The sequence below is a fragment of the Polistes dominula genome, unplaced genomic scaffold (genome assembly GCF_049000335.1).
Source record: "Polistes dominula isolate Pdom_NZ unplaced genomic scaffold, Pdom_raw_medaka contig_18, whole genome shotgun sequence".
In the NCBI taxonomy this organism is placed as follows: domain Eukaryota; kingdom Metazoa; phylum Arthropoda; class Insecta; order Hymenoptera; family Vespidae; genus Polistes; species Polistes dominula.
Genome location: NW_028301164.1, coordinates 1 through 288,358, shown reverse-complemented (window position 1 = coordinate 288,358; position 288,358 = coordinate 1). Strand labels below are relative to the sequence as shown.

Here is a 288,358-nt window from a genome sequence, read left to right as displayed (position 1 = left end):
GTACACTCTGTTTAAGGCAACTGTCTTAATTGAACATCCATGCCAATCTAATCGTCAACTTCGAAAACTAAAAAAGTATATTGGACGTATGTTCGGTAATGTGTAAACTTATCCTTTGAAGTGTTAACACGTATTTATGAAACACCCCATACCTAAAATAGTTGTCATCAAAAAAGAAAATGCGTTTTCAATCGAAAATAAACGGACGATGATAATGAATCGTATGGTGGGGATATTATAGGAAGTAAAAAGAATGAAGGAACGGAACTGAACGGAACGAATCGATTGGCTAGCTTCGTCGAACGAAGATGGCTAATTAGGATGTAATTAAAATTAAATCGGCCGGGCCATCGGCTACCATCAGCGCGAGCGATGCTCGCGTTTTAGTCGTGAATATCGAGAGAAATGGAGGAGGAGATGAAGGTGGTGGGGTGGGAGAGTTAACAGAAAAAAGGACGATGAAAAAGATAGAAAAAGAGATAGAAGGGAGTGGGTGGATCTCGTCCGCCATATTCTAACTCCACCATCGCCATTGGCAGTAGCAGTAGCAATAGCAGTAGCAGTAGCAGTAGCAGCAATAGCAACAGCACCGGCACCGGCACCGGCACCACCATTCTCGCGGGCTATCGTATTATTAATAAAATATTATATAACGCTTTATATAAAAAAAAATAAAAATAAAAAAAAAATAGGAAAAAAGGAAAAGAGAGAGAAAGAGAAAAAAGTGCGGGATAGTCGAAGCGTGGGCCGGGCGATCGGGGCACGAAGCAGCAGCGTTCGTCGAGCCGGATGAAAGGAGATGGTCGAACGTAGGGTGGATGGGTGGTAGATATCGGAGTAGTGGTAGTTGGAAGAAGCGACGGTGTGTGCCGGCACTCGTCGTTAGTGGTGGTAGTGGTGAAAAGCGGCGAAGGGAACTCGGAAAGGGGTTTCAAACGAAGGAGGAGGGATGGGAGGCTGGGTTTCGAGGATAGCTTGGTTCGAGACAGGCTCGAATAAACCACAGATACGCGACCATAGCGGAAGAGAGAGATAGACAGAGAATAGAGAAAAGAGGGAGACAGAATTACGGCTTCTCTGTACGATATATTGCGACTAAACCAAACTGACGGAATGCCAAAACTTTTTTGTAATTAAATTTTTCACCGTTACGCCAGAACGAGCAGAAGAGAGAGAAATATCGAGATGGGAAGGGGGATCGTAGATAGAGAGAGAGTATATAACTAGGGTGGTGGAAATGGGCGAGGATGGTTAGTGGTGGCTGATGGTCGTTCGAGAACGACTCTCTTCTCGACATCGACGATATCTGTTAATATGACGTCACTACCCGTATCCTCTCTTTCCACTTTTTACCTACACCCTTCTACATCCTCCTCTTCCTCTTCCGCCTCCAATCTTCCTTCTTTCTCTTTCTCTTTCTCTTTCTCTTTCTCTTTCTCTTTTTTCTTTATAGGATGACCCTTTGTAATGAAGCGAGCACGATTAGTTGCGATTAAAAGAGTTGAGTATGGTATTGACGATAGAACACTTCCTTTTTCTCTCTCTCTCTCTCTCTCTTTCTCTCCTTCCTTCTCCCTTTCCTCTTATCGTTTCGATATTAAATTCTGTCAGACGTTCTGATTACTAGCGTGTAGTCGCGTATCAGCTCCGAAGGGATTCACTTTGTCACTGCGTTTTCAAGGATTCGGGAAAAAGAGTTAAAAAGAAAGAGGGTGAGCGATTTCCACGTCTAATAATCTTTGTAATTCACTTATCCTTCAGGATAAAGTCGCGCGTCTCGTCATTTTAACGTACCTGCAGCAATTTGTATGAAATTAATGGAATCCTAATTGATACATGCATAAGAGTTAAATTTACTTTTTCTTCTGGATTAATAGAGAAATTATTAATATTCTAAATAATAAATAAACATATATACATATGCACAATAGAATAAGTAGGTAATATTGTAGGGGTGGTTTCAACACACCAAAACAACAAATAAAGTTGTATATATATATATATATATATTTAATACTTTATTAATTTAATTATTTTATATAATTGTTAGGTATAGGTGTATATATATATATGTGTGTGTGTGTAGCATACATTTGCAAAGTCCATACGAAATATCGCCTTTTCGCGAAGCTAAGCCAATGGAACGCTGAAACTTTTCCGTAATGAAATTTTTTAGCACGTCGGTGATGCGCGACGAGAGCGGCAACAGGATGAGGAAAAGGGCTAAAGGGAGTGGGGGAGCGTAGGGTAGAGAGAAAAAGAGAGAGAGAGATAAAAGTACTCGCTTATATCGTCCTACCTTCCTCATACTTTCCTATCGTCGTGGCTTCTGTTGGTATAGTCATCGATTTTTTCTCGCCTACCTCTTCTCTCTCTTTTTCTTTTTCTCTTATTTTCATTCACCGATCTTCTGTGTAAAAAGATCTACGTATATATGTATGTATATATGTATGTAAATATGTATGTAAATATGTATGTATTATATGTATGTTGATACATCTCGTTGAAGATCGCGATATCTTAGTATATACTTGCATATTTAATTTATTTGTTTTTTCAATTTATATCATTTTTTGTTGTTGTTTTCTTTAGAAAAACATAATGTTTTTTTACAATCAACGAAATTCTTGTCGGTTTAGCATTTATCATATAAGATAAAAGGGATAGGTGTTTGAAATTAATTATGTTTATGAATATCTATGGAAATATTCTTCAGTAATGATATGTTCAAATGAAACATTTTGCTATTTGATAATATTTATTTTCATATATTTATATGTAATTAAAAGTCAGAATCTTAAGATTGATAATTGAAATAAATGAAATGAACACACACACACACACAAATGAATATATATATATATATATATATATATATATATATTATATTATATTATAAACGTCATTAAATTATGAAGATAAATATACTCGTGTTTCTCTTCGTTACTATGTTCATTATAATAATTAACTTTACGTAATATGTTTTACTGTAAAATTAAGAGAAAGAAAGAACGATAATAAAGAATAGAAAATTTCGATGAATTTTTCATCAACTTTTTCAAAATAAACAAAAATTCAATTTATCCTTGCGTGTTAGTTTTTTATTTTTTTTTTTACGAACAATTAGACGCTAGAAACTTGACTCGTTTATAATAAGGAGAGAAAAAGAGACATCAACGAGAAATGAAAATAAAACGAAGAATTTGTAATCCAGAAATAATACGCGGAAAGAAAATAAAAAAAAACATATGCTACATAATACGCAGAGACTTGCACCAAATTCGCCAGAAATTTGCATAGGACCGAAGTAAAGTACTTTTCGTGGAAAAGAATAAATTATCTTACGAGGTAATTAGAATTTTCCTGGATACGGTTTTCATTACGTGCCCGTAAACGTACGAATTTTCTTTAATATTAGCTACCGCATTCTTTTCTTTATTCCTTTCGTGAAATTGTTTTCTTCAATACTCAAGCGGTTTTATAAAATAAAAAGTCAACGAATGCATTTAAGTAATGTTATCGTTAGGTATTCATAAATGTTTCAATATAGTATGTAACTTTAAAAATATATTAAATATATAAATGATTAAGTTTAGAAACCGTCTGAAAAATTCTAAAGTAAAAGAATAAAATAAAATGAAAAATTTTGGTAAAATCAAATTGCGTCTTTATAATATCGTAGAAAAAAATTGTGTTCACTGTCGTATTCCCGATAAAAGATTTAATTACAATATTCCGTGCAGCCGTCTGGTCGTAAATGGAAAGGAATTTGAAGTGAGAGAAGGAGAGAGAGAGAGAGAGAGAGAGAGAAGAGAAAAATGAAGACTAAAAGAGGATAGGAGGAAAAAAGCTATAGGAAAAAATGGAAAGTAAAAAGAAAAGGCACATGTGGTAGATTCCGCAGCAGCCACCATGCGGTCGTTGCTCGGATAGGTGAATTGCGGACCGAACAGTACCACTAACCCCACCACCACTACTTCGATGGATGAAAAATGTGTAATTTTTATTAATTGTACCTTTATTAATTTCCGGCTCCGTTTAACTAGCTTTACCGGAGATCGCTGTTATATATAGTATAGAAGTGAGAAATCTAGTTGAGAGAATACAGATAGAGACAGAGATAGAGAGAATAGAGATGCAGCGAGATATATATATATATATATACATACACATACATATACATGTACATATATACCGATAGCGTATAGTCGGGGGTGTTAAGGGAGAAGGGAAATGGTTGGTTTGCTACGCGGTGCACCACCGAGTCCTGCACCACTTCCGCATATATGTATATTACATGTATATACATATGTACATATATACATGTACATATATATGTATATATATATATATAGAGAGAGAGTATCGTAATAGTTATGCATATATACTAGCATTTGGTAGTAATAGGTGTGCGTGTGAATCCTTCTCCGCCCTGCGTTCCATCCTCTTCCCTCAAACGCACAGATGTGTCCATATTCGCGTTAACGTGAGTCTTATCGCGTGTACGATATATTATGTGACCGCTTATTTAGACTTATGATAAGACATAGGTATTCTATGCTGTTGAATAAATATGTATCAACTGGAAACCATCTTCATTAGGAGTAATGAAGAATATGAAATAATTAATAAGTTTTTAAATGATATTGATATGATATGATATTTGGTAGACCAGCTAGTATTCTTGTTGAATTTACAATAAAAATCCGTAGGAACTTTTTGAGTAACTTAATACAACAGATCTAGTGATAATAGTTCTAACGATAACAGTAATCTCAAATCTGTAGGACACTTGAAACTTGTGATTGTGTGTGTGTGTTTGTGTGTGTGTAAGATAGACATTTTAACTCAAATCATCGTATTATTTTTCGTTGATTTTGATGTATACTTTAAAATACAACGACAGTATATAACCATAGTATATGCACATTATGTAGACCAGACGAAAACGGTATACCCACAAGGTGAATCGTAACGCCGCCACCCGTAGAGGAGAGACCGTCAACTACGTTACTCGCTTTGTGCTTCCCGATGCACCCAATGCACCCGATGCATGCTCGTGAATAGGCATGTGAACGCGTGTGTGTGTTTATATATAGACAGAGGGGTTATGTCTGTGGTTGTACGTATGACGCGCGGATGCGGCTACATAGTCGACATATGTGCCACGCGACAGTATCGTGTAATTACCTCTCTCTCTCTCTCTCTCACTCTCACATGTATATACTACCTTTCGATGCACTACTTTGTTTACGTGGTGTATAGGTTCGCTTGGGTATTACACGTCACATACATATATACATACCAGTATACACATGTGCATATACATAAATGCATCTATGTATACATACCTGTATATATAGTAATGCGAATTTCTCTCCCTCTCTCTTTCTCTCGGAACGTGTATATATATATATATATATATATATATATATAGATGTGTGTATGTGTGTGTGTGTGTGTTACTGAGAACGGCCCTCGACCCGCGTTAGACTTACGTCGTAGGTTATGTATGTACCACAGCATCCCTTTCGTATCGCATACTATATCGTTGCTTATTTTTAATATTGATATACATACATAAATGCACACATAACAGCAGACAGAGCAGGTGAGCGGCCCTTAGAAATTCTGACGCGTTGAAATCCCTGAAAGTAGGGATTCCAGCAGAAGTATGTCGAATCTCTTTCCTTCTTTTCTTGTTTCGAACATAAATTATGGATCGATATAAGAGTGTTTTTGTGCTTAGACGAAATCTTCATTCGTTTTATTCATCTTCTGATACGGTGAGAAAATGATTATGCCTGTTTATTTTGTTTGTTTACAAGTATACATATAGATAAATAATATTGTCTATCATACTTAAAATAAAATAGAATTAATTGAAAAAAAATACGTGTTTTTTGTTGTTGTTGACGTTTATGAATATAATTGAGTTCACGAGTTAATCTTGAAAATGTCGACTAACGATCAGTATATATTTATTCGTTTATCCATATATTCATTTCGTCTCGCATTATATTCGCGATATAATAAATTACATATCGAGACGGATTACCCTCGAGTTTGCAATCGTACTGTGTAGACTCGCGAGAGGCGACGTATCTTCAATACTCTTAATCTCCGAGCTTTCCTGTAATCTCGAGCTGTACAACACACAAGGAATTCATGGATCGCCGAATTCGGTTCTCGATACGAGATTTTCCCAAGAACGGTTCATCCACACACACGCACACACACACACACACATATATAGGGGACATAGACATAGGTGTATAGATACACATATGGATAGGTCTACAAGCATAGAGGTTTATCCTGGTAAGCTTAAGTCATCGTGAAATCGGTCGCATAGCAAGGATGCTACTCCTCGGTGGAGTAGTCCAGAACTTTTGCTGGTGGACCGACGTTTACGTCCATCTTTCGCATAGTTACGAAATGTCACTGACCAATCGTTCGAGATATTCGAAAGCAAATAAATCGGCTCTTCCTATTCGATTCGACGAGAACGCGAGATCGCTTGGAAGGATCTTCGACGATTCACTAGTTGACGAACTTTGGACCTTTCTCTCCATACCCTTTCTTTCGCTCCTACCCTTCAATTCAATCCCCCTCAAGCCCGTTCGAGGAATTATTTCGAAGCGTGGAGCATCGTCCTCCATCGAATTAACTCGAGTACGTTCCACTTTCGTTCGTTCGTTTATTCGTTCGTTCGTTCGTTTATTCGTTCATTCGTTCTTTCCTTGTATTATTTCCATCCTCTTTTATCCTTGCCTCTTGTTGCCTTCTTTTCACCCCCTCTTTGCAACGTCCATACGTTTTCCCAATTATTCTTCTCCTCTTTGTCACTCGTCCTGCGTCGTTTCCCTCTTACCCTTTTTCTAACCTTTTTAAACTCCGTCGTTCTCTCTTATACCATGGAAGTACCTGTATAACGTTACCAGTAATTTAATAACGACCGAAAGGACCCGGTAAGCGAAACCGGAAGTTCACGCAAATGAGGAAACCTCACCGTGGTGTCGAGCAATAGAAGAGGAAGGAAGAGGGTCTGCGGAAACAGGGGTGGGATAAGAAGGAGGAATCCAAGTCACGAGTCTCCTCGACCATTGTCGAACGGTGTAATTTTCACGTGCGCGCTTTCTATTGAATCTGCATAACGAACTCGATATCCGATATGAAGGATACACGTGATGTGGCGATCGGGAAACGGGGAAAAGGGCTTACCGATTCTCGGGTAACCGGAAATCGATCGATCGAACGTCTCAACTCGAGATCACTTTTCGTTACGATCAGTAATTGTATTTTAGTCGACGTTGCTCTTTTGTATCTCTCTCTTTCTCTCTCTCTCTGCCATTTTTTTTCCTTTCCTTTTTTAACCGTGGCTTTGTCATTTTTATTTTGCAAACAATCCAATTGAAATTCTTTTCTTTCGCGATATTAATTTGTCGAGATTTTCATTGTAAGAAGAATATGGTTGCGTCAGGGTTGCTTTTATTGCTAGAACAGACAATATCCAAAGTTTTAGAAGAGCGTTTTCCAATCGTAAGATAATGAATTTTCCATCTAATACAGAATGCCTTGACACCGTGGACTATGTTCGATCTATTTTCGTAGTTTATATATTGCCAGTGTTTCTGACGTAATACCATATCGTAAACAGTCGCGTGATTTTCGTCAAAGGGAGGAATATACGGTGATGACGATAGGTCGCCATGAAACGGGACAGTAGTCCAAGGTCCTTTGGAAATCGGAATTTATCGACGTTTCACTTTCCTTACGAGCACGACGATTCTGATATATTTCGTTCATGCTTCTGACATACCGCTTTCCAATGGATTATTATATTCCTGTCAACGCTCGAATGATTTTCTAAAGGATTCTACCAAGTTTTGTTAGAAATGTGAATAAAATCAATATTTATTAATTGATGTTTTTTGACTTGCTTCTTCTTTCTAGATATAAAAGAAAATAGTAAAAAGGAATGAAAGTTTAGTCCTGATCGCACGATTTTCCGTTCGCCACGTAGCGGATTTGGAAATCCCTCAATTTGATGAATGGCCGTGGGTGGTCGTTGCAATGCGCGACGCTATGATTAATACTCGCCTAAAGCGTCCTCCGAGGGCGCCCTCCGAGAACGCCCTCCGAGAGCGCCCTCCAAGAGCGTCGCGACGTCTATTGCACCCTCTCTCTCCCTTTATCCTTTAATCTTTCCCTTTTTCAACCATTTCCTATACCTGTAAACATGAAAAAGAAAAGAGAATGAACGTTGCATACATCTTAAATCTGAACGTGATTTAGAATATTTCTGTAACCCTTTGATGACTATCAAAGAAATTTCTTTCATAAATTTCTTTCGGTAGTATCGATAATTTGAAAATGTTCACCCGGTTATAGTTGATTATCGTTACTTTTTTTGAGAATTTAAAATCCACCCCTAATAAAACCATTAGCACAGTTTCCAGGTCATTCTGTTCTTCGATAAGATTGTATTTTTATTCGCCTAACTAGATATTTCCATCAATCGTGTCGTTGGCATTTAGTTCGACGACCTGCGGGGATATGTAAGTAGATTATATAAGTATATATGCATGTATATACTTATAAACGTCAAATATTTCTACTTCCTGTTGTCCAGTCATTCAAGCTCTCGATTCACTAAATCATTTTCAGATCGACGAAAAAATCAATAATTGACGTTGTAAAGGTTTTTTTTTCCCGAATATAATTCACAACCTAAATACATGCACACGCATACACACATATGCACAGACTTTATTTTATATAAATACTTGCTATACCAATGTTCTCTAAATGTTGATTGTACAAAAGCATAGATAGTAAGTAAAAGAAAAAGTTGTTCTCTTTCCGTACATCGAGAAATAGAAAGATCCATAGTTAGGATAATACCTAGCAGGTATAAAACAAAAAAAAAAGCATAAAAAATAAAAAAATGAAAAAGACGGGGAGGAATAAATCGTCATAATCGCGAGGGCTCCCTTTGGACGCACGTACGCGTTCGAGTTTCGGATTAACCTCCGTCGATGTCCGTCGACGTGCAGTTGGCGGAGGATGGGAATAGAAGGGGGAAGGGAGAAAGTTCGTAGGTGGTAGCATCGCTATTCCAACGCTTCTCTTCCATCCCTTTTTAGCTCATAATCGGTCGCCCTCTCTTCTACGTGCACCAGCTTCCCTCCTCGTCCCTTCTTCCTTCTCCATCGTTCGAATATAAAATATACACGTTGCTGGATATCCTGACTAGCTCTTTGTATATACACGGATCCGTGTATAGATTCGCGCATACTCCTATATGTCTCTCTACGTATGGGTCCTCGCGTGCAACGAAGAGAGAGGGAGAAATGGGAATGGGAAGGCATTGTGTTTATATGCATATCGGGAGGCTCCGACTCCCTTGTACTCCAACTCGGCGTTTTCCAATATTCGAGCCGAAACTCTCGACCGAAAAGCCCGGCCTTCGAATCCCAACGTTCTCCTCCTCCTCCTCCTCCTCATACTCCAAACCCATCCTCTCTTCCTCTTCCTCTTCCTCTTCCTCTTCTTCCTCTTCCTCTTCTTCCTCATCCTTTCGTTTCCACCCTCTCCCACTTTCAACCCGTCCGATTCTCTGCTCCGGTAACCGGTCAAAACTATCTCTTTCTCTCTACCACATACATACGTATATGTGTACACTTTCTATATATATATACTTATATACCTAGGTACGCTCCTTGTAAATCGAACCGTCATATTTGGACAAAATCGAACGTATCCTGCCTAAACGTTATTCCCTCCCAGCAGCTAGCTATCCACCTAGCTATCTACCTACCTACGGGTACTTGCTTTCTCTCCTTCGCATAGCCACCCACTCGAAACATTTATTATAAGCCTCGGCCTCGTCGGAAAGTATTATTCGTGCTATACGCGGGACCCACCGTCGTTTCTCGCATACGGTTCTACCTTTTCCAGCCAACGCCGGAGAGTTTCCCACCCCCGGATAATACCACGAAAAAGAGAGTGAGAAAGAGAGAGAGAGAGAGAGAGAGAGAGAGAGAGAGAACACAGACGAGTAAACCGTGTGCCAGCTGTATTTCTTTTCGACTTTTCCAAGCTTGGCTCTCTTACGACCTATAAACGATTCGTTTTAATTTTTCCAACCCCTTTATAGCTCCCACCTATATATCCGCTATTTCTTCTCTCTTTTTAATCATTCGATTTTATACAGAAAGTCATCTAAAACGTTCAACGAAAAAAGAAAAAGAAAACGAAAAAACAAAAAAGCTCTCGTATGAAAATTCTTTCTCCTTCTCTTTGGTGGTCCCTTTTTGCGACAGAATAAATAACTTGTAACGTCGTTAGAAAGAGAAGAGAAGATCGATAGGTCGATCTGCCGAGTGTCTCGTCAAGCGACCTTTTCGTGGCACCAACCGGGAATTCAAAGGACGCTGTCGACGATGTCTCCCATAAAAAAAACATCATATAGAGTAAGAGAGAGAGAGAGAGAGAGAGAGATAGGAGAGGAGGTTCTGTCCGAACTGACGCTAAAATTCTGGTTGGTGCCTAAAGGATTTTTATTCTTGATCTCTTATTCTCTCTCCTTCTCTCTCTCTCTCTCTCTTTCTCTCTTTATTCGGAATTGAAATAGTAATATGTTATTGGTAAGTCTTCCTTTTACATTGGCAGCGCCAATAAATGCTGTAGACAGGTTAACGAACCACGTACATGGCGTGTGAGATATCTCTGTGTCTTTTCAAGTTAGGACTCCAAGGGAGAGGAGAAAGGAATGTAGAAAAAGAACAGGGCAAAGGTACGAATAGGTGGATAGATAGACGGATAGATGGATGGATGGATAGATGGACGGACGGACGGATGGATGGATGGATGGATGGATGGATGGATGGATGGATGGATGGATGGGTGAATGGATAGATAGGTTGATATATAGATGGATGCAGAGATGGTCCTGTCGTAGTGGTTGTAAAGGGAGTCCAAGAGTACTGATAAATAGAAGAAAAAATATAAAAGAAAGATATAAATAAATAGGAAAAAGGTAGATAGAGTGGTTGGAGATGCAACAGAGGTGGTGGCATCGCTAAACTGTCGACTTGAAGCTTTTAATTCGCGATCAAAGGCACGTAACGGTCTGTCGGAAGCCTTTCGGCGGCGCCACTCTTTCCGACGTCAAAATTACTTTTAAAATTCCCTCTCTTCCCACTGTGGGGGTAGCACCGATCGGTACCCATTTCTCCTCTCTCTCTCTCTCTCTCTCTCTCTCTCTCTTTCTCTCTTTTTCACCAAAACCGTCCACTTCGAAGCTTTATAACGTGTTCGACGGATACGAGCCATGAAACGAATTCGGTCGTCGGCTAAGGAAAAAAGAGGAAAAACGAACGAACAGGTGGTTTCGTCAAAGGTAATCGACTCTCTTTCTCTTTCTTTCGGTCCTTTTATCCTCTGTCTCTGTCTTTTTCCATCATATCTATATACATAGACCCTCTCTGTACTACGATCGAATTCAATAACGAATAGCGAACGAATTTCTTCTTCTTCTTCTTCCCTAAGATAGACACGTTAAGGTTCTTCCCGATTAATCGTCTCGTTATTACAACCAACCTTCGCTATTTCCAAAAGAGAGAGAGAGAGAGAGAGAGAGAGAGAAGGGAGACATTTGAAAGATTTCTGATAATTAACGATCAAGTTTGATGGAGCTTGAGAGGTTCGATTACTTCTCGTAATGGTTTAAAGACCAGGACAAATTTCAGCAAATTTCTGCAAATTTCAAATGGAATAAGTCATTGCAAAATGTGTATTTTTATAAATAAAATATGTTTCAGGATTTTGGACATTACCAACTATCGACCATTCGGTCAGATTATTTGGAAACTTGATAAACGGATTCATAAAGAAAGAAAGTACGAAGGGCGAAGAAACAGCAGCAAATAATTATTTGTTCTTATAATTTTCTTATTTTCATTATGTTGAATATTATTTATTGGACAGATTCGTCACGAATAACAGAGAGAGATGCTTTGATAATAAACGAGAAGACGAAGATAAACGCGATTCTTTTCCCCCGTCCGTTACGAACTGAAAACTTGATGAGCTTGCACGCACTAACTATCTCTTCTTTTCAGGTGAAAAAGAAAGAAAAAAGAAAGAAAAAGGATCACCCGCGAGCATCGTTCGCGAGATAACACGAGTGTGATAGTATAGTTATTAATAGTAGTAGTAATAGTAGCAGTAGCAGCAATAGTAGTAGTAGTGGTTGCTTTTGGACTTTGACAAAAGCTCGCGAATCGAGATATCGAGTCGAACGCGAAGAGGAGAGAAGTTGCCCGGTGTGTTGTTGTTGTTGTCTCGCTCGACGATGCTCGAGGAAAAAGGGAAATGCATGAGAGAAAGAGAGAAAGAAAGAGAGTGAATGGGAGAGAGAGAAAGATAGAGAGAACGAAAGAAAGCAACACGAAACGACGGCAATGGTGTTCACCATGGTGTTCCTTCTCTATATGTGTATACACGATGCACCACTTACACATAGGTTTCTACAATTGGAACGTCTCCGCCTTCTTTTTTGCAGAGATGCTCGGTCCGCAGTTTCACGGATTGACGAGACAATGCTACTACGTAGCATCTTTTAGCCAACTCTAATTTAACGAACTACGGACTCTTCATATCGAACAACATCGAATACTTTGATTCGCGATGTATAAAATGAAAACAAAAAAAAAACAGAATTTTTAGGTACCACCTACTTCTCGTTCAGTTCTCGATCGATCTTGGTCACCCCTTTTTCTAGAGGAACACACGGCCAAAGTGTTTACGAACATTTCAATAACAGAATTAAAAAAAGGCAATTATGTAATTAAATATATATATATATATATATATTTTTTTTTTTTTTTTTTTTTTTAAATGAGAAGACAATTTTTGGAGAAAAGCTGAGATTAGTATGATGTACGTGATGTCTGTCGTACGATTTTTCTTGTAAAAATTGTCGAGTAAGCCTCTATTCGTAGTCAGTACACAACCTCGCGTTTATTACGTGCTAATAAATAAAAAGGAAAGAACAAAAAAATAAAACTGAGAGAAAGTGAGAAAGAAAGAAGAGAGATTTACTCTAGCGACAATGTACGGCCCCAAGGATCTCACTTGATTTTAAATGGAAAAAGAACAAAATCTATAAAAATAAACGAATAGAGTAAACAATGAGACGAGAGAAAAAAGACAAAAATTGACAGAGAAAGAGAGAAAGAGAGCTTTTGACCTTGTAAGCCGGCGTTTACTGATACGAGTAACAACGTTGTACATTTTACCTAACATACAAAAAGTTTAATGATAAATAAAGAAACATCGAAAAAGAGAGTACAAAGTACGATTGGTTAATAGAATTTTTATATAATACCTACGTGTTCCATTGAAATGAAAAGATTAGCAATTTTCAATTGAAATATCAAATTACAATTTAAATGAACAAAGTGTTGATCAAAATTGATGAAAACTTAAAAATGACGTGAAAGAAGATATAATAGGATTTCCGAAAGAATTTTAGCATAGATAAAAATTAAATTCTAAATTATTGTTGTTATAAACTTTGTAATATTTTTTTGTAGAAACAAAATAACCATTCTAAGCTTATCGAAAAGGATTAAAAAGAAAAAGACGCATCGTGGACGACGGCTTACAAGGATCGGCCGTTTGTCTCAGGGAAAGGGGGTGTACCAAATACGGGGGTGCTAGATGAACGTCATTCATGTTCTCCATGTAAAGGGAAATAAAGAAAAAGATCAAGAGAAATAGAGAGAGAGAGAGAGAGAGAGAGAGAGAGAGAAAGATAAAGAATGAAAGAATCGAGTGAATGATGAAGAGAGAAAGAGAGAGAGAGAGTTAAAAAAGGGGTTGGAGGGGACAGACATAGAGAGATAGAGACAAGGATAGAGGTTGGCGTAGAAAAAACTTACTTGAAGGAACGATAATGATTATAATAATGACGACGATTACGACGACGATGATAATAATAATAATAATAATAATAATAATAATAATAATAATAATAATAATAATAATAATAATAATAATAATAATGATAATAATAATAGTGATTTTAATGATATAACGACGACGATAATATTAATCAATAATAATAATAATAATAATAATAGGAAGCAGAAAAGCAGCTGGGGGAAGTAAGAAAAGAGAGAGAGAGAGAGAGAGAGAGAGAGAGAGAGATAATACATATATATATACGTATATATATATATATATATATGGATAAAAAAAGAATATTGTGGCTTATTTCGTTTCTCGTCAGCTCTCGAAAGGCCGTCGTCCGTCCTGACCCTACCAAATATGTTTTGCATTGCAGACTACCAGATGCGCAATGTTAACGTGAGATCGGTCAACTCTAAACGAAGGAAAACACCCTCCTCTTCCTGCTTGTGAGTCTCTCAGTTTCGGTGTTTCGTAATAATTCCACCTATGATAAACCACACATACTTATATTGTTCATTATAACCCGATTATACTTATGGCATTGTTTGTAATGGATCGAAACGTATTACATATATATATTATATTTATATATACATATACATGTGTACATATATATATATATATATATATATATATATATATACGCATATACAATAACCTCTGACCTTGCCTTTATAGTATATATATATATATATTTTTTTTTTGGAACGAAAAGTTGCGCGCGCATACGCGTATGCGTGTGTGCGCTTATTATATACATATACGCTCTCGTACACGTATGCATGCGCGTACGTATAATACTTATATACATATATATTTTGTCTTACACACACACACACACACACATACACACACACATTTAAACATGTATATTTACAAACTTGTATACTACTTTGTCGCTTGATAGTTAATATTATTTAATCTGTAACAATTTACAAATATATAATATAATATAATATATTATTTGACATTTTCTACACACGTCTTGTCTTTGCATAAAATTGTTCTTCCTTTAGTTTAATCATTTTCTAAAATTTCATTAACAGAATAAAAATATATTTATCTAATATTTTTCGCATTAATAGATAATATCTTCTTCATTTGTAATTCGAATTACCATTTTATTTCGAATGTACGTGAATTCGTGTTGAGATTGAAATTTCAATGATATAAGCCTTTAAATGTCGTTTAAATAATCGGGGAAATGTTTAAACCGAATTATCTATTATTATTCGAACGATATCAGTGATTAACCCCGTAGAGCCAATCACGAGTTTCGTAAAAAATCGATCGTGACTCGATTACGTGAGCATAATACGTAAACAACGTTTAAGTATATATGCATATATACATAGAGAAATATTAATACATAGAAATGAATAGATCGATCTATTGATCGATTCTTAAACCGTTTTTTCATTAATCGTTTCATTTTACATCTCACAGTTATTCCATTCTTTCTCTCTCTCTCTCTCTTTCTCTCTCTCTTTCTCTTGTGTGAAATACGATTTCAAAGGAAAGGGATGAAATATCTACACGAATGGGATGTCATGTCGGAAAGTTTGATTCTGTTTTTTCTTTTTTTTTTTGTCTTCTTTCCTTTTTCTACCCCTTTTTTTTGTTCCTCTTTACTCCATTTCCTCCCTCTCCCTCTCCTCCACCCTCTTTTCGATATCGAGCCGACGTAATATATATATATATATATTATATATATAATTTTCGTTCGAATGAGAAAGAACATTTGCAGAAAATGAATATAAAAGAAAAAAAGGATTATGGTAGTATTTGATGAACGATTAATCGTTAATCGTTAAATTAATTAAAAAAAAAAAAGGAAATGTTAGCAGACGTACGCTGCACGCGTTTCCCTTTCTTTCATTTTTTTTTTTTTTTTTTTTTTTTTTAACTGAATCGAACTCGATCGCTGTTAGTTCGAAACTAACCCAAACGAAGGATCTCACGTTGCCTTTCGCAGTAGAGGAATCAAGGATGTCCTGCGATTGCGGGCCTCATTCGCAGGACATTTTCCCTCGGGCATGTCGAACAATGTGAGATTCGCAATCGGCGAACGAGGATCGATTATTACTTTTATCTTTTCTTTTTTTTTTTTCTTCTTTTACTCTTTCCTTAGATTTTTCTTTTTCTTTAATAATTTCTATTTCATATCTTCTTCAAGTTTTTCCATGAAAAGTATATTATTGCTCATAATTGAACGGCGGCTCGATCGTACATTATATTTTCAATATTTTATTCGATGATTTTAATAAAAAAAAAAGCCATTTTAACCCTTAAAGTGCACACTTGGTAAAAAAGTTAGTTAGAGTGTACTGTGGGTGTTTGACACCCCGAACGTGTTTGAACGCGTCTCCTGAAGCCGCTATTTAATATTTAGACCTCGCCATTTTTTTAAAAGTAGTTTGATACATCTTTTTTAAAATTTAATAGGTTTTATACCCATCTGAATTAACACTAGATGGCACTAGACAAATAACCCATTTTTTCGAATTCACTACCGTTTTCGAGAGATCAAAAATTTGTTGGGATGTCAAACATCTCATGTGCACTTTAAGGGTTAAAAATAAACATTTTCTCTTTCATCAAAATACATTTCTTCTTTCACATTTTACAACGTTTTATAGTTCCTCACCCTCTCTCCTCCCCTTCATCTTTTTCCCTTTGGTTTCTTTTTCATTTTTAATTTTGTATCTTTATTATATTTTATCATAAAATAATTCATTGAAAACTTGTAATCTAAATATTTTCTTATTCAAATGTAAGATACGTCTTTTATTTTCATATTTCGCTAATAAAATGCAATAGACAAGACGAGATGAAATGCAAAATAATTAATTGAAATACATGCACACGTAAATACATACAAGAATTGGACAACACCATAATAATTAACAGATATAATAATATCCATGCACGTTCGCTGTATCTGTGTATGAACCGTATATTATATATTATCATACGTACATACATATATATTGATATACACTGATATATTGATATGTGTATATATATATATATATGTTTGTCTATGAATACACACATACATATCGTCGCCTATCCATTGAAATCATACGCCTTAATAAACCTTACATATCTTTCTATATAAATATATATGTATATGCATTTAAATATATAAATATATATACATATATATATATATACCGTATCTTTGCTGCGCTGCTTGTTTAAACGTAAGCTTTAGATCAATGAATTAAATACAGATCGATACAGTACGAACAACAATTACATTTACAAACAACAGTTTACAACAAACAGCGACAACATTATTAATAACAATAATAACAAAAAAACAACAACAGTTAACAATGATGACACGATCATATCCAAAAAAGCAAGCTAGTATCGATATTTATAGAATGCAACTGTTTGCGAAAAAAAAATTTCTAACAAAAAAAGTAGACGTAGGAAAGAAGAGAGAGAAATAAAAAAAAAAATTAAAAAAAAAAAACAGAGAAAATTGTTTGCAACCAGTGACACAAACGGAGGTAGTTTATTGAAAAGCCATTCCAATTGTCGATTGTTGAAAAGATTGAGACGATTAAAAAATAAATAAAGTAAAGGAGTGAAAAGGTTAGATACAAAGAAGAAGAGGAAGAAGAAGAAGAAGAAGGAGGAGGGAAGAGAAAGAGTGTGGAAGATGGTGAAAAACAACGCGACGAGATTTCCAAGTTAATGAAACTCTGGTGAGAAGTGAAACTTTACGAAAGGGAAAGAGAGAGAAAAAGAGAGAAAGAGATAGGCGACGCGCACGGCAAATTCAAAGCTTTGTGTATTTAAAAAAAAAAAGGAAATATTTATTTATGTTTTTTTCTCTTACAATTAGTGTTGTCATCATCGTTATCGTTCTCGTTAAGTTTGTTAATTTGTTACTATCGTAACATGCTGTAAATGATCGCTTTGATGCTCAATTTATTTGTTCATTACGGTACTTTCGGCAGAAAAAGTAACAACCAATAAAAATATTTGAAATAAAATGCATATCGTCGAATAAATCGTGGTCAAAATTAATTGTGTTATATTAAGCATAAATAAATGCGTTGTTTTTTTATTTGTTCCAGATGAAATAACATAAACTAAACGAATAGATTTAACAAACAAACAGAACAAAAAGAACTCGTAATTATTTGTAAATTTGTTATCATTTGAAATAATATAATATGAAACTTAGAAAATGTAGTAGAGAGAGAATTGTAATAAAAATTCCGAGAGTCGTATAAGGTTTCATTGACAACACAAAATAGCTTTATTGTTTTGACATGCAAAATTGTCATGGAAAAACATGGAAGTGTACGAAGATGACAACAACGATGCAATAAAGTAACTTTATATAAAATCTTACTTTTTATCGCGTTAGAATCAATTTTACTGAGAGAAAATGAAGACTACGACGTTTTTGACATGATTAGAAGAGAAACGAAGAAATAATCTCAATAGTATCTCGAAACTCCTTCCGAAATACTAAATATTAAATAAATGACGAATGATCGAAGAAAAATTAATATTATCTCATTCGTGTATAAATCTTTATAAAATGATCCTTTTCTAGAAAAATTATTCATCATTTTGGAGAAAATCGGTAGAGATAGAAATAGATACTTTTAATAATGTTTACTTTTGCTGGTTCATTTAAAATAGAGAGAGAGAGAGAGAGAGAGAGAGAGAGAGAGAAAGAACATTTTTATTATTTACTTTGCCAAGGAAAATCGAGAACAGATAAACGAGAATTATTATATCGTCGACGAATACATATTTATATTTAATAATGTTTTACATAAAAAGAAACATTACTTTTTGTTATAAATTATCGAATACTCTTAATTCGTTCAATAATTCAATCGACACGTGGATCTTATATTTTGGATTTCCATCTTTTTCTAACGTTGAGATTAAATAATACACTTCGTATATATACTAAAAAGTATAAAAATATAATATAAGTGTTGTGTTAAATTCGTATAGTTACATTTTGGCGAAAAGTTAAACCCGACTTTCCTTGGTAAAAAAAAAAAAGATTAATCAACGTTCTACTTTAAACTCGTACATCTGTTTTTATGGTAACACGAGCTATCACTTGAAAGTTTGAGAATAAGAGATCGAGATCGAGATCATTTTGTTTCGCGTTGTTATATTTAAAATGAGAGAAACGTTTGTCCTAAAGATCTCACTCTTTTAGGTGTTTTTGATTAACGATATTACAATTAAATTCCAACTTACATTCTCTTTCTCTCGACTAAGTTTAGAAAGAAAAATGTCAATAATAATACATAGATTTTGAGCATAATCGTTGATAACCGAGATTTCTTCCAACGATATAAAAGATATACGATTCAGAAATTTGTGTCCAAATTAGTTTTTTTTTTTCTCAAAGACCGTGATTGTGATTCTGAAATTATCTACACAGATTTTTTGTTACAAACATTCATATTCGATGGAAAAGAAGAAGAAATATCATATGAAATATTACGAACACACATGTCGAATTTACAAAAGAGAGAAAACTATTTGTTGAGAAATAAAAACAATTGAATTTCTTTTTATCAATCTATTATACACATATACGTTAAAAATACTGATCAATTAAAACATACCTCACGATTGTAATTATTCATCATTTCATTAACAAATACACACGCATTTACACATAATAATAATAATAATAATGTAACACTACGTATATACACTACAGTAGTATAATTGCATGGCCTCATAATATGTACATATATATATGTATACATATATTATGAATTATACATATATACTGTACCTATATCTAAAACAATTCTACACGCATACACGTATATACATAAACACACGTCCACACGCATACACGTTGAAGAAAAATAAAAAAAGAAAGAAAAAGAAAAAGAGAGAGAGAGAGAAAAAAAGAAAGAATTTTCCCCTCAGTTTTGCGTCTTCGAGTCTGTTCGATTGTAGTCGAATTGATCCAAAAATTTTGATTAATTGACATTCAATTTGATATTCGTTCCATTAAAAACAAAAAAAAAACAAAAAAAAAAAGAAAAGAAAAAGCAACAAAAGAGCAAACAAAAGAAGTAATTTTCTTCTAGTAGAGAGAAAAATATAAAAATAGGGTGGTCGAGGAAAAGGAAAAAAAAAAGTAAAAAAAAAAGGCAAAACAAAATATGACAAAAGAAAAATTCTATCATAAAATTATAAAACAAAACGAACACGGAAAAAAAGAGATCAAGAGGGGGAGGAAAAGGGTGACGATGTAATCAGGATCGGACGCGAAACGATTCGTATATTAAGATATATCTATATCTATATCTATATCTATATATTTTAATAGAAAATTAATTGATTATTTCCATTTCGGTATTTTCGGACGACGAAAAAACGAGTAGCTGAATATGGAAAGGCGTCGTTGATCTCGTTGTCGTTGATTTTCGCGTTTAGCATCTTCTTTTTGCCAGCCACCTCGATGAGACGGAGGAAACGACGAACTGATATTCAAATTGGACTTTGTTTTACGCAGCGAGGGAGAGGGAGAGGGAGAGGGAAAGGGTACGGTGCTAGAAAAAGAAAAAAAACTAAATTTTTGGTGAGAGGTAACAGGAAGTATATGCAGTGGGTATAGAAAGTATTCGTATTTATTTCTAATAAACTTTTACATTGATTATGTGTAAATTAATAATAATATTTCTTTCTTCTTGAGTTGTTTTATATACGTTTTCGTCCGATTTTCCAACAATAATTTTCGATCTTACCAAATTTAGAGACCAACTGATGCCGACAACGCTTACAAACATACTAATGAGGTCAATTATAACTAGAAACCAATCATGTGATTGTTTACATTATGATTTATATAAAAACTCTCTTGTAAATAGTTTGAAATAAGAACTGTACGAATACTCGTATGTTTCGTATGTTTCGTATGTTTCTGCCAATTTGATAATTTATTCAAAAGAATAATTGTGTCTTTTATTGCATCTATTGTAGAGACCTTCAAGAATATGTATAAATTCATCGTTTAAAAAAGTTAATTAATAAACTACAATTTCACAACATTTTATTTCGAATTGATCGATGTACGAATATTTTATGCACCCACTGTATATTATATTTTAATTCTAAATTTCATTAAAATATCATTTTGATTAATAATGTAAATGTAATGTATTCAAATAGAATATCAATCTTCAAGCACCTCTCCCTACAAGCTCTTAGCCCAATCCCTCAACCCACAGCTCAAAAAAAATCCTCAAACTTCATAAGAACCGTCGTTTCCATCGCCCTTCTCTGTCTCTCCGCGTCTTATGTTAGTTTTTCTTCGGAGGAATTATTATCATAGTTATTATTACTAACTAATTGTACTGCTATATTATTATTACTAGTGCCAGCATCGTAGCCACGACGACACGAAGACGTACATACCCAGGGGAAAAGAATATAGTTAAAAAAAAAAATAAATATATATGCATATATAAGTATATACATATATACATATTAAAAAAAAAAAAGAAATAATACGATACGGTCTCCTCCTTTTTAAAAAACGAAAACCCATCTCCGCGGGCGCCGAACGTCGACGAGCGCTTTCCCACGTGACGCATTGGAAAAGGGTGAAAGGTGGAATAAAGAAAAAAAAAAAGTAATAGGAAAGAAAAAAGAAAACTCAAAAAATATGCATACAATATATATATATACGAAAGTATAGAGGCAAAAATTAAGAGAGAAATTGCGGGAGAGGAGTGGAATGTGATGTGATATATATATGTATATATACATATACATATATATTATATCGCGTTTAAAAGCTATGCGTATACAACGCGTATACGTAGACATAATTATGTAGAGGAAAGGGGCTGCGACTGAGCGATAGAGAACAAAAAAAAATATCTATATGAAAAATAAACCGCAAAAAGGTGGGGGATGATGGATCGGGAAACGTTCGATCGAGGATGCTCGCCGACGTCAGGCGCGAGAGAATGCTGTCTTTATTATTATTATTATTATTATTATTATTATTATTATTATTATTATTATTTGTTATTGTTATTGTTATTGTTATAATTATTATTAGTATTGTTCAGATACGCGAGCATTGTGCTGCGAACAGATTTTTACGGCCAACCAACCTCGATTCCCCGCTCTTATTTATACAAAATACCTATATTTTCCATAAACATTATTATTTTAGCCAAGTTATATACTCCAATGTAATTGTTAGCTATTGTTTCATCATTACATTATAATATGTACAACCTTCCCATTAGTTTTCCATTTTGAAATTGCGATTGACATCCAGGTAGCAAAGTTTGAGCCTGCCCGGTTAAACCAACCCTCTTATTTTTGTTCTCCTACATGATAACAAGCCTTTTTCAGAATTCTAGTTGGTAATTTTAGTATGCGATTAATTCTACCCACCAGCAGCCTAAATTTCATATTTCCCCTATTTGCCAATTCTCCCCTCCGAGTTTCCTAACGTATCGCAATAGCATGAATGTGTGCGAAAGAATGCGTTTATTTCAAAAGATACATCAAGCACGTGCATATATACAAATACATATACATGCATACGTATATGTTGTTTTGCTCAAGGATTTGAGCGCGATAATTGACGTAGGTAAAAAATGATGGCAACGTTCAATTGAATAATAATTATATTTGCTTTGACTTTTGAATAGAATTCTTTTTATCGCTTTTTGAGATGCTCGAGTGCCACGACGAAGGACGTGCGGTTTACACGAACATTTTCAAATACCCGATACTTTCACGATATACAATAGGAAAAATACTTACCACTCTTGCATTAAACAAAAACAGAAATGGAAAAGAACGATCAGGAAAGGAAAGACCGACTACTGTTACTTTTCTTCGATTGATCGTTTCTTCTTCCGCAACTACGAGTACCTGTAGTAAGTAGATGGATACCACTACTGGTGGTCTGCTTAATTTCAAGAACGAATCGGAAATCGATTTACTATGGTACACCAAGTCGTTGCTTCGGAAGAACTTACTACCTTTTTCCTTTTGTTTTCACTACAATTGATCATACGATGCGTGAGAATTTGCGTGCGTGCGTGCGTGCGTGCGTGCTCGCGTGCGAAGAACTAGATCAAATGGAACATCATTTTTGCGTGTATGTGCTACTAAGTTAATAAAAATTTAATGTCATCAAATTTAAGAGAATTCAACTATAAAAATATCTCGTCTGAATGTAGAGTACGAGTCGAGATATAGACAGTAGTAGTATATCCCAATTTTGTTCAGCCAGTAGTATAAGTCCAACGAGGTCAGCCAGGCTCGCTGGTTTACGTTTTAAGCCTGTAATAGTTTAGTTCGCTGCAAACGATAAAGATCAAAGTATCAAATAAAAGTACAGTTTTGTCCTTTGAAAAATATTTATCAAATATTGTTATTAAAAATATATAAAACATCATCATATCAAGAAATAATTTTTACTTTTGCAATTAAATTGATATTAGATTATATTACATTTTGTATACATTTATATATAGATATTGATAAGAGAAAAAAAAGAAAATAAGAAAATGTATTCTTTGAAGTAACATTTAAGAAATTTGGATATAATCTTTATAAAATGTCGAAGAGAGAGAGAGAGAGAGAGGTTCGTCTCCTTATCTTCGATTTCCACTGAAATTTTCATTCGTTTACCTAACAAGACGACGAGGAGACTAAAGAAAAAAAGAAGAGAAAAAAAAAGCAACCCTGACGCACGTAGACAAGAACCGATTCATTTTGTCAGTCGATTTTATCGATCGAATTATCATAAAGATAACCGGATATCCGTGCTCGTCCTGGTAATGGTCGTACTGTAAATACATAAAAGCGCATGAATGAAAGAGCAGTTCCAGCCGATCAAACCACCAAATCGATCGGAATAAATTCGACGAATAATCCGTTTATTCGATGAACGCGTAACTTTTCAACGGAATCGAAAAAAAGAAAGAATAGCAAAAAAAAAAAAAAAAAAAAAAAGAAAAAAACACAAGACGAAGAAAAAGAAATGTAGAAAATTTACTTTGACCTGCCTCATTCCTTCTAATTCTCAATTTTGGAGAATTTGAACTCAATTTGGATCCACAAGATTTCCTTATTATATCGTATAATTTTTGTTCTTTTTTTTTTTTTCATAAAATATAGTAGCTGCAGCAAGACAACTATTTTTTGTTACTCTTATGCAAGAGGAAGAAAAGAAAGAATGGAAGAAGAAAGTCGATTTGATTGAAGAAATGGCTAAAGGAGTATTATACGAAGACCAATGCAACGCTTCGATTCTCTTTAATCGTATATTCGATGCAAGGAAAGCACAAGAAACAAGAAGAAGAAGAAGAAAAAAAAAGAAGGATAAGGTAGGAGAAGAAACTTTTCGTTGAATTTCGCACGAAACATCCAGATAAAATGGCAAAGTTAAAAGAGAGAGAGAAAGAAAAACGAAAAAAGGATAAAAAAAGTGCGAGAGAGAAAGAGAGAGAGAGACAGCAATAAGCAATAAAATTGAATCACCCTATATAAATCTCGAGCGAAGTATTTCGTGCCGAGAAAAGTGGGTACCGCACGAAAACTTTCATCTTGTCCCTAAAGTCCGAGCCGAGCTTCTTTTTGCTCTGTGTATTTGTGTGTGTGTGTGTGTGTGTGTGCATGCGCGCGCAAAAGAGAAAGAGAGAGAAGGTCCTTAGGCAGGATGTTTGTTCCACGTATCTTGGAACTCTCTAAGGACGAGTCGAGTCACGTGTTCCACGTGATCACGTTCTTCTGCATTGTACTCTCCATTTTCTGTGTGCGCGTTTATTTATGTATATATATATCTATATATATATATATGTGTGTGTGTGTGTGTGTGTGTTTGTGTGTGTGTGCATGGGTTCCCGTCGAAGGCCATCGGGAACACGTGACGCTAGGCTTCTTCATCCGAACGGCAATCATTCTTGAGTTATTCCAAACGTTGTCATGGCATATACATCTATATATTGATATGTAATATGTTTGCGCTTATGTGTATGTGTGTGGGTGGAGAGGGGTATGTATTTCATACATACCTCGTGTGTATATTTAAGACGTGCATGCACGTTGTCTATCGAATCGCTGGCAACGAAGTATCTGGCTCGTAACAAATACGATTTTGATTCTTACCCTGAATTGTTGGAGAATGTTTTTACTACGAAATTTTATTTGTGCTATTGTGTTCAATATTGGTTAATAATTTTAATATTATAAATAAGCGTCGCAAATGGATTTATTTTCGATAAGATTGTTTTGAAAATAAAATATTGTAAACAATTGACGCCGCCAACATTCCTGCTTAAAAATAAACAAATTAAAGATAGGCATCGAAAAACATGCTTACGGCAAATTAAGTTCAACTTAAAAGAGGTTCGTGCCAAAACAGAAAGAAACCAGGGGAAAGTAGTGCTATATCAATCGGATTTAATTAACTTGCATGGACGACCTTTGAATTTATCGATCTTAATAAAGAGAAGAGGGTTGGAGAACATTAGTAGGAATGTTGCGGTCGTTGTTAGATTCCCTTTCGGAAACGTAGGGAAAATGTAGGAGGGAGGAAGAAAGTTGTATCTTTTGATGATACAACTCGATCTTATTGTCTTATTTCGTAAGTCGAAACGTAAACGTAATAGTAAACGTAGTACAGTTTTAACAAGATAGAATGAAAGTTATCATTCTCGTGGATGTTGTAACCGAGAGAGAGAGAGAGAGAGAGGGAGAGAGAGAAGGAGAGGGAGAGGGAGAGAGAGAAGAATATAGGAAGCAAAGTACGTGAGATCTCGCAGGCTTATGTAGAACGTACGAGGAAGACCTTTATCGAGTCAAAGCGGTATCTCGTAGAGGGCTTCGCTACGAGTCGAGCCCTTTGCGACAGACGCCAACAAGGAACCGAGCGAGAAAGAAAGAGAGAGAGAGAGAGAGAGAGAGAGCGCCCTTCAAAGCACATTCCCTGCTGCGTAACCTTTTGACCCGCCACCCTGCCGCGTAGACAGCTCTTCGTCTCGTTCTCCACCAACCACCCTTTCCTCCTTCTTGTCGCAGAACACAAAGCCTTCGTTTCTTAGAAGAGAGCACATTTACGCATGCCATCTCCCACCCATTCCTCCTCCCTATTCTCTCTCCTTTTACTTCCGCTTTTCTTACGTATTTCTCTCAAAAGAAGATTCCAAATGCAAAGAGATTCACGTTGGATACCAATTCTCTCTCTCTCTCTCTCTCTCTCTCTCTTTATCTATCCAAGTTTTGTTTTAGTTAGTAAATGAGAATAACAGTGACAGAGAGAGAGAGAAAGTGGAAAGGAATCTAATTGAATACTATATATATTTAAAGGAATACTTCAAAGTTGGACGATATATATGTGCCTATAATTATGAAAATGGTCTAAGTGAAAATTAAAAAAAAAAAATGAATTTATCAGTTATTTCACACCACGTTATTTTAAACTAAATAAATTTCATGTAATTTTCAAGTATTGTCAAAAATGAATTGTTCAATATTTTCATATTTACATAGCATTCAAATGTAATTCTTGAAATATCTCGAAACAAGAGATATATGACTTAGACCACTTTCATAATTATGGACACATATATCGGTATAAGAACGTATTGGATAGGAAGAGAGAGAGAGAGAGAGAGAAGAATATCCGAATGTACTGTTGTTATAAAGTTGAAAAAGAGAAAAAAAAAGAGAGAGGAAGTGGGAGAAAAGGTATAAATATTTTTGCGGGCCTTCGATGTCGTCATTGTCGTCGTTGTCGTCGTCGTCGTCGTCGTCGTCGTCAGCGTCGTCAACCTTTCGTTTCGTTCTTGCAATTTTTTTTTTGTCGCACTCCAAAGCTCCGGCAATAATGAACGCGTCAATTTTCCATCTGGTCCCATCTTTCTCTCTCTTTCTATTTCTATCTATAATTCTCTATCTCTCTATCCTCCATCGTCGTTCAGCATCCTCAACCCCCTAACCCCCCCCCCTCCCCGCCTCCCCCGTCCTCCATTCGTTCTCATAGTTCGTGCCATTTTTTTCCGACGCTCCTTTCATTCGTTATCGTCCGTTTGCTAATGGCATACGATTGCCTTTCGCGTCTGCTCTTTCTCTCTCTTTCTTTTTCTCACTCTCGCAACTTTTTTGTATTTTTTAAAACGAGAGACCTTTACTCTCTCTCTTGCTCTCTCAGCGACATGCGAAGTCATCGGTGCCTTGTTCCATTTTCGAACGCAGATCGACGTACATGGGAAATTGGGAAAAAATAAAAGAAGAAGAAGAAGAAGAAGACGAAGAAGAACGCGACAAGTATACGGATGCACGCGTCTTTGACAAACTGAAAAATTCGATCGAGTTAATAATGCGTATACATATATTTGTTTAAAAGAAAATGTACCTTGTGTTGATTTGCCCAAGGAAATATATCCAAGAAATATTTCAAATGTGATTTAATGAATAATTTTGATACAATTGACTAATAAAAAATATCATATGCGTTTATGTTCCAACGTATGCATGTATGTAGAAGAATGTATAAACATCTCTGAGAGGGTATGCGGTGTGTTCAAAACGAAAAAAACATTTTTCTATTTTACGAACAATATACCAATAACAAATACTTTACTAGAACTATAACAACATTTACAAAATAACAAATGTCGAATAAAAGCACTTTTCACAAGCAATATCAGAACTACATAATATACTTATATATATATATATATATTAATATATAAAAAGCACGTCTATAAGCAACACATAAACACACACGCGTGACCGCACGTTGCGCATCGGTGGCACGCGAAGAGGGAACTTGAAAAGGGATCTTTATTCCCCCTCACTCTTGAAGCGAAGAAAGAGAGGGCGAATAGAAATAGAAAGAGACGACACAACGCAAGGAAAGCTTGCTTCTAGCAGAAACTGCAACCCCCTTTTTACAACACACTTGCATTGTCGCAAAATATATTTATATTAATATACATATGCATACATATATACATACATATATATATATATATCTCGCCCCTTGTTTAGCCAACCGTCGTAAGAAACCCCCCACCCCCCTTTAGACCCCAACCCTCTCGTTTGGTAACCACCCCTTTTAGTGACATGTTTACCAGCCAGTAGCTTTAAGTTTTTGGAATTCGTGTATGCAACAACTCGTTTACCCCTTTTTCCAATTTGACTTGTGTACGTGTTTATTATACATATCTACATATATATCTATCTATTAATATTATACTTACACATTTGCGTTTACGTATGCATACATACTTACAATATTCTATGTATCCATACATTTATCAAAAGTAAAATACGTTCGTTAAGGGTGTTTCATTATTTTATTCTTTGAATAAAATGCTTGAAACCAAATTTTTAATGAACGGATGACATAACACAGAACAAATAAAAATACGACGACTTGCGAGAGTATATATATATATATATATATACATCGAACAGTCGTTGGCTTTCTGATTTCTTAAGTGAACTAACTTATGTTTTTTTTTTGCTTTCAGCTGCACAGATTCCACAACGCGGAAGTAAGTATCATTGAAGGTTTCATCGAGCAAAACGTTACATATACTTTTTTTCTCATTCACATTTCACACTCTCTTTGACGTGAAAATATAAAAAGATTAGTAAGAATTAATATTGAAATTTGAATATTATTTGGACAAAGCAAACATTATTTCATATAAATATTTCTTATCGAAAATGTGTCATTTGTTTTTTCTCACATCTTTATGATATTGATCCTTATTAAAGATTCATTATTAAAACGTCAAAGAGTTGAAAAGACTATAATCTTTTTCTAGCTTTTAAATTTGTGTGCATTTCAATTAAATTTCTCTCTCTCTCTCTCTCTCTCTTTCTTTATTATTTTATTATGAAAAAAAAAGAAAAGAAAATATAGACAAACTGAATTTTGTATTTGCAGCAATGATACCCTCTATATAATAGAAAAAGAAAGAAAGAAAGAGAGAAAAAGAGAGAGAAGGAGGGAGAGACAGGGAGAGAGAGAGAGAGAGAAAGAAAAGCATTCGATCAATCATTCGAAGTTTTCTTTGATGTTTGATATAATAAATTTCGTAGAAATGATAGTTGTTTTAAGGAAAGTTTTCAAACGAATTTGTCTATAAGGATATTTGAAATTGCAGCATGCAAGAGGAAAGACGAGATGTCGAGTCAGGCAGAACACCAACAGCCCGCCCCCAAGAAACCGCGGCTGGTTTTCACAGACCTTCAGCGCCGTACTCTACAGGCTATTTTTAAAGTAAGTATTGTCATTTCCTCCCCTTCTCTTTTTATATTTTTTGATCGATACTCTTTTATTCCGTTTCGCAATCTATTCTCGATTTTGATCGTGATCCTTTTTTTTTCTTTTTTATCCTATTTTTTTTTATTTTTTTTTTTTATCTAATTCATTTTTTAATCGGTTAATCATTCTAATCTTTACGCGTTGCTTTATACGTTGTTAATTTAATTTACCATGATTTTTTGTCGAGACAGATTCGATATTTCATATCTGCGCAATTTTCTACTATATCATTTTTTTTTATAAATTAAAAAAGTTTCCCTACAGTTTGCAGAACGATGCATTAGTTTTATTTTCAACTGTGTCGTTGATTTTACTGTGTGATTCAGTGTCGTGTTAAATTTGACATTGATTCAGTTTTGTATCATTTTTTTTGATGGTTAAACTTTATGATTTTACGCAAAATGAAATTTGTAAAAAAGATTACAAGAGTTTTAGAGTCAAGATTTCTTAATCATTGATTATTATTATCATCATCTTGACGAAAGGTAAAATGATGTTAAGTTCGTAGATTTTTCGCGTGTGTTATATGGAAAATAAGTTCGTCCTCGAATGGAAAGATAGGTGAATCGTAGCCGAGCATCAACGTGAGCGGTGCGCGCTGCTAGATATCGATCTGTCTTGAATAATTTCGTGGCCGGTTCTTTACTTACACGCTCTGCATTTCCTCCTCCTACCACCCCTCCGTCCCTCTTCCTTCTCTCTTCCTTCTCTCTTCCGACCAACCCCTTCAACGAGTCCTCATTGCAAGCATTGAGGATCGTGTCGTTTTAAGAATGGACACCTACCAAATTCAGAATAAGTGGCAAATATTTTAACCCTTGTCTCACTCCTTAAGATCATTTAAAAGCTTTAAAATTATTCTATCTACACGTAAATGTTTTCTTTTTTTTCTTTTTTTTTTTAGAGTTTGCTTTATCGATCGTTGCGTATAGATACATCAAGTATAATATTAATGGGATTGAAGGAATTCAACGTGCAAATTACTTAAGCGAACGATTCAAATGCTTAGCTCTATTTATTAATCGAGATAATGGTGAATAAATCGATTAATCGATCGTAACAATTTCCAGTTTGTATAGTCCATTGGAAGGATCATAAATTGAACTTTTCATGAACTCCCATAATCGAATTTAATGATTGTGTTGGAATATTGAACGATACGAAAAGATTTGCTAATAAGTTATTGTTAGCAAAGGTACGATTTAAATTCGGCGCGTAAATATATATAATCGATTAAGATAATTCTTAGAAACACGCGAAGAAATGGAAAGGGTCCTGTTTGTAGGTACCTTTAGGTCTTTGGAACTGTGCCAAATAGTTCACGTATTGGCCTTAGCCCAGTTAACGCGTTCGCATTCGCTACGCGAACACATTCCATTTGATTTCTCCTCTGATTATTTGGTGCGCATAAACACACACACACAAATCATACTTGTAATTTCTTCAAACTTTTTTTCATTGTTTCTATTTGAAAATCTTTGCTTAAAAATGATATTCAAACATTGATCATAAATAATTAATATTACAAACATAACAGTATAATTAATTCATTAAATAGGCGTTAAGAAATAAACGATACTATAACATTAATAACGAAAACATTGTAATACGATATCTAACGCGAATTCTACAATGAAAATAAAATGAGGAATATTTTGCGAATGATAGAAAAAAGAGAGTATACATTTCTCTCTGTAATTCATTTCCGAACGACCTCCACTTCGTACTCGAGTTAGGATTCCTTTTGTTGCATGGAGGAAAATTCACTTCTTTTGTCAACTTCGACGTCCTTCTAAACGATATAAATAAAAAGTACATATACAAGAGAATAAAATATATACACTAAACATATATATGTATAAAGGTGTGTGCAGTGATAGAATGTGTAGATGTATAGAAGCTGAGAGGACAGTGGCTGTCATGGAATAATCACGATGTTCTCCCTGATAGTGTCCCGTATTTCCAACAATTGATGCGCCGTTCTATACCATGAGAGTGAGAGAAAGAGAAAGAGAAAGACAGAGAGAGGGTGGAAAAAGAGGGTTGGCACGGCGTCGAGTCAGAGACGACATCTTCGTTTCGTTGTGTATCGCTAACTCACGCTCCACCAACGAACACGGCGAACGGCCAGACAGGATATCAATATTCCCCTTACTTCACTTAAACGAAGTTCAACGAACGAGAAATTACGAAATGTAATTAGAGAACAGGAGTAAATTTGAATATGGATAAGTATGCCCTCGGCGAATAGTAACAAGTTCTATCGTTGATCGAAAGAAAGAATTTACTTTTCTATATGTATAGGGGTGGGGGGTGGGGATATAGATTTACCATCGATGTGTCCATTTCTGTGTTAGCTTTCGATTTCTTTTCTTTTTTCTTTTTTTTCTATTTTTTTTGAAAAATATATCAAGGGTTATTGAGAGAACGTTGATATGGAAAATGCAATAAGGATGATGATGATAAATGTTAACACTAACACATTTAATTGTGTAAAAACATAATAATTTGTTTCTCTCGATAATTCTACGTGTCGTTCTTAAGTTCCAATGAAATTATCTAAATATGGTAGGAAGGATAAATAAAACATGTAAATCGTGAAAAACGTCAAAGCGATGGATCTTGTTATGCGAATCCGAGGTAGCATCATTGATTCGCGATAATAATCGTTACGTTTGTCCTACGATCGATATATATATATATATATATATATGTATATGTATGTGTGTATATACACCTATACACTTTGGCGTAACAACCGCGTCCATTTTATTGATCGTCAGGCTCTAGAACACACGTTGAATAAGAAACGTCGTGTTAAAAAGGAAACGTGCTTTAGTGTCTCTTCGTTTACAAGTTGCAATAGTATGAGTTTCTCTAACACAGATTACCTTAAACTCAATGAAAAATTTTCGTCGTAGTGGCTAGTAATGCGTTTTACTTAAAATCAAATTTACGAAATTCAATTTAAATGTTACTCCTCTCAAAGGATTTTTCTTTCCTACGGTGTAATTTTTTGTCTATACTATGTCTTTCTCTCTCTCTCTCTCTCTCTCTCTTTCTTTTGAAATTCGTGTCTAGGTAAAATTTCGAACCTGTCGATAATACAACGTTCGAATAATAATAGTAACGCGCCAAGTGTTGATTAAAACGTACAAATCCATAACAACACAATATCATATTTATTTAATAATTAAATTACATTTATAAGACAAACTTATTTTTCATTTTTCTTACAACGGGTTTATAACCCATAGAAAAACGAAGCAATAATACCACGAAACGATCATATTAATTAATGAGTTTTCGAGCTTAATCGAGGTTTTAAGGGCAACCGATATTAGTATCTAGGTCACAAGATTAATTAACGAATTTAAATATTTTATAAATCTTTTTTATATAAGAAAGTCTTTCATTTCCTTAACGTTTCTATTCCTTCTAACCCTCTTTCTTCAATTTTTTCATAATTATTACTTGTTAGTATATTTTAAAATAAAGATTATTATGATTATTAAATAATAGGTGAAAATATGATAAAGTAATAAAAGGAAATGGCTCGTATGATGTTAGTTATTTTAAACTATCCTCTATATGTATTATTCAAAGCAAAAGAGCGAATACAGCGTTAAATGATACAGTTATTGATAAATAATTCGTGTGATTCGGAGAAAAAAAAAAAAGGAATTTGACTGTAACTTCTTAACTGATCTTGAAGATGTTCCGTAGTTTTGAATACATGTGATCAACCCAAAATTTGCTATTGTACAATTGAAAATATAATGAAACAAAAAGAAATGGCTCCTGGCAACCGTATTAAAACAAAAACTCGTGGTCTCTCGGGATTAATTGTTAATGAAATACTATATGTTATATATAAAAAAAGAAAAAAAAAAGAAATAAATTGGACTGTGTTCGTAGGAGACGAAGAGGCCGTCGAAGGAGATGCAGGTGACAATCGCGCGACAGTTGGGCCTTGAACCGACGACGGTCGGTAATTTCTTCATGAACGCTCGACGGCGTTCCATGGACAAGTGGAAAGACGAGGATCCGAAGACCGTGGCGGTCGAGGAGGGACAGCTATCGCCAACAATAGGTATCGGACAGCGACAGCCAAGCGACGTTTTGTGACACACGTCCGACCACGAGGAGTACCACGACGAGTCACCGGAGGAGGACTTACCCTTCTCGTAAGGGTCTCCTTCTCCTCCTTTCTTCTCTTCCCACCGAACGACAACAACCAACACCTCTTTTCTCTATCCTTTCTAATACGAACTAACTTTGATAAATCGATACCACCCGTGCCCAAATAAATATCGAATATGCTCCAATTTATCCAAATTTATATTTTATAATGCATTTAAAACGCCTTTTTCTATTTCTATCCAAAGATTTTCTTCAAATGGGCTATACATATATACAGGGTAATTCACTAACAAAAGCTCATTTATTTGGGATACGATCCTTCGAATGATCTTCAACTTTTTAACTAACAATAAGAAATAAATATTGGACAATATATACACTCGTAACGTTTGGCAAGCATAATCCAAGAGAATCATTAAATGCGGGAATATGAGCAACTAATGTATGGACCATTAAATGAACTTATACGTCATTATTTAATGCGACCTCACAAGTGATCGTTACGCAAATGAATGACCTTAATTCGTGAATCATTCTACGTACAAATGTATCAATTTATCGAACCAAGTCGTATTTCTCGATTCGACCGAAATAATTGCTACGATTATTTGTCAAGTTTCTTATGACTGATTTTGGATTGAAAATTTCAAGCTTTTACGTTCTCATCTTCTGTTTGAAACTCCATCTATGTCAAAGAGAACCACGACCGTGCTAGGGAAGTATTATATATATATATATATATATATATATATGAAGGTCGTGCGTCATATACAACGTATAAGCTTCTACCAATGCCGAGGCAGCCATTATCTTATGTTCGTGATACTTTAGCAAGCAGCAACATCAGTAACAGCAATGGTAGCTTTCGAAAGATACAGTCATGTTTGAAATTTTTTAATGACTAGTGTGCATACCTACATATGTATGCATTTCTTTTTCGTTACTATTCAACTTGTTTTTTTGTTTATATTTGCCTAGTTTTCTTCTCGTCAATTTTCTTTTATTCTAGGTAGAGAAATAAAAACTATATATTTTTTCAGAGAAAATGTTTTTTGACGAAAATGTCGGAGAAAAAAAAATAGAAACGGTCGATTCGAGAAAGTAGAAAAAAAGAAAATGAAGAAAGGAAGAAAAATAGAGGAAACAAAAAATAGAATAAATTTTCAAAAATAAATGCTCGTGTTAGGGTTTTATTTAACATTTCAACGTCATCGTTTGTACGTCGAAAAATATTACGAAGATAACAAAATAATATAAAGGACGATCTGCTCTCGTCTTTGCGAAATTTGACTCGAAGGATCTCACCTCGAATTTTATTTCTAATCAATTTGAAAGATATGTTGTTCATAATTATGAGAGTGGTTTAAAATTTCAAAAAAAAAAAAAAAAAATCATTTTACCAGTTATTTCGTGTCACATTATTTTAAACTAAATTAATTCAATGTCACTTTCACGATATTGTCAAAAATGAATTGTTCAATATTTTAATATTCATATAGCATTCAAATGTAATTCCTGAAATATTTCGAAACAAGACATATATGATTTAGACCATTTCCATAATTATGGGCACATATAATGATCGGATCGATTTTTATTAATTACCTCGAAATATTTGGTTGAAATTCGTTTCATAAGTCGAGGAGGAATCGTTCGAAAGGTGTTTTTTTTTTTTTTTTCTACATTTCTCTCTCTAACTTGAGTTTTCCAATCACGTGCCATAGTTTGCCATATTAGAATGTACGTAAGTTCCTTCTTTAACGGTTCTAGTCTAATATATACATTCCTTCGTAGATGTGACACATACACATGATAATATACGCATACACATTTACGCTCAAGGAAGAAATTGCGAAATCCTTTCGATGGAATCAACCATCTTCCTTTTTCTAGTCAAAATTTTCGGATGATCGCAATCCTTATTGTGTGTATGCGTGTACATGTATATGTGTACATTTTGTTGTCTAATAGAAAAAAGTAAAAAGAGAGAAAGAAAAAGAGAAAGAAAGAGAAAGAGAGAGAGAGAGAGAGAGAGACTTCCCGACAAGTCAAAGCGTCTTCTCGATTTTTAAATATAGAAACTAGTCGCCTTTCGCGTGAAAGAAAGCGAACATTTTTACGATGATATCGATTTGCTATTTTAATAATAAAATAAAATAAAATAATATTAATATTAATAAGAATAATAATTATAATAATAATTATAATAATAATAATTATAATAATAATAATAGTAATAATAATGATATAATATAATAAATAATAGTAATAATAATAATAATAAATAATAATAGTAATAATAATATAAATAATAATTAAGAATAAATAACAGTAAACACTAAGGATAATAATCAAGCGGCTCGTAGGAGACGAGGAAAAGGGTATTCTATGATATACATAAACTTTGACTTGATCGTGGAAATCTCTGTTAAAACATTGATTTCATATTGCAGAAGAAGAAGAGGAAGAAGAAGAAAAGAAAAAGAAATTTGGATGATAGATTAGACGATAAAGATGATTGCTATCGATAGACGAGAGTAGAGTTAAACGATGACGAAGAAGATAAAAATAAAAAAAATAAAAAAGGAACAAACGTAATGAAATATAAAAAATATGGTGGGAAGAATATGGCGATGGAAGACTGTAATGTTTAATTAGATTCCATTACCATGACTCGTCGTGTATCCTCGTTGGTCAGATCTAACGTAAACCAATTTCAAAGTGGCATCGTGTGATGCACGTGCCAAGTGATATATATATCTATGTACGTACGTATGTAAATCTCTATGTATGTATGATAGCACGTATGTATGTATATATGTACGTATGCATGTATGTATGTGTGTAAAAAAAAAAAAAACAAACAAACAAAAAATACCAACACGTATATATCGGAGTGGACGAGAGTTTCCGCGCAAACGATTGTGAGAGAATGTGTGTAATAGTAATCGAGAGCAATTTTTAAAAAGCAAATGCCCGAACACAGCGTGTCGTGTATGCGAATTTAATCATGAATGAGAAAAAGAGAGAAAAAGAGAGAAAAAGAGAGAAAAAGAAAAGAAACGTTCTTGTATACTTGTGGACCTGGGTGAAAGAAAGACGAGATTAATACAAATACGTATACATATGCGTATACGTATGGTATATTTATAAAGAGCGAACGAACGAAAGAAGGAAAGTTTAGAAAACTGCATTCGATATCGTATTTATTAAAATCGTGCTGTGCACATCTTGTTATACATACTTTTGAAAAAGAAAGAACACACACACACAGGGACGAATGAATTTGTTAACTTAAAAATGTATTATTCGTTGTAAAAACGACAAGCTCGCGAACGACTTTCGAGAATTTCAAAGGAAAGCAAATAAGCTGATGAGAGATGTCTAATCGGGGTTAGATTTTTAGATATTAGCATTTTGTATTTTCATTCGAACGTCGCTCGTCGGCTCTATGCGATCAAAGAAATAAATGGAAAGAGATAGAGATACATAATTAAAGATTGCGCGTTTGTGCGTGTGCATTTTGTGTGAGAGAGAGAGAGAAAGAGGGAGAGAAAGAGAACACATTATTTAGTTTCGGTGATTCGGTGAAGATAGAAGAGTGAACGTTCTTATTTATTTTTTATTTTAATCAGAACAAAATTGACGAAACTGTTTCTCGCCCTTATTTAAATATTTTATTTGGTTGCTTTTTAGTTGGTTCATTAGAGATCTTAAATCTTATTCCTTTGTATTTCAAGGTTTGTGATATTAATGTGTTTTAATGATTGACAAAAGAAAGAATTTTTCTAAAACTTTCTAATCATTTTTCGTCTATTGTAATAATCATTTATTTACATTATACAATTGTCTTTAGATAGTGATATATGTGTTGTTGTTATGCTTGTAACAAAGTTGCCTTATTTATGCTTGATGGAATAATATTGGATTAAATAGTATTTCAATTAATTTTAAAGATATTCCAAAAAAATATTATCGTGATTAAGTCGTAATTAGAAATTTGTTGAAAGAAATGGGGAAAAATGAGAAGAGAGCGAATGTTTGTATGAATTTTGGCATGAATTTTAAAAGAAAGAAAGAAAGAGAGAGAAAGAATATAAATAAAAAAAAACAAACAAACAAAAAGAAGAAGAAGAAGAATAAAAAGAGAAAAAAGTGACCGAGAAATCGGTCATCTTTTAAAAGATCATATATAGTACAAACTAAACATATATTATTATTCTAATAACGGTTTAATTAAATATAAGTGGGCCGTCGCTGTTTCGATAGAATATTGAAAGTGATAAGCGAGAGACAGGGGGAGCGAGAGAGAGAGGGAGAGGGAGAGAGAAAGAGTGATATATGAAACATAGAAAGAAAGAAAAAATGAAAGAATGTGGACCGCTGCTGGTCTAACGTGACTCGCATATGATTAAATATATCTTGTTAAAAAAACGCTAATTATGAGTGCGATGAATAAACGATGAATTAGGTGATTACGAGGTATCCTTGTCGCTTATCTACAAAATTTCAAATAAAATAAAATTACATACTTTTGTATCAAACAAATTAGAGAAATGGGAAGAACAGAAAAGTATTTCAAACGATTAATCATATTATCGATTTAATTGTAAAAATAAGGAAACATCACGGAGAAAATGAAAAATTCATCATAGTAAAAATAGAGAGAGAGAGAGAGAGAGAGAGAGAGAGAGAGATAAATAAAAAAATAGAAAAAGAAAAGTCCCGGATTCGAAGCCTCGTTTCACCCTCATCGAATTTTCCGGATATCTGTTTTCGTTCGTTTTTATTGGAACGGACGAACATAAATACACTCACACGCATACCACCACACTCGTAAAAATTAAAGTACGTTTGAAGAAGAGAATAATAATGAAAAAAAAAAAAAAAAAAAAAAACGGAAGAAGAAGAAAGAACAAACTAAAAAGAAAAAGAAAAGAAAATAAGGCGAAAAAGAAGAGAGCATATAAATATTTAAAAAAATAAAAAAATAAAAAAAAAATAATTAAAAAAAAACATAAGAGATCTTGGCCACGTGGCCGATTCGTGTGCCTCGCGTGAGTTCTCGGTCGCATCCTTTCTTTTCAAAAAAAAAAACAAAAAAACAAAAAAAAAATGATCGTCTTCGACTCGCCTCGTGCTTTCTCCCATTTTCTGTGCAATCGAAAAACTTAACAAAATCAGTTATTATAAATATAAAGCGGATCGAACACACTTACACACATACACACACACACACACACACACACAGAGAGCAGAGAAGATAGGTGAAAAAGAAAGAGAAAAATTAGTTAATAAATATTACTCGTATTTTTCTTGGATCGTGCGCGCAAACTTTTGACACAGTGACGTATACACAGGAATAATCACATACACACACACACACACACGCAGAAAAATATAAGAACGTAAAACGCACGAAGGGAGACGACGAGAATTAAGTCGAAGAAGTGCGAAAATGTTCTGTACGATAAATCTTGTAAATATCATTATATTAGTCGCGACACTATTATTATCCAAGAGGGATAAGAGCGTAATTATAAAAAATGAAACACAGAAAGCCATACACACAAACACTCGTATATATATATATATAAATATATCTACAGAAAGAGAGGGAGAGAGAGAGAGAGAGAGAGAGAGACGCGCGATTTTTGTTACATTTCAAAGTGCTGCTCCTCCACGTGCGCCGTACAGGTAGCAGTATGCGTGTCGTGTTCACTTTCTCTTTTGTTCGTCGTAAATTTGAAATGAAAAAAAAAAAAAAAATTCAAATAATCTCAAAAAAAAAAAAACATGCGAAAGAGATAATCTAAACGAAAAGAAGAGAGATAACCATTAATTAGGGATAATAATGTGAGAACACATAGCTCTATATTATATGTATATAATATAGAGTATATTATAAGTAAATGAATATATAAATACGGATATAAATATGAACATATACAATTATATAAATTTAAAATGAATAAAATATATATATATATATATATATATATATATATATATATATATATATATATATATATATGTATACATATATATACATATATTTATAAATATAAATATAAATATAAAAATAAAAATAAAATATAAATATGAAAATAAATATAAATATAAATATAAATATGAATATATAATGCCCAGGGATGATTAGAGAAAATAAAAAAAGAAAAAAAAGATGAAAGGGTTTTCAGCAGTAATTAGGGGGGGATAGGGGGAAAAGAAGAAGCAAATCGATCGACGGATCGAAGGATCGATCGATCAGTTTCGATCACACCGATGAAGAAAAAAACAGGGGACTAGAAAGAGAAAGTTATAAGATGTTCTATTTATATATTATAAAACACGCAGAGAGAGGAAAAGAGTATATAAAAAAAGAAAGAAACAAGGAGCGAGAGAGAGAGAGAGAGGGAGAGAGGGAGAGAGAGTATGAGGTACGGGACTTATCTCTCGTTAGTTTAATGGCTATCGAAGGACTAAGGGAAGGAAGAAAAAATGGAAGAGGTCGACCGAGCGATATATAAAACGCAAAGAAAGAAGAAGAAGAAGCTTCTTAGGTTGGATGGACACGCCATTCGTGGTGATGTTGGTGGTGGTAGTTGATGGTTGTGGTGGTGGTGGTGGTGGTGATGGTAGTTGGTAGGAGTTGGTAGGAGAGTCTATTTCGGATCCGTGTATCTATAGAGAAGCAAGCTCTTTTATAATCGCGACTACGTGATTAGTTAACTCGATCGTAAATTAAGCGCAAACGACTACGACGACTACGACGACTATGATGATAAAGAAAGAACAAGAAGAAGAAGAAGAAGAAGAAGAAGTAAATCCGGTGACGATGACGCTTCACTTTGTCGATGAAAATCTTCTCACCGTACCATAGCAACCTTATATATGGTATACTCGTATATGTATATATATATATATTACGAGTATACATATTTCCATGCGTGTATACGTGCGAAATATATAGATCGATCATCAAAATTACTTAATAGAATTCAATCATTTTGGTTTAGTAGTAGCGTTGATTTTCTTTTCTTCTTTTTTGTTTTTGTTTTTTTTTTTTAAATCGCGGATACGAGATAGACGTGTTGTCTGGCTAGATCATAGAAAGAGAGAGAGAGAGAGAGAGAGAGATAATGGAATAAAGATGGTATTTGCATTGATACTCTAAAACATATCTAAAAATCGATGAGAAAATACGTGATACACGTACACACAGATTATACACGCGCGATCATCATATGGGATTCAGAATAATACATTGCACACAATCATACACAACACGCATAAGTAGAATTGCCGATAATTTTGGGACAAGTTTGAAGCAGGCAGCACGAATGATTTTTCGTCGATGAACGTTGTTGAAAAACACTTTCGATGATAACGATAATGGACATTTTGTTTTCCTTACTCTCCGAGGATATATCGTTGAAATTTCTAGAAAGAGAGGACAGGAAGATAAATCAGAAGGGAGAACATAAGAAAAAGTTTCGCATGTTCTCGCCTACGATCGTGCGAGAACACGACGAATAATTCCACGAATTATTAAACAAATAATAAACAAAAGATGATACATTCAAGAGAAGCCGATTATTCGATCGTTGTTGCGTGTGCTATTACCGAAAATGAACAAAATAGAGGCTGCAAATGTTAACAAAATAGAAAGAAAGAAAGAAAGAGAAATAAAAAAAATGATGGTGAAAATAAAAGGGTGGAAATAATGGAAAAAAAAAAGAAATGTGAGAAACAGTTCGTACGACAATAAGGTATCGATTAGTTTAATCAGAGATGAAATAATGTAAAATATACAAGTGCAAAAGAAGCGGTATACATTATTATATTTATTATAACTGTGCGTAAGAGTGTATGTGAGAGAGAGAGAGAGAGAGAGAGAGAGAGAGAGAGAAAGAAAGAAAGAAAGAAAAAAAATGCGGTGTACTTATATTGACGCGTATCTCTCTCGTGTGTCGATGAGGGAGAAGAAGAATGTTTAGCAAATAGATAAAAAATAAATAACGGAATTTAAAAAAGGAATAGATTAATTTAATGAATAAATAGCGAAAGATGGATGTTGTGTCCTGAAACGACGAGAATAGTCGAGATGAATGAATCTTAATGGTTAGTAATTAAAAAAAGAAAAGGAAAAAGAAAAAAAAAAGCAGATTGGTCTCTCTCGTTTCAGTTAAGAATGAGAATTAGAATGAATTAAAAAGAAAATGTAAAGAACGACGACAACGACGACGACGATTGATTACTTGGAGAAATCACGGGAGAGAGTCGCTGAAGTTATGGGGGTAATTGCGAATCAGGGGGACTCATCCCCTTCAGGGTGTGTGTTAAAATACCAAAGGATTGTAGAAATATTAACGAAAAAAAAGACGTATATTATTAATAATAATTATAAGTAAGGCAAATGAAAAAAAAAATACATTATTTATTGTTTACACCTATGTGTGCGTTTAGCAAACAATGTGGCTATGAACATGACCGTGTATTATCGAAAGAGTTATGTTAGCCCGAGTGGTATGCAACAATTTCAAAAAAGGCAGAGAGGGAGAGAGAGAGAGCAAGAATGGAAGAATATATGACGATATTGAGTTTTGCGAATCCATTTTAGAAAGAGAGAGAGAGAGAGAGAGAGAGAGGGAGAGAGAGAGAGAGAAAGAGAGAAAGAAATAGTATGTCTGCTTGGGTGTGTGTTGCGTCCGTGTGCGAGAAAGAAAATAAACGGAAGTGAGATCGATATTTACAAATGTTGGAATCGAATCCGAGTTACTTAACGTTCTTTTTTTGATCGAATTTAAGTGAAAGAAAAGAACGTTTTTCTCTATCCTTGTAAATTTCATTTGTTCAAATTCTCTCGTATTTTTATTCGTTCTAGGGGGTTCTTTCAAAGTTCCCTTCTTTGCAAAAATTTATCTAACGCGTGAATAAAACAAAAAGGGATTATTTATTAAACGAATGTACTTTAAATGAAAACAAAGAATTCGATTCCAACATGAAATAATGAAAAAAATAAAAAATTAATAAAAATAAGAAAAAAAAAAAAAGCGGCGCATAACTATTTAATAGAAGCGCGTCCGATCATCGAGAAGCATGAGGCGGAAACTGTAAACTATTGTAAACTACCAATGTTACTACGTTTTACGAAGAGCTTATTGTAGTCGAGGAAAGAATAACAAAAAGAAAAAAAAATACCCATTAATTAATAAAATTACACACACAAATACACATATACACACCACTATAAACATACATGAACACGAACACACACGAATGTACACACGAGTGTACACACGAATAAAACATTGATACAGATACATATAACTACACGCTTACGCGCGAACAAATAACAATTTTAACAAAATCGTTAAGTACGAGCAAGCAAATAAACAAAACGAAACAAAAAACAAAAAAATACCAAGGTATTGAGTGTAGCACGAAAAAAAAAAACTTCTTTACACTTTTGCACGAGACGTGTGTTGTAACTTGAATTAATTATTATTGACATATGTAATTAACATTTTATTACTTAGCAATTAAACTTAATTTATTTATGATTAATCGAGTCGCTTGTGTTGATCGGGTCCCTTGTTGCTAACGGTTAAAACCAAACAAAAAATAAATACGGATATAGAGAGAGAGAGAGAGAGAGAGAGAGAGAGAGAGAGAGAGAGAGAGAGAGTGAGAGAGCGAGAGCGAGAGCGAGAGAAAAGAGAGAAAGAAAGAAAGATGCATGTATGAAAAAATAATAATAATATCCATAAGCGCACCGCAATCCTTTTACACAAATAAAGCGAAAGATGTGCAATCGACGATGTTTGTTTGTCGAAGTAAAAACTACTACTACTACTACTAATGCTGCTACTATTACTACTACTACTACTACTACTACTACTACTACTACTATTACTACTACTATTACTATTACTATACTATTACTATAAGAAAAGAAGGCATCTATTATTCAAAATGTTGAAATATTTTGTAAGAATTTTCACTGTCTACCCAAACGACAAATTTTATCTTTCATAAACATCAGTTTTTGACAAAATCTCAATTTTAATAGTCTTACAATGAAATGAAACAAGGAAAAAAAGGAAAGACTTATACTAATCACATTTTTATCGTTAAATCTTCTTTATCCTTGGGGGGAAAAAAAAAGAAAAAAAGAAAAAAAGAAATTAAAAGAAGATATAAAAAAAAAAATAAATAAAAATATATAGATGCCTTCGTTTTAATCACGAGAGATCTAGTCAAATAAATGACAAATTTACTATCGGAACCAAGTCAGTGATTAGGAAATATTTCTATAAGTGCTTTTTGAGAGAAACAAAACAAGAAAAAAAGGAAAATTCAAAAGAAACACAGGAAGAAAAGCACAAAAAATGGATAAAAAGTAAATGGTTGACCCTCTCGTATGCGAGGAGGGTGTGCGATAGACCGTCTTGTTATTTAATGCAACATGGAATTCCAAACAGGAAACTAAAGGGATTCGTACTTGTTGTTTTAGCATATTTTGGGATCTACTTATTAATGTTGTTTTTTCAATGAGTATAATAAGAACAGCAAGAATTCAGCAAAAATAACAAAAGGTGACAAAGACAACACACACACACACACGCACACATACACACATACCACTCATACCACACATTACAGCGTTGTAAATGATCTCTGACCGCGTTTAAATTGCGAGACGGACTAACCCTTATACATAACTGTAGTAACAATATAGATTTTTATATTTTCATTTAGTATGAAATTAGTCTAAAAGCACTGAATATATATATATGTATAACATATATATATATATACATATATATATATTATATTTGTACGGAGACCTAGTTACTAGATGGAGTATGAATGAAAATCATTTTCGACGTTGTAAAGTTAAAGGAAAATAATACCTAATTAAAAGAAAAAAAAAATTTAAAAAAAAAAGAAAAAAAAACAAATAACTAGGAATTGTATTAGGAAAAGGAAGATAATGAAAAAATACGTAAAATTGAAAAAGAGAAAACTGAAGGAAGAATAAATTAATAATGGACGACGAAGAAAGCGAAGAACATACACACATACGAGCGCGCGCGCGTGTGAGTGAGAGAGAGAGAGAGAGAGAGAGAGAAAGATAGATTTAAATAAAACGTATAATCAGGTGATAATATGTCGCTAGAACCAATTGCTATAAAAACAAAACATTAAACAACAACAAAATAATAATAATGAAGGCACAGCTATATCACACTTATCGATTGTAAATAATAGTTTAAATTAGATTATCATTTCGACCAGTAAATCATAGTGTGTAATACGATGTATTCTCCAAATATTTATTGTAATCCCATACTTCTCTAATTATTCGAACATATTTTCATTTCGAAGCTATATATATATATATCGTTTATCTAATTTTCTAACAAAACAAATAGAAAGATGGAAGAAAATCATATCCATAAGAGGAAATTCCAACAAGACACGTAATACCACATTGACAATCTTTTTACGTCAAAACTTTATTTAGTGTTTTGCCAATCATTATTTTTTTCTTCATTTCTTCTTTATACTAGATTATTATTACGCTTACGGATTTTTGTGATTTCGTGTAATACATAAAACGAATAAAATAAAAAAGAAGAAGAGGATGATAAAAAATAAAATGATAAAAGAAGCTATTGACAACAAGAAAAAAAATTGTGAAATATTGAAGAATACGTCGAATAAATAAGCAATAATTATTGATTACGTTTGTGGTCAAACGTTAATTCGTGGATAGTAAAGAATCTGTTTAAAATCAACTTTATTATTCGTATAAATAGTTTCTCTCTTGCAATATTTGGAAGTCATACAAATATAATATATATATAATACACATTTATGAAAGATAAGAAGAAATTATTCGTAGCAAGTCATGTCTAAGAAAAAAAAAAAAAAGAAAAGGGGTAATTGAAAACGTCAAACGTTAATGATTACTAAATGATATATATATTTAAATGTATTAACAACTTTACGGTAGTTTTAAAGGTGGAATTACTTTGTCATAACCTGACAGAATAAGAAGAAGGAAAATGTGTTATCCAGCGAATGCAGCTATTCCTGTGATCGCTCTTCCGAGTATCAAAGAGTGTATATCGTAAGTACCTACATGAACAACAAATCAAACCTATTGTAAAATAACACAAATTGTGCACATACATATATGTATATACGAAGATAAGTTGATTATTATCCACAATTAAATAACATATTAAATTTGAAAATTCATACCATCATTAAATTACGGATAATAATGGACTTTTCCATCGTACGTACGTCGATCATGTTATAATCGCTCGTATACAACATTAATATAGGTATTTAGATTTCCGAGTAATATCGTGAAAATACAAAATTTCACTCCGAGTCATCGATATCAAGCGTTTCATTAATCTTAACGCGATAATCGATTTAAACCGACTATATTTTACGTCAAAATGTTCTCCTCATACCTTCGTAAGTGTTAACGGATTCGAGATTCATCATGTGCCTAATGACGTGATACTCGTCCGATATGCCATTACCACCTAACATGTCTCTCGCGGTTCTAGCAATTTCTAACGCTTTGCTAGCAGAATTTCGCTTCAACATAGAAATCATCTCCGGATTTGATCTGAAGGGGAAAAAAGACGTAATCAATTAGAAAACAAAAGAAAACTAAATAAATCAATATCAGTGATTTAAGATTAAGATTCTTAATGTACTTATGTTCATCCATTAATCTTCCAACGCGTAAACAAGCTTGAAGACCAAAGGCTATATCGCACATCATATTAGACAATTTCGCTTGTATTAATTGATTGGCAGCTAATGGTCTTTTAAATTGTGATCTCGTTAAAGTATACTCTCTGGCTATTTGAAAACAATGTTCGGCTGCACCCAAAGCACCCCAAGATATTCCATAACGAGCGTTGTTTAAACAACTAAATGGTCCCTACGTACATATCATTTTTTTTTTTTTTTATTATTACTTATAACTCGATCTCTTATTGTTAGTATTAATAATAATTAAATGTAGATCTAACTTTCAAACCGTCTACACCCGCTAATAAATTGTCAGTAGGTACTACGACGTTATCCATGAGTATCATTCCAGTAATAGAACTTCTCAATGAAAATTTTCCTTCGATTTTCGGTGTTTCCAATCGATTCTGATTTCCTTCTCTTTCTACTATAAATCCACGAATTTTATTATCCTCGCATTTTGCCCATACGATTAATATATCAGCAATGGGTGAGTTTGAAATCCTATTTTTTTTTAAATAGATCAAAAATGAAACTTTTCATATTATATGAAATAAAATTGGTGCAGGAAATAATGATAAATTTACCATGTTTTGCTTCCAGTCAATTTGTAAACTTTTTGATCCTTGTCATAAACAGCTTTAGTTTCAAGACCTCCTGCATCACTGCCATGATTGGGTTCGGTTAAACCGAAGCTACCAATTAAATCCCCGGAAACTGCAAAATCGAAAGATCAAATTTGTACCGAAGGAGATGATGATGACACCGATTGATACTTACTAAGTTTAGGAAGAAATCGTTCCTTTTGCGTCTCATCACCGAATTGATATATACAACCAATAACCAGGGAGGATTGTACAGACATAGCTGATCTGTATCCGCTATCAATTGCCTCGATCTCTTTTGCTAAAAGTCCATAAGCAACGGAAGAAACATTGGAAGCTCCATAACCTTTCAATGTGCAGCCCAAAACACCAAGAGAACCCATCTCCTTAATGATTTCCTTATGAAAATGTTCTTTCCGATTGGCCTCGATTACTCGAGGCATTAATTTTTCACGACAATAGTTTCGAAATTGATCTCTGATCGCAATCTCATCTGCTGTTAATTGAGACTCCAGATCGAATGGATCATTCCAGTTGAACGCATCTTCGGGAAAAACATTTTTATTATATTTTAAGATAAGTTGTGTAATCAAATTAACTGTTAATTATACAAATCGACGATCATCTTCGCACAAAAGGTTTTATAAGTATTGGGCATCAAGTTTTTTTTTTGCTGAAAAACCTGAGAAATTCTGAAAAGACGAAATATTGAAGTTACCCATGAAGATGGAGAAAGGTTGCTACAAACCCTAACTGTAATACAGATAGCGATATTGCCGACAAGCCACCGATAACTATTTACCGACAACTGCTGCTATCTATACGTACAATGAATAATTAACAAGTATAACAAAACAACAAAAGTTAATAACATTGTATAATATTATATCAATGTCTTTTTTTCTCCTTTCACTGTTACAAATTCTATTGAAATGAAATTCTAGAAATATATAACTTACTTTTATTTTGCAGGCTTGTAGCAACGGAGATTTCTGGTTACGGGTGCTCGATCGTTAAAGAAAAATATATAAATTGTTTTTTTTTGTTTTACGATAATGCAAAAAATTGTTCGCTAATTATATGTTTCAGGAATCGATAAATAATTGAAATAAAACTATTCTTCTTTTGAAAAGGATACGTCTGTTGAAGTTTCTTTGATATGAACTTAAAAACTTTAGGAATCTACTTGTTACACGTGCTGCTGCCATCTTGTCTGCTGTTCGATAGAGTACTGAATTGCTAACATCAGTGACGTTATTTATTTTTCTGTCTTCTGTATACAACAACATATTTCGAATACAGAGATAAATATGATATCTTATGGTAATAAATGTGCCTTACATTATCTGTTCATTTTTATATCATTACGTAGTTATTATTTTATACAAATATTGCATACGTAAATGAAAAGAAACAAACAATATAATCGAACGTCTTGATTTAGCAACCTATTTTTTTTTTTATCATCTTTATGTTATTTCATTCGAAACAGATTAAAAAGAAAATACAATAGACGAATCTCTACTATTTGCTAAATCTTCATTGTACTTATCGAACATAACATATTATAAATTTGTACAACAAATGATAAAATATGGAGCAGAGAGGGGGAATAATAAGAAAACTTATCGAAATCTTAACAGATCAATATCATTGATTTATTTGTTAAATATAAGAAATTCTTTCGTTTAATTTATATACAGTTATCATTTCTTTTAATCATTACTACTATGTGATTTATATATTACAAATGATAGGAGAGATTACAATTAGTGACTAGATTTTCTCAACTTGTATACACGTTTAGATGATAGAAAAATTGATCGCGTTTAAAAGTGCATTCTTTGATTTAAATTGAAGTTGAGTGAAATTTGATTGCTTCAACATGAATGAAATATATCATACAAACTATGTTTGTTCGTTGTCTATAATAGCTGGAGAAAATTTGGTTCCATTGTCAACGCGAGATTCACTATACTCGGCAGTCTAATAATAGGACGGAATCGTTCACTTTTTTCGACACATTTGTTTGTTGTGCTTATTCACTCATTTGCTAAAATAATGATCTCTACAAGACAAGACTATTTTACAAATTGTTCTTATTATTTATATACTGTTCTTTTTAACCGAGTATTATATTCATGCTACCTGTCCGTAATGTGTCTAGATTACGTAAATAGAAAAGAAAATGTAGAAATATTTGTAAATTGAATTTTCATACAATAAGAATGTCGTCTTTTCTTTCGGGACCGTCTGGTAATTTTTGATTAAAAACGCGTATATTGTTAAAGAGATATCCAAGGGCGTCAGCAACGGGACGAACGATGGCTTGTACGAAAGCTGTGAAAAAGTTTCTGGTAGCTGCACAAGTTATTTTCCATACACGAAGACAAGGGGCCACACACCATATGTGCTAAATGAAGACAAATATGCATAGACACTTATGTGAATCGCATTATCGATCGTATTTGAATAAATGTTTACCTCGAAGGCAAGACAGGCGAATGTAAATCCAAGGCAAAGTGCTAGCAAGGGTGCAACCAAGACCGAGAGAAATATGTAACAGCAACCCCTCGAAAGGCGAAAACAGTGGCCACTCAAGCGCCAAGCGCACTCGGGACTTCGAATGCCTTCCGGTTCGCCGATCACATCGTCCCACATCACCTGTTGTCGGATTTCAATATTTTCTTTGTTTTATTTGAAAATCATCGAGATTCACGGTTATTCAACAATTGCAAAATTTACTTGAAGATGTTGGTTGAGATTATTCGGATCCCTGTCTTCAAGATCCATAGCACTGGCACCGTCGGCGGATGATTCCGGTTTTTCCATTCCTGGAAGATGAAAGTTGCAGTTCGGTGTTGGACACTGACAGGCGTTCTTCAATCTAGCCAACATCCTTTAAACGTTGGCTTCAATCTTTCTTTTTCGTTTAACAGTTAAAAACGAATCAATGCTTTCTCGCCAATATGAATACCACGACGAACTGCATTAATATCGCGAATGAATACTAAAGCCACACTGGAATGCGACAAAGTATCCTAACATTGATCATTTTTTCTTTTAATAATATATTATATCCAGAGTTATACCGTATGGCGAGATTTCACGATGATCCCGCTTTACGATCGATCTTTATCGAAACGATAAAATGTATCCAAAGAAAAAAGAAAAGGGCAACAGAAAGACATTTTTATTTTAACAAACAATTAATTTATTCATACGAAAAGATTATTATTATTATTTAATACTAGTATACGATTAGGAAAGAAAATCAAATTAACGACTCGAACGGTTTGCAATCTGTATTACGAGTGAGTCGAAAGAAAAATGTATCGAAGCGATAGCGTGGCATGTACAAAAACTAACTTGCAAAACTATATAAAATTTACTTGTGTGTGTGTGTGTGTGTATGTGTTCTACCTTGAATTCAACGTCATAATCGCAAGAAAATATCGATTCGCGAAAATAAAGACCGTGGTTTATAAGTGTTTGGTTTTCTTTTAGACATTTGTTTCTTTTTTTTTTTTTTTTTTTTTATTTAAAAAGAATACGCCTACTTTACGTATGTATGTATATCCATGCACATGTGTCTTTTTCTCCAAGTTTTTACCAAGTTTCTATTCCAAAGAGTTAGTGAGAAAGTTCACGCGTTTCATGTGTTCCGGCTTGATGCGACAATTCTTACCAATGGTGTACATTTTTGATGTTAAGTGTCACGCGCGTTTTACACTCTCTTGCAGAACAGAAAATCGATTAAAAAAAGTAGTCGTGGCGTGACCGAATAAGAGTTTCCTTTACTTTACTTTGACTAGAAATTATATTGAAGTTTCTGTTACAAATTTTTTATTTGTTTTTTTTTTATTTTCATTTAAACAAAGATATTTATTTGTACCAAGAGACAAATACGCGGTGAAACTTTAGGAAAACATTCTTTGCTCGTAGAAAAGAAAAATATAAGTTATAATAGATCGATCCATCCGCAGATTGATTGTATTTTCAATTAATGATCAATAGGACTTTCATTCAAGTATAATCTCGGTCTATTTCAAATAAGTTCACAGTTTAATGAAAAATCGAATAATAAAAGTTTAGCATATGTATACATGGAAAGTTCATGCAAGTGGCATTAATAATTCAAAAGGTTTTAATCGTTTATGTTCAGCTGTTTTCTCTTATGTCTAATACGTTTACGATACAATGCATATTTACCTTTATTCTCATCGTTTTTACATATTAATCTTTTCTAGAGACTTATTGTTGGTTTTACTTGTAATTTTCTACCAACTAGCTGGCCGATAAGATCAGACTTTTTTTTATTCGGTGGGAAAAGATTCTTGTTTAACGATTAGCGAGATATGTGTCTAGGGGTTAAGTTAACTTACGATTAAGTATCGTCCAAGATAATACAATGTTTTATTTATGAAATAAAAATAGAGTGTAAGAAAATCATTTTTAATTTTTCTTTCTTTAAAAGTAATAACATACGAAAATCAAACATCAACAACATCTTCTAACTGAATGAAATTCTAAACCACGTATAAAATAAATTATATGAAGAATTTCTGATCAACGTTCTCTTCTACATTTTTGTATTGAATAAAAATAATGATGTTCACTTACTTCACTTTTCGCTTATCCAAGTTCTGTTGATTCTCTTTTTTCTTTTTCTTTTTCTTTTTCTATTTTATAGAATACTTGGAAAACGTTCAAACGAACTAAGTTGTTCGACGTGACTCGAGCAATGTGTTTCGAGTTTTACAGGTGGAAAAGTGCAGGTTAAAACGCAGGTGGACACAAATGAAGAAAGAAAGAGAGAGAGAGAGAGAGAAAATGAGAAACGAACGTTTCTAAGTGGACAACGGTCAAGACGCATGCGCCCTAAAATTCTCCGGGAATTACACCCCCGCAAGCTTTGTGCCGCAAACACGCGGGGCAGTACAATAACCCCATTTTCAACGAAAGTGAATGCTACCTACCTAGGATCGCGACATTGAACGATACTACTATGATAATTATACTTCCTTTTGCCGCTACTAATCGATGAACTTTCATTCCCTTTATGAAATTATTATGTCTACTTGAAAACTTTATTTTATTTCATTTAAACAGTTCTTAATCATATTGTATTTTTAGCAATTGTATTATTTTATTGCATTTGACAAAATATAATATATATATATTAAAGTTATTTTTTCTTAAAATAACAACAAATATGTTGCTTAAATTATAAATAAGTTAAGCATCGAAAGTTTTCAAATTCATGTAAATAATTACAAAGCAATTGTTATCATTACATATAATTTCAATGAAAATTAATTATATATTACAATTATTTATAAATTTATTGTTTATTAATTATTTAAAGTGTTATTATTCTGACATCTACCGGTGAGAAGAGAGCTTACACTATTGATAACATTTCCATAGTATTCAATGACTATAAGTTAGATGGCACTAGCATTATTCTTTATAATTTCTGATACTTTTCTCATGATAAGGTAAACGGACTTTTTCGTTGAAATTATACAATCTACAATTGCAGGGTTTACTATTATTATTTGCATAAGATTTATATCTATGATCGAGGTTGTTTATCAAGAAATATTTACAATTTTCGTTATAGAATTAACATCGAGATAATAATTAATTGTAAGCTAAGTACAGAACAATAATAGTAATAATTATATGTTATAATTATTAGTAACTAATAATAAATATCGATATTATTTAGACGTCACGCTTTAACTATTAATAAAACATAAAGATATATAAATAAAGGAACGATTTTATGATCGCGTTAGCTTTCTTCTTTCGATATAAATATACACATTTATTTTAATCTTCCTTTATGCTCTTATTCCAACAATAAAATATAAATAATACTACTTAAAGCATATATACCGCACATGTGTTTATCGTATATTACAATAGATACATTTTCCTTAAACAAATATTTTAGATGTTATAAAATCTAAAGATACGAGTGAACAAGAATTTCAAATGGAAGAAAATAAAAAAGAGTAAAGAGTAAGATCACACAAAAGATGAAGAAAAAGAAAAAGTAGAAAAAGGAGAGAAACACGAGGGGTAGGTAAAAGTTAAGGGAATGACTGAGGAGGGTGCAGAGGTAAGTAGTGAGTGCTAAAACCGGATACTCGTATCTGCCTCAAAGCGATAAAGATAGCTCAAGCTCGCTCTTGTTGCCTTAGCTACCATACGAGAACGTTCTTTTCCTATTACGTATATTATCTCTCAAATTCCTAACTTCAAATCTCCTTGTGTAAAGTGTATTCCCCTTATTTTTAATTCTTCGACTTAGATTAGCAAATAAAGTTGTCCAAAGTTGAAATACATTAATACTATCTCATTCGTATATTATAATATAATATTATAGTTGTAGGTTTGATAAACGACTTACGTAATTCCTTTTGTTATACCAACGCAAAAAGGACACAAAGCTAATCTTTTCCGCATCTGTCTGTCTGTCTGTCTTTCTGTCTGTCTGTCTGTCTGTCTTTCTGTCTGTCTGTCTGTCTGTCTGTTAAAATGACTTACTCTCACGTTTTGCGGCGAGTTCGTGTGCGCGCACGCTTCTAAGGGACTTGTGTAATCCGGAATGAATGAACGTGTAGGTGCAGTCGAGATTGCACCATTGGCGTGACAAAGAAAAGGAGATAGATAGATAGATAGATAGATAGACACGATACGACAATAACTGCGATATAAAGCATGATTGCATAGTCGACGAGGTGCCATAACGACACAACCACCAACTATCATACGTATTGACGTACGCAAATGCTTTCTTAATTCTTACTCTTATGCTATATCCAATATCATTAATAATTATTATTTCAGATGCTGCTCGATGATCATGAGATTATAATTTTTTGTGTTGAACGTTGTTACTAATGGAAAGGACAATGACAATATCATTTTGAAAGTTGAATGTCAATTCTCTTTGTTTGTTAGATCCGCACTTGGTGAGGTGGTACGCGGTAGCCGGCTTCTTACGTGTCGGAACAGATGTAGCGGTCGGATTATGCTCGTTCGACTATGCAACGACTATGCAACGACTATGCAACGATAACTGCACCGTAACTGCCGTTCTAGGTGTCATAACCTTTGCAACGGTTTCGTAAATATCATTCCTCGCGTCGCACGCGTTTAAAGTAAGATCAATGCACTCGCTTCCCGTACTCGAACTTCATTTACAATTTCAAACGCGATTTATACATTCAACGACTGTTGTTGGTTGATCGTCGTTTTTTAAACTAAACATTTATTAATATCAAGGACTAATTCAATTAAGCAACGATACGAATATTTTCTAATTTATATTATTGTTAGAAATAAATAAAGAAAGAAAATGACAATTCCTAATAATAGAAAAGTTTCCAAATGAAATTTGAAAAATAAAAATATCAACGAGTCTAAATGAGAATGAGAGCGTGTTTTTAATGTCTTGCATTTAAAAAACGAAGAAAGAAAATGGTAAGAGGCAAGGTCATGGCAAAGGATGAGAATGTTCCCATCATACATAATGCATGCCTGAAAAACGTGGAAACCGATAAAACGACGTCGAGAAACGACCGAGTCCATGCCGAAGATTTCTCCTCTATTTCGTTTTTCTATATAATCCTTCAAATATTATCCTATTACATATTTTACCTGAAAACTCTGTAAAAATTGTGATCATATGAATTGTCACTTTCTATCATTTTTTGTCTACAAGTTTTCTACAAACTTTTCTTCAAAATACTTTTTACAAAGATTCAAATAGAAAAACGAATAAAAAACACAAGTAGGAAATCTTATTGGCATTGTACTCGATCTCTATGTGTGTATGTGTTAAAATGTAAAATGTAGAAGAAAATTTTGACTAAACGTCGAAAAACGTTGGAAAAATCGAAACTTTAATATTCGTTCTTATGCGACCGAGTTTCAAAGTTGGGAAATTTTCGAGGAAATTTGCATAATCCGATCTATCGTATAACTGTACGTAATAATGCATTAGCATGATGCAACGTAAATCGGACTAGCTAATAAGTTTATTAACGGAGGACTAGTATAAGTATGCTAAAGAGAACAAATCGAGTGTGCTTATTTAATGAAACATATCTATAATATTACAACTAATACTAATTTCTGTTTGGTACTTTGATTAAATCGTTAGGTGATATAAATAACAAATGTTTAACGAATCCCTTAGAATCCCTTATTTATCCTGCCTTAAGAATAAGGCAGAAAGAATAAAAAAATCGTGGAATGAAAAAATGAAAAAATGAAGGATCAACATTATAGATTCAAAAGGAAACAGAAGATAGTGAGTTGAGTGTTCTTAAAAGAGAAAAATCTTAGTGAAACCTGTTTTTCTTTGACGAGCGATCAGGCTGCGATAAGAACGAGAAAGGATACCCTTTGGAAGGTACGTTAACTCAGGCAGACTCTTGAAAATCCCCCTAGAAACGTATCTCCCATTAATTTATCATCCCTAGGAATTGTCTGGAACGTTAGACATTAATCAGAGCCAGGGGACGAAATTACTTGTGGCTTTAACGAATGTCGTTCAACGTGAACAAAGAGGATGCCTTATTTCCTGGGATGATACATTTGCCTAGCATACACACGTACCCACACACAATCAATTATCTCATATATGCTCATCACAGATAGCTCGTTGTAACTCCTAATTCTCTAATCATCATTTTTATTACGTAAAGAGAAGAAGAACCTCATGGCTGACATCTCTCTTTCTCATCAATTTTGTCCTTATTACCAAATACAAACGATATCTAATGATAAATAAATTAAGATAAATAAGTAATGACGGATGTTGATTCCAAATATATATATATAAATTACATTTAATTTTATGCAAATAAGCTAAGATTAATGTCATTTTCTGACTACTTTATATTGATTAGAGAATTATTTAATAATGCCATTTGCATATTATTTAAATATATTCTTTTGCTCTACCTCCCTCCCTCCCTCCTATATTATCTATAATAAATAACATAGCAGTAGAACGAAATAAATTGATGAATTGGATATATTGTTGTATTTCCATTGTACGCGTAGATAGAAAATAAGAACGAATAGGAAGGAGGGGATATAATATAAGAGCAACGGGCGTTGCACTATGTACGCTCGATTATGCCACATTACGGGTCATTATGCAACACGAACATTGATGCAATCTAATCCCAAGCTACGAACCGATCCCTGCGAAATCTCGAATTACACGTTTTATATGTCGATCACCGATTGCCGACCGACCATTCTTCGCCTCGAGACACTTCACTTTGAGAGTTTACGAGAACGAGAATCGAACGTATCGTGACTGATTGAGAAACAAGGTAAAAAGAGAGAGAGAGAGAGACATGCATTACTTTTATTTCTTCGTTTATGAGAACGGAACGATTTAACGCGTTGCGATTAGCTCGAACTCGATTATAACCCTTTACGCTCGAGCAGCTCCGCTTCGGCACCACTCGAATGATAACGATGTTTATTTAGGTTTGATCTAACGAATATAGCTTCCTGGCCCTTCGTGTATAATCTTATGAAGTGTAGAGTTACACAATGTTTTTTAAAATCGCTACAAAGATGTCTTATATGACCCTATACAGTAGGCTCTCGACTTTCGCACATAGTTGGTTCCTGAAAAATGTGTGCGAATGTTCGAAAGTAGTGGGATGTACAAAAATAAGTATTTATCTTAATTAGCAAAACACACAACACGTGGACGCACGCCCTAATGCAAGACTGAAACTGTTTTATTCTCTTTATTCGAACAATGTCATCTGATGGCCATTTGATCAGTCTGATCGCAGAGGATTAAACAGTTGAATCTTTAAAGATGTGCGAAAGTTTAGGGCCAACTGTATCTCTAAATGTATCTATAAAGAGGGAGATCAGGGATCCTAGAAATCCCTCGGAGACGATATAATGTTCGAAGCACGCGTAAAGGCACGAATGTAAGGGAGGAAACACGTTTATCGACATTCGTAGACAAAGAATTAAAAAGAGAGAGGCCAAGCGAGTTGACGGTGTGACTCAGCAAAGTACAATGGGTGACGTGTAACGCTATTAACTATGTTACGATACCCAGTTAGGGAAGAAGAGGGCTGCTCTAGTTGAGAAAGGGATAGGACAAGAGAATGAAGTAAGAACGTTCAATTTGTTGTTGACTTCAAATTTCATCCTTTTCATCCTTATCATCCTTCGACCGTTGTCTACAAATCGAATTATCCTAAGACAAGCTGTTTTATTTTCAATTATCGATCCAATTCTATTTTAATATCTTATTTTAGTTTATTCTTAATAGAGAGAAAGATGCTATATTATTTCAATCGATAAATAATTATATTCGATAAAGGTAAATACAAGGCCGTTGTCTTTCGTAAAGCACAAAATGGTGAACGCAATCTAAACGAAACGATTACCTAGCGTGATAAACTTAATCGTTAATAACTAATATGTGCGTATGTGTATATGTATATATAATAGTAGGCGAAAAACATCTTAAGTATTACACGATGATGTAATTTCGCGGTTTCGCTCGATCGAGCGGTAAACGCGTACCAAGATATGAGAGTTAATATTCATTTTTCCTATCAAAGATCTTGGTCCAACAAGTATGGAGGTAAGCATTTAATTACATATTCCAACTATTATATACGCATATACGTCATTTTAAATAAATTTATTTGTCGGTACTTTCATCTCAATGTATTAGTAATTTACGTAACTTTCGATTGCTTACTTTATTCATTTGCAAACATCATTTATATTTTTATAATTAATATAATAATTATAATATTTATATCATTTCTTTTGTCAAGAAAAAAAAAAAGAAAAGAAAAAATAAGAAAATTGTTAATTATAAAAAATATGTCAGCTTTGTTATAATAAAAAATTGATCCTGTGTTTTATTCTACTCGCGTGGATTGGAAATGAATCTAATTAACAGTGAAAAAGAGAGACGAAAGACCAAGAGAAGAAAGAAAAGAAACGAAACGAAATGAAACGAAGAAGAAGAAGGGAAAGCTCTTGGAGAAATAAGTCACGTGCTCTCTTGCAACGTGTCCAATTATTGTTTCTTGGGTTCACGGGGGCTGACTCTACTCGTGATATAATAGATTTGCCGTTTACTTATTGTTACCCCTTATATACAGCGAACCGAATTCAATTCAATCATATTTATTCATTTTCATGTAATATAAAAAGATTTGTTTAATTATAATTTCAGTTTTTTTTATTTTTTACTTAATAATAATTTAATAATATTTAAAAGTATTTAATAATAAATAATTAAGGATTTATTATATATTTAAGCAACATTTATTTTGTCAACTTCAATTTATTTGCGTAAGAATATTCACATGTATATGTGTATTATGCATGTAGGATAGGTGTAATTGAAGATTTCGCATAGATCGGCTCATTGCCTAGGATTGAATTGCGTCAATATTCGCGTTGCATAATGATTCATAATCTGACATTGCTTCGTATGTATCGTACACGTTTTATGCTCTAATTTCTACTCGCGTCGGTGAATTTAACATATCGTGAAATATACTCGTTAGTCCTTAAATATAAGTATATTATTATTATTTTGGTTTGTTTGTCGATTTATTGCTGTCAAATTAAAAGATATTATTATTATTATTATTATTAAGAGATTTCTAATAGTTTTCGCTTTTAAATTTTAAACGGTTTACATTCGCGTATAAAATCTAATCGAAACGAACGAATCAAAGTCAAATATTTTAACAGTATTTATTTATCTTTGTGTACAAATATATAAAAGGATGAAAAATCTTGACTCGGTGTTAGAACGTAGTTAGAAATTCTTATACGTCTTCATATAAAGATTGTACACATCCTTCCTTGCGTTTAATTTTTGATCATAAATTTGATTTACAACTTATTCAAAAAAAAAAAAAAAAATTCGTCTTTATAATAAAACGTTTATATTTGGCAAATACAAAATCTGAAGTTTTTCTAATCGCCTTAATCAACCAACAGGTATGCATTTTTTAATATCATAAAAGTTATTGCAATGAATAACGAATACAAATTCTTTCTAATTGTTTCGAAATAAATGTGTGAACGTTTAGTATATACTTAGAATAATATATATATATCAAATTAAAATTAAAATAAATTTCTTTGTACGATATTAATTGCAACGATGTCCTTGAATATTATATAACAATCTTACGTGAGTTTTTATTTCATTTCTAACGGTATTTATTTGAAACGTCGTAAAGTTATCTAATCGTCCTTCAGAATATGTTTACATATGAGGTGAGATGTCTGATAATACAAGGTTGAAATATGTTTTGCCAATTTCGAGCGTTAGAAATTTAAATACTTCCCAAATCAGTGATGTCATATATTAATTACATATTACTTATTACTTGCTTATTACATGCAGGATAAAAATCGTCGAGTCATTCGTTAAATTTATATACTACTACTACAGTCGGTGTAGTTCCTTTTTTTCAAGCGATTACACTAGTGGTGTCTCTTAACTTCTATTTCCTTCATAGTATATTAATCTTTTTGTTTTTTCTTTTTAGAGATGGCATCTAAAAAAGTAAAGAAAAGGATAACTGGGAGAAGAAATGCAATACATTGTTCGAGAGACGAATGGCATAGCAGTTCTTCGGATTCATTCTCACTGGATAGTTCCGATACAGAATGCGATTGTACAGATTGCTCCGATTGCAATGTTTCGTCGTTGCGTAAAACCACCAGAGAAAAGCCCAAAAAGAAGGATTCGAAAAAATTGAAAAAACCAAAAGACAAAGAAAAAAACCAAAACAACAAGAAAAAGAAAGAAACCACGAAATCTAAAGCATCCAGAAACAAAAATAATTGTTGTAACAGTGAGTACAATTGGAGTTTGATTAAACCTTTTTTTAAATGAATCAATAATTTTCTTTAAATCATTCATTTCAGAATATTCCTCGTCATCTTCATGGAGCACTTTTTCGTCTGATACCTTTAGCGATAGTGATTGCAAATGTGCATCTGGTAAATCACGACGTTGAACGATGTCATCATTATTTAGCAAAATTTCCATTTATTTCAATTTAGTCTTCATATTTATTTTATCTATTTATTTATTTCCTAATGTTTATTTTTATATTTTGATATTGCTGGGCAAACAATTCTTACAAAAAATACATGTTTTTATAATATAATATATATTTACTTAGTTGAAACTTTATTTATTTAACCATAATCAAACTATAGAATTTTGTCATTTTTATTTAAGCGACGCAAATCATTTTTATTAATAAATAAAATAAAGTAAAATTTGCTTTTCCAATCAGACACACACACACACACACACACACACAAATTCTATTTTAACAGATCTTGCGTGGACACTTTGCTGCCAAAGTCTTACCGTGTAGAGCGCCCGATTTTTTTACAGTTCGGACGCAAAAATAGACTTAGTTTTTAAACATTAGTTTTTTTTTTTTTTTTTTTTTTTTTTTTTTTTTTTTTTTTTAATAAATAAGACAATATTTCGAAATTTGATAAAAGTTTGAAATTATAGAGAATTTTCTAATTTATCAGAACGAAAAGGAAATAAATTACAATTTCATCGATGATGCCATTACTATAATTCTCTTAATGATAGCTTATAAAGTTTAATAAGGTATTACAAAGAGGAGAACCTCCTCCTTCTTTTCCTCCTAGTTTAAAAGAAACCGTGTGAAAAACTATCGTAGACTCGCTAAGAGACGTAACGAATAATAAATTAATCGATCTATTATTAGCCTACGCGAATCATCCGTTTACGTAAAGTAAATGTATGCGCATTCGAGATTGTGTTCTTTCTCTCTCTCTCTCTCTCTCTCTCTCTCTCTCTCCCTCTCTCTTTCTTCTATATATTTCTTTATATTACATATCAAACTGGTTATGCATAATTGGCGTAAGGTACGCTAATAATTATACGTACGTACTTATGTAGATAAAAGTATGGATTATATAAAGTTCAGAGATAGATCTGTACTTTGTTAGATACATGGACAATAACAACGATCACATAGACATTTTTCTTAATAAGATTTTCGATTGTTTCGTCTTTGGTGCAGCTGTCGCTCCAGAAACCTACATTTTCGAGGTGTGCGATCGGTGCCAATGCCAGGCACCTTCTTCCACCACTGACACACGATCCAACTGCTCGATGTGGTCACCACGAAATTAACCCATTATCTGGCACAATACAAAAATGCAAAAAGAAAAATTCAATTAACTGTATAATGATATATATTCATACTCACCAAATAGAACTATTTTTGTACAACAAAATTGTGTGTTTTTTTTTATTTCAAATAAAATAGGGGGAGAATTTTAAAAATATTTTCACATGCAGCACGAGTTACGTTCTCATGATTTTAACGGATATATTTTGTTAATGTGCTTATATTACGTAGATACTTTGTTATGCATTTATATGTATGTTAAAAAGGATGAAAATGTCTTTGTCGTCGTAGTCGTAGTCGTAGTCGTAGTAATGGTCGTCGAATGACTATGTTGCGTTAGGTCGTGATTACGAGTTTAGAATATTGTTGACGATGTCTGACGAAAGAAAGAGAAAGAAAGAGAAAGACAAAAATCGTAATGAATGCGCCAGACAAGAATATAACAACGTAGACGGCCTTTCGAACGAATACCTTTAACGATGCGTACAAAACATTCCAATTCGAGCTTATTAAAGAAGAGACGCTTTGATGCGTTTCATTGCCGTGTCTTTAGGAATTATCATTTGTGATCGGTTATATATGTTCGTTAGCTCATTTAATTGCGACTTTTTTTCTTCCTTTCAACTTTCAATGGCCTCATTTTTCTTCCACCAACACCAAAATCGTATTATGTATGTGAAACTTGTTTTATTAATTAATTAATTAAACAGTCTACAAAACAAAGTGCCGGCTCACCTATGAGCCCCCAAGATATTAAAAAAACACGATAATGGAAAAAATAAGGAAAATGTAGAAACGTTGATGCTTTCACGAAGAAGAAAGCATGCTTTTAGAATGTATATTAAAAGAACATCCAAAAATAAGTATATGTAATAACCTTAAGAAAATATATCTACCGAATGTCCTCCGTTCGACAGGTATGGTTGCCTCAGGTCAGGTTTACAAATTTAGCTAGTTACATCAGCGATAGTCTCTGACGAATCAGTCAAAAAATAAATCAACTTCTTATGCGTTAGACAAACATTTACAAACGTATAATGACTAGCAAAAATATTCGGTTTATACAGATATATACGGATATACGGATATACAGATATACAGATGCTTTTTTCTAATAGAACAATTTGAAATATCGTTTTATTTGAAAAATGCATATGTTAAATAATATACTTGGGAATAAGAATATCAATTGAAAAGGACACATTTTCAGTAAGATATTTGCATAGGACGCATCGTTCGCATCGTTCGCATCGTTCGCATCGTTCGCATATTGATAACACTATCGCGTTTACGATGCAGCTGTGGTTTAACGTTCGGAATTGCTTATTAGAGACTGGGACTATTAGAGAAAGGGAAAGAGAAAAAGAGAAAAGTGGGAAGAGGAAGAGGACGTACAAACATGAGTACTCGCGGGATCGCTATTTTAATCGGTCTGTGATGTAACTTGCATGCATAATAGTGAGAAAGTTAAATATAGCTAGAGTAGTTGAAACTATCGGTACGTTAGCTTTATTTTTACATTTTATTTTACACTAGAATGAGATATCTTTTGGATATATAGAAAAAAGAGGAGAGAACAAGGGTAAGGGGAAGGGGAAGGGGAAGGGGGAACGAGAGGGGAAACGTAAAACGTGATACGTAATTTTAGATAGGAAAGAACGTCAAATTTTCGTGTCGTCATGTGTTTATTGGCAACATGGAATTTACCAAAATCAAAAACACGTAGTTTCTTCATGTATTTTTGTATTTTTATTAATCGTCTATTTTTATACTTATAAAACTCATGTCACAGTGCCGTTGTTAGAAGAATTAGCAACGACCGACTGTATTGCGTAATACGGCAACAATAATTTATTGGTGAAGGCTTGTTCTCTTGAAAACGAATCGACCAATTTTATTCCCAAGTCACGAGGAACCTTCGCGTGCCTTACCGCGGAATCAAATGCTTACCTTCTCATCTTCTTCCTCATCGATTATTATTCTTCTTCCTTATTTCACGAACGCGTAACGTGATCAGTTCCACAAGGTTTCCCAATTCGTCGACGACTAATCAATTTATTAATTAAATACAATTTGATATTTTTCTTTAATCAAGTCTTGGCCATGAGTAGAAAAATTGCCTTAGAAATTAGTGCTTTAAGAACGTTAAAAACGTTAAAAACGTTAAAAACGTTAAAAACGTTAAAAAAAGGTTTCTGCGCAATTCGTTGTAAGCACATCGACTTGTTTGTTTAATAAAAGTCTAGACTGTTCGAGCGCGTGAAAATACTCGACGATGTTTTGATAAGAGGATGATGCGTTTCATCGACCGGGTCATCGAACTAAACCCATCCGACATTACACCGTTCTTTATTTCGATAAAACACATTTGCCAAGAAAAAAAGAATCCAAGAGAAAGATATTCAAACAAAACTTACAATCAAAATATATGAATTTATTCTTTCTATAATATGTTTATGCATTTTAATTAGAATTTTATATGAATTTTTTCATATCGAACAACATTGTGTGTGTATTGAGTTATTTATGATACCGGACCTGACCTCGCTTAAAATTATTCGCAAAAAGATTGAAAGATTAAGGAGCTCAGAAGGAGAAAGAGAGAGAGAGAAAAGGGAGATCAAAAGTTGGTTTTTGTCGATGATAATTATTGCGTCATGTTGCGCAATCTTTATTTACGCCTCTCTCGCCAATTGCTTGTATATCAAAGTGCGATCACTTTAAATATAGAAATCCTACGAATCACACAAATTAATTTCAAGATTTAAGAGTGAAAATAAATGAATTAATTTCGACTTATTTTTATGTTAATATTCGAGAGGCGAGTATTACGAAATTTGATTAAAATTTCGCATTAATATGCGTAGGTAATGTTCATGAAATTTTCCATTTATTTTTAGAACAGTGCTATATTCGTAACAGAATATTTACATTTCACGTTAATGTCTATTGTCTTAACAAAGACAAAAAGAAAAAAGGAAAGAAATGTGTCGCTATGTTGGTAATATTACCATAATGCTAATACATAATAGTCGATAGGGAGGCAGAAGGTTAAAAATCCGGCGTCAGAGGCGGTAAAACTGGATTTTAGTCACGTCCAAACTTAGATTTGACAGATAAATTGATTTTTCTATTCTAACGTGACTATTATACACCACCACCACCACCTATAAGATATTTTACTTACTATTTCGAAATAACCGTCGTAAAGTAACGAAAAACTTAACAACGAATATTTTGACAATGAATGCGCACCAGGCAAGATTGTTCTAAGTGAAGAACTAAGAAAAAAAGAAAAAAACAATTAGTTTTAAATCTGCCAATAAATACAATGATAACGCTTCTTATAACTCTGTGATTAAATTGAAAAATGTCGAGTGTTTTTCTTAATAAGGAGAATATTATTTTTAACGAAGGCAACTAAAATCAGCACGATATATGTCTAAAATTTGATTCCTCGAAATCGTAGATGATATTTGCAAAGCACGTAATGTGTTTTTGGATGACGTTATCGCTAGACAAGATAAAGAAAAGAAAGATATTGAGTGAATTTTTCTAATATAAACAAGGAGCACGTTTAAAAGACGTAGAAAGTAAAAAGTGACCTTTCCAATATTTTTCTTCACGTGAGTATCACGCACATGAGAGCTCGTTGATTTATGTCCTCGACGTGATATTTTCTAAAGTCGTCTTATCGGAAAATTGTCATTCGAACATTTTAGTAAGAAATAAGTGCTTATGCTCATCGCACAATTACGTCATTTCAAGGAAAAAAAAACCTTTCTTTTTTGACAAATTATTAATATATTAAAATAGATTAAAAAAATGACATATTCGTATGACAGACTTGTTTGTCGTTTTGATTTTGACGTTGAATTCTTTTCGGGTTGCACACGTCTCGACCTTGAACGCAAAATCAAGGAGACAAGTTCGACGGCCTCCGCCGACGTCGCAAGGTCATCGCGCATGATGCAAGATTAAACGTTGCCCGGGCCTCGATTTTTCCCCCTTCCTTGCTCGTAACCCTACTCGACTCTCTTCTTCTCTAACCTTCTGATCGCACGTACGCACACACACATACACGCACACACGCACACACGCAAACATATACCTACCTACAACAGATTAAAATATGCGCGCGTTAGCTTTAAACGCACACCGTCGAAAAGATAAGAATCGACTACGCGATGGGACGATGAGCTCTTTGAACAAAAAAAAAGAAGAAAAAAACACGTTGCCGATTTTATCTTAACACGAACACCAAATTAACCCCCAACCTCCCCCTATACTACGTTTACATCACCATTTTCTTTTTAATTGTTTACATTAAACCTGACGCAACTTAACGATTAATAATTATTATTATCTCTTTCTTGCTAATTTTTTGACAATCGATGAAATGAAGAATTGAATTCGTTTGCATAATATAACTCTGGTTAATTGAACAATTTATTTCTATTTCAATGAAATAATTACATTATATATTACATATAGCTGGATACACACACACACACACACACACACACACACCTAAACATATACGCTATGACGCGACTTGAAATTCTACGAATTTGTAAGAGATGGCGCTACGGGATTCAAATTTAAAATGATTATATTGTAAATCAATTTTCATTGAAATTATTTATGGTAATAGAAATCAACCAATGTTAAATTCAGCGATGTTAAATAACGCTGTTATATTTATAATACACTTATGATTTTTATTACATAATATATTCATATGACGTAAACATGAAAGTTTGAATTAACTTATACTTCATTTCAAGCGTGACATATTGTAATAGTCACAAATCCTGTCTAGGTGGACTTGTCTCGGAGATTTCAAAGTGACCTTTGCTTTTTAAATGGAGATATATATGTTTTCAGTTAGGTGGACGTGTATCCTGCTTCGTAACGAATTCATCGACCTAAATATTTCGTCCTTTCAATGCTATTATTACAAATCATTTTAAAATCATTTTTCTATGAAAAGAGAGTTCTTACTCATTAATTATTTAACTAATGCATATGAAGATAATTAAAATATGAACAAAAACAAAACCAAAAAAAAAAAAAGAAAAGAAAAAACGGAATATTAACGCACATTTCAGCGTAAAATAGAGATAAAAGCAGTATAAAGGAAAAAAATAAACGTAAAACGTTTTTGCAGAAATTTGCCGGTGGTCAATTTATGTGCTGCATCGTTGCTTTATTGAAAAATATTCATTGAAATTTTGTATAATCTTCGCTTATCTCGAGATAGCAAAAAGTATAATAAACGATTTTTTATAAAGAATACACGATGATAAAACATTATAAAATATTATTATCCTAAGGTTTGGAAATATTTCAAATTTATTTAATAATTCATTTCAAATTGTTCTTCATCTAATTATCTAATTGTGTTGTCTCCTTTATTGAAATAACACAAAATTCCGAATGATCTACGTAACAACACAATGACGTTACTCTTTTACTTTATATGTAAATTTCATAAAAGAAAAAGAAAAAGAAAAAGAAAAATTCTACACGTATATGTTATATTATATTATATTGATTGTCTCATTAAAAAAATATGACTACTCGATAGCTGCGAATTGCTTGTAATCTCGACTTACGCAACGTTTCCTTCGTAATATGCTGACGTTTTTGCACGGTGGGTCATCATTGACGTTTGTCACGTGTATCTCGAAATTGTGTGAATGATTCACGCCTAAAGTATATAAAGAACATATACGTATATAGTATATACAATTAATAATTATGTAAATAACTTTGTAATTTATATTTCCCTGATTTTTTATTTAATTTAATACTTTACAAAATGTCTCATTTCTATAGATAATTATATTATTTAGAAATTTCAATTAAGAAGAAGAAATTAAGAGAACGAATTGTAATTTATTTACAATGTTAATATAACTAATAAGAGAAATAAATGGATATATTTTTTATTTATCATGGAGACAATATCAAAGGGAGAAACAAATAACGGAGTAAACGGGTTATGAAACAATCGCCATCAAATTTAGATTTTTCAGTATTGTGTACGATCAAGTCGGTCTTGACGTAAAGAGGCCAATTTTATTCGATTAGAATAGAAAGGCTCATTTGTTATAGTAAATCAATAATTAATGGCAAAGATCCATAAATGGAAATCGGTCTTGCCCAAAATATCGAAAGCATTGAAGGCACGTTGCCACAGATGTCACGTCACGCGTAAATGTTTGTTGTAACATTTTTTTTCATTCATCATTTCGGAATCGAATCATTCGAGTGAAACGAGTGATAAGTTTTTTTCATCATAAATATTCATCAGAAATATATTATAATTATATAAATATATTATAATTATATCATTTTTGATTAATATTAAATGAACTACATAAATGAATTCTAATGCACAGTATAATCGTTTCGAAACAAAAAGATATGTTCGATGACATATTCTTAAAGAAAACAACAAAAAAGAAAATGATCGATAGTTCCACCAAAGAAATCGTTCGATTCGATTGAGATATAATTATGAAAACAAGTAATCTCTATAGATAAACACTTATATAATAAAGTCGTATATGACAAACGTGTGTGAATATCGTTAGAAAAATTGTATCGATAAATATCTTTAACAAACGTGCATTAATATTAATAAGTAGATAATGGAAGTAATAAAGAACTCAATCTCAATTGATATATTTTTTAAAGAATACGGCAAAGAAAAACTGGTTTCTTTTGCTTTTTTTCTTTTTGCTCAACCTCCGAACAAATTTCTTTCTATGGCAGTTGGGATGCCATGAAAGCGCGTGACTGTCTTCTAACATTTCTCATTTCGTTTCGTCTCGTCTCGTCTCGATGACAACTTAATAAAATAGATTCAATAATGATAATAATAATAATAATAACAATAATACAGTTTATTTATATGAGTTCTTTTATGCCTATTGCTAGTAACTTATTTAGTCCTTCCTCTTTTCATTTTATTCTAATACTAAAAGTATATCACAAATATACTTCAATTCAAATCTAATATATCGATGTATATACTATTTTGTCAGTTTTTTTTTCTGGCTGAAATGGGTCACGATAAATATGTTTCCCTCGTTTCGACCTACTCAGATAGAATTAGTATCGCGATATAACATCGTAGAAATTATCACGAAGATGACGACGACGACGACAACGACGACGACAACGACGACAACGACGCAGATAATTGTGCTGTCTAATAATATTAAATAATATAACGTAATCGACATGCGATAACGATGGACAACGAGCAAGTATCCAAAGACTATGAGTGTATGGCATAATGTATTGTTTATTTAATAAAACATTTCATTATTCATATAGTTGAAATATACAAAGAAAATATTATAAACCCTTTGCACGTGATAATTGTATCGATATTTAAAATTAAGTTGAATTTTAAAATGCGTGTATCGTAAACACTTTTTCAATATTTCATCCTAAATTAACCCTTTGCACTTGAGGGCTCCGCTATGGAGACAATAAATAAATTAAAAAAAAATAGAAACTAATGCAAATTCAATTTAGTCTACAACATATCAATTATGACTTTACTTTTTATTTATAATATGTGAATATGATTTTTCTACTGAAATTGATTTGTGAGTTGCTAATAATATATGAAATGAAAAAAAAAAACAACTACAAGTGCAAAGGGTTAAAAATACACAAAATCAGCGAAGGTTGTGTCAATGTAAAACATTCAATTCCTAATTTCTCATAAATGTTGTATCACCTATGTTCATAACTCGTGACTCGGTTCTTCTTCACGCCCTTGGTAAATGCAATTTGCAATTTATTTGGTCCCAAAAAAAAAAGGGGGAAAAAATAGAGAAAAGTTCGAACACGTGGTAGTTTCCCTCATTTAGCTCGTTTCATTCGTTTGTTCGCAAAATTACGTATTTCGCCTGGCACGTGTCACCCTCGTGAGTAAATGCGCGCGCACTCTCGCACGTTTTCATACGCTACAAAATCGGTGCTCGCATCTATCCCCAGACTAGAGATAGGTTGTATCTATCTCTTTTCCAATATATTTTTTTTCTCTATCTCTCTGTTATAATATGCCTTTTTGTTTGATTGTTGTTTGCTCGTCTCTCTCTCTCTCTCTCTCTCTCTCTCTCTTTCATCGAGTCTATAATAATTACTTTGTGTAGCTTATTACGTTTGTAAATGCGAGAACACCTCTCTCTCCTCTTTCCAGCAATGAGAGACCAGCACGTGAGGGAAAGAAAAACGTGAGAGTTACACAACGATGCGAGAGGATTATTATACGCGACAGGTGTTCGCAGTTATCCTTTTCGTTTTCTTGTTATCATTGCAAATAGTAGTAATAGACAGTGAGATAAGTTCGCTTAGGACTTATGGAATACTTATCTCTCCGTATTTAAACAAATATTATTCAATTTACAAAGTCTTACATATATATTAACATTAATTTTATCAATAGGATAATATCTTATGCATACATTCTTTGATTTGAAACGTTTTGGAAACAAAACAAAAAAATTAAAAAAACGACGACCAAAAGAAAACTTTGATTATTTTTACCCTGATTTTTCTCGTTAGGGATGATAAAGCTCGCGCAACGATGAACACACAATCGCATTTCCACGAATTTAAAGTAGATGTAACAACACATGACGAAGAACGCTTTGATAAATAATCAACAACTTGTCACTTTGGTTTATTCAAAATCAATAATAATGTTTTAAACATTCTTTTTCTTTTTTTTTTTTACAATAACTTGCCCGTCCATCCCTCTTTGTTTCTTTCGACAATCTTACATTTCTTTGTCATGTGTGAGATAAGAAAAAAAAAAAAAAAAAACAGAAAAAAATGTGGATATGTTAAAACGTCTCAAGTTAAAGTTTTGAACAATATCATTGCTTTAAAACGAAGGAATCGATAGAGATAGGAAAGAGATAGGAAAGAGATAGGTTCCAGGAAAGAGGCTACGTCCTTCGACTTTATCGATTTTCTAAATTTGATCTCTCCGCGTGTACTTACACACATCCCGACCGATATTCTTTTTATTTTTTATTTATTTTTATTTACTTTACTTTTTTGTCCTTTTATTATCTATATCATATAGTATGCATACGTCAGCAAATTTTCATATACGGACTAAATATTTTATTCACAATTATAAAAAAAGAATAACCGAATTTTTGTTTGGTCTTCTTAAAATATACTTTTAAATGAAAATAATCAATAGAAGTATATTTATTTTTTTTTTTTGGGGGGGGGGGGGCATAATTTTGAGACGCATTTTCCATTTTTTTTTTTTTTTAATATTATAACTGCAACTTCAGAATGAAATATATTCGTTAAAATCATGAAATTGTACTTCGTGCTTCATGAAAATATTACAAATTCTCACTATTTTATTTTAAATCAATAATTAATCATATAAAATAATGTTTATATTTAAATAAAAAAAAAAAAAAAAAAAAAAACAATTGTTGCAAAAATAGTTTTATTTGGTTAGTATGAATATCATTAAACAGTTAATTGAATTTTTTATTTGCATTTTCGTAATGCAGCGAGTAATGGGTTAAATAAATTTTGCGGAAAATTCTTTCAACGAATGGTGATCTAGAATTATCATTAACGGAATAAGTACTCTCAAGATCGAGATGAAAAAGAATCAATGCGATGGTCGTGCATTGAATTACAACGAAGGACATCTACTGTGTATATAGGTGCACATGTGTGTATGTATATATGCTCACGTGTGAACCTTGAACAAATAGGCGCTATGTTTCTTTTCTAAACGTCTCAACTTGATATATCATTACTAGGAAAATATATGACAGTAATTATGACAGTGAAGTAAATAAATAAAAAATGGACTCATGTTATGCCTTTTATTATTTATCATATCATGAGTTAAATCATAATTTAAATGTTCTCCAATTAAAAATGTATTATTATAAACTTCCTTGTTCTATTGTATTTGACCTCGTTAACTCGTGATATAAGTTTGCTTCTGACTTTTTTGAGACATCCTGTATAAACCGAAAGGAAAATAAGGAGAATACAAGGTGGTGAGATTATTCAAGATTACTCGAACATTGATCTGTTTACAGTAGCAACCTTAGACCGCAACTGTGCACGATGGTTTATAGTAATCTCTAGATGAGAGAGGAGGTAGGTAGAGTTAAGTAACCTACAAAGAGTAACTAACTAGGTCGAAATCTTTTCATGTATTTATGTTTCTATATATATAATACACATACGTATGTGTATCATAATCTACTTAGAAGACGATAATTTGAAAGTAAATAAGTTCAATTGTGCGGTTCGTTGAATCTCGTGAAATATTGTTCGATCGAAAAAAGTAGATGGATAAAAATATGATAGTCATTTATTATTGTTATTGTTATTGTTATTGTTATTGTTATTGCAAATGTTGTTGTTTAGTATTATTAGGATTGTCTTAAAAGAAGGATTGAAAGGCGTTCGTTAATATGTATGCACAACACCGTAGGTCATTTGCATTCTCATCGTACTGGGCACATAGAATCGTAATAATGATGCGTAACGACTTCCAAGCCGGATTGTTATGCAAAACTTTATACACATTGACATAATCACGTAAGCGGGATCAAATCGTTACATTTTATCTTGCTATTCTACGGAAGAAATTAATCTCGTGATTGTCCTGGCGTATTTTTTGGAAGGCTTCGTGCATGCATATTCATTAGGCGATCTTATTTTAATGTAATTTTGCTCATTAAAATAATACGAAGATTCAACGTTAAGAATACATTTAATTCTAGTATGTAAAATACTATCTTCTAACGAAAATCTATATATTTTATTTGTAATATATTTAGATTCAAATAATGGACCACCAAAATATGCAAATTAATCGTTAGGCTTAATAATCACAACCTTTATTATTAAATCAAGGTCGTTAGCTTTCACTTTGCGGAATGGCGAGATACGAGATCTGTGTTACACCATTACTCACCTTTAAAATAACTTCATTCAAAAACCCATGAGAGGAGTCTTTGTCAAAATTTATCTATATAGAAAATAACGAAGGGACACAATTATCGGTCGGAGAGCAAGTCAAGAAGAACAATTCTTTCTACGCTGATTTGTTTATTTATTTATTTATTTATTTATTTATTTATTTATTTATTTATTTATTTATTATAAAATAATCATTAGAAAATAGAAATAGTGTATAATAAGCGATATGAAGACAAAGTAAGTGGCCTAATCAGAATATTTCAGAACCTATAAAACCTCTTTTTGACTTTCTCGGTGTAAATGATTTTTCTTTGGAGTCCACTTCATCGATATCGGGGTAATTCATATTGTTATTTGATTTAAAATCGGTTATTAACGGATTGATTTTTTGGTTTATTAAATTTAAAATGCCTAGTTGAACGGACAAAGTGTCTTCTTCCGAAAGACACTTAAGGTAAGGCAAAATACTTCTAAAGAATACAAAATGACGACACTCGACGGTTGATTTTAAACGATCCATTTGATTATACAATTCAACTATTTCATTTTCCAAATATCGGACTCTCGTGTCTAATGAGGTCATTTTTCTTAAGTTAGTTTATCTGAAACAAAACAACTGTTTTATTTTTTCAAATATCTACCTTCAAATTACCATTTCAATGTTCATTAACATTGTATTTCACAAAAATTATTATAATTATCATAATTAATGTTCCTCTTATTCGAAAACTAGGAAACGAGATATAGGGTATTGTTAAATATAACAGAAAAAAAAGCTAATTCGATTGGGAAATAAATAAAAATTTGAAAAATAGCAGAAAACTGGATATGATTATGAAAGTATTAAATCACTTACCCTTTCTACAAACGAGGGTATTTATTCGAAACAGTAACCCGTCTGTCTACGATAGGTGAACAAGATCCAATTAAAGTTGTTATACTTATAATTTATAAGAGAGAATATTATTTTTACATTAAAGATTTACTGCTTTTCAAACCGGTTTGCACGGATTCTGAATTGTCTATACGTTGAATTCTTATGTTTCAATTTTACAGAGGACGATACGTACCAATATAACAATATTCATATAAACAAACATGTTTATCAAAATTATCTGAAAGTTAGGCTTGACATAAGAGTATAAAAGCTTTTCCTACTTTATTTTTCATATTAATTATTCTTATTAGTTACATAGTTCATGCTTGTTACTTACATTGCATCTAGGGTCTCTCTAAACTGTTATGGTAATAAAAACAATTTTGCATTTGAAAGCTGACGTATAGCAAAATATTATTAATTAAAGAAATTGTTGAAAAATCGTGACAACGAAGCAATGCATAAGTTGCATCAGGTTTCTAGAGTGGATTATCAAGTATATATAAAGTTGATATAACGGTAAGGAAAAATCCAATTGGAATCCAGCAAAGTTGTATCTAATGACGACAAACGTGACGATTACCGCTAACCGTTAATGTTATCGTCGTTATATAAGCATGATATATTGTAGAGCATACCTCGTTTATAATACTAATAAACAATATTATGCATCAAAGTTGATAGAATGTTTATTACAATCGAATATAATATCTGGATCATTTTGAAGTTGAAAAAGATAAAGAAAGCGTGAATTTTGAGATCTTTAGAAAGAGAAAAAGAGAAAAAGAGAAAAAGAGAAAAAGAGAAAAAAGAAAAAAAAAGAGAGGACAACGACGTCGTCGCGTCGCCGTGGGCGTCCTCGTTCTCCCTTCAACTCTTTTACGATTTTTGTCTGGGTTTGCCAAAAGAGATCAGGCCAGAAGAAGAGTCTTAGAGGGCAAAGCTTACCGTGATTTATCCAAACGTCCGTCCGTCTCTTGCCCAACTTTTCTCGCTCCTCCAACCCTATTTTCTTACAACCATAAGCATTTTAATCTACAGGGTGTAGACAAATCTCATTATTGATTAATATATGTTCAATACCATATATCATATATGTCATACATTTCTATTTCAACGTAATCGTCTTGATCGCGATCAATAATTAGGATTAAGGCATCATTCATTTATTTGATAAATTACCAAGTGAAATGGTAACGCGTTAAGTTTGTACACCCTGTATATAGATGGTTTGCACTTCCTTTCTTTATTCCTTTCTTCCTTACTGCCTCGGCAAGCTGCACTTTCACAGCCTTATTTTCGTCGGCCGTTAATGACGTTCGCGAAACATTATTTTTACCAGCGAGTTATCCTACGCTTAGCCTTCTCCGTTCTACACGGCATATATCCTCCTTTTTGCATGTACCAGATACGAGTTATGACTCGTTGTCGAGTGTAACTTGGCTGGCAAATGGAAAAAGGAAACAAAATGGAATGACAAAAAATTCGTTTTTCGGTGTTAAACGACGTCGATAAAAATATCGAGTCTCATTTCTTCTTCTTCTTCTTCTTCTTTCTCCGTTTTTCATCACCTTATCCGATCTTTCATCAACTTACCAAATCTTTGCATGAATGAAATAAATTCTAAACTCTTAATACATTTTTTGTTTGAAATAAGCAACCATAAGCTTCTGTATTTAAAACGTCGTCGAGTAAAAGTAAATCCATGTTGTACGTTCACTGGACACTCATATGAGATGTGCAACGTGTAACGAAGGCCTAGACACAGATGGTCATCCTCCGTATGATGCAAAATAGTTAATCATTTCCCAACTAACGAGCTATTAATCGTTTTCTTAAAGTGTGTCAATTAAATCGAATATTTGATTGATTCACGAGTAAGAACCTTGAAATATTGTGATAATATAAATATACATATATCGAAATATGAAGCTTCGTATTTAATTAAAAGATATAAAGATCTGTAATATTAGCATTTCTAAGCAGTTAAAGATATTATGAAACGTGATGTAAGTTTAACAGCGAAATGATTGGCGAAGTTCACCGTTAGATGAAAGAATGCAGCACCCATAACGGAGTTTATAAGGAATTAGAGACCGACCCACCTTTCGAGCTACATCTCTCTGTCGGCGGCGTGAGGTAGGTACCGTATCAAAGGTAGACACAATTTGTGTGGGCGAATGTATATATATATATATATAAGACACGAAGTGGATCGAGTATCGATCGATCCAAAAGATCGGTAATGAATCGGAACAAGTCGTGATCGCTAACGGTAACCGTTCGCCGTTACGTCCACAGTGGAAAAGGTTCAAACGAGAATACGTGTAATCTACAAAAATCTACAAAACCAAATTTTGTACAAATGTATAAAATGTATCTTAAAATTATGCTACGAAGACCGCGAATGGAGGAGTCGCGTTTAGGGACGGGAACACTAGCAGGATTTAGTATTTGCGGTAATGAACTTTCCACTTCCCATAATGCCAATTAGTAATAATAATAATAATAATAATAATAATAATGATAATCTTAAAATTATATATGTATCCATCTCCGTTTGATTATTCTTTGGTTCACGCTTTATGACTCTTTCGAAACGTTCGACAATCCACAATTAACAACTTATTAGAATAAATTTTGGAGTTCATTGTCCCCCTAACTATCTGCATGTAACAATCTTTCATGCATTGACCGGAAAGGGAAGTCGTTGAAGGAATTCATTCTTTTCAAGATGAACATTTAATTTGCAATTAAGATTCAATCAGACATATAAATGAGAGAGAGAGAGAGAGAGAGAGACAAATGACAAGTAGGATTATCTGTATGGTAAATCTGTATATATATGTATATAGTAGAACGACAATCGATGCGCTCAAGTTAGCACCCAGTTTTGAAGAAGCTATCAGTGCGTAGCTTAACGGTAATTCAACTACGTACAAGACGGACGATCCGAAAGCAAGGTTTTCTCAGTTAGCGACTACAACTCTAGCATGCTTTTATAAAAGGGGCCTCACCTTTGCTCCACATCGCGCGCGCGAGCGCTACGAGCGAATCAAGAGATCTGGCACGTCGTCGACCGTATCCGGGCCAAAGGAAATAGCGACAATCTCGTTTGTAGTTAATATAAAAAAAAAAAAAAAAAAAAAGGCGCACAATTTTATTACCAACAATATTCTATATGTAAATGTGAGAAAACAAATGTTACATAAACGTTAAGCTATTAAATGTTTTATTAAAAACTTGCGTAACAAGTGTACTTGAGCAAAAAAAAAAGAACGTTCAGCAAATAGATTTGTATTTAATTGCTAGAAATATTGCTAGAAAAATTGTTAAGCAAATAGATGCGAGATGATCTGGAAGAAATTTCCATAAATTATTCACATTGAGTATATAATCGATTAATTTGTATTCATACTATGTAAATATGTTAGATCAAGAAAAGAATTAGAAAATAATTTTTTGTTTGTTTGTGGAATAATAACTTTCTACGGTGGAGAATAAAATTTGAACAAAATTATATTATGTATTTGTAAATGAGATGATAATTTTGGAACACCCTGTATATATTTATATCTAACATTCGAGGAGGCAAGGATCGAGGTCTAACCGTTTTCTCGATTCTAACATTTAGCCCGAGTACGATGACTAACGGTGAATTCTCTCTCTCTCTCTCTCTCTCTCTCTCTTCTAACTGAAATTCTGACAGTCTCATAGCATTCGTTATACCGTGACTGGTGCGTTAGTATAAAGAGATGAAAATCACTAAGACGTTCGCGAGAATTGCCAGGATAACTCTCCTAAACTAAAATAGTCGTATTTATCTAAATGTTCTTCAAATTGAACTTGATGGAAAATGCTCCTATCATAAGTTAACTTGCTCACACTTTTTTCGACAAAATAATATTAGGTATACAAATTTTCAAGATTAACATTTATCGTTACAATTTGTAATAATACATATTCATATAGTAGACTTGTATACTTGCAAAACAAATATATTTAATCATGAATATATATTCCACTACTATTTTATATTCTATTGATCTTTTTCCTCGAACTACTTTTTCTAACTTCTTAACGAACAAAAAGATGATATATTATCATAAATCATTGGACATATTTAAAAAAAAAAAAAAAAACCTTTTTTTTGCCCAGAATACAAAGAGATATTAAATGATCGCGTAAACAAAATGTTTGTTGTCAGTAGTTAGCTTTATAGAACTGATCTAAATAATTTCCAATAAAAAGTATAATAAATGTTTAAGCCTACCCAAATGTATATGAAATTTTATATACGAAATAACGTTAAAGATTTTGATCGAGACGTTTAATTCGATTCCAGGATTAAAAATAAAAAGAAATGAAGAAGAAATATGATAGAGCATTAGATCTAAGATCGATTTGACACGAGTCTTTGCGTCGTTTCACAATAAAATGCAAGATAATAATGCCGACGCTTGTTATGTTTCGTCAGACGCGTCTAGCTCGACATTATCCTATTTGATCAACGCCGTTTCTAAGATATTACGTAAAAGCTGTAATTGACGTTTACAATGCTTACATTAGCCTCGACCAACCGACAGAAATAACCTTAACCATCCTGCAACGCGTCTTGTCTTTCGAACATAATCGACGTTTCGTAGAGAAGATAATCAAGCGTTTGTGAGACGAGAAAAATGAACGGACAAACAACGATTTTCCCTTTTTTTCTTTTTTTCTTTTTATTTTTTAATACAAACTCAAGAAAAAAGGAAGAAATTTTAATACACACCATCAAAATAGTTTCTTACCTAATAATCATCACGTTGCCATTGTAATTCGCATCAATGAATTATCTTCTAGCTAAGTGTTTACGTGCTAAAATACAATAAACGCGTCAATGACTTGGATTCGTAATCGAACATGCACAATCATTGAAGTATACAAAGAGTGATTAGCATTGTACAAAGTACTTAAGATATTTACTTGATTGTTGATAAAAAAAGAATTTACATAAGTGCATATATGATTATTATATAAGTAACCAGGTATATTCATATAATCGTATAATATTTATATATGATATAATAAAAATGCATCGCACAATTTGAACATTATCATTTTACACCAATTTTGTGACAGTGGGCAAACACAAATGAAAACAATCGAATGAATTTATTGAATTTCTTGACTATCATAATAATCATCATATGCGTCATATGCGTGTGTTTGTTCAATAAAAGATAATAAAAGATAAAAGAAAAAAGTTGATGCAATATTAGCAATGGACTTGGAGGAAATTCTAATAATCTCGTATACTTCGTCGTCCGTTGAATTGCAGTAATAATTACAGGAAAGCGGTGCAATGTCTTGTGAGACTTGTGGAAAGAAAAAGAGAGATAGGATTCCGTTGCAGAGTGTGCCAGTCCCCTAGTTGCTTAACGCTCGACTCCGATCCGTTAGCCGGTTACCTCATCGTCCTTTGAAGTCGTCATCAATGTACTTCAGTCAATACAGGATGATTCACTCTAGTATATATATATATATATATATATATATATATATATATATGCCAAGTTTTATACGATCGAAGGACCTACGTTATATTTATTTCTTATAATTACAAAATATCTATATTATCGGCCACGTTAAGGTTACATTGACGAATCGAAATGTTATAATCTTTCCTTTAAGTAGAAAAAGCAGATCTTTGGTTGCGGTTGCTTTACGATTCAACGAGCTATTATTTACTCGTTAACGAACAATCCTCGCGATGGAACTCCGTTAGCAAGTACAGAAATATCCTTGCATAATAAGTAATCATTATGACACAAATACATCTATCTATATATACATATACAGAGTGACCCACTACGTGACGTTAATATTAAAACTGTGTATTTTCTTGGTGTTATTCTAAATTCAAAAGTCTTAATACATATGAAGTAATCATCAAAAATATTCAAACACTGCAACACGATTAAAGTAAGACTCCAGTATATTCGAGTAAAAATAATTTACTTGGAAATAATTTAAACTAACGGAACTTCTTGTATATATGTTTGTAACATTTATTTTATCGATACAAAAGAAGAAAAGAGAAAAAACTAAATGATTGTCTCAAAACAGTTCATAGAGTGTGAACTCTTTCGTTATCTTTTTTTTTTTTTTTAATGATTTCAATTAATTGAAGAGAAGTCGTATCATTTTTATAATAACACGATATCAAATACTTGGCGACAACAAAGAATCGAACAAGTCAATAATAATTATTATCTAGCTTGGCCTTTGGCGCAAAGTCAATAATTGAAGAAAGAGAAGGACAAAAAGATTGACTGCACATGCATATACATATTATATATACATATATATATAATAGTATTAGATATTACAAAGAGAGTAGAAAAGCATTGAAAAATACGTAAACGTTTCAATGTCTTTGTTAATCCATTCTCGACAAGGACTCTAATCTTTGATAGATTATTTTAAAAGCGTACAAGGATATCCATACATATACGTCGTCGTAATTCATTGCGGGTTTTACAGCTGCTGTTATTATCATAGGATATCTCCTATATATATATATATATTATCCCCAACTCTCTCATGGTTAACAGAATACATTGTTTTACAATGAAATAAATAATATTAACATATTAATAAATTGGATACTAATTTAAATAACATTACAAACTATAATAGTTTGAAACTAGTTATTCTAGCAAAAAGATAAAAAAAAAGAAGAAGAAGAAGAAGAAGAAGAAGAAGTAGGCAATTCCTTATCTCGAACGAAAGCAAGATCCGTGACGTTCAAAAAATACATATATATGATACTAGTTTAACGAGCGAGCGTCGAGGGCAAACGGGAAACTCGCTCGTGTGACCTATTGACCCAGATGCAGTTAAGTATAAGTATGTGCATATATGTATATGTATATTGGTGAAAACCCAGAAAAAGCCTCGTTACTCGTAATCCTAGCATATGCTAATACTCCCTCTCGAATTTCTTCTTACGAAAAGGAAATAATGTTATTTGACGAAAGAATAACTATAGATCATTATAAATAATTAGTTTGGCCAATTAGTACAAAATTGAAGAGGCTAAAGAGGTAGGATATAAATAACGGTTGAATCTTCAATGACGCTTACCCGTTATTTCTCATTTAACGTTTACTCATATTTCGAATACGAATTTGAGTGACCTCGAAACGCCTCCAATTCGGATTCCAATAATTATATTTTTCATCGAATCGTGAATGATTATTTAATAGCTTAATCTTATTATTACGTTAGTATCGTTCATCAAAATGATATATCGGTGTATCTGTTTGCTCGACTCCGATCGAATCAATGATCAACCTGATATACCAGGGAACACGTATGCACACACATATTTATAAATAAATAGATATATAGGCATTATAAGACCGTTAGAATGGTTCTGTTGTTATTAGAAACGCTAACGACGGCCGATTGGTGCTATGCCTCTCGAATCAAGGCCAATCGCGATTTATCGGTTACCGGGATAGTTAGCTCTTAAACGCAACTCTATGTAAGAAAACGAGGATCGCTTACGAAAGTACTCGGTAGAGATCGGTAGATCCTTGATCATTGTGGCGCGAGATCTTCCGATTTCTTCACTTTTATAAATAAAATCCCATTGATGATAAACGTGTTACTTTTTTTTTATTAATAATAACCTTCTTTCTAAATATTCCAAAACAAACTTCTGTTGAATTCAACATGTTTTATGTAACGCAACTAAATTATCAAGATTTTGTAGTTGTAATATACTTTTTATTCAACTTACCCTAATAAACAATTTACTATACGTTTATCTTATCATATCTTATACACATCCTTTCATACTTTCATTATAAATATGTTCTCTAATCCTAATTAAAACTTAGAAACTACTTATCTAACAATTGTATGCGTTTTTATTTTCACTCCATAATCTTAAAACAAAGCCCTACTGTTTTCCTGACTTAGTTCACACTTTTTTTTATTCTATTGGCTATGTTCCCACATCGAATTCTTTTTTTTCTTATAAATTTCTTCTTAATTTTAATTAATGTAATATTAATAATTATATGTTAACGATACTAAAATCGCAATTGTTCGAATCAAATATTAATAAATCATTTGGAAAATTTGTTAATTAATTAATCTAATCATAGGATTCGTCCTAAAGATGTCACCTGTCCTTCCAAAGACCCTAGAATTCTCAGCCAATAAAAAGGTTTATAACAGCGGTCACCAAACTTTTTGACCTCACGGACCAGAAAATTCATAATTTAAATCCCGCGGACCACTAATAGGATTTTTAAGTGTTAAATATATTAATAAAAAAAAATTGTGATCTAAGAACACATTAAATGTGTACCTAGTTAATAAAATGAAACTATTAATTGTAACCAGATAATGAAAGCTATGTATTGTTATGAATGGAATGATGTTTCAATGCATCTTAAAACATAACTTAACGTAATTAGAGTAAGTATATTCCACATTTTTCTAAGGTCCAGAAACATTTTCTCGCTGACCAGTAGTGTTTCACGGACCACCACTTAGCTGATTTAAAAAATTTGGAAAATATCAAAATATTTATCGATACTAATCGATTGTTGGATGTCATGGGAAGGACATCTACATGATCTCGAAAATCTTGAAATCGATCGATCGAGTTGTAGTACTCTTCCTAAAGATGTCTCTCCCTTCGCAAACCTTAGTAGCATTCTCAGTCAATAGTACTACGATTCGTCGTAGAGGAGATTTTCTATGCTTGATCAATAAGCACGTGGATGCACATGGATGCACGTGATAAACAAAAAAAAAAATAGAATTTCATTTGTAAATAGTAAATAAATAATAGTTTAATGTTGATTAAAGGTCATAATTAACGTTATAAAAATGTGGAAAATGGACAATGTAGAAGAAATAAAAGAAGAGAGTTACAGGGAAACACCTAAAAGTGAGATTACAAATATAAGACGTATAATGTTAGACAAATTATTGAAAATTGAACATGAAAAGCAGATAGACAAAAATCAGGAAGAAGCATCGCAAAAATTGGAAAAGAGTTTGATGAAGGAAGAAGAAATAGAAGACGAAATAGAAGACGAAATAGAAGACGAAATAGAAGACGAAACAGAAGACGAAATAGAAGACGAAATAGTTGATAAAACGAAGGAGGATACGAAAACGACGATGAGGGATATGATCAAAGAAATTGTGGGGGAGGCAATGAAAGAGATGAAAGAAGAAATAACAAAGGAGATAAATAGGTATGAGAATGCATGTAAAAGGAAAATGGAAAACGAAGTTTACAAATTAACGGAGAAATTATGGCAATTGGAGAATAGAATTGAGAGGGTAGAACAATTGAACTTACAGAGAGAAATGCATTTAATGAAAAATGAAAAGCATGAAGGAAATAAAAATAATACAAGAAAACATTTAAGAATATAGAGAGATGTATTGGTGAAAATCTGTAAATATTGAAAATGATGTCTTCAATCCCGGAACACTTAACATTTGTATACATATTGCAACAGTAATAATGATAGGTAGAACATTTATCCGGTGCAATAAATTCAGGTACGCAAGGTCGTAGCAACCGTATACGTAACGTGGTGCATAATGTTGCGTGGTTGGCTCGTTAATAAGAGGAGAGAAAGAGTTGTAGGAGACAAATGGTATCGTAACTGCCGAGGAGAGATCCTTGAACACGAAGAACGTTATGTAAACTATCGGGAAACGATTAGAGGTTTAGTCACCGTAAGAGCAATGCCAGCCAGCTAGCCAGCGGTATAAGGATTCCGCTAGAAACTTCCGCCAAGAATGGATAATCGAAATGCGGAAAACGACTGACGGATAGTTAAACGATAACCTCCGTTCGTGTGTTTTGTTCATTCCATTTAACCGATCAACATTATATTTATTATTTGTTTTTCTTTCTTTTTCTTTCAACACAATTTTCTCTAATTAATGTAATATTATAAATTTTTGGACTTTTCAATAAAAAAAAAAAAAAAAATCTTTTGTAATTGTTTATTACAAAATAATTTATTATAAATATGATGCTTTTGCTTTTCTTCCCTTGATTTTATCACCAACAATTATGCTATTTTTTTGTTTTGTTTTTCTTATATTTATTATTATCTGCGTAGTTAGAGGAATTAACTTGTTACGTGATTTATGCAAAAATTGCTAATTAATGAATTGAGATCTTTGCAACCAACCAAAGAATAAGCTTGTAAAAACTGAAGTATTAAGAGATTATTTAACAATAAATCGTATTATCTTTACAATATTGAATATGAATAGCACTATTGCTACTAATGATAATAATAATAATTTCTGTTACATTTAGCAATAATAAAAATAATGATATGATGAGAATGAAGTGCGAGAGACTGAGAAAAGTAGGACATAACAGCTGTGTAACTCTCTTATCAAATCTCATTATAAGTTTCTATTTCATATGGTAAAATGTAGATACATTTTGTAGGCAATATGAAGTAAATGAAGTAATTCTCTTAAAACAAGTTATGACTTTATCGTTTTTTTCGATGATATTCAAGATGATGTTAAATCCTCTCTTTATTTGTAAGATTAAACAATAGTAGATGAAGGAAAAAAAACCATGTAAATTCGTTGCAACGATTAGAATGATTTATTTCTCTTAATTCGTTTAAAATCGGCAGACAATGAGAAAATGGCGGCGAAAAGGATTACGGCATTGCAGGTAAGCTGCCGTTACATGCTCGTTTCGCGTATAAACGTGTCTAATGCAGGATACTGAGGCAAAGCAAGTGCTCTCTACGGTTCACCGCATAAAAATTACACAACGTTTCTTGTACAGGATTTACACGCGTTATGCGACCATAAGGCCTTACGTAACGTTACATTTTTCCTCGAACATTCTAACCAGCAGCATTATGATCCACAAAGATAGCGCACCAGCGCACGAACAAACTAACGTTTTCGTTTCTTCGAATAGATCGACAACTATTGCTTTATTCTCCATTTTATTCCGTGAACTCCTTTCGTGGCGAGCTCTACCTTCAATGCCAAATAACTCAAAACGTATATCACGAACCACGTTCACCTTCGATTCCTATACACGTTTGTAATTGCTAATTTCAATCATTAACAGTTGCTATACCATATAATTTGCCTTTAATATCATTTATTATATTACGTTGATCGTCATTTTGGAATTCGGCGGTAGCTTCGACCTAAATTTTGTAACAAAGGTAACCACCGACCATTACCCCGGTACTTGGTAGAGAAAAAAAAAAAAAAAAAAGGACGATGGAAGGAAGCCTTGAGCCGTCGCGATCCACTGGCCCGTGAAAGCGGCTGCACGGAGATCGCGTCTATACATTTATTATGTAACGATGTTAACTGTAAATATTTACCGGAGGATCCCCACTCGTAGAAGAATGAGAGAACACGACACGGAAAGTAGACCAAAAGAAAACATTGCGATAGTGTGGTAAAAGGGGGAGGCCTTGGGAAGGGAAGGCGCGCGCGCGAGGTTTAAAAATATCAAAGTGGAACACACCGCTACGTTTCTCAAAATGTCGACCAGTGCGAGCACATTGGGGGGAGTACATTGAACAACTACGTCACGACAGCTCTCTCATTCGTCGTTCTTTGTCTCCTCGAATTCTTTCCAAAGTCGATCGATCTGTTCGTATTTAACATTCGAGGGGGGTCAGCACTATTTTTGTTGTCTTAATTCTGGCATCTGATAATCTATATTAGTCTATGATCTGTACAGTCTACGCGATAGTCTGCATAATAAACGCGTAAAAGTGTAGATTATCGATTTTGTATTCGCGTGAAAGGTCGACACCTACATACGTACAACATATATGCATATGTGTGTTGAATGCACGCACGTGTATAATAATGTAGGAATAACTTAAGAAGAAAATCTATTCGTCAGCAGTTATTAATGACAACGACCTCTCTTCTTATCTTCGAATAATGATCGCAACGATAGATCAAACGTCATACGTCTCTAATTATGCCTAGAGAAAAATTGCAACGCGTAGTTTTTTTTTTTTTTTTTTTATATAATATTAATCATATGTATTGTAGAATTAATTGTTTATTCATTTATGCAATCAATGCTCCCTATACAAAAATTAGATTTATCCTCGTCGACATTGACAATGAAATATGAAATTGACCATACACCCATTTATTGTCATGCGACCGATCGAATATGTAACGATATCCATAGACCGATTCGATCCAAAGGTTTAAATCGTTCTACGTGCATTGGTGTGCGTGTTACGTCGATCTTGCTCGTCATGTAAGCGTTACATGTACACTTTCTTTGTACGAGCTAGCGAATCAGAGAGAGAAAGAGAGAGAGAGAGAGAGAGAGGGAGAAAGAAATGCTTCAACAAGCAACCAACGTGCGCTCGTGAAAAAGGGGCTAGATGGTGGGAGAAACGATAGGATGGGGCAGACGTAACGTGAAAGTGCGCTTAACCCTGGCAAATTATGGCGGTCAACGTCTCTCTCTCTTTCCCCTCCTTCCCTCTCTCTTCAACCGTATAACCATCTCTCCTCTTCTTCTAGTTGGTCTTAAAGACCAACGCGTCAAGAGAAACCTTCTTGCATTGAACTTGCACCTCTTGACAGACTGCTCAAGGATCTTTCCAATAAACGAGGTATCCTAAAAGGTCATTCAGGATACCTTCAGGGTCAGGGCTTCGAAGAAATTGTTCAAATTTTCAAGTAGTTATGATGTAACTACTTATTTTTCTGCTTCGTAAAAGTTCTAGTTACTTTCGAACGATTTTAGATAGGATAGATTTTTCCATTAGCAACTAGCGTAATTAATAAATTTTTAAATGAATAGAAATAAATTGGCACTGTTATTCTCGTGGTATTAGACGGATAAAGAGAAGTATTAAGCGTTTGCGGAGAGAAAATCTAACGGTATAAGTGGAGGAGAGGTCTGGTGGATCGGTGTCGGTGTCGGTGTCGGTGTCGGTGTCGGTGTTGGTGTCGGTGCGCTCATGCGGTCATATGTGCCTACGTCCTTTCGTTTCGTAATCTGTTCGTTTCATAACTGCAACGAATAGTGGTATCGCTCGGATGAATCCTATCCACGTGGGAAATCCAAATTTTGCCAATTTTAAAATCAACAATTATATGATATTCGATATTTCATCCATTATAAAATTGCTCATTTCTCTGTACGATAGATATTCTCTTCCGAGGATGGTGAAAAGTTGAAAGAAAGTACGAATCGTCGTTGGTCGCGTAAACGAGCCCAACTTTCACGCGCTCGCATCGTAATATTCTTGCGCTATGCGAATGTAATGCACATCGGCATCAGTGGTCTTATCTCACTTGGCTATTTTCTTCAGCTAACTTTCCTCGGGGAACTACTTAACCTCCCTGCCTCTTTACCTTGCCTTTCTAACTAACTCTCCACAGTTAGATTCAACAATTTCTTCGAGGAAGTTCGACCGTGAATACTATTCCGACTTCCACGCGATATAATCTTCCTAGAATTTCTTATTTCATAGATTAGACATACTTTTGCTTTATTTTGACCAAATGATTAATTATACGACGACCTCGTTAACCGAGGAACAGTTCGAATTTGGTCTCAAAAATAATATCTAGGCGATCTCTCCTAACGAATTTGAAGATAACAGTACTATAACCGTGGCCCGTGCCTAAATCGGTGGTTCACACAAAAATAGAAACCGTTAGACGTAGACGCGTCACGACTCTGACTAATTTTTTCTCTCCATTTGCTAGCGGCTTTATCAAGAAAGACAGACAGACAGACAGACAGAGAGAGAGAGAGAGAGAGAGAGAGAGAGAAAAGCAAATTTGGGCCAATTCTTCGAATTTTTACTCGCTAACAATTTGGTCAGTTTATCTGAACCGTGACATCAGTCGATAGGAACGATCTAACGGTAAACAAATTCTGTGTTACCGGATCTAAACTGCAATTTCACTCTCTACAAGATTTGTATTCGTCGCCTAACAAAATTTGTCATTAATTTACTCATCGATATAATAGGTATCTCGCATTTTGTACACATTAATATTATTCTACGATATGATATAGTCATAAATAGTCATAAATAATAATAATAATAATAATAATAAATGAGGCAAACTGCAAAAAAAAAAATTAGGAATCCTCGAGGGTCGTATTGAAAATCATATAGCACGTAAATTTCGGCCTTGATACGTCCCAAAAATGCTTCCCAAGACGAGAACCCGTTTCGGGTACGTCCCGTTAGCGTTCTTCCTTCGTACACCGCTGACAAGGAAGCACAGTTACCGTGAACTAAGTGCTTCGTGCACGTACACGCGAATAAGAAAGAAAGAAAGAGAGAATATATACGGTGTTCACGTCGAAGCCAGTTTTCGAACGGTCCGGAGAAAGTGCTGGATATACATTTACTGACCTACATTACCCTCGTTTAGTTCTCCCCCATTCCTCCCCCCTCTTTCGATCCGGACACCCACCCGACACCGTCCACGGCAGCCCACAAATTGTCCCGTTACACACGAGCCCCTTTGAGAACACGTCATCGCCATGACCCACAAAATGACAACCGTCTTTTCTTTTTTTAATATCAAATGGATCATTTATTTTCCTATAAATTGCTTTTTCGATTGTTACTACAACAAAATCGTGCTAAATTGCACGAATTCATTCTATGAACAAAAATGTGTTACATCAAACAGTTTCATCGATTCGAAACAATACGCAATTATTCAGGTGACCTGGTTCAAGTACCCATCTCACATTATACACACACACACACACACACACAAAGATACACACATACGTGGGGTCTCTTCCTCTCCAAAAACCTTGGCATTATTTTCTCGCATCGCGTACGTCGAGGGTTACTTAATCGTGTTATAAAACAACGCAATCCATTGTCCGGATCCATTGGTGCTTCGACCTACCAAAAGTAAGATCAAAATCAAACGTACATAAAGAATCATTGCATCGACAACATTGCGACTGCTATTTTTTTCCTTTGAAGATTTTAAACACGATTGTAAAGTTATTTAGGCGCAATATGATTAATATAGAATCTTTTATTTTTCAAATAATCGATGATATCCGTTCGAAGAAAGTTATTCTATTATAAATAGAAAATGTAGAAAATAAAACCTAGTCAAAGATAATCATGAGAAAAGGAAGATCGGATGAAGGAAACTATGCCAAGAGAATTTAACTTGAAATTTTTCTTATCTTTCTGTTCCACCTCTTTTATTTTCACGAATCAACGAATCAACGAATCAACGAAGGAACGAATCAACGAAGGAACGAAAGAACGAAGAAACTAATGGGACATTGAACTAAGATGAGGCGTCGTGTGTCTATTCGAGGTCGATGCGAAAGACCGAAAGAAACAGATAGAGAAAAGTCGTCGTAAACTTAGAAGTTCTCGGCTACTCTCCCTGCTGTGATAGCAAACGAATCGACACTTTCTCTTGCGGTGAAGGCATATACATTCACAAGTATTCGAGTATTCGATTACTGGTTAGCCTCTTTCTTTCTTCTTCCTTCTCCTCCCCTTTATCCCCTGGTCACTCATCCCCCTTCGCAGCTTTATCTTTTCTCTTTCTTTCTAGCTTTGCACATTTCTATTAAAACTCTTTCTTAACAAGCTTTATTACATAGTTGCACGTATACTTTTACTATTCGTACAAAAACTGCTCTTCTTTTATATATATATATATATATAATACTCTTATGTATTCCATGTGTGTAATTATTACAGGTATAATTCTATTACAGCCTTTCACATGCTTGACTCTACATTTCTAACGCAACCCTGACACAACCGTTTCAAAAATTATGGCAAAAGTTTGCATCTCCCCTTTGCATCCCTTTGCTCTCAACTTTTTCGCCCTACACATTCACCCATATTCCCATGTGTTTATTACGTGCTAGTATGTATTATTGCAACATATTTGTATGTGCCTATTTTGAACTACCAAAGTAGACGATCGTAGGCGTTGCAAAGCTGCTAATGGCATCTTTCTATATGAAATACAGGGTGTTTGAACGATCTCTTTGATAATTAAAAAAATTCAACACTTTATCTGAACGTTCATATCTTGAAATAAAAACTTTAATATTATAATTTAATTAGAAAATCTTCATTGATTTTTTATTGAATAAAGCGACTTTTGAGACAGCCTATATGCCACATGTAGCAATATATATATTCTAAACAAGTACATAGCTCGTTGTGCATTTTACTATCACGAGTTTAAAAGTACGTAAGTACTGGTGTCTCGAATGCTTTGGAAAGTAACGAAAGTCTCGTTTGCTAATAAATAGAACTGATTCTCGAGGAACGAGATTGGCAGGTGACGTAAAAAAAGAAATGAAGGAAGAAATAAACAAATAGGTAGTCATCTATCGAATATATTTTCTACTTCTTTTCTTTTATTTTCTTTGTTTTTCAAGTATTCGAGTCAAGTTAGAAAGGAGAAATTGTAAGATTTTTATCGGATTTTAATCGTAGGAGTAGAAGTCTCTCTCTCTCTCTCTCTCTCTCTCTCTCTCTCTTTCTTTCAACAAATGAAAGCTTAAAAAGTAAATAAGAAAATAAAATATAACAAAAAAACAATAGAAAGAAATATTTATCTACGACAAGATTGAACGCTTATATATATATATATATATATATACATATAGATATGTAATTTTTCCGTCCACGTGAGATGATAAAATCAACGCACCTTAGTGTTATACTTTGCGCGTTTACCGTGACCCAAATATAGCTCTCACACTATCGGAATTCGATAAAAATATTATATTAATTACGTAGCAAGTTTGTAATACTTGGAAACGAGGAGCTGTGCCAAAGGTGTGGAAAAAAATAGCCCTTGCTATTGTTGTTTTTTGTTTATTTTTAATTTGTTGCTTTTAGCTTATCGGCAAGGAAAATTTACGGCGATTTAATCGGTCGATGTAATTTGTCATTGTGTGTGTGTGTGTGTGTGTGTGTGTGTGTGTGTGTGTGTGTTTGTGTGTGCGTGCGTGTTAGATCGTGAGTGAAAGCACGCGATGCAACCTCGCGAGAAAATTCAGTCGTCTACTTTTTCACAATGATTACATACTTTCTCCTCGTTTTCATGATCTTTCTTCGTTGGCAGAAGAAGCCTTCACGGCAAATTAGAAATTTTCTATCGTTCAAATCTTTATTGCTACAAATTTAATGATCAAGATCTAAATTTGATAGATTTTTAATTGGTACCGTCAACTTATTTAGAAATTTATAACTATAGATTACAGCTCTAGATTATATTGACTATGAATAAAGAATTTTATTATACTGTTTTCTTTTTCTTTTTTTATATATCAACAATTGTATAAAAAATAAATTGTATTGTTCGTGATGTAATCATCTACAATAGAAATACGAATATTTTATTTGAATATTTGTTTGTATCGAAAAACAAATTCAAATAAAATAACAAACGTCGATAGAAAGAGAAATGAACTCTCTATAGAAAAATTATATAACGTGAAAGTTGTAGCATAAGTTATATTAATATTATTATATTGCGCTCCAAGTATAAATGTAACCTCAAATGAATGAATATTTAAAAGCATCGTATTTGAGAAGATAAAAATGATGAAAATCACAATAAAGTATTGAAGATATCGATTTAACCCTGGCACGTTTATTCGGACAAAAGGATTTGGAGACAGTAGTAATATTTTCATCGAAATCGAGGTTGACGCCACTTATATATAAACTCGAGTGTGAAATTTATTTCTAGCGTATCTCGAAAATGTCGTCGAGTATGTCGTCAAGTATGTCGTCGAGTATGCCGTCGAGTATGTCGTCGAGTTGGAAGAAACTGTTCTTGTGAAGAAGATCATTTAACCGATTCGATGATCCGATTCGATGATCCGATTCGATGATCCGATTCGATGATCCAATTGTGAACGCGAAAGAGATGTTCGTTTAAACGATGCTACAGTAAATACTATCGAGGCCTACTTTCCCAATGTCCGATTTTCAACGTGAAAGATGTGTTTGCTATGGTGGCATTGTTCTGGAACGAATTACGCGATATTTTCTACTTAAAATACTGCCAACAAACAAAGAACAGACTCGGCCGAATATAAACTTCGTCAGAAAGTCGTCCAAGCTAAAGAAAGAGAATAAAATACGTATATGCCTATCTGTAGATGCGATTAAGGTCATCTACTTTTTCCTACTTTTATTTCAACTAATTTAATTAATAATATTGAGTTGTCCGAAAAGTTTGTGCTGATTTTTAATAGGCGGTATAATGTCTTTTTTTTGTTTTTTGAAAAACCTTAAAAGTTCGGAAGAACGAAATGTTAAAGTTACCCATCTTTATGGAAAAAGGTTGTGGAACAAAATGACACTCATATGTAATTTAATAAATATATACCAAAAAAAAAAAAAAACTTAAATGCGTTGCGTCTCAATCTTCCGTCAAAATTGACAAGAACCTTCCGAACAACCCAATATATTATATCGACAATTTTCCTTTTTTTTTATCTCTTATCTTATGGGAGAAAAAGAAATTTGTTGACACGGAATAAGGTTGATCATGTCAAAACAAACAATGAATGCAAATGGGTTTTTAGTTGTTGCAAAGGAACTTAGGCGAAAACTTTCGTAAAATCTACTCTTTGTTTCCATTTTACCACGACGCATGTTATTTTACGACGACAATTATAGCCGATATTTTTCTTTCTTCGAATTCACCGACATTACAATCTTTAACACGTATTTCTCGACGACGATGCAAACGTTTCCAAATTCTTTATTTATTCTAAACTTTAATGCTTATTATTTTTTTTTTTTTTTATTGGTTGCAACCGAGATTTAATTAACTGAATTTACGATCAAATTGCGTTATGAAATGCAACTCGAACACGCATTTTTTTATCGTCGGATAAATAAAAAAGTCTATTATAAAAATGTGTAATTATATTTCAGGATTTACGTGCCGGTGCTTTATTATTTATATAATATACATATAATAATGAACTTGTATTTTTTTAAATCGTATAAAAAATAATAGTAAAGAAAAGAAAAGAAAAGAAAAGAAAAGAAAAGGAAAAAGAAATGGAAGGAGCAAAGCCAGAAGATGAGATTTAGCACGAATGTAGACGATAAAGTGCAGGAAGTGAACTTTGAATTCAATACAGCGTATTACAGTCTCATCGACAACGTTGTTATCTAATCGATCCACGTTGTCAGACGTGAGATTACATAATTGTCTTTCCGACTGTCGTAACGCACGTCGACTTGTATAGAAAACATTATCGTTTCTTCTGGACCCTCATTGAAAGTCCGAACAAATCCCTATTTTCTTTTATCTCTCTCTTTCCTAGAGAAAGTTAGAAACCTTTCCAATTATGCAGCTTCTAAACTAAATTATATCGATTGTTAAAATTGTTGAAAGATATTCTTAAGGGGCACCACTAGTATAACATTTTGAAAAAATCGAATTTTTATTTTCTTGGCATATTTCGATAGTCTATATACCTTTAAAAATAGCATACTCAAATTTCAAGCTCATATCTCAAATTAGTGGTGCTCCTTAAGATATTTTGAAGAAAATTCTATCTAGGAATCTGAATTGGTAATAGAGTTGGTGAATTGAGAGCAACGTTACGCGGTTTAAGAAAGCACAACGGAGAGAAGCGTTCGATGCCATGTAACACTTACGAAGGAATGGTCGAAATACAGGCCAACCGATTAGAAAGGTCCGCGTCATGGCAAATCGAGAGAGAGAGAGAGAGAGAGAGAGAGAGAAAGAGAGAGAGGTTGTGTGTGTTTGTATTCGTTGCGTAGTCGTCGTACATTCGCGTCGTAGTTATGTACCTAGGTATACATATACTCTACTCGTATATACACTATACTGTTTTGCGTTTTACCACGAGCAGTCTAGTTTAAGTAAAGTAGGCCTCATCGCTGCCTACTATCGTGGCACTTGACCTCGATATTCTCTTCCTTCTTTCGATCCCTTCCCTTTTAATCGGCATCATCTTCGTTTCTCTTTCCCAACTAACGACACCAAATATATTTTGTTTTAATGCAAATAAGTGAGTAAGTAAGTAAGTAAATGTCATAAAAATTCCTTTAGAAAATATTTTGGAGGATGACGAGTTGAAAGAAAAAGTTAATACTATCTTGTGTGTAGAGTGTTGTTAAAATAAACGAAGGCCAAACGAATGAACGAACGAACCTGCGTGTTGGTGGCCCTGAACTTGATTACGGCAAGCCTCGAAATGAGACAAGATTCTCGTTCCATTTCAGTTTGTACCGAGTTCAATGTCTTCGAAAGTTTTCGGGAGAACTCAAGAGAAATAGAAATAGAAATAGAAAGAGTTGCCATTGATTGTTATTTCGAAATAGAGAGATTCGTGTTGGTGAACAAGTTCATTGTCACACCGAGTTCATTGATATCGCGAACGAAGACATTTTCCTTTCGTTTACTTTTTAGTTTTCTTTTTTCTTTTCCTTTTCTTTTTTTTTTTTTTTTTGATTTTCCAATTTCGTCCAAGTTACCTATCGATTCATAAATAGGAAATAGTGAAAGTTGAAAATTGCGCGTATACAGTACCAGTTTATCTAGTTAGGCGTTTTCTCGCAGTATCACCATTATCACCTACCCGTCTGAACTTGAACGTGCAACAACGTTCATTAGGAACGAACACGAATAGATCGTAAATGCATTTAATCCACTTTCTCCGAGAAAACTAAAAGAGAACTAAACTTTGAACATTTCTTTATTTTCCTCTTATTCTTTCTCTTAACTTTGATTGAATCTTTGGAAAATCAGCAACTATCAAAATGAAACTGAAGAAGATGAGCAAATAGGAAAAAAGACAAATAGGATCCTTCGTGAAAATCTCCTCATTCCCAGATGAAAACTTTCTATCCTCAAGTGTGTGTGTGTGTTTGTGTTTGTGTAAGTTACTCTCTCGAGTGACACAAGTAACGCTCGATAAAATCAACGACTTCAGTCGTCCTCTGGGAAGATGTGGGTCGCGTTTATGTAGTGAAAACGTCCGATCGATTATCATTCCCACAACTCGCACCTTTCAACTCTTCTCAAACATGTCAAAGACAATAGAAAGGATAAACGCGATCTAACGAGTCATTGGATGATATCAAAAATTGATCATAACGAGATAAAAGTTAAGTAGAAAAAAAAAAAAAGAATAAAATAGGCAATTATTTGTGCATCAAGGTAATAATAATAAGTTAAGAGAGATCGTAAGAAGTAAGTACGGAATCGAAAGCGCAATTTTCCTTGGCCGTGGCACAGGTAACGATGATTTTCTCCCTAGATTGTCCCACGGCGATTACCTAAATGATTATACATCCGCTGCACTTTCATCGCATCTAATCCATAACGTATATCTTTTTCCTTTTTTTCCTTTTTTTCCTTTTTTTTTCCCTGCTCTCTCCCTATTACACAGCCGAGTTACCTTACCATAATAAAAGTGGGAACCGCGATACGCATGCACACTACTACAACTTTGAATAACAAATGCTTATAGCTATGAGAAAGAGAAATGAGAACAGGAGAGAGGAGGAAAGTTTCCTTTTTCATTTTTCTCACTTTGTTATAGAAGATAAGAACATTTCAATCATTTATGTATTCAAACTGAAGTAAGTAGAAATTGAACATTTGAACAAATTCCTCAATGCAAACGAATTGTGAATAGTTCATACAAATGGGAGTATGTTTAATTATCATAACGATCATTTCCGGCCTTTTCTATCCTGTTCTATCCTTTTCGTAATTATGAGCGACTTTGTCGTCGATGCAGTTATCGTTTTATGATTATTGTTGCAACTATTGTTACTACGATTAAGAGGCGTTATGCGGAACGATCTAATGTCGAGTGAAAGGCATAATCGGTAAAAGTTTTCTTAGAAAGCTCTCGCGAGGAAGAATAATCTCTCCAAGTGAATTCCTCGTAATCGTATAATTATTAACGTTATCGAACGAATTATTTCGAGAAACGAAACGTACGAAGGATGTCGATTGGAGAACATAAACTTGCTGACTGCTGTTATTTAATTAATAAAATGCTTATGCTCTTCAAACATTATTTTTCTTTTATTTTATTTTATTTTATTTTATTTTATTTTATTTCTAAACACGTACCAAGGAGAAAGTTTCAATCTAATCGATTAAAAATTATCTACGAGAAACTTCTTTATAATAAGAAAAATAAAAGAAAAAGAAAAATGTAGAAAATTTCCCAAAATCTTCTACTTTCTTTAACCCATTACCCACCACAATGCAAAAATGCAAAACAAAATTAAACTAACTATATAATGATATTCATACTAACCAAATAGAACTATTTTTGCAACAATTGTTTTTTTTTTATTTTTTATTTTTTTTATTTAAATGTAAACATTATTTTATATCATTAATTATTAATTTCAAATAAAATAATGAGAATTTGTATTATTTTCATGAAGCACGAAATATGATATCATTACATTATTACTACGAATATATTTCGTTGTAATAATTGCCAAGCTGGTCAGACGGGTTGGCGAGTGAATTAGGATATTTAAAGGTACAGGAAGGGGGGTTGGACAGGAAATGGGGATGGGACAATGGTTTCCCCTGTATGGTCTTAGGAGATAAACCAAGGCTCGCGTAGGCAAGGGCGCCTCCCTGAAGTAGATCTATCACCTATTGGGATCATAGATGAGTATCTACCCGCTACCATAAATAATGTAATGGGTTAAGATTAAACTTATGCTATATGTGGATAAATTAAAAACACGTCAAAATTACCAGATTATACTTATTGATCGGTATATATTATGACCATTTCATTGTATTATTGTAATATATGTAAATAATTAATAATATTATATAAATCTTGAGTATAAGTATCATAATGAAAATGTTATTGTTATAACAATTGTATATTATCGCTATATTAAGAATAATAATTTGACTATTATTATCGTTATTGCTATTATAAATGTTATTTTTATTATTAACATTATAGTCATTGTTATTATCATTGCTATTGTCAGTATTATCATCATTATTCCTATCATAATTATTATTGTTAGAACTATCATTAATATCGTCATTATCATTATCTTTAATATTTTTTCCTAATGAATTATTTTTATGAATATTATCATTATTGTTACATGTTATCATTCTTACTATTATCATTGTGGCTAAAATAGACTTAATGACTATATATATATATATATATATCTTCGCTTTTCAACAGACAGACAGACAGACAGACAGACAGACAGACGGGCAGACGGGCAGACGGACCTTTTCCCTTTTTCTTCTTGACTCGTATCGGCTTGCAGCTTTGTTTTGAAAAATCAGAACTATAGGAAAGAAATAAAATGAGTTCGTTTGAATTTGGTTCTTTAATTGAGCATGCGATAAATCTTAAATCATCGTGATTCACCTTAACCGTGGACGAGAAATAAAGTAGAAGATGTAAGGAGAGGAGGGAGAAGAATTGTGGAACCACGATGATGTCTAATGCAAGACAATCCAGTGCAAACCGATTACACGAGTGGTTATACGCGTCTGCCGCACTTTCTTCACGACTTACACTGGCCAATAACTTTGCGTTACTGTAAACCCACCGTTCGATCTAAAGATCTACGAATGGGAAAGGTAAACTTGGAGAAAGAGCGAAACGAAAGAAGGGATCTCATAGATGTGTGCGCTCGCGTGTTCTCGTTTCCTCAAACACACTAGTAGTCGTAACTATTACTGACTACTACTGGCACGCGATGCACTTTCATAAAACTTTCAGCTTTCCATTGGCGGCCGCGATTCGAGTAGAAAAGAAATGCCAAACATTCATAATCCTCCTTTTGCAACTTCTAACAAATTGTCACCTTCTTTGCTTTTCACTATTTTCTTTGTTCTTTTTTTTTTTTTTTTTTTTTTTATTAAACAAATCAAATCTTTTGCCTTTGAAATACGAATGACAAATAAATTAGATTGTCGGATGAAAAAAAACAAAGGAGCAATTGAGATATTGGAAAGTTTCATGGATTATCGTTCGTGCATTGGATAGATATGAACGTAAACGTTGACATCGAAAACGTTGTTGTTCGCACGATCATGACGGAGAGAAAGAGAAAGGTGAAGTGCAGTTGCATGCGTTCGCGCGCATCGTCGGAGAAGAAAGTGCAACGAGGACGATGACGTCGTTTCGTCTCACCTTTCCCGACAGTTACACCGCTTCGTAAGTAAGTAAGTAAGCAAGCTAGCAAGCAAGCAAGCAAGTACTTATCGAGGAAGAAAAGGAAGGTCTTCGACGTCATTTCCTTTTCGTCACTTTCCTTCCCTATCTCTTCGAAAACTTACACTTCTACATACACAACTTCATATATAATGAAAAACGCAACAACAGAAAGAAAGTACATAAGGTGATTTATGCTAATGGGGGTACGGTGAAATGTGCTACTGTCATTTCTATTCGTAAACGTGGATAATCATGTTTTAATAGTACAAGATGCAATTATTTACCTTTTGAGTTATTTAACTCTTTTATATAATAAAAGTAATAAATTAGAAACAAATTATAAAAGATAATGTTATATATTTTTATCTATTATTTTTATACTTGCAATATTTAATTTCTTTACGGATAATAAATTTTTATTTCTAAATGAAATCACTTTTCTATTTCGTGACTATCGCGCGTATAATATTAGATTATTTTTCTTCTTTAGTCAATTTAATATGTCTATCATCTTTCTAACTTTCAAAGACACTTATCGTTAGAAAATTTGATTGATCTATGGTATTGTAAAAAAAAGCAGTTGATACGTTTCATTCTTGCGGAAAAGAAACACCCACTCGGCTAACATGTCCGGATACCACCAAGTCACTTTTTATTTCTCACTACCCTCCCACCATACTTTCTAATCAACTTTCTTCGACGAGCCGACGTCTATAGAAGCTGTAATTTATATAAACGTTAGTGAACGATAAAGATTAACGAACGGAAAAAATTCATTTCGTTTTTTTTTTCTTTTTAATTACCCTTTTTCTCTTTCTTTTCTAAAGATTCTTCATCATATTGATGAAAACAGAAATATTGTCACATATTGCATTTAACCAATGAAGAAAATATTTCGACTTTTGCATTTGGCAGAGAAAGAAAACACTAGTGTCTTTCGGCTCCAAGACATTGTTGCTGTTGTCAGTTTTCGTAATTCTTCTAGTTCCCAGTGATACAACCGAATGACGTAAGCAACTTTCTCAGGAAGACTGCACGTCTAACGTGTTTCCGTGCATTTACCTAATACTTTATTCTCCTATTAGTTGTCTTTGTTGACAATAATTATCGAATATAGGAAAATGGAAGAAACGTAATAATATCAGAGACGAAATGTATGAAAACGACGTTTTGTTGCTAACAAATCTGAGAACTTGTGTATATGCTCCAATAATATATACATATAATGGCCATTATATATATATATATATGGTTCAAAAGTATTTTTATATGCAGAACGTCGTGCCAATCTAATTACGCGTTTCGGCTGCACTTTAATTTACGTATGCAACAAATGAATCATATGCGAAGCGACAAACCGATAACAGTTCTCATGTTTAAACGTCTAACAATAAGTATACGTATTTATTCTTATACATACATGCATACAGAGTGTCCAAGATCATTTTTACCAATAGCAAAAGTTTCAGAGCGCATGCACAAAGTTAACAACATTTCAATCAACATTTTGGAACTTATCAAATATACAAAATAAAAAAATATTCATCGTTTAGTTAATTAGGAGCAACTAACTTGACAAAATTCGATGGGACACATCTGAGACACCCTGTATATTTGTATGAATACATCGTAACACGTAATTCATGCTTATTGCAAATATCCCAACGAATGTTTCATCGCTTTCGACGCAAACGAAGAACGTTCAATGTTTTCTGTTACTGAAATTACTCGAACGTTTAATCATCGACTCGCGAACGATAATGAACCAAGGTCGAATCCTTTATCCTAAGAACGTTACTAATCGACTTTTATTCGTCAAGTAATGCAAGCTAAAATCTCTATCATTATTATAAAAGATCTCTTTAGAAAACAATAATAAAATTAATGCAAAAACGATGAAATTTTTGTAAAAAGATAGCAGCAACGCATAATATAAAATAATAAACTTATCGTATAAAATGTCGTTAGATTTGGTTCAGCTATATTTATTGTTTTCTTTTTGTTTTCTTTTTTTATAGAACCGGATATATTCGCACAAGTTTACACACAGACGCACGCGCTAAAGCATCTCTACCCACGCGTATAGACATAAATTTAGAAAAATACCAAGATTCGCATAAATAGAATAAAAAAAGGTTCTATTTTTTCCACAAAATTCATAAAAATAAGCGATTGTTAATTTTCTGTGCGAAAATAAAGTATGAATGATTAGTGCCTATCTATTTATCTATATAAATATGAATATGAGAATGTGTTATGTTGGCTGAGACTGTGTCAGACTTTGTTAGTATAATCCCCTTAAACATTTATAAATGCGTCTTCTAAAGAAAGACACGAATCCTATTAGTGTTACTAAAGATATACTTTGTATCTCTTCTTAAAGATAACAGTGCGGATAACGATCCAAGATAATTACGATAAAGAAAAAACGAAAATCTATGTACTTATGTACTTTACCTTCACAACAGACAAATAGACGACATCTATAACCGTGTATTATTTTTGTTCAAATAATTATAACTGTTTTTCAAAAACGTATAATACAATTGTATTTATTTGTATCTCTTATCTATAAATACTTGTAATAAAATAGTGTCGAAATGTGTTCATCTAAATAAGAATAATCATTGACGATGGCACGTGACAAAGCGGTGACGGTAGGTACTACTTACATTAGGTTAAATAGAATGCCAAAATCAAAGAGAAGAGGACAAATAAAAGAGACTATGGGATGTCATAGGGCGTTTGGTAGATATAGGCGTTAACCTATACCTACCAAATCCAAACGTCATTTCTCCTTTCTCGTCGATTTCCTTTTACGTCGTCGTACAATTTGTTCTACTATTTACGTATAAGAATAGAATTAGAGACGATGAGTAGACCAGTGGGACATGGACTCGAACGAATAGAAGGAGAGGCATGCAAAATCGAGCAGATCGAGAACACCCTAACAGCAACCTTTCTAATCTCGAAACTAACTCGAAATAGACGAACGTATATCGGTTGCTATCGGAAAAGACTAAATCAAGAAATGACGAATTTCCTTTCAAATCCTTTTCCTTTTCAATTTGATCATTTATTCAACAAAATAATTTTTGGCTTTATTAATCTATTGAAGAGACTTTCAAGAATATTTATAAATTGATCGTTTATAAAAAATGAGTAATTAAACTACAATTTCACAACATTTTATTTCAAATTGATCGGTGTACGAATACTTTCTGCACCCCACTATATATAACTCAGAAAAATAGAAACAAATGCATTTGACGATTTTCCCTATGAATTATTATGCGTAATAATTTGATAAAGTTGGCTCGATCCATTGTACAACGGGACAATGGCCAAAAAATAGCTTCTTATTGTTAAATGCGTTTCTTCGGCGCCATCTAAATTTATCTTAGCACTATTTCGGTAATGTCATCTAGGAAAGAAAAAGAATAAACACCGATTTTAATCTTATTTATCTTTTAATTGGACAATAAATATTTCAAATGTAACGTCAGTTTTACTGGATTGTGTATAGTTAGGTTAAATGCGATAAGATCTGTTGAAGAATATCATCTCGTCAGTAGTATTCGCAAGTACGAAAGATCGATCGATCGATCGATCGATCGCGTAGGTATAAGGCGTTCCAATCCTCGTCATTTTACCGTTCCTGGCGGAAAAACGTCCTTCGAGTTCGTCCATGAGTACGAAAGAATTTTCTTCGATCCCACGTAAGCGATGACAATGCGAGAACAACGCGAGAATAACGCCGAGTAGTTATCGATCTTAGGCGAAAATTTGTTAAAAATGAAATAAACACCCTCTCCCTCTCCCTCTCCCTCTCCCTCTCCCTCTCCCTCTCCCTCTTCCATAATTCCATAATATAATTCGGACAAGGACTATTTTCTTAACGAACGATATGTTCTTTACGTAACAATGATATATACGTCCCCATTTTATATAACGTTATTCATCATACTCGGTACTGACCTCGTACATTTACCAACTAACGCGTACCTTTCGTGATTAGGCGTTTCATAAAGACATCAAGAGAATCACAGAAACAGAAAGACAAACAGATAAACAGATAAACAGATAAACAGATAAACGGATGAAAGGTAAGACATTTCTTTGACATCATCTCTATCGTTTATTTTTCTTTTCTTATTTCATTTATATTCATGCATAATGCTTTCTTTCTTTTTCTTTATTCCTGCTTGCATCCGACGTATTAATAGTACCGTTAGAAAGACCATAATTGCAAGGTGAAATGACTCTCGTGAATAGTTGCAAATACAATGTACAAAAGTAGTATGTGCAGCAGCAATATAGTTGAAGGAAATGTCATTGACGATCGATATCTCGTTCGATTCAATCCGTTCACCTTCGACACTGCCTTCCTTATCTCCTACAAACTATCGTCGTCCATCATAATGATTTGTGTCCATTTACACGCTCTTTAACGACAACATATTAGTCTGCGTTTTTAAACTGCGTTTCCTAGATAGCAATTGTACTAGTCAACAAATAGCTACTTTTCATTGTGTATATATAATGATGTGAATTGTGATTATGGTTTTTAATACCATAATCCCAATAGGATGTTTAACCGGTCTAACATAAATATATTTACTAGACTTATCAAATTGAATTTGATCTGACGCTTAGGGCTAACTCGAGTATATATCTTCCTTCGTGTTGCATAACTGGTGTTACATGATTATGTAAGAATCGCATGCGGTCGGATCAGGGCCAACGCGCGATATTACGTAGTAAATAAATATATAATTAGGTTGGCCGCGTCGTGGACTTACCTAATTCAAGGCTCTTCGGTCCATGACATAGAATCTCGATATTCTTACCTATGTTTTATTGCCAAAATATTATTATGAAATCAAGAAAGGATCTTTCTAATAAGCTAAGAATCGATTGGTCGATAGATTAATAATCAGCTTGCTCGTTCCTACACACTTGATCAAAATCGTTCATCAACAATTATCATCAATTATATAACGTTTTCTTTGTTTGTTTTATCTATTACATAATTTCCACTTATATATTACTAAAAGTTATTAATCGCGAAATAAAAAGATGCCTATCTCTACAATATTAGTATAAATATTTATTTGAGAAAGAGAAAAATATTAAAAAACAAAACAAAATAAAATAAATAAATCTGTTGACGCGTTACGGCGTGACGCGCGCGCGATCAATGCTGCAACAAAACACAGCGATAAGAAAACTCGTAGAAAAATAAGGCAGTTGAAAAAAATAGCGGTCTCTTTAAAAATAATGTTAATCTTCTTATCTTTCGTTTGGTAAATTTTGATTTATCAATTAATTCTTATAACAGACGATGCTATCAAAATGACAAATATTAATCTTTACGATATGTTATTACTTCTATTTACATTCTTTACCATTTTTTTTCTCCTTTTTTTCTTTTCCTATTAGATTATTCAATCCAAGAACAATAAAGATACTGCTACACTATATCTTACATTAGATTAAAATAAAGTCAAAGAATAATTAGAAGGTAAAATAAAGTATAATAAATTATTTATATAGGAAGGAAAAAATATCTAATCTCAAACCATTGACCATGATTAGAATTAAAAATGGTCCTGAAAAGTACTTGAAAAGAAGAGAAAATGCGGAGGTGATTTCTCGTGGCCGTTAAAACGTCTAACTGTTGGTTAATTAAATGCCTTAACTAGACTACCTTCCTTAAACGGTGATACCGGAATCACCATGAGAAACAAAGAAAGACGAATCTGTATTTCGCACGGTCAAGAAGCTGCGTCATCGTTTTCTTGGACGTTTGGACGTTTAGACGTAAGCGTTGTGTTCAACTTGCTTGGCATTTCAACAAATCGAACCATGGAATAAATGTCAATTTATCGAGAGCGAGTTTAACATTGTTGACGACGGTATATTTATGCGTTGTGTTTTATCCCTCTCTCTCTCTCTCTCTCTATCTCGTTTGCTCTTATCTAGATGGTATCGAGAAAATGTGACACCCACCCGACAACGACATTCCGTTGTTTTTATTTCAACCGTCGCGCGCAGTGCTTTAATTAATTCATTCATATTTCTCTTATAAAAAAAAAAAAAGCCCAACACGTTGTCATTAAAATACGCGTCAGTTCTTCTGATAAATTAAATATACAAGATGTCTACTTTGTTTTAATCCGGGAACCAATTTTCTTTCTTATATTATTGAACGCATGACGAAAATACATTTTATTCTCGTATAATAAGGAGAAAAATCGAAGAAAAAGATAGCATGTTAGTTCGGTGGAACCACGAGGGGAACAAGAAAAAGAGAAAGAGAGAGAGAGAGAGAAGGAAATAATATAATATATGTATACTACAAGAGCGTGGGCTTGCTGAGTATAAGAGGGAGAGAGAGAGAAAATAAAAAAAGAAAAGGAAGAAAAAAAAAGAGAGACTCCGCACGACTAGTGTGATGGTCAGGAGAGAAGGGCAAAGGGGGAAGGTGGGCCTTGGATAGGCTGTCCTTGACTCAGCACAGTTACCCCGGCTCGAAGTGTGACGTCATTCTGCATAACTCGCCTAATTGCATCGTTGGTGCTTGCTGCCGCTGCTGCATTCGCGAGAGTCGTCCCCACTTGGTTTGTGGATCCCCACTCCACGAATCGGCACCACTCCTTCCATTCTTTTTCGTCATATTTTCTTCTTTCTTCTTTCTTCTTTCTTCTATTCGATTTGCCATAGCGTTCGTTCGTTCGTTCGTTCCGTTCGTTTTATTCTATTTTTTTTTCCATTTTCTTTCTTTGATCGTTACAACAAATGTACCAATAATCTTTTAAAGTTTCTACAATATTATCTAATCATTGTTATTTGTCATTGTTATTTATAAATTGATTTCGGGAGTAGAACAAAAAAAAACCAATTCCTTCTCGTCCTGTCGTGCACACATTCGCAATCGGTTATTCGCTTTTTAACGTGCAAGGTAGACGATCTTTCGACACGTGTTCGCATGCGTGAACCCTTTCCACTTTGCATATATCTTGCTGAACGAACAAATTCAAGTGCTAACGTTTGACAATAACAACTAAAATTAACCTGGATATATTAGGATAATTTCACGTTGGAATTTGTCATATCATTATCTTTATCAATTTCATAACTAAGTTGACAATACGTTGCACAAAATCTAGCTCATAGAACGAAGTATTATATCGAGAGAAACATGAAATGCATAATGATAGGTATAGGTATGAATCCGGATGAAGTCATCCCCAGAGGTATACGCGATATCGGCATTTAACGCGTTACGAGAGCCGTTCTTCGGACGCGTTAAGTTTCCCTTATAGAAATTCTCAGTTTGACCTCGTCCAGGTTCGACCCTGAAGCCTCTTTTTTATTTTTTCTTCTTCTTCTTCTTCTTCTTCTTCTTCTTTTTCCTCTTCTCGTTTAACTTGAGAAAAATAGAAGCCACGTTGTGTGCAGTATCGCTTTGCAAACCTGAATCGATTCAACGATTTACGCACACGCGCAAGTACACACATTTATACAGGGTGTCCCCAATATTGGCTTTATCCGTTTACATTTTACACTTTGACAGAAAGGTTTGAAGTTATGATATACATTGCGAGGCCCTTTTTTAACAACAGATTTTCTAATCGCGGATTCGTATTTTTTAATGAAAAAGAAAACATTGTCATTCCATTAGCCCTTAGTACAAATTCGAATCCTTAGTGAGACACCCTATATACTCATATGCAGAGAGAAAGAGAGAGATATTTTCGAGTAAATGTAAGAGTACGAAGGCAGCTGATGCGAGATCGGAAGAGAGGAGTCATCGACTTGCATTCGGCTTGGCCTTCGGCGATTAGCAAACTCGCAGCAAACTCGCAGCAAACTCGCAGCAAACTCGCAGCAGCAAGTTTCTCTCCGGGCTATGAATACGATAAACAACCGAAGAACCTTTCTGGCATCTGCTCTCAATCTGACAATCGAAAATAAAATGATTGATGATAATAATAATAGATTAGCGATAGATCAAAATGATTAGAATCCAAGGAAATTAATAGCGAGAGTAGGTTCATTATCGGAAAGAAAATATCCTTGGCCCGGGATAACCTTTCTCATCGAAATGAAAATATTTGCGATCGTTGGGAGAAACATTTTTAAACTATATAACTATCATATAATTTACGAGAAAAGATAAGGAACAGGGAGAATATATATATATATATATTTGTAAGAATAAAAGAAACATCATCGGCACGGCACGATCGATGACGAAGTCGTTTGTTAAGATCGAAGGACGAATTGGAGTGCATAGAAAGCGATTATCTTCGTAAAGCCTTATTTGCAAAGTGATGATGATTATGATCGCTGGTAAGACTGCAACATCTTCTCGAGGACGAATAAACCAAGAGGACGGAGACGAAGCGTCTCGCATCTTCGTCTTTAATATCTCTAAGTACTACGGAAAGATAAAGTGAATAAATTCGAGGACGCATATTGTGTGAGTTTGTGCGCGTTCATGTACTTACTTACATACGAGGACATGGCATACGTCACGTAGAGAAATCATTTGCGAACGATAAGCACGACAATCTTTACGATGAGTTAATGACTACTGTCTTATGACAACCTCGCGATCTGCCATCGTATAAATATTTAGCATCCTGTACTTAAATTCGAGCATTACTCAACGAGAATCGGTAGTTGCAATTTATCAATTAGTTCCAAACGATTCATCTCTTAAACTGTTTTCAACAAATTACATTATTTCTATCATAGGTATGTATGCAGATATATCCATACATTGCTCTTATCTAGTTATAGCTTTATTCAAAATGTACAACAACCCTTCTGAAATTGAAAGTAATACGTGTGTTATCACTCGCGCGTTATTCCTATCATTAAAATCAACAACATTGTGGTCTCTCGCATTAAGATAAGTACTACTTTACCGATCGTTTTACACCAAAGTTCCGAGAGTTAGATGATACCGAGTTCGAAATTTATTGGACGCCTCAAGCAACTTGCAAGTTCTTGGAATCGGGAAACATAAGATGAATGCAAATAAAGCAAAGTATCGCATTAATGACAGCGAGGATAATGGAGCGAGACGGTAGACGTAGCACTCCTTTCCTTTCCTTTCCTTTCCTTTCCTAAGAAGGAAAGAAAGAAAAAAAAGTATAAGGGAGATTGTCAGGTGGAGAGTTGGGAAAAGGAGGTGAAGATACTCAATAGGTGACCTTGACGGAGAAAGAATCCTTTAAGAGCCAAATGGTCAATGTTCCAGGGACCTTCAAAGTCTCGTAGTCATGGACGGCCAAACTGCAGCCATGCCAGACGCTCTCAATAAAGCTCGCTTGCATCTGCTGCTAAGTACAACCCACGAGTCCTTTTATATCCTTCTTACGTTCATACGTTTATTACATTACTTCAGCCCTTATTTTATTCGACTAACACTTTCATTATTTCTCCTTGTTGGCAAAAGAACAGTCGATTGGAATCTTTAACGTATCACCGAACGTTCACATTGTAATTAAATTAACGCGTAGAGTAATTAACCGTTGGAATGACTTCACGTATTGTGCGTGAGTTGGAAAATAATAAGAAAGTCATCGTAGCCCGTGTAGCTCTCATGAATACAATAATATTGCCAAGTGTTCAGACGTAACGAGAAAACACCAGATAAACAGCGTTATCGATACTCCCCTTTTTTTTATCATCCTTTCTAGTTATTTGTCCTTTTCGTTCTAAATATTACCTGCACTATTTTTCACGAGAATTATTTTCTAAGGAATCACCGACGGATCTTCCTTATATTTTTCTAAAAGAGAATAACCAATGAAATTAGTTTTTTCCTTATGGCAATCAATGTAAATTTGATTTAAAAAAAATGAAGCCGGTATATACTTGTTTACCATTTCCGCCAATTAATTTAATTATTCATCATTATACACACACACACACACACACACACACACACAAGTATTACGTATAAAAGTAAATGATATACGAACGAGGAAAAGCAGGAAAGTTATTGATATGATAATGAAACCATCGTGATATTTCGTTATAGAAGATTTAGAACATGCTTGTACAACTATTTCTAATCGGAAACGAAAATTTCGGCTTATGTAGTAAGTTACGGCTACCATTTTAAGCGTATCAAAAAAAAAAAAAAAGAATAAGGATAGAAATTAGGGATTGGGATTGTGGTAGCAATGGCAAAATTGCTGACTTTGTCTTCTGCAGGAAGCTTGAAAATAGAAGCGAAGGAACGTGATCGTTGCGTGAAATTTTGGGAAAAATGTCTGAACGGCCGGAAACGAGTGTGCGAACAGAGTTAAGTTTAGTCAACGGGGCAACGGACTCCCTGTTTTGCGCTCTCGCGGTATGCATCTCTACATATGGATGCAAATATGAAATGACGAGGAATATTCAATTTGAAAGGAAAAGCCCAAAGGTGTTATTCATTTGTTAAATATCGAACAAAAGAACTACCGATGTGAGACAAATAGTACTAACGCTTGTACAAAAGGATTTCTCAGAAGGACAAAGCAGGCTTTTAAAAGATGCAGCATCCAGCGAGACGATTTCTTGAAGGCGACTCGACGACGGGCGATATTTTCGGTTTAGGCCGCTAGCTAAAAACGCATCGTGAATTTCTCTTTCGTCCGGCACACGGTTGTCCTCGTACGTACGATGCGTTTGGGACGCACTGCTCTTGGTTCAACGAGGGTCATTCCTGAGTCATAGACCAGACGGTCCGGGCCAACGTGCTTCTCCCTTTTTCCCCCTCTCTCTCCCTCTCTTTCTCTCTCTCTCCCTTCCGTTCTTTCTTTCTTTCTTTCTTTCTTTCTTTCTTTCTTTCTCCCTGGAAGCGCCTCAGTGCCGCCTGGCCTTCCAGAAATTTCAATGACGAATTCTCGGCCGCGCGGATCATTACACGAACCAAACAACATCTTTCTTCGTGAATCAATCTACTTTGAAAAATGATTTCAATGAATTTCTACTATTTATTTGTACAATTAGTAAAATAATAGGAAAAAAAGAAAGTTTCGAGTTTCACGGCGATGATGCACGGCGAGAAGCCAATTTTGCTGTCTCCGTGCGTTCTATTTTCAGCTAGGATTATATGGAAAACGTGCTGTTGTTGCAGAGTCACGTAGAAGGAATCGCATGGAAGCTCGCATTCCCGGTTACCCGAGACTTGCTGGAAAACTACTTGACGAATTCAAAAGTTTCTCTTTTTTTTCAATTGATATAAAACAAAATGAATGCTAGAGGAAGAATCGATAAACGATACTTGCTCAAAACGATTACGTATTACATATGTCATTTGAATAATTATGGTAACTCACTCGTTAATATGAACGATTCGTTTAAACTAAAAATACTGAAAATAATCGTCTCACGCAAAGCATAACAACAGGAGGCAGCAAGTCAATCGTGGGAACGCGAACCAAATAGCTTTAGCTTTTTCTTTCATTTTCTCCCTTTTCTCTTGGAACTATACGAACATTACTACTGCTGCTGCTGCTACTACTACTACTACTACTACTACTACGGAATATTTCCTCCCCAAGCCCAATTATGTGCATGTAAAATTTAATAGAATCTATTAAAAAGTCCCATCCATGCGTTGTGCCTCCTCCTCCTTCTATGCGAAACACCTGAGAGTAAAGGTTGTCGCGCACTAGTGCACGCCGTACTCGATATGATGCATATATATCTAAACATTACGTGTATTGTAATAATAATTGTACAATAATATGTATAACTGCTTAAATGGAGTTTATTGATTCACAATATTTTGAGTGAACAAAATTATTGGAGCACTTAGAAATGTCTAATAAACAGTTTGAAATTATTACGTAAACTCGACAATACGAAAACAATATTAAAACATGTTCGAAGCAAAAGTGATAAGATATAAAAGTGTACAGACGATAAGGTAGGTATAAAAGATACAAATCAAAAAGAAGGTGTTGATGTTACCTTGATATTACCATTATAGTAATGAAACAACATGGAAATGATAATAGAAGGAAGGAAAGAAGGAAGGGTAAGGAAAAATGTAACAATAAAAAGAAAATAAAGGTAAAGGAAAAAGAATTGGTAGCAGCCGTGAAGAAGCGTTCTCTTGGAGAAAGAACGAGAGAGTATCCTAGCAGAAGAAGAGGGCGAATAAAAGCACGTAAGGTAAGGGTAGTGGGGGAATAAGTCGCGTGGTGTCTTAGCGGGGTGGGAGGAATCCCAAAGGCGTATGCAAGTGGTAGGGGGTAAGGCGGCGGCGCGACGGCACCGGCCCCGACTTTAGCCACGGCCCCGGCCCCGGCCCCGGCCCCGGCCCCGGCCCCGGCCCTAACACCGGCACCGGCCCCGGCACGCCACCGATCTGCCTTGAACCTCGTGCGGTGCATTGCCCGTCGCTCAAGGGCGTCCGCCGCCGCCACCGCCACCGCCACCACTGTCGCACACGTGCAAGTGTGCGTGCAGTGTGCGTGCAAGTGTGCGTGCAGTGTGCGTGCAAGTGTGCGTGCAGTGTGCGTGCAGTGTGCGTGCAAGTGCGCGCGCACGCCCCTCCTCGATTCGATTATTCTTTTCACAGTTTTGCCGACAACCCTTTTCATTCCCTTTAATACAAAAATATATCGAAAAAAAAAAATTAGAACAAATGAAACATTTTAACAATTTCGATGGACAAATGTAAAAGAAAAAAATAAACCCTTTCTTTTTGTTCTATCTTTTTTAAAATCATCTCTAAGTAACAATTTCGTTTTGTTAGGGATGTTTTTTTCTTCGAAAAGAATACCGATCGAATTGCAACGACGATGACTGCTAGAACGTGTTGTATGCGTGTGCGTGTGCGTGTGCGTGTGCGTGTGCGTGTGCGTGTGCGTGTACAACTGTGAATGAATGTAATTGAGATGCATGACGTCACTTCAAATACAAATTTTCTTTTATCATCCACGCGAGCGCCAATAATATTGTGATTCTTCTAAAATTATAATATTATATATCTGTAACAAACAAAGAATCCATAAGGGATTCCTAATCGTTTTAAAGTACAAGCTTAAAAAAAATGTCATCGGTGCGCGGTGGAGAATAAAAAAAATCGAAAATAAAAGAAAGAAGGGAGAAGAAAGAGGAGAAGTGTCGTCGCGTGGGTGGATATGATCTTTCGAATAGGATTACAAAGGTATATATGTAGATAGGTTGCATGCACAGGTCCTCGAGGTGGCTCGTGGCGCTCGCGACGACGAGTTTTCGCTATCAAGGTCGCCGGACTTGAACGAGGAGAGAAACGAGGAAAGTGGGGAAGGGAGGATACCGGTGACGCCGACGCCGACGCCACAGTCGTTTTGGTGGGGCAGGAAGGAGCAAAGGGGGAGCAAAGGGGGAGCAAAGGGGGAGCAAAGGACTGCAACACAAAGAGCATTCCAGGAATCCTGGTGCTGCTGCACGATGCTCGTGTAGAGGAAAAGAGGGGAGAGATATTCCATCGCACCCCTCCAGCGCGTTACTTTACGTTGGCCCATTGCACATACAACCAAGTGCACGAGAACGTGCGCGCGCGCGCGCATCCACCAAGTTGCGTAAGAGTCAACGGTTGTTTTCGACTCGTCTCGCCCAACCCCTTCTTTAGATATGTGTGTGTATGTGCATGGCGTGTGCGCGCTCACGTTCTATTATGTGCAACGAGTCCTTGAAATATTCTAATTCTCTCTTTTTTTAATTGATCATTCTTTTTTTTTTTTTAACAGTACTTTATAAATGTGGTACGAATTAGGATGGTAAATATGTCAATGATAAGATTATTATTGGTTACTAGATTCTGTTGTTCTTTTATTATAACTATAAAATAATTAGAAAGAGTATTGATCACTCGGTGAACAATGTTTGATCGTTTGCAAATACTCGTTATAACATTATCGTAGCAAGCTGCATTCGAGTATTTCTGCGAACGTGAACATGACAGATTAACGACCTTGTTTTCGTAAGAACGTTAAACGATCGTAAAGTGCAGACTTGGCGCGTTCGCGCTCGCGCTCACGCTCGCGCTCATACGTTAAGGTCATCGACCTTAAAAACGCGATGGTACACGACCTCCTACACCTGTGCAAGCATACGGACACGACCGTGCACACAAAATACGCGCGTTTTCATCCTTCGCTGATCGTTTTTTAAACTCTGACGAATGCAATCTTCGAGGAAAACAAAAGATATCCCAAAAAGATTATTCAACTTTCCTTATGACGATGACGATGATAATGGTGATAAACGGTGCGGGTCCTGATAAAGAAAGTCCTTATTGCTGGGATAATTACTGACAATCTATTTCAAATATTGAACAAAAATATTCATATATACTTAATATGTACTATCGAACAAACAAAACTTTCCAGGATGGACGTAATAAAATATTTGATAATTATAAGGTATGCGTTATAAAAAGTATAAAATTAAATAAAAAGTGATATGTCATCAAATAATTCCACAATACGAGAGAGTTATGCTGAATTGCTTGGAAAGTTAGCGAATACGTTACAAGGCAAACAAGTTTTTACTAAATATATATTCAAATGATACGATATTTATTGTCATGTCTTACTCTTTCAAATTTTCACGATTATCGTTTTATTTTTCATTTTCCACGAAGACTGCATTCGCTTTATTTATGAATTTATAATAATTATATAAAATATAATTATATATAAATGCTCGTTTTCAGAGCATCACCGTATTATAAGAGAGTTGAATATACTGTTGTACTGATAAATACGGTAACAAATCTACCCCTATCAGCGAGGCAAAAATATACTACTATACTACTACAATAACCAAGCTAAGCTTTCGTGTCACTGATAATCGGACGTACTCATCATAGGAAACTACAAGAAATGAAGGTAGCTAGCTATAAGCAAGGAAAACAGCGTCATCGTGCTCTCCAAGTGTGAGTCATGCGATCTTACGCGAATGTATAATTTCAGGTGTCATCTATCTCTAGCAACCAACATACGTCGTTTTCTCACGAACGAGTCATTCGACGAATCGGTGATTTGTTCAAGCGTCAAAATATGTCCTACAACTTTGACTTATTCATTTCGTTTTTCCTTGTACCGATTTTGGAAATTACACTTTTTGTTCAATGACAACTTCAGTAATCGAATGAATATTTTTATTTTAAACATCATTGGAATTGCTTCAATCGGTGGTTATTCCAGCCTGATGTAACTTTTCGTTCTCTTGCAAAATTCTCATTTATATTACATTCTATATTATATAATATTTTTGTACTTACAACATTTTCCATAGAAGTAAAAGGCATACTTAATACGACTCATAATTAATACCTATTGAAAGAATATTGGCACCGATTGCTATATAACCGATGACTCAACTTACTCGATTGTAACAATCTCGAATATCATTCGAACGATCGATTATAGTTTTTTAAACTATTCATAGTTTCATAAGGAAAAAATTCATACGAGACGTTCTATCGATTTTGATTTCAATACAATCGCACGTAAAACTTTAATAAGATTTGATATTTCTAAATAAGAAAAAATTTGTTCGGTTAAACAACAAGTTATATAATTAATTAAATATTATAAAAACTGATAACTAAAAGATATCGAATCTTACCAGATAAGAAGAAGCAAAGATTTGTTACAAACAAATTAAAGCAAATAAGATTCTCCCCCAGTTTTTCACAAGGTTATTTAGTTTACTTTATTTCAATTTTATATTAATCGTTGTGTAAAAGTTAGATAATTAAATGAAGAAAAAAATTATCAATGAAAAAAAAAAAATGATAATTATAGTATTTCGATAAAAGGTTAAAAAACTGGTTACAAGATTACAATTTGTTAAAAACAAAATAAAATCAATAGAATTCTTAGTCATAAGATGTTATGTTCACATTTACATTTTACGAATTACAACATGCATCATAATGTACAATATAAGATACGATAAAAAATACGTGTGGATGAATAAACTCTATATAGAGTTATTTATTTCTTACTCTGTAGATAATTTGATGACTTTAATTTTCTTTTTTCAATTGTGCACTCGCTTCCCATTGTTATGCTTTCAATTGGAAAAAAAAAAAAAAGAAAATACTTAGGAAGGATTAGAAGAAAAGAAATAATCTCTCTCTCTCTCTCTCTCTCTCTCTCTCTCTCTCTCTCTCTCTCTCTCTCTCTCTCAAGGACATGTATATTATCCTATTTAAATGTGAGACCAGGGTAAAATACGCATACGCATACTACTTACTTGTTATTGCGAAGTTGTGTTCCTATGACACAAGAAGAAGATAGCTACGCAACTAGTTGCATAATCGACCGCATTCCCGGCATAGGGCTCTCGAACCTTCTCTTTACCCTCTCTTTACCCTCTCTTTACCCTCACTTCGTTGCAACTTAACGCGCATAAGTAAGAAAATCAAAACGGGAAGTAGGAGTGTCTTCTGGTTATTCTGTTGTTTAAGGCATACAAGTGTACCCTTTCCACATATGAAAAAAGAGTAGAAGAAGAAACGAGGCCGAAGGGTGTCTCTCCGACGAAATGGAGGGAGTTGCTTTCGAAAAGAAAGAAAAAGGTTGGCCTTTTCAAAGCGATTGGTAGTGCACTGGCCGCATGACCTTGCGTTTGCGTCTAGGTCGAAGAGAACCATACTCCTTTTCTTTCATCGCTCTCCTTCACCACTTCTCAACTAAAATACTAAAATATAATTTATAGTTTATTTCACGCCTCCTATACTTTTATAAAAAAAAAAAAAAAAAAAATATACAAAAACTTCGTATCGTAGTTGAACAGTTAAAAAAAAATTAGAACATATTTGTTTTGATCCTGTTGAACATTTCGTCCTTTTATTAGGACTTTTGCTAGGTCTTATGTTAGTAATGCATAAAAGACTTGGAGCATTGATGATCGAGGGGTATAAATAAACAAATATTATTATACATTTAGCATTTCAAGGGACTATGTATTTTTGAGGCTATGTCATTTGGTATTTTATAATTGCTGAAGAAGTCCTAATAAAAGAACGAAACGTTTTTTTGTTTACCTATCTAACTTTCCTACGATACAAAATTTGTATATATTTGATTTTGTGAAAGGGAAAAATAACTAATTGATTTATAAATAATATTTTTTGACTGTTTCGTCTATTTATTTGAATCGCGTTAACTTGGCTCGTTAGATTTAACCGATCTAGTTGCATAATACGTAGTAAACATAAACTCTTTCTCGACCTTATACTCTCTAGCGATTACCCATAAGTACTTTCGAGTCTAGTAGGACTCCCATAAGAAGTCGTTGGTAAGTATTGCCTTCGAAGAAGATACAATATCGAAGGAGAAAAGTGAGAAGGAAGGATGCTGCAGAGCGACGAAACAAGAGGAGGAGGAGGAGGAGGAGGAGGAGGAGGAGGAGGAGGAGAAGAAGAAGAAGGCGAATGCAAGTGGAAGGAGGGATGCTCGTCGAGGTTAGTAGCATCGGATCGGTGACCGGGTGACCTTGTAAATATGCGCCGCGAACGAACTCGGAGCAGATTCGTGCAGCCAGAATCAACTGATATTTCTCAACTCGTTTAGATAAATCGATATCAAAGTTCAATAAAGAAAGTTCTTATTTACAAACTGCTATGACACATGTGTATATATATATACAATAGCAAATTATCTTTGCTTATCAACAATTTCATCGGAGATTATTGAATTCGTTATATCATTGCGAAGAAACAAAGAGACAACGAACGACAAAATAAAAAGAACATTTCTTTGTTTGAAACTCGCAATCAGTCTTATTTATAGATATTTCAGTCTGATTATTCGAATGAACAAATTTTCTCTTATCTTGATAAATTTCTCAATTCAAAAATTACGTTTGCAATTATACCTATTATTATACATGAAATACATAAAAAAAAAAGAGCGGTTTTTCAACTTATAGAAGGGATGAAAATTGAATACTCCATGTTTTACTACTGTTATAATATATGTAACGTCGATCGAAACGTGGTGCGGACTCATGAAAGGAAACGCGAGTCAGAGGTTGAGGTTAGTAACATTAGTGCGCTGGCCGGATGACCTTGCATGTGTGAGGCGAAACTAAAAGTCTGGATCCATGCATGCTACTCATCGTTTCTGTTCGTTCCTTTCAACCTGCTACATATAAACCTATCATTTACTCTCGAATAAACTGATAATGAATATCCTATTAACGTTTAAAAATATAAATGTGTAAGAGAGTAATTGTACTCGTAATAATTATAGCAATGAGAATATTGGTATATTATAATAATGCGAAAAATTGTCGAAAAATTGTCGAAAAATGTTGAGATAATAAATCAATACGATCCTTTAGATGCCATCTTAAGACGGAATGAAAGGTTGAAAATACTTCAAAAAAAATAAAAAAGAAAAAAAAAGAAAAAACGGTCATGCAAGCATTCGAGTAACTGGCCCGGCTCGTGTTATCGTTTTTCCTTCTCTTTTCCGTTTTTATTCTCCGAAGACGAAGGTCCGACAGGACACGCGCGCTGCAGTGTATTTATAAATACCCTCTCTCTTTCTCTTTCTCGCACACACTCAGTATCCGAATACTCACAAAGAAAGATGTTACAAAGCTTGCATACGATGCAACGATCGTCTACAACTACAAAATTATCAGAGGTTACAAGAGACTTTTCAAAAGATTTCAAAAGATCCGATAAAACAAACGTACGACAAGAAATAATTAGTTAATATTTGGAAAATCAAATTTTGAAAATAATACTCGACAATTACAATTTAATTACAAATTGTAAACCTATAAAGGCTCTTCATATATTGTCGCTCTTATCGTTAAAAAAATCTTTCTTTTCCTCTTGTTTCTTCCTCGTTATTATTGATAAAAATACGATGAAATATGTGATAAAAGAAAAACGTCTGTTTTTCTTACTCGCTAAAAAGCCTCAATATTTGAAACGTTGAGCAATGCGTTATGTTTTTTTTCAAGGTTCGCGATAATATCGTGCAATCGCATACAAAGCCAATCATTTTCATGAATAAAAAAATCGATGAATTTTAACATTATTCAAATTGACTACTTTAGATTAATCCTTTAATGAATAAATCTCATTATTATTCATAGAGGAAAATTTGTAGACATTTTCTCTCTAATACGTTTTTAATGAAAATATTATATTCTTAAATATTTAGTAGTTTAGTTATTTTGTAAATTTTGGATATATCTTATATGCTGTAATTGGCTTATCGTAACTGCCAATGAATATATTTTGACACATATGCATATTTCATGTTACGTCGACGGATAAACCGTGTGCATGGACTAACTGCATGCACGAATAACTCTAAACGATTTGAGAGAACAACATCTGTCTTTTTCTCGAATCGTATCGATCGGTGCGTATCAATCATGTAAGCCTTTGTTCCTCGATACGAAAAAGAACAAAACTTGTTTGCTGTTGAAATTATGCATGTTATATAGGTGTGTATGTACATAATGACACAAGCGTGGTATTGCGTTCAATCATATCTTTTTCCTTTTCTTTTTCCTTTTCTTTTTCCTTTTCTTTTTCATCGTCATCCACATCGTCCATTTTGAGAGCCGTCATTTAAAAAGCATGTATAAATATTTGCGAAATATACTCGATCAATTAACGTTACACTTATTTAACACCAATTAGTGCTCGCTTCAACGCAATGTTGAGCTAACATGTTATTCTCGAATTAATTTAGTAACGATAGGCTTTCCCTTCAAATTAACCTTTTTCTCTTTCAAAGTATACGTTGCACTGTAATGTATACAGGCTGATAAAAAAAAAAGAGTTCGATTATATATATATAAAGCTCATCAAGATGAGTAAAAAACATGCAATATTATAAAAATACGTTAGTTACGATAAGTAATGAAAAAAAAAATAATAAAAAGTCTTAATTTGAAATGAATAACTAAATTTTGTTGTAAATGTACAAAGGGGAAAAAGCGATGAAGTTTATAATCCTTAGCATTAGCCAACCTAGACGAAAGCGAATGTTAACGACGAGACGAGAGAAACGAGAAAGAAAAGTGTGAGCGAGAGAGACAACTCGAGAAGCACCGGATGATCTCACTTTCGGAGAATGCGGTCCGGACGTTTCGCCAAAGTGCATCGTTCGGTGACGATATCGACCTCTCCTATCTTTCCAATCGACGAATGCCTTCGGAGGATGGCAGCGCCCAAAATAAACGAGATGAGAATAAAAACTACACCTGCGAGAGAGGAAGAAGCCTAAAAGAACCTTTATTTCGAATACGGATAATACGTACGTGAATACTCGATAGCCTTCGAATGATATAACAAAGTCGAAAAGTTTTGGAAATCATTTAAAAATAACATTTCAAAAACCGGGGTCAGTGCTACGGCAGATACTACTACAACGTTATATATGTGTGTGTGTGTGTGTATGCGTTGCATATTTAGACGAATATAATATACTACTGATACATGTACGTAGACATTTGACATTGTTCAAGGTTAACGTATCGCTATTATCTTAATGAGAGGCATTCTTTGAACAAACTTGATACAGTTGGGAGATATAACGTGTTTGAGTAACGTTCATTGTTTATTATCGATTACGAAACGGGAAAGATCGACAATTTGAAAAAAAACATCGAAAGTAAATTCTGCGAAAGAGAAGGGAGATGAAAACGATCGTTTGTCTTCTTCTAATTGAACTTCTTCTAATTTTAGAAATCATCTCCCTGGTCAATGCCTGTATTTTCTTTTTCTTATTATTTCTTTTTAAAGTTAAACGTAGCGTTAAACGTCAAAGGAAATATATATGCATATATTTTTATTCAGTTGCACCAATAATCGATCGCGACAGTTAACCAAACGTCGACGTTATCAGTCTCGCGTCGATGACATTCTCTTTCTCGATAAGTATAATAATACCACCGATTTCATACAAACAATGTTTTAACTCGATGATAACGTTTTCTCGGTAATCAACGGTAAATGAGATAGAGATGGTGATAGAGAGATAGAAAAGTCGTGTCCTCGACGGAGGTTACGAAAAAGACCGAACGAATAAGCTAAAAATATGTAGAAACAGGTGATAGCACGATGGTTCCATGATCTTTCTCAAAAGGAGAGGGGAACCAACCGACCAACCGACCGACCAACCGACCGACCGACCAACCGACCGACCGACCGACCAAACGAACGAACGAACGAATCAACGAACGGAGTCAAGGGCCGCTGGTTTCTAAAATCAGCGATTCTCTTAACGTTGCTCCCTCGTCGTCACTCGACGAAAAATAACACAGAGAGGGAGAGAAAAACATATGTAGATAGAAAAATTGAAAGTAAAGAGAAAAAGACAAAGAAAAGCGCAAGGACAAGGCTCGATCGATCGTAGAGTCGATGTACGAAAGATCGCGAACTGAGGAGAGTTCGCCAACACCAAAGAAAGAGAGAGAGAGAAAAAAGAGCGAGAGAGAGAGAGAGAGAAACGAGATTCGGCCCACGCTTGTTCGATAATAAACAGAGAGACGACGACTACGACGACGACGACGACGACGACGACGACGACGACGACCGTGGGAGGAGCGTCTTTAACTGCGAGAGAGAGAGCAGGAGGGGGCTCGTACGATAGAGCAAGGTGCAATGCTCGAACGCGATGCACAAACAGCGTCGGCCGTCGCGATCCGCACGAACCAAGGTCACCCGGGTAATGTCCCGATGCCCCCTATGCAGGACACTCGTTCGTTTGCCCCCTGGCAAACTTTTTCTATCTATATTTCTCTCTCTCTCTCTCTCTCTCTCTCCACTCTCTCTCTCTCTCTCTCTCTCTCTATGTTCCAACTATAATAATAAGAATTAGAATTAGAAATTGAAAGGCAATCGTTGGTAAGCTTGCGCTTGCGCATCCACCCGCGCCATTGATGTTATGCAACGTCACTTCTTCTTCTTCTTCTTGGTAGCTAAACGAGCTCTGATACTCGCCCCTTCTCCCCCATTGACGCACACGCGCATAATTGCGTCTAAAATTTACAAAAATCATCTAATATTTTTTAAATATCACCCTTATTTTTATCCATATTTTAATTTGTTTTCAATGCATTAATTAAATGAAAAATAATTCAAATTAAGCATTACTCGATATCTAAAGATCTTTGAAAAATGATGAAGTATAAAAATATTAACAAGATAAATATAAAATTCTTAATTGATTCATGTAACATATCCTGGATTGGCTACTAGATCGTTCACAACATGTGCAATTTATGCAAATCATGTGAAAAACGTGTATATATACATACTTTCTCTCTCTCTCTCTTTTCTCTCTTCTTGTTTTCGAGAGAATGTCGACCTTGGCCAGCACCCAACTGAACACATTCTTTTTGCAATATCGTTGCTTTCGCGATGATTGAAGCACGCGTACTCGTAGCGTACGGGATATTCTTTGAATAAAATCGAATGCTGCGTAGATCTCGGCAAGATGCAAGAAAAATAACGCAATAGCAATTCATTTTCGTTTTATTTTTGGCACGCCTAATTATCTCCGATTATTAAACCGATAATTATTAACGCATAGAATTTAAATAGCACGTGGTTTAAAAAGGTTAATCTAATCTATGTAAAGAAGAGAGAATGGTAAATTCATCCATATTTACGATTCATGTTAAATTAAATAATGGTAATGAGATTAAAATTTCGAATAACTATATTTCACTCTCTTTTATACACTTCCAATGGTTCTTGTTTGAAAAATACTTGCAAAATACGACGAATAGGCGGCGTTGTAAAAAAAAATAATAAAAAAATACTTAATGAAATGAAGTAAGGAATACAGACAGAATCGATTGTACTGTTCGGTAAATTTATTCTCAAACGACTTACAGGGGGATAGAATAATATTGCGTCGTACATACGTACAACGGACTTTATGAGCCATGTTCCTTGAGTTATTTCCGTCTCGACAATCCGCGACGATGCGTTCCTGAACGTACGACGACCCCATTCGGAACGGCGATTAAAACGATTGAACGATTACGCAAGTTTAGTAACAATGCTGGCACACGGTGCTGTTGCCGCAGGCTACATAGTCACAGACGACAAAGGCCTGCACTGAACGTTGCACTAAACGCTGCACTAAACGCTGCACTAAACGCTGCACTAAACGCTGCACTAAACGCTGCACTAAACGCTCCAAAATGACGCTACCAAATTATCTATCGCAACTTTCTATTATCTAATTAATTAAATATCTAAACGCGATTATCTAAAAATATCTACCTCATGTAAATAACCACATGAGAAAAAATCAAAGAAAAATGCATTTCGATCGAAAAACATGAGAGCGTTTGGTAAAATCGACGAAAAATAAACGAAGCTTCTAGCGCGTTTATTAGCGACGTTAGAAAAGGATGTGAACGTGTATAAAGAATATACACGCATACATGTATAGGCCGATCGAAACTTCTCGAGTAGAGAAAGAGAGAGAAAGAGAGAGAAAGAGAGAGAAAGAGAAAGAGAGAGAAAGAGAAAGAGAGAGAAGCACTTGTCCTGACCTTGCTTTGTCACTGACCTGTCCTAGGCGGTGCCTCCGCCGTTGGTGGCCATAGCAACGCACACGATCACCCTCCTGCTGCACACGCACTCCTTCAAACTAGTGCGCGTGTGTATCTTTATAAGAATATGTGTAAATAGATGTGAGTAAGAAGAACCCGAATACCACCCACACGCGACTTTGACTTCCTCGACGAAGACGCGCAACTCGCGTCCGGTGCAACGGCACCTTCAATTTTCCTTCTCTCAGAAATAGCAATCTCTTGCGAAATCAAAACTTTGACGGTCCGTTTGAAGTAATTATAGTCGATCATTTTAATAACATTTTTCTTCAATCATTTATTTAAATATATATATATATATATATATATCTACTAAAATACAAATTTCAATTATATTAAATCTCTTTATCTCGATATTTCATCATTTATATAACGCAACACTTTGTTTTGTTTCATATCAAAAAGAAAATATAATACGCGTTCTTGGTTTAACAAAGAAGAAAGAAACGATTTTCTTCCCGAATGTTTTCCTAATTTAATCGTAAAATTAAAACAATTATATTCCAGCAGCAATACGTGTGCATAGAAAAAAGTAGACGTGTATTACGTATGAATTTTCCATTTCTTCTCATCTAACAATACGAAGAATAATAAAAAAAAAACCACCAACAAGCACACAAGCGTATACACTAGAATATACAATAGCATGATTCATTGGACATTTTCAAACCGTTTCGTCGTTCCGAAAGTACAGGATGCAGTCTTAACGTTGAATGTACCTCATCATATCTCTTTCTCTGTCACATATCCCTTATTTTAAATTTTAAATAAAAAAAGTGCAAAAGGAAAAAAAGAAATTTCTATCTACAAATATTATAATATCAAGTTGTAAAGTTGAATAAAAAAAAAAAATATATAAATATAGAGAGTAAGTAAAAGCTATAGGGCGTATTATTAAGAAAGGTAAGCACCTGGCTTAATTGGTCGAATTAACGTCGCACTTAATTACCATTAACTTCGGATTAAATCATTCGCGCGTGAATTAGCAGTGTAATTCCGAATACACGGACGTAGCTTATATATCCTTGGCTCAATTTTCGAGATAAACTTTGTATCGAAGCAGATATCAATTAAGGACAATAATTAAGGATGATAGTACACGTCGTCAAGTTGCACAAAGTTTAAGGTACTTCGATATTGAGGACGAATTGCTGACGAGCCAAGTGTTTAGTACACTCGCTAACTTGACATTTGCCGATTTAATATCAAACTAACAACCCTATTTCTGTAAACACGTTGTTACATGCGAATCATTTCGATTAGACTAACGATGTCCCATGTTTTATACGGTTCGATGCACATAGACACACACACACACACACACTATAAATGATGAAAATATATATATATATAAAGAAAATCATGTCGGTTTTTAGAGTGCTTTTCTTCAATATGTTTAATTTAGTATTTATATTGTATATAATACTAGATGTCACAGCTAGTGACATCGGTAGATATATATATATATATATATATATATATATAATGATATAATAATAATTAATTTGAAAAAAGTAATAAAGGCTAATTGTAAGATAAAGACTTTAAATATTGGTAAATATTGTAAATAAAAAACTTGTTTTGTTACAGAGAAACGCAGCTTGGTCTTTATTTTGAAAGTCAATATGTTAAAGATCCGAAAACTAATTAAAAAAAAAACCATTACACATATGTTATAGTCAATGTATTTAACGTGAGCCTTTTTTGTAAAATGACCATATGAAAAAAAAAGAAAAGAAAAAAATAGAGTTAGAGTTTTCGTAGAGGTTACTGACAACTTTCGTATTTACGGTAGCTGTTTAACGTTTCACGTAAAACCTTTTCCTCGTTAATTACATGTAAAATAAAACCGGATGTTAAATCGATCGTCATGATTGGCCAAGAAAAAATGGAAAAAAAACAAACGAACAAACAGAACTTTTACATGCATAACAAATTGGAGAAAAATGTTAGATCACGTTTTATTGTAAAATATCGAAATACATATCTGTCTCTTTTTCGTTCTTTACATTATATTCAATTTTTCTCGATCTTATTAATCCTCGAACGTTGGGATCTTACACGATAAATAAATATACGTTTAGAAACAAATGTGTGGCTACTTTCGCGTGTTCATCGGAGAAAGTTTGCACTTCTAACAAGTGCCAACTTTTCGTTCCTGAGAACGGAAAGAAAGATCTATTTTAACACGTGTACGTTATTACGAATTAAACGATAGTTTTCTTATGTGAAGAAAATTTAGACGGTGTTGGCAAAAGAAAGAAAGAAAAATAAAAAGAAGAAAAGATGATACGAGAAAAGAAATATGTGAAAGCAAGGACGAATCGATCGAGAGAATCGAATACTGACTTTATTTTTATCCTTTCGAATAATCTTCTGCGGGCCGTGATCTTCCGAACGAGAAAGCGGATTTCACTTTCTCGGTGTCAATAAACTTGAACGCGCGAAATTCAAATCTATTGACCGAGTTTGAACAACGTTCTAGCAGCAACTTTTCCATTTATACCTAATACATACTAATTGCAGAAAACTATTGTAGAACTATTTATAAAAAAAAACTTTTTGCAGTCAACTAATCAACGATGTTATATACAATATTTTAAGTTAATATTTTAACTTTTTCTTTCTTTATAACATTTCATAAAATATTTTTCATGAGAAAAATCTTTTCTTTAATAAATCGTGATATAGAATAAAGGATAAATACTATATTGTATTATATTATTCAAGATTAAAAGTTAACGTTTACCTAATAAGGGTAGATTATGCGATACAAACAAGTGAAAGTTGTTTATTTCATTATTTACCGTTAAGGGTTTTTCACTTTTACTTGAAAACATTAGACAACGCAAAAGCATGTTGTTGTCCAGGAAATACCGATCAAATAACAAGCCTCCCTCCTACTCTAAACCAATAAGATCAACTATAATAAGTTGGGTAAAAATAAATGAAACGATTAAGGTCATCTATGGTTGCAAACGCGTCGAATATTTATAACACAAAACTAGTAAAAATAGTGTTACATCTATCTATCCCATTATTAAATAAAATAACTAGACTTTTTAATTAAAACCTATAAAAAGAATTCATAAATATACAATTGAAATTCGATTTTGAAATTCATAGTACAGAGGTCGAAAAGCAACGTCAACAAAGTACATCCATTTAATATAAAACTACTCGTGGTATTCATCCTTCTCTTACGTCTTACGACTGACGCAATCTTACTCCGGTCATAGTTTTCGATAAGAAAGTCGCGATTAAGTAGGGCAACGACCCGTGAAATTTCGATGGAACCTGACCACGAAAACATGTGAAACGGAACTTCGAAGAAACTCGGAAGTGAGAGTTATATTCTGACGCACTTTTATTCAAAGATAAACAATTACATATCGTTATTCATCAAATTTATTTTCTTCGAAAGAATTGAAAAGAATGATTTCCGAATGACGAATCGAAATATCAAAATTTTTCCCTTTATATATTTTTTTGTCATCTTTTTCAATATTTATTTTCAATCAACGTTCAATTTAATGTAACAAGCGTTGTTATATCTATAAATGTCTTTATATAAACTTTTATTTGAGATAATGTACAGTAACGTATATAGGAAGAAAATAAATTCTACATACAACTTTCACGAAACTAATAATCGTCAAATACCTGGATCTAATTGATTGCATAAAACATGCTTAGCGAGTTTCGATAATCTTTAAGATCAATGAAAACTATTACGTTAGATGCTAGCAAGGCCGTTCGATCAACCCACTAAACGTTTCTCTAACCGGAAGAGCAATTTAACTACTATCTTAAAATTCATTCCTATACTATTTGCTTCCACTTGACATTTTTTCTTACAATTTTATACACAAGATTTTATACATAACATTTACATGCAATAAAAGTCATGATCAGGACTTGAAAGAAATTCGTCAATTGATTTTCTTGAAACAGAAAAAAAAACGGTTAAATTTAAATTTTAATTCCATTAAAACTTTTACTTCAGATATTTATAAACACATATTAATTTTTTCTTTTTTCGAAAATAGGAAACAAATTTAATAATGTACAGGTAAAAGTACAATCAAATAATTGTATGAAAATCACGACTTGCTTATCCATCTATAATGTAACCTGCTTTTAATACTTTAAGTAATGCAAAGTGAATGAAAATTAATGAAAATGTATATCATTTACTTTGAAATAATTAATAAAAATTGAACTTTTATAAAAAAAAAAAAATTGAAGTGTCGACGTAAGAAGAGTTAACTTAAAACAAAAAAAGAAATAACTTTTATAAAAGTTTACAATTTCATTCAAGTTCTGATTGTGATCACATAGAAAAGTTAAATTAATAGTAAATGACCACATTGTAAGACCATCGATAGACCGAGCTATGAATACTAATAAGTTCAAAAGTGAGTCGTAGAATCACTTTTAACTAAACTTTTGGTGACATAACGATGATTTGCCGTGTATATATATATAAGAGAACGTACGAGAGAGTTTCTAGATTTTCACCAGGCAAATATTACGAGCTGAAGTTACTCGGGAATGAAAAGGTAAAGGAAGAGAAAGAAGGAGGATGCAGGAAGAAAACTTAATCAAACTCTTCATCTTTCTTACTCTTTCTTTCTCTTATTATTTTCTATTATATTTCTTTTATTTGATATTATTTATATTACTTTATAATATAATATGTTGTGTCCATTTTATAATGGAGTAATTTTATGGAATTATAGAATAAATACAAATTTAAAATTCAATTGAAATTGTTTGTCTCTCTCTCTCTCTCTCTCTCTCTCTCTATCTATCTTGGTTGATCGTTCTCATTGCTGGGGCCAGTGTCAGTGGCCTTGCTTTCTGCGACCCACTTTCTCGCGTCAAACAAACACACTCACAAACACACTGACGAACAACACACTGATAAAAACTCACACAAATGCTATACACACCGCGAAAAATGTAGCGGCGATTGGCTTCGCTTTGGGAAAACCGCTCGGCGATTTTTCATAGCATCGACCTGTTCGAGATCCTGCTCGTTTAACTTCTATCCATTCGCATCATTGCGCTCGTCGTGATCAACATTGTCCTTTTTTATTTTCATCATACCGCAAATAGATACTTTGCTGGGAACCGTTGCGTCAAAATAACCAAATAACTTTCAACCATTTTTTTTTATTATTTTATAAATAATAAAAAGTTATTATTTGATGAGAATCATGAAAGAGAATACAGTAATAACAATCATACTTTTTGTCAATGTTAATAAATCCGCGACAAAATGCACTCTATGTGTATTATAGAAAATCTAATTTATCAACTTTCACATATTGAGTCAACTTTCTAATTAGAAATGATCAAATCGTAATAAAACATTAACCTTAATTTAAGCGATACAAAAATAACTCAAAACTTATCATCAAACATTAATAAAAACATTCGCCTTGGAAACATTTAACGGTATGTAAAAAGTACGCATAATTCAAATATCTGCGAATAAATTATAATAAAAAATAATAAGACCAGCGTTAAGAAGATATACAACAACATCATAATAGTTTACTCCTTAATCAAATATAAAATCGTTTAAAAAGTACAAGAAGAAATATGAAAAAATAAGAAGAAAAAAAAAACAGGAAGTGGGGTGAGCGTTGAAAGGGTGAAAGGTGTGGATCGTAAGGGTTAAGACGTGAGGATTGTAGAGTAAGGGGTGGGATAAGAAGGCTCGAGTGAGGGAGGAGAAGAACCCTGTGCAGAAAGTCCTGCGTGCACGCTTCCTGTCGGGTCGTTATTGACTAACGACCGAAGACAAAGATGACGCCTTGACGCTAACTCGCATTAGCATTTCTACGCGCACGCGTGCCTTCTTTCCTTACGTTCGATGTTGTAATCGATGGAGGGAAAATGCTGGAGGGGAACCACAGGGGAACCAGAGGGGAACTAAAATTGCATATGTTCTCCTCTGAAGAAGATAAAAAATGTATGAGATGTGCATAATTACGAGCTTTGTTTCTCTTCGTACAAAAACTGACGTTGAAAGAAAGTACCGAGGTCTTTAAAATAAAGATAAAAATAATATACAATAAAACAACGTTATATTCTTGTCCTATTTTTTGCTTTTTTCTCTATTTCTTTTTCTTCATTATAATTTAGATAATTTTCTCGAAAAAAGAAAGGATATTTTCATTAGATGAGTCATTCTGACATTTTTCAAGTATAAACGTTAAAGTACGCTCTTATAATGAATTTTTTTTTCAAACGTAAAGTTAAGTAACATCAGACATTTTATGTTAGTAAGATAAGAAAATGAATCCAATAATATTTGATTAAAAATCATGGTTTTTTTTTCCTAAACGTCAAACAATGTCTCATTCAAAATGAATCATCTCTTATGTATTTAAAGTGTGCGTGATAAGTGCCTCTTATAATGAATTCTTACAAACTTCGTTGAAAATGACTCATATTAATTTGATCGCATTTCAGTCAAATTACACAAATTAAGTCAATCAAGCTTCAAATTAATTAGCATGGAAAAATTGAAGTAAAATAACCAAAAATAAACTTCATAAAAACTATATGAAGTAAAGATAGAACTATTTCTCATACGATAAATCATTTCAAACTTTTCTCAAAGTATCTTTCGTGTTCTTTAGAAAATCTATACTAAATTACTTCCCATATATTTAAGAAGCAATCAGCTCGGTTAAAAAAAAATATATTTTATTCTATTTCTCACAATCAGTCATAACATATCGATCATAATTTTCTCCATGCGTGTCATAGATCGTAGAAGTAAGAAACACAAAACTGTATTATAGTCACAATAAACACGGATGTTACAAGAGAGTAGTAGTTCATTACTTAAGCGATTACTTCCGATGTTAAAGAGAAAATAAAAAGAAATAGATAGCATGGGGGTTGTTGGGACTAGCAACGGTGTGGTATTTCATGTTATTTAGTTAAGACTCTTTACGTTACGGAACGTTAACCAGTTATGAAATGCGCTTATAAGGGAACCCAAGTTGCTTTCTCGAGCTCTCGTCTCCAAAGAAAGTTTCCACGGCAAGTGCATTTAAACGTTCGAAAGTTCGTACCTAGGTTATATCCTCCGCTTCTTATTTCTTTCTTTCTTTCTTTCTTTCTTTCTTTCTTTCTAATACTCTGGTACCGACTCCTCTCCAATCCAATTCGAGCAAACTTTTAATCTTCATCGACTTTTTTTTCATGCAAACAAAATGAGTCATAATTGAAATAAAAACCACTAACTAATGGTTTATTTTTTAATTTTTCATTTTTTTTCAATCATTCGATATATATATATATATATCACATCATTGAAATAAATCGTGTAAAACTCTTACGCAAAGAATGAAATTCCTTCATTCCGGAAGAGAGAGAAAGAGAGAGAGAGAGAGAGAAACTGACACAAGCAGTAAAAAGGGTTCATCGAACGACAGTGGTATCGTTTTCAACATCGTTACTTCCGTCGACTCGGCGAGAACTCTGTCGATTCAAGAGCTTATGTCGCAAGTAATACAAATATAGTATACACTACCTATACACAACATACAACATACATATACACGCATATATGCATGTGTTCATTCGTTAAGTTGCACGATTCTAAAGGGGTCAACGACTTTCTCCGATTACCTGAGCGTGACACCGTCCTTCTCTAACGATAAAAGAGGTGAAGAGGGGGGGGGGGAGAAAAAAACATAAAAGAAAAAAGCTCCAAAGGGTGGAGGATGAAACAATCGATGAAGAGTCCTTGCTTCAATGTTAAATCCCTTGACGAAAAACAAGGGTGTAATTAACGATCTTTTTGCGTGGTCATTGAACTTCCTAATGTTATCTTGTCGAGAAAGAAAGGAAGAAAAGTGAAGGCTTGTTTTATAATAATACGTAATTCGCATTATTAATTACTACCGACAACTCTCTTAATAAGGTACATTTTGTTTACTTCATCAAAACACAAAACAGTTGAGTATGGCGCCTTTTTGCCTACGGCGCAATGTATTGTTATAAACGGTCCTTATAACTGTATAAAGTTTGAAACATATCTAAGGTTTGGAGGTCTAGTGTTGCTCTTGTAACTTGCATCCAATGCAAATATATTATTTAGAAATTTTTTTGTAAAGACTTTCTCGCTGAAAATTGTATTCGTAGAAAGGTCCGCGTCTTGGAGTCATATCGAAAAGATAGTTTTGCAAAAGAAGTTACATTGAAGAAAGGAATTAGCATTCCCCCAGCCAGTTGCACTGCTCTAGAAACTGCACTTGGCAGAGGTGGGAATGTCCCGGAAGGGTAAGAAAGCGGAACGGTGAGTGCCGCGTTACACGTACTTGGAACTTGAACGTGCCTACCTTGTGACGTGGCGTCTCATACGATATATATACATATATCTTTTTTTTTCTTTTTCCCCTAAACTATACTCGCCTAAGGGTAAAAAAGTCTAAACCTTTTTTTTTTAGCTTAATAGTCTAACAAATCTAAAGAGAAAACTTATCAATGTAAAAAGTCCATTCAAAATGACTCCTTCGATAATTTGTAATGCAATTGAACAATTGAAATGTAAATTAACAAAAACAACTACGAATGATCAAATGAGCTTACAATCAGATTTTATTCGTGCATATAATTATGTATATTTTGAAATTGAATGAAATCGTTATGATGAAATGAATAGATGATGATTTTGGTATCTATGTAGATACCAAATCACTACCTACGTAGTACAGAGAAGACGATCACAATATTAGACTGTAAGTCGTGCACGCCTTGTGTAATATCACCGAATAAGCTATTTTCTCTCTGTTCGTTAAGCTCCTTTCAAATAACATGGCGCATAATATTGCATGCTTTAAGAAGGTTATTACAACGTAAATAGTTACACACCTAGTGGAAGTGTTTTATTTTATTTCGACGATTTACGAACGTATTGTTTCACAATACGTAGAAATGGTGCATTCGTAATTGAATTAACATTGAATAATATCTTGTATTGGGAGATATGATGTAAAAAAAAGACATCATACATGTAACATGAAAAATAATTTCATAGTCTTAATAATGACAATTTATAATGAAAAATTCATAGAAAAAATTCCTGATATTTATCAATGTTATTTACATATGTATTCATTATTAAACGCATTATTTATAATCAACAATAAAAATAAACTTGATGAGATAGAGTCTAGATGACTGATACGCATTTGGCAAATGTTACGCTCTTCCTACTTCAAACGATTCTCTACGTTTCAAAACTTTTCTTTTCTTATTATTTTCTCTAGTGTAGTACGACTCTAACATCATTATTCGCTCATCATTATTAACATCATTTAACGCTTCATCTTTATAATAAGTAACATTAGGATACTCGCTTGCCAACTTACGATGTCTGATCTTATTTTGCAATATAATAGCATAAGACGATGAAATGATACGTAAGTGAGCTTATACACATACAGTAGGTGGCTCTAGGCATATAAATGTGGGAGTATAATTTAATATAATACAAAATTAATTCCAAATAAAATCCGCTTTATTACGCTAATTGTTTGCCTATGCAAAACACTATAAGAGTATATATATATATATATTTGTATTATATATTTAAATGTGTATATACATATATCTATATCAATCGTCAATCGTAGAAAAGAAAGCGTAAGCTGCCAAGCCATAGGAAATATCTCATAAAGGTGCGATGTCATCCCGTTTGAAAACAAGATTTCACAATGAACTCAACAAAATTGACGCGTGTCTCGCGTGCTCGTACAATTTTTTTTACAACTCTTACGACTCTTACGTATCTACCTTACGATGTAAACGAGCTAGTATGATTTCTTACATATGTGCTCGTGAAAGCGTAGAGAAAAAGTCAAGGATCGCGTGAAGAAATGATTATAATCGAGCAGAATTGAACGACCTTGTCCAACGTTAAATAAGAATTTGACGACCACGTGAATCAACGATATATGTATACAAATTCGAAGCATATAATGTTTTTTCTATACATACATGTTTTCTTTATTTATCTTATATCTATTTAAAGTTTTTAGCGTCCGATGTAATCATCTTAAATTGGATCGACACTAAAATTACCTCTATCAAATTACACACCATATTATACATATGAGAATTCATACAAATAGACAACACACATATTACGCAGAGAATTGAAATAAGAAAATATGTGAAATAATTTGGACGTATTTGACGGGTCTTTTATGTTCAGAAAATACTATATATACTTGAGAAAGCGAAGGAAGAAATACGACCGGTTGCTTCCTCATTGTTGCAGTTAAGCAACTAATTGTTAAATGCGAATTGCAGCATTCTCTATGACCATTCTTTGCTCATTTTACTACTGTACGTTCGCGCATGCACTTGCGTAAGCGATACCACCTTTCCATATGGAATAGACATTCTTATATATATTATATGTTATAAATGTATATAATCTAAGTACATACTAATGTAACTATATAAATGTAAATTATGTTAACCATGCATATATTGTATACATAAAAGCATGCAGTTTTATCCACACATACATAAATCATAACTGTATTTCATAAACATAAAAGTAATATTTATTATATATGTTATAAATTCTGTTCCATATGAGTTCGTAAATAGTTTTCTCAGTAAATGATCCAACAATTGAGTAATAAGGCGAAGAAATAAAATCTCAAAAATTTCTTTCCACGTGTAGATATACATTCGTACATATTACACACATTACACACATTACTAACTGATGAACTTAACAAAACAATGCAAACTGTTTGTTCTTTAACCAGTTAAGTGTGTTTGACGACTATATCCGTCATACTTAAAAAGTAATAACCATTTATTATTTAAATTGTAATTTTTGTGAATAACGAAACATATTCTCAAATTTCAAAATGAGTAAGAAAAGTTTCAAAATTTTTAAATTATTATTTTTTTTATTTGTAGTTCATTTTATCTTGAAAATGAGCAATTTTAACCTCGACTTGTAATCTGTCGACTTTCACGATACACAACGGTGCGCCAAAGTTAACTGGTTAAAAGAAAAACAGAAATAATTGAAAATTTGAAACTGCTCTGCTACAAAAAAAGACTCAAATGACAGACAGTACACATTTCATCGTAGAAAAAATTCCCCTAGTTATATATTACTATATACAGAGACAGTCTCGTAGTGCGTCCTGGTTACTCTTAAACTCAACACGTAACAACGCCCTAACACGGAAAATTCAAAACGAGCGTTACGCATGAGGCAAGGGACGGAGCATCCCATCGAGTAGTTGTAAAGCAGAGATTCTACGATGGCATGAACGGAAGAAGGGGAGACACAACACCCTGCACTGTACAACCATGGAAGGAATGAGAGGAGGGAGGAGGAGAAGATCTTCCTGCGCAGGAAAGAGGGTGTCTAGACGAAAATAGCCACCACCATATAGCCCCATCCTATAAACGCTTCTCCGTTTCAATTTCCGAAGGTTTAACCTTCGAAAATCCATTTGAATTTTAAGGGTAAGTCCAAGCACGAAGGCATACACACGCAACCCTTCTCTCTCTTAGACATTCTTCGCAGTGTCTATTTTCGCATTTCTTATTGAAAAGTACGACTTTAATACGGTGATTAATTGTAAATTAAACGATGCATTGGAAAAGAGATCGTATACCTTATGGTTAGTATATAAAGGATGTTTCAAAAATAGGTAGTAAAGTTTGAAAGAAGATCATGTAAACATAAGCGCGGGAATTCTTCCTTTACGAGATATAAACGCTGTTAACTGTACCGTTCCCCTGATTTAACTATTTTTAGATTTTATTTTTAAGTACATCTAAAAAGTTTAACTTACTATAACAAAAATACTATTTATAGTGGATTTAATACAAAAAATTATGACTACGCAGGGATTATTATTACACATAAGAAGTATACTTTATTTTTAAGTTCCGTGTAATGGAAGATTTTGGATATGCGGTTTTCGAATGACGTCGTGGAATTAGCCGAAATGTTGTTTCAATGCAAATCGTAACCGATACGAATGTTTAAAGCTTATGAATTCGAAAAGAAAGAAAAAGATGAGACGTAGACGGAAACAAAGTAAAAGAGAAGGAAGAGAATAGAGAGAAAACGATAAAAACGGCTATTACGGAAAAGGGATTACAGACACATTGAAATTCTATGGCGTTCGAGCGAAGTGCTCGTTAAATGGAAACGTAAGAGAGTTAAGTAGCGTAATGCGGGACTGGTCCGGCATTGGTACCCGGGTTCATCGCCCACTTTCACCGACCTCGATCGTCTCTCTTTTTCTTTTTTCCATATATTTGCCTTTGCCTTCGCCTTCGCCTTCGCCTTCGCCTTCGCCTTCAACTTCAACTTTTTCCCGAATATCGTTCGTGTTCCGTTCTTGCCAAATCGCGTGACAAATCGAACACCGTCACGATTCGCGGTCATTGCCATGCTGCTACCAAACATCTTACGAAATTAAACTCTTTCGTGTTCGTTAAAAGGCCTTGGCATATGTCACGTTTATGTCACCATTATATCCTGTCACCTTATATCCTCTAATGAAACTGTAAACTATATATATATATAATAAAACTTGATTATATTATTTCTATTAATCTTATACACATATATGTGGTTTCCATGAAAAGATTGTGCAAGTCGAAATCCTAATACATTATATTTCGAACATAAACTTTGTCGGATCTCATATGTAACGCATATGATGATTTCTTGAAAAGTTCTTCGTATTGTAATATGTATACATACGAATGAATACGAGTGGTATTACGAATGGTATTACGAATGGTACTTGACTTGCTTATCGGCGGAAATTACAGATAGCACGGACGGTTTGATGGATCATCGAAATCCCACTTCCACTTCCATCGCGATGAACGACAAAAGCGAGGGCCCGTTATCGGTCCACTTCCAACGCACACTCGTATGTGAGGTTAACGACATATGTACGTATAACGTATATAGTGGGAGGAGGTAGAAGAGAAGACTCCTCCCAAAGCATGCAGGATGTCCGTAATGCGATAGAAGATGTCGCCAACGTATCCTGAACAGTCTGTGCGAGAGAGACTGTCTTATTGGAAGCCCATCTTTTCCCTCCCCTTTTTTCCTTTTTTTTTTCTTACTATCTTTTTTTCAAACCAACCACGATAACTCAATGATTTCAGCGTAATTATCTTCCGGTCCATGTTACGTTTCCTTCGTTCATTCATTTGATGATAAAAACGATCATGTTCTTCCTTCTCAATCCATTACATCCATTGAGGACAAATATCTCTTGTTTTTTTATATTTAATTATTATTTTAATATAGAATAAATTGTTGTAAGTTTATATTTAATTACAAAGTTAAACTTCCGCTATAAAATGAAATATTTATTAGCAAAGAAATTTTTGAATTTAACTACCATTCAACAATAGGACTTAATAACAATAGATGACACTACAGTAGTAAGATACCTAAACTATTAGACACTAGTTTAGATTGATTACTGTTTAATTACATGTTTAATTTTAATTTGATGACGTTAAAAACGAATTTTTAATTAATCACGATTTATTGGTGCTGGTCTAGTTTATGTGTTATAAAAAACAAAATATTAATGTATGTCTCTTAGTAATATTAGGTCTACCGAAAAGTTCTCTCTATCCGTTTTTAGAATAAAACAAAAGTAATAAATTTTCATATCTCTTTAATTGACTAATATTTATCAATTATCATTATTTATAATTTTTTATCACAGCTTGATGACAATTTGTATATTGCATTTTTTTTAAATGTCTTATCCCTAGTGATGAAAAATTGAACCGGTGTTTGTCAGAATGGACAGAACTTTCCGGTAGTCCTAATACATAGAAGACTCGGAACATTAATGTGTGATCAAGGTATAAATAGAAAAATATTATTATATATTTAGAGTTTCAAAGAACAATGTATTTCTGATGTTATGTAATTTTTATATTTTATAATTGCTAAAGAAATCCTAATACAAGAACGAAACGTCAAACAAGATCAAAACAATATGTTCTAATTTTTGTACCTGTCCAACTTCCCTTTAAAGTGGACGCAAAATAAAACTAATTGAATTTATTAACTACTTTTATTGTTTATTTAAATTATATACCAATTTGCTTTATGAAAAATATTTCATTATTAGATTGTCATCGACATGAAAAATATAATATAAAAATGATATTTTTTTTAAGTAACAACAACTATTACACAATTAAATTGAAAGTAAAATCGGTACATAAATCGAGCGGGTCAGAAAGAAAACACGTGGAAAAAAATTTATCTGATACAAGGTTCCATAGAAAGTGACGCGACATCGATGATGCAAAATGGATGATGATGATGATGATGATGAGTCGGATCAGCAAGAGGGAGAAAAGAAGAAGAAGAAGCAAAAGAATGAAGGAAAGGAAGGAAGAAAGGAAGAAAGGAAGGAAGGAAGGAAGGAAGGAAGGAAGGAAGGAAGGAAGAGTGGCTGAAGAGAAGACAACGATGCGGTGTAAGAAGTAAGTATGTCGCGTCGTGGTGAAGCGGTACACGCGACGGGACGGATCCTCTGTCATAATATGTAGTTTCACAATGGCGGCTATCGAGGGCAGAACACCGTTAACTTCTTCGTTGCTGGTACCGTGTTACCCACTGAGTAGATATAGATATAAAAGAGAGAAAGAAGAGAAATAGCGGCTGCGTATCATTCGCAAGAAATCCTTCCGTTTCATCTCGATTATTATGCACATCGATTATGCACCTCGAATATCTGCCAATGTACATGTAATCTCCTTATAACATGGTTGTTATGTTACTAAAATTCCGTGTTAAAAATATATCTATCTAATATCTATCTTTTAATATCTTTTCTTTATAAATTTTGCAAAGAGTGGACACACGAATTTATTCTTTTATCAAATAATTATCAATTTTCATTCTAAAACGTGATCGATAGACGACCAAAAGAATGAACTAATGTTTATTCAAATTTTCTATTTAAAGTTCATTTTTCAAAAGTTATCGTTAACATTATTGAAAGCATTAGAAAAAAGTATTAGGAAACGAACACTGATACAACGCAGAGAGATAGAAAACGAGAGGGGGTGGAATTGCGAAAGATGCAAAACGTATTTACGCACACCTAATCACGCAATCACGCAATATTTGTCGGTCTTTATTTAATTTTATCTTTCTCTGTTATTTTTCTTTTTATTTCTTTTTTTTTTTTGTGTCGGGTTATACGCCGATAGGAATCAAAAATTTCGCAACGAGAACATATGGCTACGACGGATTTCCTTAGGATCTACAATACCACCACTTCTCCGATGATTCACGCGTAACAAACGAGTAATTGCGCAAAGAAAAGAACGAAGAAAAACAAGGTCGTCGTTTGGAGAGATATAAAATAGCCGATGTAGTACTATCTTTGGTCTGTCGCAACTTGACTCTTTTTTAAACTACGTCATTTCGATATAATAATCGTTGTTCGAACGAATATACATAAGGTATACATACGCATATCGCGTTAGATCATATTCCAAGAGGATCTTTGCTTTATCTTTGAAAACAAAGAAACACGAGACTACGATAACGGAGTCTCCGATCGATTTTCTAATTAGAGTAATTTATTATCCATAATATTTCCTAACTGGAATTAATATGAATTATTTGTATTATTGTAAGAATTTGTAATATACATATATTTGTTATTTTATTAATAATACAAATAATAATGAGAAAAAACTGGGCAGAATAACGGTGTGGGCTTTTTTTTACAGTTACGTAGTAACGAAAAGAAAACGTAACGCGAGTCGCGTTATATCGTAAGGTAGTAGTAAGATAAACCCGCATATTATTTCACATCTTTTTTTACATCTTTTTTTACATCTTTTTTCTGTCGAGCTCTCGTAACGGAGACATTTCATTTTGTTCCGCACAATGTGAACAGCGGCGCCCAATGTGTATATGGATACGGCTATACGCGTCTAGCATAAAGGAGTTAGCACAAAAGAAGGAAGGATAGATATGAATGCTGATCGAAGGTGGCAGGAAATCGATTTAAAAAAAAAAAAAAAAAAAAAAAAAAAGATAAAAAAGGAGAGGAAGAGAAGATCCGCTAAATCTTATTTTTCTTTTCTTACCAGAACGGTTCTAACATTCATCGACCCGAAAACCTCTATTTTTCCTACCATCGGAAACACGGATAGGGATAGGGGAAGGAAGAAGAAAGAGGGGAATTAGAAAGAGAAAAGAAAAAGAGGGTTGATTTTTTTATCCAATGTTGACCTCGATTTCTCAATCTATATCGATCTCCCATTATACGCCCACAAATCTCTACTTTCTTCCCCTTCCATTCATCCCTCGATGTATTTACGAAAGGGAGCTTTCTTTAATCGAGGACAAATAAAACTTCAGGTGGCTCTTTTTTTCTATTTCTCCTTGCTCCTAACGGTAACTGATTTATCCTGATCTATCCGGATCTATTTGGACCTATCAAATATTTTGATAAAACATTTAATTATTTTTTATTTGAAATTTGATAGATAACCTCGATATGATTTTGTATCAGCGATTATGTAATAGTCGAAATAATAAGTAATACCAATCAATCACGAATTCAATACAAAATGAAGTTCTTTTTCTTTGATTATAAGTAAATCATATCTCAAGTAGCCTTTCTATTTTTCATTTTGTTCTAACGATAAATGTTGCTTCCTAAATTCTTTATATAAAGATTCACAACTAATCTAGTTATCAAAGTTGTCGATAGATAATACAAATTTAAAAAAACTTTTTTATTTATTTTTTTCTTGTCTATCTATTCGATAGATATTCTCGATATGTTATCAACGATCATGTAATCATCGAAATTATAACTTGTTCATCCAAATCAATCTTGGATTCACAAGTATGTGTCACATGAAAATAAAGTTTTAAAGAAAAGAAATAGACAAATTTCGAAGAAAATAATGAATCTGAAGTTATATTTTCCTGACGTCATTACAAAACTACGGGTTTGTAGTAAATGAAAATAATACAAAATACACATTTATACACATTGTAATATACAAATTGACACATCTTTTTGATAGGGTGCAACTTTAATTTGATATATATGTAGAAGTAACTTAAGTAGCATATTAAATATTGCATGCATTAGGTGGTGGTATGCATGTATTTAGCAAATGAAGAAGCAGAAAGAAAAAATCTAAAAAAGAAACATCGCGTGTCGTTCATCGGTAAAACTCGATATACCTAATCGTATCGGTTTAAAGCCGAATAATCTACAACAGCTGCTTGCAGCCACTTAAAAGTTAGAAGCTATTTATAGGCCTAGCAATCTGGTCATTTATTCTTCGCTACCAGATAATCTCATTTCCGACGAAAAGCTAACATACTCGGCGTACTCTGACATCGCGTTTCCTCTCAGGCCAACGACCGGCTTGGCCATCAGTCGATCGAGATGAGAGACTATCTATGACCCACCACCCACGTTTTTCTACATCACTGGTGTCAAACTTATGTATGAACACCAGCCACCAAATTTAGTTTAACCTTCATCAAAATAGAATTATTTTCTAACGCAACGTCTAATATAATAGTCCTACAAACTCTTCCTATAAACTGTACAATAATAACAGAATAATCATTATAAAACATTTTTTTTCTTTCACATTTACTTTTATATAATAAATAGATATACGTAATCTGTTAATATATGAGATTAAACTATACATATAATATTATACTTACTATGAGATATTCTTGAAGTTTATTCATTTTATCAAAAGTATTTTATCATCGATATTACAACGAAATAGATCATTTGATTGAAATTCCTCGAAATATAATAACAATAAGTATAATACCAAATTAACTAACGATTGACCTACTTTCAATCCCCAAAACATTCTTAGGTTAAGATACTATTTTAAGAATACTCGAATTTAACTGAATATTGGCTGATAACAATAGGTTGGTTAGATAATAAAAGTATTATTCTTATTCAGGTTATAACTCGTTAAAGTAAGATAGGAAGAACAAGTAGGAATAATAAGGAGCATATAAATGGCCTGATTCTAGGATTCTAAAGACCTACTTTCCATCTATCTTTCCTCCTTTATGCACACTTACCCTTTACTCTACACACGTTCTCTATTAATATCATAGAAAAACAGAGAACTCACGTTATGCAAGAATATGTTCGTCGTACATAAAATCAAAGATACGATATTTCTATAAAAGTTAACAAGAATATTCATATTAATATATTTATTTATATTATCTGTATCCTACTTTTCATTTAATATAAATACCTTATTTTCATTCATTTTATTATTCGATAACAATTAATAAAACTGTTACACAAAAAGAAAGTATTTTGCAGATTCAAATGGACTTGTATCATTTTCAACAAAATTGGCTTGTATACTATATTATTATCTCTATTTTCTCTCCAAATATCAACTCCAGCTTGATATATAGAAATATATAGAAATATATAGGAATACATTGAAATATCTTGGAAAATCATGGAATAAATTATGAATCTGTTTTTAAAGTTTAACCCTTAACGCGTTAAATGTTTTTAGCATGAATATGCTTAAGATGCTACGTTATCTTCGGCATTGACAATTGTTATCTGTAGTTAAATTTAAAAAATTCGCGCTGAGTAAATATTTCAAAATAATACTTGTCATAATTAATTACAAGCAGCGATACAAAAATGTGCGAAGCACTAAGAGTTAATATCTGTTTATTTCAAACTTTATAAATATTTGTAAAATCTCTTTGGAAAAAATTCGAACTATAAAGCGTTAATAATCAAAATATTAACCCGAATCAATAAAGAAAGATCGAACATGTAAAAGAACTTGAAAGAGATTCATTTTTTTATTCCAGATTTTATTCGTGTTTCAAGGATGAAGTATATCTTTGGAACTTGGGATTGTCGTTGACCGTGGACTTTTCTCTCTCTCTCTCTCTCTCTCTCTTTCTCTTTTTCGCTGGCATTTCATTATTTATATATTATTACTGTGACTCGAGTTTCGAAGGTGCATGTAATGCAAAAGAGGAAGAGCAGAAAGGGGCGTACAACCTTCCAACGATGTTTTTTACAACGACTAGAAGAAGTTATTGATCGTCGTCACTGAAAGAGAGAGAGAGAGAGAGAGAAACGAGCAGATACAAACACCTTCCCCGTGCCCAATATGCCCAACTAACCTTGAGGGCCTTTACCCTAGCGAGAGCGACGTGGTCGACCGTGATCACTGACCTCCAAGGTCACTTTTGTCGCATACAACATAGAATGTCATCAGGGCGTCCTACGATCTCGATGCACTCCAAAGATTCTCTCTCTCTTTTTCTCTCTCTCTCTCTCTCTCTCTCTCTCTCTCTTGCATGTATGTTATATTCTCGCTTTTTCTTTGTCGATGATTCAACGTCGAGTAACTCCGATGACAAAGAAAAAGAACAAAGATTATGACGAGAAATCTTCTATCTCTTCTCGAACATTCAAATACGATGAGCAATAAATATTATATTGGTTCTACTAAACGATACTATCAATTTTTGTAAACAGAAGGTATTTTGTAAACTTTTTAACCTTTTCGCTCCGGGACGTTTATAACAAAATGTGATCGCTGTGATCGGAGCTCGTCACTGAGTAGTTGACACTGAAGTACGGAATACCATATAGTACATAATTAGAAGTCGTTTCTTCTTCTCTAAATTTTGTACAATGATATTTATTATATTTAGTAATATCATTTTACTTTTTAAAATATACAAATTTATAATTATAGTTTATTTTTTTTAATATTATATTATAATATAATACTAATTATATAATATTATATAATATTTAACAAAGATTATCATGTACAGCTTTTATAAAAAAAAAAAAGGAGATAACTTTTGGGCGAACTAATAAAATTAGAAAAAAAGAAACGAAAAATCGTGTAAGTACGTATAAGAAATAATAGAATTATTTTATTCTTTTTATATATATATATCTGGCATGAAAAAAAAAGCAGAACAAACTCGTGGCCAATTACAACGACGAAGTCGCGAAAGCTGCCTGAACCTGACCGCTTTCACGCTACTGCATTGTTCTCAAGAAATGCCTATACCACTTGAAAAAAAAGAAAGAGAAAGGAAAAAAGACATAGGGAGAAAAAAAAGAGAGAATTAGATTTCCGGTAATGCAACGCTGCGACTTAAAAACATTCCAACTAGTATAAAAGAGCGAATATGATATGCATAAGTGTTCATTAAGGGAGCTAAAACTATATGTATCTAAGCGCATAGTTTAAAAAGAGAAAGAGGGAGAAAGAGAAACATTTAAATACATTTAGGAGAAAAAAAGATGAAAACATAAATGCATTATGCGAAGACAGTAAGAAATAATACAGTAATGCATGTGTCCATTCGATTAGATTAAATCGAGCGTGACGATCTCTTGCAACTTTGCATAACCGATCATCAATGTTTTTCTTCTTCCTTTTTTATCAACCTTCTACGCGTCTTTCCAACTTTATACATGAATTCTATCACGTAATTACAACCTTATCAGTCCGGTGACCCATGCGGAGTGAAATAACCTTACTTAGTTATGATAATTTCTTATTTCTTCTACATAATATTTTAACGGTGTTCGAGAATATTATAAACATTTAAAAATTACAATCAAATCGAAAAAAGAACAAAGAGAGAAAAAAAATTGTTTAAAATCAACTGTTTCGAACAAAATATTTATGATCTTCAATGCGAATGTTCTCCCAGAGGCACCATGGTGATGCATCTCGCGTGAATCTAAAGACGCGTTATTAACGAAAATAAAAAATTATAGATGAGTTTCTTATCGCGACACCGAAATTTTATTATACGACGAACAACACTGATTCTAACTCGCGTTTGATTTCAATTCATTATACGTCCGCAGTTAATGGAAACAAACCAATTTCATATTTAGAAAAGTAGTAGAAAGAATAAATTTTTTAAATAAATAAGTAATGCTCCTATTTATATACTTAAGGAAAACAAATTCTTGACGACACTAATAAAATTCTATTTTTATCATTTGTACATATCTATAAATATTTAAATTTATATTTGTAGTATAATTTTAAATAAATATATATAACATTTAGTGTATAAACATGTGTGTGCCTTCAGAAATGCATTTATATATATATAATTTATAAAATAGTCATTTAAGGCAATCAAATGGAGGAGAATCAAAAAGGTATGTTGTTAAATCCATCGACGATCACCTGTAACAAGAAGAAAACTATATTAATTATAGAATCAAGTGATGCAATAGCCTAACATATAAATCGTCCAATTCACGGATGCACTTTTCAAATGAATTTTCTATTTACGTTGCAAAAAAATAAATTTTAAACGCGTGATTTTATATTTACAAAAAATATATATATATAAAAAAAAGGAAAAGTATAAGTAATAAGTTACTAAAGAAAATACTATCTATTAATTATTATGAAATACTTTAAAACTGCATTATATAGAAAAAAAATAACAAATTTAATAAAATACGATAGCAATGAAAAATCTTAAAGACGAAACAAGAAAAGAGAAATGACTGTAATATTTATCAAACGTTATTTAAGTTTTAAAATTTTAAAATACGAAAATAATTAAATTTTTGACTCGAACTAACTAAACACATGTGCATCTTTTTGACGATATAGACACGAATTTGGTGTCCCAAGGAGATCTTCATCATCCAATTCATCTCCAATCTCCAATTACAATTAGAAATTAATGACGAGCAAAAAAGTAAAACAATAAAATATAAAATATGACTAGAAAGCCATTCTCTAAAGGTTCGAATTTGCTGTTGAACCTTAGAAAATAACTCAATAGCCTGTAGTTGCCCTCTTGAGCCACAATTAAGTGGGGGCCTCTTCGGCATTAAGCCTCTTCTTTCTTCATTCTATGAAAACTGCATTTGGACGTTTCCTACGTGCGAGCAAGATAAGATCTTTCATACTAATTTTGCAAATGAACTTTGTTATGATTCTAATTCTCAATTATTCAAAAATTAATTTACATTTCCCGTTTACTTTTCTAACTCGTGGACCATCAATGAACTTAGATTTCATTGATCATACACGAGAACATTTAATCGAATGTCCAAGCAGATAATAATTTCCCTCGATGACCTAATAACACTTCGCACTTTTAATATCGAGTAATAAAATCGAATTGAAATAAAAATTGCAATAAATGTAATGCATTTTTTTGCAATACTTTCATTTCATTAATTCGTTAATAATTTATTAGTTAATTATATAAAATATTTCTAGTTGTAAGACGAAATCGCGATAGTGCGTAGTGCTAATCCTGAAATACTTAAAACTAAGTATCAAATGCATCAAAGAATTTGCGAATTTGATTCGACTCTATCTCGTTTGAGATAGAATCTTAGAAGTAGAAATGAATCTTTCAAATGGTTGCAAATACCTTTGAATCATGATACATAATAAAGATCACAGAATAGTTACAAAATCAATTAACAAATCAAGCATAATAAAATGAGATGATCAAATTTTGTAACAATTCTGTATAAACCAGGAGGCGGAATTTCCACTCCGGAGTGGAAGTAAGAAGTCTAATGCCTTTCCTGGATCCTACCTACTTAAAATTAAAGTTTTCACATTCATTCAAAGAAGTATGCTACCTGCCTGCCTATTATCCATATTTTTACCCCTTTTAAGAAAAAACATTCATACCCACCCACTCACTCCACGGTTCTCACACATACCACCAGGGTGCAAAAGTCTAAACTAGAGAGCATGCCCCGGGGCACCTCCGACACCCTAGCTCAACCACGTTTTCTAAACTTATATGCTAATGGGTATACGTACGTTTTGCTGTAATCGACTGCAAAGGCTAATGATTATTGCATAAATAACTAAAGCAAAAATACAAGTATACACTAGTATATTTATATGCATACTAGTAATATACAAGTATATCAAAGTTTCCACAAATAAATGCAGTAACTCTACTATACAAACGATTATCAAAAAAATTAGAAATATTTAATATAAATATAAGAATGAAGATAGATATGTAGAAGTAATGCTTTAAGTATTTAATGATGTATTAAATGAATAAAAAATATCGCGAAACGATGTACAATACACACTACCTAATACGCACACACAGGTGTAAAGTACATCGTGCAATCACTAGCACAATAACAGCCGCCAATAGGGGAAAAAATTAAAACTACACCCACGCTAACTGTTTCTCACCCATACGTGTAACACCTGGGCAAACGCATAGATGAGAACGCAGAGAGTATGGGGGGAGAAACGGGAGATTAGTACATTAGAAGCTGAAAATCCTGATCTAAAAAATATGATTAAGACATAAACATATAAATACATTTGAATAAAAATTCATCTAAACGACTAAGGACTCTACAAGTCATTTGGTGAATAATGACTTAAACAAGCGAATGAAAAAAAAAGTTACCCCATATGAAACAATTATAGTTTCGAGGTAAGGATGTATTAAAAGACTCTACAATAATGATGGATATTTTTTGCAAACCTCGGATGACTCCTTTCATTAAGTTAGCTGTTCTAATTAAAGAACTGGGCTTTGAGCCGCCACTTAACTGCCAAAGTCTATCCGTCGCGAATGAGTTTGTCTTCTTGCTCATTTATTTAAAATATCAAAGTATTGATATATCAAAATTAATTTCGATTAGATAATCTATGTACGAAGCAATGAAGCATATAAGACATTTATTACATGCTTTTAACACGTAATAAAGAAGAGAGTGCATTTATTAATTGTATTTTTAATTAAATGAATTTAACCGATGAGACAAGAAAACCTATCCTGAACTAATAATAAAACATACAATAAAACATATAATAAAATATACAATTTTCATGAGTAACTCCTAAAAAGGAATTACTCATGTGCTCGTCAATAATTTATTTAAATAATTGCAACCAGTAACTCGTGCCGATTTGGACCTTTCATCCTCGGCATGATTGAGCACTGGAGGGACTTTAAATAAAAACTCACGGTTTATGAAGTTCTGCGATGGCTCTAAAACACTCCTACTTCGCAGCAAGTATTGTAGTTTGACCATGAAAGACGATACTCGATTTGCCATTGAAGAAGATCCATCGAAGATCCATCGAAGAATTCATCCAGCATCTTTGAAAGAAAGAGAATCCATGGTTATATCTGTAAAATAAAATAGAACAGAACGATAAAATATCTAGAATATTATCCAAAATCATATAAAATAAAATCGAATAAAATGTAAATAAAAATGAATACTTACAATGCATTCCTATGGGACGAAGCTCAATGGCATCACGGTGATGCACACCTCGCGTGAATCTAAAAACGCGGTATAAACGAAAATAAGAAACTATAGATGAGTTTCTTATCGCGAATCCAAAATTTTATTACACGACGAACAACACTGACTCTAATTCGCGTTTGATTTTAACTTATTACTCGCCCGATCACTGATTCTAGACTGCACTAATTTAAAGACTGCATTGCTCGCAGTCAAATGCAAGAACAAAAATTTCACTCCTGGTCACTTAACATGGGCCATTCGTGCACGATTGCAATCTGAAACTGAAATAAAAAACAATACTATTAATATCATTACTATTACAGAAAATTATTAAAATTTTCAAGGAATTATTTATTACAAAAATATACTTACTTTAAATCTTTATTGATGAATGCACAATGGATCTCCTATCCTTAGGAGGATGATGACAATGCACAAAGAATGACTATAAAACTGCATTACATTTAACACTAGAATTGTGGACTGAGTAAATGTGATTCATTTCAAACTTTTTTGCTACATATATATAAAATAAAAATATTTTAATTAATTGTAATTTATTAAAGTTTAAATTTAATTAAAATTTTTAAGTAGAATACTTTTTAAAAATATATGTTAATTTTTAATACTGTAATGAAATATATTTAAATATTAATTCCTTTCCTCTATCCACTTTCTCATTTAAACAATTTTTGTAAATTTTTAAAAAATAGTGAGCAAAACAATAGTGAAAAAATCTAGTGTTAAACGAATTTCTAAATGATTTTAATTAATAAAATGTGTATACCATTCCAACGATGATCTGAAACACAAATAAAAACAAAATTATATAAATCATTGTTATATAAAAATTACTATTATAACTATTGAGAAAATGTTTAATACAAAAATTGACTTACGTTTTTTCTTCATTGACGAATGCACGATGGGTCTCCTACCCTTAGGATGACGATGAGCACATGTTTAAACCGAATAAAAGAAACTTGCGAGTTTCTTAACCGAGCAAACGAAACTTTAATATACGACGATCAACACTGAATTTACTTGTCGACTTGTTTATATTTTATTTTAACACGATGCAACACACGAGAACCTCATTGCCTACGCGCTCGATTGCAATGATTTTCTGAAACATAACAAGAAAAAGAACAATTAATATCATTATTGTAATAAAAATCCATTGAAATTATCATAGAAATGCTTGATAGTAAAATATACTTACTTTTAGTCTTCGTTGATGACTGCAGGATGAGTATCCTACCCTTAGGATGACGATGTATAAAATAAAATTAAATAAAAAGTCTGAAAAGCTGAAACAAACTAAAGACTTTATTACAATATTTCCTGTAAATCATTTCTAAAGGCAGGGCACACATTAAAACTATTGAATATTTTTGATTAAATATTCAATGGAAAATAGAAAGAAATAATTTAATAATCTATGAGAGTTGATCTAATTAAAAGTTAAAGTTATTAAATATCTGTGAAATTGATCAAAGTATGCAACTATTTGCTTGCAATATTACATATCAAGTATGCAATGTTAGTATAAATATTAATTAAAAATCTGTAAAGTTGTCTAAATAAAACAGTAATTGTATCAGCAAACTCAATAAAGAGGAACATAAAAAATAAACGAGTTTTTATATCATTCTATGCAATGAAAAGCTTTTTAAACTATTAAAATCAAAACGATAACGTTAGAAATAAAATTATTAAATAATTTAATACACCTCATTTTCGTTTATGTTGTCTCGTCGAAGGATAGAAGACGAATACGAGATACGTTATTATGTAACCTTGTTAGAGGAGATCTCGGTAGTGTCGAATGCTCGGCTATTATACCTATGTTATCGGCTGTTTACGTTTTGTCGTCGGTTCGAGAAATTCCTGGAAATAAAAATATACATTTATAATAACTTATATGTCGAGTGTATTGTTTTCTTATTCTTCCTCTCTCTCTCACACTCTTTCTCTCTCACTCTTTCTGTAGTATTTCTATATGCTTATATGCTTATACTTAAAAAAACTAATGCTCACCTCGCCGTATATGGAGAAGATAAAAAAAGTTGCCCCAAGATTAAAAGGTTAGTGAATTCGTGTTGCAACTCTCCCCATGCTCAAAAAGCTAAAAAAGTAAAATATGAAAAAATTCACGTATAAAAATCTTGGATATAACATTCGTTATATATCATTTAATATATAACAGTAAGGTGTACATTAAAATATTAATTGAAACAATTACCTGAAATTAACGGGATAACAAAATCCGCTGCAAGAAGTATACAGATGGCAGATTAAAAAATTCGAAAGATTCGCCATATTGATGTGCATAAAACAGACGCGTAAGACTGGCGCGAAAATACTGCATGCGCGAAAATGTTGCGCAGTAGATCTTCTTTCCACCTATAATAAAGAGAAATTTCGAATGATTAAAAATACGATATAGGACCACAAAAATTGTCAAAATATACTCAAAAAATCCAAATTGATCCTTTTATCCTTTATATATTATAATAGGAAGGTGGTAACATTACAAAATATCTTTTAATTACCTGATCTTAACGGGACGATGACACTCCGATGTGTTCTCCACAAATGACGCCATGAAACTGAAGAATTCGGACGAAAGCTTGGCTGTGATTGGCTAATTCATTTTTTTGACCATGAAAAGGGTCCTCACAGCTTCTTACACGGACAGAATCTGACCTTCTTCATGACCACGCTGGTCAAACTACATATGATAATTTATTTATTAAATAAATTAAAAATCACTTCTATTTTTCTAATAAATGTACACGTAACTTATAAATATTCTAAAAATAATGAATTGAATAAAGACAATGTAGACATTACAAACACTTTGTCGTTTTGCACAAAAGAATACAATCGTATGGAAGAGAATTTTCGATATAAAAATGCCTAATATGAAATGCAGCAAATGAAAGAATAAATTCCCAAAATATGTATCGATAAAGCATCCCTACAATTTAAATACTTTCAGAGATGCATAAGATATGCATTCTTTCAAAAATATTGGCAATAACGTTTATACATGATTCACACGAAGATTATTCCACATGATTTTATATGCTATAAGATACTACATTCTCTTTATTCTATTCATTATTTTTAGAATAATTATGAATAACGTGTACATTTTATTTGTAATCGAAAAAAGAAACATACTTTTATAACATATCAAAATTATTTACCATTTAATGTACGTTAAAACATATGAAATGTTTAAACCAATGTATATGCATAGAAACAATCTGAAATGTAATTAGAGAATATTAGAATGATTAAATAATTGTTAAATAATTAATATAAGTGCATATTGTTATCTAATAACTTATTACATATAATCTATGTACCTTTCTCTTCAAAATTCTCCTTTTAACTGAGACATTATCCTCTATGAAAATGCTTTTATTCAATGTTGGTTATGTTATTTTCCAAATGTTGCCCATGTATGTAACAAAATAAAACATTCCAATTAAACAGAGATACACATTATAACTCTCTAATTTTTACACTTTTTTTACTAGTACTTTACACACTTTTACTTGTAATCATTATAAAAATAATAAATAGAATAAAAAGAGTGCAGAATAAAAACATTACCTCATTGCACACGAGAAAACAACCATGTAGAAAAGAAACCTTGTCAAAGAAATTTGAAAAACAATTGACAATCTATCGCTTGCCAATAATAGAAAAGTCCCTATAATTTGCTTCTTTAACGTTAAAACTCGCCTTTATGATAGAGATTTACTTTTATACGGGTGGCTATCGATAGATTGTCAATTATTTTTAAAATTTCTTTGACAATGTTTCTTTTCTACATGATTGTTTTCTCTTATGCAATCAGATGTTTTTATTATGCATTCTTTTTTTATTTTATTCATTATTTATATAATATTTACAAGTAAATTGTGTAAAGTATTGTGTATAGTGAAAATAGTATAAAAATTAGAGAGTTATAATGTGTATCTCTGTTTAATTGGAATGTTTTATTTTGTTACATACATGGGCAACATTTGGAAAATAACATAACCAACATTGAATAAAAGCATTTTCATAGAGGATAATGTCTCAGTTAAAAGGAGAATTTTGAAGAGAAAGGTACATAGATTATATGTAATAAGTTATTAGATAACAATATGCACTTATATTAATTATTTAACAATTATTTAATCATTCTAATATTCTCTAATTACATTTCAGATTGTTTCTATGCATATACATTGGTTTAAACATTTCATATGTTTTAACGTACATTAAATGGTAAATAATTTTGATATGTTATAAAAGTATGTTTCTTTTTTCGATTACAAATAAAATGTACACGTTATTCATAATTATTCTAAAAATAATGAATAGAATAAAGAGAATGTAGTATCTTATAGCATATAAAATCATGTGGAATAATCTTCGTGTGAATCATGTATAAACGTTATTGCCAATATTTTTGAAAGAATGCATATCTTATGCATCTCTGAAAGTATTTAAATTGTAGGGATGCTTTATCGATACATATTTTGGGAATTTATTCTTTCATTTGCTGCATTTCATATTAGGCATTTTTATATCGAAAATTCTCTTCCATACGATTGTATTCTTTTGTGCAAAACGACAAAGTGTTTGTAATGTCTACATTGTCTTTATTCAATTCATTATTTTTAGAATATTTATAAGTTACGTGTACATTTATTAGAAAAATAGAAGTGATTTTTAATTTATTTAATAAATAAATTATCATATGTAGTTTGACCAGCGTGGTCATGAAGAAGGTCAGATTCTGTCCGTGTAAGAAGCTGTGAGGACCCTTTTCATGGTCAAAAAAATGAATTAGCCAATCACAGCCAAGCTTTCGTCCGAATTCTTCAGTTTCATGGCGTCATTTGTGGAGAACACATCGGAGTGTCATCGTCCCGTTAAGATCAGGTAATTAAAAGATATTTTGTAATGTTACCACCTTCCTATTATAATATATAAAGGATAAAAGGATCAATTTGGATTTTTTGAGTATATTTTGACAATTTTTGTGGTCCTATATCGTATTTTTAATCATTCGAAATTTCTCTTTATTATAGGTGGAAAGAAGATCTACTGCGCAACATTTTCGCGCATGCAGTATTTTCGCGCCAGTCTTACGCGTCTGTTTTATGCACATCAATATGGCGAATCTTTCGAATTTTTTAATCTGCCATCTGTATACTTCTTGCAGCGGATTTTGTTATCCCGTTAATTTCAGGTAATTGTTTCAATTAATATTTTAATGTACACCTTACTGTTATATATTAAATGATATATAACGAATGTTATATCCAAGATTTTTATACGTGAATTTTTTCATATTTTACTTTTTTTAGCTTTTTGAGCATGGGGAGAGTTGCAACACGAATTCACTAACCTTTTAATCTTGGGGCAACTTTTTTTATCTTCTCCATATACGGCGAGGTGAGCATTAGTTTTTTTAAGTATAAGCATATAAGCATATAGAAATACTACAGAAAGAGTGAGAGAGAAAGAGTGTGAGAGAGAGAGGAAGAATAAGAAAACAATACACTCGACATATAAGTTATTATAAATGTATATTTTTATTTCCAGGAATTTCTCGAACCGACGACAAAACGTAAACAGCCGATAACATAGGTATAATAGCCGAGCATTCGACACTACCGAGATCTCCTCTAACAAGGTTACATAATAACGTATCTCGTATTCGTCTTCTATCCTTCGACGAGACAACATAAACGAAAATGAGGTGTATTAAATTATTTAATAATTTTATTTCTAACGTTATCGTTTTGATTTTAATAGTTTAAAAAGCTTTTCATTGCATAGAATGATATAAAAACTCGTTTATTTTTTATGTTCCTCTTTATTGAGTTTGCTGATACAATTACTGTTTTATTTAGACAACTTTACAGATTTTTAATTAATATTTATACTAACATTGCATACTTGATATGTAATATTGCAAGCAAATAGTTGCATACTTTGATCAATTTCACAGATATTTAATAACTTTAACTTTTAATTAGATCAACTCTCATAGATTATTAAATTATTTCTTTCTATTTTCCATTGAATATTTAATCAAAAATATTCAATAGTTTTAATGTGTGCCCTGCCTTTAGAAATGATTTACAGGAAATATTGTAATAAAGTCTTTAGTTTGTTTCAGCTTTTCAGACTTTTTATTTAATTTTATTTTATACATCGTCATCCTAAGGGTAGGATACTCATCCTGCAGTCATCAACGAAGACTAAAAGTAAGTATATTTTACTATCAAGCATTTCTATGATAATTTCAATGGATTTTTATTACAATAATGATATTAATTGTTCTTTTTCTTGTTATGTTTCAGAAAATCATTGCAATCGAGCGCGTAGGCAATGAGGTTCTCGTGTGTTGCATCGTGTTAAAATAAAATATAAACAAGTCGACAAGTAAATTCAGTGTTGATCGTCGTATATTAAAGTTTCGTTTGCTCGGTTAAGAAACTCGCAAGTTTCTTTTATTCGGTTTAAACATGTGCTCATCGTCATCCTAAGGGTAGGAGACCCATCGTGCATTCGTCAATGAAGAAAAACGTAAGTCAATTTTTGTATTAAACATTTTCTCAATAGTTATAATAGTAATTTTTATATAACAATGATTTATATAATTTTGTTTTTATTTGTGTTTCAGATCATCGTTGGAATGGTATACACATTTTATTAATTAAAATCATTTAGAAATTCGTTTAACACTAGATTTTTTCACTATTGTTTTGCTCACTATTTTTTAAAAATTTACAAAAATTGTTTAAATGAGAAAGTGGATAGAGGAAAGGAATTAATATTTAAATATATTTCATTACAGTATTAAAAATTAACATATATTTTTAAAAAGTATTCTACTTAAAAATTTTAATTAAATTTAAACTTTAATAAATTACAATTAATTAAAATATTTTTATTTTATATATATGTAGCAAAAAAGTTTGAAATGAATCACATTTACTCAGTCCACAATTCTAGTGTTAAATGTAATGCAGTTTTATAGTCATTCTTTGTGCATTGTCATCATCCTCCTAAGGATAGGAGATCCATTGTGCATTCATCAATAAAGATTTAAAGTAAGTATATTTTTGTAATAAATAATTCCTTGAAAATTTTAATAATTTTCTGTAATAGTAATGATATTAATAGTATTGTTTTTTATTTCAGTTTCAGATTGCAATCGTGCACGAATGGCCCATGTTAAGTGACCAGGAGTGAAATTTTTGTTCTTGCATTTGACTGCGAGCAATGCAGTCTTTAAATTAGTGCAGTCTAGAATCAGTGATCGGGCGAGTAATAAGTTAAAATCAAACGCGAATTAGAGTCAGTGTTGTTCGTCGTGTAATAAAATTTTGGATTCGCGATAAGAAACTCATCTATAGTTTCTTATTTTCGTTTATACCGCGTTTTTAGATTCACGCGAGGTGTGCATCACCGTGATGCCATTGAGCTTCGTCCCATAGGAATGCATTGTAAGTATTCATTTTTATTTACATTTTATTCGATTTTATTTTATATGATTTTGGATAATATTCTAGATATTTTATCGTTCTGTTCTATTTTATTTTACAGATATAACCATGGATTCTCTTTCTTTCAAAGATGCTGGATGAATTCTTCGATGGATCTTCGATGGATCTTCTTCAATGGCAAATCGAGTATCGTCTTTCATGGTCAAACTACAATACTTGCTGCGAAGTAGGAGTGTTTTGGAGCCATCGCAGAACTTCATAAACCGTGAGTTTTTATTTAAAGTCCCTCCAGTGCTCAATCATGCCGAGGATGAAAGGTCCAAATCGGCACGAGTTACTGGTTGCAATTATTTAAATAAATTATTGACGAGCACATGAGTAATTCCTTTCTTGGAATTGAATGTTCACGATCATTGACCTTAGCTACTAAAATCAAGGACTTTTACATGCTGTGCGAATGTTCCCTCTCTCTTTCTGTCTTTCTAGTTTCCTTTTTGTTCTATGCGTTTACTCGTTGGTCTCACATATATAATCGACTGCTTCCTTCCTTCCTTCCTTTCTTCCTTTCTCTCTCTCTCTCTCCTTGTCTTTCTCCCTATCGCGAGCGAGCTCAGCAACAAATCTCAAATGGGTCGACCGGTATACACGCACGTAACGGCTTCGTCTTTTTATCGTACATTTCTCCTTTCTACTTTGCAATCAAGCACTTTCATATTGCTTTCACTTGGTCGATGAAAGTACCGTCCGCAAGCTAAGTAGGCTCCCGTATTTTCTACAGGCTCAACGAAAAAGAATCTCCTCGAACTACGCGTACGAGGATCTGAGGCTACTTTCCAACGAAACCAAAATAGACATGAGAGAACGTAATAATAAACATCAAATAAATGAATAGAAAATCAGTTAACCGATAGTTTATATCATTTAACAAAGTGTGTACTCCTTGTACTCCATTGTCTTTTTTGAGGACAACAGTGAATTTTGTATTCTATATTTTTTTCTTAACATGTGTTACTTCTTTAATTTTTAACGTAAATTATAGACAATGGTTTTAAAAAACGTGCCGAGTTGTAAAATTATTAAAATGCTAGACAATATTGAATCGAATCGAAACAATATTGTGTTTCAAGTAGAAAAGTCTATTGTTTTGAAACACCCGATATACAAACATACAAGAAACATTCGTGATACGGGCATACATACAGCTAAGTCAGCAGTACGACAACATCGTCTTGAAAATTTGGCGCTTGAGAGGCTATTGAACTCTGTCGAAATCGAACGAGAATTTGTTTTTTTCACTTAACACGATTTTTACCGTAGAACGTTCGATGCCAACGATTGCTTGTCTAAGCTATTACGTTGCTTGCGTAACTATTATACTGCTAACCATTTTCGTTACAATGAAAATTATCAACACGTTTCATGTACATACGTAAGATATTATATTTCAAAGATCTATAAACGTTGCATTATGAAAAAATATAAATATTCTGATGAGTTAGTTTGTCCATATCGATTTAATCATCCAATATTTAATTTTAGAATTAGGCTTGTTTCGAAAGATTGAACAGTTTTCCCCGCGATATTTACACTATATAGCAAATTTGATTATAAAGAAGAACTAGTGAGCTAGCCAAGCCAACTAGCCGCCAATCAGCTTCGAGGTATTCGCATGCGCAATCTCGATTACACCTGCATCGTCACTATTACTTTAACAGTTACACTTTCTCCATAAAGTCTCTTCGTAGTTAAGGTGAGAGCAGAGTCTCGTTCAACCCAGAGAAATCATTATTGTATTATATACATATTTATATATATACAAGTACATAAGTGAACATGCTTTAAAAAACATTACTATACTACTATAAATGCTTAAAGTTTCGTATAGGAACTAATACTAGACATTCTTCTGCACGGAATTATTGTAAGCCAGGATATCTGGAAAAGGTATTTTAGAACTTGTCATCTCTATGAAACTTCTTTTACCGTATTTTAATAAAACTCTAACATTGTAAGCAACTTACATTGTAAGCAAAAAAAAAGAAATTTTCGATTTTCTTAAAATTCTAGTTTCACTTAGAGGTTTAATAAAAAATCTAACAATTTAAATTGTTCAAAAACCTAACGTGTTGGCACATTTTCAAAAGCATATTCAGTTTGTACACACAAAATAACGTAATAATTAATTAAAACACATCAGATGTAAAATTACTGTTAATTTATTTCATTTGATGTTACACAAAGTTATTGATTTGTTTATTAAATACTATCTAATCAAAACGGATTTTGTTTTAACACGAATCATTCTTTTTATAAACGGAGAAAGTAAGAAAGCAGATCAACACTATAATATATGAAAAATAAATAAATTTAAAAGATAACTTTAACGTTGACGTTATAAAAATCAAGCGCAAGAAATCCGGTGGAGAATTTTTTATTTATTTTTTGATTATTTTCAAATTATTAACCAGAACATTCTTAACACTAACATTTATTCTTTTTTCATCTTTATGTTAATATACACAAGTAATCAATTGAAAAACAAGCTTGCTCTTTACTATTCGTCTGTTTGCTTATTTCCCTATCTCGTTTTCTTTTTTGTACGTGTACACTGCACAAAATCAAAAAGAAACAAAATATCCCGCGAACCAGTTGTGGTAACAGGATTTCGAAACTTCGAAGAAAGCTCTCGTTAATCTAGATATCGAGGTCTTAAGGCGGCCTTGCGAGTTTACGGCCAACATCAAGAAAAATAACCGATTAAGGTCCGATAACGAGTTCCTTACCAATATTGTAAATAACTACGTATAGGTACATAAATACATCCAATCGAACCTACACAATTAATTATTATAAATGATTACAAATAAAATTTGAGAAATATTCGTTAAATGTACCAATATTTGCAATTATGAGTATATTTGCACTATTAAAATATATGTAAATTTATTAATACGTATCACTCAAATGTTTAAGATATTCACCTTGTTAATTAATTGTATCTTTGATCAACGTCTTTGGTCACGCGAATCTCGTAATCATTTAAAAAGAAACGTTTAGAAAGACATTTAAAATAATATTGGCATAAATTAAATGACGGCCCGACTTTGACCCTCTATGATAGTCAACAAATCAAAAATATATACTAGAGAGAGAGAGAGAGAGAGAGAGAGAGAGAGAGAGAGAGAGAAGAATTTTGGAGAGACAAGAAACGCATAATGATTGCGATAATAATAATCATAACGATAAAAGAACAAAGCATCGTGAATCGAATTGATTAAGAATGGCAAGTAAGGTCCTTTAACCGTTTGTCTTTAGTGCAAAACATAGAACCATGCGACGGGCACACCCTGCGGAGGAAACTGCACCGAATGCGGGAGTGAACACAAGAAAGAGAAAAGAGACGTTACTAAAGATATAGCAACGCAGTGCACGTCTCCAAGTGCGCGTCCTTGAAATTCCAAATCGGCCCACCGTAAATGCGACGTATGTATACGATCTATGCAAATGAAATTGCCGAAACACGTCTGTAGGGAGACGCGACCCTCGCAAATTATTATTACGATAATATCACTAGAGCTAGTTATAAATTGTTTATTTGCTTTCATTTTTTATTTCACTTTTTAATGTCTCTCTCTTTCTATTATTCGCACCAAATAAATATTAAATGCTGTCAAGAAGATCTAGAGTCATGTGATCAAATGATATATTTATGTGTACGTTCATTTCATCTAATTTCATTATAAGAAATTGCTCATCTATTTTGAACAGAACTCGAATGAAACTGTATATATATATATATAATCTTTTATAAATACAAATTATTTGAACAGTTTCCTTGAAGCCCTATATTCTTACAGTTTAGAGTCTTCCAAATCGATCGAAATGTCAATATGTGATTAAGTGAAAAAATGCAAAAACTTTATTTTATAATCCATAGCATTGATGTATTAACAAGATGAACTTCAGAGGGAAAGAATAAAAAGGGGAAATATTTCTTATATAATTGTATCTCTCCCTTTTTACAAACGATTCAACTATGTCCTATAACATTTTATTCGCATGATGCAACTAAAGAAAAATACTAATCTTAATGTAAAAGTTTAAAATAATATGTCATGTGCATATAATAATAATGCATGAAATATTTCTACAAAGATTATTCGAAAAATATTACGTAGTAGAAAATCGAACATAGTTGTAATCGTTGGATATAAAAGGTCGTTACCAGTAAAACAGTTAATAATTGTAACGAGACTCGCGTAAACAACTCAATACCGTATCGTCGGAAAATAATTACTCGAAGTAAGATTAAAATTGAAGGCAATGAAATTCTATCACGTTAATACATATGTACATGTATACATGCACATATATCATTAATTTATATATATATATATATATATATATAAATATAATGAGAAAAAAGAAAGTATCTCGTATCGATCGTACACATAAAATATAGCTTCTCCTTCTCTCTTCTTTTAATCTTTTCCTTTCTTTTCTTTTTCTTTTTATTTCTTTTTATTTTTGTTCTTTAACAAGCTAGTATGAGTTCGTATGAGGGAGTAATTAATGCAATATCAAGCGTATTTTCCTCGACTGTACTAGAAAATCTCTTATGTATTACATTTGCATTTACGTTCACATATGTATGTACTCAATCGATCCTTGTTTTTCTACACACATTTACGCAATATCGCTATAGGCAGTAATGATTAAATAATCACTGAACTCTCTTTCTCTCTCTCTCTCTCTCTCTCTCTCTCTCTCTCTCTCTCTTTATTTTTCTGTTCTTTGAGTGTCATTAGAGGATGAATAGAATCGATATTAAATTAATCTTAATAGAATAAATTATTAAAAACATAAAACATGCTTTAAACAGTCGGCCATCTTTTATATATGCTATCGTTAATTCGTAAAATAACTAGCTATTTTGCATGACATAATTAAACTGATCAGCTAAAGGAAAGAAAGAAAGCAATAGTAGATATTTCAACAAATATATTTAAACAAGTAATTTAGATATAAAATTGAAATCTGATCCATACCTTGTTATTTCCTAAAACAACTAGTTTAAATGTACGATACTATTCTATTTATATACTCTACCAAAACGTCTAGTTATTTTATGAATTAATTGAATTATACATTTTAATGGTAACATATATATATACTATTTAAAAGTATATATGTAAGTATGTATTTCGTTTGAATGGGCGAGGTCGGAGCTTAACAAAGTTGCATAAAAAGTGAAGGTGACCGGCGCTGATTCACTAGGGCTGATGCCCTCGTTGTCTGGCGTTTGGTTTATGGAGGGACCGTGAGAGAGGCGAGGAGAACGAGACAACGAGAGGGAAAAAGAAAGAAAGAAAAGAGAGAGAGAGAGAGAGAGAGAGAGAACAGAGCAGGACGGACAACGAACGAACTCGTCGTCACCCAAGTGGCGCTCGAACTCGTCTTCTCTTTGTTTTCTCATACGGCCGACCAATTTTCGAGATTTCGACGATTAAACTGTAACCTTATAAAAGCAATCAACGTAAATCATTCTTTTTCATTCGCTTGAAATAACAATGTTTTAAAAGAGATATATTCGAACTCCGTTTAACGCTAAAACTATCGAAAATGAATTATAATTAATTAATAAAAGGATAATTATAATTATATTAGAAAAAATCTAACATGTTACTTTACCGAATGTATACCATGAATTTTTCTACCTTTTTATAAATAAATAACTTCTCCTTTTGAAAGAAAGAAAAAGAAAGGAAATTCGAAGAATACGTGTAATATCGAGTAATATCGAGTAATCGATCGACAAAAAATCTAATGTAACTAATCGATTGATTTGTTTTCTAGTAATGAACACCTAGGTATCATATTATACATATGTATTTCGCTTCCGAGGATCGATTATGAAATTATCGGTCGACCTTGGCTTCATAACATATTTGAAAATGCATAATAAATCGATAGAATGTAAAAAAAGGAAAAAAGGAAAAAAGCAAAAAGAAAAAAATAGAGAGAAAGAAGAAAGAAGTATTGAAAAAATGGCAAGAGAACGAAACGTTCAGCGTCGTTGCGCGATGCAATCTAATTGTACGCGTGGCCAGTTCTCGTTGTGCATTGCCTATCCCCCCACTCAGGACTGCAGCCGATGCAATACAACACAACGCAACTCAACGTAATGCAACGGCTACAATAACAACTACAACTATATGCAACGATGACGATGATGACGACGACGAAGACGACGACGAAGACGACGACGAAGACGAAAACGATGTGATGTTACTGCTGCTGTGCTGTTGCTGTTACTACTACTATTTGATGACTAGTAATAGGTGGGGAGTTTGACCGGTTGAGGGGAAAAGAGGTTTTACGTGCGAGGGTGTAGCGTTGGCTGTGGTGGGAGTAGTTCTCCGACGTAGGATGGATTGATAGAGAAAAGTGGTGGAGGAGAAGGAGGTAGAGCGCATAAACCGGGCATAAACTTTTCCCCACCATGGAACGTGGTCCTCCTTCCTTGGAGCCCTCTCGTCATACTACGTTACGTTGTTCACATATTTACACAACACACTCCAAGTTAAAAGACACACGAGTATAGAGGAATAGAAACGACTAAAGCCAGAAGAGGCAGGGTCCCCTCATTTTACGCGGTGAGGAGAGAAATACATCCATACATATTTAGGTGTGCTGTGTGTGTGCGTGTGTGTGTGTGTTATGTATGTAAGGTAGTGGTAACAGAGTGCGCGCGTAACCCAACGCGCCGCCGAGCGTCAGCCTTCTCGAATCGAACTCGAAGCCAGACGACGACATTGAGAGAGCCAAGTCGGCGGTCTCACGCAGCGCGCATTCAGTTTGCAGCCTGGTAGCGAAGCGATTGGACGTTAGTTCGATTCACTAAGCGAACTATACGCATATTTTCTCTCTTACCGAAAGGAATTCTCATTGTAGTCGTATTACCATCTACACTCATTCAGGTAGAAAGGACAATCGACTCAACGAGTATCTAAAGCAAAGTTCAAGTTCACGTTTGAAGAAAGACAAGAAGATTTGGATCGTGTATCGTGATTATTCCATTTTTAATATCGATATTGTCATTATCGAGAATCATAAGGGACAACTAAGATATTAAGTGAACAAAAGGATTAATACATATCTATCGACATTTCATTATTAAGTGGTGAAATTAATTATATTTTCCTGACAAACGGATCGAACGTTAGATTTTTTGTGGTGCCAAATCGAAGGATTTTAAAGATTCTTTGCTAACGTTATGTCAGTGACTCAGACTACGATTATCCACATTACGGAGTATATCGTTGTTACGTGAACTTTTTTATTAAAAACGTGCATCGTCGTCACGATTGTAAAGCCTTTTCAATCGTAATCAAGGACCCCTTATCTGGGAAAACAAATCTTCAAAAGACTATTTCTTGTTATTGTTTTATACATATTTTTGTTTTTGATTTTTTTCGATCCTTCAAATCCAACACAACGTTTGCAACATAGAGGCAAAGTGCATCGACCGTTAAACGTGCGATCGTATCCGAAAGAATCTTTCAAAATTGGTGAGTAAACAAGTATCTTCTATAGTTATTTTCTTATTTTCACTTATTCGAGCATTTAATCGTTCTATTTTAAAAGCAATACGATGAACTCTGAAACGTGATAAAGAACGCAACGATGAAGGAGATCGCGTAGGTCGATCGATGCAACGAATGACGTTTGTTCTTTCCACCCCGTTCCATTTAAAAATCCGTTTTCTTCGATATCGAAAAAACACGTCTGCGGTTAGTAACGTAGTTTAAGATATCGCGCCTTTTTGCACGTGTCCCTGACATATCGGTATAGTGCGTGTATCCATGCGTTTTTCATTGTTTCTTTACGTGTCGGCGGCGTTGTGTGTAACGTAAAGAAGAACGAACATACAACAAGTAACTCAAAAAAACAATCCAATTTTCATGATGACATTTTTGCATATAAAGAATCAATAATCCGATTCATCTTCTTCTCCGAAGATTCCAAATAAGATTATATCGAAATTAATCGTTATTTTCACCTAATTCATTTCTTGCAACTAAGCTGTAAAAGACGGACGTGTCATATTATTCGTCGAGACCTTCGAAATGTAATGTGAATGACGCAACGTTCGCTCCAATTCGTTGTCACAATAAACCATGCATGTCCATTGTACCCCTCTTTCATACTCTTCGTCGTCGATTCATCAGTCCGATGCATATCTTATCTTTTTATTCGTCCCCTATCTTTGATGACTGTACACTTTCCAAATAAAAATTCTGCTACCAAGTCGAAATCTTATATTATTAGTACTCGATATCATCGCAGACCACATTTTCGAATATTTTTCTTTATTACTGTCCCTTTGTATGTCTTTTTTACCTTCCCTTGCGCGAAGAGAAAAGTCAACAATAATCATATGTTTATAATAAAATATTACAAAATGAAATAAATAGATAGTATAATAATATAAATAGTGCAATGTTTCCGGTTCGTTTGGTCTGTATTCAAAGTTGAATCCTTACGATTACTTCGGCGCGTTTCTTGAAACGCGTGCATTCGCCTTAAGGAGGAGTCTCGTGCAACGGTCCACTCGTTGCGTCATATTCTCGACGGTTCAACGAGGATGCACGTTCATCGTCTCTTTAAATAGTTCCCAACGGTAAGAACACTCCTCGAGATATACCGGGTGAATCATTTTATTATTCGAGTACAAATTTCGGAAACTATTGTAAGTATAATCCTCCTTCGATTATTAACAGTAGACAAAGAAAAATCATATATCTGGATAATTTTGATTCATCTATTATAATATATATGTATATATAGATTGAAACAGTAAGCAAGTTCCGTCTCTCCTATTTCTATTTTTTTAGTCGCACTCTTTGTTTGTTTCTCTTCTTCTCTGATTGTGAGAGTTAATTGTAAGCAGCTCGGCGGCCGAACGGCTCTATTGCAGCAGCAGCAGCAGTAGCAGCAGCACGTTCACAAAGTGGGCCACGGCCTAATTTGCAGAACTCTCTCAACCTCGACGAAGCGTAAACCGAGCGAACGCGATAAAACTCATGGACTCTCTTTGAGCGAAGGGCACGCACGCGTGTCAAGAGCGAATATGTCCTATCTATCGTTCAAAAAGAGAACAAGAGAACAAGAGAAAAAGAGAAAAAGATAAAGAGAGAACAAAAATCATTTCATACGTTTTTATTTACCTTCCATATGAGGGCCAGCAGATATTGATATTAAATCTTGTCAGATTTCTTGTCTATTATTTGTACATAAATATATAGGGTGGTAAAAAATAAAAGTTAGCATAAATCTTATAAATCAACCCTTATTTTGGATCCATGTGTACATTTTCAAAATTACAACGTACACATTTATTAGCCTGTAAACATTTACTCAATGATCTTGCATTAGATAACAATCAATACTTTCACTACTCTCTCAATCACACTCAATCACACCCACACACATGGGCAGTCAATAATTTAATCTATTAATCGGAAAAAAGAAATTAACTCATCACGCATAGCTCGTAACTTATCACGTGATGAAGGAGTGAGTAAGCCATTAAATTCTTTCTTATATTCTAAGAAGACATTATGCTTTTAGATTGTTATTCTTTTATTTTTGTATAAAACTCCTTATCCACACGTTCGTTATTTGTAATCAAAATATAACGACTTATATCAAATATCTTTGAAATTTTAATCAATTCTTAAAAACTGAATTATTAAATTAGTCACCCGATATATGAAACAAACTATATTCTATCTACCATCTTATAGATTCTCTTTAGTCTGACAATGAGATATCATGGATTATACGTTGCGTCATCATCTGTCCGTTCATCGATCATACAAACACACATATATATATATGTCATACTTCAGGGAAAAAGAAAAAACAAAGCGCGCTGAAAAAAATCCTTATCTTGAATCTATAAACAGCCTGTTCGATGACGCTCGATTAACCTGTGCGTTCTCCTTTACACCTTTCGATTCATTATCCCCCGTTATGTAACCCCGTTTCGTGGTCTCAAACTTTGAGAGTGGGCCATTATCGAGATCGATAGTTCACGTTTTACGAGGATCAATGGGAATTATCACATTTCTTCTTTTTTTCTGATGTTCTTATATTATAAGACCAATTTTCAATATAAATATGTATTTAGATTAATTTCGATCGAACGAACGCTCACATGTATGTCTTCTTATTTTATAATAATTATTTAAATTTGAGATATTTGAAAACTATGTTTCATTATTAAAGCGACTCTTTTTATCTCTTTTTGTTTCGCTATTAGAATTATTATAATCACAAAAAAAACAAGATGAAAATGAAAAGATTCCGATTTTCCTCGTATCGTTTAAATATTTTTCCCGCGAGTTATAAATCATTTCTTTCGTTTTTCCCAGATCGATCATTTTTGTATTCACGTGTCATTGCATAATTAATTCCACAGGCATATTATAGGAAACTAATAATAATAATAATTGAAACGAAAAATTATACAAGGTGTTAATAAACTATTTTACATTCCTATATGTAATATAGAAGAGTATGGATGACGATCGCGTAGCCGCATTTTATTGATCGTATTAGCAAATATCATGGCACTCCGTTGTTCGCGATGACCTTTTCACGTTGCTCGTGTTATGCAACGAAGGTGAATGGTCGAGCATAACAGCTTGCACGTGTCGAGCGGAGTCACGTGGCGAGTGGAGTAGCAGTCGCATCAGCCATAACACTTACACACATACATACATAGTCGCATAAAGATGCAAAAGGAGAGTGGAGAGTGCACGAATTGCGCGATCGAAGTAGTATGCTGTTTTGCACCAGACTTGCATCATGGTTAGATCACACAGTGTTGTTTGTTGTTATTGTCGCGTTGCGATTGTTGTGTGCTGGTTTTATCTTTTTAAATAATCTCTTTTCATGCCTCCGAGTGAAAATGATGAAAAATCCAATAATATTTTAACGTATTATATCATTTATTATACATATGTATTCTTGTGAGTGCATAATATGTTATGTATATAATATTTGTGCATCAAGTGTTTCTCTCTCTCTCTCTCTCTCTCTCTCTCTCTCTCTCTCTCTCTCTCTCTCTAGTTCTCTCTTTCTATCCTTCTTTCTTTCTTTCTGCTGCTTCTGTATATATGTGTGTGTGTGTGTGTGTGTGTGTGTGTGTGTGTGTGTGTATATACTCTGATGAGAGTATGCGAAGAGAACCTTGACTGTCCCTGAAGTCTTTCTCACGTGCGCATCTTATGTAACGAAGAGCGTGAACGCTTTCGCGCATCGCTTTTCACGTTATCTCGTCTCACGTGTCCGTTACTAGCCATATACGCAGGTGAATTGTGTCACGTGTTACAAATTAATCGAAATCGCGACAACGGTCCACATCTCCTAATATCATTTTTTAAATAAGTATATGCAGTACCGAATTCAACGTAATTTCATTTTATATAACTTGAATAAAAAAAGAAACGGAAGATAATATTATTCTTGAATTTGTTCGTATTTATTTTGTATTACTCTTCTTACAATAATATTATTCGGTTTTTTTTCCAAATCATTGCAATCTTCTCGTATACCACGTGACATAGAATTATGTAACGTCAAAGCACGCGTTAGATATACACATTGAAAAATTCTGCACGCGCTGCTTTTTCTTAACTCTCTTTATCTCTCTTTCTCTCTCTCGTACGCATTTGCAGAAACTAGAATCCGGGCCGCGTTTATCCGGGTTCGTCTCTCCTTTTTCCTTATCATTTTGTTACGGATGCGCGACCGTTACGCGTCCCATTACCCTAAAATACTAACAGAGTATACGTACACGTACGTAAGTATGTAATATATGTATGTATTTTTCGCTGAATAATTTTCTTTCACCGAATAATCGTTCGTTCTTTTACTATCAACTCAATTTACATGTTTTCAACTTTATCGATCTATAAAAATTGTATAATAGATTCGATGCTTATTTCTTATTTTATTAAAGTTGGTCAAAATAATATTTATAGAAATGTTTTCTTCTTTATCGTTAGATTCAAGTACGTCGAACTTGGACGTACGATTTATGTAATTGTACATAGATACTTATACAACGTGTATAGGTAATATATATATATATATATATATATATATATATATATATATATATATATATATATATATAATACGTATACATGTACGTATGCGAAGAAGGTATGTGCACAATGCCGCCGCGGGTTGCTCGATGGTCGTGGTACGTTACGATTGCGGTCAGTGTTCACGTAACAACACAGCAAGAGCATTGATACCGTTATCGGATCGGCACAGCGCAGGCGTTTCAAACCGGTCTCCAATTTCGTTTCCCGCTCATTATGCAATCGGTACGCGATAGCGTGTTGAATATCCGACAACAAAAAATATTTCAAAAGACAACAAATTATTTCAATAAAATGATCTTTCCTTAAAAGTACTACCTAAAAGGTATAAATAAAAATGAAACACGTTGAATTGAACGAAAAATCATAGATTCGATGATTAATTGTGTGTTTTTGTTATTGTGTTGTTATAAAACGATAAACAGAACTCTCGCATATATAAATTCACGTATTATAAACGACATTTCTTCGATGCGCAGAAAATGATGTAAAGATTTGTGACGAACGTCACAAAGATATTATAACGTGTTTCTCGTTTATCCATTATTACGTTGAAATCCTTTCCATGAAAATCTCATAATAAAAGAGATAAATAAACAGGCCTACGTGTTGAATGGCAGTAGCACGATACTTTCTGCAAAAAGAGACAAAGATTCGTAACGATTATAAACGTACGTTCGAAGAAATGATACGGTAACTATCGAGATCCGTTGAAAGAGTGACTCACTGGTGTGACGAATAGAAGGTCGATCACGTTTTATTCATTGAAATCTTAAAAAAAAAAAAACGACTAGAAGGATAATGGTATTTAATCCAAATTCAACGTTAATACAAAATCATTTTTTATTTGATCATTTTTTTTTTTTTTTGTATAATATTTATTTTGTCTTATCAAAGAATTCTTAAAACGTGATTAACGATATAAAAACAATCTAGCGTCATTTGAAAGAAGAAAACAAGACGAAAATATGAAAATATAATAGAATATATATATTCCATGATGTATAATATTGATATTAAAGACAATTGGGTAGGATATGAGAAGAGAAGGGTGAAGCGTGTGCGGATTGCCACGTGCTTCTACTCGACTGAACATTACGCAATCGTGAAATGGAGCACGTGCGCGGAACAACAAGACTTGTGTCGTTCTCTCAACTTCCTTCGAGGAATGACAATTCGGATTGGTGATAACCGATAACGAACGTATTTCTTTTTCAATTTATTTACGAACCAGTACTCCAGTTATCACGAATGATAACCACAATTCTTATTAGGAGAGTAATAACTTCCGCTTCAGTTGATTTAGGGTACAAAAGAAGAAATTAAAATTAAATTAATAATTGTACAATTATTCAATAATATTTGTTCTTTTTTAATTAGCACAATTTAATATTCTTACGTTTTATCCGTTTATTTAAAAAACGAAGAAAATATTCCGATTTAAAACTCGGTTTAGAAAGACGGTTTACAAACGTGTTGTTGAAAACTAATCGAATTAAATGGAACGACACATTTTATACACATACACAGAGAAATCGTTATCTGCTTATGGCACCAAATACGTAAACCGCCATTATCGCTAGTAGTTTTATTATAATCACCTCGACCCACGACGTATTCGTCGTTTAATCTGACGATATATATAGATATAATAGAAATAATATTTATTTTACATTACGATTCTCAATTCTTATCAAAGAATTCCATTTTTAACTTCGCCAATTGTGATCCTCGTTGTATCGATCTTCATTTTTTTAAATTATTTAATCGAGTTTACGCTTATAGTATTTAATGTATGTATTATGAAAGAGATAGGAAAACAAGAATTACGTAATACTTATACATTACGGAGTCATTGTACACATACATACATATGTATCGTGTGTAGATCGACAGACCGAAAGAGAGACAACGAACGTACTTACATGTTTATAACCTAATTTAAAAAATATTACCTAAACGAGTTACGCTATTATCAAATAAAGTATTCAAATAATACAAATTTATATCAATAAAATAAAAGACAACATTTTTTTAATTGTATTGCGTGTATTTTGATTTAGTGTTTTTACTTAAATTTATTAAATGTTGGGCAGTAATTCAAGTTGAAATCTACATAGGGTAAAAGTAAAAAAAAAAATTCAAAAAGAAGAAAAAGAAAAAAAAGGAAGGGGAGAAATAGGAATATCGGTAAAACGTGAGTGTGAAATAGCTCTGACGCATACGTCACGCGACACCTTTGCTGCAGCAACGTGTTTCCGCATGCGTCACGCAACACGTCGCGCGAAATCCTATCCCATTCTATCGTGTAAACGTGTTCTCTCCAAGATATGCTTCAACAAAAATCATTTCTTATTTTATTTATTATGTATAATAGTTTTGTTTCTATATGTTATTTTATAAATTCATTGAATTGCACAATTTAAGAAAATGTCGAGTTCTAATCTCAATGTTGAAATAGGTTTAGAAGGGATTAAAATCGACATCATAACAAGCACTATCGCACGATGCAGCACGTTGTCTAATACTGACGTTCGCAATGATCACAATAACGATAACGATAACGACGCGTCGTCGTCGTCGTCGTCGTCGTCGTTCACGAAACGAGGGCGTGTTCTTTGTTTCTAGTTCTATTGTACCTACGTACTAGATTCGGTTGTCTATTCCAAAGAGAGTCACGTGCAAATCCATTTTCTATCCATTTTCTATCCATCCATTTCTAATCGTGCCCACGTTGCTTAACTTTCCAGCTTGATTAGATCTTCATTTCGATACATTCCTTATATTTTCATAATATAATTAACAACGCGAAATAACGCTAATATTTCATCATCAAAGAGAAACGACGTAGGACGAAGGTGCGCATTTGCCGTTGTTTCGTCACATGAGAAATTCACGTGGGTGGACTTTCCTGTTCCAACAAAAATCACGTTCTCAATCGATAATAAAGAAGACCGACTAACAGTCGGTCAATATATAGATAATAGTTAGTTAGTTATGGAATTAAAATAAATGCAAATAAGAAATCATGAAATTGATTTCGTCTGAATTTTCGCTACGTGAAAAGGAAAAAGTTTGAATAATCTTTCTTTGGAATGTCAATACCAAGAAATGAAGAAAAATTTCTCGTTGATTTCAATAAAGCACGTAGTTAAGTTTAAATGCAGTATTTGACTAATCGCGAAAATCGCTTCCAATAAATGCTACGTAATCATTTCGAGGAGGATGAAACATTGAAACGCCAGGAATCATATGTTTCGATCTAAATAACCAACGAATGCCCGTCGCGGAATTATATTACGACCTCGAATTTCCGAATCTAAGCAAATAATTCTAAACGATACTAAGGAATATATATATATATATATATATATATATATATATATATATATATATATATATATATATATATATTTGAAGATAATATAATTTCGTCGTAAACGAGCCGTGCCAAAGAAAACGTCGTTCATTCAATTACGTGTTTTCTAAGTATGTTGTAAACAAAAAAACTGTGAGATTATTTCTTAGAAGAAAGAAATCATTCGTGTAATATCGTTAACTATCGTCAGAAGAAGAGAAGGTCGACAAGATAGGTAGGCAAGCAGACAGGCAGGCAGGCAGGCAGGCAGGCGGACACGTTTTTGCAAGGGCCGAAAGAAAGCCGGCACAAGAGAGCACGTGAATATTAGACGAGACTCGTTGATATATTTACAATGCCGCTAAAAACTCTACCTTACTAGCCAAGCACGAGGCCAAGTTTGTTGAGTTTAAAGTGTCTATATAAGCCAGCCTATGGCAAAGTATCTAAAGCCTCGTTCGCCAGCACGTGGCAGCAAACGCGCAACGCGAAACCTTTTAACGGTGCAACGAATCGCAAACTCCTTCCTTCTTATAATTTTACGTAACAGATCATTGCAGAACCTAACGTTCTAATGTTCTCGTGAGCGTACCCCTACTATATTAGATGATGACTAACCGAGGACAGCACAGATCTTATTGTCTACCGCAATAGACTGTGCCTTGTTTTATTCAAAGTTCATTGTATTTTACAATATTATATATATATACATATATATAATTTTTTAAACAATTTGAGACAAATTCTTTAACAACTATTTCAACGTTGCTCGCAAGTAATCAAACGTACCAAGTTACAATTAGAAAAACAACGAGGTAAATATATTGCATTACATGATCGTTCGGTGACTTGATAATAAATAGAAAACCTGAATAAATATAAATATTAGTTGGCGCGTGTATAACAGAGAATCTATTATAATATTACGACAATTCAACACGTGGATATGTTTTATGAATGTAGGCGTACGAAATTATATAACTGCGTCACCACGTGTCGCTTCGAGTGTTGAAATTTGATTATCATGTTACATCGTGTTATAATTGTGAAACATTTTTTTTTCTTTAAATTTAAATGGTTTTTCACTTCAAAAATAGTTAGTCGGTTAATCTTCCCCAGTTATCGCAGACTATGGGTTTCCGGATGAGAGTTGGGACAAACGATATTCCATAACCACATAAAACACGTGGCCTGGCTCTTTTGCGGAAACTCAAAGCACTTACGTAACTTCTCGTAAACGGATGAACATCGTCGCACATTTGCGTTGGTATATTTCTATAATAATCAAAAGTATACACGATATTGCGAATACGTAGAAATCATAAAAGTAAACGTGACGCTTTTTGTAATAGTAAACTTTACGACATATAATCGTACAATAAACATACATATAATATATATAGATAGATATATAAATTTATCTTGCAAATGATAAATGAATTTGAATGAATAAGTATGTTATTTTTTTGCTATTTTAAAATTAAAATCAAAGAGATTCGTATATCATAAATGCTTAAATATGGACCTAGCTTATATACGTATACACATATACTCACATCCTTCTTAGAACATTGTTTTATTACTGCTCCGATATAACACAGAATTATTTAACCGTGTTAAAGGAAAATTAAATGTATATAGCGTGTGTGTGTGTGTGTGTGTGTTTTTTTATTTATTTATTTTTATACAAACGCGTGGATCGTTGAAATTTCAATTAAATAGAAAACACTCTGTATATGCATACTGCATATAAACTCCTATAAGACGATTAACTCGTTTGGTAGAAATAAAATAAATGAAAAGATTAGAACTTTTGGAAAATGCAATCTCCCAGGCCATGACCAAAGGGTTAAACAAGAAGACCCATCTAGTGTTTAAATGTGGTAAACACACTAGAAGCATTATGACATCGTAATATTGTAATCACGCGCGAAAGAGGCAGAGCAGAAGATCAAACGACGATGATACGTGCGATCTCCGAGGACCGGTTACTTAAATAGGGATGCGAGCATTTATTTTATCGTCATTAATTGAAAGCGATTTCACGAAGGGTAACGCTGGCTGAGGACGTTCCTGTACAAGAGGGAGGTCACTGACTTGGGGACCTTGAGCGCGACCTTACCTAAGATTACTCTCTCTCCCTCTTCGTCATACCCATATCTTCTCTTTCGAATATTTGACCAAAATCAGAAAAATACAAAGATTGAAATCTTTTGTGCAGTCATATGATTTCCCTGTTTGTTGAAAGAATATAAATTAGATTTTTTATTATCAATCATATCTTATCGTCCTTCCACATTTCGAATTTTATATTCAACTAACAAATTGACTCGTTAGTATTTATTTTTAGTCGGAAACATCATATTCTTCCGGAATATATATAAATCGGATGATCGAACCTCTACGCTTATAAAATGTGGAGGTAAGAGTGGGGAGGTAGGAATTTGAAAATGTTACAAGCCTGCGATAGTTGTTACTCAAGAAGCGTAGATCGTGTATAGAGTTGCCTCGTTGGATCACATCGCACTGTGATAGTTACGTAATATTGAGCAACACCGAGTTACGACAAACACGCCGGCGTGTATAACTTTATCGGTCACCGCTGTGTTTGATATTCGCTCATTAAGAAATGAAAGACGATCATCAGAGGATATCGACCAGTGTTTACGAAATAATGCTCTCGTCAAATAACTTTTCATTTTGTCTTTCCAAATTTGATACAGCAGACTTGCATAATACAAAAGAAAAAGTTACGAATTTACTGACCGTTCTTGTTAAAAGATTGATAAGAAAGACGATTTTCCTCGAAGAACAATGTCTATCCACGTGTTAATATACGCATTAATACACGCATCAATACACAATATGCATGACCAAAAAGCAAACGATCAATACAGTTTGCGATCTTTCAAATGAGTGTTCTCGCGTGACGAATGGCCGAGGTTACCGAAGGAGGTCAACCATCTGTAGGAATCGTAAAACGTTTCCTCTTTCCTGATTCCTAAGCCACACTTATTATGGCCTTTTCTGAGCAAGTTGGATATTAGTGTTCGATCGTCATTGTAGAAAATGAAAATAATAAAAAAATCAATTCTTCCGCGTCAGACAAAGCTAGCTCTCTTGTACATAATAAATTATCATGTTACTACACTTTCTATCGTTATCTAAAACAATTCAAAGTAAACTATTACAAATTGTCAATGCACTATATCGGATAAATTACCTTTCATGATTCAATGATATGTACATATTCGATATTTTGAAATCGAACGTCGTTTCGACCTTATCGAAAACAAAGACGATTATTTTATTGTCAACTCATCGTCGTATAAATTTGTATTTTCAATCCATACGAATACATTTCTAATTATAAGTGCTAGCCTATTAATATCGTTGCATATTTGGCAATCGTTTATATAATCGTGCAATAATAGTATAAATGTAGTAGATACGTTACAAAACCTTTTCGAGTTCATCGAACAATAATTATTGAATTAACAACTAGACATTTTCCATCTTTGTAATCTTAATATAATTGATCTAATATTGTTTTTTTCCTCTATTATTTGTCGCAGATGTACTAAGAAGACGAATTATGGTGGCAGAATTTGTCGCCCGTCAAAGTGGATCGCCCATCAATGGTGAGACCGCTTGCCTAAATAGCAACATGCCAGCTAGCCACACAATGGCACACGCAGGTCACGATGCTCACGGACCATTACCACCGCTAACACATCCGGCTCATCACGGTGGACCGATTCAACAGCACCAACCGCAGCCGCAGCCACAACAACAGCCACCACCACCACCACCACCACCTCAGCAGTCTCCTCATCACCATCATCACCATCATCAGACGCAACAACAGCAGCAACAGCAACAGCAGCATCATCATCATCATCATCAACAGCAGCAGCAGCAGCAGCAGCAGCAACAGCAGGCACAACAGCAGCAGCAGCAGCAGCAGCATCTTCAACAAGACGCCCAACAGGTGACACATCCCGAAAACTTCCCCCCGAACTTCGACATCAGAAAAGAGCTCTTTTCCCAGCGCAAGCAACGAGAATTCATCCCGGACAACAAGAAGGATGACAGCTATTGGGACCGGAGGAGACGCAACAACGAGGCAGCCAAGCGGTCACGCGAGAAAAGACGATTCAACGATATGGTTCTCGAGCAACGAGTTATGGAGCTGAGCAAGGAAAACCACATCCTAAAGGCGCAGCTCGAGGCAATACGCGACAAATTTGGAATATGCGGCGAATCCGTGATCAGTACGGAACACGTTCTCGCTGCGTTGCCCGCGGAGCCACCGATCAGCGTTAAGAGGGCGAAACTACCAACATCGGCAGCCATTCTTTACGCGAGAACTCCCAGCCCGGTTCACACCTCGGTTATCCACCAGCCGGTCAGCGGTGCCAGATCACCAAGATCACCTGCGCAGCTTTACGTGCCCGAAACAACGGCTTATCCGGAAACGGAGAGCTTCCAATATCCTTACCCACACCCAGCTATGCATCTCGATACAACGAGCGCGTTAAATTTATCACGCGGTCGAAGAGCACAATCACCTTTCGAGTTGTCCTCTGGTAGCGGCGACGAAGGTGGACCACAATTGGTAGTAAACTCATCGGCCAACAACAGTCTACCGCACAAACTGAGGCATAAATCCCGCATCGGTGACAAGGACGCCGCTAGTGCTCTCCTTGCGTTGCAAGGTATCAAGCAGGAACCTGGACCAAGAGCGTCGCCCCCATGGGACAACGAAGGTTCCAGCGACGAACGTGATTCTGGTATTTCTTTGGGAGCCGAATGGACCGGACCAAGCGTCGTACCTACCGTCCCGGAAAGTGAAAGGGAAGTCAAGTCGAGGCTCGATCGTCTCGCATCCGAAGTTGCATCTTTGCAATCGATATTGCGTCTTGGCAAGCCAGCCGACAGTCTTATGACTGGACACTCATTGTCAACTAACGCGACGACCAATGGACCATGAACGAAACTACATCTTTCCAAGAGTTTTCTCTGCATAATTAACTCTATTCGAATTGTTTGCGCGTTTTATTCTCTTTGAGATGCTCTCCCCAATTGGTTCTTGCTTGCTAATAACTTTGATCAAAGTTTATTAGAAAATATCGAGCCATTCGTTTACTTGTCGCGTGAACAACAAATTCTACCCTCAAACGACGAACAAAAGAGGAGGAGGAGGAGGAGGATCGTCATAAGAACTTTCTTATGAATTTTCAGTGACTATCGATGTACGCACGGGCTTACTACTCTACAAATATACGTGTTACATATTATTTATATACATGCGCATAGATACGTACAAATTTCTAAGGAGTTTAGGAAAACATTTTAAAAAGAATTTCCAACGAGAGTTTATTATTTTCTATACCTAAGTGATATATGTTTACTTTTTTCCTTTCTTTGATTTAATTAATGAAATAACGAATCAATCATCCTACTCCTTAAGGCGCGTATTCCCTAAGCGGATTTATTATTAAATAGTAAACGAGTTAAGCTGCTTTCACGCGAATGCAATTTTACAAAATGTATCCACAATACTTACGTTTCGTCGGCGTGTACGCGATAAATACCCCCTCTTTCAAAAAATATTTCATTTCAAAGCCTACCTATTGTAACATTTTAGAAATGTTATTTCGTGTCGAAGCGGCTTTATTCTCTTATTTAACAATTACGTCGCGCAACCGGCTATCTCACTACCACAACGATACGTTCAAAAATGTAACATTTCGTATCATAGAGATTGATAAAGCGTTGAAATAATAAGCTCTCGTTTCGATAACATTCTTCTTCAAGACTATTTTCATTTTCTTCCTACGTAAATTACATACATATATATATATATATATATATATATATATATTCATATATGTACATTAATATTTACAGAAAAGGAAAGAAAAAAATGTCTTTCATTGAAGAACGGATGTATCACGTCACGTTTATACACACGCACACCACACACACACACACACACACACACACACACACAAAGTCGCCTTATTAGAAATTACTATACTCTACATCTATGGCGCACGATAAAAATCAAAACAATCATTATCATTATCTTTTTTCTTCTTTTAATACAATTCTCGAGCCTTTATTGTCCAACCGAATGAATCTATTTTTATGCAAAATCAATGTTTTTACATTCGCCGACGAAAACAAGAAAATAAAAGAAAAGAAAAGAAAAGAAAAGAAAATAAAAGAAAAGAAAAGAAAAGAAAAGATAATGAAATAAATGAATAAGACTCGAGCTTTACTTATGAATGATCATCGTGATCGCGTATTTAAACTTCTTTTTCTTCATGATTTTATCATAATTTAATCGTTAACATCGTTAATCGTTTTCTCACCTCTCATTCTTCTTCTCGCGATTATATTCATATTTAATACTTTTGCTATCGGTGATCGTAAAAAAGATATGATCGTACGCGTATACGTCCAGATAAGGAACGAGAATTCATCCATCATACCGCATATGATCATCCAAAAATATACCTATATATATATATATATATATATACACACATACATACAGGTGTATATATTATTGACTTGCAGTTTACGTAACTGCTCAATGGGTACTTTGTACAGCACCATTTAAACGTTATATATCGAAATATTGACAAAATTTGAAAGTATTTTTATCCGATCTTCGTTTTGATAAGCTGAAATTCATTGTCAATCTTCAAATCGAAATTTAGGATCGAAATATTAAGTGAGCCTATAGTTATATATTAAATACGTAAATATATATATACAAAAAAAATATATATATTTGTGTGCGTGTGTATGTGTGTGTGTGTGTGTTTGTGCGCGCGTGTGTGTGTATATATATATATATGTAGGAATATAGAAATAATTGTATTTTTCGACATCGTGATTATGGCGAGCGGTTATTGTTCATTAAATTCATCGAAATGAAATGAAGCAGCGAGTCGTCGTTAGTCTTATACAATATAGTAACGATTTTTAAATAGAATTGAATATTTTTTGACGAATGACTGATTCTCGAAAAAAAAAAAAAAAAAGCAAAAGATATTTGCAAAGTGCATATAGTTCATTAGAAAGTTAATTCGCGTTACAATAACTTTGCGTATTTGTTTATTGTATGACATATTGTATACGATAAGTCAAAAATTAATTGGCATATTTGAAATGAACTAATGTCTTTTTTGTATACCAATTACAAAGAAAGTTTTATTAAAAGTTCTTTAGTGTGCTATATACGATAATGAAAGATCTTATAAAGAAGGATTGATCGATTTTGTAACAGAATGGATACAAGACACAATCGATCAAACAAAAAAATGCATACATTATTTTTTATACATGTCTCTATTTATATAATCTTTAGACAACAAATGTAAAAAGATTCTCGCTTTGTACTTTTTATCGTGATTAAAATAAAACCATTTATTTTCCTGTTTTTTTTTCTTTTTTTTTTTTTTAGTTTTTCTTGATTTTTTTGCTTAAAAACGTTTCACGTATAGCACACTAATTTCTTCATATCTATTCGAATATTGAAATCACTAATTGTTTAATAAGAAGAAAAATGACTCAATAACAAAGTGACAAAGCATATATAGAAATACAATATAGTATATAGTTGGAAAATTGTTCAAATATTTTGATATTAAATTTGAAGGAAAAGAGAGAATGAGCCATTCGAACGTTATCGACGAGGATGTCTGCTATAATAATAGCTATAATAATAGCTATAATAATAGCTGTAATAATTTTTATAATAATTGCTATAATATGGAACAAACGAGTCGACCAATTTCTATATCATTGACGTCGACGATTAACAGTGATTAACATTAACCGAAAGCTATTTTAATTATAAAACGTACCTCTATTTATATTTATATTACATCGACCGCCTATTTAACGAATGCGAGCGACCGTAACGAAAAACAGATAAGCTGAAACGATTTCGTTTGAATCACATCCAAAGCAGATCAAAGATGGTACTTGATCTGTAAGCACGTTCATTAAGATTTATATAAAAAGATAAAAAAGAAAGACAAGAAAAAAAGCACCTCACAAGACTGTTTATTATAATCAGCGTTATTCGCGGAAAAATTTGACAATGATTTTATTCTTTTTCCCTTATAATATATCTCTCTACTTGTAATTATATTTTTATTTTTCTTATTTTTCTTATTTTTCTTATTTTTCTTATTTTTTGTCTATAAATATCATTTATATTTTATACACGGCATGTGTTATACAATAATGCGCCAAATTCTAAAAACGAGAGGATGCCGTTTACCAAAGGAATCGTTTTTAAATAAGCCAATTCATTATTATTGGCTACCAAGAAACAGCAAAGAAATATTTCAAAGACACAAGCACACGATAAAGGCTATCCTAGCAATAAAAAAATATTCTTTAAAATCGCCTCTTGCCCGGAAAAGAAAAAAAAAGAAAAAAAGAAAAAAAGAACAAAGATAAAGAAGCAAATGACGCAAATGATAAATAATTATTTGGTGATTTTTCATTTTTTGATTACCTACTTCTATAATATAAACATAATCGTTTGAATTTGTTCAAATCTAATTATAAGAGATCTATCTCATAGTGAAATCTGATAATAAACAGAATACGTTTATTAAACTTTCTTCTTCGTCCAGAATTTGTATAAAAATGAGAAAAATACGATAAAGCGCGTATTAAATAATTGACAAATTAATTGCTGTAGTATTACCGTGAGTGCCTATTAGATACATACATAATACATAAATACGTATATGATATATGAGTAGTAGTACATAGGAGAGACAAGAGTTGGATGTATCCCTCTGTGTTAATACTTTAGTGAATATCATTGATGGATTGATTATCATTTTTATAGCCGTCCGAAAATATGAAGCATAGTCATCGTAAAATGAAAAAACAAAATTATTTGAGGTGAGACTATCTACAGCGTGCAATCGAAAATACATACTACATATACATACAAACATATACTATACATATGTATGTCGCTTGTCAAATTTCACGATCCGTGAAATAATTGTGACGATAACGAAACTTGTTCGTTGTGGAAGAATAGATTAACACCATCAGACGACTTCCTCGATCTAATTAATTGATCTTGGATGTCTATTTAACGTTTATGTATACACTATATATACATATACGTAAGTAAACTGCACTTTTGCCAAAAAGCACGCTAGTCGTGCGTGCCGTCGAATGGCGTACATTTTCAAGGGAAGTTTTTTTGTCAAATCGGCCGGAGAGAAGGAATTTCGTTACCCTATTGTTGTTGTAGTAATAATATTAATAATAAGAATAAGAATAAGAATAATAATAATAATAATAATAATAAAAATAATTGTAATTACAATAATAATTTTAATAATAATAATAATATTAATAATAATAATAATAACGGGTGTTTTAAAGACAGTTCCTATACAATGCTAAAACGAGTTAGGCGGTCGACTGTTGTCTATATTAAAATATGGCAATTATGAAAATAATGACTACGACGACTATGAAACGACAAGGAGATATCGCGATTCCAATATAAGCTTGATTTTCCTTTCTTCGGCTGTTCCGGAGGTGTATGTATTTTAGATTTTAATAAACATATCCACACACACACACACACACACACACATACACAGAGCGTGTAGTGTACTTGTATATGAACTATCAAAATAAATATTTTCAATGTTTTTAACAATATTTGATGAAATTTCTATTATCATTGACTATGCTCTATCGCAACGTTTCTCAACCTACAATCCTTATCAACTGAAATCTTATACAAAAGTAAAAAAATTCATTCATTCATTTAATACAAGATTTCTAAAATGTTTTTGCAAGTTCGTAAGAATACAAAATATACAGCGATTCCGATATATTTGGGTTTTTCACAATTTTATATTATAAATATTAGAGTCTTTGTACAGTTATTAACAAATAATGTATGTGTGTTGAGATATACGTTCGTCTATCAAAGAGATTCTTGACAGTCAATACCATAGTATTTATTTGTCAGAAATTATTCGCAATAATCTAAAAGAAGAAAACTTCAAAGAAGAAATGAACTTTAATGTTTTATTCTTTATTGTACATATTTCGACAAAACTCACTCCGTCTATTCATATTCTTCTTTACGTCGTTTAACAATAAGCCTACCGACAGTTTACATTTACTTATTCATACTTATTTAAATTGGTCTTGAACAATAATGAAATTTTTCACATTAGAATACAGATAATAGTCAATAGTCAATTTGATACTGGCTTTTTAAATTAATTTTAAAAAACCAAATTTTAATTTCAAATTAAAAGCCAGTATGTTTAGTGTTAAGCGACGAGAGAACTGCACAATTCCACTCTTAAATCTATCGCATATACATTATTTTACATTAATATTTCTATTTGTTTAGTTTACAAAGGTTTTTGTTAAATATATATATGTATATATATAACGAAACTTTTTATTATATCTTTATTTTTAATATGCATATTTTTCTTATCCAGTCTTTCACTATCTAATGTATTGTTTTTTTTTTATTATTCGCATATTTTAAATAATTGTATATGTTTATAACCGGAAATAGTATAATATATAATATAAATTGTCAACGCGCGCGCGTTTTTACGCGTGCAAAGAACAAATGGCTTTCTGCGTGATATAATTTTTTTTATTACTTTTTATATTGAATTATATATATATATATAACTATCAATTTTGTTGCGTTTATTTTTAATTATTTTATACCATCTTCCGCTAATATAAAATCGTATATTTCATTATTAAACCGATTTACTTTATATGATACCAAATGATAATTAAATAATATATATATTAATTAGTATAAACTTGTGAAATAAAACAATTAAAAAATTGATACTTAAGTAAGATACTTAAGATATATCATACTTATAAAATTGATAAACAAACATTTCCAATATATTAATCTCTACACGATACAATAAATAATCAATCAAAAAGTGCGAATTTGTATTATGAATAAAAGATGATTAATAAACGAGATGAGATTAATTAAATCTTACAATATTTCATATGAAATCTTTCGAAATAAATAATAACATCTATAAATCTTGAATCTATAAATATTGAAGAACATTGTAAATGTTAAAATTTCTTTTCAATAAAAAACCTTATTATTCTGCATCTTTATTAAAGATTGCGTTAAATAAAGGTTCAGAATAAAAAGCAGTTATTGTATTTAATAAATGTTACGTCTTTAACACCACTTGTGCCAATAATTTCAAAAATGGCTTCTTTAAATCAAGATATTGATTGATTGATGATAATGATGATGATGATGATGATCATTCATTTGATGATTTATTTTATATGATAATATAAATAATATTAATCTAAAATAGATCATGAAATGAATTTATTCAAGTTTTTAACTGATATCACTTTCATCATTACCAACCTATTTTGTCAGCTCGATATCGATTACTTTCGTTTTTTACATTTAGTTCTACCACGTCGTCGACGTGAGGAATTGGTACGAGTATCAGCTTTCTTCGAAGACCTAGAAACATTTAAAACATTAACAACATCTATTCATTCACCATTCACCATTCACCATTCACCATTAATTTTCCTTGCTTCACTTATACTTAGCATTTGATAAACTATTAAATTTCTATAGCATACCTGTGAACTCGACTCACTGATACAGATGTATGTTTCTTTAAAGTAAGATGTTGCTGAACTAATTCAGCTAATTTGCCTTGCTGCGCTAACATGGAAAGAAAAGTACATATAAACTCGTCATAATTATGTGTCCTTCTGCAATCATCAATCTGAAATAATAGAATAATTATTTGAACATTTATCTATGATCCATAATTATTTGAAACGACGCTATATACTAACTTTATACTTATTTCTTTTATCATTTTCATCTTTTAAACTAGTTTCGCAACTATTTATCTCGTGTTCCAAATTTTTCAATAATGCTAAGAGATCCTTCGGAGCAAATGTATGTGGCTCAAAGAGTTCTGGATATTTGGAACAGTTCTGAAATTTTGGATCTATTTTTTCAACTTTCTTTTCTTCCGTTACCGTATCACCGTTACTGGTTTTGACACGTGCATGCGGTATTCTCACTTCTCCGGATAAACAGACTTTTTTATGTAAATGTCCACTATCCGAAACCAGTCTCTTTCCATTTATATTGATGTTACCAAGAGAACGACCTTGCAATAAATATTTTCTCATCAATCATTTATAAAAAGCAACAATCTTTACGTTAGTATTAATAATTGTAAGTAGTAATTGATATTTACTTAAACCTGCTTCATGCTTTTCATCTCCAGCCACTCTGATAACGACAAATTTTTTGAAATCTTTTGTCGATGTTGGACTGCTTTGACCTGAATTCCAACCCCAAGCTAGAAAACGATATTAAAAACGATATTAAAAATTAGAAGACAATATGGGGGGGGGGGGTAGGAATATGTGAAGAATTTCATTATCTAAATATATTGTTAAGAAATATTTTCACTTACCTTGTGTTGGTGAATTAAATGCAGATCCAATTTCAGAAGATGTATCAGTACTCGATGAACTATGAGCCGGCGAAGTCTGAATTTGAAGTGGAGTAGCATAATCTAAAGCGCACATTACTACCTTTTCCATGCTACTACAATAGAAATCAATATTTATTTCACAATCACAACATCAATATTATTTTCACATTTGTAAATGGCCAAATGAATATATTAATATTCCGCTAAATATAATTTGTAAAGAAAATAATACTCTTTACCTCGAATCAATTTTAGTAGTACCAATATGTGAAGTAGATTCTTCAATATCAGTTGTAGTATCATTATTTCTCTCAATAGATATAGCAGACGACGACTCATCTTTTTCTATTTTATTGGATAATACATTTTCTTCGTCTACCTTTATTTTCCTATCGCACAATTTATCCATTTTCTCGGGATCATTAGTTGTTTTCTCCGTTCCATTATCTTGGTGGGTTAACTTTACAAGTTGCTGTAATGCTTCCAAAACTATTTGTCTATTTGTTTTTAACATAGTTAATTTATGTGAAATAGCTAAGCGACGATCAGGAACAACAGCCATTAAATTAAATCTTATATCTTGTAATTGTTCACCCGTAGCCATACCTAAACGATCCGTAATAACTCTTCGAAATTGTTCCGTCCATTCCTCGTTTTCCATCCATGGTCCATGATCCATAGGATATGGTTTTAAACCATCCAATTCAAAAAGTCTACCATTTATTGGTACATAACTTACAAAATGAAATGCTTCACCGGTAAATCTACCAGTTGAAACTCCAGTATTTTTATCTTGACGTCTTTTAGCTTGCGGCATAGCATGCGAATTGTGAGCACATGCTAATTCTGGCGTGTTACCTATTGCCCAACCTTTATTTTCCGGACACATTCCAGACGTATGCAATTTTAAACGCGATAAAGTTGTCCCCAAATGAATATTTGGACAATTCAATAAGACGGATAATAATGCGTGTGTTGCACAACTATTAGGAACAACCTATACATAAATATTATTATATTAATAATATCGTTAAAATAAACAACACCCTTATTATGCGGCTTGTGATAGTAATGAAATATAAACCTGTTGCGCAAAAAATATGTTATTCACAATGTCTTCATCTTTAACAAAACTTTCCGTCTGTTCTACAACTTTACGCCTCGAGCGTCTCTCCTCTATCCAACGAAATAAGAATATAAACCCATAAACTGGACCTTCTAAAGACTTTTGTAAGTCATATATTTCCTCTACTTGTACACCTTTAACACCAAAGTCTTCTAACAGAAGCGTAAACAGTCCTAGTAAGATATAAAGAAATCAATGATAATTAAATTCTTCCATGTCTCTCTCATAATTTGTTTATATCGTCTGAAATATATTTGATGTATTTTAATCCTTCAATCGTTCTTTGCTTTAGATTTCAAACTTATTACATAGTACAAATTGCTAAGTCATATTACATTTCAAATATATTACTCCAAGCCAATTTTGATCTTTCTTTTTCTTTTTCTTTTTCTTTTTCTTTATTTTTACTTTACGTGTTATTACATCGATTACAAACATGAACATGAGTAGTAAAGTAAGTTATGAACTATTATATCAACCTGTAATAACACATCAAATATAATTTCAATTAAACATTTGGTCAATACACAATTGTAGTAGACCTATAAATTCTTTTTTACCCATCTATATATAAATAATCATATATACCTGGATCACTTTCTAGTTCTAGCCAACCTTCTGTCAATCGATTAATATCAACAGGCATCCTTGTATCCAATTTTGAATCCTAATTGAGGTACAACTAGACGGATAATTTTTATTATTTTAACCTTATACTGTCAATATAATATGTTAAAGGCGCCATGTTACATCAAAACATATGTCACGTGACTTTATCACGTGACATTGGCAGAGACATTTCAAGAGAAATACAATAAAAATACATTATACAAAAATACAGTATACTGTAACTGTTATTATATTATTTTGCTTTTCGATTTGAATCAATCCAGATATTGATATTTTTCTAAATTAATTGCCCTCCCTAATGTAACAAAGCTTTACAAAATTAACACTTTACAGTGTTTCAATTAATTTAGATTTTCTCCAATTAAAATGTTCCTTTTAAAAATCGACCAATCAATTATGATTTTAAAATAATAACGAATCAGCGAGCGGCGTTAGAAACGAGATGAAATCGCCAATCCTAAGATGGCGTCAAAGTGACATGCATTTCTTGATAGTTTTCATACGAACAATTGAGAAATTAAACTTTCGCAGTGTTTACTTTTACAAATTGTCAATAAAATAAATGGAATTATAAAAGAATAGCGTGTGTTTTATTATTGTAATTGAGAACAAGATAAAATTTGCAAAAATGACGCTAACTAACAGAGTAAGTTAAGACCTTAACCTAATATTTGTCATTTTTTCTATAAAATTGATTTATTTATCAAATTTATTTGATTATATTTTTATTACAATTTAGATGGAGGTAGATGAGAAGAATGCAAAAGGAGAAGGTTTTAAACCATACTATATAACAAAGATTGAAGAACTACAACTAATAGTAGCAGAGAAAAGTCAGAATTTAAGAAGATTGCAAGCACAGCGTAATGAATTAAATGCAAAAGGTATATTAAGTATTTAATTAATATACGTATCCATTTAAAAAGATATTTCATCAACAATATTGTATAACTTTTGCTCTTTCATAGTGCGTATGTTACGAGAAGAATTACAGCTTTTACAAGAACAAGGTTCCTATGTTGGAGAAGTTGTAAAACCGATGGATAAAAAGAAAGTTTTAGTTAAAGTTCATCCCGAAGGAAAATTTGTAGTTGATTTGGATAAAAATATTGATATTAATGATGTAACACCAAATTCAAGAGTAGCTTTGCGCAATGAAAGTTATACATTGCATAAAATTTTACCTAACAAAGTGGATCCACTAGTTTCATTGATGATGGTAGAAAAAGTACCAGATTCTACTTATGAAATGGTAGGAGGCTTAGATAAACAGATAAAAGAAATTAAAGAGGTTATCGAATTGCCTGTTAAACATCCAGAATTATTTGATGCACTTGGTATCGCTCAACCAAAGGGTGTTCTTTTATATGGTCCACCAGGTATAAATATGATTAGATTTTATTAGCATTAAATATGACTAATAATATGTATATATATATATGTATATTTATATACGTGGATAAAGTAAATAAATGAATGCAATCCTTGATAACAATTTTAGGAACAGGAAAAACTTTGTTAGCAAGAGCCGTAGCACATCACACAGAGTGCACATTTATTCGTGTATCCGGTTCAGAGTTAGTTCAAAAGTTTATCGGTGAAGGATCAAGAATGGTTCGTGAATTATTTGTAATGGCAAGAGAACATGCTCCTTCTATAATATTCATGGATGAAATTGATTCCATTGGTAGTTCTCGTATTGAATCTGGATCTGGTGGTGATAGTGAGGTACATTTATTACTATTATAATTTATCCATTTTTTATAATACTATTCAGAAAGAAATGATTCAATTTATGATCCATCTTTCTATATTTAGGTTCAACGGACTATGTTGGAATTACTTAATCAATTAGATGGTTTTGAAGCAACCAAAAATATCAAAGTTATTATGGCCACTAATAGAATAGACATTTTAGATCCTGCTTTACTTCGACCAGGTCGTATAGATCGTAAGATTGAATTTCCACCTCCTAATGAAGAAGCTAGACTTGATATTCTTAAAATTCATTCTAGAAAAATGAATTTAACGAGAGGTATCAATTTAAGAAAAATTGCTGAACTTATGCCAGGTGCATCAGGAGCAGAAGTCAAAGTAAAGATTTTATATAATCTCGTATTTATTTCATCTCTCTCTCTCTCTCTCTCTCTCTCTCTCACACACACACACACACACACAATAATGTTTTCTAGATAAATATTATATTAAATGTATCTCTATTTCGTGTAAAAATAATCAATTTTATTTATTCAGGGTGTCTGCACAGAAGCTGGCATGTATGCTCTTAGAGAACGACGAGTTCATGTAACTCAAGAAGATTTTGAGATGGCTGTTGCTAAAGTCATGCAAAAAGATTCGGAGAAAAATATGTCGATTAAAAAATTGTGGAAATAATTACTTCAAATAATCTATCAGATTGTCAGATTGATATCAATTATATATTGCAACTTTTATAATAATGTTTCTAATATATATATATATTGATCAAATTGTACGTAGAGAAATAAAATTAATTAACTTTACAAACAAAATCATAAGATAACTTGTTTGATATTCGTGTAATTTCTATTCAAACTAATATGAATACAAAAATAACCAGATTCATCAAAATATTTATACTATAAAATTTCGATGAAATTGTGTTTCATTAACATGAATAAAAATAATTTGTTGTTAAATGTACTTTAATAAAACTATAATTTACTCATAGTTAAACGCTTTACTATGTTGACCACGAGATGCCGAATCTCTATTTATTCTTATATATTGTTATTTATTTGTTTGTTCTGACAATTGAAATAATATATTAATGTCTAACCAATTTTAAGACCTCCCCGCTTCGTAATCTTCGTACTCTTCGTAGTCTTGATTGTATAAGAAAATGACATTAGTGAATTAATTATATACATACATACGATTTCAGAAGGTTGAATAATAAAATTATAAAAATTGCTTAAAGAATTATTGATAAAAATATAATCTAACTGAAATATTCTTTTTAACATATAAACAATTGCCCTCTATTTTCTCTTAACCCCTAATATAAAATATGTAGCGCGCTTTTATATAAGACAAAACTTCATTTCATCTTATATATCTTTTGTTTCTTAAATATAATATATTAAAATTGTGAACTATTTATATATACATATATACATATAATGCGTTTTCTTTACATTCATGACTATTATCAAATTTGAGAGTTGCCAAGTTTTGTATTTATAAATGAAAAAATTGTAATTGTCACATAAGTTTTTCTAAATTATTGTATATATATGTATATATACATATATATATATAATTTCACATTTCATATTGTAGAAACAGAACGCAAGAGAAAAGCGAACTTACAAATTTGCTATTTAAATTAAAGAAAACTCCATATGTAAGTGTTCCGTCTATGTAATTATTTATAATTTGTTAATTTTTACTATAAGTGCAAACGGTATTAAATATCAATGTTTTCGGGAAATAGTTTCTTAAAAATAAATACATCAATTTTTTGCGTAAGTAAAAGATAGCACATAAAAAAGCATTTATGTACCTTGTAACACATGTTACACTCACATATATACAAATTATACTAAAATGACAAATTGTAATAAGAAAAAAAAATTATTGCACTTATAACTAAATATATATATATATATTGGTTTGAAATCAATAACAGGAACTCCTATAAATATAGTTATAATTATATTAACCGTAGGATGTGCAAAAGTGTAAAAACGGATAATCGAACATTTAAGGATATTTCAATTGGACGCAGTATACGTACAATTTTCATTCGATAGTTCACAAAACTGCTAGTTTATATATTGTTCCGTTATATCCATTTAAAAAACAACAAATTATTCTTTGTGTAATTGTAGTAATAGGAGTGGATCACGGATCAATAGATAGAGTGTTTAATCATATATATATATATATATATATACGAATTAGTAATTAGAAAAATTTGAATAAACTCTAGGTCATATGTAAGATCCTTACAAATAACAAATGAACAAGTGATAATTAAACTAACAATAAAAATAAATGAAAATAATCAACATTAGATGATTGGCTTAATATATAGTATCACATAGAAAAAAACGTACTAACTACTTCTTCAATTGGTTGTGGTCGTTTTTGAAGATCAATGGGCTGATCTTCCGATTGCGCGTATTTATCTCGAAGTTCTTTCCACTGATTAAAAATGTCAGTATACTTTAACACTTTATCACGTTCATCTAATTTTGTATAAACATGTAGAAGTCCACGATAGTCATATTCCAAGCCACTGTAACTTTTTCCGAATAATTTTAAACCTACAAAAAAGTGTTGTAATGACATTATTAAGAAAGAAGAATTTCTAAGATAAGCTAATGAAACAAATTAGAACTTACTAATTGCGATGCTGCGATAATAAAGCTTTTCTGCATCTCTATATCGGTTCATGTGGAAATTATATAATGAGGCTAAATGACCCACACTTAAACCAACCTCATAATCTTCAGGTCCTAATAATTCTTCTTTTATACTTATAGATTTTAAATGCATTGCTTCTGCTTCCTACATATAATTACACAACAAATGAATAATTTCTATTTCATGAATTGTATATAACAAGAATATATAGGATATATTATATATACCTCAAATTTTCTCATACTTTGATATAAGCGACCCAAATTGCCATAATGTTTTGCTGTTTGTACATTTATTTCACCAAATGTTGTTTTAGAAAGTTGTAAGGCAGATAAATGCAGGCATTCAGATTTTTGCAATAAAGTCTGTTCCGACAAAGGCATTGGGGCATTATCTAATGCTATTTCTTCAAGTATTAAAGCTTTTACTCTTTTTGCACTTGCTAACATAATGTGATCTCCAGCAAACAATTTTTCCATTATATCTATGGCTTTACCAGCATGGTCACTGTGCATAAATTATAAATATGTGCTTTATTCCATTGAAAACAATGAAAAGAAAAAGAAAATTAAATGTTACCTTGCTTCTTGAAATTTTCCTGAATTATACTCTCGAACATATAAAGCATATGCCAAATCTTCGTGTGCCAATGCAACGTGAAGATTGGTTTTACCAAATATCGCTTTCCTAATGTCTAGTGCAGCCTAATATTTAAGATAAATATTTCATATTTAATATTTATATGATATCATCAAAGTATAGATATCATGAAAAATATTTACCTTATAAACAGACACACTATTCACAATGCAATCGTAATTTAATAAGTAAAATCCATAATCTATTAAAACATCACTGTATTTTGGATGATCAGTATCAAAAATTTCTTTTGCAAGATAAACCGCTTGTCTAATTAATAGACCAGCTTTTTGAAATTCTCGTTTTGTTACGCACGATTTTGCTACTTGTCTTAAAACATCAATTATGACTCGTGGAGGCAATGATGGTGTTAATTGTTTTAACGCTTCTATACCCCACCTAAAGCACAATATAACAAATCTTATAATAAAAGCAACTATATATTTAGAAAATGAATTGTTTTTTTGTAAGATAGTATTAAAAGATTAGTATTAACTTACTTATACGCTTCATCATATTCGCTTCTAATAAAAAAAAGTACACTAAATTCTCCATATAATGCTGCATAATTATTGTCCGTGTATCCTCCGCATTTTAGTTGTTGAATTATTTTCAAAGCAAGTTCGTGCGTTTCAGCTGCTCCATTAAATGTGTAATATGCTGCTTGTGCGTGTAACAATCTAAACATCACAATGTATATCACACACACACACACCAAACACACACATATTCTTTATTTCATTTGCTAAATATTACAGCTCTATTACAGCACCAAGACGTAAATGTTAAAACATACTTGCAACAACATTTTAATGTACGACACAAATTTTCTAGGGTTGGCTCGTCCACAATAGATAGTTTTTTACAAGCTAACAAAACCCTTTCGCTTTCGGTATACCATCCAGCGTCACTAAGAAATCCACCAAGGCGCAAACCTATGCTTATTATTTTATCATGAGCTTCAATATGTTCCTCAGCACGAATACAGCAAATATCATAACCGATTGCTAGTTCTTTACCAACCATTGTCCCATGATCCATAAGAGCCTTGCAATTTGAATATATCATAGTAATAATATTATATTACAGTAGAAGATATTTAGAAGATATTTATGCATAAGACACAGATTATTATTGGCAAAATGTTTACCTGAAAACTCTGTAATAAATGTACACGACGATTTGTGACATTGAGCATTCTGGAAAATTTTTCCAATTCTCCAAATTCCACTCCTAGTAAACATAGTCTTCTTTCTTGGTATAACTAAAAGATGTTACAATTACTAATTTATTATGACAATATTTATATGTCATTATTTATATTCTATTTATAATGACAAATAAATATTTATATCTTTATAGTAAGTTTTATGTTTATCCAATGTTATTGATATTAAAAGTTATCTTAAATTGCATTATTATGAAAATTAACGAATGAAAACTAAGTACATATTGTATACATTAGTATAACCTAGTTTATACAAATATTTCATTATAAAACATTGAACGTATTCTAAATCAATCATTTTATTTTAATAAATCATATTTTATCACATTATTCCAATCATTGTTACAATAATAATATTTCATTTCGTCTTAATTAAAAAACCACTTTTCTAATATTTATCATATATTTAAGTATTCAAAGTTGATGTCAAAGAAAATGGAATGAATAATTGTCCTATATACAAAAGTTGTTGATAAGATTTTTTTCATTTGATTTTAGAAAGATGAATAACTATTTTAATTGCTTCTTTGGGATTAAAAATATCTCTATAAGTGTGGTGTGGTGTTGGTGTTGGTGGTGTTGGTGGTGGTGTGTGTGTGTGTGTATGTGTGCGCGCGTATGTTATATGTCTTTATGTTAAATGTAAAAGGTATCGCGAAGGAATAGAAAAAAAAAAAAAAAAAAAAAGAAAAAAGAAAAGGAAGAAAAAAGAGGCTTCTCTTTTTGGGGTCGATTTGTTAACCTGATAATAGAGATCGAAGAGGATGTTCTCAGGTAAATAAACGAGATGTTTTCTGTATATGAGCAATCTGTCAGCTATCGCGGAGACGCTCAATTTATATAGAGTTTTCGTCGATTGCACCAGCTTCTTCTTTTCTTCGGCCATTTTCCCAGGGCCTTAGCCTTTGTATTACTTGTTTCTTTTTCTTCGACGATACCACCAATGAAACGATACGTCGCGAGATCCCTCTGATTATCAGAAAATAATGCATAGGAAAGAAGAGACTAATATACTATATATGTGTGTCGAATAATGTTGTGACCAACCAGAATCACGCTGTCGAACGGATTTGACAGCTCGACTGAACGTCTCCGTACGTTCTGACGTTTTATAGACGCGTGGATTAAATAAATCTCATTTTTTTTTCTTTCTCTTTCTCTCTCTCTCTCTCTCTCTGACTCTTTCCCTCTCTCCCTCCCTTCCTCCTTCCTTCTTTCTCCTTCTTTCTCCTTCTCTCTTTCTTTTTCTACTATCTGTGGGCTATCATTTATTTACTTATTTTCTCTTACTTATGTTAAATTAATGGATATTTTGTTATTTTGTTTTACTAATATATTTTGAATCTTTGCTTTATTTTCTTTCTTACGATTAATAATTAATCATCTATATTTAGTTATTCCTATGAGAGAAAAACAAAAAACAAAAAAGGATTTATGTAGCATCTATTTTGTATTAGTTACATTTATCGATTTATTTGTTTCTTTTTCTCTTTTTTTTTTTTTTTTTTTTTTTTTATTGTGATAATAATCATTTAAAAATGATAATGAACAAATGATATTATTAATAATTAGAGATTACCTGTTGGAATAATTTAGTGAAAATATTAACACTCGTACATATGTAGGAGTTAAGATTACATATCCTATTGCACTATATTAATTAGAATTACTTAGTTATTACATTAGTAGAGGTCGCAATGATGTATTTTTGCAAAGGATGGAGCTTCGGTTAAAGCCTCCTATCCTGATGCATCCTCGAGTGCATCCTCGAGTGTATCCTCGAATGCATCCTCGAATGCATCCACGAATGCATCAGTCCTCCTCCTCCTCATTCGACTTGGAACGATTGTTGGCGACGGTTGTGGATCGACATCCGGTGCATCTGTGCAAACTGCAATCTCTTTCTACTGTAAAGAGTAATACTATTTCTCTCTCTCTTGCACGGCGTTGCCATTGGGTAGGAGATACAGTGTTTTTGTCATTGGCTAAAAATCGAGAAAGTCGCGAAGACATTTAGTATTATAGTTATCGGAAAATTCTAACCTGAAATAGAAAATGCGTATTGCTGGGTGTGTTACTTCCAAGTATAAACGATAACACAGACATTTTTCCTGCTGCTGTCAATTGCACGTATGCCTGTGGTAAGCGAGTATACACGTTCTACTCGAATTTCATAGTTTTTAAGTAAACGCGACATCATTCTATCCAGTTCTCAACAGCTATTCGTAATATGACGTTGTAGAAGCTACATAAGTAGCTATATATACGACGTATTATTATTCGTCAATTGCTTCTTTGAGTATGGAACGTTATAGTTGTTGTTGTTGAACATTGTACATTTCATGTTGTCTCCTCTCTTCTCCTCTCTTCTCTCCTCTCTTCTCTCCTCTCCTCTGCTCTCCTCTGCTCTCCTCTGCTCTCCTCTATTTTACTGTTAAAATGGTGCATTTAATATTTCTACATCTTTCAGATTAAACACTATTAAACACAAGTCTTTTTGTCTTTCCTTTTAAGAACTATTTTCTTTGTTCTTTTGTTAATGAGAAAAATCATGATTTGTGATGTCATCTGATCTGACTTCCTTAATTCAAGGACTCAAATATAGATACACATTTGCAATTTTTAGTACCTGTCTCTAACAGATCTGATTTAGTAAGCATATCTTATTTTTTATTTACATTAAATGCTCGCGTATAAATAAAATAATTACGTGTATAATTCTTAATGTTTCATTTGCAAAAACATATGTATGAATATTAGTTCTATTATTTTGTATAATGAAAAAAAGATGGTGTAAAATGTCTACGTAATAATTGAGCATACACGTCTTTCTTATTAGTAGTTCTCATTATCGTTTTCTATATTTAGTTATGTCATCAGCAAACAGTATAGAGTCCCTTGGGACATTGCAATGGGACATGATTGACTTGGCTGGACATTTAAGGCAAGAACGTTTGTTCGTTAACTCGGAACAACAAAATTTACAAACTCTCAATGAAAAGGTAGGAAATATAATAAAAATAATGATTATTTTGTTAAGATAATAGAATGTTATGTAAAGTGCTAAAGTATATATGTTATATCTTTTTAGGTTTTATATATGTCTTCTGACTTGGCTCAACAAGCATGGATTACAGCGCAACAGAGAGTTAATTTAAATCGTCTGATAGTTGCAAGGCCTGATTCTACACCCGCTTCTTGCTGTTACAAAGCAAATACACTTGAAAATTCCAATTTTATAGATGCATACAAGCATTTAAATTATCAAGCATGTTTGTCTTACGGAGAATTTCTCGGTGCTCTTCGGAAGTCACCTAAATTACTTGCATCTAGTTTAGTCATGGGCGATAAAATAATTCCAGAAGCAATTCAAGGCATTGTACAATCTTTGGCTGCTGGATTATATGGCAGTTGCTTGTTACCAGAAGATAAAATTTTAGTTCTCAAACTTTTAAGGCATTTAATGCTCTTACAAATAATACCTTCGGATAATCCACGAAGACTTCTTAGACATTGCACATGTGCATTTTCTAGATTTTATTCCTTCTTTCACGAAAGCCTTTTTTCTGCAAAATTTTTTTTAACTGCTGCATTACATACCCCTATTATACAGTTGCTTATGGAAGATGAAATATTTTTGGATATCGATCCAGACAAAGTACCCATCAGATTTCAGCCTACGGAAAGATTGAAGAAATTTGGTAAAGAAGGTACTCCCGAATATCAGGCCAAGTTACAAAGATATAGACTATGGACGGTTAACTCTTTGCATCGTATTACACAGAGGTTTATTGTCAGTATTAGAGAGAATATGCATTGTTTTCCTACCAGTATTTATTGGCTTGTTAGACAAATGGCTGGACTTCTTAGTAAAAATGGAAATGTGGAACCAAAAGAAGTACACGCTATGTGCACAGATCTTGTATTTACATATTTCATATGTCCAGCGATAGTTAATCCAGAACCATATGGTATTACAGATGCACCAATAAGTTATATAGCAAGATTTAATCTCATGCAAGTAGGACAGATTTTGCAAATACTTTCGCTCATGAAATATCAAACTATCGATACGAAAGCATTTGATTTGTATAAAAGATTTGAAAAAGATTCAGTGTCTTCCATAATTGATGTAATGTTGGAAGGTGCAACAGAGGATTTAGAAGAAGAACCTACCATTATTGATAATAATAAACTTCAAGGCCTGTGTCGTTCTGCTGCATTATTTACAGAGAATGAATTGAATACTCTGATTACATTTTTACATACAATAGCAAATGATACCAATGTGGATGGCATTTCGCATATGAGCACATTCGATAAAAAACAATTAACTGATATGCTTTCCCAGCTGCCTTCGGGATCACTAACCAGTAATGCTAAAGTTTTTAATAATATTTATTTGGAAACGCCCAATAAAAAAGGTGGTTTCTTAGGAAAAGGTAGAATAGTCTTTGTTTAGTCTTGACTTAACTTTCAACATTACAATTATTCATATTTTCCTTTATTTTCCTTTATTTTCCTTTATTTTCCTTTATTTTTAGGGAAAGATCGAGTTGCAAGAATGTCGTCCTCATCTCCTTCTAATGTAACAGCAGATATACAAGATGAAACAAATGGTACTTCGACACCCGAAGATGAATCTTCGGATAGAAATTCGCAAGATGTATTAGTTATTCCATTTGGTCCAACAATTGGTGAATCTGTTGGTTTACTTAGCGAACAAAAAGTACGTTTATATATAATAACATAATTAGTTTTTTACAAAGACACAACACCCCTTTTTATTTCTATAATAATAATTAATTTTGTCAAAGGTTCTATGCATGGAACTTCAAAATAATACAGAAAATAGTTCTGTTACATTGAATCTTGCCGATGATATGGTAAATGGTCACAATAGAAGGGATTCAAACAGTGCTGAACGTTTAGAAACGCAAGAAAAGAGAACAAGGTTTTCTTTGGCTCATGATGAAGGTAAAATTACTATAAAATACCTATAAATTTATTAATAAAACATGTATGTAGGATATAGAAGAAAAGAAAAATGTATTTTCTTTGTTGTTTTATTTGTCTTTGCAGTGTTATTTGAAGGTTCTATTGGTAACACATCAGATAATCTAGAAGCTGTTTCAGAAGCTGCCTCCAATCATAGCGTTGCATCTTCGTTAGAATTAGAAACAGAAGATCAGAATGATAATTTGTCGGATATGGTATCAGCCAATGTGTCAGGAAGAGGAACACCAAATATTTCTGGTTTGTACATTTCTCTTCTAATGATTATACACATTCATTTATTTCTATAGGGGTTTAATTATATATAAATAAATATTTGTAGGTCGTGATACACCATCGTCTCAAATCACGGAAGGTGATGATGGTCGTATTGCAGGTGAAGCAAGACAATTGGATTTACCTCCACCAAATATACCTACTAAACAAAGTCGTTCGGAAATAGACGATAAATTTTGTAAATTTGAAATTAAAAAACTTATCGAAGGTATGTCATGGCTTATTATATAATTAATAAATCATTTGTTTTAAAAGCATTAACATTTACATATATTATTTTAGGAGATGAAACAGTTTCTATGGTTTCTGATACGTGGTCCACCGATGTATTGGCGTCAGATAGCGAAATAGTAGAACAGCAAGAAAGAATTATTTATCCTCCTTCTTTGGAACAAATTCCAGCAGCATTACCTTCAGAAAATGCTCAAGCAATGTTGGATATTAGTGAAACTGCATCTGAAGCATGGAGTACGGATGTATTAGCTAGTGATTCAGAAAGACTTACAGAAGTGGATATGGATGATACGGCTAGCGTTGCTAGATCTGATGATACAACTAGATCTGAGATAGAAGTTGAATGTCGCGGCGAAGCGGAAGCTGGTGCAGAATTATTACCATCTGCTGCACCACGTAAGTACACAAGAACACAAGAGTATTGTTTTCTTTCAAAATAATAATATTTATTTTGCATAAATATTTTGCCATCAAGATTATGAATGAATGAATGATCACACTTCTTGTACATTATATTAATTAAAGCTTTAGGAACAGATGATCCTTCTGGAATTGTTTTTCATCCAATACCTGGAATTCAAGAAGACTCTGCTATTCAACTTGTAGCACCGATTCCCGAATCACCTTCATCTTCTAATGTAACTGGTCGTGGTGGAACTAGATCTGATTATAGAAGAAGCACAATGGAATATGTTGATAAAAATGCTAATACCATAAGTAACGCAGATTATGGCAAAACATACCACCACCACAGTTTTGTCCAATTGATAAACAACAAATTGCAAATTGATAATGATCCGAATCTTGTTGTTGATCAATCAGCAAATAATCATATTGGTACTGCTGCAGTTTCTTCTGCATTGTTATTAGCTAATCATATTTCTGCTCCGACGGTATCCAATGAAAAATTGCGCAATGGCGATGTCAAAGGCGAAGTTAGTATCTTTCTTTATTTTTCCAAGAACAAAGTAAATATATTTACATAGTACAGTAATATATATATATATATATACATATTACTGTTTCTTAGGAATCAGAAAGTTCATTGACTGCTGTCGACGATGTAGTGGTAAGATTAAGTACAACGAGTTTAACATCTAGCAGTAGTTCCGGATCAGAAACACGAGTAAAAAATAATTCATCGTCGTCGTCGTCGGAATTACCATTATCACCACCAATAATAAACGGTAGTTGCGACGTGACTGATAGCGTTGTTTCCAATTTTCATAAACCAACAGCATCTACAGGAGCTATTCCAAAAAGTATAAGTTTTGATAAAACTGCCGAGCGTGGTGATAAGGAGCTTCTAGACGATGATCAAAAAAATAAACGCGGTTTTTTTGGAAAATTAAAGATGTCGCTTAGAAATCGTCGAGGAAAAGTTATACGAGGAACTGATGATTTGAGATGTTACGATAGAGAAGCTGGTGGAGATGGTGTTGATATAGGAAAGCACCGACTACGTAGAATAATGTCGGAAGATGTAACGTCGGCTGGAAATATCATTGGTATGTTGTTTAATTATATTCATTAACACATTTGCTATGTCATGAAATTGTCATGAAATTGTCATGAAATTGTCATGAAATTGTAGATAGTTCCGATGATATTTTGGCAAAATATAGAAGAAAGCCTAGTACAGCTAGTGACACTGCTTCCGTTGAAAGTAATCAATCGCGTACGAAGGAAGCAGAAGATGAAAGACTTTCAATTGATCCAAATAACGTAGAAATTTCTTTTGCTTTTACCGATGCAAAACGAAAATTACGCATGGTACTTAGTAATGCCGATCTTCAATACATTCCATGGAACTTTGCATCCGAGGTAAATTTGTCATTGTGTTTCATATTGAAAATGATAATAATTAATATAGTTAATTAATTAGGTGACTTTTGAAATGTTAACAGAGAAGCAGTTGGTCGCTAAAGGAAAACGAATTGGTTTCTTTTCTTCAACTTCAATTGGCTGAAGCCATCAACTTGCAGGATAGATCGTTAATAGCACATTTACACGAGACTTTAAGATGTGTTCGATTATTTAATGACGACGGCTGCAGAAAATTATTCAAATCTTTGAGAGAAGATTATCAAAGACGATCACCTTACATCGCATACTTGATTAGATGCCGGCAGGGCTTATTATCAACATTAGCTCATTTAGACAGGTACAAATATATAGATATATAGATATATAGATATATATTTAGTCGCGCGATAATAAAAAGTAAGGTAATTTCAATTAATGTTAAAAAATTGTTAAATCATTTCTTGAAGGCTACGCGTTCGAGTAAAATGTGATCGCGATGCCGTTAACAATCATCTCGTATCCGTTTTTGTAAGAGTGTTTCTGGAGAAAAGAGAGACATTACTTTTACGCTTTTGCGATGAATTTAAGAAGCTTACATTGACCGACGAAAAGCAAGATTTGGTTGATAATTTCTTGAGTAAAATTCACGTTGAAATGGATAATGATCCAATTTGGCAAGGTATTAATAAAGCAATTAATGATATATTATGATATATATATATATAATATAATATTGTAATCTTTTAATCGTATAATCTTTTCCAATTGTGCATCCTAATTGACAAGTTGTATATAATTTCTTTAGCCGCAAGCGAGTCTCAATTGGAGTTAGCCAGAGTCGTCGTTGAACGAACTGTTATGGCTCGAGTGTATCATAATGCTCTTTATCCAAATGGAGATGGAGATGTATATAGAGATCAGCTTCTTTATGATCACATTAAAAAGCTTGCTAAGGTCATAACGCCTAATCACAAGGATTTACGCATTCCAAAGGTTTATCATTACGAATGTCCTTGGCCATGGGCACAAGCAGAATTGGCTGTTATTTCTGCTTATAAGACACCCAGAGATAAATTGCAATGCGTATTTCGTTGCGCTACAACGATAATGAACCTTTTGTCTATGGCTTCCGAAAGAGGTATACCTGCTGCTGACGATTTAATTCCTGTATTCGTTTATGTCATCATAAAGGTAAGTACTAGTAGGTTAGTTACTAGTAGATTATCCTATCCGTATTAACGCGTTAGCGTATAAGAAACATCAATCGAAGATAAAATCATTCTTTTCAGACTAATCCACCATCTTTATTATCAACTATTCAATATGTAGATAGTTTTTATGGAAATCGATTAGAAGGGGAAGAACAATATTGGTGGACTCAATTTCGTTCGGCGATCGAGTTCATTAAAACTATGGATTAAATATATTTGCAAGAGATTAATTATTTTAATATAGCATAATAACTAATGGGTTGCACAGAGATTAATTAATTTAAAGCTATAGAGCAGAGCGTTGTAACATAATTATTATTCAAATAATTTCATAAATATCGTGATTATTTTACCATGTAAAGTTAAAACAAGACAGTGATCAAAGTTATATATTTCCTCCTCACATTTAATGCTATAAATACTTACCAAATGGCATTGACTTTTGCTTTTCTGATTGAAATTTAATAAGTAGATACAATATCTATTCCAAGTACTTTAATAATTAATGTGTAATAATATGGAACTATACACTTGTTAGCAGCGTTAAATAATAAGAGACACAACAGGCAAAATGCGAAAGCTCGTGTGTAAATAAAAAAAAAAAAAGAAAAAAAGAAAAAAAAGAAAAAAAAAACAAACAAACAAAAAAGGGTTTGGAGATACAAACATTTCAATATATCCATATATAGAAAATATTTGAGGGAAAATCATTTTATATCTTATAAAACCTTCAAATTTTTATTAGATCGAGATCCAAAAAGAAGAGAAGAAAAAAAAGCAAGTAAATGTATTTTTTGGTTATAAGTACAGTTGAAAGTAATACATCGTTGTAATATCTGCGCATACTCACACTGGTTGCGCAGCAGGATAGCGCAATGGATTTACTCGCTCGCTATCGTTGAGCGCGCGTTGGCTCTCAGTTGCCGTTCGACCGGTCGTCAAGCATTATCGTTTTTTTTTTTGTCGCGAGTGTGATTACATTTAATAACTGCCTCGATTTTTCTAACTTATCCTTTTTCGGGTGTGATTTTTCATCTCATTTTATCGATAGCTTCTTTCGCAACGAAACCATTAGCAAAAGATTGTTATCGATTTTTTTCTAACGATTTTAAGGATCATTTAAATCGACATATTGCTACGATATTGCTACGATATTGCTACGATATTGCTACGATATGGGTACACCGGGCAAACAAGTGCGGAATGGTACTTATGAGTTCGATTACATGCGCGTACCCGAAAACAAAACACGATGGGAGATTCTACGTGACGGCATTTACAATTCTGTCGAAGGCACCTATTGTGGTCACCCACCTAAAAAATGGGGTAAGTTTGACACAACGATTTTAATTTTTTATAATATCGAATAAAAAACTTTCCTTAAAACTATGTATTTCGTATAATTTCGATAATCGAAATTATCAAGTTGATCGTATCGATCATATCGATTAATCCTTGTCAAGAAGTTAAAGGAAAGGAATGGAATTGATTGATGGTTTGTGCGTAATATTTGAACGCGACAAATGATTGATGAATTTGTAGGTGTGTTGAAGTTTGAAGATTGAAGATTAAGAAGAAAAATACAAAAATATGATGAGAAAATTCAGTTGAAAATGACGTAATAAGAATGTGCATCCATCGGTTGTTCGTCGACGAAAAGGAATGAATGAATTCTCCTTTTAGATTACTTGAAACAATTGAAACAACAACAATTCTTTCATTCGTATCTAATTCTAATCGACTTCCTTTATTCACGATAATAATATGCAACCGTAACCACATTATATCATAGCTCGTATATCTTTAAATACTTCTTCCTTTTATTCTTCATTTTTCCTCTATTCATAATTGGTCTTTCAAATGTATACAAATAATTATTCTCATTATCAATCGTAACTTAACTTGACACAAAGATCTTTTAACATAAAATTTGTTTTTATTGACAAAACAACATAAATAAGAAAAATAGTATTAGATTTTTCTTAGTAATTATATAAGTTGATAATAGTTGTTGATAATGTAATTGTTAGCAATGTTAGTTTTTCATTCGCGAGTAAGAAAGCTCTGAATGTAAGCATTCATTCCATTGTCTCACGTGACGGTTAAGATAATCAACTATCATTTTATTCGTTTCCGTGTTATCACATTTTGTCATACTATTAACGTCAAAGAAAGATTCAATAAAGACGCATGGATAATAATTTCTCGATGAAAATGCTATATTTTCATTTATGTTTATAATTAAATGATATTTGTATGAAATAGCAAGTGTATCTTCCTTCTTCTTCTTCTTCTTCTTCTTTATTAATAATTTAAATAAATATCTCTTGTTGATAATTTAATGGTAGGCAGGCAGGCAGGCAGGCCCGATGGTGTCATATCTATTATCCATATCCATTAACGTAAATTTCATAGTTTACTGTTAAAATGTTTTCAACGCGTGTGATATGCATTCTGACCAATTTATATATTTGTTCGAGTTATCACTTTTCGCGTATCGTTTTCACTCACAATAAACGTAGAGAAAACACACATTCAAATATATATATACACCTATGTTATATACTACGCGTGGGAATATTTCATTAATAATATAAATATAATAATACAATGAAATGACGAGTTAATTTGCAAAATTAATCGTATTACATTCTCACACGAGGATACTCTTTCTTTCCTTGTATTTGTATTCGTATTTATTTCACGGGAATAACCAAAAGGTATAAAATAATATTGGACACCTTATATATCTTTTTATTTTCTTTTTTGTTTTTTTCTTTCCTTCTTCGTATATTTACGTTACGCATTAACACTGAAATATACTTGGAAGTGTTAAGGCCACTGTCCTACTTTCATTCGTTCACTTCTCTATTTTGAATGAAAAGGTATTCGATTCGATTCGATTCGATTATATAAATGTGATAGGAAATATTTGTTCACTTCGAAAGAAATTCGAGGACATAAATGAGAAATTATCAATCATTTGTGATTTGATATTTTTTTTTTTTTTTTTTTTTTTTTGTTGATAATATTACATTTCTAAAGATTAAGATGATAGAAAACGGAATACTCTCGAGAGTTAACATTTCAAGGAAGAAATTATATTTAGAAAGAGATTTTGGCCAACTGCCTATGCTTAAAAATAATTTACGTATACGATCGAGAGGAAAGGTTGAACGATATGAACGTCAATGATGAACAATCTAAATTCAAATGAATCATTTGAAAATAATAATTACCAAAGGATCTACGTTAAATTTTATTTTGTTGTTATATAAAATGTTATTGTGTTTATATATATATATATAAAATATTCTTCTTTCAGCTTACACAGCAATCTTTTATACTTGTTTCTTCTCGTGTTTGGCCTTGCTCTTTGCAATTTGTATGAAGGGCCTTTTGGCAACACTCAGTACCGAAAAACCTAAATGGATATTGGACAGTAGTATCATTGGGACTAATCCAGGTAATTATAAATATATTTTGTTAGAAAGACAATTAATATAATATAGAAAATAATGCACACCCACCACAGCTATGATCTAACATTATCTACTTTCTTTTGTGCAAACCAAGATTTAAAGATATGGAGGTAGATATTACAAGTAAAATTGACCATTTTGAAATGTATACATGTGTGTAATAAATAAATATGTTCGCGTTAAAAGGTCTTGGATTTCGGCCAATGTCGGAAAATCCAGATGAAAGATCTTTAATCTGGTACACAGCATCGAATGCAACCGAAGTGAAGAAGTGGACCAAACTTTTGGATAAGTTTTTAGCAGGTCTCAGATAATACATTTTTGAAACAAACATTTAGTTGAATGTGAATGTACACGCGTAACATTTGACATATGAATATAAATTTGTACAGAATACATAGATCCGAATATTTTACCAAACGGTGGAAGGAATCAACAGATTTGCAGTTATACCCAACCACCAAAACCTGGAAGTGTTTGTGCTGTTAATGTCAATAATTGGGGACCTTGTTCGCCGAGCCAGAAATATAGTTTCAACAAATCAGCACCTTGTATTTTTATTAAATTAAATAGAGTAAGAACAAATGAACAAATACAACTACAACTACAAATACAAATGTCAAATCTATACAATAATTATATTATTAGTTTGTTTCTTTTTCAGATATATGGATGGGTACCGGAATATTATAACGACACCAAAGATTTACCATCGGACATGCCGATTAATCTAGTCAATCATATTAAAAAAACCAACAGTTCTTGGGTTAGTTAGTCGGTCAGTTAAATTAAATCAAAATCGGTATATTAAGTATTAATATTTATGGTAAACATAAACATAAAACCACCACCCCCTATTCCGGATGTTTTTAAACTCGAAAGCACGTACTAATTATAAATGTTTAAACGATTGATTGAACCTTTTTGACAAAGTCTCTTACAAAAAAAAAAAAAAAACAAACCCAATTTAGGGGTATTTATTAAATATATATATATATTATAATTTATCGTTAAGAAATATATCAGTTTTTTTTTTTATCATTGATGATTATTTTTTAAAGGAAATCCTCAAATTTATCTCAAGCCAAATTTATCAATGCTTTTTCTAATCGGAACTAGTTTACTCGTTGTGTAAGCTGATAAGATCGTATCGTTTTATTGGACTTGCGTACGCGTGAACTCGTAAGCTGCATGTGATAACGAGAAGATTAATAATTCAATGTTCCTACGGTCAGGAAAAGACTCAAGAGGAGATAACTTTATAATCTTTATATCTCTCTATATATTTACATATTTATGATATATAATACTACTCCGGTTATTAGTTATTTATTAGTAACTTAATAAATGTTGCTAATCGATTATCATTATAGTATATATCAGTATATCGTATATAATTGTATATAATATATATCATTTTTCTATTATAGTTAAACACCGTGTGGGTATCGTGCAAAGGGGAAGATCCATACGATACTGAAACTATCGGTGAATTAGAATACTATCCACAGAATCATGGATTTCCAGGATTTTATTATCCATACGAGAATATTCAAGGATATTTAAGTCCTCTCGTGGCCGTACATTTTCTTCGACCAGCTAGTAAGTTCTTCTACTAATATTACTATCAGTGATAAGATATATATGTATTTATGTGGGTTTTCAGGAAACACTATAATCAACGTTGAGTGTAGAGCATGGGCGAAGAATATTGAATATAGTACGAGAAAATCGGAGAAAAAAGGCGCAGTACATTTTGAACTTTTGATAGACTAGTCACATATGTTTTTTCGTTCGATTTAATGCTAACTTGAACAAACCAGAGAAACGTTTCTCGTTTAAATGTTTAACGAACTTTTTAGAGTTATCTTTGGTATATTAAACATAAATAGATAATACACCTGATAATGAGCATGGACGAATTACGAAATAGAAATTATTTAATCAAAACATTTCTTTATATTATATCAATAGTTTATCGATTTTTCCATTGGATAAAGTCATTAGCCAATGATCAATTGTATCTTATAAGTTTTACCGTGATATCATCATATTTATTATGTTATTGTATAATGTATATGACAGATGTCAACTTTTAATCTATCATCTATTCCATGTGTTCTACAATAGCGAGAAAAGTAGACGTGCCAACGAACTTATCGCTCCGATAGAAATAATATTCTATTAACTTATTACCAAAATAAGAGAATAGAATTGAATTATGCGTTATCTATGGTTGTCAAAGAAAAATCACACACGCGGTCTTATTTTATATAAGCATTTTCTGACATCTTCCAATTATCTCATAGATGATAATCGCATTATGATTATATACTATACATTTAGGTTTGTTTTGTTTTTTATTTTTTATTAATAATAATTGAAAAATAACTTATACGGACAATAATATTAATTTTTAACAAAAGATTAACAACCAGTTAAGCGTGGCGATCTCTGCGCAGAGCGCGCTCTGGTGTGTGTCGCGATAATCAAGCGATGACGGATATAGTCGTCGTCAAACACAGTCGACGGATAAGTGGCGCTGTTGAAACATTGGATAGTCAAAAAGATGACTTTATTTTCAAAAATGAACAATTTTCTTAGTAATGTACACACAGTCTCTTAATATGAACATATATTTATACATAATAAACGGAAAACTTAGAGAAAAAACAATCGACTATTTATAGAATTTAAAAATGTAAACTGTTGCTATCGTGTGATATTCACAAAAACAAGGAACAACGCATAGTTGCACTTTGCATGTTGGACACCAATATCGCGATTCTTTTCTAATCTTTTTTTTCCATTACAAACAGCGCATTTTCGCGAAGGATAATCAAAGATCTAGTGTTACTGCACTGTTTACGAATTAGCTCTCAGGAAGTTATGAAACCAACTGAAATTATTTATAATTTTTATTTGCTTGTTTCATTTCGTCTTGACCTCTAAACATTTTTAAACATATTAAAATTTACGAATATAATGTAGTTTTCGCTATCAAAATTATATCTCCATGACGGATATAGTCGTAAAACACGCTTAACTGGTTAAAGTAATTTAATTACATAAGTATTAACTTTGCATTAACTTACCTCTATACATATAATTGAATGATCAGCATTATCTTCATGAAGAGGTATTAATGATTTATGTTTTGTTTCTTTTTTCTTTTTTTTATGAAAACTTTAATGATACTATGCAAAGTTCTTCATTCTCGGCTTAAACTTAATGCCTGTGTTTGCGTGATTTCTTTTTTTTTTTTTCTTTATATTTAGAGAAATATTTCATATATTGCATTTTACAGCTGTTGATAGAAATCGTTAAATATTACATTTATTATTTTCTTTTTTAATCGAGTAGTAACGAAAAGATAATTGATTTTTTTTTTTATATAAAATATTGTTTTTCATAATTTTAACTATGATTAAATAAAATTCTTTATTCGATAAATTATACATTTGTGTAATATTAATAACAAAAAATGATACTTGTTAAAGATAAGATTTCATTGTGACAACTAATTATACATGTATGTATAAAATGTCGTCTTATATGGGTGTAGGAATTTTTCTTGTAATCTTATGTACTTATAATACATTTTGTTAGAACTGTTTATGTCAATATGTATTTTAATTAGTATTTATGTTACATAATAACGTTATATATAGTAAATAGTTTGTACGTATTATAAATACTTTATAATGATGCATATAGAATAAAGGAATACACGTACTTACAAAAATGCAAAAGGTATCAAAAAGGAAATTAGAGAAGACCTAAAGAAGAAAAAAGAAAAAAAAATTATAAGATAAAAATAAACACTATACAAGTAGTGGGCCATGTGTAATAAAATTAAATATAATATTTAATAAATTAACGGATCTATATATATATATATATAAATGATTTTTAAAACAATATTTATTAAGGAATACAATGAATTAATTCGAACACAGAATTTATTGAATTTTTTGGCAAGTAAACATCACTCTTATTATACATTTCAATTCTATTTCATAAAATTGTGTAAAAGTATGATGATCGCTGATAAATTTATATAAATTTATGCTTAAGAGAATAATCATAATGAGATTCGACATTTTTTTTCGAAGGCACTTGAAAATACATTTCTTTGCAGATCAAGATTCTTATAATTAACATTTATTTATACATTCTTAATATATATACAAAAGATATTTCTGATCTGACAGTACAACCAGAAAAAGATAATGTTTCCGTAGGATACTTCTTCATTTTGTAATAAATCGATATTAAAGATTTGTAAGAAATGTCATTCTAAATTTAATTATCTTTATTCTTTGTTATCACATAGATTCACCCATTTTCCGGCTGCATGCTTGGATCAGAAACACCTTGCATATATACATGCATATGGTCATTTCACAAAAACGAATTTTTGTTTTATAAAATAACATATATGCACATTACGGTCAATGTGTATTACCCAGGCAATATGGGTATGTTGAAATGATGGTAATTTAATGTTATTTTGTCAGGGTTGTATCCTAGTAGATGTATGGCAAGGAGGTAAGGAAGAAGAGGTTGACATTCATTTCCTTTTTCAGAACATACAAACTATAACAACTATTATTTTCTTTTGTTCTGAAGATTAAGTTGTCATAGTCAGACAGTTGTGCTCTAAACACAGCCAACTGAAATACATTTTATAGAAAAAATGTGCTCAAAATATACATTGACCGTAACATATATGTATATATATCCAGAAAAGAACATTGTTTCGGCAGTTGGTCCTATTTGCTAGGGTTGTTTTTTTTTTATTATGAAGCATATCCTATATTTATTATCAAAGTATTTATTTAAATGATCTTAATAATAGTGAGTGATGATCTAAATTTGATTATAAGTGTGAAATTGTACTTGAGAAATAATCATAACTAAATAAAGTGAGTCATATATGTATAAGTATATATATATATATATAAACAATAATCGTCTCTATAGAAAATGTCAATAATGAAATCCTAGCGAAGTTTTTTTTTCTTTTTTTATTTAATATTGTATGATATTAAATTGAAAAATCTGTTGATAAATCAAGAAAGAAGAAAACACAATAATGCTATCTAAGTAAAAATCGCCTCGCAGATTTTGCAAGTGCAATAAATCTTTTTTGAAAAAGTACAAGTTTTTTTACTAAAGAAACTTTGCGTGCATATAGAAAATAAAACATATCAACATTATCTATAAGAATGAGATAAAACTATCGATTTAAACTAATAAGAGTACAGTTTGTCATTTTTGTGTTGTCGTTTCGCCCTTTTTTTTGTTGTTGTTGTTGTTTCATTTTTGTTTTTTCTTGTAATTATTTTGTCATTAACATTTAATTACATTTAGTACTTAAACTTATTTATATAATTAAATGCAGATCTTTTTTTTTAGAAAATTGACAGTAATATTGTACAAGAAATCTGAGCATTTTAGAAATGATCATTTAAGTTGACCGAAATATAAATATAAATATATAGCGATTTCTTATATTAAAATGACTTTTTTTTTTTTTTTATAAGAACTTAATTAAAATTTATAATTATATACAACAATTTGTTATTTAAATTAAATCAACAATTCCTTCGGCTGTTGTATAAACAAAACGTCGTGTACACAACATTTTTAACATAAATTATATAATTTCTTTCTATTCTAATCTCTTCATACATCTTATTATTTTCTATAGAAATATAGCGATTATGATAACTAATGATATAAAACTATATCAATTGACTATCGTCAATTATAGTTTCTTATTGTATAATTTTAGACAACCATCAGATATCATTCATTTGTCGAATATGAGAAATATACGTTTGTTCGTTATTGAAAAAATCAATCAGAATTAAATTACGACGATTATTTCCATAAAATAGTATTTCTGCCCTACTCTAAGCATTTCTTTTTGTATACGGTTCGTCAAGCAAAAAATTTGTAAAAAAAAAAGACGTAAAAAGTTATTGACAATGAAATGCATATTGTTAGGTTCTAACCGGAACTTAACAAATGTTTTAGCAAAAATTGATAGCGCAAATTTAAAAGACGTCAAAAAAAGATCTGCATTTGAAATCATTAATCTATCATCAATTCAAAGTGAACAGCACCTAATTTATCATTGCGGCTATGTTTTATATTTTTGGCCCATGCCTTGCATTCCACGTTAATTAAAATACCAGCTAAAAAGAACAAAAAAACGTACAATTATAAAATGTTATTTTCAATAATTATTATAATATTCTATACTCCTTGTACTTACTACGTGGTCTTACAAAATGGACAGCAACCAAAGGGCTCAGATATCCTTCCGAATTTTCAAATGGATAAAAGTAACCAGGGAAACCTCGCCGTGGTAAATAATTAATTGGTCCTATATTCTCTTGATCAGCTGGATTTTCACCCTCGCAAGAGACCCAAATTGTATTGAGTAATAAAGAATTCTTTTCCTTTAAACTTGCGATATGTTCTTTCAAATCAAGAGGCATTTTTTCTGGCAAAGATTCCGTGTCGTTGTAAAAGTCCGGTCTCCAGCCATAAATCTTTGGAAACAAGAAAGCTCGTTTAAAAAATTGTTTTAGTAAAGTAGATCGTTAAATACTTAAATATAATTTTAATTTTTTCTTTTTTTTTTTTTTTTTTTTTTCTTGAGAGAGAGAGAGAGAGAGAGAAATTACCTTGTTCAGTTTAAGAAAAATACATGGCGCTGATTTATGATAATTATATTTATTTTCCTTCGTGCAAGGATGCCAATTTTTTACGTCCACTTCGCAAACTTTTCCAGGTGGTGGTGGTTGATTGTAATCACATTTGTTAATATTAGCACCAAGACCAGGAATGGATCCAGGTGTTATGTAGTCTATAAGTATATACAATATATAATATAAGCTCTTTTTAAATCTACCTTTATATTTAACTAAATTTACAAAAGAAAAAAAAAAGGTAAATAATGACCCTTTAAAAAGTCCTGGAGAGAATCGACCCAATGTTTAAAATTTTCACTGTCTGTTCCTCTGTACCAAATTAACGTGCTCTCTACATTTTCCGTTGGCGGCATTGGTCTAAAACCCAATCCTGAAAATTGCAAAATATTCTTCAAATTATACTGCATAAAATATGACAAATTTGAAAGTCATTATTTATTCATTATTTATTTGTCAATTCGACAAATTCTACCTGGATTAGTTCCAATTATAGAACGTTCTAATTGCCATCGAGGTATCCTTGGGTCAAGAGTTTGAAAAAATCCCCAAAAACAAATAGCGACTAATGCTGCCAAAATTCCATAGAATAACAAGTAGAATAGACCTATTTTTCCTGCAACAAAACATATATATGAAAGATGATTGACAAGTATATATATATACATATATATACATCCAAAATGTCATAGATAAATGTCAAGATAATTGTATTAATCGGAGTTACAATTTAGCGGAAGATCATAGTGTCTTGGTCTTGGTCAAGTGGAACAATTCAATTAAGTGTCTGTCAATTGAATGTCTTCTTGCAAGGTCATCTTTCCTATAGCTTTGACATCATTTCTTTATACAACGATTGTGACAATGTTTCATTTCGATAATCTTGGATTTCATGTAATGACACACAATTTGTATGTATTTAACATAATATGAATATATATCAATCGTGCGTATATTTAAGATAGCTTGATTCTTGGATATCGATAACAGCACATGCTACTTTTGTCAAGGTCTTGCGGTGTTTGATGTGTGAAATACATATTATATGTTATCGAACTTTTATCGATAAATTTATTCTAAAGTCATTCATTTTACGTCAATTTTATTTCATATTTTATTTCATATTTTATTTATTGCGTAAATGTTTTTAATTCAAGCTTATAATTGTAATTGTAAGATTAATAAATGAAATAATACGAATAATACGAGGATCTTGTCTCGATTTATATAAAAACTCAGAGACACGAACGTTTACATTACAATTGTCGACCTTTGTCGAGATACGATGGTCACGCGAGCTATCATCTTTCGGGGACATGTGTGATAAGGTCAGATTAAATCTTTCAGCGTAGATTTTTTTTCTTTTTTTCTTTTTGTTGAAAAAGAAAAAAAGAACGACCAACTTTTGAATTATGCTCCTAAGTTTGAAAATGTTCATGAAATAATAAATCATAGAAAAATTCAGCAACTTGTTGTAGGATTAAACAATTTGGCGAGTCTGAGTTTGTGTTGATTTGAAAAAATATTCCCAGACAAAGAACGAACAAAAGCTATGGTTATAGTCGCGTGGGTGTACCCTTCAGAATGGTCCTAAGTTACGTAATGCTATAATGCTTCCATTTAACGCCAATTGACCTCGTTGTACACGTTTACGCTGAAGGAAGTTTAACAATTACCATACAGCCGAGCTAAGCATTGTGTCCAACGCGAAATCACAGCGAAATGAATGCGTTTTGGTCTTTTTCTTTTTTATTTTATAAAACCGACGACTATTTATTCTCAATCAAATCCTAAAGTAATCCGATAATACATTTATCTTACAAAAAAACTCACTAAATCACTAAAACAGTATATTATCCAGTAATATATAAAAAATAAAAAAAATATAAAAAAGATTTTTTGCATGCTGTCGAGTTTTTCAAAGTTCAACCAATGCTACCTACCATCTAGCTTTTCTCAATCCAGTTAGTAAAAATTACTTCAAAGGCAATAAACGGAGTAGGTATTTACTAGGACCTAATGAATACTTTCTCAAAAATTCATTATCATTAGTTTGATATAAGATGGTAATCACAGGGGCTAACAAATAAATATCAAATACGAGAGGAACGCACTTAGGTACCAAGTGTAACAGAGTGTCGAGGTCAATTGCTTACCAAGGATAAATCGTGAGGTTAATTTTGAAGCTCGGTGTAATTTGCATAAAACTGCAATAATCAAACAGCGCGACGGGCTTCTGAGCTAATTATGCGGGAGGGCACAATCGGTTATCCTATCAGTTTTTATTGTGGGTCTTCCTGTACAATTGAAACAAAGAAAAAATAGAAAAAGATAAATTGTTCATTATCTTGCTTGAAGTTTCTTTCTTTGCTTGAAATCTTTCGAAATCAACGAAAACAAGAGGAATCTTGTCTCTTCCCATCCTTCAACACTCTTTGTAAACGATCTACTCCTGTACAACATCGTTAGAGTCGTTGATGAACCGGAAGAGAACGGAAACTGTACATTTGGAGAATTAAAGAGATGAGAGAAGGTATTTCGTGATATACCCTTGCCAAGTTTATTACTCTGAAAGTGATGATCTCACGATTGTGATTGTATAAATGCATTGTCCTTTTAAACGTTCTAATGAATGGAAGAATGAATGAATGAATGAATGAATGATTAAATAATACTTAATACCTATATCAATTTATTGTTAATCAATATACGGATATAGAAAATTATATAGAAAATATACGATTTGTGTTTCCATTTCTAATGTATATCTAAACCATATCTAAACGTAAAATTACAAAAATCGAATATATATATAAGGGGTGCTTTCCTAGGTTGCTTGTTTCTTTCGTTCGATCGATTAGAAAAAGACAAAAACAAACATACCACACCCCTGTTTCTTAATCATCCTCCTCCCTTTGAGCGACGTAACACCCTAAATAACCATGAATTATTTAGTGTCAGAGCTTTATTTTTATTCTATACTTAGTATAGAAGATTTTCATATGATTAAATATATAACATAATCAATTTTTCCTAATAATTACGGACCAAATTATCCTAACTATCTTAAGCATTCTATAATGAAAATCTCTTTTGAAAGTTTTAATGGTATTTTAACGATACTTATAAAGATATCTGTTCTTTCAAGTTTTCTTTAATGGTCATTCTAAGAAAATGCATCGTAGAAACAATTTCTCAATAGGATTAGTGACTGAAGTACTAAATTTTATTAAAGATATAACTACATATATATTACATCGAAATTACGGTATTATGTGTAAAAAAAAAAAAAAAAAGAAGAAGAAAAAAAGAAAGGTTATTGGCATAAAATATCCTAGTTCATAATATACTTCCTGTTTCAAAAGCAAGAACACGGTGATGATTCACACGGCAAGCTTCTATATTAATGTAGGACGTAGAAAAAGACATCAATGCCCCGCGAATGTACACCGCCATGATACACGGTGCATACTAATAATCAAATACATTAAAAAGTCATTACATTATCATTATTTGCTATTCCAAATGATTTCCCTCTCTCGAGAGAGAGAGAGAGAGAGAAAGATAAATCAATGAAAATGTATTTACACATAAAGTTTTGATAAAATATGCATAGGAATATCTTGATGAACTAAGCAAACTAAAATCGAAGGCCAAGTAACGCGAGCGGGAAACGGTCAGTGTTTCACATTGACCGACGCGTTACCTGATATTCCCATACCAACTCTATAAGTATCTACCTAAACACAACACACCTAATACAATACTATATTTTATTCAATCAAATACACTTGACATTTTCTAAGAATCTATAAAAAAAGGATCATTTTTAAAAGAAGAAGAAGAAGAAAACATATATGCGTATATATATATATATATGTATATATTTAAATAGAGTTATAAGTAATATTCGTTATTCGTTTAAAAAAAAAAAAAAAAAAAAAAAAACCAAAATAATATCCGATTAGATTTAATATATAAAAGTATATATTTATTTGATATTTACCCCAACTACTGATGGTCCTACCCATATAAGCATTAGTCTCACGATTGTAAAAAAAAGTTTTCAGCGATTGACCAGTAGACATAGCCGGTGGTTTCTCGTAGGGGTTCATCAGCTCCGTTGTAGCCACTTTTGAATCTTTTGCAACCATCTCGTATTTTAATGTTTACACCTGGGATCCACTTGTTTTCCAATTCTTAGATCTTGATTCGAAATTGAAGAATAATACGATCTTGCTTACTTTCTCTCTCCCTCTGTTTCTATTAGCCGTGTATACGCGACGTTAAAATAAAATAATAGAAGATAAAATTGACAGGACAACCGAGAAAAAAGTTGAAAAACAATAATAACGCGAAAGAAAACAATAAGGATTAAAAAGTTTCTCGAGGATGATGATAGAGAATATCTCTCTATAATATTTCCAACGGTTGTCCCGTTCGGCGTCAGTAGATTGACTAACACGTTTCTACGTAACTACCTCTTCTGCCTATCCTGCTTGACTACTTCTCTTTTTCTCTCTCTCTACTTCTCTTTTATAATCTTCTTTCTCTTTTCCTTCTTCCTTCTTTCTCTAACTCATTTGCCCTCCCCCCCCCTCCTTCTACTTTGTAACCATTCTACAGTAGTATATGTGCATGTGTAATAATATACACATGTATAAGTTGTGTGCTCGGCTACCACTTGCTTCATCGTTTTGCGTGACGTGTCACGTTCGTGCACGCACACGGGCGTTGCCACGATCACGTCTTGTATTCACCAAACACTTAATACCTTCCATGTTCTCCTCTTTGTTAAATCTATGTACCTACAGCTACACGTATGGGCTACGTATATATTAATATACTATGAACTTTCCCTCTATCCTTTGAACTTCATTTTCAACTTAAATTTGAATTTTCTAGTCAAATTCCTTTCCTTCCTTCCTTCCTTACTTATAAATTATCTTCCATTCTAAAATAGCAGAAAAAAATATCTTAGCCAATGAAAGTTTGAAATCAAGAAAAAATTGAAAGAAACTTTGTCTATGTCTATTTGTATGATTTTGATTAATATTAAGAAGAAGAAGAAGAAGAAGAAGAAAAAGGACAAAAAGTAGGTAAAAAGAAAATAAGGAATAGTAGCATTGATTGGATACATACAGGATATTAATTTAACAGCTTTTCTTTATCATCTTTAATCATCCTTAGACAAATATAGATCAAATTATGATCATGCTTGATTCATTGATCTTTCAAAAAAATATTCTCTTTATAAATCTAATAGCCAGAAAATTAGTTACTACTACTACTCTGGTGGTATCGTTTATACCAGACGCAACCACCTGTCGCAGCCATCACACTCTAACACCCACGCTTGCGCATTGTCTACTCTAAAAATTACAATTTCAAATAAATTATATTATTAATATTTATAATTATATAATTATACTTCAATAAATATATACAAGTGACTTGTTAAATATATTTCATTATTCATATATAAACTGTTAAAATAATATTAATATATATTTTGATCTTATTGCATATTAATAAATTCCATGAATAACTTCATTCTATTGATGTAGGTGCCTAGAAAAATATTAATAGAATTGTTATTTAATAAGATTACGCGCTAATAAAGGAAAACATTAATTTATATTTTAGAATCGGATAACAACCTGTTGTACCAAAGATGTAGATATATTATTTATCGCAGCAATGTAGCTTGAATTTGTTTCTTCTTTCTTTAATGTTTTCAAATAATCTTTTCTTGCATTTAAAACTTCTTCTATTTGTTTCTTATGCCTTATGGCAAGTTCAAGTGCCCTGAAATATAAAATAAAATAACTACATGTTATTAATTAAAATGCACGTTGTAGTACCTGTTCCAATTATAAACTTTGATGTTTAATGTAATGGCTTCTTCAATTAATCCATTTTGTAAAAGTATACCTTCCGCTGCTAACAAATCACCAGATAATAATGTCATTTCTGCATATCTTTCTGTCATTTTGGGCAAATTCTAAAATATACAAACTTTAATTAATATTACTTACAATTAATTTGATTTGATTGTACAATAATATTACTGCTATTTATAATAATCACTTTAATATATCGAACATAATGAACTTTATCGTATCTTCTAATGGCTGCATATGCTTCTTCTGCAACGTTCAACTCTTTATTATCTGTTGCCATAATAGCCATGCATGTCCACAATATCTCATTCTAAGAAAAATACAAACTTTCTTAGATAACATCATAAAAGTAACAGTCATAAACAGAACTGAAAGAATCAACATAAAAGGTATAATGTACTTGAGCAATCCGACAAAGCGAAAGAGATTCTTTCCATTTTTTATGTAATATGAGCTGATGCAAGCTTGTAAAAAAAGTGTAAAACTGGGATGAAACTAAAGCACCATCTCCGCGTCTTATATTGACCATACCATTGTAAGCGCTGATAATAGTTGGTTGTTTTCCAAATTCACTACACAGTTAATAGAAATTTATAAGTTTAAGTATTTCACATTGATCAATGAAATGTATTTTAAACCTAAGTTTATATATTAAACCTGCTCTCTTTATCGATTCTAGTTCGTCGTATAATCTTACGATCGCTATAATGTACACAATTAGGACATAACCATACGGATAAAGTGGCATCCAACATAGCTGCTAATACATTTGCGTCAATAGCCCACGTCATATTTTGTGCCATACCAGCTAAAAACATGAAAAACATACATTGAAATTGACCTACCTTTTCATTTGTCTTAAATAATATCAATGTATAGTTTAAGAATTTCTATAAATACCTATTTTACAAGCTCGTCTGTAACCAGTTGCTCTTATAGAAATTAAATATAAATCTTTAGTTATATCAATGAGGGCTAATTGTCGATCGCTAGAACTTCCAATATGATTTAATGCCAATTGAGTAATATTCTGAGGATGAGTATGCGACTGACTTTCAACAATTGGCTTGTTATATGATATTTCTAAAACGTGTAGTACTAAAAAATTAATTTTTTTTTTTATTATAGATAAAGAGATATGAACACGAACATATATGTAGAAATTATTAATTTTAAATATTGACATATTTTTTATTTACATTTCTCATTCTTCTGATCTCTGATAACAAGAGTATCGACACACAGGGATATGCAGGGTGGATAAAGAGGTTCCTGCGTCATACCCTTCCATTTAGGTACACCTAATAAGCGTCCTTGATAATTGTACAACGTTATAGAATTCCATTCCATTAATAAAAAGTGTCTAAAAAAAGTGTCTTAAATATTTGTATCGTGTCATTATTTTAATAATAATTTAGTATACAATATTTCATTTCTACTTACTTGTTTGCAAGAACAACTGCCGACACAGAACTACTTTTCAAATCAAATATTGCAGGAGTATTCCAATTTGTGACAGAGTAAATGTGACATTGAACCGGTGTGATTACAATTAAATGATCAAAACCAAATGCCAATTGAACTACACGATCTGATATTTCTATCATTTCGTGAATTTCATTACCGACTTCTCGAATTTCTAATACTTCCTTTTTAATTAAAGTAGCTTCATAATTATTCCATTCGAGTCTTCTGTAATATTATGTAATATATTCATCAATTAAAAATATCACTATAACCAAAATGTGGATATAATAAAATAATTGTAGATAAAGAACTTACTTGCCTATAATATGGCCAGTTAAAATATTGCTTCCACAAGTCATAGCCACCTGAGTGCCATCGCTAGACCATGCTATACTGTATACACTCCCAGCATTTATTCTTTCTAAGGAATGAGACCACTGCATAAACAGAATCAACAAGAGAATATAATACGACGAATATATTTTATTTATTTATTTATTTATTTATTTATTTATTTATTCATACGAAAAATACAATTTTCTCTACTTACTCCTGTTTTATCACAAAGTTTAATCATATTATAAGATCCAATAGCAAAATAATCGCCTGAACTGCACCAATTAACTGCTGTAATGGGATAATCACTGGGACTACTACTATAAATTTGATTACCATTAGAATCCCAAACTTTATATCGACAATCTTCTCCACCAGAAATAATGAATCCATGACTATGATTCCAACAAACAGTCAAGACAAGACCTTCATGAGCATACCACTGATAATACAATAAGCAAATGTTATTTTTAGAGAAGAAAATATGATAAATTCAATTATTATTAAATATATATAATAGGGGTAAATATAAAAAAGATGTGTAACCTTATAGGGTTTTGAATTTGAATTGAGTGATTGGAAAAATAAATGTCCTCCTTGCGAATACAATATTTTAGAACAATCCGGACTCCAGTCCGATGTTAAAATAGATGAATTACCTCTGATTATTACAGAACGAAGCATACCACTGCGTGACCAAACTTTTATTAAGCCATCCTCTCCGGCTGAAATTATCATTTTATATGAATATATATGTATGTATATGTATTTATATTGTTCATAATAGCTTTTATTTTAGCGTATAAGTTGTCTTATTACCTGTAAGTAATACGGAACCATCCGTACTCCATTTGCCAATAGTTGCAGCTCCCTTATGAGCTTCAATACTTTTTTCAATACGACCATTTTTACTAACTAAATGAAATCTTCCTGCGATAATAAAATATGTATATATATATATATATATATTAACATCGTATAATATTAATTGTAATGTTTTAAAAATTGAAATACGTACCATCAGCTGTAGTAATTAAAAGTACATCTAATGATTGCTTTTTACTGGCTGTTACCAAATGATTAGGACGTGGATGCCATTGCATTGAAGTAGGAAAAAAGTCTGATGGAAACTCTGTAATAACTGTTGAATGTGCATTTCCACTTTCTAAATACCAACATATTAATAAATGATCCTCTCCGCAAGAAAATATTTCCTCTGCTGAACTCCAAGCTACACATGTTACTAAATTTTTGTGACCACTACTACTTTGCACAGATATTTTAAATCTCATTGTACATGTGTCAATATGTCCCAATAATGATACTCAATTTATAATATAATAATAATTCATATTATTCTAAGCATACGATGTTTGATATGAAATATAATAAATATAAAGAAAATGTACAAGTTTTGTGATAATAAATGTAAAGTCAAGTAAATGTGATTTATTTTCCTTCTTGTTACCATAGTGATGATAATAATAATTATAAATCGCAATAAATACTTATCGTATAATATATATATTTGTATGCGAACGTATACACACAATACGTATTAGAAGAATTTCTAATATTTCAATATTTTTTCAATCCTTTCAAATTGATCGAAATAATCGAATAAATTATTTCAAATTTAAGTAAACATTCTAAACAATATTGCTTTTTCTTATTCTTTCTAATTTATCCAATAATCTGCCTTTAACAGCTAATCAATAAATTTTTTTAAAATACATATACAAGAGATTTGAAATCAATGAAATTTAATCGATTTTTCCTAAATCCAAAACCTTTCTATACATATGTATATATATTATATATATATATATATATATATATAATATGTATATATATATATATATATCTTTAACGACATTTCTATCGAACCAGCGAAAATACAAAAACGATAGTAAGGTCGCGCAAACGCAGTTGAAGAAAACAAATGAAAATATATTTGATAATTTCAAAGAACAATTTCCATTGTAACTTTTCTAATTAAATTAATATGAAATAAAGTAGAAACAAATTAGGATGTATCTTATATGAAAATTAATGAAAAGAGTTAAACTATAATAAAAAAAAAAAAAAAGGAGCGAATAATTAAAAGCGTAATACGTAAATATCGTCCGGTCGAATTGTCCGATTTAAAATGCGCAAGTCGTTAGAAGAGCGCGGTGATTGGTCGAAAATAATCTCGATGACAATCGTTTGACAAATATTTCGGAGCGTTCGGGAAACATATTCTCTTACAATACGTACGCGTAATTATCGTGTAAATTAGCCAATAAAATAATAGTAAAAGAGTTAAAAGATAGTACGTTGATATATGAGATACATAGAAATTCGGCATTAGGTTTTGGGAAGGAGAGAGAGTGAGAGAGACAGACTTAAGAAGCAAGTACTGGATGCCTTTTTTAACGCGAGCATGTGAACGGATCTCGAGAGCCGAGACTTTTCAACGCGGAGCATCCTCCTAAGAATATACATAGATAAAAGTTATCTCGAGAAAGAGTACATTCGAGGAAGAGTAATATTATATTGTAGATGGTGGTTGGATATATTAAAGCTGTAGACACGTGGGTCATTCGATATAACGCGAGTGGGCTGCCGTCTCTCTCTCTTGATCGCGGCGTACGTTGTTTTTATCCCGTAAAATATATCGCGGTTTCAGTGATATTTTAAGTGGCGACTTTAGTGGCGATTTCAGTGGCGATTTCAGTGGCGATTTTGATCAGGCCCGTATTTCCTAGGTCCTACCTAGGTCCTATCTAGGGCTTAAATAGGTCCTGTCTAACTCTTTCCTACCTCCTACTTACCTCCTGCCTACTCCCCTTACCCTGCCTTCTCTCTCTCCCTCTTTCTCTCTCTTTCTCTTACTCTCTTACCGCGAATGTGGACAATCTACGACGATTTATCGTACTGCTGCTGCTATTGCTATTGCTATTGCTATTGCTATTGCTATTGTTGCTGTTATTACCAACTACAACCCTTACTAGAGTTACTATCAACGACGACAGTTACTACCGCTGTTGCTGCTGCTAGTGCTACTACTATTGCTGCTGCTGCTACTGCTGCTGCTGTTTTTTCTCTTCCTCCTATTCCTTATGCTTCTACCGTCGTCGTCGTCGTCGTCGTCGTCGTCGTCGTCGTCGTGATCGTCGTGATCGTCGTGATCGTCACCGTCATCGCGAAGTTTGCAAATTTTAATACATATATCAATTTAAAAGGATTTAAAAACCATTTTTAAGTAAAAGAAATATATTCACGGAGGGAATCAATTGGTGTGTGGTCTTTATCGAAAGGCCCTAAAACAGGGTTTCTCTTACAAAGAGAACACTGATACATCCTGATTGTCACTTGATAGCATCCGAGGCGCCAAACTTGTCCGCATCGGCGCTTTCTCCAGACCAAGTAGTATCAATGTTGTCTGGCAATGGTGTGTAAGGAGAACGTGGTATCATGGTTTGCGAATCTGTCCAGGTAAATTTTACCTTATTATTTGCTCGTGAAGCTATCCAAGCTTCGATTTCTTCTTTCTCTATCTATTTATCTTTTCATTTTTTCATTTTTCCAACTATCTATCTATCTATCTATCTATCTTTCTCTTGCTCTTGCCATTTCTCTCCTCCTCCTCCTCCTCCCCTTACCCCCCCCCCCCTAGCCCCTAACCTTCTCTTTATTCGCTTGCTCTCTCTCCCCCTTCTTCCCTCTCCTTTTTTCTTCCTTCTCCCAACGCGTCCTCCTATGTTGCGTTGACTGACGTTTCACGATTTATACTTTTATATATGTACACATCTTTTTTATTTCTTATGTTAACCCTCTAATTCATTATTTTCATATCATAATTAAAAAGGAACATTTCTCTTCGCATCCATCATTTATCTTGCATTTTATATCATTCAAAATGGGAAAGCTATCATAGTTTTTTTCTATTACTTTTCCCTTTTTCACCACCCCCACCGCCCCTCCTCTCTATTATTCGAATTTTTCTTATTTTTTTTTTTTTTTAGCTTCTCAAGATCGACAAGATTTTTCTAATGCTTTTATTTGTTCGCTTTTAGATATATTTTGTTTCTTTTTATTTCGAAATTGTTAACGTTAACGTTAACGTTAACGTTAACGTTAACGTAACGTTACATTTCCTTGGCTTTTAATTTACGAACTGTTATGGAGGAAGAAAGGGAAAAATAGTTTATATATACATGCACGTATAATAAATACGTTTGATAATAATAGATGTTATTCACATTTTTTTAATGAGATAATCGTCCTAGACCAAAATAACGATAATAATAATGATTCATTTCTTGTATATCTCACGATACATCGAATATATCTCATATATTTTCATTATTTTATTAAATAAATACACACATATACACACACAAAGCAGAGATATATATATATAAATATATATAATATTAGAGCGTGATTGCGCGCGCGTGCGCATTCTTTTCGCGCACGTACAAATACATTTGAAAATATATATATTTACTATTTCCTCTTTCATATCATATTTATGATACTTTTTATTTTCATGGCTGCTGCACTTGTGCTTTGAAAACTTGTGATGATAGTTAATGGCAACCTGTTATGCAAGAAAAATGTATTCTTTTTTTCTTTTTTTTTTTTGAGTTCTTTTTAAGACTTAATATTCATGCTTTTTAATTATTCTATTCCTTCATAAAAGTAGAAATTTTTCTTTGATTAGGTTAACCAACTAATTTACTTTAATCTTGTAAACAATTATCAAGTTAATATATATTAGATATGTGTATTACTGTACATAATACTTCATAACTTTTGCAATAATAATTATGTTATTTATATATCTCTACAAATTTGTTACACACACGCGCGCACACACACACACGCATACACATATTAGTTTTAGTATTGTCAATAAGATCTTTAAATGCTCTATAGTATGTCAATTGTTGAATTTAACACATATGTTTATGTCTGTGCAGTTATAAACGTATAGATGTCATGTGCACGTTGCTAAATATGTGCTTGCCATTTGAAGTACGATACCTTGGCACATGTGTCGAGGATATTGGAAAGCGAGAATACAATGATCTACGTGATAGTGAGCATCGTGCAAACAACGTCACAGATCTCACGGAACTGACAAGCCTTGATGTCATGGAAAAGCGCGCAAGAAGAAAACTTGCTCTCTATGTGGCACTGTTGCATTCTTGCAATTATGCATGTGCAGTGATCTTATACAAGAACCTGTCCAACTTAGATAATCAAGAGATTTCTAATATTATCAATGGGGCCGCTAATACATCGGATGATCAACCTCTGGAAGAATTACTCTTACTTTATACAATGGCGTTAAATCATCCAGCCTTTACATATGAACAGAAGAGTGTCATTGGTAACATTTTCATGAAACTTCAAGAAGAGGAAACACGGTTTAATCTTTCTAAGCCTGTCACTTCTGGCAAACCTGTACAGGTAATATAGAGTAGAATATACAATGCTTATTTTATATAATTGTCTAATAATTTACAATCCGTTTTGTAATTGTACATAATAAACAATTCCTTCCAAGATTTCTATTGCATATTATTGTAAAGATTTATTTACTTACAGAGCTGTACGCCGTGCATTAACACGAATGATAGATTAGTGGATCCTGAAGTGCAAAATAGTTGCTTGATGCCGCCACCACAAATGCAAACTTATCATGGTACGTTAGTTTACAGAAAAATACATTTACAATATTACTAATATCAATAATATCAATAATATCAATATTAATATATTTCTTTGTATTTTATTTACAGGAGACATGTCAATGAGAAATAATCCAATGATGAGCGGAATACCGCCTGGTCTTTCTATGCCTCCACCTGGCTTATGTTTACCTACACCTGAACAAATGTCGATAGGTTCTGGTGGCACGACGCAATATCTTCATCTTGGTTTTCCGTCAGTTAATCATTTACCACCGTGGGCAGGTCAGGTTGTAATGGGAAATCAACTGATGTATCATACCGGTGACATGTTGGCTTATCCACCTTCCCCTTTAGTCAGTCGTCAGTCTTCACCATCCCAATCTCGATCTCCTAGTCGTAGTAATTCTCCAATGAGTAGAAGAAATAATGCAATGCCTCGTACATCTTCGCAAGTCACTCAGTCAACTTCTAATACTTTAACATCGACGAGTACCTGCAATAGTCAGATGAGTATCTCTAGTTCCAATGCCAGTTCCTCCTTCCCTTTATTTTCTTCACTTGGCACCTCCAGAAGTCTTCCAGCACAATCACCGTTACTTCCATCGAGATCTCTTCCTTTACCTATTACTAGCACTACGACTTTCTCTAGACATAACAGCATAGACAACAATCCTTGCACGTTAATCTCAGCAACACAATCAAAGCAACCACCACCACCACCTCCTCCACGATTAAGGTCTTCAACATCTGGAGATACTTTAAGGGAGGCATTAGGCAAAGAAATAGCAAACCTTCCAAAAATAGGAAACCTACAGGATATTTCTCTTGATCAGGTAAGCTCAAGTATTCATTTATATTTACCTAACATTTGACATCATTATATATGTATATAAATATATAAATAAATATAAAAATATGTGTGTTGTAGATGCGAAGAATGAGTGACGAAGATTTAAGAGAAATTGGATTAACTCCTAATGCTGTAGGACAATTGAGGAGTATAATTAAAAGTCAAACTACTAATGGATTGAATCAAATTACTGCGGATAAGAAACTAGATAATACTAATAATTCTGGAAATACGATGGGAGATTCTATGGAAAATGAGGTTAGTAGTAAATTAATGTTTTATAAACTACAATAATATACACAGTACTATATTATATTATATGTTGAGAAAACTTCTAATAAATAAAAATAATCATTTGGATTATAGGGTATGCCAGGGGTTGATATGATCAATGATGGTGGAAATCAAGGTCCCAAATCGATGTTGATGCAGGAACAACAACATCCAGCAATGCATCACCATCACAATCATGCTGCTACTCATAATTTAAGACGTTACCCTGCTATGCCACCATTGGATCCTACGCAGATTCAAATGTATCCTGCCCCAGCTCCAGTTTACACAGCTCAAAATGCACCATGTTATGCCTGCCTCACTGTACCCGTTGCTGGTGTACAAAATCGATATTCAAGGTAATATCTCAGTAAACTATTGTTGAATATTATTCAATTTACATTTCAATTATTAAGAAAAAAAGGTAAACATATATTTTTCATTTTGCATTATTTCAGATGCAACGCTCAACACGTTTATTGTTTAGCTCAGCTGCAAGCTTTAAGATTGGACCATGATAGCAGCCGACATTGCTCGCAGAGCAGTAGTTCTGACAGTTCCGGTAGTAGATCGCCACCTGAAACACCTCCAGCAGCTCCATGGGTTGGAGGAAATGAGAGTAATACGGTACCGGTAACAGATCATCTTGGTTCTGTTCCTATGCATTCTACAGGTGGTACATCTCACCCAACACCTCAACAGCAACAGCAACAACAACAACAACAACAACAGCAGCAACAACAACAACAACAACAACAACAACAACAATCGATGCAACCGCCGGAAAGACAACGCAGTAGAAAGAATCAGGCACATATGATGCGTCATAAAAATCAAATGGTGAACGGTGGGGGACCTCCAAGTTTACCTCATTGCGTTTCCTTTCCTACACCACCTCCTCATTCACAAGTCACGTATCTACCCCATGGGCACTTTTCTACATTGAGGCCAAGTAGTGGTATCTACTCTAACTACTCGCATGGTCCTTATGCAAGGCCAGCTTACCCAAGCACATACCAGCCAAATGGCGAAATGATGTATCAGTTTCCTGGACATCCAGCTTCAGGAGGAACGCCGCCACCACCACCCAATGCTGCAGGAACACCTGCTCCGTATATGCCACCTACGCCCGTTGTCACTTACGCACCAGCTGCTGTTCAACCTCCTAAAGTATCCTGCTATAATTGTGGGAGCAGTAATCATATCGCGATAGATTGTAAAGATCAGACTATGGAGGACCTTACGAAGAAAGGTATAGTTGCATTTCTTTTACTTCTATTTCATTGATATTACGAGTAATTTATCATTTTATTATCAATTTGTTATGTTTCAGCTCAATATCGGTTAGATTATACGATAATGAAACAGCCTGGGGATTGTTCGAATTCTGACAAGTGATCCCCTGCCGCGGACCATTATCCTGCTATCTTTCATTGTCATCGTTATCATCATCATCAATTATACCATAGCGAATATCGGAGGCGTTATTATTATCATCATTGCCATTATTACAACGATCCTGCTTTTACGAGGCAGATTAAGGATCGATTAAATGACGACTGCTACAACTCTCCGTGCAAGTTTTCAGTGATTTTTCTAGACATCCTCTGTATCAAAGCCGATGAATTTTTAACTGAGGACATTTCGCGATTCACGGTACCAGGTATACTCTTTACAAGTTCTTATTTATGATAGTGATTATTCTTAAAGAAAAAGAAAACAAAAGAAAAACAAACAAAATAAAAAAAAAAACAAACAAACAAATGTGCGATTGTAAAATATACACAAAGCATGTACAAAAGGAAAGAAAAAGAAAAAAAAAGAAGTATAATGCAAAAATGCCATATTCTTATCTGTGTTGTTAATAGGATACGTTTTCAGATGTTTTGTGTTAGGTATTGAGTCGAGTATTTCCAACCGTACCTATCAGCTACTTACCCTTAACTTACCTATCTCTCCTCCCTTTTTCTCTCGTGATTAGTAATAAGAGATATACACAATGAAAATCATTCAAAAATAGCGTTGTGCTCTGATTAGATAAAATAATCGTGTTTGACTCTATATTCGTACTTTTACTTCTACTACCCTGAATCTACTATTACTATTACTACTATATCAACACATTAAAATTATTCTTATCATTATTATTATTATTATTATTATTATTATTATTATTATTATTATTATTATTGTATTTTTCATTTTAATTATCTGTCTTATCGCTCTATAACGTCAGAATAATTTTATGTAAATATATATTTTCACAATTCTTACGTGTAAATATTACATGAGAAAGTGAAGCGAAAAAGTTGAAAAAGAAGGAGAGAAAGGAAGCGAGAACGAGAGGATAAGTGTGTAAAAGAAACCATAAGTGTTCGATCGTCTAGCTGCTGTTGCGCTCCTGTGTATAAAAGTAGGGACATATATATATATATATTGCTTCACTCTCTACTTGTTTATTAACTTCTAGATAGATAGAAAGATAGATACATAGCTAGGTAGGTAACGGTAACTCTTTCATCCTAATTATATAGTCATATAATCACATGTGCAACTTAAGTAATTTTATACGACTTTTATTGATCGATCATGTTTTGTAAATTAAATGCAGTGTAGTTATACACACACACACACACACACACACATACAACCACACACGCACACACACAGAGAATACGTGCGCGCAAGCGCATATATATATACACCTAAATAATATATATCTATATATATATTTAGGTTTTCATAGTCAATAAATATTAGAATAAATAAAAATATGCATATATATATATATATATATATATATATATATATATGCATATTTTTATATATATATACATATATATATATATATAGAGATATAAAAATATAGATATGTAGTAGTATTAGATATGAGTGGAATGGCAATATGTGTTATAACTGTGTTGTTAATAAGTTACTATTTGCATTTAAACAAACTCAATCTTTTACACTGACTATCATTGTCATAAGCCTCTTCGTCGTCACTATCGTTATTATTAATAAATGCCAATTATAGCCGTGGTTTGCACAATTAGGCGAAGAATAAATATCGCTAAGCTTTATTTTTTTCTTTTTATAGAATATCTTTAAGTTTTCTTTGCTGTTTTAAAATAATTTCAAATACGTTATGACAATTCGCGTGTTAAAGAATAAATTTGAAAGAGGAAGAATGTTTTAAGTATATTTAGAAGGATTAACAATGGCATATGGTATTACAAGATTTTAAGCATTTATCTTTTTTTCTTGTTTAGTATAACATTTGCCTAGATTTCCATCTAAATCTAAACATTTGGTTGTTTTATTTTGTAATTATTATTTATTTTTCATTCTTGGTGTTTCGAACCTTGGCAGCTAGTCAGACTATGTGAAAAGAGTTTGCCAATTCTTGGAGATTAGACTTTATTGTGTACTTTTTATTGATAAATTTGATATATGTTATGCTTACTGGTAGAAGAGATAACAAAATAGATAACTATTGTTTTTGATTTTTGGATATAATTTTTTTCTTGTTTTTTTTTTGTAAAGGTTTATTATATACCTTCCACTTTTGTTTTTTTTTTCATTTATTCATAAAAAATGATTTTGATAGAAGACTAAGTGATAAGATTACGCAGAAAAAATGTAAATGTAAAGCTCCATCAATTGTAATATTTACAATATGGAAAATACGATCGATGTGTTATGATCTGTTTAGTTTTATTTTCTTTTTTTAATTCCTTGTATTTGAATAATGAATATAATTTCATAAATTTCCGCTTTAATAGTATATTACATACCTAGGGCAGTAAAGTAAGAAATGTCTTTCTTATTTATTGCCCATGGTGTGTATACTTTTTTTCTGCTCGACGTAGGCGGAAAGCGGCAACTTCGTTTTGCTCAGCAGGCGGAAAGTTGACATTTTCCGCACGGAGTGGTGAAAATAAAATTAAACTGATTAAATAATACATTATGACATACTAATTCATTGTAAAACATTATAATGATTCGTTCAATTTCATTGACTTTATTCTGCTGCTATATATGGACATATATATGATATAAAAGACTATAATATCTATAATATAATATCATATGATCATGACACAGTCGTACTTTTTCTAAAAACTATTAAAATTACAATCGATGAGTGTTATTATCTCTATTAATTAATTGTTATTCATTGTAAATTTTTGTTTTTGTTTTACAAACGATTTTACGATAAGATCAAAAACTCGAAGGACATTTAAACGAAATGTATCATTTTGATGAACATTTATTTTTTCATAATATGAACATCATTTTATCAAGATAAGAAAAATAAGAAAATATTCTTTTATATATTTCTTCGGTTCAAGTTGTCTACAAGCATAAATACATGCTATTCATATTTATGTTAATAATATTTATATTAATTATAAAGAGTAATAGACGAAAATGTTATACATTTGTAAAATTCATATTTTCCAAACTAATATGAAATAATTAAACGAATAAACACAAATATACGCAAACACACACACACACACAGACAGACAGACAGAATCAGGAGAACAGCAGAGATGAGTTTCGTTTTTATTTCCTTGTCGACCATTTCTGTAGCACATATAATTATTTAAAAAAAAAAAAAAAAAAAAAAAAAAAAAGAAAAAAAGGAAAGAAAAGATGATACATAGGGCTCTCATTCCGAACAATTTATATATCTAATTGTACCGTACTATAAATTTAACAATGATTGACTAAATAACAGAAGAGCTATATATGTGGATTTGGTAATTTGACGGCAGTTTATCTACTAATTAACATATAAATTATTTTCATATTGATTAATAATATTTCTGATAAAGCAATAATAATTAATAGAAACGCAATGGTCTTTATTGCTGTTTATTAAGAACATTAAAATATCTAAGACCTAGTCAGATTATTACAACTTTTAATAAGAATTATTCATTATTATAATAATGATGATGATAATAATAATAGTAATAGTAATGATATCATGACGATATTTTAATAATTACGATATATATGTTTACTATTAGTTATTTGTGTATAAAATTACATTAAATTAAAATAAAATATGTTAAAAATACATACTTATTCTTAATGATTAAACAATATTTCTTAACTATAATGCCTAATGCATTTTTATAGCTCTTATTATAAGTATAAAAATACTTAATAATAAACAGCAATAAGGGTGGTGTGTACGTTCATGGTTTTTGCCGTTCATGGAAAAACGGTTGTAAGTGAAATAAGTCAAATTCAAATCGATAGAAAGAAAGGGAAGAATTGTTGTTAATTATTCAAATTATAACTTTTTGTTCCTCCTATGACTCGTATAATATAAGATATACTTAATTTTTTAACTTTGCAATATGGCTTCATTGTATTTTTCTTGAAAATTTCCATGAATGGTTTTAACTTTACACAAAACAAGAGATATAACTTTTTATATTAACGAATTCTTTTTAATTAGATAAATGTCAATAAATGTTCATAGGACACACAACAAACATGTACATGGAGACACATATATATATATATATATCATGAGAAAATAAGGAGAACAAGAGAAAAGTATGGGATCATACAATCATCATCAATTTTGTCGTTGGTCGAGTTTGTACAAATTGTTTAAGAAAAAAAAAAACAAAAACAAAAAGAAAATATTAATAACAGTATTACATCTAAAAAGAAATGAAATTTAATGAAAATCATATCATCTACACCTGTAGAGAGAAAGAGATAGAGAAACGAAAGGAAGCTAAAGGGTGGTAATATAACTAAATGACATAGTAAATATTATTATTATTATTATCATCATCATTTTTGGGAAGAAAAAAGACAAAATTAAATGATAAACTGAATGATAGCCAAAATGATAACAATGAAATATATGCGTCTCTATAAATAGAATTGTAATATTTTGTCCAAAATTTCTGTTCGCTTGTTAATCATATAAAAGAATAAAATAATAGACGTAGTTAAAAAAGAGAGAGAGAGAGAGAGAGAAAGAAACTTATATTTAAGATTGAAATATTTACAAAAAATATGAAATGATGAAAAAATGCGTTGCCTTGTTGATTACTTTTACATCGTTTCTATCTTTTCTGACATAATTTTCTTGTGCTGTTGATATTTTGAATGAATAATTAAGTGACAAAATATACACATACGTATATACAGCATTCACACAGCATTCACACAGCATTCACACAGCATTCACACAGCATTCATACAGCATACATACATACAAGGGTGCTATTCTTAACTTCAACGACAAATTTAAGAAGAACAAATTTTCTTGTCCCAACGATCGTTTTTCTTATCGTACATACATATACTCTCTAATCGTTATCTTATTCTACATACAAGTAATATATGTACATGTATATGTCTTACACATCCGTATACGCACGCATGCACACGCACGTACACATACAGATAAATTACATAGATACATACTTATATACAAATAATTTACATTTATCATTTTTATTAAAAAAAAAAAAAAAAAAAAAAAAAAATAGCAACGTGAAAGATATTATTAATTAGAAAAAGAAAAAAAAGAGTTAACTGTACTTTTTCCAATATAACTATTATTAATAATGACAAATTAACGATGCAAGTTTAAATTGGAGCAATATATGTATATGTTTAATATAATATTATATGAGCTACTCATTGGCTATCTCGATTAACTTGACTAAACAAAAAGTCAAGAAAATTCACAAAGTAATATTGTTTTATCATTTATTATTGAAGAATCATAGAAATGGTTTTTATTTAATAATGTTAAGTTTAATTATTAAGGAAATTGATTTTTTTTTTTTTTAAATATAAAAAGTGGTGTTAATTGATTTAGCCTGTAAACGGCTTGATACACATACACATCGAAAGCACCCGCTGAATATAATTTCTTAAATTTATTTCACATACATATATACACGCAGGAGTGTAATTAAGCAGTAGGGGAAAAAAGTCATTTATACAGAGAACATTTAATTCGAGCAAACTTACACTACATACATTTGTGCAATATATATCTACAGATACACATCAAATTCATGCGACCATTATTTCTCGATGTTGTTATCGTCGGCATGGTGACTTAACGTAATTATCAAAATTACCAATGTATAAAGATGATAAAAAAAAGAGAGAGAAAGAAGAACAAATACATACATTATTGCTCTCTCTTTCTCTCTCTATATATATAAATATATATATATATATATATATCTATTTATACATATGTATCGATATGTCGAGAATAAAGTAACGCGAAAGGAAAAAAATGCAAAAATATTGTTTATGTTTGAACGATCATACAAAATTGACGTTTTACGAAGACAATATGTGTTTAAGAATAAACAAAATTTAACAGAAAAAAAGAAAGAAGCAAATAAGAGGAAATTTCAGATTTGCTCTTGTCTAAAACAGGTGGTTGAAAGGAATGTTGTTTTTAGGAGAGAAAAATCGGTAGTGGCTCGGAAATGTGTGCTGCGCAGTATATTCAATAAAATTATTCAAATAATAATAATAATAATAATAATAATAATCTTATTAATAATAATAATTTAATTAATTAACTGTGAGAAAAAGAGAGAAAGAGAGATATAGTACGTGTGATATTGATGTAAAATAAAGATAAAAAAGAATAAAAAATACAAAAAATACAAAAAAAAAAGAAATAAAAGATGAAGTACTGCAACGAATTGCAAGGACTGATTAAAAAAAAAAGAGCTGTAACAAATGGGCACTTAAGCTGCGCGATATATATATAGAAACACACAGCAGACAGACACACAACACACAGCATGCATATATATATATATATATATATATATATATATATATATATATATGTCAGATTTTGTGCGTTTAGTTCTTTAAGAAATCATCGCGCGTGTGTGTGTGTGTGTGTGTGCATGATGAAAATTAGAAATCAAAGAGACAAATTTTCCCTGTGTGTTGCGAAGATGACATTTCTCGTGCAACTACTTGTCATGTGTACATAGAAATATATATACATATATATTACGACATAGACATTACGAATGGATGATATACATGGATATAAATATGGAAAGAGAGAGTAAGCGAGGGAGAAAAAAAGAAAAAAGTAAATAAAAATATGCGAAAGGGGAGACGATAATAATTTGGAAAGGTGTTTGTATGTGTGAATCGTGAGAATGATTAAATGTGAGTTTTAAACAAATCATAAACGCGTGCACGTGTGAGTATATGCTTATGTGCGAAAGGAAAATGGAAAATGAAAAAAAGGGGAGGGGGCGGGGCAGAAAAGTATACATATAAATATGTGATGTATGAGTGTGTGTATGTTTGTGTGTGTGTGTGTGTTTGTGTGTATGTGTGTGATACATATATGTATATGTATATTATATATCATATATATGGTATATATATGCATGAAAATATTGAGATATATTTGTAAATTCTGTTATTTGAATGCATTATAAATATTTTAACCTCCTGTAATGAAATATTTAATAAAAAACGTTACCAACCAAATGTCATACTTTTTATAGATGATAGATTTTTAATAATAAAAGTAGTATTGCGAAGAAAAAATGTTAATAGGGTAAAAATGTTGTTCTGATAATGAGATAGATATTTGGATTATTAGTAGAGACTTTTGCTATATTGTCTTTTATTTCGTGTAAACATGTAATAAAAATTTGTTATCTTATTCCTCTCTCTCAAAGTGCCTGATAATTTAATTTTTTTGCTAACGTAAGAACATATAAGGTCATCATAAACTCTGTGCGAATATAAAATGTTGTTGTTTTTTTTTCCTTTTTTATAAAAGTATTCAAATGTTATATTTCATAAGTTTCTTTAATAATAAAAATAAATGATAAATTACGTAAGTTGAGTTCAACTAGAAATACAATAAAATAGAATAACGAAGGAAGTAGATTTGATTATAGCCACTACTAAGAAGACGTGCATTTGAACAAAAAAAATACTAAAATGAAATAAATGAAAATTGACTATTGGATAAAAAGTAAACTAGAAGGAACGATTAACTAAAAGAAGAAGAAGAAGAAGAAGTAGACAAAAATGTATATTATAGAATCGAAATTCAAATTGATTACGTCTAATATGTTTTTCATTTGAAGAATGATAATGAAGCTTTTATTTGAAGATGATTAAATGACGATGATCATCTAAGTCGTCTAAGAATCTTCTAAAAGGAGGCGTCGTTTTTGATGAACGACGAGAATAGGAGTGGGGTTGCTCGATCGAAACGACGTGCATCTGAACAGGGGTTGAAAGAAGCAGGGGGTGCAAAGGGGTAGAAGGAGGAAAGCAAGAAAGAGAAAGAAAGCAAGCAATAAATGTATGGGTAAAATTAATAGGGGATGGGAAAGGAAAAGGGAAAGGGAATAAAATGAAGTAAAATAAAATGAAATAAAATGAAATAAAATAAAATAAAATAATAATAAAATAAAGTAAAAATCTAAACAATAGTTAAAATGTAAATAATAAAGGAGGAAAAAGAGAGATTCCCCTGAATCGTTGAGCGTCTGCGCATGTAGGATTAGGGAAGGGGACGGATGCCTTGAAAAGCTCCGAGGCAACTCCGTACCGAACCGCTCAATATTCATCCCTTGGTAGCCGGACGAGGAGAACGGTACTACTTCTTCATCGTCATCATCTTTTTCTTCTGCTTCGACCCTATTCGAATCGACCGTTCCTCCCTTGACGTTCTCTTGGAGGAACTCTGGACAGCAAATATTCATCTTTTCATTGAACGAAATGGAAGGGAAAAAGTCGAACAGTATTACAGTCCACCTCCAAAGCTTGGTAAATGGGAAGGCTTCAGGCTCTTTTTGTATAATTCGGAAACAGGACAATTTCTTGGACGTACTGGTGCAAGTTGGGGTAAGTTTTGTTTTCTTATCGGAATACCTTCGAGTGTTCCTTCAATTAATACTGATAATATGAACAAATCTCTTTCTATCTCGGTCCTCTTCACCATTTTGGAAAAACGCTTGTGTTATGTAATAGCTCCCTTCTTCCTCCCATCTTCCTTCCATCTTCCTCCCATCTTACAACTTAATGTTTTAACTTAAAACACGACGATTTCTGACGAATAATTTCATATATTTCTTATATTATAATTCTTGTTATATTTTGTTATAATAGTTATTGACATCAAATCAATCATTCTTTTTCTCGCTTTGTTGGTTTTTTTCTTTCTCTTGAACACTTGCGAGGTAAAAGCAAATATTAAATTATTGTACTTATCAAAATGTTCTATTATCATATCCTGTTCAGATAACGTCACTTTTATTGTTTTATTGTACCACTATAATGGTATTATTTCTCTGAAACATTACGTAAAAAATGCATTTTATTTCATTAACAGATACAGATCCATAATAGTTAGGGCGCGGTAACTCTCTCTCTCTCTCTCTCTCTCTCTCTCTCTCTCTCTCTCTCGGTTACCCCTAGTGCCCCATTTTATTGGTTGCGGCTTTACCTACGACAAAAATGAACGAACCGAACGAGAATCGATCCTCTTCCGCTTCTTCTTCTTCTTCTTCCTCTTCCTCTTCTTTTCAAATATATACATGCATTACAATGATAAAAGAGAAAATAAAGAGAATGAAAATAAATGTATGAAATATTTCTAAATTTAAATGTTCCAAGACAAGGACGAATTTAAAAATAATTCATTATTAATTAATATATAGGTCAATTGAAAAGCGACCTGCCCCTTATAGACCTCTAACGAGCAACGTCATTTTATATCGTTATTATCGACGCTTAATTATAATTATTATTATAGCGTTAGATGCCTCTGTCAACTTTTTATCTTTCGAATTGTGATTAAACGTCATTTGTTAATGCACGTTCAAGGATTTTTACATTGAAATTTTTCGTCACGTTTACTGTCACATATCGAACGTTTAACTGAACAGCAAATTTTTTAACGAAATTTTGTATGTCCATTTATTGTTGACTGTTGTATTCGTCGATAATTCGTTCTTATCCTAGGTCGTTACGTAATAGTACTAGCGTAATATTACCTTCTATAACAAACTGTCATAATGAAGCAATCGATTCTAAGCAATTGTTCTCTAATACGGTATACGTCTATTCTCATCGTTTCTGATTTTTCATCGGAATATACAATATTTTCGTCGAATCGAAAGAGCACAATATTTATCGTGCTTCTTCGATTAGATTCTGATTCTGTTTTTCATCAAGTTCGAATAACAATTATTTAAACTATTTCTAAATATAATCATTTGGTTTTTCAAAATGAAAAAAAAAAAGAAAAAGAAATGATGCATTCTAAATAACAGATGCAACAAATGCATCTATTAATCTATTCATATAGAATGAAGATTTATCTTTTGCATGAAAATAAAAAATATAAAAAATAAAAAAAGAGAAATTTAGTTGGGACGTTAACGATTGAATTTCGCGGCTTTTCAAGATATCGATTAACTTTGTGCAGAAGCACGGCGCCGTCGCAGACCTAGAAAAGTCACCGGTGCGTTCCTAAAGTGGGTCATTGGTACTGTGTTTATATTCTTTAAGCTTCGTCTTATTAGATCAAAAACCATCCGATTTTATTTTCGGAGAATTTCTACAGAATGTGTACTCATATTCATTATTATTTATAAGATAATATTGTTTTACAATATGTTTGCAAAATTTCGATAAATCATACAGATCATACAGAATATTAAGAGAACAGTAAAGTGCTATCTATGATTGTACAAAAGAAAAACTTTTAATTTATATTCTTATTATTACAAATATATGTTTCGATTACGAAGACATATATAATTATATGGGATCCACTTAAGGAACAAATAAAATCAATAAAAAAAACTTTATAAAAGCATGAAGTAATGTTATATTAGTTTCTATCTGTTGCGTGTTCAAAATAACAACTTCGAACATTTCTAAATTCGAAATTTCTAAATATCGTCAAATTTGATGATATAATTTCTAATGTCTTTGCTAATAGACATTTTTTCGATTGCTTTAGTTCTTCTTTAAATGGGTTCCACAGATTTAGGGATTTAGGTATATCGTATCGATCTTATATACATATATAATCAATTTGACTAACTTTTGGATGAAATTCATTTGATCATGCGTCTCATATGCGATTGAATAATACATCATTGGATATAGAAAATGTTTCGAGTGGAATATCGAAGACGTACGCGATTCTTATTGTCAGAACAGAAATGCGTAGCATATATTGTGCTTACACAATACTAATTCAGGTCAATTACTTGTCAGATAATAATTGCCTTTGTATTTCTCTATTCGATCTTTCTCTCTGACCATGACATCTATGATGATATGATAAATGATCGACTTAGAGAGTGTCAAGTCTGATGAAACAAATATGTATCCATATAACGAACAAAAAAAAAAAAAAAAAACAAACAAACAAATTGCAACGTTTGATTTGATAGGATGTCTTTGTCATGAAATGCGTGTACGATATTTTTCTTCGAAATTAATGATAAAAATAAAGGATAATTTAGTGTAACATTTCTAACATTTCAGCCAAGATCCTTCTATTCTACGTCCTATTTTACGCCGTTCTATGTGGTTTCTTCGTCGCCATGTTGGCCGTCTTCTACCAGACGTTAGATCCAGAAGCACCAAAATGGCAACTGAACAGTTCATTGATTGGTACCAATCCAGGATTAGGTTTCAGACCGATGCCACCTGAAAGTAACGTCGAAAGTACTCTAATCTGGTACAAAGCTAGTGACGAAGGTAATTTTCTTCATTGGACCAAAGAATTGGATGCATTTTTGCAAGGTAAGTTATTACTAACTACCATTTTAGAGTAGTATACTACTATTGGTCTGATGATCTTGTTGTGACGAAAAAGATGGTTCTGTGTATGTGCTATAGAATACCAAAAAGATGGAGCGTCTGGAACTGACGCTGAACAAAGAATTCATTGCGATTATGGTAAACCCGTGCCACCTGGTAAAGTTTGTGACGTTGATATGACCCACTGGGGACAATGTACGAAAGAGAGGAAATATGGGTTCAACAAATCGGCTCCTTGCATTTTTCTCAAGTTGAATAAGGTTTGAAGAAAAATTCTTTAAACGAGAATTATCTGATTTGAAAATACATTTTGGAAATAAAAGAAAGAAAAGAAAGAAAAGAAAGAAAAGAAAAAAAAACATTTTATTCTTCGACACAATGAGATGATAAAAATGTATATCTCTTTTGTAGATCTTTGGATGGATGCCAAATTTCTATAATGACACTAAAAACCTCCCACCTGGTATGCCAACTGATCTTCGAGATCATATCAAGAAGGAAGAAAGTGCTCAAAGTCAAAGACTAGACACTGTTTGGGTATCCTGTGCCGGAGAAAATCCAGCTGATATTGAAAATATGGGTGCTATTCAATATATACCACGTCGTGGATTTCCTGGATATTATTTCCCATTTACAAATACACCGGGTTATCTAAGCCCTCTCGTTGCTGTTTTCTTTGAAAAGCCTAAATGTAAGTCGAAATAATGTTAATTTTTTTCTATTTAACATACAGCTGAAAATATATCTTACTTTCCAAATGTTTCAATTGTCGTTAATTTTGTAGATGGTGTATTAATCAACATCGAGTGCAAGGCCTGGGCGCACAACATAATACACGATAGATATGAAAGGCGTGGTTCCGTACATTTTGAATTAATGGTGGATTAAACGTCTATTGGTTATGGCCTCTAAGAAGACTATTACCAACAGCGTCCAATAGTGAGAGAGCGAGAGAGAGAGAGAGAGAGAGAGAGAGAGAGAGAGAGAGAGTGAAAGAGAGAGAGAGAGAGAAAAAAGAGAAAAAAAGGGAGAGTGATAAAGTGAGAGAGAAAGCAAATAGGATAAGTGTTTACTTTTAAAAATCAATTTCATCGGCCCGTTTTACAATACTGACAATGAACGCGCATCCTTTTCCTATTTATATTGTTTTAGATGTTCTAAACGAGCCTCCCTACCTACCACCGTCCACAAAACTAACTAACACTCCTGTTGTTTCTTCTCGTTACACTGTCATTGTGCCTGCCATTTGTTGTTGTTATCTCTCACCGCCTAGTTCCTTATCACCGCTACCATCTCACCATCGTGTTCACGAAGGATTCTGTCTCTTAATAATTCCATTCTCTCTGTTTACGTAGATCTCTCTTACGAATCATTTCTTTAAAAAAGAGATCACTCTCGTCGCGAAAGAGAAAAAAACGTTATGCACAAAAAAGAACAAACAAAAGATCTCGCAACGTTATTCCTTTATTTATTTGAAAAAAAAAAAAAAAAGAAAAAAAAAGACAACAAAATCGGCTAATATATTTTTTTAACTATTATACTAAAATATTTTTATTTATTTATTTATTGTTATTATTATTATTATTATTATTATTATTGTAAATTGAATTTGGAATAAAACGCGTGAATGAATGCGTACAAAGGTAGATTTCGCGTTTTATAATTCGCACGAATTATTATATTCAGATATAATTTGACATTGTTTCATTTTTGCTATTATTATCTTCTTGTAAGGAAACCAAAAAAAAAAAAAAAAGAAGAAACAAAAAAACCAAGAAAAGTTCCAACGATTTGCTTCGTTTGAAAGCTTGCGAATCGAATCGAATCGAATATATATCTGTGTATAATAACGCGACTACCTGTTGAGATATAAAGAGACATTGTTAAACCGAGCGAAGATGTCCTGAAAAGTTGTGTCTGAAAAATATTTATAAATATTATATATACACATATATATATATATGTTCTTTGTTATATCGCGTTAATTGTATAGTTGTTATATCAATCTGGCACTACTTTTATCACGCTAAACCAAAAATTATATATCAAAAAAAAAAAAAAAAGGAACGTTTATATATTAGAGAGCCAAATGACAGTGAGAACGAAAGAAATAAAGAAGACACTTTATAGTGTCTACATTTTTTTTGGTGGATTTCATTTTAATGAACAAATAACTTCTCTTCTCTTTTTCGTCATGAAAACGTCACGCGTGCGTTTAAATATTAACAACAACAACAACAACAATAATATTAGAGGAATAGCGATGTGATCGAATAATATACGAAATACATAAACTTTCACTTTGAGATTACATTACGTATCACATAAAAACTATCTATATTGTTAGTCACTATGCAAATGGTAAAAGAAAAATAAAATAGGAAAATATGCAAAATCTTAGGGATTGTGTGAACTGTAGAGAATAAATTTATATTATTATAATAATATCTGCTTAAGAGAGAGAAAGAAAGAGAAAGAGAGAGAGAGAGAGAGAGAGAGAGAGAGAGGATATCTTCGTTCGTTCCCAACATCCAAGAACTTAATATGCGAAGATCGAAAAATTAACAAACAGAAAAGAAAAAGAATAATAATAATAAAAAAAATAAATAAAATAAAATAAAATAAAATAAAATACAAATGATTTCAATCGCTCGATCGCAAGCTGATATAAATACAAAATGTATTCCTATAAATCTCGTAAATATTTATAAGAATTGTTTTATGATACTTAACGCGTACGAATATGTAGTTAAGAAACGTTTCTCCTTCGTGTGTCTTTGTAGCTGATTATAATTATAGAAAAGAAAAAAGAAGAAAAGATTTGAAAAAAAAAGATGAAGAGAGAGAGAGAGAATAATAACACTTCGTTGTCCCGAAAGAAATTCGTTTGTTCTTGTCTCTTGAACGAACGGATCCATTTGATTATATTATTATTATTATTATTATTATTATTATTATTATTATTATTATTATTATCTCACACTCTCGGCTTATTTTGTGATCAGATCTTTTCTCGCTTTTTGTAAATCTCTTTTACGAGCGCGTCCTGGTCTCGATTCTAGCTGGGGGTGTGATACCGAAGAGAATCAGGAAAGATGGTGTATAAGGGTGACCCGAAAGTCCTTAAATGGATTCTACTGATCAATTGATTTTTTCTGTTTTTTTTTCTTTATATTAATCTAACATTCTAATCGATTTGTGAAATCATTTAGGAACTTTTGGCTTACCTAAAGACATTTTTCCCATATCCTGTACTTATCGTTTTCCCAATATTTCTTTAGAGCTTGATTGATTGATTGATTGACTGACCGAAGTTAATAATCGTTATTAAAATCAAGAAGAAATAAATAAGAGAAACGGAAAAAGAAGAAGAAGAAGAAGAAGAAGAAGAAGAAGAAGAAGAAGATGATGATGAAGAAGAAGATAAAAAAGAAGAATTTAAACGTAAAACGTATGCTGCCATATGCAAAAAAAAAAAAAAAATAAAGATCAAACACATATATAATCGACAATTGTTTTGTTACATACGCAAACAACACAGCACACATACACACGTATACACGCACACACACACATCCACACAAAGTCTACTTAACATGCGACTTTAAAAATTATCTTCTGTGATTTTAAAGCTTCAAATGGAAGTTTAATTATAGTCGGCAGTGATAAATATGTCTGTTATCAGAAGATAATAAATAATCTAATTTAATTAGGCACACATTTGTGCTTGCCGATCTGAAGTGATAATATTATAATCGATTCTTAGTCATTAATATTTAAATTATGCTTTGTTAATATATGAAAAATAATTAGATTATCATGGACACTCGATGTGAAATAATTTCGTTTAAAAATACAAACAAGTACAACATATATGTATGTATACATGTATATATATATAATTGGCTTATTCAATGTCCATTTTCAAATACTAAGATTTCTTCCATCCAAATGGGACTCACATACTCGTTTCGAAAATAATCGAGTTTTTAACGGGCAACGAAGAAGAAGGGTACAACAATGCACGAAACTTTTTCGTTGTATGTATAATTCTGATATTTATTGTCAATCACTGATCGATCTCCTGCGAGACGCGTGTTTTTTTTCTTCTGCGGTAATTAAGAAAAGAATATATATTTAATAATAGTTCAGCTTATATCGGCGCAAATAAGAAAGAGAGAGAGAGAGGGAGAGAGAGAGAGAGAGAGAAATGGTCGTGAAAAAGTAATAGAGAGAAGAAAAAAATAAGAAAGAAAAAAAACTCAAATGTTAGGATTATAATATAATGTACTTAAGATTAAAAAATAAATGAATAAAAATAAAACTAATACACATGAACACACACATGCAAAATATAGAAGAAGAGATGTGATGTGAATATAATAGACAACGTAACGTACATACATACATACATACATATATATATATACATAATGTCATACCAAAGATAAAACATACATAAAATTGTAGCTCTTACATATCCCCGTTAATTACTTAAATACTTATATAAGAACATCTTATAATAATAGGCAATATATCGACGAATTTCATTCCTAACAATAAGAGGGATTAATAATCGAAATTTTCTTCATTGAATACGATTTATGAATGTGTAAAACATTTTTATGTATATATATATATATATATATATATACGCCAGCCAGATTGATCATCTTTCTTTTTTTAAAAACAATATACATGCATAAATACACATATACATATATTCGTGCATATATGTGTAATCCTTGTGGGGGGAAGAAACTGGAGAAAAATTCATATTTTTGTGTAAAATCAACATTTGGACATTTCTTTGATGGAAGATATTGGCCAGGACGTGTGCTATTTATTATCAATTTAATTATTATTATTATTACGTTCATTGATTTTTTTCTAAATCATACTATTTAGATGTAAATCATTCATTAACGCAATATCAACGATCAATAATGATCTTTGAAAAAATAAATGCAAGTCGTTTTATTGAAATTATTCGAAAGAAAGGTATCTGAAGTAAGTAAATATGTATGTCATAGACATCTTCGTTGATTCACATATTCAATATTTATATTTAGATAGAGTTATTTTTTTCTTTTTCTTTTTTTTATAATAACACATACAACGTTATTAAAAATAATAAATTATATATATGTGACCATTAAAGTATGATATTTAAAAATTGAAATTGAATGTTAAGTAGAAGAAAAATATTCTTCGATTTTGTTTCAATACCTGCCTATATTTACAATGACCATTCGTACTGTATATTGTAATAATTATTTAAAAAGAAAACCTACCCCTCATATTATTTTAACTCTTTGCATATAAGGGGCCATAGCCTTCGCTTGGACGAACCAGTAACTCGAAACTAACGAATTTTCCACATATTTGCTCAATTTCTTAAGATATTTGTTAAAAATTAAGCTCTGTAGTGTTGTTTTATGTGGTATTTTATAAAGCAAAATGGCAAATATCACCACATTACTATATCTGCTTTGGTATCCTTCGTTGAGAGCAAACCTTGCAATCCTAACAGGAGTTAGGATTAACGCAACGTGTTAACGTAACACGTAGCTTATCATTCAATTGGATTCCATCAAAACTATAGGTAATGTAAAGAAGCTCGGATTCTCATATCTGGTAAAGCAATACACCCATCATTTTTGTATTCTTTTAAATATACTTAGCAACTTTTACCCCGTATTTGTTCTTTATTTCTCTTCTTTCTTTCAATAAGGAAAATTACATTGACTACAATTTAAATAAAAATATGCCTAGAAAGATTTGTACTAAAAAGTTGAACTCTCGCCATTACCCCTACTACACTACTTGCGACAATTTGCTAGAAATTAGAATTATTATCTACTCGTGACTCTCGTTATTAGCATTTATAAAATATCCCTTTGATATTGTACATATATATATATATTTGGAGTGAATAATAAAATGAATCATTCCAAATCTTTTATTGTAAAATCCGTCATAAAATTGTTAAATAGACGGTAATATATGTTATCATTTATTCGTAAAATCAGAACTTTGAACATTGTTAGCATGTTTGGTTCACTTCTAATTACTGTGTTTAATGGCAGCCCTAATGTAACTAAACAATTTCATGTTAGGATATAACTTATAGAACGGAAAAGCTATCGAACACAAGAATAAAAAATCATCTTTATGCATAAAAAGTTAAATGGAAGACATGATTATTGCAATGTAAATTTGTATCGCGTTATGTTACACGGATATAGTTATATAATGAAAGCAATGAAAAATAGGTAAGTGTAAATATTTTGTTAATTTGATAAGTCAAATAAACGATTAATTGCTTGGAAATCCAGTAATTATAGGAACCGAACAAGCTAACTTATGTTGTTTTTCCAATAAAAAGATTACAATATTAGAATAATAGAAGATCAGAAACAGGCAAAATCGATTTAAATTTGAGATTGATTGTTACTTATAAATATTCTTCATATATATGGTCATATGAGTTATTTTAGTATAACGCAAATTTGGAAAAATGCGAAAAAACAAATTGATAAAAATAATCTAAAGAATGCGATAGTTTCTGTACTGTAAATATTATTGGAAATTGACATATTGATTTATTCGTAAAATTATCATTTCTTTTCTGACTTTGTTTATCCTACATTATCAGCACGTGCTGCTTCTTATTATGCATTAAAACCAGGAAATGAAAGAATTTTTCAATGAGAAACATCAAAGACAATCCTTTGCAGATTCATCTTCTCCATAGGCTTCGGGCAAGGCAGTGGCTTGACCACATACTATATCAGAGATATTCAAAGTTTTGACTGGATTTCCAAAAGATTTAGCGCACACGTTCAAATCTCCACTAACTTCATTTTTTCCTGAAGGTTGTTGCCAACAAGATGGCATTTTAATCATGGATATATTGTCACCAGCAGTGCTGCTATTAGTAAAAGACGATACGGATGTTGCCGTTGAAGTTGATAATAAATTTCGTGTCTTATTAAGATCTACAAAATTTTCCTAAAAAAAGATAGAACAACAAATATAGATAAAAAATCAAACAATATTGGACGTTGCTTCGCACGTGTGTTTAAATAAAACAAAGAATATACCTTCTCTGCGTTATAATCCATATTAATCGAATCAGGAATAATTGGATTTTGTGGCGTATTACCTGCTTGACTAGACTGTGCCAAAGCTATTAATGCTTTTTGACTTTCCCTTGCATCCACTAAGAATATACTTTCCTTAACATCTTTTGAATTATATACGTCCATTCTAAAACCAACCAACAAACAAACAAATAAATAAACAAACGAAAATGTATTATTATTAATATCAGAGTAATTTTTAAACGAATATACTAGACATATTTCAATATACTAACTTATCATATATAACTGCGTGGAGACCAAGTTTTTTAAGGTGACGAATAGTATCTATATCATTATTATCATCGCCCCAACAGAAAATAATTAAACCAGCGTCTTTTACTAATTTGACTTGAGAAGGATCTCTAAGAATATCCTCGGTATGCACATTAATTCCTAAAATATCAGATGCCAATGCGTGTCTTATAGCCATTGGTATTGTTTGGCATCTGGGATCGTGATACGTTGGATACTTTGTAGTTACACCTTGAGTTAAAAATACTACTGGATATTTATTTTGTTTCAAACGTATCATAGCACAAATATCAGGGTTGAAGGAGGAAAAGACTATTTTCCTATCGCCTCCATATTCCAAAACAACTTTCAATATTATATCCAAATACATATTAAGATCGAATGGATGATTGAGCTCGAATGTACCATCCTATTGAAAATGACATATATGTTATTACTGTAGTAATACAAAATTATTTGGTTTATAAATATATCGAACCTTCAACTGCATAGTCCATTTAATTTCAATATTGAATCCAACATGTGACTCTAACTCGAGAAGTACACTTTGAAGGGTAGGAAATGGTTGATGGTCTTCTAGATCTTCATCAAAAAATCGAGCAATTTTTTCTCTACCTTCAGCCACGTGGTAAACCTATAAAAAATATATATATATATATATATATATATTCGATATATAGATAGATATTCGTTGAGAAAACAATGTAATTTGATAGTAAGCTCTTGAAAGTGCTATTCTTTATTATTGAATTCGTGAGCCGAGCATCAAATGATTTGCAAAAAGATATTTGTTTGAAAGCATCATAACATACCCCTTGTAAGGTGGTAACATTGGTAACATGCTATGGTAAAAGTGGCTGTATTCCTATGAATGATTTTTATAAATATCATTTATATTTTAATGCACATTAAGAGGGGTGAAACTGGTGAATGGGTGATTATTCAAAAGCGATCGACTTAACGAAGTAACTCTATGAGCAATTGATTTTCCTAATGTTGTCGCCTTGACAATGAAAAAGATACTTTTATTTTACTCTTTTAATGATTCCTATATAATAAAACTTTAAATATATTTCTTTGTTTATATTGACGACAGTAATTGATCTATATTAAAGAAGATGACGTATAAATTTGAAAGGGGGGAAAAAAGTTCAAAATTGCCAAAATTCATTGTTTAATGATAATCATCATATAAGCATGCATCGAGTTATTAAGACATTTGATCAATTCATTTTTGGCAATAAGCCAAGTTGCAAAAGCGACATGAAAGCTCACCAGTTGGTTTACCCCCTGCTCACTTTTATCAACGAAATACAGCACCTTACCCAATGAGTCGCCCGGGTAATAAAAGTCCTGTTGAATATTAAAAATAGACAAACACGAACGGACATATCATATTAATGAATTTATAAATATGATAACTTATCAACTTATGGTTTTATATAACGCGCGCTTCTCTGGATTGACTGTTTGTTTTAAAAAATAATAATAGAAAGAAAGAAAGAAAGAAAGAAAGAAAGAAAGAAAGAAAGAAAGAAAGAAAGAAAAAAGAATAAATGCACATCGAAAGCAAAAAAATAAAAAGCATTAAAATTAAGCCGTATTCTGTAAATAGATGCTATATGAAAGTTAATGACGACGACTACGACGACGACGACGACGACATTTTATGTAATATTAGTTGAGTGTTATTCGGACTGAATAGTCTGAAATAATAATACAAAGACGAATATATATTCCATATATTATGTTCCATTGATTATTTCAATGTCTTTTTTTTAATAGACATTTCATATTTGATTTATCTCTTGATGATATTTAAGTATAGATCATGAAATATATAACGACAAATTATTTCGTTATAACTGATAACGAACGACCTCCTACATTTTGAAGTATTATCTAATTATAATGAATGATAATATAAATGATATATAATGGAAATACCTTTAATAGATGAAGTTGTTCCAAAGTTAGTTCCTTCACTGGTATCTCTAGTGTGTCCATTGCTTCTATCTGTTTTTTACGTTTTAATGAAATTGATACATAAAAATCGTGGTATACAACTGGCACAAGATCTTTCGATAATTGAACATCAAATTCAACCATATCAGCACCGTGATGTGATGCTGTTTTTAAAGATGCTAATGTGTTTTCCCTTACGTTGGCACAACTGTCACCAAAAAAAGAAAATGTTTTTTTAAATACATTCATATCATATCTTTTGACAAACGTAATTATTGTATTAATACAAGTTGTATTATTCTTAAAATTATCAATCAACTTACTTTTTTGTTTCATATTTAAAAGAAGTGCCGAGTCCTCTATGGCCAACATCCAAACCGGACCATCTTTGTTCCCAATGCTTTGTATATGAAACACTCATATCCCATGGATAATTTGGGATTGGTTTTATTACTAAATATTCAATTGTTAATTGTCCTACAATGTAAATGTATTAAAATATTAATTAATTATATAGTTATTGAATTAATTTAATGAAATGATGAAATAAATTCTTTACCAATTGGTCTATGTCTTGTACTAGTAATCGGCACTGTCAGCATTCCTACACTAGATTGCAGTGTACTAGGCAAGATGTAACTGAATCCAATATGATTGGGTGGCTCACCAGGGAAACTCCTCGAACTGTATACGTAGTAGTCTACTAAATATGCCTGAAACAATATTCTATTTGATATATTTAACATAAAGGCGAGTGGGGGGGTGGGGGGTGGGGGGAACGCGCGGTTATTGGTCACAAATCCCTATTATAACATTAAGCTTATTTTAATATTAAGAAATGACAGTGATCAAGGAGATTTGATTAACTTACTATTATGCATTTACCTGTTTACTGCATTAAGCAAATACATTGATATACTTTCAATTAAACGTTCTAATAACAACTAATATTGAAGATATCGATCCTTGATCACGCACAAGGTGTAGGAATTAAATTATATTTTTCTTCATAAATATTTGTGTTTGATATATTTAGTTTATATAATGGTAGAGCTATTTAATTGGATTGATTAATTATTGAGTCGTGCACGTAGAAGAAAATCTCAAGACATAATTTATTTCCTACATAATCTAGCAATGAACCAAAACAATAATTGCCGACTGCTGTACACTGCCTGGTGACGGAGGAAATTTCGCAATACCTGCCTATCACATTCATAGTTGAATTTAGAAAGAAAATATCTGCAAAATTTGTAATTCCGATTGAGAAGATATGGACAGCTTAGTTTGACATTGCCTGCGCAACAGCATCGCGGCGTACGGTACATTAGAGTTGGTCAGAGCTAGAAAATATTAGTAATACATCTAATATAGGATATAGAGGAGTAATGGGAATCTCACCATTTTCGACGCACACAGATGTTTATGAAATATGATAGCATTGACATCGGCAAAGCTTTTAAGGATTGGCTTTTAAGGATTGGCTTTTAAGGATTGACGACTTTTTTCTAGGATAACTATGACTAACGTAAATCCGTAACGTAATAACGTAAAGTATTACCAAATTGTTTTATATTAATTAATAACTCTATTGCATAGAATTATAAAAAGAAATCATTGTAATTTGATAAAGAAGATTTACGAAAGACAATAGTCAAAGGATGGGAACGGATAGGTTAAACGACAATCAACACCATCATATCTCTGTGTGATGTCGTGTAACAATCATGAAGAAGTCTTGCTTTGTATAAGCAGAAGGATGTCTTCTGTCCATGATCACACCATGCGTTCTCGTTGGCAGATTCCAAGGAGGGTAATAACTGCTGAACAAGTTTAATTATCTTTTATCAAATAATATTTAATATATCACTATAGAAGATGTTGCCAGCCTACTGGTGGTTTACTGAAATTTTGGTCAATACTTATTCTTTAAATGTGTCTTTATCTAGATTATTTATGACTATTTGTGAATCACCATCGATCTGCTGCTATTAATTACTCTTACTCGATATATACATAGCTAATAAGTATAATTATGTATATTAATTTAAATCAAACGAACAAAATATATTGTTTAAGCAATAAATACCAGCCAATGGTTTATCACGTATTTATGCATCTATTGTTCTTCCATTTGAAAACTCAGTATTACAACTTACCACAGTTTCGGGATAACGAACTGCAACATTGAAGATAATAAAATCGTCTTCTACGTAAGCTCGACCAAATTGTTCCTGATATTTAAAGCGAATCTCTTCATCATTCATTACCTTTAATAAAGGATAATCCAAACAGTTATTATTGAATTTTGATATTTCATTATTGAAAAATAGAATAATATATACTTACAGCAATTTCTGTAATACTAAAAGCAGATTGATCAATGTCTTGAGTATCCATAGAAAGGCTGTCATCAATACATTCATTTCCAAACTGTTGTAATTCTAAAGAGTGCTGTCTAATTAAATTTACTGGAGTCATCTGCATTATAATAATGAAATTATTTCTTTTTCGACTAAATCTTATTTTATTTGACTTGACTTGACTTGACTTGATTTGATCTTATATGATTAGTTCAATGATAAATCCAAAATAAAATATAACAACTATACCTTAATGTGTACTACTTTATTTTGCAATCGCTGTTTCCATAATTTAATTGGATTATAAAAAAGTTTAAATTGTATCACAGTCTCATCCGTAAGCCAACCACGTTCAATTTTACAATAACCGTTGTAACAACCAAATATTTCTGAATTTGGCAATACGTTATCAACAAAGTTACTAGGCACTGGAAAACAACAAAATAATAAGTGTAAAAAGAAATCATACAAATATTGAATATATTTAATATTTTATAAACACATACGATTTTTCTTAATCTGACGAGGTATCATATGAGTTTCCCATTTGCGTATAATGAGAGTCTTGGCAGAATTTTTAGTACCATTGGATTGGCAAATAACAGCAATAAAATATCGATAGTCTATATCAGCATCAACGGGTAATGTAATCTTTTGAGAAAACATTTGTCCACTGAAATATTAATATTCTTACAAATAATCTTCAAATTATAATTAGAAATAATCCAATGTAAATAACGCATAAGGCATGCATGTAGGCATGCACGTTACAACATGCTTTTAAAAAGATATATAACAATATTTCACTATCACTTACTTATTTATTTCATTATAAACACCATCTCCTGCTTCTGCGCATGCATCAGCATCATAAAGTTCACATTTGTTTTTACCATCGGGAACATTTTGAGCCTTATATTCTTGAAACATTTGGATTGCCTGATTAGGATTCCATGAACCTAATTCAGGTAAATTTCCCACAACGTACAAGCATTCGTTTTTTTCCAAATCCGACACCTAAAGACATCATGATTTTATTTAGTAATATAATGTATATTTATAAAGCATTTATAAAGCATTTATAAAGCATTTATTAAATATATATATATATATATATATATATATATATATATAACATAATAATAAAATAAGAAAAATTTGCAATCACCTGTACTCTAAATACCCAGTCTCTCTTGGAACCCCTCATGTTGAATAAAATACTGTCAGATATTACGTGAATGGAAGTACCTTTGGATGCTGCCTCTAATAGTTAGACTTCCTGACCTTTGTTCTATATAAACCACATTCGCTGCACATTACTATTTTTATCTTCTTCTCAACATACTATTATTAACGTACTAAGCTTCCATTTATAATTTCATCTTTTTTCTAATTTTATCCCATATCTAGTAATACTATTGTCGAAAAAATCTCAACTAACCTTATTATATTAAAACAATACAGATAACAATATGATGTGAGTAAACAACCAATGATTCAGATCATTTACTTACATGGAACACGTGACGTATATAAAATATCCTACATAACATATTGCAGACGATGCAGAATTTGATATAGACGTATTAAATGAAAATAAATGTTACTTAAAGTAATAGAAAAATTGCACCGCAAAATTGAATGAGTATAATCAAATCAATTCGATTTATAGGAAATTGCGGATAAAATTGAGACGAAAAAATAAAATGGGTACAAAGTCCATGATAAGAGAAATGTGAAAACAATATGTTGCTTAAGAAAAATATGTATTTTTTTTTTTATATGTTATTTACCTCCGTAATAACCAAGAAATTTTCGATTGAATAATATTATTTGAACGTGTTTGGTTTAAAATAACTCGTGTTATTTAACAAAGTCCCAAAGTAGGCACCACATATTTTTTATCGAATATAACATAACTAAATATTTCCTGAACAACAAAGCGATACTGCTTTCGCTACACACAAATGTTTTTCACAGAAGAGATGGTCATAACTTAAACATAATTTAGCAACATGGCGTATATCCGGACAACAGCGCCACTCGGTATTCAAAGCCTACACTAATTTTGTAACAAGTAGGCGAGCATTTCAAATATTGTTCAAATATTATACGAATACTACGAATATTATTATTACTATTGTTAGCTTAGATAGATTATTTATCAATTCTACGATTAATTCTATTATTACATTTATTATTATTTTTTTCTTCTTCAATTCTTATTCTTTTTTTTTGCAGAAACTCATTTAGTTATTTAACATACTTATATATTACTAAATTGTCGAATAATGCTAGATCTTTATTTTTTTAATGTAAGGCCTTATGATAATATAATCTTAATTGACCTCACGTTTGTTTCTCGATTAGACCCCATTCTGAATTATATTATAACGTCTGTTATGTGATGTTACTTAAGGATTAATCATCATTTTTGGTAAAGAATTTGATCTCTCGTTATTCAAATATATAACATACATATAAATACTATTTATCAAATATTATTTTTGTATTTATAAGAATTTGTACTTTCACTTCTTTCTTTTTTTTTTTTTTTAAATGAATTTCTGAATTAAATTAATTAAATTAAATCTAATACATTAAGGAAATGGTCAAAGTTACACTAATATATAATTAGTAGAAATTTATGAGTTTATTAATAAAAAAAAGTAAAAAAAATAAGGGTTATATTTACATTAGGATTATATTACAATATATCATTATATTGTTACTTCGATTTAGATTTCTCTGTTCTAATAACCGTTGACATTCCATCAATAAATCTTGTTGTAAATAATACATTGGCATTATTGAACATACCATCTTTCAAAGATACAACAATAAACTGTGAATGTTTAAAATGTCTCTTCAACATTTTACCTATATTTTCTGTATGAGAAAGATCTAAAGCTGCATCTACTTCATCTAAAATGTAAAGCGGTGCTGGTTTGAATAAAAGCATTGCTAATATTAAAGACAAAGCGACTAAGGATCTTTGACCACCAGACAACTCTCCCAACGATTCTTTCCAAACTCCAGAAAATCCAATTCTTATTTCTAATCCATCTGTAATTGTTTGATTTTCTGGAGGTACAAGCTTAGCATTACTTCCTGGCAACAAACTACTGAATATTGATCCAAAGTCTTTGTTTACCTAGAAAATAAATGTAATAATAATAATAATAATAATAATAATAATAATAATAATAATAATAATATATGAAAAATAGGAGTGCTAAGAAAAAAAGTACAAAAAAGTACAAAAAAACAAGTAAATATGATTATTGTAATATATATTGATTGATCTTATTATCAATCTTACTTGTAGCCAAGCTTTCTGAAGCGCCTCCTTTTTCTTTTTATCTAAATATTGGATTGTTTCAAGTATTTTTTTCTTGTCATTTTCAACTATTTTCTTCTTTTTCATCATGTCGTTATACTGTTCCTCTTCTTTATCCAAAAGATTAATTGCTCGCGTGTTGACATTACGTTTCAACTGTTTGCACTCTGTCCGTAATTGCTGTAATTTTTTATCTGTTTCTTCTGGGTGGTTAACTTTAAAATCATACATGCCACCTAGAAGAATATAATATATAAATATATTGTCTCTGTCTCTGATATTAATAAAGGATTATTTTTAACCTAGACATCATTGAAATTTGCAATACCTGGTTTTTCAAAATATTGCTTATCTTCTTCTATCCATGGATATTGTTTCTTTAAATCTTTAAGCTTATGTGCGCATTTTGAAGAAACGCCTATACATGAAGCTATTTGATGATTTAATGTTTTTATTTCCAATTCATCTTCTCCTTTTTGTTTGGTGATATTTTCTTTTTTTGTTTTTAACTTTTGCATCTCCTCGTTTTGTTTATTTATAATTTGCTTTCGTTCTTTAACTCGATCTTTTGAGCTTTTTACCTTGACATTAATTTCCTCGAGTTCTTTTGCAAAAGTATTTCCGATTTCATTGAGCTGAATTAATTTGTCTTCGATCTTAATTAATTGTTGTTTCTCCGTTTGGATAATTCCTCTTAACTCTTTTATTTCTAACTCGAGCGTTTGGAATTCTTTTTCACGTTTTTGCCACTCGGCACGACTTTTTTCAGCTTTCTTTTTTAAGCTCGTTAATAGATTCTCAGCTTCTTTCAATTGATTTTCGCGAATATTTACAACATCTTTCAATTGACATTCCAATTCTTTAGTCTTTATTAAATTATCTTTTTCTAAATTTCTAGCTGCATCTATACGTTCCATCAGATTGTCAATATTTGTCTTCAATAATTCTACCTACAGAAAGATGAAAGAACAATTATTTCATCATCTAGTTAATCATCCCTAATCTAAAGAAATATCTAATCCTATTTAATGTACCTCCTCCTTAGTTTTGTGATGCAGCGTTTGTTGTAATCGTTGTTGTATCATATTGATTTCATATTTTATTAAATCGTATTTATCTTTTAACAAGACATATTGTTCTCTTGCTTTTTCATTAGTTATTAGATCTTCATCGATCTTTAACAAATCTTGCTGTTTTTGTTTCAATAGATCTTTCATTTTATTATATTCTTCTATTTTAAGAAGAACAGATTCCGTTTTAGATGCTGCACCACCAGACAACGCACCGACAGGATCAAATATATCACCTTCCAGGGTTACACATTTTTTCATAATCTTTTTATGAAAAGCTATCTTTTCTGCAGTCTCCATATCTTTACATATAAAAATCTGACCAAATATCCAAGTCATCGCGGGTCTAATTTCTTCGGAAAAATCAATAAGCGACAAAGCTGGTTGAACTTTATCGGCGCCAACTAATTTTTCCGCTAATTCGATTATATGCCTATCCATAGTTCTTCCTTCTATTTTGTTAAGCGGAATAATCGTGATGCGTTGTTGCAACTGACCACGTTCCAATAATTTCATACCGTTATCTTCAGTATCGACTATTACATTGTACAGCTAAATAACAGTAACAATAAGTAATATTAATAACATTTTAGAAGTAAGTTTTTATTGATATCAAGTTTACAACAATATACCTTTGCTCCTGCAGCTAAGTCCAAAGCATACGCAGCATTTTTATTTTTAATCTTCAATGACGTACAGACCAGTCCCTTAACGGAATCCTCTTTAAAATTGAGATCTGGCTTTTTATAATAAAACCTAAGTCTAGGATATTGCTGTTCTAATAGATCTATTTTATCTTGCAAACATCTTATTTCATTATTAAACGTATGCTTATGAGCTTGGAGCTCTTCCAAACGATCTTTGTAATTAATCCGTGCTAATTGATCTTCCAAGTTCTTTAATATTTCTTCTTTCTTCTCGAGAACATTACTATCTTTTCTATATTCATCTTTCGTATTGCGCATATCTTTTAATTTAGTATTCAATTGAGTTTTAGCATGATCCAGATTCATTTGCAATTGCTGGAGCTCTGTTTGCGCTTGAGTCACATACTGTTTGGCATTTATCAACTGTTGCTCCAACGTTGCATTTTCACCATTCTCCGTTTGCAATAATCCTGAACTAATCTTTTGATAGTTTTCTTGGGCAGCCATTAAAGCTACAGAATCCTTTTCATCATTTTCTTTCAATTCCTTAAACAAACTTCCTACCTTTTCAAATTCTTTTTCTTTAACGAGCAATGTTTCCTCTTCATCGTTAATGTTTGCTTTCAATTCTTCTGCCGTCTTTTCTGTAGCTTTAATATCTTCTTTATTGCCATTGAATTTGGCTGTTATTTTAAATTGCTCTTTCTCCACGTCTTTTAATTCGTCCTCTAATTTTCCTAATTGTTCACTAAATTCCTAAATAAGAAAAAAAGAAAGAAAGAAAGAAAGAAAGAAATAAAGCAAAATGTCTAGATTGATATATATAAGCGTGTATACATGAAAATATCAAAATATCAACAGACTTTTACTACTACAGATTTACTAACCGCGTTTTTGATCTTATACATTTCGTTCAATTTCATATCAATTTCTTCTATCTCCTTGTTCCCAATATTAATTCTTGTCATTTTTTCATTTATTTGATTTTTGGTAAGCTGCGTTTGCTCTTCTGCCTCATTATAACTTTTTGTAGTTTTAATGTACTCCCAAGCAATATTTAATCTGTTATAATGTTCTAATTCTCGTTGGACTCTTTGATATTCCATGTAATAAGACCTTTCCTCTTTAAGTTTATTCAACTTTGGTGCTATTTCTTGTTCCAGAACCTATGATGAAATAATACATTTTTTGCAAATTAATATATTTGAAAATAAAACCCGAAAATAGATTTAATAATTTCAGAGGGGCTTTTTAGCATACATACATTATTGATTTCTTTCAATTTATTTTCTTTTTTTTCAATAGTCTTAAGCGACATTTGTTTTTTAGTTTCATACATGCGTGTTCCTGATGCCTCCTCAATCATAGATAAAATTTCGAATGGTTTCATATTCAACACTTTGGTAATTCTGCCTTGCATTATTAAGAAATGAGGATTATTTACATTTAATTGTACAGAACAAAACAAATCTTGAACTCTTTTATTAGGCACGCTTAATCCATTAATCAAATATTTATTTTTCCCTCCGATAATAATTTGTCGTGTTATAACAAGTTCTTTGTGATGCTCATATCCGATAGGCGATGACTCACGATCACGATTATCGAATATTATTGTAACAGTAGCTTTCTGTATACCCGCTTGACCAGACTTGTATACTAGATCTTGTAAAGATGTAGCACGTACCTGTTGAATTATTATAATGTTATAATATAGAAACTATAATAAAACATTATTCAAAACTTTAAGAATAACAAAATTACATTTTTTTCCTTTTGTCATAATAGGAAAACCTCTAACATAATTAATTGATAATAATTGATAATAAATCCTTACCTGACTGAGATTTGTAATACCCAAAACAAAGCATATAGCGTCTAAAATATTTGATTTGCCGCTTCCATTAAATCCTGTGACAGCGTTGAATTCCTTGTCAAAGTTATTTATCTCTATTCTTTTACCGTAAGATTTAAAACCTTCTAATACCATAGATTTAATATACATTTTCAGATATAATTATTTATTATTTAAGTTAGAAAAATTGATTACATGAAAGAAAACAGTTTAAACCGTTAGCACAGTTTTAACAGTGTCTTAGATCTTATATTACCTAGATAGAAACTGAATAAACGCCTGCCATATTGATAAAATGGCGGCGCTAGTTTGTATACATATTCGGTCGGTGTATCTCGGTGCTAAACTGACATTTCTTAATTGTGTGTATTGTTTTACAGAATTATATTACTTTATATATGTTTTCGTTATTCTAGAGAAAAATAATTTTCGATTTTGTTTCAATGCCAAATTTACTATCTAGATTTTAAATGTAATACAAATTTTGCTTTGAAAATTAAAATTGATCTTTTAAAAAGGATACGATTGGTGCGCGATTAGAGCGCTACAAGTAAACACGACAGTAGCGTATTAATATTGTTCTCTTTTGACCACCCTCTTTGGACACTCTTAGGACGACACTCTTTGAAAGATGTGAATTCGACTGTGATTAGAAATGAATAGTGAATAATGATTATAGGTTAAAAAGAAAAACAAATATTTCTACAAACATTTCAAACGTCCTTTACGCATAATGGCTAGAATTGCAATAGAAAAATATTTACAAAAATGTAAATCCAATCATTTGGTATACATGTATGAATAATCTAGTTTTTTAAGTGATTAGTAATCATTTAAATAATACTTTTTTTTCTTTTATATTTTTATCATATAGTTTTACGAGAGGGAAATGTTCTTAGAGCATTTAGATCAAATGTTTATCGACAAGAAATGTCAACGCAAGCTTCCACTATTATTAGGCAAGAAGAAACAAATGGTATGTTTATTTATCTATTTCTTATTTATATTGCGTGCATCATTTTGTCTATTTATTCATTAAAATGAATTTCATTTTGTAGACGAAACTAAATTCACCATTAATCCTCTGAAACATCCAGACTTTTTTCAAGTACACAATATTTTTACTGTCAAAGATTTATTTGACGCAATGGTACACTATGGTCACAAGGAAGGTACTTTACATAATAATATGCGTCCTTTTATATTTGGATCTAGATTAGGGCACTTGATAATAGATTTAAACCAAACGGCTGAACTCTTACGACAAGCATTGAATTTTGCTGCTCATATCGCATTTCAAGGTGGATTAATTTTATTTATTTCGAAAAATCCTGCAAGTACTTACATTGTAGAAAAAACAGCTAAGGAGTGTCAAGAATATGCGCATACTAGAAACTGGAAAACTGGAACATTTACTAATTCTGTTAGAATGTTTAAATTGGAAACTAGATTACCCGATCTCTGTATATTTATTCACACTCTTGACAATGTAGTCGCACCGCATCCTGCAATCATTCAAGCAGCAAAAATGTGTATACCTACAATTGGTATTGTTGATACAAATTGTAATCCTAATCTTATAACGTACCCAATTCCTGGTAACGATGACACACCCAGTGCTATTGAACTTTATTGTAAACTTTTATCCGCGGCAATACTGCGTGGTAAAAATGCTAGGAAAACTATTTTACAAAAGTCATCGAATAGCAAAGAATCTATCGAATAGCAATTGTTAATGTTTCATATGTAAAAATGTAAAATACAATTCTCTCTTCAATATATCATCTCTCATTTATTGCACGATTTTTTTTTTTTTTTTTTTTTTTTTTTTTTTTTTTTTACGAAGATGTAATCTTTTGATTATTACCAGCCACATTATACGAGTTAAAGAAAAAATGGATGCAAAAAGAAAACAGGCTTCTTAAAATTAATTTGAATTATAGTTTATTATTATTTTTAATTTATCAATCACTCAATGTAGTATTCAGTATTTAAATATACATATATAAAATTATTATTGTCGATATCATCCCACGTTATCCCACGTTAACAACTTTCTTGCATATTGCAGAGATATGCAGAGATACGCAATTTTCCAATGGAAATTTTCATTCAATTTTATTCGAATTTTTAGCATCTCGTAGCTTCATTAAGAATCGTTTGCCCACAAACTTGAATACAATCCTAAATGTATACGAGTATAAATACGAGTATAAATACGAGTATACTTGAATGAAAAATTACTGAAAATAACAATTAAAATATATATTTTGTTACATACCATGAGGTTATATTTGGATAATATTTTAATAGATATGTTAAGAATAATACAGATGAATGTGAAATCCATGCTTCGGAAACTTCATTTGCAATCGCTATTGCTGATAATGTAGCACAACGACTGGCACTAATTTTATTATCAGCCTTATCTGTTTCTATTCCAAATTTCTTCAAAATGATATAATATTATCTAGTTATTGCTAAGAAAATAAACGAAATTGCTAAATTTAGTAAGAAATAACAAAATCACCTGTCTTGGTTTCTCTGTAAAAGCTTCCTGCAAAAAGTTTGTTTGAACCGGCCCAGGACATATCATAGTTATAGAAGGAAAATTCTGTCCTATTTGTTCTACTCTAAAGGAATTAAAGTAACCCTAAAAGAAATCAAATAAAATATACGATCAACACAAATAATACATTAATAGAAAATAAATGTTTTTTTTCCGACATAAAAATACTAACATGCAAAGCATGCTTGCTACCAGTATAACTTGATGAGTAAGGAGCTGGAAATAATCCACATATACTAGATACAACTGCAATCTGGCCGAGATTATTTTGTAAGAAATATTTAATGGCTATTCGAGATAATGATAAATGCGAAAATACATTCAACTCGAAGACCTCTCTATCTACATCGATATTAATGTTTTCCCATTTTGCCCTTTGACTTCGCCCAGCATTATTTACCAGTATGTCAAGCTGAAAATAATTTGTTATTAGAATTTTACTTAGATTGCATATTATATCGACTTTTTAGCAATAAACAATAGGTAATACAAGGGGTAAGATATAATCATCAAAATCCTTGCCGCCATATACCTTGCCGAATTTGTTAATAACCGTATCAAATGCTTCCTGATGTAAGTTAATATTAGAAATATCTAATGGAAGAACTAACACATCATCATCTTTCAAATGAGCATTTCCTAGAAGAAAATATTATTGAAAATTCTTGAGAATACAGAATATATTTATTTTTCTTATTTAATAAGATACTTAATCATTACTATCCATAATATATAAAAGCAACTAGTAACATTATTTGTACCTTCCAAACAAGCTTTCTTAACATTTTGCAACAGCAACTCCCTCCTGGCAGACAATATTAATTTACATCCAGCTTTTGCTAATACGTACGCCAAGTGTTCTCCAATTCCACTGGAGGCACCAGTTATCCACACAACTTTACCCTTTAACGAACCTATGGAATGAATAATAATTAGATACTAAATTTGCATTGATATTTAACGATACATTCAATGAAAGTTATAATGCTAGCTATAATGCTAGCTATAATGCTAGCTAATGGCAACTATTTATAGTTCTCTTCTCTCTATATTCTTATTTAAACTTACTTATAGGTTTTCCAAATTTTTCTAAAAAAGCAAGTTGCATATTACAATCCGAAAACCAGGGATAAATCAAATGTAGGAGAACAATAAAGATACTGATGAGTCCAATAAATGCTAAGAGATCCATTTTTTTAAGTAACTAAAAACGATTATAAAAAGTTGGATAAGTAAGTAATCACTTATTATACTTGTCTTTATATAAGTAGGTGATAAACATATGATATTAGGTCAACCGGAAATTTCTGTTCATTCTGACAAATACCGGTTCAATTTTTTATCACTCGGGATATGAAGACATTTAAAAAACATGCAATATACAAACTGTCATCAAGCTGTTATAAGAAATTATAAATAATGATAAAGAGATGTGAAAATTTTTTACTTTTGTTTTATTCTAAAAATAGATAGAGAATTTTCAGGTAAACTAGTGGTTCCCAAAATGGGCGATAAAGCGGTCCAAGGGGACAGACGATGACGACCACAGCTGAAAACTGCAACTTTGTGTGCGGTAAATTAAAAAAAATTAAAAAAAGGTCATGAGTATAATAGCAATACATAATTTTTTTCATTTATAAGTTACTAAAACAAAGGGGGCCATAAGCAATATTTTTTCAGGAAAGGGAGCGATAGGACAACAAAATTTTGATAACCACTGCGGTAGACCTAATATTTTACTTTTTCATTTAATCATGTATTGCTAAGTCATAATAATTATTCCCAATTGATATTATATCACGCGTAACTATATATATATATATATATACACGTAATAATACGTTAAACGTAAAATTCATATTAATAATTCACATTAAATTATTAATCAGTACTTACATCCTCAATATTTACGACGCAATTCACGAAAAAATCCAACTATTTATGATAAAAAGAAAAAACCCTATGTACAAAATTTGCACCCACAAAATTTCCCTTTATTTAATTAGCACTTAATGCGAATTTTCTTACTATTTAAAAAATTACTATACGAAAACGATAACCTTTTAAGTGATTATGAAGGGGATTAAGAGCATTTGTGCGAATGACAAAGATAGAGAGACATCTTCCATGAAATACTTTAAAACGAAGAAATTCTTTCTTTTTCGCTTTATTGTTTTCCAGTTATTTTAATTTAAAAAGAAAAGAAATTAGTTCAATATAATGATCATCTTACTATAAAACTATGATAAACTATGTATTTCAATGACAATATTGTATAACAGAAAGTAGAGTATTATTTTATTCCAGAGTATTTGGAAGATAAAGTAATCAGAAATAAATTTATTTGTTATATGTGCATAAAGTATTTCTATACAGATCAATTTCAAATAAAATCTTGTCAAATTGTAGTTTATTAACTAATTTTTTATAAACGATCAATTTATACATACTCTTGAAAGTCTCTACAACGGATGTAATGAAACAATTCATTATTTTGTTGAATAAATTATAAAATTGACAAAGAAAAAGACAAAAATTGGCAGAAATATACGATAAGATGAATTTATATTGATCGTTTGTAACAAATTATTTATTGAAAAAACATTTTATTTCAAATTGATCGATTTAGAAATACTTTATGCGCCCACTGTATGTATATATTATTAACTCTTTCACTCTTTCACTACGGTTCACTTGCCGTGAAACCGAAACAATTTATGCCTATATTACATTTGTTCAAAATCAATTAAAAACAAATTAAAAAATGAGCAAAATAACAAAAAAAATTACACAAGGGTGATGGTCAAACGGTATCACGTTGTCGAATTTTATAGCCGATGCTTGTACACACAGAGACAAAGCTCTTAGCAAAATGGTTAAAATAGACTAACAATCTATTTTTTTTATCAAAATGTGTAAAGTATGTTATCACTATGATAAAAAAAACCATAAAAAAATAGTTAATATTTCATTATATAGGTAAGTCGATAAGAAATACTAATAACATGCTTTTGTCTATTTGACTATTGGGAAACCTTCCCTGTAGGTATATATATATATATATATATATATATATAAATTAGATTTATCAGAGTATAATATATACAAAGAATAATTTATTTGTAAACGCATACACTCGTTTGGTGCAATAATTAAATAATTCACACACCAAAATTGATTTAATTAACCATATATATGAGATATAATACATTTGATTCTACAAAAATAGAAAATTTCTGACAACTGTTACTTTTGTATATTTTGTCTTAATTAAAAATTCAATGAATTAAAATGAGCAATATATTAGGAAAGATATTATATATATATATATATATATATATATATATATATATATACTCTGACTGTGTGTAACATATAGGCATAAAGCATAAAGAAGACAACAATAAAAGAACGACTATGATTGTGTTGCAACCGAAGAAGTTTTTGTTTTCTTTTTCGTATAAAAAAATACAAGTTTTTTTATTTTACATATTAAGTTTGAAATACTTAGTTATATTCTTTAATTAATCTCATTCTAAATGAATAATCCGAATATCCAAACTAGATATTTCGAAAAAGTGATCATAAAATCATAAATGCATATTTTATTGGCTGGTATTATTTTATCAACAAAAATAAGATATCTTTTTTCATTTGATAAGCCAATGAAAATATATGTTCAAAGAGGACGTGGACTAAAATATCTCTTCTATTTTTATATAAATAATCCTGTAATATATTTTTTGATAGAAAACAACTAGAAAATAAAAATGCTGTAGGATATTTTATGATGAATGCTTCTCTTCCTTCTACTGATTTACTTAAAAAACTCTGTCTTGATATCCACTATCAGCCATACTTGAACTGGGTTTTGCTGGACCCCCTGGTACTTGATGATGAGGATGTCGCATATGGCCAGGCCTCCTTGGCGGCGCTAAATATTCAAACATGCTTTGCGTATGTTGCGCCAACATTTTACTTAGATCGCAAGGCATTGGATCTGTCCAGAAAAAGTCATGATTTAATGCAGAATCTGAATCAAATCTTTTACTAGGATCTAGGATCAGAAGTTTGTCCAACAAATCGCAAGCGTAGGGATCTTTCAAATATGGCTTTAGTCTGTCTTTAACCTAAGAATAAATCAAAATATTAATTAAATCATCAATCTTTCAAATGAAACCTTTCAATTAAACATATTTCATTATTTTGTTTTGTTTTGTTTTGTTTTTTCATCGTCATGCATACTTTTCTTTTTTGACCCTTCGGCAGATCCATTTTGTTAAATAATTCCAAACGTTCTACACCTGGCCAAACCTCTGTCGTTATAGAACCACACAATTGTGAAATTAATATCAATTGTTGTTGCTCTGTATTTCCTTGCATTATAGGTGATCTAAAAATAATTGATTAGCAATAAAAAGAGTCGAACTGATAGAATATAGATAATAGAAAAGATAGAAAAAGGAATAATAGAAGATCTTATAATTATTACTAGTCATTCTTTCTTATTTCTTAACTTTTTCATTTCATTCATTAAAATACATACCTTGTCCACATTTCAGCCATTATACATCCAGCACCCCATAAATCTACCGGTGGACCATAATTTCTATCTCCCAACAGTAATTCTGGTGGCCTATACCAAAGAGTAACGACTCTATTTGTGTAACGATTTGGTTGACCATTCTTATTAGCACTAAATGCTCTTGCTAAACCAAAATCAGCTAGCTTCAATATGCCATTCTTTGTTATTAGAACATTAGCAGCCTTCATATCTCTATGTAAAATCTGGAGGGAGATGAACCATGAATTTCTCATCATTCCATTTATCCGTAATATACAATGATGCATATAATGATACATTTTTTAATGAATAAAATAAACCTTAGCTTACCTTATTACTGTGAATATAATAAAGACCATTCAACAATTGTTGCATAACCTTCTTAATTTCTCCTAAACTGAATTTAACATTAACATTGGACAATAAACCGGCTAGATCGTGCTCGCAAAAGTCGAATACAAGGTAAAAAGTGGAGCGGTATCGGTTATACTGTGTTGCTGTAAAAACAAGTTCAAATAAATAATTTCTTATTAAAGATTCTAAGCAAATGTTAAGTTAAGTTTTTTAAGTCTAAATCAATTTTCTGATCATCCTATCTAAAAAAAAGTCACAGTTGAGCCTCAAACAACTTTAACATTTGCGTTTAAAAAGGAATTCAATAATAATATCTTTTGCAATATCTTGAAATTTTCTAACTGCTTTTCAAATTGGAAATAATCCGATTTTATATCTCATTTCAATTTCAGCATAAAACTGAAATTGCCTGAATTATGCGTAAAATATGGAATAAAAATGGTAATGGAAAAATGGTTTCTTACCCCTTGTTCTACAAATTTCTATAAGACTCACTACATTTTCGTGTTTTAATAATTGTAATATCCTTATTTCTCTTAGCGCAGTTATAGGAAACTAAAAGAAAAAAGAAAGAAAAGATGGAATATCAATTATATACAATTACAAAATAGCAAATGTATAATAATGTAATGACATTTATAATATATATATATATACATACCCCTTCCTTTTCGTTATCCATTAGAACTTTTTTTCATAGCAACAAACTTTTTACTAGTTTTTTTATCCCTTGCTTTGAATACCTCCCTATAATTGAAAAAACAAAATTTGGTTATTTTTCTTTTGGTTTCTTACACATCTCTAAACATTGAAATAATAAACTGAATAAACCACCTTACCCGAACGTGCCCTGACCAATTTTGGCGACTTTTTCATATTTCGATGATTCGTCGCAATGAGGAAAATCAAATTCCTCGATATATTTTTCTTTTTCTTTTGTATTCATATTTTATTGTTGATTAAAGAAGAAAAATGTAGCAACTTGCACCGACCACTATAATGCGTTTTAGGATGAGCAGTCCCGACAAATGTCTTTGTTAAATAGAAAGAAAACTCTCAAATGTTCTTAAACTCTTAATAACTTAACTATTTTCAGCAATTATAAACATATTTTTAAAACTGTTTCTTGCCCTGAATCATTGTTGTCTTTCAATTTTTCGTACTTAACCACGAAGAATGGATACCAGGAGTCCGAACGTAATGTTGAAAGAATAGTATCAATTTAGGGGACAAGATATTTTGCCGCTAGGGCGCGCTGCTTTTCACAGAGTACTCGTTTAAATACTTACGCAGGAAGTCTTGTTGCTCTATTGACAGCTCTAAAAAAAAATATTTTAAGAAACGTGGAATTAATATTATTTAAAAACTACACAAATGTAATAATCAATTATTTATTAACATAACATTTTAAATATTATTTTGAGATTACTCACTTTTGGTGTTTTGAATAAAGCCACTTTTCCTAAATTCTCACTTGCCTTTCGGCCACTAAGGCAACCATAAACGGCACAACACTTTCCCATTTTTTAATAAAAATAATTCTAAAAAAATAAATTAATTTTTTTATATTTAATATACGTGTAATAATAATAATAGTATCGGTACGCTCTGAATACTTGCGCAGCCAATAGCAAAAAAGAGAACTATGATCTGGGTCAAGAAATGACTACCACAAAAAATGTGAAAAATCCTACATCGTTCGGACTCCTAGTATTTATCCTCCGTGTACTTAACGATAGATGAAGCCAGGAGTATCAGATAGGTGGCAAGTTTTAAAACATAACCTTTTTACTGTATGTAATCCTAGGGACCCTATAGGAGGGACGCGCCATGTACATTACTGGGGGACAGAAACTCGTGTAGTCACGTGATTGCGCGCGAATGATTCAACTAACCACAGCCGTTAATACATACTAAAGATAAACATGGCTGCGCATAATGCAACGGAGCTGTCCCCCCACATTTTCAGCCTAGCAATGTACATGGCGCGTCCCTCCTACAGGGTCCTTATATAATCCTTGACTAGTCTTCCATCTAGCGGAAACAAATCCAACTGGGAACTGCGCAATCGTCCCTTCGCGCATCCTAGCTTTCGATCTTTCATTGTTCCATGTTAATCGCTCAATTTATCTCACAACTTGCTTTTATAATCGCGCATTTCTTCATTATTTAATTGTACAAGCTCGCTTTTATATCCGTCACACATGCATATATAGATAAAAGATCACAAGAAGAACTACCGTAAATTTAAATAATTCACTTCTATTAAAGAAGAACAAAATTATAGCGTATGTTGAGTAGTAACATACGGTATAGTAATTACTAACGGCATCCATAGGTGGGATATCCTTTATAGGGATCGTAATATTGTTGACGGACGTACAACGTATGAATGTATTATTATTTAAATAGGCACGTCATTTTGACGCATTTTGAATTTTACGAGGACATTTGAAAAAAAAAACGTTCGTATTTGAAAAACTTGCGAATGATAATACGTATGTGCAATTTTTCGTGTATATTACAACCAGTGTTTTCTATTCATAAATAATGGTATTTATTTAAAATCACAAATCGTTGAAACTGTAAAACCTTGAATGTCTAGTCTACCGCTAGACATGTCTTTTCGAATAGTATTATACTTTAATTAAACTATAAATAAACAAGATATATTTAGATATTTTAGATTTAAATGTCTTCGTGAGATATGAACAAATCTAATATATGTTTCATAGAGTAACTCAAACGAGTTTTTTTTATTTCTAGTCATATACTTTATTCGATCACCCTTGATTTCACTTTAGTTCATTAGAAAATTGATTCACAGTTCATCACATTGACTTCCTTTATTAAATGAACGTGACTTTTTACTTTTCCTAAATATTTTCAAAATATAAGTGTTCCTGAAATGATAAATATTGATGAAATATAATAAATGTATAAAATGAAAAATTGAAGAGTCTTAATGTACATTTAGAAGGTACCATTAGAAAAGATGCACCGAGTAATAAACTTTTTAATTTTATGTCAAGATCTAACGGGAAAGTAAGTAAAAAAGTGTAATCATGAATCGTGTTATTCCACTGGTGCATTAAAGACGCTATTTGATGTGAACCGTCGATCGAGATAATCTGTAAAAAAAAGAAAAACAAAGAAAAAAAAGCCTTTCATGCTTACATTAAAAATCTCCACGACGTTTATCATAAGATAAACAACGCATTAGACATTGCTTGTAACATGAATCAATTTTGGTCAATGTTAAACATTGCAAAATGTTCTTCGATAGTTGAAATATTGCTTGCATATTGTATATATTATAAATAAAATAACGGTTCAACAAAAGTCATCATTTTTCTTTATTTCCATAATTGTTTCCAATACAGAAATGATATTTTGCATCAAGATAACATTGACTGAATTGACTGAATTGACTAAATTGATAAATATTCTTTTTACCTGAAATTGTGATTCCTTGTACATGCAGCAACTGCTTACATTAGGACCATATATATAGCACAAAGGTTTTCGTGATGCATCGTAAACGGTAAAACTTGGTCCCAATATAGAGAAATTTTGTTCTACACTCCCAATTAAAATCGTACTCTCTATTGTCATTTTCTATAGTAATAAAGACAAAGTTATTCAGAGAAAAGAATCCATTCTCATTTCGTGAATGAATGAACGTAACATACATGCACTGGTCCAGGCATATATTTCCATACAGGATTTTTCTTAATAACAAACGCCGTTTCTCCAGCTTGGTCTAAAAGAATCAATGTCAAATTTGCTATTCTATTTATATCTTTGTTATCTGCTCGAGATTCCATTGCTAAAAAAATCGTTTCAGCTTTTGGTACTTTTACTCTATATTGCTTTTTAGTTCCAGATAATCCAAGTACTAGAAAGCATTGTCAAAGTCAAAGAAAATTAATTTTCAGGTAAAAAGGAAAATGCAAAATACACGATACGATACGACACACGACACACGACATACAGGTTGGTTCAAATTAACTAGCAATAACTTTAAAACTTTATGAATTTTCATTGCTTTTCCTTTGAAATTTCTTTTTTTTATTAATTAAAAGCATAAATAGAAAACTATATTTTAAATGATAATATATAATTATTATCTTTATCTTTATAATAATTCCAAACTCTCAATGGAAATTTTTCCCAGACAATTTTGATTAGACCTTTTGGTTTGATCTTCAAAATTTCACGATGCGATTTATCGCAAATTTCTTGTTGACATTAAATAACTTTTAAAAAGTGTCTTAAGTTATTGCCAGATTCTTATAGATTTTCCAACCCTTATGCGTATACGATAGATTAGATCTTTCAAAAGATACTGTAATACATTTCGATATATAGATATTTTAAATGGCAATGTTTTATTTCTTTCCTATAAGTTATAACATTTATTTATAAGAAAAAAATGTAAGATGAATAAAATGTTTATGATTACAAATGATATGCGTGTATATGACACGATCATAATAAAAACTCGTTGAAAGACCTTCGTATCTTATATCGTGTTTAAAAAATAACAATAAAAACGAAATTTACAGCCGTTCAAATTGATTATTCTTTGAATTTCTAATTGTTCAACCCCGGCTAGGAAATGCGTTCCTGAGAGTGCAGTTAATTGAGATCTGGGTGTTGAGACCCAATCTGTAGTAGATATTGGTATTGGTCTTCTGCTCGAGTTATTTTCACCTAACAAGTATAACATTTTAGAAAATATTTCTTATTCTCGTATTATCAAATATGTTGCAAAGCTTTTGATCAAGTGTTATTAGACGTTGACAGGTGTTACCTTAAATACAATAAATGTTTGCATTGATGTATGTGATTTTTATCACATTGTCACATGCAAATTGATGTGACATGCATCGCAACGTGTCTCACATCATGTCCTTATACATACATGGGTAGAAAGACCCTTGTCTTTCTAAGCGGACAAAAGGAAACGCGAGGTGAGTATATAATGTTTACGATTAACACGAATAATTTGTAAAATATTATTATTTTACAGCGTATGTTTTATAGCGTTTCATAAGAAATAAAGTAAATGGAAATAAAATAAAATAAAATAAAATGAAAACAAACAAACGAACAAACAAACAAGCGTGTTATTTGTTCTCATTACCATATGGAGGCAATCTGATGCAGTAGGTTTCATGAAATCAAGGTGCACGTCTTCGCAACGTGTTTCAACGTATATATAAGTAAGTATAAGGAAACGAATAAACAAGAACAATGCAATATGTACCCATTTACATGTATATTATAAACGTACCTCGCGGTTGCACCGTAATTACAATCGGGCCTTCATAAACCGCTGGTATACTAGACGTTTCTTTCTCCTCTAATTCCATATTTCTATTTGTTACACGAATTAAACTCTTAATGCAATCAAGTCAAGTCTACATAGTCGATCTACAATTATATTATATCAAATGTATTGAGTATACGCTATTCTTAACAATATTTATACTAAGTAATTATTTATGTGCGTATTTGACGTTTAACATTTGTTCCTTTTGTTAAAAGTCAAATTTTAAGCTTCTATTTTAAGCTTCTTTTATTTTTCCTTTTTCATAGAGATGAAACAAACAATTTAATTATAATTTGATCACTATCATATTAATACTGCCGTTGAAAATGTTTTTTCTCTGCCCTCAGTTGTGCGTTATCCTTTTATCTTTGATAAAATAACAACTCATCGTAGCAACGGATAAGCACTATCATCTTTTATCTACGTTATCCGCTTACTTTTATATTTATATAAAAATCTCCTATACGCGATCTAAAGGCAAATTAAATGATAGGAAATACTAAGAAAAGATTGATTTATTAGACGTTAGAAAATGATTAACAATAAAATACATCTCATTGAGAATAGCAGTGCCCAAAATTACGTCTATACTATTTTCAGTATATAATGTTCTAAATGACAATAGGATTTGATGTTTTTATGTGTTTCTTTGTTATAACATGTATTATGCTTCTCGTTCTTATGGGAATGGGAAATGTCATTGCCAGTTAAGAAATTAATTCTAATATACGTGAAATTTCATTTAGATGAATATATGTTTGTTATTTAATGAATATAAATGTAATATGTACACAAGTACCTACCCAAAATGTGTCCTTCATTTTAAAAATGAACCTGAAATATGTACGCAATATCTATGGAATTTGAAGTACGTGCGCGATGCTTTACGTATTCGTTTAAATAGAGGTGAGGTGTTATTCGATCAAATGTAAAGGATGATGAAACCAGAGAAATGAGATAGAAGAACAATTGCTTTTCAACAGCTTAAAAAAAAAAAACCATTTACCGTGGAAGAGAAAGTTTCAAGAATTACAATTAAAACAAATGTATTATCAAAAATAATGTATCAAATCGATATATTGGATTAGACAATATGTCGGAATTTATAATCATTTATAGAGACATAATTATAATTAAACAGACAAGTCGTGACGAATTCACTGCGTTCACTAAATGCGTTGGTCTTTCAATGTCATTTAAGGTCATTTATTACAGTTCAAAACTTATCTTTATTTAACGTTTAGTAATTATTATTTGTATTGCCCTGTATACAAAGTCGACGAGTTCAGTCGATCGATACAGTCATTTACCCAATCCTCTTGGAAAGTCTGTAGAACTGTAGAATTTGTATAAACTTTTTATGTTAGAGAGAGAGTCCATCTATTTTACAGAGTAATGTATTAAGATAATAAAAAGAAACCAAAAAAATATCAATAATGAAGATCAGAAAAAGATAATAATATCGTTTAGATCAACTAGTTTATTATATTAAATAATTAATAATTTCCATAAATGCTGTCAGACTGGAGATAAAATTCCAACTCAAACAAAGCAGTTATTATATTCAATTAATACGTACAAAATAGGTGAGAAAAAATGAATGTAATCGTTAAAGACAATATAATATTAATAATAACGTACGTAGTAGTCGACTACTCTTTTAAGTAGAACTACTATGTTGTATTTTATTTACAGGTAGGTATGTTTACCATTTAATCAGAGAAAATATATTATTTCGAATAAAGAAGTAAATGCTCGTATCATTTTCTCTGCTCGGTATGTTTCTTCAGGCACACCCTACACGCTTTTACTTGTTGCTGCTGAACGGCACAACTCAGAGGGTTCCATGCGCGATTCTATCGATCCTCATCAAGAGGCTCCTATATAAAAGCTCCTGCCATTGCTAAAGGTTGAACAGAAAACGAATTTCATGTTTCGAGAAACTACCGTGTACGAAAGAATACGAGAGAAAGCAAGAGAGAAAGAGAGAGAGAAAGAGAGAGAGAAAGAGAAAGAGAAAGAGAAAGAGAAAGAGAGAAAGAGAAAGAGAGCGAAAGAAAGAGAGAAAGAGACCCACGCACACACTCACACACACACACAGACATAAATATTAAAAGGACATTTAACACGATTGCATAGTTTACGATGCGTGTCATGCGGATAAATTGTTAAAAAAAAAAAGAGGCTAAGAGGGGTAAGAGGGGTAAGAAAGGGCGAGAGGGACGAGAAAGAGATAACAGTAAGTGAAATGATCGAAATACGATTTCAATTTATATTGTCTTTATCATGTCAGCACGCTTTTTCTTCTTCTTCTTCTTCTTCTTCTTCTTCTTCGTTTCTGTCTCCTTCTCCTCTTTCTCATTAAAGTGTATTCATTCATTTCAATAAGCATAGTTCGCGGGCATAGATAATTTTTGTTCCAACATCATTGACTATTTGACTGCTCTGTTTTCGTTTATATTTATTAACAAACTTTCGTCATAAATCTTACGCATCCATCTGTTAGCGTAAATATCATTATGTTACGCTAATGCATGCGGCTCAAGTTAAACATTTGAAAGGTGAAAGATAGAACAAAATTACATTTATTTGTCATTCTAACGATGAAACATCGGTTGATCGATTGTTCTATTATTAGTTCATTATATTCAGTTTATCATGTGAGATTTTTGACAACGATAATCAACGATATTATACGTTAATGAACAAAAATATTAACGTATTTTTGATCTTGAATAATTAGCGCATTTTATCGATTTCACCTTAGGCAAATAAGTATAGGTAGTTCGATGACGTAAACAGAAGAATTAAAATGGTCATGCGAGATCACCGACGTATTTTTATTGATAAAGGAATGACAAAAGAATGGAATCAATATTATAAATAATAAACGTTTAAAACGTTGTTTTAAAACAAGTTGTACACCTAATATATAAATTTATACTATACGTGTCTTATTGATATTAAAGGGGAATCATATTATTTTACATCGTCGAAAATTCGTCAAATATTTCTCATATTTCATGACGATTAGTATAGTTGTTATTAATCGTTGCATCATTTCGAAATACTTCATCAATGTTTTCGTCATGGTTTCTTGAACTTGGTTTTATTTTAGCCAAAATAATATTAAGCTTATAAACATTTTCGTTACTTTTGTTTCGTTTGATTTTTGCCGATCACTTTTCTATTCTTACATCAGGGCTTATTGATTTTCGTATTAACAGATGTTGAGGCAAGGATGGATTTTAATGTTCCTCAGCGTTGGAATAACAGCGCTTGCTCCTGCGCCTTATGAGACAGACGTAGAATCCTTGAGAAGTGCTCTAAATGCTGTGAAAAGAAAACAAATATCGTTGGAACCCACATCTCAAGAATATTACAATGATTTTCGTCCGCGAAAGTATCATCACGAGGGTGACGTCGAGAAAATGTTTGAAATGGAACGACAGAATGATCGAGTTCTACCAGATGAAAATGAAAAACTTGAATTTCTACCTAATGGTGAGAACAGTTTCATATCTAATAAATATTGCAAATTGACTAATCCTAATCGAAATTTCTACGTAGAAATGATTTTTGTCGAAAACTCATTATATTTTATTACTATAAACTTACAATTAGATATTTTATACGATGTTAATATCGTTATAATAAAGTTACAATGAGTCAATCGAAATGTAATACTCGTATTTTGTAATTTCTATTATGATTTCAGAGAACGGACAACTCGAAATGGTGGATGACGAATTTCAAGGAATGAACGACAAGATGCTTGAAAAGTCAATTCTCAATTATTTGATGAACGCACAGGAGCAGGTAAAATTAACTTTGATATAGAGATGGAAAAGCTTCTTAGGGTTATTAAATATATATATATATATATTTAACTAGCTATTTATATAAGATATTAGCATCTTACAAGACCATAAATTAGCACAACAAATTAACACTAGCCAAATGTTGACAAAAATATCGACAAAAATATCGTTTCTTTAGGAACGTGTACCGTCGTCACTCTTTCGTGAACGTGAACGAAGTTCTAGCCGTAAAAGGGCTAACGCAAATGACGATATAGATTTTCGCGAAAGGGCGAATTTAATTTTAGAACAATTACGAAATAGCGATCCTTCTGTTTTAAAAGAACTTGAAGAAAATTATTTGGATGCACCAATTTTGGAAAAATATGAAATGAACCAAGGAAAGAAACTCTACGAGTTAGTATATTTAATATAATATATATGTTTATATAAATATTAGGTTGTTCGAAAAATAATTTCGTTTTGGGGGGGGGGGAAATGAAAGACAATTTTCTTATAATGAATAAATATTTTATTAAATTATATATTAGCCATTATGGTTCTACACTTTTTGCCATATTTCTGGTAGTAGCATGATTCCACGCTCATAAAATTTTTGCTCTTTGCTGGCAAAAAACTGATCCAGGTGATTTTTGACCTCTTCATTTGAAGTAAAGGTTTTATCGTCCAAAAAATTTTGCAATGACCGGAACAAATAATAATCCGAAGGCGCCAGATCTGGAGAACATAGTGATTGTGGCAGTGTATCCCATTCAAGCTGTAAAAGCTTTTGGCGAGTGACCAAACTTGTATGAGGTTTCGAATTATCTTGACTCAACAAAAAACTCAAATCTCAAAAAAAAGCTCAAAAAAAAAAAACGATTCCTTTAAAATCCCACCAAACAGACAGCATCACCTTTTTTTGATGGATATTGGAAAATGGATCATTTTCGTGACATTTGAGAAGTGAATCACAGACATCAATGCGACGACACAAATTTCTCTCCGTGAGAATAGGGGGAACTCATATATCGAGCTTTGAAGTTAAACCCAGGCCTTTCAAGTGGTCATAAACAGTTGAATTCGATAAATTTAAGCTCTCACCGATCTCACGTGTTGTATTCGCCGATTTGCATCAACTAATGCCTTTATCGTGTCTTTATCAGCTTGTACTGGCCTTCCGGAACGTGGTGCATCTTCGACATCAAAATTGCCGGATGAAAATTTTGCAAACCAGTTCTGGCACTGGCATACTGTCAACACATCTTCTCCTTATACATCGGTTAATTTCTTTCTGGCTTGCACAGCATTTTTACCTTTTCTATAGTAAAAAAGTAAAATATGACGAAAATGCTGCTTATTGCTCTCCATATTTAAAAGGGCACCAACCAAAAACTACTGCGTAGAATTAATTGAACATTTTCACACACAAGCCTTGCTATATCAGCTCTCAAAACATATAATGATTATGCAGCTTAAGTGTGAAGTTGGGTTAGAAAAAATACAATTAAATCCTCTGTCGGGAAAAAACGAAATTATTTTCTGAACAACCCAATATTTAATATCATTATGACTATTGAAACCCATTAATTCGTTGTTATTGCATAACAGGAACGAAAGTCCGATGTCATGGAGTGAGCTTTTCGATAAAGAATACCAAGGGATACCAGGGGAGGGGGGAAGGAGAAACGGTGAGGAAAATGATTTCGCGGACAAAGATATGGAACAGAACATCCTTTATTTCTTGCCAACCGAACGAAGAAACGTAAACGCGAGATATCCTTTGGGTAGACAATTTGACAAATATCGGCGAACATTGAGTAAACGTTATCCGATAGCTAAAAGAAGCCCCAAAGAATTTCAACAGATGGAGAAACAAATAATGGATCCAAAGGTAAATTCTTTGTCAAATTGTGTACTGGATCAATTTATTAATCGATTTATATTTTGTCTAGGTTGCACAAGATTTAGGCGCATTATTCGGCACGCAATCCGCCCTTAAGACTCGTAATTATACACGAGCTCGTAATAACGATCATGATCACGATCATGACCACGATCACGATCACGAACACGACCACGACCATGACCATGAACACGAACACGAAAATGAAAATATGAAAAATCATATTATTCGCATCGATACATCGGAAACTCCTAAAGTAAAGCCTACTTCTAAAGGTCAAAAGGAAAACGTAACGAAAACGATCAATACATCAAATGGGAAGAGTATCGAAGTGAAGAAGAAGAGCGTCGATTGGTCTCAGTATTTTGGTATCGATCGTAGAAAGAAAAAGACTACATTCTTGGCCCGGCCAGATACACAAGATCAAGATGACGAGTGGATGTTGCAACGATACTATGAGGTATGTTTACCAAAATACGTTTACCAATGAATGTGACATTAGTTGATTTTTCAATAGAACATGGCCGAAAATTTGAAACATCCCGAAGAAGAATCCGAGACCGAAAGCAATGATAAAAAGGATAAAATCGAGCGTATGTATACGATGTTGAGTGACATCAGTATGGAATTGGAAAAGGTTTGTAAACAAACAAATTGCATCGATTATGCTATTTAATACAAGAATATTTAAATCATAAAATATTGTTCTATAAATGTTGACTTAATTAAATATACACGGTATTGCGTTTAAGTTTGCCTAATAATATTATGAAATATTATTATATAGGTATATATGTTTTTTGATTAATCTTTATTATTCATAGGAAAGGGATTACATCATGAACAAACTGGCAGCTGCATATTCGTACAAAAAAATTCGTAAGGCACTCGACGGACTCCACAATATTCTTGCCATTCAGAAAGAAATTCAAAATAATTTAACTGACAACTTTCATAATAATGGGAATACTATGAAAAGTGAAAATAAGCGGATCAGCTTCAATGCAGGCACTAAAGAAGGTAGATCATGCAACATATACATAGAATCGTGATAATGAATAAAAGAAAAATGAAGCTATTAATATATTTTTATTATTTCTTGTTGATTTATTCAGTCTCGGACGAAAACAAGAAATGTCCTGATTTAGAGATAATTGAACGACATTGTAAGACTGCTTACAATTTTGCTGGGGATAATAATCAGATGTTTTACTTTCCATGCGTTACCTATCAAATATGTAAAGCTTGCGTATGTACACAACTTACCTAAATAGTTAAACGTAACTAATTCTCTTATTGCTATCTTTTGCTTATAATCGAGAGTTCTCATAGGATTTTATATAAAGGATATTAATATAAAGGTTTCATAAATAAATAAGTAGAATTTATTTCGACTTATACCTTATATAATTATTGATATATGAAATTGTCAAATTTTCTTGCGGGTTACAGGTACCCAATGAAACAGAAGAGGAATGCTTAACGAGCTTCGCATTAGAAACGGCCAAAGCTTGCGACGCTATTGTTAAGGAGAAAGGAATTTATAAGGAGCTCCAATTCTGTATCGATACGGTCCTAAATTCAATGAAATTACAACCGAACATCGGTATTTCTGAACAATGTCGCGTCAACAAGGAATATTGTTTACGTCGATATCATTATCGTTATCGACATCGTTATCCAAGCTTTCCTTTTTATGTCGATTTCTTATTTAACAGGGGTTCCGATTTATCGCAAACGTCTGACTGATAAGAGATCATTCGAATCTCTCGTAGGTAGTCGTATTGCAAAGGTTGATAAATAAATCGACAGGCAGGCAGGCTGGCAGGCAGGCAGGCAGGCAGGCAGGCAGGCAAGCAGGCAGGTAGACTGGCAAGCAGGCAAGCAAAAGAAAAAAAAAAATAACGCGTTCCCCATAATTACGTGCGCTCGAATCAAAACGCAGTCTATAAATCATCATCCTTCTATATTTTTAATCATCGTTCTAGGTCTTCCCTTCTAATCTTCCCCTCCCTTGTCTACAATGCGGTAGCGAACGTTTTAAGGATTCAAATATTATTTCAAATTTACAGTTTTTATTGAAACAGCACAAAAAATAATCTAATTCGTCGAAATCGATTCGAAAGCACGTCATTAGCACGTCATTAGCACATCATTATTTCATGAGCTCGCCTGATTATTGAGCTTTATTTTATGGATTTTACAATATTATATTTTATAATTTATAACATTATTGAGACGTACATATGTATATCGCTTTTAATACAACTACTTACTTCTTTTCTTGTTTTTTTTTCCTCTTTTCGTCGAGAGATGCTACTCGTCTGGACAATTAAGATTATTTTTTCATCTTAAAATATAATTATTTAAAAAAAGAAAGAAATCATGTAGGAATGATAAAGACAATAATTAATGACTAAAATTTATGACTATTTTGATGTACTGATCTTACATTATCATTTTTTATACGATTATTAACAAATCATTACAATAGAATTCTTCTTTAGAGCATAATGATAAGCCTTCATATATTACATATGTATTAGAAATCCGATCACAGTCCGGATGAGTAGCTCGAATGAAGATAGAATTGAATAATATATTTTATGAATGTACAAAAAAGTAATTACTAATTAAATGCCGCTATTAATATAACAAATTTGGAACTCTTCCAAAATGCACTCTTATCAGCAATACAAATAGCAAGTATGAAAAAGATGCAGTCCAAATTCTGTATATGATTCCAACATCTATATTTTTGTCAACATGTATTTTATGCAAAAAAAAAAAGAAAATCCCCCCAAAAACAAGGAAAATGAAAAATCTAAGATTTAATCTGTAACATAACACAAATCCTCTTATTTCTCATACTTATTATCAAACTGTTATCGATAAAGAATATAACAATATACATTAATGTCTATAATAAAAAATATTTAAGAATCAATAGTAAATATCGATTACGTTTTTATGCAGTTTTTGAACCCATCTCTTATCACAATTATATGTTTGCGTCGATGTTACAATTATATTTTATATATAAATATATATCTGTGTGTTAGTCCTATAATCTGAATATAATAAATATATTAAAACATATATGTGGGATTCCCCCTCTCCTGTCAGTCTTCCGAAAAGGTATCTAACAAATAAAAGGGAAGGAATTCCGCGATGTTGTCAATAGGTTGATACAGAAGTGAAATCTCTCTTCACGGATATGCAATATATTTCATATAAATGAAATAAAAATACAAAATAATGATATAACAAAACGTTTTCTCTGTTTGGCTAGTAAACGACGACTGCCTCTTACTTTTCTTTTTTTTAATTTACTTCTTTGGCGACACTCTCGCTATCGCTGTTCGACTGTTTATTTTAAATTGTTTATCTTTTGCCTGATTATACCCGATACTCTCTGGTCTACCCATGCTTCAGTGTTCCTCACTCATACTCTCACACTCTCACACCTCACATATACAGGGTGGCTCACCACATTTTACCACTTTGATTTACGTTTTTATTATAACGCGTAAAAGACAATGTTTCACATGGAGTTGAATGGCTTTAAAAGGGGCTCATACTGGTGGTACTTTTTTTTTAGGTGGACGTGTCAAGGACATATGATATCATTAATGTTTTTTTAAACGGAATCATATATTTTTTAATGCATCATCTGATGCTCTTTCATATTATTTACAAAAAAGTATTAACCTATTTATGTAAAAAAATTATTACTTTAGGAGATATTTTAAGTTTTGTCTATTTACAAAAAAGATTCAATATGGCGACCATTTGCATCAGAACACTTTCTGAATCGAGAAATTAATGACTCCTTAACGTTTCTTAATGTATCTGATGTTATTTTCTTGCATTCATTGATGATACGATCCCTCATATCGGCTATTGTAGTCGGAGGCTCAGCGTAAACTTTATTTTTTAAGTAGCCCCATAAGAATAAGTCGAGGGGCGTTAGATCTGGTGATCTAACTGGAAAATGAATGGGCCCACCCCGTTCTATCCAACGATTTGGGAAGTGTTAGCCGCAGTTACGATAAATCCATCCGTTAGCTCTCGCGAAATCGAAAGACAAGCTGGAATTAGCCGCAAAAGCAATTTAAATACTCCACACGATCATGAGGGTTTTTTTAACCATCACTCAAATTTTCCACGCAATCTTATGATTCCATCCATAACCAAATATCCCATACAGTCATGAGGGTTTTTCAAACCATCACTTCAACTCTGCACGCAATCCCATGATTCCATCCATAATCAAATATCCCATACAGTCATGAGGGTTTTTTTAACCATTACTCACACTTTTTGTTTATCTTTCTTTGGACAATTACAAACTCTAACTAATAATTTACGACGTCCAAGTACTCCATTTATTAAAGAGCACATCTTCCATCATCATGTGAAAACAAGTTCTGTTGGTCTACGATGATTCATTCTGCCGGATGTGATACAACTATTTTTACAAAAGAATTGAAAGTATAATTGCACATATTGTGAACCAACCCTTCTGTGTTGTCTACGCAATGGTGTAATTACAGATAAATGATCGTTATTGTCTTTATACATGCTCGCGCTGGTTATAAACAATAAACAACATGTGTCACAAATCAATCCCCCATGATTTACGTCTTGATTGCTATTATTTGTCATAGCCATATGATGATTATGGCATCATCTATGTACACTGGATTATTTTTATATTGATCCAAACTAAATTGCATTGTAGTACGCAGCAGAAATAAGCCATCCACAGGTGGGTGTCCCATTTGAATCGTATATAGATAATGTTTCTTCCACATATGTACTTTTTTTAGAATCTGAGAGTAGTATATCAAATGTTTTGATGTATTTTGTTTTTAGGCAATTGCAATTGAAAATTAAGATGGCCTGGAAATTCTCTTCATTTGAAGGAATCACGTTACATCGTGAGTTGAACTGGTGTTAATGTTTATATCCCCCTCCGAAATATATTTTCTTCATTTGAATTATTTGTGGTCATGCGAAACAACTTTTCGTCTCGTATGTCTTCTCTACATCAAACATAGTTAATAAGAAGCCTTGTTCTCTGTAATAATTAGAAAAAAAATTGAAAATATAACATTTCTGTAATAATGTTTATATTAATGGTTTCTAATGCCAGAGTTTAATTTTTAGTCTAAATTTAGCGTATAAATATGCATAGATTTCAATTATACAATAAATATTAAACAAAAAATTCATTATTATTATTATTATTATTATTATTATTATTAACTGCTGGCATTAGGAACTGGAAAGTTCATTGTAGCAAATACAAAAATCCGCCATTGTTCCCATGCAAAAGAAAAATATTTCAGTTGCATATTACAATACAAATTGGATATCATTATATTTATAAGAATGATTGAGCATATATATATATAGAAAAAATAATTCATGTTTTGTAATACAACAAACAACGATGATACTATTTCATTTGTGTTTAAGATAAATAACAATTGAAAAGATTAATACAAATAAAGATATAACAGACTATATGGTATCATTTCAATGTAACAAAGTTAGAAAGACATTCACTTGTTGTTGTTTCTTGGTATCGATAATAAAATATGAAAATTAAATAAATGCTGTATAAATGAACATGTAAGAAGGAATGTACAATATTCATTTTTTATTATTTAATATGTATTTACTGATTTATAAACCATTTTGATAGAAAAATTGTTTAATGTTTGATTGAATATAATATGTATGTCTTGTCTGAATTAAATGTAGTTCATCTTTTGTTGTTTTATGTATTGTAAGATAATTACATTAAATATTATCTCAATTTTTGTTTTATATATATGTGATTTTAACTATATATGTATGTGATCATTATTAATAAATATTTTGTGAAATGTTTATATGCGCGCAATTTAGGTCAATGGATTACGACGCAATTACTTACTCTGCTTCTTGCCATATATATGACAAGGATTCAATATATCCTCGTCGATCCGAAGTCTGATCCTCTCTCTCCCTCTCTCTCTCTCTCTCTCTCTCTCTCTCTCTCTCTCTGTGTATAGACGTCATATTCATTTAAATTTAACATTATTATATTAAACACATATATATTTTTGTCTATTTTGCACCTCACAATAATACGCACATACAGATTAAGAGGTAAACTTAATAATTTTGTTAGAAGAAGAAGAAGAAGAATAAGTAATTATTATAATACTATTGAAATATACTTTCTTTTATTAAATAAAAATCCGATCTAGGTTTCATTTGTTTTTAATCAATTAATAAAAATATATTGTGGGTAATGTATATTTTATTAATGATTGGTAAAATGTGTATCATTATCTAGCAGCGGTACAAGCTATTATTACTTCATTGTACCGACTAGTAAAATTATGCTGTTGTATCTAATGATGGAAAATTTGTAATTCAGTTACCGACTGGTAGACAATATATTTAATTCAGTTACCGACAGGTAGAGAATATGTTTCGTTATCTAGACGAAAGATAGCACATCGTGCTGAGGACAAAATCAAAATGGCTACCTGCCGTGTCGTGTACTGCCACGTGCAGTAAAGTTAAGTATTTTATTACAAAAAATGCAATAGTGATGCAATAATTAAGTGAATAATATTGTTTTTATTTATAATATTTCAGTTCATATTCTATTTTTTTTGTAGTAATCGCCAACTGTGGATGAAAATAGTAAGAAATTGGATGTATTGCTGTGTGGTACAATAGTATTACGTCATAACCGAATTTACTGTTCTACGTATGTAATATACTATTTTTTCTTTGTTGTCAATTAATACATTTGCAATACATATTATTGCGAAGATTATACAAATTTAACAACAAGCAATGAGTGCAGTGGTGAACATCCTGATGGGGGTGTGGGGGCGAAGCCCCCCCCATCTCATAACTAAATTTAAATGTGAAAATAAAATAAAATATAAAAGAAGTTAAAAAGAAATTTAAATATAAAAATGAATAATCAAAATATGGTTGGTTAAGCTATCTGTTTTTCATATATATATATATATATTTCATATACATTTTTTATCCAATCTCTAACTATAACTTTTAAAATTGTTTCAGAACAAAACATACACACGCAGAAGGCTGACCACAATTTAAGAATGAAATGCAAAAAAAATAGAGAATAATGGCAATTGGAGCTAGAAACAGGAGTGTTGTGGAATCTACAAAAAAAGGATTTCTTGTATAAACTGTTGTGCTGCGACTTATCATCGTCGACTGTATCGACATATAATTTTATATAAATGAACGGGGTGATTAATTGGATCAAAGAAAATGTAAAATCAGAAAGGAATTTGCCTCGACTGTGTCTTTTATGTTAGATCATCATCATCATCAGCAGCAGCATCATCATTAATATATACTCTATATATACACATACATATTTCAATTCTCTTGCGTGACCATAAGAGTATAATTTCATGGAAAATTAATTATTATATTACAAAATATTTCGATGCATGTACAATTATATGTAGTAGTAGTAATTCATGTTACAGTAATCGACTTTTATTAACTGAACAACAAAAGAAAGTGACATATTTATGAATTATTTTTAAAATATTACATAAACACACTTGCAAAATAAATATTGTTTCAGATAATAAAAGTATTATTATTATTATTAATATTATTATTATAATTAATTTTGTGGTTACGGATTAATGATAAAAAAACATTTCTTATTATTTGAATTTTCGCGGGCAACACATTGCTGAGGAAAAAATCAAGATGGCTGCCGTGTCGTGTACTACCACGTGCACTATTAAATATTTAATTAAAGAAATGCAATAGTGATGCAATCATAATCAAAAGAATAATATTTTGTATTTAGAATAATTATTTTCATATTCTCTTCTCTTTTTAGTGATTAGTGATTGCCAATTCTGGATGAAAATAGTTACAAATGGGATGTATTGGTGTGTGTGGTACAATAGTATTACGTCATAACCAAAGGAAAATAATTTTCTTTATTAAATCCGAGTATATATAGATGAATTCAGGATGTTCTCATTATATCAATTTATTTTAACAAATATTAGTTACTACTAAGGTACATCTATATGTATTTTGTTATACGAAATTTTACTAATTATTAAAATATATGTGTGGATTAGTTTGTCTCTTAACTTTATGCATTATCTAAACATTTCTGTCCCTTTTCTTAGCAAAACAACTTTACATGCCATTCCATCACACCAACTTTCCACGCACACCAATGACACCATTCAAAAGGAGAGAATCCACACGATCATGAGGGTTTTTCTTTAACCATCACTTCAACTTTCCACGCAATCCTATGACTGCATCCATAACCAAATATCCCATACAGTCATGAGGGATTTTTTAACCATCACTTCAATTCTGCACGCAATTCCAGTTTAATGCACTCTGTGTTCTTATCATACTTGCACTGCGAGAAAATAATATATGTATATAGTGTAATATTTTATCAAAAGAATACGAGAAGAAATGTATATCTTAGTTATCATCACAAGATATATGGATAACACACGTGGCAAATACATTATTATATTTCCGACATTCAATTCATGTCAAAATTTTTTATCAAGTTTTACGTACAAACGGTAATAGAAGATAATACTTTTTTTTTAATGGTTGATAAGAAAAATTGATGTATTTGTTAATAAATATCTTCTTTTGCAGGGAATTTCATTTCATTACTATTATTATGGAAAAAGAATATGCAGCTGCTATTATTACAAACTAATCTAGACAAAAATATGTAAAGAGGTAAATATTATAATACTATAAAAATACATTTATTTTGTTATCATATAGTATAAATGATTGGGATTTTATTAACTTTTTAATCAATTAATAAAAATGTTTATTAGGAAATTAGTCTTTTATCACCGACTGGTAAAGAGAATATGTATCGCCATCTAGCAGCGGTACTAGCTATTACTTCATTGTACCGACTGGTAAAATTATGCTGTTATCATCAAATGATGGAAATATTTAATTCATTTACCGACAAGTACAATATGTTTCTTCATCTAGACGAAAGAAAATACATCGCGCTTGGACACAATCAAGATGGCCGCCTGCTATTGTATACTGCCACGTGCAATAAAGTTAAGTATTTAATTACAAAAAAATTCAATAGTGATGCTTTAATTAAGTGAATAATATTGTTTTTATTTACAATAATAATTCAGTGTTCATATTCTATTCTTTTTTTTTAGTGATTAGTGCTCGGCAATTCAGCTTAAGAAGAAAACCATTGGACTTGATGTGTGATATCTTGTGAAGAAAAAAAAACCATTGGACTTGAAGTGTAATATCTTGTGAAGAAAAAAAAACCATTGGACTTGATGTGTGATATCTTGTGAAGAAAAAAAACCATTGGACTTGATGTAAGATATCAATGCTTAAGAAGAAAACCATTGGATTTGTGTTTGTGATGTAAAAAAGAAAACCTTTGTACTTATTATTATTATTATTATGTTAAGTTAAAAGGAATATCATTGTACTTACTATTATTATGTAAATGTAAAAAGAATATTATTGCACTGTACAGGTGGACAGGTCGACAGGAAAAGTATACCATTGCACTTTAAAGAAGGTTACTTGTCGACTTACAAAGTATACCATTGCACACTTTAGGTTACTTTGGATTACCACGTTTTGTGTCAAATTTTATTTCTTTTTTATCACCTATCCTATCATCCAAGCCATTTAATTTTCCTTTAATAAAATCAACCATTACATGTAAGTATTAATTATTGTAAATGTTACAAGTTAAGAAACTTATATGTTTTTTTTGTCGTATAAGGTATTTTTTTTTTTATTTATAATGCATGAACATTTTAATAGAAATATTTTAGTAGACAATTGAATTTATTATTAACATATATACATTTTAGCATATTAATGAAATATTTTTTGAAATAGAAATTTTAGAATAGCATTGAATTTGAAGTTATGTTAATTGAAATAGGAAATCATTGCAGTTGTGGTTATGTCACTGTTTATACTTGCACTAGAAGCAAACCATATATAGAGTAGTAATATTTTATGAAAAGAATATTAGATAGAAAAAATGTTTCCTAGTTATCACAAATTAAGAAAAGAAATGGTTAATAACATTCTAATGTTTGCAGTTCTTACTATATGTACTAAATTTATTAATGTAGACTTATTTTATTGGGAATAGACTAAGAGCATAAAAATGTATATATTTGTATGAATTCATTTGTGTTTTTTTTTGTAGAAATACCATCACGTATTTTATAATGAAAATAGGATGTTGTTTAAAGAAGTAAGTATTATAATATTGTTTAAAATACATTTATTTTTGTGATATAAAACGTGAATTAATATAATATAATTAATTTAGTAAAAGTTAACATAAATTTTTACTTTAGTTACCGACTGGTAGAGAGAATATGTATCGCCATCTAGACGACGAAAGAAAACATCTCTAGGACAAATTTAAGATGGCTACCTGCTGTCACATTGTACTTTTGTGTAAAGTATTGTGTAGTAAAGTGTAAAGAATTTAATTAACAAAATTTCTTACAGTGATGCAATCATAATTAAGTGAATAATATTGTTTTTATTTATAATAATTCTTTTCTTATTCTCTTCTCTTTTTTTGCAGTGATCACCAAATCACCTTAAGAAGAAACCCATTGGACTTGATGTTTGATATCTTGTGAAGAAAAAAAACCATTGGACTTGACGTTTGATATTTCCTTAATAAGAAATCCATTTAACTTGATGTTAGATATCTGCTTAAGAAGAAAACCATTGGATTTGTGTTTGTGATCTACAAAAGAAAACCATTGTACTTATTATTAGTATTATTATGTTAACTTAAGAAGAATATCATTGTACTTACTATTATTATGTAAATGTAAAAAGAATATTATTGCACTGTACAGGTGGACAGGTCGACAGGAAAAGTATACCATTGCACTTTAAAGGTTACTTGTCGACTTACAAAGTATACCATTGCACACTTGAGGTTACTTTGGATTACCACGTTTCGTGTAAATTTTATTTCTTTTTTGTCACCTATCCTATCATCCAAGCCATTGAAATTTTCCTTTAATGAAATCAACCATTATATGTCATTATTAATTATTGTAAAATTTAATTATGAAACAAATTTATGTGTTTTTTGTCGTATAAGGAATTTTTTTTTTAATGCATGAACATTTTAATAGAGAATTGAATTTATTATAAACACAAACCTTTTAGCATATTAAATAATTATGTAATAACCAGGTGAGTTGTACATATAATGAACGGAACGTGTTAATTTAATAACCATTGCACTAAAGGTTATGTAAAAAGTTAAATAGAAAACCATTGCACTTGAGAGAGAGGTTATATGTAATTAAAATAGCAAATCATTTCACTAAGTATGGATATGTTAGCATAAGAAAAATACCACTTTACTTGTAGACATATATGTGTAATAACGTATAATAAAAATTATTAATTTTTTTTTAAGAGGCTATATCACGTTAGAAAGATAAAATTGGCACGTCTCGTGGTTATGTTACTTTCAAGAAGAAATAAATCATTGCACATAATAGATTTTACTATATTACAATAAATAGACGAACACTGCACATTTGTTTATAAAAGATTTTAAACAACAACCACAACAAGAATATTTGCACTTGTGTATATAATAAGATAGAATAAAAAAAAAATAAAAGGCAATGTTATTTTAAAGTAAAGTAATGGATGTCATGCGAGATTGACAAGAGGGAGAAGCCATTACAACTTGATGTATGTCAGCTGTACAGTTCATTTGCATATATAATTACGAGATGGCGTCTTGAACTCGGTAGCGTTGGGATAGCCGATTTAGTATAAAGGGAGGTGCAAAGCGCATGTATTTCAACGCATCGGGGTGCGACCCCGACTCTGCAGAAGCAGAGTACTCCTGTGGCTGCGCTCAGGAGCAGGTTGCAATACACGCTTAGGCCTGAGCGTTGTATTCAGCTTGCTCCTGAGAATGACAGCCTTTGGAAAATGGGATGATGAGGAGTAGTAGTAGTAGTTGCATGTAGTAGTAGCTTGAAATAGTAGTAGTAGTAGTAGAAGCATGAAATAGTAGTAGTAGTAGAAGTATGAAATAGTAGAAGCATGAAATAATAGTAGTAGTAGTAGTAGTAAAGAATTAGAATAAGAAAATTGGGGGTCTTCTAGTATTAGAGGGGGCCTGGTCTCTAGTTAATGGGGTGGCAATCAATCGTGAGGCCGTGCCTGTAGCCGATTTTACAGGTCAAGGTCATCGAAGGTCAAGGACATCTAGGGCAAGGCCGCGCGCGAGTTTCATTCATTATGTGGGTCAAGGTCACGCGCGAGGGTTCGTTCATTATGTGTGTGTGCGTTTTAATATTCACGCGCGCGAGGGTTAAGTCAGTATGTGTGTATCAATTTATTTATTTATTTATTTTTTTTTATTGGGTTTATTAGGAGTTTGTGTGTTTATGTTTTTTTTTTGGGTGTAGTTAGAATTTGTGTATATGTTTTTTTGTGGGTTTTTAAGAGTTTGTGTATATGTTTTTTGGGTTTTTTCAGAGTTTGTGTATATGTTTTTTTGGGTATTTTAAAAGTTTGTGTATATGTTTTTTTGGGTATTTTAAAAGTTTTTGTATATGTTTTTTTAGGTATTTTAAAAGTTTTTGTATGTTTTTTTGAGTTTTTTCAAAGTTTGTGTATATGTTTTTTTGAGTTTTTTAAGAGTTTGTGTATATTTTTTTTTGGGTATTTTAAAAGTTTGTGTATATGTTTTTTTGGGTATTTTAAAAGTTTGTGTATATGTTTTTTTTGGTATTTTAAAAGTTTGTGTATATGTTTTTTTGGGTTTTTTCAGAGTTTGTGTATATGTTTTTTGGTTTTTAAAGAGTTTGTGTAAATGTTTTTTTGGGTTTTTTTCAGAGTTTGTGTATATGTTTTTTTGGGTTTTTTCAGAGTTTGTGTATATGTTTTTTTGGGTATTTTAAAAGTTTGTGTATATGTTTTTTTGGGTATTTTAAAAGTTTGTGTATATGTTTTTTTTGGTATTTTAAAAGTTTGTGTATATGTTTTTTTGGGTTTTTTCAGAGTTTGTGTATATGTTTTTTTGGGTATTTTAAGAGTTTGTGTATATGTTTTTTTGGGTATTTTAAGAGTTTGTGTATATGTTTTTTTGGGTATTTTAAGAGTTTGTGTATATGTTTTTTTGTTGTTTTTTAAGAGTTTGTGTATATGTTTTTATAGGTTTTTTCAAAGTTTGTGTATGTGTTTTTTTGGTTTTTTCAGAGTTTGTGTATATGTTTTTTTGGGTATTTTAAGAGTTTGTGTATATGTTTTTTTGTTGTTTTTTAAGAGTTTGCGTCAGGGTTGCGTCAGGGTTGCGTCAGGGTTGCGTCAGGGTTGCGTCAGGGTTGCGTCAGGGTTGCGTCAGGGTTGCGTCAGGGTTGCGTCAGGGTTGCGTCAGTTTGGGTTGCGTCAGGGTTGCGTCAGGGTTGCGTCAGGGTTGCGTCAGGGTTGCGTCAGGGTTGCGTCAGGGTTGCGTCAGGGTTGCGTCAGGGTTGCGTCAGGGTTGCGTCAGGGTTGCGTCAGGGTTGCGTCAGGGTTGCGTCAGGGTTGCGTCAGGGTTGCGTCAGGGTTGCGTCAGGGTTGCGTCAGGGTTGCGTCAGGGTTGCGTCAGGGTTGCGTCAGGGTTGCGTCAGGGTTGCGTCAGGGTTGCGTCAGGGTTGCGTCAGGGTTGCGTCAGGGTTGCGTCAGGGTTGCGTCAGGGTTGCGTCAGGGTTGCGTCAGGGTTGCGTCAGGGTTGCGTCAGGGTTGCGTCAGGGTTGCGTCAGGGTTGCGTCAGGGTTGCGTCAGGGTTGCGTCAGGGTTGCGTCAGGGTTGCGTCAGGGTTGCGTCAGGGTTGCGTCAGGGTTGCGTCAGGGTTGCGTCAGGGTTGCGTCAGGGTTGCGTCAGGGTTGCGTCAGGGTTGCGTCAGGGTTGCGTCAGGGTTGCGTCAGGGTTGCGTCAGGGTTGCGTCAGGGTTGCGTCAGGGTTGCGTCAGGGTTGCGTCAGGGTTGCGTCAGGGTTGCGTCAGGGTTGCGTCAGGGTTGCGTCAGGGTTGCGTCAGGGTTGCGTCAGGGTTGCGTCAGGGTTGCGTCAGGGTTGCGTCAGGGTTGCGTCAGGGTTGCGTCAGGGTTGCGTCAGGGTTGCGTCAGGGTTGCGTCAGGGTTGCGTCAGGGTTGCGTCAGGGTTGCGTCAGGGTTGCGTCAGGGTTGCGTCAGGGTTGCGTCAGGGTTGCGTCAGGGTTGCGTCAGGGTTGCGTCAGGGTTGCGTCAGGGTTGCGTCAGGGTTGCGTCAGGGTTGCGTCAGGGTTGCGTCAGGGTTGCGTCAGGGTTGCGTCAGGGTTGCGTCAGGGTTGCGTCAGGGTTGCGTCAGGGTTGCGTCAGGGTTGCGTCAGGGTTGCGTCAGGGTTGCGTCAGGGTTGCGTCAGGGTTGCGTCAGGGTTGCGTCAGGGTTGCGTCAGGGTTGCGTCAGGGTTGCGTCAGGGTTGCGTCAGGGTTGCGTCAGGGTTGCGTCAGGGTTGCGTCAGGGTTGCGTCAGGGTTGCGTCAGGGTTGCGTCAGGGTTGCGTCAGGGTTGCGTCAGGGTTGCGTCAGGGTTGCGTCAGGGTTGCGTCAGGGTTGCGTCAGGGTTGCGTCAGGGTTGCGTCAGGGTTGCGTCAGGGTTGCGTCAGGGTTGCGTCAGGGTTGCGTCAGGGTTGCGTCAGGGTTGCGTCAGGGTTGCGTCAGGGTTGCGTCAGGGTTGCGTCAGGGTTGCGTCAGGGTTGCGTCAGGGTTGCGTCAGGGTTGCGTCAGGGTTGCGTCAGGGTTGCGTCAGGGTTGCGTCAGGGTTGCGTCAGGGTTGCGTCAGGGTTGCGTCAGGGTTGCGTCAGGGTTGCGTCAGGGTTGCGTCAGGGTTGCGTCAGGGTTGCGTCAGGGTTGCGTCAGGGTTGCGTCAGGGTTGCGTCAGGGTTGCGTCAGGGTTGCGTCAGGGTTGCGTCAGGGTTGCGTCAGGGTTGCGTCAGGGTTGCGTCAGGGTTGCGTCAGGGTTGCGTCAGGGTTGCGTCAGGGTTGCGTCAGGGTTGCGTCAGGGTTGCGTCAGGGTTGCGTCAGGGTTGCGTCAGGGTTGCGTCAGGGTTGCGTCAGGGTTGCGTCAGGGTTGCGTCAGGGTTGCGTCAGGGTTGCGTCAGGGTTGCGTCAGGGTTGCGTCAGGGTTGCGTCAGGGTTGCGTCAGGGTTGCGTCAGGGTTGCGTCAGGGTTGCGTCAGGGTTGCGTCAGGGTTGCGTCAGGGTTGCGTCAGGGTTGCGTCAGGGTTGCGTCAGGGTTGCGTCAGGGTTGCGTCAGGGTTGCGTCAGGGTTGCGTCAGGGTTGCGTCAGGGTTGCGTCAGGGTTGCGTCAGGGTTGCGTCAGGGTTGCGTCAGGGTTGCGTCAGGGTTGCGTCAGGGTTGCGTCAGGGTTGCGTCAGGGTTGCGTCAGGGTTGCGTCAGGGTTGCGTCAGGGTTGCGTCAGGGTTGCGTCAGGGTTGCGTCAGGGTTGCGTCAGGGTTGCGTCCAGGGGTTGCGTCAGGGTTGCGTCAGGGTTACGTCAGGGTTGCGTCAGGGTTGCGTCAGGGTTGCGTCAGGGTTGCGTCAGGGTTGCGTCAGGGTTGCGTCGGGGTTGCGTCAGGGTTGCGTCAGGGTTGCGTCAGGGGTTGCGTCAGGGTTGCGTCAGGGTTGCGTCAGGGTTGCGTCAGGGTTGCGTCAGGGTTGCGTCAGGGTTGCGTCAGGGTTGCGTCAGGGTTGCGTCGGGGTTGCGTCAGGGTTGCGTCGGGGTTGCGTCAGGGTTGCGTCAGGGTTGCGTCGGGGTTGCGTCAGGGTTGCGTCAGGGTTGCGTCAGGGTTGCGTCGGGGTTGCGTCGGGGTTGCGTCAGGGGTTGCGTCAGGGTTGCGTCAGGGTTGCGTCAGGGTTGCGTCAGGGTTGCGTCAGGGTTGCGTCAGGGTTGCGTGGGGTTGCGTCAGGGTTGCGTCGGGGTTGCGTCGGGGTTGCGTCAGGGTTGCGTCAGGGTTGCGTCGGGGTTGCGTCGGGGTTGCGTCAGGGT

The 288,358-nt window shown here is 32.4% G+C and overlaps 21 protein-coding genes, 2 long non-coding RNA genes and 1 pseudogene across 50 annotated transcripts in view; 12 read left to right on the top strand and 12 right to left on the bottom strand.

Annotated features, from left to right (window-relative positions):
* LOC107072970 (uncharacterized) overlaps window positions 1-41,370 on the top strand; it is a 78,127-nt gene extending 36,757 nt beyond the window's left edge. For 2 of the 4 annotated variants that reach the window (XM_089178842.1, XM_089178841.1), the window contains 4 exons: window positions 14,357-14,429; window positions 28,515-28,538; window positions 29,157-29,272; window positions 33,236-33,374. In XM_089178842.1, coding sequence (XP_089034968.1) covers window positions 14,357-14,429; window positions 28,515-28,538; window positions 29,157-29,271 — 212 coding nt within the window. In that variant the 3' untranslated portion in view covers window position 29,272; window positions 33,236-33,374. Of the gene's footprint in view, window positions 1-14,356; window positions 14,430-28,514; window positions 28,539-29,156; window positions 29,273-33,235 lie in introns of all 4 variants that reach the window. The other 2 variants (XM_089178840.1, XM_015333324.2) reach the window with 1 other exon arrangement.
* Window positions 41,371-42,285: 915 nt separating this feature from the next.
* LOC107072971 (glutaryl-CoA dehydrogenase, mitochondrial) lies at window positions 42,286-48,335 on the bottom strand. Its single transcript, XM_015333325.2, has 8 exons — window positions 47,993-48,335; window positions 47,814-47,846; window positions 47,030-47,398; window positions 46,837-46,966; window positions 46,531-46,753; window positions 46,210-46,439; window positions 45,958-46,118; window positions 42,286-45,610 (listed from the first exon to the last, which is right to left on the bottom strand). Exons 1-8 carry the CDS (start codon window positions 48,141-48,143, stop codon window positions 45,543-45,545), a joined length of 1,365 nt encoding a protein of 454 aa, XP_015188811.2. The 5' UTR covers window positions 48,144-48,335; the 3' UTR covers window positions 42,286-45,542.
* Window positions 48,336-48,490: 155 nt separating this feature from the next.
* LOC107072972 (caveolin-3) lies at window positions 48,491-53,294 on the bottom strand. 3 transcript variants are annotated; one of them, XM_089178844.1, is made up of 4 exons: window positions 53,276-53,294; window positions 49,600-49,688; window positions 49,339-49,518; window positions 48,491-49,267 (listed from the first exon to the last, which is right to left on the bottom strand). In XM_089178844.1, exons 2-4 carry the CDS (start codon window positions 49,684-49,686, stop codon window positions 49,070-49,072), a joined length of 465 nt encoding a protein of 154 aa, XP_089034970.1. In that variant the 5' UTR covers window positions 49,687-49,688; window positions 53,276-53,294; the 3' UTR covers window positions 48,491-49,069. The 3 variants fall into 3 exon arrangements, with proteins under 3 accessions (XP_089034970.1, XP_089034969.1, XP_015188812.1); XM_089178843.1 differs by lacking the exon at window positions 53,276-53,294 and adding an exon at window positions 51,478-53,269; XM_015333326.2 differs by lacking the exon at window positions 53,276-53,294 and having other exon boundaries at window positions 49,600-53,269.
* Window positions 53,295-53,392: 98 nt separating this feature from the next.
* Window positions 53,393-60,075, top strand: LOC149030467 (uncharacterized). Of its 4 annotated transcripts, XM_089178846.1 has the most exons (4): window positions 53,393-53,647; window positions 53,716-57,508; window positions 59,451-59,759; window positions 59,833-60,075. In XM_089178846.1, the coding sequence occupies exons 2-4, from the start codon at window positions 57,454-57,456 to the stop codon at window positions 59,922-59,924; spliced, it is 456 nt and encodes a 151-aa protein (XP_089034972.1). In that variant the 5' UTR covers window positions 53,393-53,647; window positions 53,716-57,453; the 3' UTR covers window positions 59,925-60,075. The 4 variants fall into 4 exon arrangements, with proteins under 4 accessions (XP_089034972.1, XP_089034974.1, XP_089034971.1 ...); XM_089178848.1 differs by having other exon boundaries at window positions 53,393-55,285; XM_089178845.1 differs by having other exon boundaries at window positions 53,393-57,508.
* Window positions 60,076-110,682: 50,607 nt separating this feature from the next.
* LOC149030466 (uncharacterized) lies at window positions 110,683-113,225 on the top strand. The gene is made up of 3 exons (XR_016178691.1): window positions 110,683-111,033; window positions 111,972-112,146; window positions 112,231-113,225. It is a non-coding gene; the product is annotated as an uncharacterized LOC149030466 (long non-coding RNA).
* Window positions 113,226-153,045: 39,820 nt separating this feature from the next.
* On the top strand, window positions 153,046-178,061 carry LOC107073153 (uncharacterized). 3 transcript variants are annotated; one of them, XM_089178732.1, is made up of 3 exons: window positions 153,046-153,063; window positions 171,911-172,326; window positions 172,387-178,061. In XM_089178732.1, exons 2-3 carry the CDS (start codon window positions 171,931-171,933, stop codon window positions 173,326-173,328), a joined length of 1,338 nt encoding a protein of 445 aa, XP_089034858.1. In that variant the 5' UTR covers window positions 153,046-153,063; window positions 171,911-171,930; the 3' UTR covers window positions 173,329-178,061. The 3 variants fall into 3 exon arrangements, with proteins under 3 accessions (XP_089034858.1, XP_089034860.1, XP_089034859.1); XM_089178734.1 differs by lacking the exon at window positions 153,046-153,063 and adding an exon at window positions 159,538-160,369 and having other exon boundaries at window positions 171,911-178,061; XM_089178733.1 differs by lacking the exon at window positions 153,046-153,063 and adding an exon at window positions 163,727-163,837 and having other exon boundaries at window positions 171,911-178,061.
* calypso (ubiquitin carboxyl-terminal hydrolase calypso) lies at window positions 176,508-182,841 on the bottom strand. 2 transcript variants are annotated; one of them, XM_015333649.2, is made up of 8 exons: window positions 182,616-182,841; window positions 181,986-182,200; window positions 181,141-181,898; window positions 180,881-181,011; window positions 180,659-180,763; window positions 180,246-180,568; window positions 180,024-180,172; window positions 176,508-179,898 (listed from the first exon to the last, which is right to left on the bottom strand). In XM_015333649.2, the coding sequence occupies exons 1-8, from the start codon at window positions 182,671-182,673 to the stop codon at window positions 179,820-179,822; spliced, it is 1,818 nt and encodes a 605-aa protein (XP_015189135.2). In that variant the 5' UTR covers window positions 182,674-182,841; the 3' UTR covers window positions 176,508-179,819. The 2 variants fall into 2 exon arrangements, with proteins under 2 accessions (XP_015189135.2, XP_015189134.2); XM_015333648.2 differs by having other exon boundaries at window positions 180,881-181,014; window positions 182,616-182,839.
* A 268-nt stretch (window positions 182,842-183,109) lies between these two features.
* Window positions 183,110-185,188, top strand: Rpt6 (26S proteasome regulatory subunit Rpt6). Its single transcript, XM_015333647.2, has 6 exons — window positions 183,110-183,303; window positions 183,397-183,541; window positions 183,626-184,036; window positions 184,159-184,385; window positions 184,476-184,751; window positions 184,911-185,188. Exons 1-6 carry the CDS (start codon window positions 183,286-183,288, stop codon window positions 185,049-185,051), a joined length of 1,218 nt encoding a protein of 405 aa, XP_015189133.1. The 5' UTR covers window positions 183,110-183,285; the 3' UTR covers window positions 185,052-185,188.
* Window positions 185,189-185,610: 422 nt separating this feature from the next.
* Window positions 185,611-190,653, bottom strand: Pat1 (Protein interacting with APP tail-1). Of its 4 annotated transcripts, XM_015333642.2 has the most exons (11): window positions 190,514-190,653; window positions 189,982-190,334; window positions 189,677-189,903; window positions 188,857-188,970; window positions 188,503-188,753; window positions 188,207-188,386; window positions 187,850-188,105; window positions 187,647-187,771; window positions 187,295-187,574; window positions 187,046-187,211; window positions 185,611-186,967 (listed from the first exon to the last, which is right to left on the bottom strand). In XM_015333642.2, exons 3-11 carry the CDS (start codon window positions 189,818-189,820, stop codon window positions 186,738-186,740), a joined length of 1,746 nt encoding a protein of 581 aa, XP_015189128.1. In that variant the 5' UTR covers window positions 189,821-189,903; window positions 189,982-190,334; window positions 190,514-190,653; the 3' UTR covers window positions 185,611-186,737. The 4 variants fall into 4 exon arrangements, with proteins under 4 accessions (XP_015189128.1, XP_089034857.1, XP_015189130.1 ...); XM_089178731.1 differs by lacking the exon at window positions 189,677-189,903; XM_015333644.2 differs by lacking the exons at window positions 189,677-189,903; window positions 189,982-190,334.
* Window positions 189,596-197,916, top strand: Gapvd1 (GTPase activating protein and VPS9 domains 1). Of its 4 annotated transcripts, XM_015333637.2 has the most exons (16): window positions 190,935-191,075; window positions 191,405-191,586; window positions 191,803-191,936; window positions 192,026-193,376; window positions 193,479-193,663; window positions 193,752-193,911; window positions 194,017-194,190; window positions 194,273-194,434; window positions 194,509-194,856; window positions 194,986-195,395; window positions 195,491-195,968; window positions 196,055-196,284; window positions 196,368-196,624; window positions 196,734-196,945; window positions 197,072-197,457; window positions 197,556-197,916. In XM_015333637.2, exons 3-16 carry the CDS (start codon window positions 191,805-191,807, stop codon window positions 197,685-197,687), a joined length of 4,617 nt encoding a protein of 1,538 aa, XP_015189123.1. In that variant the 5' UTR covers window positions 190,935-191,075; window positions 191,405-191,586; window positions 191,803-191,804; the 3' UTR covers window positions 197,688-197,916. The 4 variants fall into 4 exon arrangements, with proteins under 4 accessions (XP_089034854.1, XP_089034853.1, XP_015189127.1 ...); XM_089178728.1 differs by lacking the exons at window positions 190,935-191,075; window positions 191,405-191,586 and adding an exon at window positions 189,596-189,708 and having other exon boundaries at window positions 194,992-195,395; XM_089178727.1 differs by lacking the exons at window positions 190,935-191,075; window positions 191,405-191,586 and adding an exon at window positions 189,596-189,708.
* Window positions 197,917-198,313: 397 nt separating this feature from the next.
* Window positions 198,314-206,408, top strand: LOC107073149 (sodium/potassium-transporting ATPase subunit beta-2). The gene is made up of 7 exons (XM_015333646.2): window positions 198,314-198,803; window positions 200,803-200,943; window positions 201,146-201,262; window positions 201,352-201,533; window positions 201,624-201,725; window positions 202,390-202,561; window positions 202,626-206,408. Exons 1-7 carry the CDS (start codon window positions 198,653-198,655, stop codon window positions 202,733-202,735), a joined length of 975 nt encoding a protein of 324 aa, XP_015189132.1. The 5' UTR covers window positions 198,314-198,652; the 3' UTR covers window positions 202,736-206,408.
* On the bottom strand, window positions 204,904-212,156 carry LOC107073165 (sodium/potassium-transporting ATPase subunit beta-2). The gene is made up of 6 exons (XM_015333674.2): window positions 211,691-212,156; window positions 208,160-208,300; window positions 207,938-208,057; window positions 207,661-207,842; window positions 207,246-207,525; window positions 204,904-207,165 (listed from the first exon to the last, which is right to left on the bottom strand). Exons 1-6 carry the CDS (start codon window positions 211,836-211,838, stop codon window positions 207,062-207,064), a joined length of 975 nt encoding a protein of 324 aa, XP_015189160.1. The 5' UTR covers window positions 211,839-212,156; the 3' UTR covers window positions 204,904-207,061.
* Window positions 212,157-213,080: 924 nt separating this feature from the next.
* Window positions 213,081-217,025, bottom strand: Oseg5 (intraflagellar transport protein Oseg5). 3 transcript variants are annotated; one of them, XM_015333671.2, is made up of 14 exons: window positions 216,409-217,008; window positions 216,210-216,320; window positions 215,937-216,115; window positions 215,605-215,832; window positions 215,370-215,491; window positions 215,031-215,279; window positions 214,787-214,950; window positions 214,488-214,685; window positions 214,245-214,395; window positions 213,988-214,159; window positions 213,775-213,897; window positions 213,549-213,688; window positions 213,345-213,492; window positions 213,081-213,255 (listed from the first exon to the last, which is right to left on the bottom strand). In XM_015333671.2, exons 1-14 carry the CDS (start codon window positions 216,680-216,682, stop codon window positions 213,235-213,237), a joined length of 2,280 nt encoding a protein of 759 aa, XP_015189157.1. In that variant the 5' UTR covers window positions 216,683-217,008; the 3' UTR covers window positions 213,081-213,234. The 3 variants fall into 3 exon arrangements, 2 of the variants coding, with proteins under 2 accessions (XP_015189157.1, XP_015189159.1); XR_016178666.1 differs by lacking the exon at window positions 213,081-213,255 and having other exon boundaries at window positions 213,354-213,492; window positions 213,549-213,702; window positions 216,409-217,021; XM_015333673.2 differs by lacking the exons at window positions 213,081-213,255; window positions 213,345-213,492; window positions 213,549-213,688 and having other exon boundaries at window positions 213,773-213,913; window positions 216,409-217,025.
* Window positions 217,026-217,778: 753 nt separating this feature from the next.
* Window positions 217,779-232,047, top strand: LOC107073167 (uncharacterized). The gene is made up of 9 exons (XM_089178729.1): window positions 217,779-218,671; window positions 218,755-218,870; window positions 220,361-220,853; window positions 220,992-221,088; window positions 221,186-221,910; window positions 222,006-222,185; window positions 222,294-222,559; window positions 222,659-223,452; window positions 223,534-232,047. The coding sequence occupies exons 2-9, from the start codon at window positions 218,824-218,826 to the stop codon at window positions 223,596-223,598; spliced, it is 2,667 nt and encodes an 888-aa protein (XP_089034855.1). The 5' UTR covers window positions 217,779-218,671; window positions 218,755-218,823; the 3' UTR covers window positions 223,599-232,047.
* On the top strand, window positions 231,977-236,048 carry LOC107073159 (sodium/potassium-transporting ATPase subunit beta-2). Its single transcript, XM_015333664.2, has 5 exons — window positions 231,977-232,112; window positions 234,771-235,031; window positions 235,128-235,309; window positions 235,461-235,740; window positions 235,834-236,048. The coding sequence occupies exons 2-5, from the start codon at window positions 234,830-234,832 to the stop codon at window positions 235,935-235,937; spliced, it is 768 nt and encodes a 255-aa protein (XP_015189150.2). The 5' UTR covers window positions 231,977-232,112; window positions 234,771-234,829; the 3' UTR covers window positions 235,938-236,048.
* A 478-nt stretch (window positions 236,049-236,526) lies between these two features.
* On the bottom strand, window positions 236,527-248,752 carry LOC107073155 (glycerophosphocholine phosphodiesterase GPCPD1). Of its 3 annotated transcripts, none has more exons than XM_015333654.2 (15): window positions 248,571-248,752; window positions 247,946-248,086; window positions 247,595-247,794; window positions 247,284-247,450; window positions 247,027-247,205; window positions 246,764-246,895; window positions 246,574-246,684; window positions 244,974-245,127; window positions 244,738-244,891; window positions 244,397-244,622; window positions 243,725-243,802; window positions 242,928-243,083; window positions 242,431-242,858; window positions 242,156-242,321; window positions 236,527-242,063 (listed from the first exon to the last, which is right to left on the bottom strand). In XM_015333654.2, the coding sequence occupies exons 2-15, from the start codon at window positions 247,982-247,984 to the stop codon at window positions 241,770-241,772; spliced, it is 2,484 nt and encodes an 827-aa protein (XP_015189140.1). In that variant the 5' UTR covers window positions 247,985-248,086; window positions 248,571-248,752; the 3' UTR covers window positions 236,527-241,769. The 3 variants fall into 3 exon arrangements, with proteins under 3 accessions (XP_015189140.1, XP_015189138.1, XP_015189141.1); XM_015333652.2 differs by having other exon boundaries at window positions 247,946-248,068; XM_015333655.2 differs by lacking the exon at window positions 243,725-243,802 and having other exon boundaries at window positions 247,946-248,068; window positions 248,571-248,751.
* On the bottom strand, window positions 248,571-253,964 carry SMC2 (structural maintenance of chromosomes 2). Its single transcript, XM_015333651.2, has 8 exons — window positions 253,672-253,964; window positions 253,099-253,521; window positions 252,722-253,000; window positions 251,820-252,590; window positions 251,152-251,739; window positions 250,446-251,067; window positions 250,100-250,353; window positions 248,571-249,931 (listed from the first exon to the last, which is right to left on the bottom strand). Exons 1-8 carry the CDS (start codon window positions 253,837-253,839, stop codon window positions 249,506-249,508), a joined length of 3,531 nt encoding a protein of 1,176 aa, XP_015189137.1. The 5' UTR covers window positions 253,840-253,964; the 3' UTR covers window positions 248,571-249,505.
* mRpS2 (mitochondrial ribosomal protein S2) lies at window positions 251,654-255,468 on the top strand. 4 transcript variants are annotated; one of them, XM_015333663.2, is made up of 3 exons: window positions 251,654-251,782; window positions 254,564-254,665; window positions 254,748-255,468. In XM_015333663.2, exons 2-3 carry the CDS (start codon window positions 254,620-254,622, stop codon window positions 255,413-255,415), a joined length of 714 nt encoding a protein of 237 aa, XP_015189149.1. In that variant the 5' UTR covers window positions 251,654-251,782; window positions 254,564-254,619; the 3' UTR covers window positions 255,416-255,468. The 4 variants fall into 4 exon arrangements, with proteins under 4 accessions (XP_015189149.1, XP_015189146.1, XP_015189148.1 ...); XM_015333660.2 differs by lacking the exon at window positions 251,654-251,782 and adding an exon at window positions 254,276-254,459; XM_015333662.2 differs by lacking the exon at window positions 251,654-251,782 and adding an exon at window positions 254,314-254,476.
* Window positions 255,469-255,616: 148 nt separating this feature from the next.
* On the bottom strand, window positions 255,617-259,175 carry LOC107073156 (dehydrogenase/reductase SDR family member 7). Of its 4 annotated transcripts, none has more exons than XM_015333658.2 (8): window positions 259,049-259,175; window positions 257,327-257,462; window positions 257,020-257,172; window positions 256,791-256,897; window positions 256,431-256,670; window positions 256,220-256,342; window positions 255,971-256,137; window positions 255,617-255,873 (listed from the first exon to the last, which is right to left on the bottom strand). In XM_015333658.2, exons 2-8 carry the CDS (start codon window positions 257,448-257,450, stop codon window positions 255,798-255,800), a joined length of 990 nt encoding a protein of 329 aa, XP_015189144.1. In that variant the 5' UTR covers window positions 257,451-257,462; window positions 259,049-259,175; the 3' UTR covers window positions 255,617-255,797. The 4 variants fall into 4 exon arrangements, with proteins under 4 accessions (XP_015189144.1, XP_015189142.1, XP_015189145.1 ...); XM_015333656.2 differs by lacking the exon at window positions 259,049-259,175 and adding an exon at window positions 258,155-258,567; XM_015333659.2 differs by lacking the exon at window positions 259,049-259,175 and adding an exon at window positions 257,706-258,133.
* Window positions 259,176-259,410: 235 nt separating this feature from the next.
* LOC107073161 (Cyclin-dependent kinase 9) lies at window positions 259,411-262,753 on the bottom strand. The gene is given in 9 exon segments (XM_089178735.1): window positions 259,411-260,388; window positions 260,504-260,651; window positions 260,805-261,046; window positions 261,153-261,319; window positions 261,641-261,731; window positions 261,838-261,870; window positions 261,872-261,923; window positions 262,016-262,495; window positions 262,610-262,753. Coding segments are annotated over 8 exon segments (1,149 nt in total). The 5' UTR covers window positions 262,123-262,495; window positions 262,610-262,753; the 3' UTR covers window positions 259,411-260,079.
* A 1,222-nt stretch (window positions 262,754-263,975) lies between these two features.
* LOC107073162 (phospholipid scramblase 1) lies at window positions 263,976-268,339 on the bottom strand. The gene is made up of 7 exons (XM_089178738.1): window positions 268,224-268,339; window positions 266,476-267,850; window positions 265,743-265,892; window positions 264,869-265,074; window positions 264,633-264,794; window positions 264,161-264,307; window positions 263,976-264,079 (listed from the first exon to the last, which is right to left on the bottom strand). The coding sequence occupies exons 2-7, from the start codon at window positions 266,552-266,554 to the stop codon at window positions 264,053-264,055; spliced, it is 771 nt and encodes a 256-aa protein (XP_089034864.1). The 5' UTR covers window positions 266,555-267,850; window positions 268,224-268,339; the 3' UTR covers window positions 263,976-264,052.
* Window positions 268,340-268,445: 106 nt separating this feature from the next.
* Window positions 268,446-275,174, top strand: LOC107073160 (uncharacterized). Its single transcript, XM_015333665.2, has 10 exons — window positions 268,446-268,753; window positions 269,742-270,018; window positions 270,233-270,333; window positions 270,514-270,731; window positions 271,926-272,208; window positions 272,270-272,680; window positions 272,738-272,857; window positions 273,045-273,240; window positions 273,336-273,469; window positions 273,673-275,174. Exons 2-10 carry the CDS (start codon window positions 269,742-269,744, stop codon window positions 273,967-273,969), a joined length of 2,037 nt encoding a protein of 678 aa, XP_015189151.2. The 5' UTR covers window positions 268,446-268,753; the 3' UTR covers window positions 273,970-275,174.
* LOC149030465 (tumor protein p73-like) lies at window positions 274,049-277,925 on the bottom strand (annotated as a pseudogene).
* An 881-nt stretch (window positions 277,926-278,806) lies between these two features.
* On the top strand, window positions 278,807-284,299 carry LOC107073146 (uncharacterized). Its single transcript, XR_016178667.1, has 6 exons — window positions 278,807-279,227; window positions 279,322-280,850; window positions 280,930-281,016; window positions 281,121-281,360; window positions 281,472-281,997; window positions 282,500-284,299. It is a non-coding gene; the product is annotated as an uncharacterized LOC107073146 (long non-coding RNA).
* Window positions 284,300-288,358: the final 4,059 nt, after the last annotated feature.

Excerpts from the sequence above, each read along its gene's own strand:
- LOC107072971 (XM_015333325.2), bottom strand. The coding sequence starts at position 48,143 with ATGTTGTTGTATACAGAAGACAGAAAAATAAATAACGTCACTGATGTT. Across the intron at positions 46,967-47,029 it reads ACGATTTCTTCCTAAACTTA|TTTCCGGGGATTTAATTGGT; the intron begins GTAAGTATCAAT and ends TCGATTTTGCAG. Across the intron at positions 45,611-45,957 it reads ATCCGTTAACACTTACGAAG|GTACTTACGATATACACTCT; the intron begins GTATGAGGAGAA and ends TTGTTCATGTAG.
- LOC107072972 (XM_015333326.2), bottom strand. The coding sequence starts at position 49,752 with ATGTTGGCTAGATTGAAGAACGCCTGTCAGTGTCCAACACCGAACTGC. Across the intron at positions 49,519-49,599 it reads ATCTCAACCAACATCTTCAA|GTGATGTGGGACGATGTGAT; the intron begins GTAAATTTTGCA and ends ATCCGACAACAG. Across the intron at positions 49,268-49,338 it reads TCGCCTGTCTTGCCTTCGAG|CACATATGGTGTGTGGCCCC; the intron begins GTAAACATTTAT and ends GTCTTCATTTAG.
- LOC149030467 (XM_089178846.1), top strand. The coding sequence starts at position 57,454 with ATGAGAGTTAATATTCATTTTTCCTATCAAAGATCTTGGTCCAACAAG. Across the intron at positions 57,509-59,450 it reads TTGGTCCAACAAGTATGGAG|AGATGGCATCTAAAAAAGTA; the intron begins GTAAGCATTTAA and ends TTTTCTTTTTAG. Across the intron at positions 59,760-59,832 it reads CAAAAATAATTGTTGTAACA|AATATTCCTCGTCATCTTCA; the intron begins GTGAGTACAATT and ends CATTCATTTCAG.
- calypso (XM_015333648.2), bottom strand. The coding sequence starts at position 182,673 with ATGCCTGTTGATATTAATCGATTGACAGAAGGTTGGCTAGAACTAGAA. Across the intron at positions 182,201-182,615 it reads AGAACTAGAAAGTGATCCAG|GACTGTTTACGCTTCTGTTA; the intron begins GTATATATGATT and ends ATATCTTACTAG. Across the intron at positions 179,899-180,023 it reads TCAGTGAGTCGAGTTCACAG|GTCTTCGAAGAAAGCTGATA; the intron begins GTATGCTATAGA and ends AAATGTTTCTAG.
- Rpt6 (XM_015333647.2), top strand. Across the intron at positions 183,542-183,625 it reads TAATGAATTAAATGCAAAAG|TGCGTATGTTACGAGAAGAA; the intron begins GTATATTAAGTA and ends GCTCTTTCATAG. Across the intron at positions 184,752-184,910 it reads CATCAGGAGCAGAAGTCAAA|GGTGTCTGCACAGAAGCTGG; the intron begins GTAAAGATTTTA and ends TTATTTATTCAG.
- Gapvd1 (XM_089178727.1), top strand. Across the intron at positions 195,396-195,490 it reads ATGGCGATGTCAAAGGCGAA|GAATCAGAAAGTTCATTGAC; the intron begins GTTAGTATCTTT and ends ACTGTTTCTTAG. Across the intron at positions 195,969-196,054 it reads GTCGGCTGGAAATATCATTG|ATAGTTCCGATGATATTTTG; the intron begins GTATGTTGTTTA and ends ATGAAATTGTAG.
- Pat1 (XM_015333642.2), bottom strand. The coding sequence starts at position 189,820 with ATGGCCGAAGAAAAGAAGAAGCTGGTGCAATCGACGAAAACTCTATAT. Across the intron at positions 188,106-188,206 it reads GAATATGATGAAGCGTATAA|GTGGGGTATAGAAGCGTTAA; the intron begins GTAAGTTAATAC and ends ATTGTGCTTTAG. Across the intron at positions 186,968-187,045 it reads TTATCGCAGCATCGCAATTA|GTTTAAAATTATTCGGAAAA; the intron begins GTAAGTTCTAAT and ends ACTTTTTTGTAG.
- LOC107073149 (XM_015333646.2), top strand. The coding sequence starts at position 198,653 with ATGGGTACACCGGGCAAACAAGTGCGGAATGGTACTTATGAGTTCGAT. Across the intron at positions 201,534-201,623 it reads TTTTTATTAAATTAAATAGA|ATATATGGATGGGTACCGGA; the intron begins GTAAGAACAAAT and ends TTTCTTTTTCAG. Across the intron at positions 201,726-202,389 it reads AAAAAACCAACAGTTCTTGG|TTAAACACCGTGTGGGTATC; the intron begins GTTAGTTAGTCG and ends TTTCTATTATAG.
- LOC107073165 (XM_015333674.2), bottom strand. The coding sequence starts at position 211,838 with ATGGTTGCAAAAGATTCAAAAGTGGCTACAACGGAGCTGATGAACCCC. Across the intron at positions 208,058-208,159 it reads TATAATTGGAACTAATCCAG|GATTGGGTTTTAGACCAATG; the intron begins GTAGAATTTGTC and ends TGCAATTTTCAG. Across the intron at positions 207,843-207,937 it reads TCTCCAGGACTTTTTAAAGG|ACTACATAACACCTGGATCC; the intron begins GTCATTATTTAC and ends ATATACTTATAG.
- Oseg5 (XM_015333671.2), bottom strand. The coding sequence starts at position 216,682 with ATGAGATTTAAAATATCTGTGCAAAGTAGTAGTGGTCACAAAAATTTA. Across the intron at positions 216,116-216,209 it reads TGGTTCCGTATTACTTACAG|CCGGAGAGGATGGCTTAATA; the intron begins GTAATAAGACAA and ends TGATAATTTCAG. Across the intron at positions 215,280-215,369 it reads ACTGGCCATATTATAGGCAA|AAGACTCGAATGGAATAATT; the intron begins GTAAGTTCTTTA and ends ATAATATTACAG.
- LOC107073167 (XM_089178729.1), top strand. The coding sequence starts at position 218,824 with ATGGTGTGTAAGGAGAACGTGGTATCATGGTTTGCGAATCTGTCCAG. Across the intron at positions 218,871-220,360 it reads TGGTTTGCGAATCTGTCCAG|TTATAAACGTATAGATGTCA; the intron begins GTAAATTTTACC and ends ATGTCTGTGCAG. Across the intron at positions 222,560-222,658 it reads GTACAAAATCGATATTCAAG|ATGCAACGCTCAACACGTTT; the intron begins GTAATATCTCAG and ends GCATTATTTCAG.
- LOC107073159 (XM_015333664.2), top strand. The coding sequence starts at position 234,830 with ATGTTGGCCGTCTTCTACCAGACGTTAGATCCAGAAGCACCAAAATGG. Across the intron at positions 235,032-235,127 it reads ATTGGATGCATTTTTGCAAG|AATACCAAAAAGATGGAGCG; the intron begins GTAAGTTATTAC and ends TATGTGCTATAG. Across the intron at positions 235,741-235,833 it reads TTTCTTTGAAAAGCCTAAAT|ATGGTGTATTAATCAACATC; the intron begins GTAAGTCGAAAT and ends TTAATTTTGTAG.
- LOC107073155 (XM_015333654.2), bottom strand. The coding sequence starts at position 247,984 with ATGAGGGGTTCCAAGAGAGACTGGGTATTTAGAGTACAG. Across the intron at positions 247,451-247,594 it reads GTTTATAATGAAATAAATAA|TGGACAAATGTTTTCTCAAA; the intron begins GTAAGTGATAGT and ends TTAATATTTCAG. Across the intron at positions 243,084-243,724 it reads AGCAGGGGGTAAACCAACTG|GTTTACCACGTGGCTGAAGG; the intron begins GTGAGCTTTCAT and ends TATTTTTTATAG.
- SMC2 (XM_015333651.2), bottom strand. The coding sequence starts at position 253,839 with ATGTATATTAAATCTATGGTATTAGAAGGTTTTAAATCTTACGGTAAA. Across the intron at positions 253,001-253,098 it reads AATTGAAAGAAATCAATAAT|GTTCTGGAACAAGAAATAGC; the intron begins GTATGTATGCTA and ends ATTTCATCATAG. Across the intron at positions 249,932-250,099 it reads TTCAGAAAGCTTGGCTACAA|GTAAACAAAGACTTTGGATC; the intron begins GTAAGATTGATA and ends TTTATTTTCTAG.
- mRpS2 (XM_015333660.2), top strand. The coding sequence starts at position 254,423 with ATGGCTAGAATTGCAATAGAAAAATATTTACAAAAAT. Across the intron at positions 254,460-254,563 it reads AGAAAAATATTTACAAAAAT|TTTTACGAGAGGGAAATGTT; the intron begins GTAAATCCAATC and ends TTTATCATATAG. Across the intron at positions 254,666-254,747 it reads TAGGCAAGAAGAAACAAATG|ACGAAACTAAATTCACCATT; the intron begins GTATGTTTATTT and ends TTCATTTTGTAG.
- LOC107073156 (XM_015333658.2), bottom strand. The coding sequence starts at position 257,450 with ATGGATCTCTTAGCATTTATTGGACTCATCAGTATCTTTATTGTTCTC. Across the intron at positions 256,671-256,790 it reads TTATTAACAAATTCGGCAAG|CTTGACATACTGGTAAATAA; the intron begins GTATATGGCGGC and ends AATTATTTTCAG. Across the intron at positions 256,138-256,219 it reads TTACAGAGAAACCAAGACAG|AAATTTGGAATAGAAACAGA; the intron begins GTGATTTTGTTA and ends ATCATTTTGAAG.
- LOC107073162 (XM_089178738.1), bottom strand. The coding sequence starts at position 266,554 with ATGGAATTAGAGGAGAAAGAAACGTCTAGTATACCAGCGGTTTATGAA. Across the intron at positions 265,075-265,742 it reads AATAATCAATTTGAACGGCT|TACTTGGATTATCTGGAACT; the intron begins GTAAATTTCGTT and ends AATGCTTTCTAG. Across the intron at positions 264,795-264,868 it reads ATATGCCTGGACCAGTGCAT|AAAATGACAATAGAGAGTAC; the intron begins GTATGTTACGTT and ends TTATTACTATAG.
- LOC107073160 (XM_015333665.2), top strand. The coding sequence starts at position 269,742 with ATGTTGAGGCAAGGATGGATTTTAATGTTCCTCAGCGTTGGAATAACA. Across the intron at positions 270,334-270,513 it reads TGATGAACGCACAGGAGCAG|GAACGTGTACCGTCGTCACT; the intron begins GTAAAATTAACT and ends TCGTTTCTTTAG. Across the intron at positions 272,858-273,044 it reads TCAGTATGGAATTGGAAAAG|GAAAGGGATTACATCATGAA; the intron begins GTTTGTAAACAA and ends TATTATTCATAG.